We start from the raw sequence: 286,992 nt of genomic DNA on the forward strand, positions 1-286,992 counted from the left end.
GCAAGAGCGTGAGCCTGGAAATAGAAGAGGAAAGGGTATCTATTAGCAGGAGGTTTCATCTAGATCGCTAGCACTACTCCTGCAGTGCCGGGGGAAGCAGGGCTGCTGTATAATTAGCAGCGACGAGCCCGAAGCCCCAAACTGAGATGCCAGTGCTCTTGACACCTTTACAGTCATTTCTTCCCCAGGAATCCGTAAGTCAGAAGCTCACTCAAATCTCAGCTTCCATTCTTTAAGGAAAGTGCGTTTCCTGCCCTCAGTGTTCCAGGGAATAACTAGAAAACCAGCCCAGCGTAGAAATCGCAGCTCGGGAACCGAAGGCAAACACAATACATGGGTTTATCCGAACAAACCGTGACTTCGGCGGGATTTTTTAGGCCCCTCTCCTAATTCTGGAGCTCTGTGCGTTTAGAGTTTTAAGCCCAGCTCCGACCTGTCCCCAAACTCCCCCGGGTTCTTCGGGCGCGGAGGGGACGGGCAGCAACCACAACTTGTGTGGAGCTGGAGCCCGCCGGCGGCGGCACCGAAACCACCACAAAAAGCGGTGGTTTATTACAAAGCCCCCTTCCACCGGCGGTAAGGACCCCCCCCGACCCCCGCCGCCCCTCACCTGCCGCAGGATGAAGCTGGTGGAGGTGGTGCTGCCGTCGGAGCGCTTCAGCCGGCTGCGTCGCGTCGCCGTGCCCCTCGTCACCTGCCCCGGGGGAGGCCAAAGACATCAAGGTCGCGTCAGCCGCCACCGCTAAAGCCCGCCCGCCCCGCCCGCCGACCCCCGGCCTGCACCCACCGCGGCCATGGCGGCGGCGGTAACGGCTCCCTCAGCTTCTCTCAGCTTTCGGCGGCAACCTGGGCGCAGCCGGGCCGCCCGCCGCCGAGCCGAGTGCGCGGTGGGAAGGGCGAGGGCGGGCGAGGGGCGGGCGATGGGGAGGTGAGGAATGGGGGGGGGGGGGGGGGGGGAACTGGGGAGGTGCCGGGCGGCCCCCGGGGCGGGGTAGGGCTGGGACGAGCGTAGGTGTGTCGTGTTTCCCCCCCCGCCTCCCCGCGGGTGGTCCGGTCCGGGGAGACGGGGGCAAAGGCGGGAAGGGGATGTGGGTGAGCGCCGCGGGCGGGTCCCGCTCTCCTCACGCCGGAGAAACTTGGGGTGTCGGTCTGTGAGGGCCATCCCAGGCGTCCGAATTGGAGAGGGAGGACCAGAAACTACCGGGGTTCACCGCCGCTCCCAGCCCCTTTTCTGCTGTAGGGACCCTCGTGTTTCCCCCGTCCCGGCTGGCTGCGTCCCACGCGGGACCGTGGCGGGCCGGAGGACGCTGCGGAGCAGGCTCCGTGGCCGGTTTAAGCTCCTCGGGCTGCAGCCGAGCCGCGAACTGGCGGGACCGCGGGTTTTGGTCGGCGTTAATTCGCATCAGCTACCGGCGAGGGAGAGCGCTACCGCGTCCAGGAAAAAAAAGGTAAATCGGGAGGTTAGGCGATTTATTGGAAGTTAAAGAGGAAATCTGGGGAAGAAGTGGAAGCAGGACCTGGATTTCCTGCTTCCCACTCCTGCACTTCAATACCAGGCACATTACACCTCCCACTGCAATGAATAAGAGGAGAAACGTGTGCGTCTTTGAACCCATCTCACTTTTTACACTGGAAAGCTCTGAACACACACATACCACGCACAGCCCTCTCTGCTGAGGGTCCAAAGGACAAACAGAGCAAAGATTTCTTTCTCTCTCGCCACAGACACAAACTGCAGATTTATTCTTTAATTCCTTGAGTGGAATTAGGCAGCCTGGTTTCTTTGTCAAAGACGAATGTGGGTCATGAATGCTGTAGTCTCAATTAGATTATTTTTAAATTCAGTTTAATCATTAAATTGGTACTCGGAAGGGTACTTTTCTTTAAACATTAATCTTAGCGTGACTGAGTATGTGGCTGACTTCCCAAGTTAAGATACTGTCCAGAAGCCCAACATATCACTGTCTCGCTTCAGCAAGAGGTAGTAATGTTTAGGATGAGATTCGAAATGAAAAACTGACAAGCATTTGCCAGTGATTCGGTACAGGCTTTGGCTTCATAAGGGCTTTGTAAGATTTAGATCAGCAGCCTGAAGTGACCTGAAATCAACCCACTGGGGTCAGTAACTCGAAAGGGCTGTAAATAAATGATGAAATACCATGATTTCTAAGTAACAATGAATGGAGTTGCTCTCGGGTATGTTAGGCTGCTTGCACACGTTTTTTTGGTGTCCATTCACAGCATTAGCAGAAGGTACCTTGAAAGCACAAGGACTTTTTCGTATTTTGGATGAGCTGGGAAGCACTGGACACTTTGAGTCACCGTGAAAACCTACAGTAAACCATAAGCAATCACAGCTCTTACTTAAAATGTGCAATGCAATCCAATTTAGAGAGCAGCAGTGTATTTGCTTTCCTTATCATGTGTGGCAAAGTGTATTATCATTTTCTGCAAGATTATTCTCTTCAATGCCCCAAGAGTTAACACCCCAGACGTAGCAGCATTCTCTGGCTAACCCCGAGCCCAGCCTACAGACACTCCAGGCAACAGAGAGCTGGCTCCCACGGAGAAGACCTCCTGAACAGGGGTGAAGCGCAACATGGCTATGCAGTAACAGTCTCTTCCAGAGCGCTGGCTTTGCTGACAGCGTGTGGGAACGCGATGAGCTGGAGGTAGCCGGGCTGGTGGCTGAGCCTGGGGGTGCTAGCCTGGGATGGGCTCCCACCAGGGAGCAAGGCTGAGGGCACCATGGGAGGACAGAGGGGAACAGGGAAGGGGGAAGGGCTGCAGCAGTGATGTTCAGATGACTGGAGTAGCTTTTGCCTTATCTTTCTGGTGAGGACTTAACTACGTAGTAAATAGAAGGCTCTTTACCCGTGTTTGTTAAACAAACTTTTGTTTTATTTGTACAAGGCAATACACACATATTGCAGACAGGAGGCCAAATGCCTATTCCAATAAAACAGATCCCCTATTCTTAATACTGCAAACTCTTTAAGATCATTTTCTGTAAGAACTGATACACCTATTAACCAGTACACATTCACCTTAAACCCCAGACAAAACAGAAGTAGAACCTTGGTCTGAATTCAAAGTTCAGGTGTGCCATCCGTTGGTGGCCACATCACTCGCTGGCCGACCAGAAGACGTCACAGTGCCAGTGAAGGGAGCAGAGCTGTGAAAGCTCAGATGTGCTCAGAACCTGTCCCGGTTGTATTTCCTTTCCTTCATTATTCATTTTCATCAATTCAAAAAAGTTTGAGTCAGCTTCATGTAAAATTTAACTGGTAAGAGCCATAAATTCTAAAAAGTTATTCGTTCATTCAACAGATACATCACAGTGTTCAATGTAAGCAAGAGTAGTGCCTATTATTTCTTAGAAAAGATGCATAGATAAAATTAAGGAAAAAAAAAACCCTCCTTCCTATCAGAAAATAATTCCTGTAAGAGATTGCAGCTGCAGCCATGTCCCACTCAGCTCTCCTTTCTAAGGGATAGCCTTCAAAAGAAATTACACTGTTCCACAAGTCCATGAACATCTACGAACAGAAGCTGGAGTAAAATGAACACAGAACATTATTTTTAAGGTTTACTTGTTACGGAAACAATCTGATTTTTTAACATCGTGATTTCTGTACCAAATTAAATCGACAAAGCGTTTGTCACATCAAGGCTGGATGAAAGACCACAGTTTCTTAAAACACGTCTCTGCATGGTGGGTGATAGTACGGACAAATTCAATTGTTGCTTTCAGCTGACTATAACTTAGACATAATAGGTTGCCAACCCATACTGGAAGAAAATTTATCTGGTATTGATATTTTCAACACCCATGAAACAAATATATTACAATAAAATTCTCATTATAAAGTTGCACAGATTTCTATGTTAACCATTAAGAGTTTATATGAAAAAGCAGAAGTTATCTACTGTTGATTCCTGATATAAAACAGTAGGTAGAAACCTAATGTAGAAATCTGAAGTTAGATAAATCCTTTGGCAGCATGTTCAGTTACAATCAGGCCTTAAAAATAAATATGATAATGTATAGAAGTATGAAGAGAAAAAACAGATTCTATTAACACCAAACCCCTCTAAATACACTATTTTAATAATAATTAAATTATTTTACACTATCTACAAGTTGCATATCACAGAATTAGGAATATAAGAGATGACAGAATGACAAATCCTGCTTTTATAAAATTTCAGGCTTTAACAGTATGCATATATGTAGCTGTGTAGAAAATCTCAGACAAATGAGTATATACATTATTTATACTTAATAATTACTGAACATAATCAAATCACATCCGTCTAGCCATTTCAATTTAAGATACTCAGTATTTCTGCTGGACCAAAGTTTTGCATCCAATAAAAATACCTACCTTGATCTCAATTTACTAACAAACATGGAGAATCTATATAAACGATAGCAAGGTTTAGTTTGACTACATATCAACTTGGAACAAAGTAAACTCTTACCAAAAAATCTCCAAACAATAAGAATTTTGAACAGCAGCACTGAAATTAATTATTGTTCTTAAAGAACCCCAGGAACAAGTTATCAAAATACTTCAGTATTGCAACACGTGCTATTTATACTAAACTACTTCAAGGGGAAGGATAAAGACAAATTAAAGTCATGTCAAAAGAAAAGACAAAAGCTTCCTTCCAATTGCACAAATTAAATTAAAAAAAATTATTTAAAGAGCAGGTACTGAATACCTTATTGCATAAGCATGAGGCTGCAAATGAACAAGGTCATGACACTAAATAATTAAATAAAATGTAAAAGAAATGGAGGTGGCGCTGAGTGAAGAGTGGATTTTATTACTCAACAACAGTCTACAATCTGATAGTTCTCATTTGGTAGAAAATTTATACACCAAACATACTTATTTAGACAATTGGGAGTTTCATGCATTTAATCAAGATGATTTTATCAGTGATTTGCTTCCATTATTTTCCCAATTTAAAGATTATTACTCATCATAAAATTGTTAAAATAGGTATAAATATGACTATGCTAAAGTGAGTAGGCAAATAGTGATTCTTTTTTTTCAGAGGTTGAAACAGTAAAAGAAAGAAATCCCACATTCCTGAAAGATAATTCAGCTCATCTGCTCCTCTTGTACAAACCCCACCCATTAAAAAAGTGCATCAGGGAAGAAATTCTTAGATTTCTTTTCTTAGCCACCAAATGCTACGCTTCCACAGTTCCAAGGCAATTCCTTTTCTAAAGACACGTCTGTCATTTTCAATATGCAGCTACTCCTTGTATTAAATGAGGAGCACAATCCCACTCACAAAGCACTTGTATTCTGCCTATACAGATAGGGTGTTAAATACACCTTTTCCAAATGGTTTAAGAGTTTCTCTGACTGTAATCGGTGTTTATTTAGAGATGGAGATGGTGGCAGAGAAAGGAAATCCAAGAGAGGCAAGAACCCCCTGGTCCCATAAAGACAATTCCTGTTCTACTCGGCTCCCTGTTGGAAAGGGAACAAGGCAGATTCTCACAGTCTTAAGAAGCTTCAAACATTCTTGAGCCTCCTCCTTTACCACAAGGAACTACAATACTCCTTCACTTCCAAATACATCCAAAAAGGAAAAGAAAAGAGATTCTGTAAAAGTTTCTGGCTCAGCACCTTGTATCCACAGAGTGCCCACACAGTCAGCTGGGAGCATCCCTTGCCTGCTCTTGCAAAGGAGACTTGTGCTTGCAGTACCCCCTCTGCCAAAAGACACAAATGAGTTCTAGCAAAACCCCACCTGTTTTCTTCAAGAGAAACACATCAGAAGTTCTCTGTAGTTTCCAAAAATCTAATAGGCAGCACTGTAAAAATCTCATTTCTCATGTTTCTGTAGGTACATGGTCCTCACTGTCACAATATCAAATCATTTTCTCTTCCAGCTCTCATCTGCTGAACTCGTGCAGTTGTTCCAATTAGGCAGTGCACATCATAGTGTAAAGCTCACTACAGCAGCACAGAGAGAAGGTGGTCTCTACATCTGCAGGGATTCTCTAAAGCCACTTGGATAGAAGGATTATAGTGAGATACCAGGGGAGGCAATGCATAACGAGAGCAACACATAACAATGATTAAGCACCCTCAAGTTTTCAGAAACACGTTTAAAAGAAAATGATTTTTGAACAATCTTTTAACTTAAGATTCACAAGTGGCGTTTCTTGAAAGCACTGAAATAAGGGCTCAAAGTAATCTGAAATTATTTTAAACCATCAGCTACTCTAGTTCAAGCTATCTTTATGCGAATGCTTAACAATCAGATCTTATGCGTATTTTTACTCTGCATCACCCTAATGCAGTAAGTTGGGTTATTTAAAAGGAAAATGTATTCTGATATTCGTGACAGGTATTCATAAAAATCATTAGGTCTGGCAACCTTTATTCATTAATTCAGAAATACGAGCTGGTTTGTTTTTAAAGGAGAGGCTGTTGATGGTAATTTGTTTGTTGCTGTAGAACAGAATGAGCAGGAACTGCCACGGGATAACCTGGTCCTTGAGGCAAACTCGATGTATTATTCTGGTAAGCCGACATATCCACTGACATTCCCATCTGCTGCTGGGTGTAAGCAGCTGTGCTGGCAGCTGACGGAAGGCCAGGGTTCTGGTTCATGTACGTCTGGTTTAACACAGAATCTGGTCCTGGGCTGTAACAAAACAAAACAAATCTAATTCTGACAGGTTCATGTCTATTCATCTGACAAGCAGATTTGCAAATAAGAATATTGCTTGGTCCAAAAGCAATCTGTGTATTTTCAAAATGATCAAACAGTATTACACGTCGTTGTAAATACGCCAAGAACACACAACCTCTAGACAAAAGTAGTAAAAATTACCATCAGGGAGAAGGTGATTTAACAGTTTGCTGAAGCGATACCTTAAATACGCAGCTTGAGCTGGCTGAGTTGCTCCAGAAGAATTTATACTTTGAGGCAGAGACCTCAACTGCCCCATCTGATCAGGTCCTAGGCTATAACCTGGGGAAATGGTGACTTGATGAACACCCTGGATCATGTAGTTTCCACTAGGTGGCTGTACAGGATATGACTGTAAATAAAAACATTGTATACCTTTTATTTTCAATTAAGTAGCAGCAAATGTGGCACAGAATACCACTACAATGAACAAATGTTAGGGTTCAAAGGCTGAATGAACATCAATTAATTTTTTCAACAAGGCATCCTTTATTTCATCAGAAGGTGCCTTTTTCAGAAATGCACTGCTAACAAGATCAGCGCTTAATATCTGAAAGATATTGTGTGTCACGTACAAGACCTCTGCCCCTCCCAGAAATCTTATTTCTTTCTCTCTAATTTGCCTCATCTTTAAAATGTTCAATCCTTACATATTTTGATGCACAGAGTTGAGTAGGAAGACGGGCACCATACAGGATTTGTTATTTAACACGTTTTGGAAATTAAAACATAAGAATATTCTAAGACTCTAACACAACAGGAAAGCAAAAACTTTAGTTTCTTCCATTTATGGTTTAAGATAATGCAAGTCTTTACTCAAAATGCAAATAGAACAGGTGGTATAAGAGGCTTAGTCTACAGAAGTCTATGCTGCTCATTGGTTTTAGACTTTGGGTACTACATGGACACTGAAGGAATAGACAGTTTTGTACCAAGTCGCTACGCTAAGCTGAGCATCGTTAGCTGTATTTTAATTGTACATCTTGTATTTTTCACCACTGGAAGCACGCATCTTGGAAGAAACGGTAAACTCCAGTTGCCTTTTGGCTTAAATTACTTTTTAACCTCGAACTATAATGAATTTTCCATCGTTACCAGAAGTTAAGGACACGGAATTACTTTTAACTGACATATTTTCAGATCTAGCAGTTGCTATGGCAACTATTCTTTTCCCACTGAACAATTAACATTAAAGTAAAATTCACTTAAAGTAAAAACACTCATTCTATGCTTTCTCCAAAAAGGATCTTTAATATATCTTTTTCTCTTCCATTTTTGTTTTCTTAAAATGTCAATATGGCACATTAGAGATACTGTAAAACAGTTTTGAGCAACTACACCCCCTAATACAACATGTTCATTTCTTAGGGGAAAAAAAGCTAAAACCAGACTGGTGTTTCTATATTTAGAAAGTACATTGTACTCATGATTAATGCACTAATATTAAAGTTCACTCCCATCCCCGCTATTAGATAAGAAGGTAACATTTTACTTTAAGACTGAGGACATGACTCACAGCAAGAATATCCACCAACCTGCTGAAACACACAATTCTAACTGAAAAAAAATTAATCATAGAAGGAACCCTTTAGTATTTTCAATACAGTATCTTTCTGTTAAGTAGAGCAAAATTAACAACTACACCTTATTGTACAAGCAGGTAACTGCAAACTGAAGTACTCTGTTCTAGTGCGTAAATGGTATTTTATTCTAAAGGCTATAAAAAGCCACCAAGCAATGTCAGATTGTTCGTAGGCTAGCAAGAAAGCGTACATTTCTTTTTTGCTGTCATCTTTTTAAATAGAAGTCTATATTAGGAAAGTTTCTATTTCCAGAAAGGGATACTGACCTGCACTGAAACACCAGAAGATGTAGGCGGGTATTGTGCAGGATGGTGGAGTTTTGAGTAGGCCGAATACATCGGTGTTTCATTCATCAGTTTGTTATAGAGCTCCAGAGCTTCTAGAACTTTCACATTTAGTTCAGATAATTCTGAATGTTTTCTGTTTGAAAACAAATATATGCAAACGCTAAGTTTCTCCAATATCTAGTGTTAGGTGGCAAAAAACCAAGAGTGGTTCATTAAACAGTTTTGAATATGCAAGAAAAAAACCACCCTTAAAAGGAAGATGGTCCATTTCTTACACATCTATGTTGTAAAATTGCCATTCTGTTTCTTACACCATTCTGTTTCTTATACCAGTGGGACTGGAAGGAGAATCCAAGTGGTGAACAACTGTTCTTCCCTAGCTGCAATAAGGCAAGCAACTCCACAGGTGTTAGTTACCTTTTCTTTTCACCCTCAAATATCCCTAGGAGTCTGAGGGGGACGAGGTAAAGATAGCATTGAATAGATTTTCCTGTCATGGAGGACAGCCAGCAGCAGACTGAAAATACCAAGCTCTAGACAGATTGCAAAAGACTACAGTCAAAAAGCGCTAATATAAAATGCACCCCATAACTTATGCAGTAAATTTCGGAGAGCTGCTATCAAATCTTCTTACACACACTGGCACCTAAGCATTAGAAAAGTAAAGGTAGAATTGTTAAAATATCTTTCTTGCAAGATTTTCTAGCTTGCGAAATAAAAGAGAAAGTACCAACAAAAATTAATACAACTGCTCAATTTAAAGTAAATCATAGTAAATAACGCAGAAGCTAAGTTAAGGCTCACCTATCTATCTCTTCTAGTTTTTCATCTATCATTGGACCCATCTGTTGACAAATATCTGTGAAGACAAAAGTGTCAAGGTAGTTAGTGTCTTGCACAATTAAAATTTAAATACAGCCAAAAAAATACTTTATCCAAGTACACTAACATAGCATACGAAATTGGAGAGCGCACCTAGTTATCGCGTGCGTCCCATTCCTCCAGCCCAAATAGACAGGAAAAATACTGTGGTTATTGTGCGTTGTCATCCTCTCTCCTCTTTCCCTTGACCCTCCTGAACAAAAGACTACTGATGAAACACATGGAAAATTTTGCATTTCTGCTTGCACTGTGCAAGATCTATGACTTTCATCTCCTACTGGAATATCCAATCTAGAGTGCCTACGAATCTATCTAGATATGCTGTACTGCAGATGTTCCTTTACCTTCACTTTTTCCATTCTAGGAACACCCCATTTTTAATGTACATTCCGTTGTTATTACACACCTTGAACTAACTGGCTCTTAAGTGAACTGAACTTTGTCTCCCCTCCTAGCCAGCAGTATTTTGGAGAAATTTTGACACAAAATTAATTGCTTGTTTCAAGCAGAGTTTTGATAGGTGGATGGATCTTGCAAAGATCAGGCACTGTACGCTAGCTGGAAGTTATGCAAATTACTCTGCTAAACATGGAGCTGGCTTGGCAACTATTCGAAAATTCAGAGTTATACATATAGCCCCATGCTCCCACTGTGAAATAAGCTATTCTACAGGACACTATTAGTGCAGACCACGGTTTTGCTAAGCCTAAAATAAATGCAGAAGAATTAGCAGCTCAATCCACAGAAGGTAATTGTTGGAAGAAATACAAAAACTAGCTTAGTGCTCAAAGTACCTTCTGAGTCTAGAAGATCCGGAGAATCAAGCTTTAAATCTGTAGGATCTATACTCTGAAGTACCTGCAGTGTTTTATCCATCTTATCCTGAAAGGTCAAGAGAAGATTAAGAACAGTTATTTCTGAAGCATGGCAGAGTCTGTTTTAGTTTTCAAACAAAAAAAAAATTCTTTTTATATGAAGAACTATTTGGTAACATTTGGTAACAAAACAATGTTTCAACCAACATACAACCTCAGTAATTTTTTATATTGAAAGTGACTGCATACCTCATCTATATAAACCGGCTCAGGTTCTGCTTTCTTAATTTCTTCTGTATTATCCTCAGGAACAGAATTTTTATCCACAGTTGCTGAAAGAACAAACGTTAGTTTCTTTTCTGCGCCTGTGTTACTATGCTAACTTAAAATACACCTTTTCTCCTTGCTTGCCATCCGATCTTTAAATGAGAGAGAAATTTGAATAAGTACTTCAAGCAGTAATGCACCTAGTTGCTGAAGAAGGGAAAATGGGTTTGTCTAGAAAAAAGTTCTGACAAGCTGCTTCCTTTGGGTTGTTAGCCTGATTATGAACCTAGGCCCAGCAAGGGAAAGACTCTTGAGTCACATTAGCATCTAAAAACACCTCCAACACATGTACAGTTACTTTCAGCCAAGTCGTAAGTGTTAAGATTTATTTTAGTATCATAAGCATGAATAGAGCTAACAATGTGATTCTTACAAACCACTGACATGGGTATGAATGTTATTCTATACTAGGTTTGATGTCTGAAAAGAGACTTTGACATTTTAAATGGCAAGCTACTGCATTCATACGTAGTATGTTACTGACACAGAATTATGGTAAATTGAACTGAATTTCTGTAACAGGAAAAAGGTAGCAACTTACAAGAGCATCAGAAGATTGAAATTGTTAAAGTAAGCTACAGCAGTGGTATGCTTGCTTGCTTGTTAGAAACAAGGACAGGATTTCTCTCAATTCTTTCCTTGGGCTGATTTCAGGAACTTATTTTACTGATGGGCTAATCAGTAGTTCCACCATAAGCCCACCTTTCAAAATAATCTGTCAGCTTTTAGTAGCTAACTTACCTGCCTCGGGTTCCACACTTAAGTCAGAAGTCACAAAATTAGATGGAAACAGTCCTACTCCTCTATGATTTTCACCTTTCCACCAATTGGTGTCACTGGGGAAATAAAGCTGTATTACAAAACTCTGAACATGAATGCTTTGTGTCAATGACATATTTTGGGCTTTTGACAGAAAACCCATGATATCTAATACACTGTTTCCCTGTGTATCCAATAACAAAGGCAAAGGAGAACGTTTCTAGAGATAAGTAGCCTAGCAGCAAAGCAAAAGACAGGAGCTGGGGCAGAGGGGTGGGGAGGAGAAGAGGAGGGATCGGGGGAAGTAAAATCACTCAGTAGCAATCACTCAAAGTTTAACGCAACCCTTCAATTTTTAGATTGATTACATGATAGCCCATTATAGCTTCATCTAAAAGTTTACAAGAAGTACACAAGTGGGGACTAACATTAGAACTGTAACTCATCTGTCACAGTCTATTAAATTAGAACAGTATTAGCAAGGAAGAAGTTCTGCTTCGTAGCTATCATTGGGGCAAGAGTGATAACAACAATAATCATCTTAAGTATTTTTTCTTCAGTTTTATTCTTAGCAAATGTGATGCTTGATAGCCACAGATTTAACAATTCCTGGAAGTAGCTGGAATTTAGCACTGTAATGCACATGTATATTCTTATGACATATGATACAACCAACTAACATTCATCTTAAAAACCACAAACAAATTGGACCTACACCACAGAATGAAATACCCAATGTAACGCAGGGAGGTTATCCCTGCACCAAAAATGACTTGAGGTCAAAAACTCAGGGTATGAGAAGAATAGTGGAAGATAAAGGGGATTTGAGGGAGGTCAGAGTGATGATATACATTTCTGTGGGGGGAAAAAAAGCATGACAGGAAAAATTTGCTATCCTAAGAAACCAACAGTTCTGGAATGAAGACACCTTCATCAGAGTATATTATACCTGTCATCCAAAACAAAAATAATTTCTCCACTTTTAAAGGTGAGCTCGTTGTCCTCAACAGCTTCAAAGTCATACAGAGCTCGCACCTTCCTCAAGTTCTGATTGTTTTGCTGAATTTCTGCAGATGGGTACAAGGATTTAGTTTCCATTTGTTGCTGTTTCTGCTCTTGCAAAGACAATTCGATAGCTACAGTTAGGGGAGGAAAAAAAAAAAGGAAGTTTGTATATTTTAACCCTGTAAATAAAGGCAATTTGCTTTCCTAGTAAAAATAAATAGAAAATTATTTATTGTTATATTATACTCGATCTGTACCTGCTCCTCTAATATTTTAAATTTAAAAATCTTTGCTCCAAACGACTAGCTGTATTTCACATTTCAACAGCTTTACTCTGCCCTGCAACAGGATTAAAAGACAGGACATAAATCATGTACAAGTTATGAAACATTTAAAAAAAACCTCTGCTTTTCATGGTACAGCCCACTATTTGAAGGAGAGCACACACTAGTAATGTCAGTAGCATCATTAGCATGATCAGAAATACTGATAAATTCTTTACTATCACATCTGAACAACAGTAACTATTCCAAGAAAGAGGAGAAAGAATAAAACATTTAAATGTTCTGATATTTTAAAGCATCAAAATGAAGGCTAGAACAAAATGTGTGGGTACAGAAGGGAAGTGACCAAGCTCTGTGGAGAGAAAGCAGTCATAAAACAATGCCAATGGCTATGTGATGGGGAAGAATACATCTTACCCCAAATCCTCATCCACGAGGAAAACACCTTCATACCATTCTGAATGATACAGTATATTAGGTGCCAGCCTGCTGTGCCCTTGTTTTCAATTCTATGCAGCAGAAGAGAGTACAACTTCGTATTTCCGTGCATTTTAACAACACTTCTAAAGCACAAGTCTAACCCAAGGCTGTGACTAGCAATTTACCTTTAGCTATATCTTCATCTTCTTTGTTCTTACTTAATGATGAACCATTCTTAGCAGCATTTGTGGTAGCCTGCAAATGTATGAATAGAGTAAGTTCAGGTTACAAAGGAAAAAGAAAGGTCTATAATTATATGCTTAAAAAAATTAGTAATAAGTTGTTCCTGGTTAGCTACCTTACTGTAGCATTTCATTACTGAATCAAGATGACCTCCTGGAAGAAAAAACTACCACTCTTCAGAATCTCATCCCTGTTTTATTTTGTTTTCAGCAAGGAACAAAGTAAAATAAATAATCAGATCTAATTTAAATAACTGACCTCATTTAAATAATTATTTTGGTCTCATTTATTAAAGTGGGACTACACATTTAAATGACTGCTCTTTCCACCTTTGTCCTCCACTCCTCCACCCCTCCCTTCAAAAGGGAAGAAAAAGCTCTTTGGAGTCCTACATCTGTGAAGACCCAAGGTATTAAGCAGCAGCTCGACCTGCTGAAAAGGGAGGTCTCTGTATCAGAGCAAAAAGCCACCCTCTATCTCTGCTGGTGGGACAATGGGAAGGAAGACCCAATGTACATCAAGTTGGGAGCTGCTGACTTAAATAATACAAGTCTCCACAAGAGCATAGTGAAATCATTCTTAGACACCTCATTCTGACAAGGAAGTTGTCCTGCGTGTAGCAGGAATAAAGAACCTAGTTTCAGACACTAGCCATGTCTAGGACTTGCCAACGGTCCTAGAAAACAATTCTGTACAAGTGTACCAAATACTAATAAACCTCAGCTTTGCTTGTTTGAAGTGAAGTGTATGAAGTAAAAACATCAAGATTTCATTTTCTATGTATTCGTAGGAAAGGAAGCATAATTGGTTGCCAGTACTCTAGATCTTCCATGTTTCTGCCATATGTTTTAACACATATCCTAGATTTAGAAGTGAAAACATCTTTGTGGAGGAAGGAAAGATTGTAAAAGTAAAAAAAACCCTCTGTGTTTAATACAGAGAAAAGTAAACTTCATGTAAGGAATACATAATAGAAGCTGCAGTTCTAATTTTTAGGACTGATCTTCACCTGACTCATAATTTACATGAAAATATTTAGAAGTATCAATAATAAAGCACAGAAAAAAACAACCTGTCATCGTATCTGCCAGCTAGAATATTAGGCATAATACACCACAAGAAGTAGAATACAAAGGGTGAGGATAGGGATTGGAGCTCCCCACCTACTGAAGAGCCAGGACAATTCTTGACATGGACAGGTAACTGCATGAACAAGAAATGGGGACTCAGAAAAGGAAAGCACAGCAGAGCTCATCTTAAAAAATGTCTCCATTCCAGATATTGCCCTTTGTTTTCTGAGGCTCTGTGAAGAAAAATGAAGGTATGTGCTCCAAGTCAGCAATTAGAACCATGAAACAGCAAGTACAAAGTGTGGGCGTAGAATTGCTTTGATTTAAGGTGGTGACAGCTCAGTGAGGCTCTAAAAATGATTGGAAGAAAAGAAGGATCTAAAATGAAACAACTCGTAAGGGCATCATGAAATAGCCTTTAGTCTGTTCTTATTTTTCCTAGGAAGGCAAGGACATTAAAAAGCACAATGAATAGAAGTGAACCTCGGCATAAAAAGGGAACCAAACTAGAACAAGCATCCTACTCTCCTCTAATCAAAAGCACAAAAGATCTCATCTGGAGAGCTTTTCATTTTGTTCACCACCAGGAACAGTGAACTAACAGTACCATCTATCCCAAATCAGCTTTTACCTGCGATCCAGCTGCAGGAAAAGTTACACCTTCTTCTTTTAAAGATTTAATAGTTGCAGATATTAAGCTACACTGCGGGTCTTTCTGAAACTCTTCCGACCACTCCACCATTAGAGTTTTTAGCTTTTCACATACTTTTGGATGAGCCTAGAAGACAAAATAGCACAGAAAGGGATGCTTGTACCTCAAAATGAACAGAAGGAGTTGTTCCCTCAGTAAAACTTTGTTACCAAAACCATTTTACTATAAATATCCTTAATAATTAATAATTGTCTTAAGAAAATTTGGAAAACAGAGCCTAGAAAATATATGGTCTTTTATACACTGATTCTGATACTACAGATAACATGCTTAGCTTTTGGAGCATCATCCTTTCATTTGAAAGCTGGCATAGCAGCTTCTAACACCATTACCTCAGTGCAGCACCAGCCTGCAGGTAGTTCAGATTTCCCCAATTCTACCAAACAACTGTTTTTTTTAAATCAACCCTTACAGCAATCCTCTGAGACAAATTCTCTTGCATAGCCAAAGCTTAGATCTTGCAGGCAGCTCACCTACCTATAGTGCTGTTATTTTAGTGGAGTCAATTTTAGTTGGTTAAGGAATGGTTAAGGAAAAGGACTGACAATCTTTTTGGCTTTTCAAGTGTTAGCCATGTTTCTACATCAATAGTTTTGGAGAAATTCAGGCTATCTACCACACTTACCCCAACTTTTCTGCATCTCTATGTTAGTTACCCTCCATTTTACCTCAATTTTCTCTTCATTACTTCTTATTTGTATTGTTATTCCCCTCCCAACCATGTAAGTTGGTCTAATATAAGATACTGTCTCTTTCCCTACAAGACAATACACCTTCCCTACCTTTTATGACCTCTGCTGTCTTCTCCTCAGATGCCAGAACACATTTCTCCCTGTTGACTTCTCAGGTGACAGGATCTCACAAAAACCTGATCTTTGTACCATCTCTGTATATACGTATGTATGTCTCCTTGATTCAGATTCTCTCACAAAAAGGAATGACACATTATGCGTGATGTACAGTGCCACCCAGCTCGTAGGACAGTTTATACTATCAGCTCCTGGATTAGGAACGGAGGTGCAGGGACACAGTCTGGCAAAGGAAGGTAATTCCTTGGAGTGGGTGCAAACCAAGATCAAGTTCATGCTCTGCCTGCAATTCCTCTGGCTCCCACATTCTTCTCCAGCCTCTCGCACAAAAGAGCCTCTAGAGCTCCCCTTCCTCCACCCTCATCCACAGGATTTACAGCTACTCTAAATCCACATAGGACCACTGACTTCATTCAACACTGCAAATTTTATGTGCTAAAACCTCACCCGAAGTGATAATCCACCTTCAGGAAAGCAGGTCAGAGTCATGTATTACTCTACTGTATGGCTAAAGAACACTCTTCAGAGTATACCTCAGTAACATTAAACATCAGCTGCGGTTAATCCTGTAATCATGCCTTAAAAAAAAAATCATTGGAGCAAAAAGAGCAACTCTTCAGTAGAGCAGCTAATATATCTGAAGGTCACACCAACACTACAAGGGTAAAACATGGACCAAAGCACTTCAGACCCCATACACTTTGTAGTTTTGTTGACAGTTGATGAAAAGACTGTAGTTTGAACCCAAAGCATCCAAACTAACCTCAGGATACTTGCTGGTGAATAAGGGCTCTGGGGCTGCTGGGCTCACCTACATCTGTTTCACTTGGCTTTCTGGATAAGTGCCTGGGACTGCACAAATGCAGCACATGGCCAAGATTTCTCATTTGCATGTAGTTCAGATCACATTGTAAGCCTGTGCCTCACATGTAAACATATGCTGAACAGTAAGAACGTTGACAAGTTTGGGCTCAAGCATGCATTTAATTGAAAGAAGAGATGTAGCCTGATAGGCTCAGTATCAGCACAAAGACATTTGTTACACTTGTCTGAACTAATTTTCTTTTGGAGGAAAGGGAGAAAGTACAATTTTATCTGCCCTCTGAAGATTATTCCTCCAAGTGGGCCAGGGACACGGGTAAAACGTAAAGTATTTCCCAACAACAAAATAAATTATGCTCCAGTGGACCACTCTTCAGTGGGATTAAAGGTTTGCTTTTACGTCCACAAGTGCTGTCAGACCATGAAGGTCAATGTTCTGTTTCAGAATGGACCGTGGCTAATGAGAACAAAGGGGAGGACTTTAAGACCTATTTTTCCATACAAAGCAAGAAACAGAAGAGCTGTGAACTCATTTTGCTTCCCAGCAATTTATTAGTTTCCTTAATTGCTTTGCTCAGCCTCTGATGATTCCAGGCCTCCCATATATTTGAAGACTAACTTCTTTTTAACCCATTAGCCATTCTTGTCTTCAACTGGAACAGTAATTAGGGGAAAGCTGTTTCTGTTATTCAATTCATTGCATCCAGATTTAGATCCCATCAGCTGCTTGACCCTAACCAGTTAGGTCTTCCTTTCTTGGTTACCTCCTCATTCAACATTCTGAATATCTCTAGAAACTAAGAAAGTTTATCCTTTTCCTTGTAAAAATGTAATTTAACTTTCTCACAGTTTTCCCTTTGCACTTCAGCCTATTAATTTCATTCAAGCCAAATAAAAACTCTTCAAGAAAAGCTGCCTTCCCCATTATCAAATTAATTGAGCTTAGGAAGAGTCACAGATTTTAATTAAAATTGCTCATGTCATTTTGTAAAAATTTGGAGTAGGTATTATCAGCCTGACACTTCTTTAATACATTATCTTTTCATAATAAAAATTAAAGTACACGAATTTCAGTGATAAGACAAACAGCCAGCAGTACCTGCAATTGCACCAAAACTAGAAAATGCGTATTAACTAGAACATTAGTTTTGCCAATTCTTTGCTATGCTGAGATAAAGCAAGAAGTTACCAAAACAACCCTCCCCCAGTACTTAAGGTTATAAAAAATTACCTTATTTATTATACCTCGAGCTTCACTAGCAAAATCACGAGAACATACTTCTAAGTGAAATATTTTTCCACAGTTTGATACACAGGCTCCTAAAAGCTGACAAGAGAAATAAAATTGTGAAAATGTATGACAACAATGAAAATAATCCAAAATAAAAGCATACATAAAAAGAGTTAAATTCAATCCTCTGTTCAGCATGCACACTCTGACTGACTTCTACTGAAGATATATAAAGGTATTAATTGAGCAGTACACATTTAATAGCTGCATTACATAAAAGAATACAAACTTTTTTGAAAATAGTGATAGTCTACTCACTGTAAGTGCTTGCAAAGCCACATGGGGAACTTTATGATTTACTCTTTTCATGATGGCTTTAAGGCAATCCTTGGCTCTGAAAAAGGAACAAAGAAACTATTAGTGATAAATGTGACTGACATAATCTGTGGAATGAATGATACCAGATACTCAAGTCGGGTAAGCAAACAAAACTGGGCCTATTGAAAAAAAATGTAACTGAACCTGAGCCTTTTCCAGAGCCAGTCTGGAAAAAAAATATTTAACAACTTGTTTGTTCTTATATGTATATTGGATTGGAACAAACTCCATTTTTACACTGACATTTTATATTGATTTCCATAAAACTCCTGACAGGTCATAAAGGGAGCAATTGCCAGTAAGTTGAGGAAATTAATTTGAAATAGACAATGAAAGAAACATCTATATTAAAAAAAAAAAAGAATAAGAGGCAGTGATGATTAAATAAATGGTTATTTTACTGGCTACTGTTAAGGGTCTCTACGGATTTAATTTAAAAATCGTGTTCACAGGTTGTCAGCTCTTGGAGCCCATTTTCAAGACACTAAGGACACATAAAGACTTTATAATTTGTTTCAGCAAAATCTGAGATAAGTATAGAATAACGATTAGCACTCTAAATGTTACTCTGCTGAGGAGTTTCATACTTAAAACGAGCATTAACGGCATGCACCAGCTACATGGGCTGAGGCATATGTAAGGCTTCATTAACACTATTGTTTTGAACCTCCTAAAAACATGAAATCTCTACAAAAAGAGTTGATGCGGTATCTTTACAACTAGTATCACTTGCAGTGTACTTGAACTAGAAATGTCGTCGCAAGTCTGCGTTTCTCCATGTCGCCTAGCGAGCTCAGTTCAAACAACCTCTGCTCTTCACCACTAAGGCTATGGTTCCCTGGTCACTTTACACAGGCACAAGTGAAAGCCACTGATGAAAGTAGTGGACCAAACACCTACCGTCCCCTCCTACGGCAACGCAGTCCCCTTCCCTTCCTGACTGAGGCTTTAGCAGTCATACAGTGCCCGGATCAAGGAACTGATCTGGCTGCACATGATAGTTTTCAGCCAGATCTCTGCCAAGATCAGATTCACCAGGAATCCATCGCACAAGGAACTAGAGGAAATATTTGACAACCCTCTTCAACACAAATTCTCTCTCCCGTCAATTTAAAGTCGTCATGGAATTGCAACCTTTGGCAAAGCTTAAAAAAAAGCCTGAGCAGAAACGAAACCAAAACTGTTTCACTGTTAACATTAAGAGAGATGTTTGTTTCAATGTTTTGTTTCAAAAGATGTCTGTTTCAATGTACTGTGTGTACAGTAAACTGCATCTATATTCACGTTTTGGTTTAGAGCAATAGTCTGGTCTTGAAACAAATTTTCTGATCATTCCCACATGTTGCACATTTAGTTCACAGTGGAGTTTTGTGCACACAAATTTATTTACTTTTGGAAGAAACTAAGCCAGAAGCTCCTCTGTGCACACCAAATGTGCTCCTACTTCTCAAGGAGCCATGAGAGTCAGAGCCAGTGACAGGATCTGCAGACAAATTTGCACCAATGCTGGTGTGGATATTAAGTTTAGAAGACTTTAAACCTGTTCTGAAGGGGGGGGGCGGGAAACCCCAAATACCCTGAGCTGCAAACTGGATGGATGCAGTGGCTTCAGTACCAACTGCTCTGGTTTACCACTCTAGCCCTACCGTGCTGAGCTACTTGGTGATCTACACGTAGCCAGAGAAGTATGGTTTTAGTCCTAACATTGAGTATGTTAATATACAAGCAATCCAAAGTCAACATACTTGTTGTTAAGCTATGTATTTATTTAAACATAGGCAACAATGTTTGTTCTTTTCAGAAGATGGCTTTTAGTGAAGGGCAGGAGGGAAGAAAACTACACAAAATTGAAGTAAAATGTGTTAGCAGTAGTGGCATTTAAAATTAAGAATTTAGGATTTTATAGTATACACAAGAATATATATTAAGATTGAATTAAGAATTCAGCCTATGCACTAATTCAGGTTTACTTCAAAATTTAGAACATGTTATCACACAAGACGGTTACCTTAAAATTCAGCAAATACTTTTGCCCATTATAGGATCACTGAACTACCATTTATGTTTCAATATTACCACTTAAGCTAAACCGGTTCAAACAGACCAGTGTTTTGATCCCCATTTTTTTCCCCCTTTTCTCTTCCATCAGTCCCATTCTTCCTAATGAATAAACACAGACAAATTTCTCATCATAAATAGCTAACTGTCTTAGCTAGATAATTTTCTGCAAAGAAACTAGTTCACTTTTTCCTACTGGCACAGTCTCCTCTCGAAATTTATGCAAGATCATTAAATATGAATAACTTGGTCTACTATACAAAACTCCATAAAAATTGGAATGCACTCAGCATATACAAATTGCTCTACTAGAAATCCTGCTGGAACATTTCTTTCAAAGAATTTTAAAGCCAACTACATATATTTGTAGAGCTTGCAGAAGTGTCAGATTGGTAGCACTTTCTGCATAGCTGACTACGATGAGCATTTTAAGACGCGTTCTCTCTGAAACAGTATTCTTCACATGAACATGAAATTATACGTTGTAAAGCTGAGATACAGCTTACCCATTAGGAGTACTTCCAACTTTGTCACATATATCCATAATAAGACCCCAGTCCTCACTGGTGTTATATTCATTTGTGGCTTTTTCTATAAAGAAAAACAAGATTGATTAAGCGTAATACCCTATTAAGTTCAGATTCTAGTCAACAAACACTTTCTCGGCCATACCAAAAAAGGTGACTCCATATACAAAATACTGGGAGGCAGTGTCTTCTACAGATTAGCATGAATTCTTGCTATCTTGTAGAGTGCTATGTACAGTTTTCAGCACTGGACTAACAGATGCGATAAGTATTTAAGAGTTCCAAAAACAGAAACAACTCTTGAAGTGTAATGTTGTAAATGACGAAAAAGAAACTGCTTCTGTACAGTTTGTTTAGTTACTCCAGGTTTAAGTTATAGCCCTAGCTTAGAGTTTGCTCAAGGTCTTCTAACATTTGCATGCCATTAAATATTTCATATGGATGTTCCAAGGAAAAAAAAAAAACCAAACAAAACAACAACAAAAAAACCCAACCTCCTTAGGGCTCTAAAGGAAAGCTATCTCCTCATTCAACACACTTATTAAAATATTTTATTCTACTAGATTTTTCAGGAAATCTAAATGCCACAGCAAGTGCTGAGACAAATAAATGGCATGGAAGGATTAATAAAAAACACAGAAGGGGGCAACAAAAACCAGACTGCTCTATCAAAAGAATGTATACTTAATTAATATTTGAAACATTTCATTCTATCTATTAACTGATAAGTCTTAATGTTGTTTAATTGCGCTTGTTATTTTAATCACATGTAAATATTACAGTGCTACTAAAATAGCTTATAAACAGCAAATTAAGTATTTTATGCATTGCCTCTGCAGCCTTACAGCTTAATTTTGACGTGCTAATTTAATATTTTAAGTAAATTCAAAGACAAGTGCTTTTAGATTTTTATGTTATATACTAATCCCATCAGAATGCACTTCAGAATCACGGCAATATCATAATCAGCATTTTTACAGAATTTTACTTTGGTAGGAGAAGCCACTAAATCCCTTTGAGATGTGTATTTTAAAGAATATTTAGTAGATTAAAGCAGACCATAACGGTCACTCACAATTAATGTGATGGTATTCTGTGATAGCAGCTGTTCCAAAATTACAAGGTTTGCTGACAGCAATACTACCACAGGATAAACCCAATTTCATGTGTGCAATTAAGCATCTTCTCTGATAATCAGCTTCACTACTTAGTTTTGCAGTTAAAAGTTGCAACAATACCCAGGCTGGCTCAGCAGAACGGCTTCCACAAAGAAAACGCAAGCATAGCAGCCAACAGTGCCCCTAAAAACCCTTTTGTTACAGATGTAAAAGCAAACCAAGAAGGAAGGAATGGAAATTTGCAATTTCGGCCATAGTTTATCTTCACAAGCTTAGACTAACTATTTAAGGGAAGCAAATACTGTGTTGAAAGCACGTTCCTACAGCATAAACCTTCTCCAAAACTTACCTGGAAAGGACATAATTGTTAAATTTTAAGTGCATCAGTATTTTTAGGACACTAACACAAAATTCATTGCTTGTTCTTGAAAATAAACAAGTGCCTGCAATTTTGAGCACTTTAACATTCAATTTATTAAAAAAATTCAAACCAAAACAATCTCTATATGCACATTTCCTGGATATGTGAACCATAAGTACTGAACGATTACGAAAGAACAGCACAATGCAATGTTTGGTGCACACAACTTCAGCCTCGTGCTTCCTATGAATTTCTGCCAGCTAAAACTGCTTTTTAAAAGCATCGCCTTGCACGTCTCCATCCCCAGTGGTGTGAATCCTCTCATCAAAACTTGTCAGTCAAATTAGTCCATCTCATTAGATGACAGCAGCCTTCAGTTGTGCATATAAAGCCGGCCCTCCCGTGACAAATAGCACCAATACCTATAAAACAGACTGGGCACATTGTTTAATAGCACTGCTTGGTGTCACCCTGACCTGAAACCAGTCTCCCCTCTGAAATTCCTGGAATATTTTAGAGATGCCTCCTTCCGCAAGTCCCTCTCTTCCACATGCAGAGAGGGAGCAGCTAGCAAGTAAGAAATGGTGGTAGGTCAACAAAAAGGCATGGAAGCCAAGAAAAATGGAGGTTGTATTTCACACCCGAGTCTTCAGAACTATAAACCACCACAAACAGCAGTGACCAACTCCAGCTCTCACCAATGCCCACTGACTCAGGAGGATGCAAGCTCAGCTGAGACGCTCCAGTGTCTCGATACGCAGACAGGTATTGTCATATACGTAAGCTTTGTTTATCATTTCAGATGCTCCAAAACCCCAAACCCAGACCTCCAAACTTTCCTCCTCCTACGCTCCCTTCTCTTTCCCTCCACTACTCTCCTTTTAAAATGGGAAACAAACCAAATCAGGTAATTTACTTTTGGAGAAGTTATTTGAAAAAACATAATTGCATCCAGAAAATACATATAAGATGCTTTGAGATGACACCTATCTGATTCACTAGTAAAAAGCACTCTCTTCTAAAATATCACAGAAAAGAAACTAACTGAAATAGATACTCAGACATAAAAATATGTAGGAAATTTAAAATTACTTTGTTTACAAGCCAGTCAAATGCAAGCTTGTAAACTGACCCTCCAGTGTAAACACTGCAAAACCAAGCTCCTAGCTTTGTACATGCTGTCATGCAGAGCCAAAAAAAAGATGTCCCACAAAGACTGCCAGATAAGGAACAAGGTAAAACAAGGGCAGTGGTGCAGCTCCTTCAGCCTGCCGGGACCCATCAACAGCTCTCCTTCCCTTATGGTGTTTGTTACGTAGACACAATTGTCACTTTTGTCCTCTACAAAAGACTCAAAAGCGCTTGCCAGAGGACATACATTGAAGTTTTCCTGGACCTTTAGAGGAAGTCACAGTCAGCTTTGCCTGCCATGACAGAAGATGTCCCATGCTATCCTGATCAACTCTTCCACTGTCTACAGGAAGGCTTCGTGTTTACCAGGCTTCACCGAGACGTTTCAACTCCACACCTTCTACACCTTGAAGGACAGCATAGCTACCATAACGCCTAGCGCTACTCACTCGCAGCTCCCGTGCTTCTCCACGCCTCTCCCCCAGCCAGCACGTTCGTACACAGAGGCACGTCAAATGCAAACTCCCTCCTCTTGTATCCACACAGCCTGTTCTAGGAGCAGAAATGGTCCCAGTGAGAATAAGAAGGCTGCCCTACGGCAAACTCTTACAACTTTTGAGGTTTTCTTCCCTGCCAGCATGACAAATTTAACAGCATCTGTTTTTTTGCTTAACATGAGCTCCAGCTGAAGAATAATCTTGAAGGATAACTACTTCACAGATGCTGAGACATGGACTTTGATCAGAAGAAACATATGTGGGAGGATACATTTTCCAAGACTTTTTCAGTGCTAAGAGAATATAAACTTTCAAAAAAATGCTATGACTTATACTCTGTAGACCCCCAATTAATGAACACTGGATGGACATGAGCTTACTTTTATAGAAGTAACGATAAAAGCAAAATATGCTTCTTTTTATTGCTGCTTGGTATATTTTTAAAAACCCACAAAGAATTAAAAACACAATTAATCATTTTTAACTGGATCAGTTCCCTGATCTGATTTGCCATGCAGCTGCACAGAAAACTATGCCAACACAAGAGAGGAGATAGCACTAAAATGAGCAGCTGGGAAAGGGATGGGAACTGTTTACTGATATTACTGCCAAAAGAAGAAATGCTTCTCAAGCTACTGCCTTCAAACACTGTCACCAGCTCTTCCAGAAAAGAAGGCAATGCTTTACCACTGCTTGCTAAAGTCAAGTTTTTCAGGACCCTCCCTCTACCACACAACATCCAAAATGTATCTGAAAGGAAAGCTGAACATCGCGTTTCCAGCCTAACTGCACTAGCTCTTTTCCCCTTTTTCACAAGAAAGGGATGGGTAATACACATAAATAACACCAAAAGACAGGGAAAAAAGTAATACTATGAGGACTGCAACTGGGCAACATGTGGCAATCCTCAAAAGCATCCCTCTTTACATCTTTCCAAACATCGCGTCCTCAGTCTCTAAAGATCCTGGCATAATGCCAGAGACCTGCACTCATAATTAAGTGTGCTACTGCACATTCACTCTTACAGGCCTGGAAACACCAGGCAGAGCTCGCAGCCTCCGTACCTTGCAGCTTTCATACAGCCCCTCTCTCGAGACCTGCTGTCTTTTCAGCAATACACAACCAGCGCTGGATTCCCTCAGGTTTGCAAATACAAAAGCAACACACCCCACTTCTAATACAACACTGAGAATTCTGCAGATATGTTACGATCTATATTCACAATGGCAAGAAGCAAGGAAAACAGCAAGAGCAACCGCGGGCATCTTAAAATACCTGTATGAACACAAAAAGGAAGAAAAGAAAGGGAATTGCGGGAACTTCACAGCCCCCAGAATTCCCCGAGTGAGATACGGACACCCCAAAAGTTCTGCAGAGGTAACCAACATGACACTTTTCCTACCAAAAGTGTATCACACTGTTACACAACACAAATCTCTCACCTACTGCTTCTGCTGGAAATCTATATCCCATTTAACGTATAGCATTAGCATTTCACACTGACACAGCAAAATCAGCAATCCTGGTCTGATGACAGCTCTACCTCTATGCTGCCTAGCACGTACGACCTTCAAACCTGCAAAATATTTTGTTATTTCAGTCCTGAATTTCCTTCAGCCAGGCTTGCCAACAATGCCAAATAACATCTCAGGTAAAAAAAAATAAAAATACTAGAACATAACTTTTTTTTTCCACCTGTGTCAATTTTTATGCTGAAAACAAAGATAAAACAAGCACTCCAGCACTGATTTAGCACAAAGAACTTCTCAATTTGATATGGCATTTGCTAAAAACTGCGATCACGACAATAAAAATTTTCTAGTGACTGATTTGCCCCCCAAAGCTATGTGAAATAAAATCTTGTCTGCACATAAATATTTCAACTTTTACACAGAGCCATTCTAAGTATATAAAAACAGCATTCATATATGAAAAGTGAAAAACAAAAAAAATTGAGGACTACTCCAGACTGCTGTTTTTCAGAAGATAAAGCAGAACCACATGGATGAAAACCAGAAATTTAATCCCACGGACCTTCGTTTGTTTGCCTTGCCTTTGTACGGCCAAATTAGAAAATTCTAGCTTTGATTTAATTAGGGATTATAGACACTATGACACTGTAGTCATATGACTTGCATTTCCAGTAACACTGCATGGTCCACTTGGTCCTTGCTGAAAAGGCAACCCTACTTGTAAGGATCCCAAGTCCCTATTCCTGTCACTAAATATTATATTCTAAAAAAAATTGGATCAAAGTGGAATATTAAAATAACTTTTTGCAATGTAAATCCAGTTCACTGAGAAGTCTTTTTAAGATACAAATTTTGCTTAAAAAGGGAGTGTGACATTTTGTTTCATTGAGTCAACTGGCCAATAACCTGAAAAGCAAACAATTCCATTTGTCAGACAATCTGCAAACTACAAGAAAAGCATTGAAAAGACTAGGGAGGGATTAACAGAGACTTGTACTCTAGAGCCTGGAATGCACTAAAATGAAAGTTACCAACAGTGACATTATGTAACAAAACGTCCCTCCTAATATAATTAAAAACAACAACAAAAAAAAGTGAGGCTATTAAAAAAAAAAAAAAAATCAAGGTAGGGCTGAGGGAACAGACCAGTAATAATCTCAAAAATGAGGAAGAAATGCCATAAAATTGCAGGCTCCGAATTCAGGAATTTTAATCAGTTAAGTCAAGGTAAAGCCACAGACTGAAGACTGGAAAATACTGTCCCTACTTTTCAAGAAGAAAAGAAAACCCCAAGCAACACCCAAAAAACCCCCGTCAATTAGAATCATAGAATCATTTAGGTTGGAAAAGACCTTTAAGATCATCGAGTCCAACCATCAACCATGGTAAGCTAGCAGAGCAGAAAGTTGGAAGGTATCATCAATAAAAGGAAAGGCTGAAAGATAACGTAAGGGGAAATGTAAACCCTTGAGGTGTGGATTAGGGAGAAAAAGGTAACAGTTAGCAGGGCAAAATGAAATTCACACAGAGTCAATAAAAGATTCCCCTAGAAGCAAAGTGCTCAGCAGTTGGAAGCAAGAGGAGGACGATGAGTACGCCAAGTTCTAGCACAAGAACACACAGGGCACCAAGGTAAAGCAGCCACAAAAAGGCAAATACAATCCTAGAATGAAACGTGCCAGATAAACATTTCAGTAAAGCACAAGGAAACTTGAAATGCTATCATACAAGTTATCAGCGATCCATGATACAGTGTACAATTCTGGATGCCAGTCAAACTACACACAAAAATACTTCCTACTCCCTTGATCATGTCAACAATCTTACGAAAGAAGGCTAACTAAACAAAAGATGAAAGGGAATAGGCTTGTTCTCTATTGAAGGAGCAACTACTTCAGAGATGAAGGTTATTTAAGAGGAAGGACAACGCTGGGAAAAGATCAAGTGCACACGAACTAACTATGAATAGATTTAGACAGGAAATTAAAAAGCTTCTAACACTCCAAAGAACTGAAGTTTTGGGGTATCCTCTCAGTAAGAAAAACAGATAAAAGAAACCACACTTCTCTAAAACACTATTCCATAGGTTAATCTTTTGACACTGCAACTACACACAAAGAAACCAAAGCAGATGCCAAGGAATTAAGATGCTGCACAGCTCTGCTGAAAAGCAAACATACGGGTTTAGAACCAAGGAAGCAAAACCAGCTGTGGCAAAGCAAAAGCACACTTACCTACATTTTTTAAAGGTGCTCCAAGAAAAGAGCAGTACTAGATGTATGGTCTGAAGAGAGAGCTGGATCAACCTCATTGCTGGCTGCTAACAAAAGTGGGGTCCTGTTCTTCCTTTGCAGGGGTGTCCTGCTCCTCTTTTTCACTACCATTTCACAGCCTTTGCTGAGCTGATTCAAGTCATCAAACTTCCAAACACATCACCTTCATAGATGATCTAACTCACAAGCCAAATACTTTACTCTGGAAAATTAGGTTTTTTCTGCCAAAAAGAGCTGAATCAGCTCAATGGTGAATCAAAACAAAAAAAACCAAAAAACCACAAAGCCACAACAACCTGGGTGGATGGGACCATGGAAAAGGATCTCTCCTTTCCGCAGCATCAGGCTAACAGCTGGGCTCATGGTATATACCTTTTTTTTTTTTAAATGAAAAAAACAACAAAATGTAAAAACGTTAAATCCTGACAGATGCATATTAAAAGCATGAAAAACCACTCATGTAAACACTGCAAGTTAAAGTACAGTCTATCCACATTTGATATTCTGGATAGTCTAATTTCCAATGGAATAATAATTTTTAAAAAAGCTCCTAAAGGCAAAGAGATTTTTCCTGGCAAGGAACTGTAAGATTTAGCCTCAATAATCACAAATCTCCTATTCTGTTGCACTTGTTTAATTGTAGTAAGTGCAGACAGTTATATTTAGTATATGCAAGGCAAAATTTAAGAAACTGCAAGTGAACAGACTGTCACTTTTGAAGTACTATAGTCCTGAAGTTCCTGACGCATTTAGGTTTGCCAAAGAATTCTGCACAGCTGTAAGAGTTCCAAGTTCAGAAAGTCCTCACTTGTGCAAATACATTAGTTAGAGCCACGTGAAAGGTTAGTGGCAAAACACACGTAAAACTTCACAAGCTATCTGAAGTAACTGGATGATGCGTAGCTGGTCTGGCAAGTTTCTACTTTCATTTCCATTGTAGGTCAACATTAAAAATCTCACAATGGTTTGTGAGAAGACAAAGAAGAAAGGGAATTATTTTATTACACAAACTTTGCAGACACATTAAGAAAACAGTGCAACTTCACAAAAAAGAGATGTTGTGGTAATAGGAGCACTCACAACAACCTCCTCCACCTGTATACATCCTGGCCTTGACAAAAATCCCAAGAATGTTGAATTCTTCTCTTACCTAAAATTCCAGTGTAACAAGAAATGTAAATCTGACTCTGGTATCTAGTTTAATTTAATTGCTTTTTCCAGTGCTTTGGTTCAGGATAGGCATTGTTTAAAAAAAAAAAAATTAAAAGGCAAAAAAGAGAAACCTAAAAAATCAACGCGCAGACCAAGTCAAATGCTCAAGAAAGCACAAGACAGAGCAGAAACACAAAACAAAACAAGTGACTCATCTTCTTCATCCCGTCGATGGCACCAACTCCGGCCAGTTGCCTCACGGTTTTGTAATGGGAAGAAATGTCAGTTTAGGCTTAACTTGATGCCACCAAATCAGCCCCTAGACGATGCCTTAGTCTCGGGTACTGAAAGAAGCATAAAAATGGGTCTCTACTGACATTAATAGAGTTGGTTTTCACTCTCGAGTTCTACACCAAAAGGGCAAGCCTAACATCCCGCACTTCACGGAAACCCAGCAAACCGAGCAACAAAATACGAAAGGCGGGAGACAACACGACACCTCAGAGACAGGCTGTAAAAACTGTAAAACTTTAGAAATCACAGCGCAACGGCCCACACCACGCACTTCCTTAAACCGCCGGGCGCAAGTGGGGCCAGCCCGCCTCCGGCCCCGTGTCTCTACGTGGGCCACAACACCCTCAGAGCCCCGGGAGGGCAGGGAGAAGCGGGGTAGCCTCCCCGGTCCTGTCAGAGACGGCACGCCGGTGTTCCCCTGAACCTCGGCGGCGGCGGGGCTGCCGGCACCTCGCGGCGCCTCACGGACCGGCTGCTCGTCGAGCAGGCCTGGAACGGCGGCTTCCAACACCGGCCGTCGTTACTCTTTCTCCCTCAGGAGGCGTGAGGTGAAGCAGGAGAAGGAGGAGGAAGAGGAGGCCGCCGCCCCGTTGGCACCGGCCCTACCGGCCACCCGGGCCCAGCCGCCGCCGCCGCCCGGCCTCCCCGCGCCCCGCCGTCCCGCTCTGCTCACCCACGTCCTGCTCGAAGGGGTTAGGAGCGAAAAGCGGCATCTCGGCAGCGCCCGCCCGCTCCTCAGACGAGACAGCCCGGCCAGCGGCCGACCGATCCGCCGCCGCCGCCGCCCGACCGCCGCCTCAGGCCCCCGAGGCCGCCCTTCCGCGCCTGAACGGGCGGCGGAGGAAACGCCGCAGCAGCACCGCGACGACGCGCCGATCAGGCTGGAGGGGGGGGGAGTGCTGGGAGGGGGAGGGCGAGAGGTGCGGGAGGGCGCCGGTACCGGCGGGAACGGGGAGGAGCGGGGCGGGCGGCAGCGTCAGGCGCTCGCTGGGGCAACCCCGGCGGGATGGGGGCCTCGAGGGGGGGGGGGCCGGCGCTGCCGGGCGCGGAGGCCCCGCCCCCCTCCCCGCCTCTCCCCGGCGGGGCGGGGCGGGTGGCCGTGACGTCACGGGGCGCCATCTTGAGGCGGTGGCGGCTGAGGGGAATCGTTTCCCCCTAGTCGCTCCCGGTTTTTCCCCGGTGCGGCCGCGTCGCTCCGTGTCCTATTTCCTTCCCCCCCCCTCCTCGGTATTAAAAGCTGCCTGAGGGCGCAGGCTCTGCCGCCTCAGCGGGTGCGAGGAGGGGTGGAGGGCGCGGAAAGCAGCGGGGGCGGTGGGAGCGTGGCCGGGTACGGCTGAGGAGATGATGGCTGACGGGGGCGGTGGGGGGGGGAGTATGGCTGAGGGGGGCACGGCCCATCGTGAGGGAGGGCAGGCGGCCTTCAGCCGGTTGTTCCCACCGCCACACAGGCAGGGTTGTGCAGCCGGGAGGGGAAATTCCCCAAAAAGACATTTTTGGGGGGCTCTTGAGGGGCCTCCTGGCCCTGTACCCACTGTGGGGAGCCATCAAGGGCTGCTGGCGGGAACACGGGAGCTGCTAACCGCTGCTGGGTGTACCTCCTTTTTTCTGAGGAGTAATGTGACTTCAAATGAACTCATGCCAGTCAGGGTGAGTCAGTAGTTCTGCACGGCGTTTTGGAATATGCACAGTCATACGTTTTAGAGCCGCGTCTCTCGGAGTAGTCGTGAGCCTTAGTCATCATCGTGGCAGTGTCAGCGCATTAGTCAGAGCCTATTCTTGACTTCTGCAACAAGAGAACTGGTGGAAAAGTGAGGCGCAGCGGCGTTACGGTGGCTGCGTTTCTATTAGAAGGGCAGGACTTTGAAAGTACTGAGAACAAGATTCCCGAAAGCTTTCTGTGGTACTTTCCTGCCCACTCATCTCAAATTTATGGGGCCACATTTCTTTCCTCAGCTGTGATATGCATGTATAGAACTTAAAGATCACATAAGTTTCACTTACATGTGTGAAAAGTACTTTTCAGCATATTTTGTAAGGAATTTTAGATTATCTATTAGAAATTAAATTTTATTTGAAGAACACACTGATGTTTCTTCACAAATGACAGCAGAGTTCATGTTTCTTGAACGTTTTGTACACCAGAAGCATTTGTTTTAAATCACTTGGGGTCTACGATGGCAGGGTATTATCAAGTATACTGTGGGTTTTTTGGTTATGGAAGTGCTTTAGCAGATCGCTTGCCCCGCTGCATAGCCAGCCTCGCCTCTCGGATGGAGTTTCCATTTTGTTCCCGTTTTCCAGGGTTTGAGGCAGTCTGCAGATGGCACCGTTGCTTCACGTTCACGGCCATTGTTGCCCATCCTGAACTGACTGCTGGAAATGAACTCTTTCTGTCAGATTTTTTAGGCAAAATGGAGCGCCTTTCCCTCAGCCTTAAATTTACTAATTACATTGAAACTTATAATTTCACTTAATGAATCAGAACAAATAAAAACGGCACTGATTTGTTTAATTGCTTTAAAAGAAGGATGAATCAATTTGTACGGAGATGCAATAAACACTAATGTTGTCTGGCTGAAATAGAAAATTGTAATGAGTTCTGTATAATTCAAGACAATGAATTTTCTCTTTTATTAACTCCGCGGTATCACATGTGGTGCAATAATCACAGCAGCTGCACATGCAAATAAATGGGTAGCTTCTCCAGTTCTTCGGATCCTGTAACGTTGTTTTTGTCACCTTAGTGTTGAATCAAGTGTCAAACATCTTCATGTACGTTTGCCCCATTTTTTATCTGGTCGTGGTGGGATGGTGCATCCCAGATCTGCCATACCTCCTAGAGACGAAGGACTGGACGGGACCGCCTGTGCTGGGTCTGAGCCCCCCCAGGTTCAAGCAGTCGTGTAGAACATACTGTCTAGGAAGCACTAGAGGGAAGGATGGAAAAACAGCTATTAAAAAAAAGTTATTTCTAAACCTGCTGTTCCAGACTGCAGATGTGGCAATCTGTTTGTCCCCGAGGAATGAGCAGTGGTGACCCCCATGTCTCAGATATTTTACCGTCATTAGGGCCACCTGCAGGCTCCGGTGTCCCAGTCGCTGACGGATCAGTGGGACTTTGCGGGATGTGGATGCTTCTCCCTCCTCACCGCTCTGTCAGACACATCAGAGGGGCCAACTCTGAGCTTCCTCTCTTTTGTAACAATGTGTTGTCAAGCCTTAGCTTTTGTAACAGATGTTTTAAAAGACAGTTTATATTGTCAAAAATGTTTGCTTTTAGAATACTTGGGTAACTCTCGGGAAGCTTTTTCCTAGTGCACAGAAGCAGCTTGCTAAGGCTTCTAGCTTTGTTTTGTATCTGACTGGATTCTCTGTATTTCTCCAGCTGCCCTCTAGTTTACTTTGTGATTTACTGAAATATTTTTTTCCTCTTTTTGTAATGGTCTCCTCTGGTGCTCTGTGTAGGAGTCATGCAGGCAGAGAAACTGATTAAACAGAGAAATGCTGAAAATAATTCTGTATAAAGCATTTCAAGATGTACGCGAGGACTCTCTCCCCCTCAGTTCCTCTGATTTTACTGCTAGCTGATGCTCATGATGAAGGAAGTCGGCGAGAAGCACACTCTTTAAACTGTTAAAATTCTGTGCTTTTACGGCTCTCTGCTCAGCAGCTGAGGAGACTTTGTATCCGTCATGCCCTTGCATGAGAAACAATACTGTATTAAACAAGTATGGAAAAGCTTGAGAGTTCTTAATAACAAATTTTACTGTACACACAGTCTGATGCCACCTAAATGGAACATACCCTTGCTGTTTAAAGACTTTGATTCATTATTGTTAAGTTTTCCTTGGCTTTTGTTACTCAGCTCAGGCACTCGAGTTTCCTCATAAAAGCATCTCGGACACTTTTCACGCATGGCTATTGCAGCACACTTGGAAACAAGTTGATGTTAAGTGGAATACATTTATTTTCCTAATCATAGTTTTTATTTTCTTGTACCTGGTGTTACACGGTGGGAGTCCTTTTTCTTACATTAGCTGCCGTGGAGGATAAAGAGGGAGAGAGATTAGGCAGCCAAAACTGACGCATCCCACTTTTCCCCACTTCTTTCATGCACAGCACCCACCCATCTCCCCATACGCTGCACGGCTCCGGCGTAGCTTTTTATGTGGGAGTTCTGCAGCTCTTGACTCCCCGTTTCCAGTAGGGAATTCTACAAACACATCTCTCGCACTGTCTGAGGCCTTGGTCCACGAGTCTTTGGGAGATGCTCTTCCAGCAGCGTAGGCTTTCTGGGGATGCTTACAGCACTCCACAGCGGTATGGGGATGCCCAGCACCTGTAGGGTCCGTGAGAGGTGGGAGCGCGGACACGAAAACGCGGAGCTGGGGCATCACCTCCTCCTCCTCTGTGTTGGAGCTCGCCGTGGTGGAGCGGCTCCTGCCCGTCGGTTGTTCTTTCATGGCAGCACATCGGAGGCAGGTGGATTAGGCTCATTCTGGGACTGTCTTTCCTACCCTCCCATCCCCTCCAGCCAGCAGTTCGGAGGAAATGAGTGTTTCGGCGAGTAGGATAAGTGCTCCAGTAACCCAGTAAATTTGCCTCAAAGAAGTGGTTTTGTTCAGCGACGGGTCGCGCGGGGAGTTTCTGCGCCCATCCCATATGGCAGTAGGTACTAAACCAGAGTCACTGGTTTTGTCAACAAATTTGCCTCACTTTGGCACCATATGGCCTCCCGGCCACGTCCCCTTGTCTGAATAAACGTACGCCAGGGAGGAATGCGGCTGTCAGGCAATCCCAATTGTTTCACAGTGCAAGCCAAATTTCGGATCAGATGCTTCCTCTCATGAGCTCCAAAGTTCAATGTCCTTTCACTGCAAGCATTTATGCTGTGAATGAAAAATGCCGGTACGCTGCTTTGCATCTCGTTATCCGGTAACAGCATGTGCCCAGACAGCGTGTAAGCGATTCTTTCTGCAGGACAGGGGACCAGATTTGGATCTGTCTGCGTCTCCATCAGTGGGACTGCATTCAGTGTACTGGGGCAGCTCTAGCTTTATACTCTTTCATGACTGACATATCCCAAAACACAGAATTTTTGAGTGCCTTAGGAGAGCGGCTCGTGTTTTTCAGAGCTGTGGCTGCCAATAGTCGGAACGCAGTGCTGGGAAACAAGACTTGCACGTTATTTTGGCATACTCGTCCTAACGCGAGACTGAGTATCCAGACATACTGCGCCTTGAAGCATATAATTAACAAGACAGTCTAGAATATGCAAATGTACGTTTTTAATTAGTTCTGAAAACTTGCAACCACCTGTATGTATGTTCAAGTAGGGGAGAGGAGAGAGTACACAGCTACGCCCCAGACAGTCAGTCATTGTGTCAGAGACACCTACACCATCGTGTACATTTAATGTATGCTCAGCAATCAGCTGATTTCAAATTACAAAACGTGTCCGGTTTGCGCTGCCAGTCTTGTTCCAGTTCTTCAACAGAAAAACAGAACAAATCAAAACAGAGCCATGTCAAAAAGAGACTCGGGAGGTCATGAGGCACATTAGCAAGCTTGACAAAATTAACCCCTGCAGGTAATGAGCAACACGGGTTAAAATTAAATGTGTCCAAAAAGTAGATGGAGTGGGAAGTAAAAGAGATCAATAAACGAAGCACTGGATTATGCCCTTCAGATGTGATTTACAAATCCAGAGTAACTCTCATCAGCAGGATGCTGAGTGTGAGCTGAGCACGTTCTGCTAGAAGAAGGCTGCGGGAGGGGGAAAGAGTTCTGTCCATCCAGCCGGGACTTATGGTGAGAGTGGCAGGAACACCGTCAGCAGCGGTTCCCACTTCTTCGCTGGGTAAGGGCTTTCCTCCCTGGCAGAGCGGTGTGTGATATTGAGGGCAATTCAGTGTTTTACCTGAAACAATTTTAAAGTCTTGCCCTACCTGAAATGATTTTAAAGTCTTGCCCCATCCACTTTTCCTCTCTTAAATGGTACCAAATACCAGTTTTTTTCTAATGACAAGGCAATTGAAGTAGGAGATACTTAAATAAAGAATTGCACAGTCCTCACCCCAATCCCAGCACCCATGGTATATTTAAAAGCGGAGGCACCTGAAGCTCTGCAGCTGGGAGAGGCACCTCTGGAGAGCAAGACTCAAAGACAAGAGATGCTTTTGGGGCTGACAGCGAAAGCGTGACAGAGGAGAGGCAAGTGCCGTCCCTTTCCCACCCGGGGCTGTTGGCTAGGACCAGGCTCGCAGCCGCTCTCACGGGGAGATGCCAGAGGAGCCCCTGGTCCCGCTGCCTCGTCCCTGACCCCCTCCAGCTGTGAGCAGCTTGCATTTTGGGGTGGTTTCTAGAGAATTCTGCTTCCTCCGGGGTTAGCCTCCAAAGGGGTTAACAGTACCTTTGGGAGCGATCAGGAGCAGAAACATCTTTTGCTCCGAGGAGGCACGTGTCCCGCTCACAGCAGGATCCTGTTGTATTTCTACGTGTGGGAGCAAAGGTTTGCCCTCCTACCCAAATGCGATGCCAGGATGCTCCTGCCTCAGGATCACTGACGCTGTGTTGATACGGTTTGCAATTAACACTGCATCGGAGAAGCTTTCCCAAATTTCCCATTTTAACAGTGTTTTTAAGAAAATGTTTCCTTCGGTTTTCCCGTCTTGCTTTTTTTTGGTATGTACTTCAAATCTGCCACAGTATGACTTAAAGGAAATTCTCCAAATTGTAAGGAAATGTCCTCTCCGGTGCAAACCTGGGCAGGCTCTGTTCCTGATTACACACTTGTTGGACAAGTATGATAGGGTGGGCCCTGCATGGGTGCTTTGTGGCTTCATTCATGTTTATAAACTACTCTGAGATCTTCAGATGAAAAAGGATTTACGAGTGCAAAATAGTAAGTTGCCAAACTGTTTCTAACCTCATAAACAGGTAATTTTAAATTCAAGGAGACACCGAGGAGGGCAAGATCGCACAAGCGGGCTGGGAACAGTTTCCACCACCCGTCCTGGGAGCTCAAAATGCACAATTCCTTCCATTGCTGTAAACCCAGCTAGCGTTTTATCATAAATTGAGAAAAGCCTTTCTAAATTTATTTTCGAAGTTTAACAAAAATGGAAAACTCATTTGTTTTTAGCTGGCCTCCTCCTCCTTTTGTTTCTCTGTTTGTGCTGTATTCACATGGCGTTAGAACAAAGCTTCCTGTAAATATTAACTGGAGTATGGGAATCAGTTCAGCTCAGTTTGACTTTGTTCCTCTATTTCACAGAACCTACGGCAAACGCGATTGTGGTGGGGCCACTCACCGAAACAGCTAACACAAACAATTGTGCAAGCTGAGCTGGGACCTCGTGTCTTCACTCCTCCTCCTGCTTACCGTTTTGCGGTCGGAAAGCCGAAATCGGTGGGCAGGCAGCCTGCGAGCCGCCCGGGGCAGCGCCAGCCCCTGCCAGCCACGCACACCGTACTTAGCAAACGATGAAAGCGTCGGGGAAGTTTATGAGTTATTCATGGGCCATTTTGCAAACAGAATGAGCTGATCAATAATTAAGCGGAGGCAGCAGCGGGTGCGTGGCCTGGACCGGTACGTGGCTCAGTGGCCACGAGCTGCTCACCCACCCACCCTGGGCTTCCCCGTCCCGGGGAGCGCTCGATCTCAACACCCCAATTCCTTCAAGGATGCGTGTCCCCTCCCTGGGGCGATGCTTTCTGAGTTTTTCTACCTGCAACGGCAGAAGCTCCCCCCTAGCCCCGAGCAGAGCAAATCTTCAGGCAGAGTGTTTTCCCACAGAGCGTTTCGGAGGCTCCTTCCAGCACGTCCAGCAAACCTGGCGCAATCAGCGGGACTCCAGTGTGCCCACGGATGGTCCTCACCGAGGCTGAAGGCAGAGGACGGGGAGCCTCCGTGCAAGCCACAGTGTTCCTCAGGTGCTCGGGGTGGACGACTGGCAGCAGAGCTCCTTTCCAGAAACAGGCTGTTCTCCGTGCGATGGAGGTTGCGCTATTTAATATTCTAACAGAAGGTAACATAATTACAGCTTAATCTAATTAATGAATCCTGGTAAGAGCCGCTCCAATATTTCCCGTTCAATACTTGCACTGCAGTTGGTATTGGGCGCTCTGCACGGAGCGATGAGTTGGCAAGCCAAAACTGGCCACCCATGGTAAGGGACACTCCGCACATGCGGACGCTGCGGCCAAATGGGGGAAAATGCAAAATAAACAGCATGGACGGCCATCTGCCACTTCCGAAGCAGCAGCCAACGCTAACACCCCATTAGGACACGGACCAAAAGCACAAATCTGGTGGTTTGGCCACCAGCGATTTTCATTTTTCTCCAGAAAAGGGTTTTGGCATTTGTTAAAAAAGAAAAAAAAAGAAAAAGGAAGAGGCCCAAGGGATTTGAGGACTTGTTTAAATAATAGAAAGGCTGCTGCTGCCCGTTTTGTTTATGTCATCAAAAAAGGTTACAGCTTTGAACTTACTCACGGGCAACCACAGCGCTAACTTAAAAATGCAGCAGAGCTGCAATGTTGGTGGTTTGCTCACCTTTCTGGAGCGGAGACTCTCGTGGGATGACTGCATCCAAGCAGGCTGTTCGCTCACTCCCCTGTTTCGGAACCAGGGCTGCTGACCTCAGAACTAGCTGATTAGTTTTTATTTTTAATATAGAAAAAGGAGAGGGCAAGAATCGTAACGTTTCCCTTCCCCAAAACATTTGATGTGCTGCAGCCTACTCCTATGTCTAGGAAATGCTGCTGGAAATCCAATAAAGCACAAACCAGGGGTGAGTGTCACCCGTCCCGGCTGTAACCGAAGCACATCCTCCTGGTCTGAGGCCTCCTCCAGACATCAGGACTAATTAATTGATTTTAAAAAACATTTTACAATGTTTTGTAACATTAAACCCTAAGGTGATTCTGTTATAATTCTATAAATCACAAATCATTTCTTATGATAGATTTAATTTTCTGTTTACTGAGCTATCCTACGTTTTCCCTGTTCCAATCTCCAGCCAGTGAGAAACTCCAAGAAAATGCATTCATGCAGTCCCTCTTGTGTTCTACCTTTATGTCTAATTATATTTTATATATGTAGGATAAATGTGTGTGAAATAGCCCAGTGGCATAGCCAGCTCAGTTTCCACGAGGTACTGATTTATTAAGGGTTATTTAATTAACAGAAAAAGCCTCGTTCCTGCCAGCATAACCCCCACTTTGCCAGGTCCAGCCAGGTAAGGGCTTTGCCTGCTGCAGTCCTGCGACTGTGATGAAGCCAGGCCACGGCGAGGGGAAGAAGGTTTCCCCATACTGTCATTAGGAGAGAAGCATGTGGATGTGTAAATGCCTGATCTAGACATGTTGGGATTGTCGAATAATTCCTGTTTAACTACTTCTAACTCACTGCATTTCCCCATCAAATACCGGATGGGTCATTTGAGCACCTTCTCGCGCATCTCCCTGTCTCTTATTCGTGTTGCAACCCAAACCGTTCTCCCTTGCCAGAATCTTGGAGAATGAGTATAATGAGTAAATGAGTGTATGAGTTGAAATACTGTGTCACACGAGTTTTCTTAATGTTTAAAAAGATGTTATTTCTTTGCTACTCCAGAAATAAACTTGCATGACGTTTTCTGCAGGACACAGAGTGGGTTTGGCCGGCTCGGCTGGGGAGGAGAGCAGGCGCTGCAGAGATTGCTGGGCTGTACGGGATCTTAGCGTGCATTTAGGAACTACCCAAAAATGAACATCGTCTTGTCCGAAAGGTCGCATGAAAAATAGCTCTGCGGTTAAAGCACTACAGGTCCTCTTTCGGTTGCGGCCCCACTACTTCAAAGTCCCACTGTGGGCTTCAGCTGAACTACTCCAGGCTGACACGCTGGGCAGGATCCGTCCCCGTCCGCTCGCCAAACCACATCGGTGAGTGGCATCGGTACGGGGCAACTGAGCTCGTGAGAAAATGCCGTAACATCTTGAATGGCTCCATTGCTCCTGCATCCAACTCAGAAACAAGGGCTCCGCAAAGCTTACTGCAACGCCTCGGCACGGGAGTGTGAACAACCGGGGGTTTCTCGGGGTTGTTAGTGTTATTACTTTTATCCTTATCGTTGCAATTATTGATGTGAGTGTGTCACAGGAGGTTGCTGGAAGGACTCCACTATTACAGTGGGGTTTTCTAGTAGCGTCATTAATACTAGTGCTAATGCGCGGGAGTGATTTGTGTGATTGACAGTTCAGGCAATGAAGTTTACCTTGTTTCAGCGTGGGGCTTGATGGTACAGGACTCTGGCTCTGGTGACCAGGAAGGTCCCAGCAGCGCCGTCTCCCAAAATCCGTGAGGACGGTGGTGCCGTGGTCTGCTGCCGGGCACCACCGCCGTGCTGCGGAAAGAACTGCTCCATCACGGGGGACACCTGCTCCGAAGGTCATCCTGGTCAGAGGGAACAGATGTTAACCGTTGCTGCTTCTTACGTATTTTAGAAGAAAGAAAACTCAGTTGAAAAAGCTGAAGGAATGTCACCGACTGCATTCTACATCTGTTACATCTCAGAATAATTTATTTTAACCTCTGAAGATACAAGGGAAAATATTTGAAGGAGATGGAGACTTGCCAGTATTTCCAGTTCATTATAAGCAAAGAACTGTTGCTTATAGCACTTTTTTGGAGCAGAGAGTAGTCTGGTTTTAAATCCCTCAAGCAATGAGGAATCACGTACTCGCCAATGGAAATTGTTCTTCAGTGAAGAATTTACTAATTAAAAAAGTTTAATTTTTAAATTCAGCCTACATTTCCTCCCTTTCCATAAACGTTCTGTTTGCTTTCGATGGGCATTGCTGCGTCCCTGCTAACCTCAGCTGTGGGGTTCACCTGAATGTCTTGCCTGGTCTCGGCACACAGGCTCCCGCAGCGGGGCCGGCTCCCCGCAGGGAAGTAAAAACTCTGGGCTTGGCTGTGCTCGGAGCTGGAGGGCTGCAGGCAGCGGGGCAGGGGTAGCTCCAACCGTAATTGTCTCCAGAGATGCTAAAACTCTCTAAACCTTGTGGTCAAGAGGCAGAGCTGAGGCCAAAGACGAGTGATGGCCCGGTGATGGAGCTGCATTTTGGGGACCACCCGTCCCCAGTGGGTGCTCCACGCAAGAGGTGGCAGACGTGGCCCCCCTGCAGCCCCCTCCGTGACCAGCCCATGTGGCCCTGGCTCTGCCAACAACAAAACGCAAATCGGCTAAAAATTGCTATCTTCCAGCTGCGGACTTTGCTCGTTCGGTAGCGCCTTGCGCGGGACCGCGAGCACGGCCCTGTGAACCGGTGCGCGCAAAAAGGCAGTTTCTCCCCGTTCCGTTTGGACGTGAGAGGGGAGTAAAGGATCCGGGGGACAGGGGGACTTGCTCAAGCAGGATCATCTCCAGCCGAGCTGTGCGAGAAGGTGTGAGCAGGCTTGATGACGAGGGGCCAGCAGACTGAATGGAGAAGACCCAGAGACCTAAATACTGAAGCCGCTTTGCTTGCAGATGACACCGTATAAGCAGATATGTATGAGTGTTACCAAGATTAAAGTTTAATTAAATTCCTGCAAGATTTTTGGGTCTTCATAAATTTCCTTTGAGCTTTCTGCCAACTAGGATATGCTTGCTGGCTTCAGAATATAAAAGCAAGTATTGTTGTGTTTTGCAAATATGTTTTATAATGCATGCAAGTGCTGACTATGCAAAACTATCACTGGTTTCCACGATTAACAAAATTACAAAAGCACAAAGGGTAGCAGTTCTTCTTGTTTTTGACTATCCTTTAAAAACAAGAGATGGATCAAAGTATCCTGTGATTAAGTTCATTAATCACACCCACATCATGAAAAACCATCGACTCTTCTGAACCCACTTTTCACAGAGGGAGGATGCGAGGAGTTGGCCGGGGCGGATTCTGCTGTGGGTTGGTTGTTTATTTACTTGTTTTTCCCAAACAAGGACCTGGCTGGGTTGGCATGTCCAGGGGGCAGGGATGTCTCTGGCCGGGAGCAGCTGGGTGGGCAAGCGGCAGCAAACTCCCTGCCCGGCCCTCGGGGACCAGGGCGCACAAAAAGCTCTGCTGCTTTTAGCCCCTTCGTGGGTGATCCCTAGAAGCGAGGGACTGAGCTGCAGGGGCAAGGGGTCAGCGGGCAGGGTGGGAGCAGAGACGTCTGTCCTGAACACAGCAGGAGTGGACTGACGGACAGCGATGCCGCTCCCGTAAGGCTTGTATCTTCCTTGCTTTTAATCCAGTGCTTGTCCTTGTTAACACAGCGACAGCTTATCTAACGTAAAGACTTTTTATCTGGTAACGGAGTGCTGTACGAGCTGTCGCGAGAGGGACGTGCAGACCGTCACCCCTGTGCTCGGTCCCCCCCTCGCATCCCCCACGTCACGCTCATTTAAAAGGCTGTTGTAAATGCTCTCTCTCTGGGGCCCCGTAGCAATCTTGCTAGACACGTGTTAAAGCACTTGGAAAATTCAACAGCAAACTGACGGTAACGTTCTCGAGCTTGCAGATAAGCAAGAAAGGGATTTCACGTGAATTCAAGTGGGGACCACAGCTCTCCATTCCTATGAGCGATGTCTGACTGCAGGGGGTACGTTTGTGCTTCTCCAAGTGATGGAGCCAGAGGAGCTTCCAACCAGCCGGGAAATCACAGCAACCCATGTAGGACCTAAACTTCACCTGCTTTGTTTAGCATAAACCCAAAGCTTTTATAGGTGCCTTTTGTAGCCTGGCAATGAAGTGGATGCTGAGAAGGACGCGTACCTATGAGGGTCCTCCCTATCACGCAAACGTAGAGCGACTGGCCCCGGGCTCTGGCCAAAGACATCCCCGCATGAACTGCACGTCCCAGCACAGACCAGGCAGTGACCTGTGCTGCATCTTGCCTCTTCTAAAACCAGCCCACGGATGCATTTTTTGATCAAATCCTGCCTTTCTGCCCTCAAGAGCAAACCTGCATCAGCTTCGGTGGGGCAGGGGTCCAGGTCTGCCACTTACGTTGGCTGCAGAGACCCACAGGAGCGATATGACAGGGGCTGGCCGGGAAAGGAAGGGAGCATTTTCTCTCCCACCCTCCAAAAATATTTCAAAGTGCTTTAGCAATTCTGCAGGTGGCTGATATAGACACACGCTTTTTAACTCTGAGTTGCATTGATTTACAAGTAATAGTAACAGAGCTCGTTTGCTGGTAAATGGTGATTTTGAGGTCTTTCCCTAGCCTGACCGCTTTTGGGTCCAACCCTTCCGAAAGGGCTGTCAGGGTCCAACCCGGCAGCCACGGCAGGGAAGGGCACACGTCGTGACAGAGCTCGGCGCTGCCTGACCTCGTGGCACGGGCTGCGTTCTCTGTCCACGCTTGTGATCTGGGGATTTCAGCTGGGAAAGAGATTCAGATTTAAAAGACGGCAGGACCAAAGGTCCAGCTGGCTTTCTGTCTCTGGGAATGGCCAGTAGAGCATATATTGGCCAATGTATAAAACAAGAGAGAGACTCTTCCCCTGGGGATTTGCCACCTCGAGCATCCTGCAGTCCAGGGACGGGACCTTCTCACTGCGACGTTGCACCTGCACTGCTCCGCTGAATAACCCTTCTCCTCCGCAAATTAAGCCAGTTTCGAATCCCAACATTAGAATAATCCCCAAATTAATAATTTTTGAGAATTAGTGAGCAGCCTCCCATGATCGAACAGACTTCTATCCCCCGGTGGGGATGCCCCACCTTTTACAATCTCTCTGCCCAGAGCCTTTCACCATCCCCTTGCCCCTCTGCCTCCATCTCTCGCGCTGGCCTCCCCGACACGGAGCCGAGCCGGGGTCCCCTGCAGCCCGCAGGGAGACGAAAGTGTCCGATAACGCATCCAGGAAAGCCGCTTGCTCAGCAAACAGCAGCCCAGGTTGGGCAAGAAAAAACAAGGAGGGCAGGGTTTGACTTGAACTCTTCTCTGGGGATTAAGTGCCTAAATCCGGAGTGCTGAGCACTGCGCGGGATTCACAGCCCTGAATGTTTTGCTGGAATTGAGCACACCGCAGTACGTGATCTGCTGCCGAGACACTGGGTAAAATACCCAATACGCTTCTCCTCTGGCTGCTTTCTGAAAGGGACCAGGCCCAGTGACTGTGAAAATTGTGAAGACTGTAATTGTGTACCTGTTAAAAAAATTTCTTCAGCCCACACCCACGGTTTAAGCCGCAACCAGAGATGAAAACACCTGATTCTGGGTGGATTTGCACCAAACTGTGAATACTCTGCACACGGAGGATGAGTTGCTTTCAGTGAGTGGCATCGCACCACTCTGTCATCCCACCACTCTGTCATCCCACTTGATGCCTTTTGCCAGGTGCAAAATAAGCCTTCATATGACACCACTATTTTTTTTTTAATCTAAATTAATGAGAGGGCAGGGACTGCAGAGTTTAAATCTCGGTGCAGCATCGAAGGGGTTATACTGATAAGCCAGCAGCTCCACGTGGAACAAAGCTGGCATTTCAGGGGGAAGACAATGGATTGTATTTTCTGTGTTCATTTTAGTCATCCATTTGGCATTGAGACTGAGGTCACCCACCCAATCGTGCACTGCAGCATCTCTGTTCTAGCTAGCAAGGAGAAGCAAAACAAAGAGGAGCTGAGTCGGCAGGAATCGGATAGCAATCATGTATGGAAAAGTGCTCCGTTAAATGGCTTTTAGATAACGTTGTTGCAGTCCATTTCAGGACACTGTTTAAAATCCTTCTGAATAAGCATTTTCTCTGACACACATCTTAGCACTTTGCATGGCCACTGGTCACACTCAATTCCCGTTTCACATCCCAAACAATAATTACTAGCTTGGCCTGGTTTTGTGGCTGAATGATATGATTTGCAATGCAAGCATTCAAACACCAGCCAAAAGGATGTAGCGACTGCTATCCATCTGTAAATATTTTCTCTAGCAACAGCTTCATTTCCTTTGAAACATTAAAAAGGTTGTAGTTCTAACATGCATGCATATGCAGGCACGCGTCTTAAAAAATGTACAACAGGCACGCACATACACTCGTCTCGGTTTAGCCTGAGTTTTGCGCCATGCAAAGGAGAGGCTCAGGTTGTCACCCTGTCCTGTTTTCTGGGGAAACATGCTTTAATTACGTTACCAACAACCCGGAAAACCTGCGTTCTCTGTCGTGTGGCTTTATCCCCAGGGAGGCGGCGCTCCGAGCTCCTCCGTCTCGCCAGCCGAAAGCGCAGACAGTCAAGGACGAGGTGCAATCCTTCTGGCTGTGCAAGTGCTGCTGGTTGAGAGCATGCAACGGGCTCCGAAGCAGTGCTTTAGCGTTTTATTCCTTGCTTTATTCTAAACGAATGAGGTGTGAGCTGGTATGGGACTGCTCCAACACCATCCTTTTCGAAGCGGGTGTCTCGGTGCTGGCTGGGTGCAGCTGCACGCACAGAGAAGTGCTCCGAGGTCGGGATGCTTTGAGACTTTCCGTGAACTCCGGTGGGCAACCAACATCAGAGGCATCCCTCCGGATGCGGGAGGGTTTGGGATGCGGCTTTCACACACAACCGTAACCATCAGACACAACTGTACACTAGGCCAGAGAGCGACGGGGACTTTGGAAGTCGTATCAGCTGGTATCTCCAAGCCCTCACAGCTGGTTTCTTAAAAAAGCTATTAAAGATGCAGCAGGTCTTCTTCACGCTCCCTGCATCTAACATCATTTCACTCTTGTCTGGGTTCAGCCAAAGCGAGCCAGTCTGCCTTCAGTCCCCTGTTTCACTGAGGCAGTAAATAATTCAGCGTGAACTTCTGTTACCCTTGTCTTATAACAGAAGCGGAGATGTTAAGAGTTGGTTGGAAAGGGGAAAATTTTGTTGTATGGGAAAACCTGCGTTGTTGACCTTCCGTTTAATTTAGCATCGGAACAAAACCTTGCACTGCGGGACCGGGAGGGGAACAGACCCATCCACATCCCTGCCTGCCATGGCTCAGGACCAAAGCAACAACTTGTCCAAGTGTCCAGCTCCCAGCAAGCTCACCGGGCAGCCGAGGAGTTCCAGATTCAGGTACCTGAGCTCGCACGACAGTGCTTTTTCCTCCCCTGAAAAGCCATCAACTGAGATTGATTAATCTCAGACCAGTATCCTCTACAAAGAGGCCCTCAGAAGTGAAGACAGTCACATTGGTTCGGTGAAAATCAGACCTGTGAAGCCTGTGGCACCACTTATCCTCCTAAAGACCCTACACACGCCGTGGGACCAGGTGGGACCTTACAGGCTACAGCAACACGCAGAGACCCCATACCCTGTCTTTACACGATCATCAGTCTGATGAGCGATGGAAAGCATTCCCAGCAGAGCTCTCACCCCGCACTTCTCCAGCTGCCCGGGATGCGGACATGGATGCAGGCGACTCTTTCACTCAGGAAACACAGAAGAGTCCCTAAATTTAAAACAAAAGCATAAAGACGCCCTTGCGTCTGCGGAGTACCGGCGAAGGGAGCTCTGCGCTGCCGGGACCTTCGACCGCGGTGAGATAAAGAGCGAGTTGGTGAGATTAGAAAACGTGAGATTAGAAAATGTGCTTTAAAACGCAAGGTCTGGAAAAGGTGTTTCCAGTGACTGCACAACTCCCATTCTTGCAAATTCTCCCCCTCCCCCTGCCGTGCTGGGAGACAAATGTTATTAATCAGTCCTGTAAATTGAAATCCATATTTTTCTCATGAGTTCTGAAACCCATTTAAGGCCTCTAAACAGCTTCTATCAGCTGAAGAAATTAAATTAATTTTATTCCTCTTGCCTAACCATCCTTGGGAGTTCTTTGTCAAGAGCCTTTGGTGGAAAAACAATGGAAACTTGTGCGGCATTTCTGTGCGAAGCCTGCGTGGAAACACACCGAGCTTTTCTCCTGCCGCGGGTACAATGGCCGGCATTGTCCCATGGCTGTCGTTTGGAGCGACGAGCCAGCTGAGGGCTGAGGAGCCGACTGAACTACAGCCCCTCCATTCCACGCGCTGGTAACTCTTCCAGGGAGGAAAAAAAAAAAGAGAGAAAAAGATCTTTTTGCAATTAATAATAACAGTCCACAAAAGTTAGAAAATGTCCCTGTCCTAAAAAGTGATTCTGATGCTTCTGTCCCAGCTATGGTTTTTACAGGCAGTTTAAAGCTGACAGATAGGCACGCAGATACACATCCAGTCTAGCCTCGTGTCTCCGTCTGAGTTCGGAAAGTGCTGCTTTACACTGAGATATAAGCCTTATTAAATATTGACTCATTCCCTACCATTATTTTCTGCTCCATTATCTCAGTTTCATTAGCATTTACAATTCTTCGCCTTTCTGGGAATTCAGAAGTTGTGTTTTGTCTGCCTGCCTTCCTGCCAATAAATCATGAACGAGCTCCCGGCTGGGGTGCATCATACCAGAAAATAACACTCATGTTACATTTGCTTGTGAGTGAGATGGCGTGAGACCGAACACGGAGATCCCACGTCTTGCTCCGGTGCGTCGTTGTCACGGGTTCTTCTCACCACCCCGGTCTGGAAGGACATGTGCCAGACACTGGAGCCTCCGGACGCTGGCGAGGGCTGCGGAGCGCACGGGATGCTCGATGCCCTCCAGCCCCAGGTGTACCTCTTCACAGCCCAGTGCTCTTCTCGAGGATCCTCCGCCTCAGCCTTTGCACCCTGTTTTAAAGTACAACGCTCAAATTCTTTGCAAAGTGCTGGGAGGAGGTGGGAGGGAGGGGGACGGAGGAGGCAGGGTGGGTAGGTCGTGTGCCGGCCGGGGTCCTCGTGCTGGGGAGACCCCTCCACGTCCCTTTGGCTCAGCTTTTTTGCCTTGCTATTTGCTTTCATTTGGGCGAGTTTGCAGGCTCTGAGCCGCCTGTCAGCACCCAGACCCTGCTCAGCAGCAAACCTCCTGTGCGCTGTGCGAGCATCTCCAGCTCAGCGCACATCCTGGGAGCTTCTCTGATGCGCGCAGATACGGGCTGAGTGAGGATCACGAATCTGTATCCTCTCGTTTTCAGTGCCTGGAAAATTTAGCCTTAAACTGCATTGATTTCTTCAAGAAGTATAACAGATGAGCGAGCACCCTGTGTTTGTAAGTGCCTCTCTGGGGGACATGTTTTAAAAGCAGACGCTCTCTGTACTCCATCCCACAGAACAAATGCTCGTGCTGTTTTCTGTAACTGATTTTTTTTTTTTTCTCCAAACTGCAGCAAATCATTCAGACTAGCTGTCCGGAGAAGAATAATTATCTGAGGTTTGCTAAAAATAAACTGGACTGGCTCCTCAGCAGCCCGTGGTGCCAGGCAGGTTTGCACTCGACCGAGGAGAACAATCCCAGTTTTGCTGAAACAGCACGGTCTTCCCTCTAAAAATTAACAGGATCCCACATTGCCCCTGCCTGCCAAGATCCAGGGGTCGTGATGGAGCGGGGTGGCCCCCAGCACCCCTCCTCTGCTGCTTACTGGGAGGCAAAGGGAGCCGGGATCACCGGAGGTGTTTTCCCGGGAGCCATTCCAGCGCTGATCTGGGGCTGGAGCGCTGCCAGTCTGTGCCGGACTATAGAGAGAGGAAGGTGGGCGTCCCGCACGCATCCTTCCCCAAGGTCCAACTCATCCGTATGGTGCTGCCAAGGGCACCTGGGACACATGTTCCCTCAAATGCAGCTCTCAAACTCTGCAGCTACAGGGTGTTTGTGAAAGTGGAAGGTGCTGTGAGACAGAGTCCAAGCAGGACTGATGAAAAAGCTGCTGCAATAATCAGAAGACCTCCGTCGTGGTCTTGTGGTCCTGCAGCCGCTCTTCCTACCAGGCTTCCCTCTGCAGGAGAGGGGAAGGGGGGAGGCTGTGCCACTGACCACTCACCCCTTCCCTCGCATAGGGGAAAAAGAAGCAAAAAGGAGGAGGAAAAAAAAAAAAAGACCACTCTGCCGTGGGCTGCCCACCAGGCTCCCCGCTGGCTTTAACAGTCAGCAGCATCACGGACCAGGACTGGGATGAGGCACGAGCCTTTAAGGACGGCGTCAGGCTCCGGGTCCCTGCCTGAAGGAACCAGATAAAGCCTGTGGTCCAAGCCCTGCCCTTGAGTCAGCCAGGTGGGATAGGCTGGCTCCGCAGCTCTGCCTTCCACCTCCTGAGCGGGCAGAAAACCAGGCGTGGGCCCCACGGAGAAATGAGTTTGGGGGCCTTACTTCACCTCTCAGAAATCCAGGTCAGTAAACAGGCAGTGGCAGAAACAGGGCTGTTTGCCATTAGTGCAGCTTTTCTGCTAAACGCATCTGCTTAAGCTTCCTCTGAAAATCACGCTCTCCGGACTAGAGAGAGCTCTCGAGCTGCCCTCGCACGCGTGGGCCTCGCTTAGCGATTAAACCTACTGATTTTTAAGGAAGAAATCAAAAGTCAGAAGAAAGACACAAAAATCATTGTGCTAAATATTTCCACGTGGTACTTCTCCACAAAGCGGAGGAAAAAAGCGACATCTCGTAGGTACCATCAGGGTCGCACTTAACCCTCTCGCGTGTTGCTGTGTGTCGTCAGACACGGTGCTGGGCTCACACGCAGCCTGGCTTCAGGCTCGTCGGTCCAGTACCACGGGCTGGGAGTTGTCCCCGCGCCTTGGAAAGGAGCAGCGAGACTGCAAGGATCGGTTGGTCTTGGATTAAGCGGGTGTAACTCTATGCACCCTCCTGTAGGAGATCTGGATGTGATATTTAGTGCTTGCTGCTGATAGAGGAGTAGTCCTGAGCAGAAACCAGGGGCTGATCTCATCGCTATTGCCATCACAGTACGCTTTGATGAAGCTGCATCTGATCTACACAAACAAGGGTTGGAAGTAAGGCTAAGGACGTCAGCACAGTTAAACCAGAGCGTAGCTGCTGCAAGTAAATCAGATTCGAAGTTAGTAATTTAATTTCTAGCAGAGAGGGAAAAATCAGAGGGCTAATAAGATATGAACCTAATAACTCGGTGTACCGGGACCGAGCATTTCCATCTGTTATCGCAAGCCCAGATCTCAGCACAAGATGCAGAAACAGCGATTGCGCAATGAGGATGTGGACACAGGCATGAAAAGAGAGAGCAGAAGACAGGCAGACAGGCCCACCTACGTGGCAGAAGGTAGGATCAAAGCCGACGAGGCTTTATGTGCTGACGTACAGGTGGTTGTAGAAAAGATGTCGATATGGCAATCGGTAAGGTCCTTCAGAATGACTGCAAACTCTTCAGGTTCCAGGTGGTTTTTAGATTTGTATTTAATTAATTCTCAAACATAATACGTGCTGTTCTAAGATAACGTACAGTAACACTAAGGCTAACAGGCCTGACCATTATTTTGCAACTTATTTCTACGATCTGTTGAGGCTAGATAAGGCAGGTTTCTGGTACTTGTAGGAAATTGCTATAAATAAAAAACTAATAGGCCCTGAAGCAGATAGCAGATATGCTGCACTAGGTAAAGCAGGATGAATCGAAGTGAAACTGCCTCTTCTTTAACAGTGGATGTGCATAAGGATAAAGACTGTCAAGTATTTATTCCCCATCATCAGGAAATCCCTGCAGAAGATGATTTTCCTTGCGAAGACTGTTTTCAGAAAGCAGCCTATTTTTTTTTTTTTTTTTTTTTTGCATTAATAACAGAAAAAGTCCTCTGTAGTCTTCTAGGCAAGGTCAGCCGTTCATGTGCTGCAATCGATAATCTCAAGTGTACACTACTCAGCTCTTGCAATGAAGTTTATGGTTGCACTACATCTTTATTATGAATGAATACTGCCTTTGCCACTGCTGAGCTAGGATCTAGCTATTTATTAAAACCTGACGCTGACCCTCCAGTTTTAAGAACGTTATATCAGGTCACCTGGACCTTCACTGAAATGGCAGCTCAAGATCTGTCTGAAATGCTGAGCATTGGGGGAAAATGAGGATTCATAAAACAAGCTTCTTTTCCCTTCAGAGTTTCTTCCATAGATAGGTAAGTAGGCACCGGTTCAGGGCAATTTAAGAAAGACTCGGCCCCAAACTTCCAGCTTTGTTTTAATGTGGAGATTTTGGTGACAGACAGAGGTACCAGTTAGCTTCAGTAAAGGCTGAGAAGTATTTGTCTCGTTCTCCAGTGAAATTCCACACGTGCTCGTGGCACGGAGCCCTTGCAGAGCTGGTACGGCCATCAACCCCAGTGCAGACAATGACTTCCCAGGCGGCATCACCCAGCGTGAATCGCCCAGGTACCTGGGATGAGCTCTGTAAATTACGCATTGTGTAGCTGGTTATTTAGTTTAAATAAATAAATGTAAAACTGAAGGTCTTGTTTATTAATTTTTATCCCAGAATAATTCCTCTAGCTTAAGCGTCAGCCAGCTAAGTAGCTTTTTTATTTAGCAATGCTGCCACACTAATTTTGACATTTGCAAATGTCGACATCCCAGTTACAGACGACAACAAATTGCTCAAAAATCATCTCATTCTCTTAAAAGAATTCCTTTCCTTTGCACTGCTGCATTGATGTTAAGCAGTCACCAATTGTATGGATGGTTAGTTTCATTAAAAATTTTGCAAGTCTGGTTTTGAACTGAATATGCCTTATAGCACGATTTAGAGCTGCCTTTGGCTTCTTGCCTAAATGTAAGCCGAAGAAGCCAGTTTGCCCTGCAATTATCCTAACCTTTCCCAGATATGCGTGGCTAGCAGCGGCTCCCAGTCCCTGAATGTCTCCCTTCGTCCAGAGGGACTTAAAAATGCTGAGATGATTTCCCCTTGATTCAGAATACTAAGACTCCTGAGTGCTTCCACGGTGGGAGTTACTCACTGGGAAAATGCTGGGACTCCTCATATTGGAGTAAGTTTGTTGTCATAGGTAATTAACAGCGACACTCAGGTTTATTTGTAAAGCTATGTCACGTTCCCTTTCCCGTATGCAATATAAAGCAAGTAACACTTCCCTGTGCCACACAACTGTTGTGTCTGGGATGCTTAAGTGCCACGTTTTCTGCTGGGTTTGAAAGGGAGCTGAGGATAACGGCGGGTGATTTCTGATTTGCGGTGCTCAGCCCCATGCACCCAGGACCCTTTTGGGGTGTCGGGGAGGTCCTGCTCCGCAACACGAGCCCCAGGGAGTGGTGAACGCTCGGCACTGCTGGCGATCCGCTGCTGGGAGAGTGAAGGATCCTTGGTTAGAGACTGTCTTCAGCACCCTGTACCCTGACCCTCATCTGTTATCTGCGATAGTCTAATGCTCCCTTATCTCACAGCAGTGTTGTGAAGCTTAATTAACTAATTAATCTTTCAAAGAATTGTGATAGTCTTAGATAAAAGACATGAGGCAAAGTATCTAGTACTATTTCCTTCACTATCGACAATAACATTGTTATTAACCCCCAGAACTGTCTAGGGTTTTAAAACTTTGTTTATTAAGGATGCTGCAAGAATTTTAGGCTTTTAACAAAGCAGTTGTACGAAATCCTGACCTGTCCCTGGGACAGCACCCTCCCCAGCGCCCACGGAGCAGGAATCGACACCTTCAGCGGTCGACCTCAGGGTCCCAGGCCAAGTCCTGCACTGGCTGATGCTCTGTGGGCAAGGTGCCCCGGTGGGGTGTAAGCCAGGACAGGGTGTGTCGTTCACCGTCCCAGTCGTGAACGTATTACGTCTTTTTTTAATTAGAATGAGTGCATTTAATTAGTAGTGGGTTTAGAGCATGCACAGAGAAAAGCTTACCGTCGCTTCCTTGGGTTTTGACTGCAGGATTGTGTGTGTTGCAGCATATGACTCCCAACGCGTTGCTTCTGTGGCAGCTTCATAAGCTGTGCCTCTAGCACAATTGTCATCTGAGGTAATGTAAATTAAGAAATGGTCATTTTCTAAACAATCATGCTTATCTTATTGCTTCCCCCCCCAATTAATCTCCATGTGGATAGTTGCTATCTCCCACCAGGCAAAGCCAGAAATGCTCCCACATCCCAGCAGAAATTTACAGCTCTGGCCAAATCCCATTGCAGAGCGAGCTGGTACGTTTACCTCCGGGTAACAGTGTTAGTAAATCATCGTGTAGCTTGATTCATGAGATTTACTGAATTTCCTGAACTAGCTGGCAGCAAGAGGCAGAACTTCACAGATAATCACTGAAAGCCTTTAATGATGTCAGTAATTTTATCCGTAATGGTGAGCCGGCACAACGCAGAGCACCAAAGTGGTGCACGCACGCGTGCCCGTGCTGGGATGCCAAAGCACGGATGGACCGAAGGCAGCGGTGACCAGGAGGAGAAACAGCAGCAGGAATGTCGTCACGGAGGTGAAAACTGAGCGAAAATCACCCTTCCCTGGAAGGATAACCGAAGGTTAATATAAGACAGTGGGATATGGATTGGCAGGGGGGTGACAGGAAGGGAATTAGGTCTTGGACTGGAGAATAAAACGAATATAAGCACAATACAGCACAGTCACCCAAATGGGTCAATAGCATCTCAAGCTGAGCTGTGGAATTTTCTTTGAACCGGAGGGAGGTACCGAGGTACCGCGCCGCTGGGGCTGGCGTTTCCAACACGGCCCGGATGAAAACATTCATGGGGTCTGGGTGGGACCACCACGATGCTTAAACGCCATGTTGGAGAGAACTTGCAGGCAACGGTAAAGAAATGGAAAATAACACCTGAAGAGCAGGCGGTTTTGATAACGCTTGGGAGAAGGACGATCTGCCCGATTAGACCGAGGCAGCGTTGTCCCGATTACGGATTTGTTTGGGTGGTGTCACCCTGAACCCAGGGAGATTTATCGTCCCCTCGTTCCGATTTCAGTAAACCAAGACGCGGGCCGTGAGGGGTGGCGAGCGGCTCCCCGAAATCCCCTCAGTGTGGGTGAACGCTCCCCCCTTGACTCGAAGCCGACAGAATCAAGGTCTCCACCAGCCCATCTACCCACACCGCTTCAGCTCTCTGGAGATAACACACCCCGGGACCCCCCATTCCCACCAGGCTCCCACCCGGGGGTCGCCGGTGGCAGCCTGGATGGGGAAGGCCGCAGAAACTGTGAGGTAAAATGGACGCCGAGGGGTCGCCCCCGATTCCCGCCCACGCCCCCGAGGGTCCGCAGCCGGCCCCTTCCCTCATCTCCCCCCTCCCCGCCCCGTCCCCCGGACGGCGGCGGGACTACGAGTCCCAGCGAGCCCCGGGCCCGGGGGTTAGGGGGAGGGCGGAGCGGGGCTTTGTGCGGGGCGGCATGCGGGGGAGCCGCCGCCGGAGGAGCCGGAGCTGGAGCCGGAGCCGTAACGAGCCCGCCCCGGGGGGAGGGCGAGGGCGGCGAGCCATGACGGGCGGCGGCGCGGCGTTCCGCCGTCGGTGCTAGAGGGCGACCGCGGGGCGCGGAGCCCGCGCCTGGCTGGGCGGCGGGGAGCGCGGAGGCAGCGCGGAGGGGCCGCCGCCGCCGCCGCTGCCGCCGCCATGGGTAACGCGGGGAGCGTGGACTCGCAGCAGACGGAGTTCAGGGCTCACAGCGTGCCCCTCAAGCTGCCCATGCCCGAGCCCGGTGAGCTGGAGGAGCGCTTCGCCGTCGTTCTGGTGAGTACCGGCCCCCATTGTCTGTGGGGAGAGGGTCGGCTCGGGCCGCCCGCGGGCCTTCCGAGGAGGGGCCGAGGAGGAGTTGCCGGGGGTCCCCGCGCCTGGCCCGGGGGTGTGCGTGGGGTGGTGGGCGGCTGGGAACCGGGGAAAAGTTACGAGACGGGGACGGGAGCTTGCCCGCCCCCCCCTCAGCGGCGGCGGCCGCCCCAGCCCCGTCCGGGGGCCGGCGGCACAGGTGGGCTCGGCTCGGCGGGGCGGTGCCGCCCGCCACCTCACGGCCCGGCCGGGGGCAAAGCGTGTGTGCCGGCTGCGGCTCTTTGTCTCCGGAGCCCCCCCCCCCGCCTCCCTTAAAGAGCCGCCTTCCTCCGAGCCGAGGCGGTTCCCCCCCCGGCCGGGTTCTGGTCCCTCCTGGCGGGCGAACCTGTGAGGAAGCGGCGGCGGGAGAGAAGAAACCCGCGGCGGTTCGCTGGCGGTACCGGCCCGTCGGCGGAGAAGGAGCGGGCGGGCCGGTTGAGGGAACCGGCGGCCGCGGGGGAGACTCGGTGGGGCCTCGCTTCGGCCTGGCGGCTTCTAAGGAGCCCGGGCGGGAGAGGGGCCCGCGCCCTTCGGCCGGCTGCGGGGCGGTGGGGCCCTCTGCCCCCCCGGCTCCGGGACACGCCGGTCCTACCGACCCCTCGTCCCCGGCACGCGTGTGTGAGATTCAGCCGGGGCTGGCTGTGGGCTGCCGGCGTTTCTGTCGGGCTCTGGTTTTTTCTTTCGCTCTTCCCCCCCCCCCCCCCCCCTCACCTGAGTAGCACGACGGAGTCGGCGTTTGGGATTGCCTTCCCAGGGGAACTTCCCAGGGAAGGGCTGTGCTTCCCTTGGTGCCGCATGGGAGCGTTTGGGGCAAACGTCCCGTTTTCTTTCGGGTATCGAAGTCGTGCGAGTAGGTTATCGCGACCCACCTATTCTTCCGTGCCCTGCTTACTTCTGGTCAACGTTTACGTGAAAAGCAGGAGCTGGGGGAGGAGGACGAATAAAACCCATGTGCATGCCGTGCCCTGCGTTCCCCGTAATGCCATGTGAAACCCAGCGAGGCAAGCTGTTGCGAGAGTAATTCCCGTGTCAGATACTAGAGCCACCCCCCTGGTATTTGAAATACTCCCGGTGCTGAGTGAGGATTCACAAACTGGTGTGTGTTGGGGATTATTTCTGGTTAGACCCAATTAGATTATCATGTCTAAGAAAAGAATAAGCCTATTCAGCCAGGAACCCCCACTGATGAGCCAAATGGCGAGTGAGATGTTACGATTATTAGGCACAGTGGAAAAAGCCTGATCTCGCATTGCTCTTGTCAGGGAAGCCCGTGGTCGTTTTACAGATGGGAAATGCCCCCACAAGCAGCACGTGGCTCAGAATCAAGTCCTGATTCATCTTAACCTACCAAAAGGGTGCCTGGCTTAATTTATGTGCCTGGTCTGTGGGAGAAAATTAGTGGTTTTGAGTTAGAACCGATTGATTAGATCAGTAAAAGGAAGAGTCATCATTTGGGAAAGCAGAGTGCGTTAGATACGTGTAACGTAAATACGGGAGATAACAGGACCACGCCTGTAATTTCTTGAGGTGCTTGAAAGGAGTAGATGGCATCTGTTTTTGGAAGATGGACTTAAACTAAGGGTCAGAGGACGAGTGCTGTAGCTTTGCTGGAGGGAGCAGCAGGCCGTGCAGATGCATATCTGTACAAATGGGGTGTTGGATGGTCTGCTCCCATCGGGAGGAGCTGCAAGACGGGGCCCAAATGCCACTGCTGGAACAGCCAAAAATCGCCTTCAGCCTGTTCTCGGAGCCAGCTGGGGATGGCTGGTATTTGTTGCAGCTTCCAGGAAATATCTGACCAGTTTATGAAAGAATAAACTTCTAGGCTGTTATTATTTTGTTTTCTCTGTGGCTCTGAGGGGAAGATGACTGTGCCACTGGTCAAACTCCAGAATGGGGTAGGCAGTAGAACAGCAGGGATTAATGAGATAGGAATGGCGGTTGGGGGAAAAAAAAGATGAGGAGTATTTTCTGTAGGGAGAGAGGATTAGTCAGGAGATGAGAGTATGAAGAAGGAGATGCTGAAGGTTATAGGACTAAATCTCACCTTCTTTGCACGCTGTCTTAAGAAATTAGCCTGGCACAAGCATTGCTCGCACACTGGGAGAGCCCTGGTGAGGTCCCGAAGGGCTTTGCTGACAGTAGCAATTTTCGTACCGCTAATGAAGTTTTCAAGACTGTTTTTGACATTGATGAACATGCAGCTCAGTTGAGTCGCAGCTGCGTGTAGGTATACAGTCATCACGCTAAGCGGTTCATTTCTGTATGTAAGGAGTGGGGCCATGCGGGAGAGGAAGGTCGCTCCTGTGCAACCTCACAAAAGTATTTTGAAGTTTTATTCTTCTCTCCTTGTGCAGAACCAGTGAACACAGTGAGCTGAGGCCCTCTAAAACACGTGCGTGTCTATGAGGAGAGCGCGGGTTGGCCACGTTTTTACCACAAGTGCCGTGATGTTGGCTGCTTTATTTTTGCCGCTTTGAACATACTCTCCTGATCTTCTCTAGGGGCTCTGTGGTCTCTTCGGCAAGGGGGTGGATGAGCAGCGGTGCACTTGGAGGTGACGCATATGTGTGCTAGCTTGCATTGGCTGGGATGTTAGCAGCCTTAGTCTTGAGGAAGGTCTCTGGTGAAGTAGTTTGTCCACTTCAAACATGCAGAGTCACCTTACTGGCTCCTTGGTTAGCCTCACTCTTTGAGGTTTGAGGTGCATAAATTGCAGGAGATGATGGGAGGTGCTCCAGGTCACACTTTTTTGGTGAAGTTCTCAAATCTGACTCTGCTAATAAGCTCCTCCAGTCTGTAACGGTGCCATTGGCATTACTGAGGATGCGCTGAGCACGCGTGCGGTGGCGCCTGACCGAGGTGAAGGACAGTGATGCCAGGCCTGGCTGCGTTACACCTCTTGGTCTGCTGGGCAAATAACATGAGAGGGTTTTCCCTGTGGCTCTGTGTCTCCTGGTACTGTTTTTGGAACTGGTGTAGTAAATGTGCTTCCCTGGCTTGTTTGTTGCATCGAGATTTGTACTCGTCTCTGCTGGTGAGCACCGGGGTCTGTCTCTGTGTTTCAGGAAGACACCGTATTTGATGGGATGTACTTTGAGGAGAAAAATGTGGAGGATAACCCAAGAGAGATCTAGGTTTCTGTCTGTAAGCTAAGTGTTGTTTTTTCCATCCCCTCAAACTGATGTGAATTCTCCCCGTTTGGTAGGACATGTGAAATAATTCCCTTAGTTTCAGGTTTACGCAAGAGTGCAAAGTCCAGGGAAGTGGCGGTGCGTTGTTGCCACCAAGTTCCAGATTTGCCGTGAGGGGTGCTGGATAAACTGAGAGCCAGCTCCCGGCTCTGGCACTGACTTTGAGCTTGCCAGCACTGGCACAGCCCCTGGGGTGTATGTCTGCAGGAACCTCCTGCCACTGTCCCTTCCCCAACACGCTCGCTTTTCCTCCTCAGCTGTGTTGGATTTTTGTCCTGGCTTTATCATACGGACACATGGGGCAAGTGTGCATAAATCACAAATTCTGGTAACCATCCCTAGTTTATTGCATAGGAAGCCATTGTTCAGCATGTGCGAGCGCTGTTGCAAACCAAGTGCGCCGAATGCATCCGTAGACATTATGGCACCGCTATCCGATGCAGCGGGTTGTGAGTTTGGAGATCCTGGGGTAGAAGCCAGGCTTCCAGCTCCTGAGCAGGGTGGTCTCTCTCTGAACTGGTAACGGGGTTGCACGTTTGCAAATGACACGTGGTTTGGAGGAAGCAGCCAGGACAGAGTTGGCAGGGTAAATTGTTGCCTAATGAGCTGTGATTGACATAATTTGACTGCTGGATTACAAATCTGCGGTGAGGTTAGCAGGAAATATCCTCTTACCCCCACCAAGTGGTGTTTCATTTTACAAAGGAGTCTTCTGTGCCCGGTCCTGTAGGACGGAGGGAAGCGTCTGAAGGGTGAGGGGAGCGTGGAGGGAGGAGGTGTTTCTGCCGTCCCGCTCCCAGCCCTGCTGTGCTCCGTCCTCGGCTGAACGTGAGGGTACCTACCTGGAGGCAGGGCATCAGCTCTGCCTCTGTTGAATGCATGCAAGGCTTTGCCAATCGGAACTTCTTCGTCCTGCTAGAATTTCCTTCTTCACAGTGGATTTTGCCCGAGCATCGTTTTCCATACCAGTCAAGGGAGTTTTAGTGTCTATTGCTAAGGAATTTGAAAGCTCATTGTGAAAACGCTGTAACGTTTCACAGCTGTTTTCCATTCCTCTTCCTAATCCTCTATCAAATATATTATGAATTGTTTTATAATATGTACGGTTTAGAGTCTGCAGATCATTAAAGAGCATGACATGGTTGCAGGAGGTATCTGCGAGGTAGTATTAGTTCCCTTGCTTCAGTGGGGTTAGTGGGGCACTGGATTCCTTGTTGTAATTCCTAAATTTAACAGAAGTCTCGTGGGATGAATTTTAGTTGAGATCCTGTACTCTCATATCAGGCATAGTCTGTATTGGTTTTGTGGAATTTGAAGGCAATACTATGGAAGTTGAGACGCCAAATTACATTTAGGAACCACCCTCAGGAAAAGGAGATTTCTAAAATTCAGATATTGAAAAGACCTGTTGTGTTTTCTCATTCAGACCTCATCTCTGACAGGCTTCTGCCACTGGGCTTTTTCTTCAAGGTCTAGTTTAAATGATTCAAGCAATGGCACCTTTTACTTGAAGAAACAATCTAATAACTCCTGTTGTTAAATACATGTATTTCTGATGGGTTGAATTCACAGAGTGAAGTAGTACTTGGTGGTGACACATCTGTCAAGCTGCCTTGTAAATCAGTAAACGGCATTTCTAAGTTTTTCCACCTAGGCATCACAGGAGAATATTTTTGTAAAACTTTTTTTTTTTGTGTGTGTGTGTGTGCCTGGAATAGAAGGATACTGTGGTGGGTGTTTAGCTAATAGCAAGTTAGTCACATTCCTGATATTAATTTCAGATCCTGGAAACCTGGAGACTTAAAAAATGGCTACGCTGGCATAGAAGCATATATTTTTCTGTGTGCCATTTTTCCATACAAAATTATCTCCTTAATTTATTGGGCTGTAATGATGGAGGTATGAACCCATTCTGTCAAACTGCGTGTGTCACTTGTTCATAAGCTCCAAATAGCCTGAGAGAAAGTAGTAGGCTTTTTGTCAAAACACCCAGGTGAAAGGGATCACTGTTTGATGCCCACACAGCTGGGCTGGATCTGTGCCTCACCTCTCCCTCTCCCCAAAGAGCCTGGGCTGTCCCAGGAGGGGGCTGCTTCTGGGGGTGCTTGGCAGGGGCATCTCGGGTGGCTGCAAGAGCCTGAATCTGCAAACCCAGTTATGGTAATGATGGCAAAGAGGCTTCCTAATTGTTTTTGTGCTGCGTGCTGTATAAACCCATCATCATGTCGTATTTCCTTCCAAATTACACTGTGCTTTTGTCTAAGGTGAATAGCAACAGGTCAGTCAAACAAAATGGGGTGAGAAACGTGTGCATCTATGAACTTGGCAGGGTTGTTAACTTTTTTTTTCTTTCAGGTGTGCACGGGGTGTTTTGTATTTTTTTTTTTTTTTTTTCAGTACAGACCCTGCTTCCTACCTGCAGCTCCTGTGCCGTGCAGGGCTTCGGGGAGGACCCTGCAGCCGCTGTGCATGGTGGCCAAAGTCCTGTGTTTCTTCTGGGGAGGGGACAGGCCTCTGCACAGTGCTTGGTGGGGTAAGGTCCTTATCCTGGCTGCACCCGCATCTGGGGTGGCTTGTGTGCGGTGACCCTTGGGCTCGTGGGGAGATTGCTCCTGCGGGCGCTGAATTCTTCCTGAGAGCACGAGCTAGCAGACCCCCTGCCTTTACTCTGAACCTGCACCATCATCTTTTCTCAGGTGCACTTAAGCTTTATCAAGTATCTCTATCAACTTCCTTAACCTTTTGTGCAAGATGAAGGTGTTGGTTTATTTTGTCTTCACAAGCAAGGTCATGCAAAACTTGGCCCTGAGGTGTTAAATGGTCTCTTCTGCGGTACTGTATGTAGTGGGTGACACTTGGGAAAGAATTTGAGAGACGCAAAATGAAATTCAGAGTTTACCAGATGATCTTAAATAAAACAGTAGCTGTTGAATTGTTTTTGATTGATGATTGAATGACTTGGAGCCACTGGAGTCTGCCTTTAGGCTTTCATTTAAAAAAAAAAATAAAATCACTTCAGCTTTTCATGCTGTGTGAAAAGCTATTAAAGTCTATCTACAGACACCCCCCCCAAATCAAAACCCAGCAGAAGCACAAAGCTAAACAAACACATTTGATATTCCCCATGTGTTTGTTCAAAAGTACATGGTGATACTTGTTATTTTTATTATATTTTTGCATCATTCAGCAAAGACTGTAAATTATTCAGGCAACTTTTAAAAAGTCCAAATCCTTTTTAAAATAGAACAGCTGTCTGAAGGTGTCCATGCTAATTATCAACCCATGTCCTTTGCTTGTATGGCTACTTAAGAGAAGGGGAGTATTTTTCCCTGCTGGGGTTTGGGTGCTGGGTGCTCCTTACAGTTGCAAAAGGGACTGGTCTGGTGCTTCGTCTCGGATCAACACCACCTCTGTTTTTAACAGGGTCGGAGCAGTCTTTTGCTCTCATTTTGAGGCCTGCACCTGCTGAATAAAAGAATTTCCTCCCCCCCCCCCCCCCCCCCCCCCCCCCCCGTCTGTTTGAAAAGGTGGTTTACATCTGTCATCTCGGTCTGTCAGTTCTTAGCTAAGGGAGTGAAAGACCCTACAGGAGTAGCTGGGTTTTTTTCCTCATTATTTGTACCTTGGAGTATATCCTGAAGTGAAACCAAGCTTTGACATTCACTTTCTGATCAAGTTTGTTTGGTCATTGGGGTGTTACTAAAAGGCAAACCTAGTGCCAGTTCCAGCCTTTTCCCCAAATACATTTTTAGTTTTGAGCTTTCAGCATTTCTGCTTGTTTGTCAGTGTTGTTGCTGTTCTTCTTCCAACTCAGTAACAGAGAAGTGAGAATGAATACAGGCTACTGTTCGTTTTTAGGAGTGGAAAATCCCTGTGATTGATTTCGGTTTTGCTTTTGCTTTTCTTTGCTGACCCAACTACTGTTCTTTCTGCAATGTGTGACTCTTGCTTTTGAGCAGCAGCTTCTTGAGTGCGTGTGAGTGGGAGGTGGCCAGGAAGGGTCTCACGGGGCAGGTTTGTGCTCCAGTAACACCATCGCTACTTATGCCCAGATGAAATGGTCCCACGTTGGCACTGATGCCCAATGCTGACTTGTAGCGTGGGGAAGTTAAATCGACCTCTTTGGTTTTACTGCAGATTCTGCTGCCCAAGTTGTTGTTGAGATTCAGTGACGTCCCTCGGTAGAGTTCAGTGCTCGCTAATGTGCTTTGGTGTGCGAGGGGACGTGTCTGGCAGATGTTGGTGAGCTGTTGTGCCTAACCATATGTCAAGCTTCATGTGAAAGGGCATCGTCAACTTGACTCTTTTGGAGCTCCTTTTAGAACAAGGTGCTAACAGGGTATCCTAAATAGACTGTTCTTAGATAATAGAAACTGCAAATTTGAAATTACTTGAAAAATTGCTAAGTTCTTTGTCCTGCTTATAGTTTTCAAGGGTGGTCTTCCAGGAGAGAGAGAGGGAAGCAGGCCTGGAGGTAACACCAGCATCTGCGCAGCCACCCCTGCCTTGCTTGCAGACCCCCTCCTCGACTTGATTTGGTCGGGCAGGGAGGGCTGATGCCCGGCTCTGCCCGGAGGAAGCTGCGGAGGAGCATGTGCGTGTGCTGCCATCATGACCTTGCACGGAGCGGGAACTGAAGAGCTCTCCACAGCACGATGAAATGAATTATGCAAAATATGCTAATGTAGCCACGCTCTTCAGCACCAGTTTATTTTTAAAGCATCTGGGCTGCCTCTTGAGTTTGAATTAAGCACATTATGATCAGGATCAAAATACTTCCAGTGCAGGAAGCCATAAAGAAAACCGCAAGAGAAGCGGTTGTTTTTCCTAGTCCCTTTCGGGTGCTGTGTCCTTGGGAGGTGCGCGTGACAGCAGAAGGCACGGCTGTTTCAGACAGGCTTTGCAGGGTGGTGGTCGCTCCCCTGGGAGTGCTTGTGGATGGAATGTGCCCCGCTCCAGAGGGTTTTCTCACTGGTGAGAGAGGTAAATGCGATTTTCTTTGGTAACCAAAAGATCAGGCTTTAAAACTAGCTGAGGAGCAAAACCGTGCATTGCCTGTTTTGAGAGGAACAGTTTGAAACACGCTTCCAGACGGAGGCCGTGAAGCAGCCGTTCCAGCCCCTGGAAGACTTCCGCAGCGAGTAATGTGCAGCCACGTTTCAGACAAACTGAGCTGAATTATTGTTTGTTTTTTTCTTTGTTTGTTTGGAAGAGTCCGTTTGGGAATTTGGTATAGGAAATAAGTGACACCAACTCATTCAGTTTGATTTAGAATTGTGTTTAAAAAAAATAAAAAATCTAGCCCAAGCCTCCAGCAGTTAGGAGCTGCAGCATCACTGGAGCCAAAGGCGTCCGCCTGCTAGTCAGGTAAAAGCACTTTCAGCTGCTGTTGCTTAAAAAGCAGTAATTTCCCATTTATCGCATCCTGCCAGTTTCAATTCTGAAGGGTCCCTGTAGTAAAACGAACAGGTTTTTAGTGCTTGGACTTCATACGATGGCATCAGTTGAAACTGAAGGGCTGCGCTCTTACCCACATAGCATTGGCACTGAGAAATGCTATATTCTCAATTACTTCTGTAAGGGCTCCCAGATCCGTAGGTGGCAGAAGGTGCGTGATGTGCACCCCTGTTTTAATTGAATGTTGTTTCACTTGCACTGATTATTTTGACCTTGATCATCTGTTTTGTAGTTTTAATAACTCAAGATGCACAACATTATATACAGATATATTGGAAAATATAAGCATTAATTTGTCTCAGGCGTTGTCTCTTCCTAAAATAATGTCTTACTGCCTTTCACAAGTGTTTCATTGCATAAAGACTTGGATAATGTATAACTTGCCCATACTCTGTTATAACTAACATACTGTAGAAATTGGATGTGTGTTCGTTTTCAATTTACCATGGGATCTCTAACATAACGAGTGTTTGTCTTCTGTAACTGTGCAACGTTAAACATATATTTGGGGAGGATATTCTTAAAGCAGCATAATAGTCGTATTGTATTGGAAATGAATGGTCTTCAGATGAGCACTGTGTGATGCGTGGACCTCCAGGACTCTGCGTTGCAACTCTTGAGAGCAACTGTGTGATCATGAGCTGGAAACATGCCCAACTGCTTCCCAACTGAAGCACTGGAGAGGCAAGTGGGGACACCTCCGCATGGGCACCCTGCGGCCGTTTGCCCTGGGAACTGTCCTGCGATGTGCTGGGACTGCTTGGGTGACAGCAGCCAGTGCAGCCTGGTGTGTGCCCCAGAGAAAGCTCCCATGTCAGAGGGATCCTTGGGAAAACCCCTAGCAGATGTGAGCTCTCTTGTCATGTTGCCTGAACAACACAGAGAGAGCAGTGTTAACTGTGGCCTCCTGCCCTTTCAGAAATCATACCCTGGTCCAGCGGGCAGAAGTGCTTGGTGATGGCAGCAGGAGCCCACAGAGCTGCCCTTGCCTTCTCTGATGTTTGCGGTCTGTTCTGGCCGCTCTCCTCCGTGCGGGTGTTGGCTGAGGGCAGAAGTTGCTCCTGGACAGAAGATCCTTGAGGCTTCCAGAAGCATGTGAAGAAGCCTTAGGTTTTTTAGTGTGTGTTTAGGTGTTGTGGGAGATGCCTTAAAACACAAGAATTAGTGGGGGGTTTTTGTGTGTGTTTGTTTTTTGGTTTTTTTTTTAAATATACATTATTTGGCCAGAAGTCATTTTACTATAAAAGGACTTGGGATGAATATAGATTGTACATCTGTTACTTGTTTGTCTGCAAAATGAGCCTACAGTTGAGGCCAAAAGCGAAGAATAGAGGGTTGCACAAATTGGCAAAGTTTCTGAAGTCTTTCAGAAGCCAGTAATTAAAATGAAGAAGCAAATTGTTCAATCCAGAAATTCTGGTTGTTCATCCATCTAATGCTCTGGCATGTCCCTCTACTGACTCCTTTCATCCTGCTTTCCATCTCATAAGAGAGACAAACGAATTAACATGCGTCTACCTCCGGCAGTTTTGAAGCCAGCTGTTCCGGCAGAGGTAGGTGGCACCGTTATCGAAAGGGTCTGTGAAGTGATGAAGATAGCTTGGCGGAGTTTATACAGCAGTTTTCTGACGAACGTTTCCAATAACTTACTGTGTTTGGGAGTGCTTCAAAGGGCTTTCTGCCCAGCTCTGTGAGCCTTGCAGAAGATCAAATAAATTAACTATCACAAATATTTAACTTCAAGTGTGGTCAAATAGGAGCTTTGATGTTGCATGTGTGTAGGAGAGCCTCTGTGTATCTGTACATTCTCACAGATATATTAGGTCAATGTTGTATTTGTCTCTTCTCTCGGACATAATAACACTAATACTGCAAATCTAAATAATTGTGTTCTGCTGTCATAGGCAGGCGTGTTACCTGGTGTCAAAATGAAATACGGTGTACAGACTTTTACTGCAGAACTGATGGTAAGCAAATCATTGCATGGTGCAGTCATACTTTTTAGGATTGTGGGGTTGGTTGGTATGCCACCCCTACAAAAGGCATTGGCTCGTAGGTTATCTTTCATTGTGTTTGCATAAGGTGTTGCTTGATGGCCAGCAACACTCTTCAGGTAGACTGAATAACTCAATTTGACGTAGTGATAATTATTGAAGTGTGCTGCGGATTGATCCAGGAAGCATTTGGTAATAATTTTAATTCTTTTGCGATAGCATCTAGCTTACAGGTAACTGACGAATTGTTGTGAATCTTGTTCTCTGAAAATTGCAGCTTCTTAAAATAGTCTAGGAGTTGTCATGTCTCCTCAGTGATCTTCTCCCGGCGCACAGGGAAGTGGCAGTGTGTGAAAACACAGTTCTGCTCCATGTCAGAGCTTCAAGTACAAACGCCTGTTCTCTTGATCATGTAAATGAATAGCTAAATGTGGCAAATGTACAATATTCTTTTTGGTAAATAAAACAAGAACTTTTGTACTTTATGGCATTTTTTAGTCCATGAATCTTTCACAAGCCTCACAGTGCTGCATGGGAAGACAGGGACTGAGAGTTAACACTCGTTACCTTTTGAAAAAGGAAGCCTGCATTGCTGTGAGCCCCCCAAAACTGAGCAACAGGACAGAGATTAGAAATAATGTCTCCCAACTTCCCAGCACTTGCCGTAACCCCTGGGAAAAGAAAATGGGAATGTTGGCTGCCTCCCCCTGTGAACATGTGTTTGACACATTGGGAAGCCTGCTGTGTGTGTCTCCCGCTAGCGTGTGGATCTGGGACCTGGCAGCTGGCATTTGGCTCTTTGAAGTCACCTTTGCAGAACCATGTCAGCTTTCCTTTAAAGTCTTTCATTTGTCTAGCTCAGTTACACAGAAGCTGAAGAGCAGCATTTTAGTTTGTTTATTTTCTGGTGTTTCAGGGCATCTTTTCTCTTTGATGTATTTAAAAAAAAATAATCTCATTTTGTACTGGTTTTGGCTGGGACAGAGTTCATGGCTTTGCTTCTCACCTACATTTTCTGTTGTATTCTGGAGGTGAGATGAAGTTTTAGTCCCTCTTTGTGTATGCACGTGTATGAATTGAAACGTGTTTGGTTTTTTATTTTTTTGATGACCACAAGGCTTATTTCCAAAGATAGTTGGCCTGTGGGTCCAAATGAAGGTGGGAGAGATTATATTCATCCACAGATGCTGCAGTCTGAAAAAGCTAGTTGGCACTGCAGTCTGTTCAGCACACTCTGCCACGTGCTATGGCACCAGTGCCACACAGAAGACTTCTCTTTTGGAGAAGTAAAGGCAGTATCAGAGCTGTGGTGAAGCTCGTTTCAGGAGCGAAAACGAGGGTGAAGGGAGGTCATGAGGGTCTGAAGATTCATCTTGACTTCGAAACTAAATCTGTGTTTTCTATCAGTAGAAGAAAGACATTTCTTCTTTAATGTAGAGATGTGTGAGCAGATGAATGATGTACACAAAACACTGGGGGAAAATGCTTTTTTCTTTTTTCTTTTTTTTAAATCCTTTTATATGAGAACCTGTAGTACCTAGTATGGATAGTTAACAGTGTTTTCCCTGTGCATGTTTACTGTGCTGAATGCATTCATGAAAAGTAAGAGATTCAGCTGACTCGGATCAAATGGCAAAAGAATGGGAGAAGAGGAATTTAGGAAGCTAAGTCTCAGACTTTGTACAGATTAAAATGAAATGACCTTTCAGATCAGCACACTTGAAGGTTTACATGATCAGGTATGTGACTGATGACCTTTCCTCCTAAGTGAGGCATGTCTCTCGTGCACAGCGAGTCTGCAAAAGCTCTGTACAGCAAATTGTTGGTACCATACCGTATCGTTACCACAGTTGTCCAGCTCTCTGTTTGTAGGCCATTGCTTGGTATGTGAGCAACGGAGATGTTTCCCAGAAATAAAGCTGTGCATATGCCTGTAAATCCAGACTGTTGTTCAGACCAGAAGGCAGGTGGGCTTTCTCTGTACTAGAGCAGGATTTTGGCAGAAGATTAAGTACTTCAATTAGAATATAAAAGAATTTGTGCGAGAGTTCATATGAGCCGAGTCCTTCCGTGTTCAGCAGCAGCAGGATCCTTCATCAGCAAGCGTGATGCAAATGAATTCGCTGTTTCACAGAGCAGGGCAGGAAAACCAGCTCGCAGTTTTCACGTGCTGATACTGCTCCTGCATCCTCAGATACTGCAGTAATTACAGAGGGCAGTCAGTGCATCGTGAGCACGCTGGATTTTCAGTTAAGATGAGGAACTCGGATACCTACAAACATGAGTGAGGCAAAAATTGATTAAGCATGAAATTCTTCTCCGGCAGTGAATTTTTGGTTGGCTCAGAGACAAAAGGTTGCACAACTGAAAGGGAAAAGTACTTTTACTTAGAAAGCTCAAAGCTATTGTTTGTTTGGTTTTGCTAATGTTTATTTTATGTCTGATGACGGATCTTTGTTAACGGTGAATTATCCCTTCTGTTTAGCAAGTGAAGTGAAAACTATCCAGATGCACTTGTAAGGCATTCAGTAAATTGTTAAAACCAGATCCCTTTTAGGTGCTCTGAGGAAGTGGTGATTCTTGAGGTGCGATAGCCCGTGTAGACCAGAGTATTACTTGCGTTTCCAGTACAAAGCGTGGTTCTTGTATTGAAACAACCCAGGCAGTATACATAAACAAGCATATAGATGTATAGATGCATTGAAACAGAAAAAAGAATACCTGTTGTAGTATTTTTAAGATTAACCTACAAAATTATTTGGGTTAATTCTCCAAATTGCTACTGCTGTGCCATAAAGGTATTCCACAGAAAAGATGTGTAAGGAGAAAACCACCTCCTCATAACACAGAAAAAATCCCTATTCAGAAATGGTGGGTTTAGGAATGACTTGTTAAGAAGGTAGTCCTCGTGCAACAGCTCTGCACGGGCAGTGCATGCCTTGCATCTGCCTGAGTCCACCCTTCTCAGTGGGGCTGGTGGCTCGCAGAAGAGCTGTGTTTTAACTCTTTGGTGAACTGTAAGCACCGCTGTTCACTGCAGCGAAAACTTTTTTCGCAAAGATACTAGTGAAAAACAGGGCGTCTTTCACTGAACTGTAAAGCAGTGTAGCCAAAACACTGATTAAGGCCTTGAATGTGGCTGCTCTTATCCTGCTGAGCTTTTAGCATGGCTGACCTTGTGCTGTGTGATACCACGTCCATGGACACATCTGCTGTTCTTCTGTGGAAGCTGTATACACTGACTCTCCAATGCACAGTAGTGACCTAATTTTGGTTTCCAAGTTGCTGCTACTTACTCAAGATGCCAGTGGCCTGGCTGTGGGCTGCTTCCTCCTCTTTCAATTAGTAGAAAATTTGAGTTTTCTGCTTATTCCCTTGATTAACAATTTTTGGGTTGAAGCTTTCCCTTTCCTCACAGGGGAGGGAATCAGCAGCTATTGCAGCATCTCAGTGTACCATAATAGTAATAAAGGCTTTAGATAGCGGTTAAAATAGAGCAGATCAGTAGATTTATGGATTTTTCTGGCCAAACTCCATCCTTGGAGATGTCTGTGCAGATCCTGCCTGCAGGGGCAAGTTGTGCACAGCTGAGAGTGGAGTTTGGTCCTCAGCAGGGGTAGTGTTTGTATCGCTGTTACTGCCACATTAACTGCCAGCACAGGACAGAGACTTTTTAAAATGATGGAGATCTTTAAAGTCTTTGCATTTGCGTCTTACACTTCAGGAGTTTTACCAGGTGGCATCTTCTAGCTACCAAGCAGTGCTTTCTGGTGGGGTGGCCTTTGCCCCTGTTGAACTGCCAGGCCTATGGGGCAGGAGAGACCCAATGGGGCTCTCAGAGGGGTTGCAAGCATTCTTTATTACCTATGTGGGAACCTTAAAGGCATTTTTGTACTTTCATGAGCACTGGCCTAAATACAGACTTGGCTTTGGGTTGCTGTGCTTTGTTTGTGGATCCATGCAGTGATGTGGTAAGTGTTGTGGTCTTGCATGGAAAAGTTGGGAGGAGCCGGGCGGTGAGTTGGCACATTTGGTATGTTTATTGGAAAAGCGAAGGGCACCCTAGCTTCATTGCAGGCATAGATTTTACATTAACAGAACACTTCAAATGTGGCTGAGGAACTAGCTTAGAGAGCAGCCTGCTCCGTCTCCCCTTGGTTATCTTGAAGGCATTTCTAACTTTGTGGGAGGGAATGCAGCTCAAGAAATATCAACATGCCATGAGCAAGCACACTTCATTAGGGAACAGAGTTCAAAATTTTTTGCATTAGTAGGAGGCTGAACTGTGTTGTTTTTGTCTAGTTTGTGTACTTGGTGGCTGATGGTGGATGGAGGGAGGGACCTTGCATACTGTGCGTTTGAGCAGCAGGGAGCAATTTGACAATATATAATAAAAAATCATCATAATGATAAAGTGTCCCACAGCCACACCAGCCCGACTTGCTGGAACAACTCTCCCTTGCTGGGCACCCTGAGATGCACAGGAGGCTGGCGTGGCCGTGGGAAGCAATACTCCTCTTCAGGGGATGCCGCGATTTAAGGAAGCGGTGTTTAACCGTCTTCACTGATGCTGTTATCTTGTCTGTCAGCTGGGGACGTGTGTCCTGTGATAAGCAATACGATCTATTATGCCATGTTTTTATCACATTAGGATTACTTTTACACTCTTCATCCTCTTTATTTTTGATCAGAGCAGCCTGTAGCTTACAAAACAGCTAGGCTTTTTGAGCACTGTCCCTGTGTTTTTGTCATGAGAACCCAGTGGTGTTTGCATGTCATCTTCATAGCATGTGTTCGTGCAGCATATGTTTTTGCAAATCTCATGTAACAGTGATGCCATTTTTTCTACTTTTATGTCACATTATGATCTCTGGAAGATGTCACCAAGTGTTTCAGCTGAATAAGAAATCAAAAGACAAGCCTTTTCTTGTTAGGATAATTGCCTGCCATTGCTGCTCTATCCTCATGGAGTAAAAGCTTTTGTACAGCTGTGGGCTCTGCCCAGTGCAGGTCTGCATCCCAGAGGCTTCTCCGGGAGTTAAGGTAGTCCCTCAGGTCCCCTGCAAGCGGCCAGGCCCACGGATATGGGCTAACGCTGAAGCATATTTGTCTTAAAAGCAGGAGTTGTGTCTCCTGAACGCTCCCTCTGACCCTGCTGGGCACAAGTCTGAGTGGAGGTCAGGCAGGGCTGGGTGGCTGGTTATCAGGCTGTGCCGCCCCAGACGGGGAGCAGACACAGCTCGGGGCACAGGAGATAGCGGCAGGGAGAGGGGACAGCCTTGGACCCCGGCCGTGAGGACACCATCGCCTTCCTGGGCTGGCGTGGCTGTGGATGGGGTCAGCTTGCTCAGACATGATGTTCATCAAAAAATCAGCCTTGTACAGGTGTCTCAATACACTAATGTGGGTTGGTGGTTTTTTGTTTGTTTGTTTTGTTTTCTTTTAATTGCTGGGAGGCTGTGTATGTATGTGAGCACTCAATGTGTAAACAAGAAGGTCAGGCGAAGCAAATGTCATTCCCCTGATCTGATGGTATTTGCCCTCTGTCTGAAACGTATGGCTTGTTTGTAACATCTGGTGGATATCGCTTTTAATTTGAGTGGCACTGATGTTTCTGAAAGATGCTTTTCAGTACATTCATGGGGCCTGATTTTGCTGGTGTTAAAGGCTCTTCCACTTCTAGAGGGATACATGGGCATGTTGGGGGATAAGAATTGGGCTCTTAGTTTATTTAAAATTTCGGCATCTGGTTGTGCTGGGGGTAAGGAGCAACAGCAGCAAAAGGCACTAACTTGCAAGAAATCATTGTATCTAAATTGGCGAAGACTGTTGGTGGTTGTGTGTCTGTAGATGCAAATCTAATCTTTTGTCCTAATCTGACAAATTTAGGAGTTGATGGACTCCAGAGGTGGTCTCTGCTCCTTCTTCTTGGTGAAAAATATAGTCTTCCTTGCAAGTGTGGTAGTTCTCTGCATTACAAGATGGGACAAATGGTTTTTGTTCCCTTGTCTGGATGCGTAAGATGAAATTAATACCCACAGTTCTCTTGGAGAGAGATGCAGCTGAGGGCTGAATTTGGCCTGTATTTTCTACCTACAACAGTCTGCGTTCTTAAATTAGAGAAGATTCACGCTAGAAATATACACAGTGAGCGTTTTGAAATACCCTGAGCCTGGAGCAGGTAGCAGGGGGTGTCATGGGGTGGCTGGCTGGTGGCCGGAGCAAGGTGAGGTCTGGTGACAAGCGTTACTGCCCTCCTTGTCTGGTAGTGTCAGGTAGAGTGCCAATTCCCCATTCTTCTCTTTTCTCCTCCCGTTAGGTTTCATCTTGAAAGGGTTTGTGCCTTTTGCTATCCCCAAAGCACTTTTGAAGTGTGTAACACAACTCACTTTTCCTCACCTGGCTCTTGGAAGAAAGGGAAAAGTCTTGGGTTGAATATTCCGCCTGAGACAGACCCAACATAGAGACTTCAACGAACTAGTCAATGCTTGTCGCAGTTAAAAGCATCTGGACGTGGGCTGGCAAGAAGGACAGAATAATAAATTGTGTTGTTAGCCTAGCGAGATGGACTTTTGTGTAACTGTACGTACAAATTTAACAGAAAATATAGGAGTGAAACCAACTCCTGGCTGTTTGCAGTGTTATCTCCTTACATCGTAGGAATAGCATATATTTATTTCTGAATATAGCGTATTATATATGAGCTCCTGTAAAATGAAAAGGTTTTATTTTACTTTAGATAAAACAATAACCGTACTTATAAACCTCTATGAATAGGCTTCTTTGGATAGTGTTTTACGCTGGATTCTTTATTTCCTTCTGCTAAGTGCTCAAACCCTCAGATTACGAGAAAATATAAAACTTTCATTTTAATATGCAACATCTTTTCCAAAGATGGATCTTTTCCTGGCTCATGGTAGCACCATATTGTGCAGAGGTTATGTTACATGAATAACCATTTCACTTGTAATCTTAGTCATACACGATTTAGGATCTATAGAGTTTTTTACTGTTCTTTTACTTAATTAGTTAAATCATCTGGAAAACATATTTAAGTTTTTATGTCTTGTATTTTTTCTGATGTTAAACCAGTCTAAAAGTTGGCATAAGTTTTCTTCAGCGTGCAGCCCTGAGCGCTCAGGGATGATGTCCCACCTCAGCAGAGCATCTGCGGTCAGCGCGGCATACGTCAGAAACAGCTTGATAGTTTTTTGAATCTGGTGCATAAGTTCCAGATGATGAGAAATTCTCTTTACCCAGTAAGCTTCAGACTGCCCTGCCTGAGTGTAGTTGCTCTAAGCTTCCTTTCTAAAGACTGTAATATTATAATAATACAAAGAATAAGCCCACAGTACAGGTTTTTCTCTTTCTTTCTAAATAGATACTGTAACTGAGAATGAGGTAGACGCAGACGTTATTTCAGGGGCACGGAAATAAAAAAATCCCAGCCTTTTATTTAAAGCTCACTTGCCAGGAAATAGTAATTTTACATGAGGATACAGAAGCGCTGTTTCAGAGTGACATGTCCCCTGGCACTCGGCTCGGCCTGACTTGCCCTGCTCAGGGATAACGGCACATGGTGTTTCATCCCTGCCTTTCCTTTGCTGTCCTGGAAGGCAGGTGGGGAATTAGCTGGATGATGTGAACAGAAGATGCTAAAAGGCTGCTGGGATGCAGTGACTTTGGTACCAGAGGGCGTTCGGGGTCCGTTTTGGTACCGGTCTGGTACCAAAATAGTCTGGTAACTGTGAATGCAGTTTTTCAGGCTGGGTGTCCCACCCGTGCAAGCGGTGAGAAAGCAGAAACTGTGTGCTGGGGTCATTCAGTGCTGCTCTCCTGCATGCTGTAGCCCGTGCTGCAGCACAAGCCATCAAGGCTTCGCTGTGACTTGGTGCCTGTGACTCTTATGTCAAGAACGTGTGTTGGTTCACATAAGGGCTTGTGGTTTTGGTAAACTGCGGTGTGTTGGTTTTTTTTTTTTTTTTTTCCCCCTCTGTTAGTTCATATTGTTAGTGAAATCAGTATTGTATTGCCAGGGGGGCAGGGGTCAGACTTGGACAGGCTAGTGCATAGGAGAGGCACTGATGGGCCTGGGAATGGCTGACCTGACCTCTCTTGCTATGCTGTGCCAGGATCGCGTTTTCTGTAAGCAATGAGGAGTTGAAGTGCCCGTACTCTCTCTGCATTCCTAACAGCCTCCTCCCTGCTCGTGCTTCCATTTTGATGACATATGGTGTAAATGTCATTGCTTGTGTTCTGTAAGCAGGGGCCAGCAGTGACTCGGGATGGAGATGACAGACTTACTGTTTTAGCTTCTCATTAAAATGCACTGTCATAATTCTTGAAGTGAAAGCAGAACCTAAGGTCTCTGGTACAAGGGTTTTCACTTCAAAAGCAAATTGACAGGTGCTGGAGCAAGTCCATTGCTGCTCTATCATAGGTATTATTGAAATATTGTGTATGGTGGTCACACTCCTGGCATCATTTTGTAGTTGAAAAATGCAAGAGAGAATTCTGCAGGAGAGCAGTCCAGATGCATGGTCCAAGGGCATTTAATACTCAGAAGTAGTTACCAGTAGAAGATATTTCTAGATAATGGTGAAACCGATTACTTATATAGGAATTTCAGTTGAAATTACTTAGAGCTTCTGGCTGTCTTGTTAGAGAAGATCATGTACTGCCATATACATCATACCTGAGTTTGGTGTAATCAGGGCAGTAACTTGGTTTTGGTTGTCAGTGGGTTGGTTACACATTGCAGATAGGTACTTTACCACCTTGTGTGTGAACTTCGCCTTTCCTTAGAACTGCATTACAGCCAAAGATATGTTGTTATCAAATTTCATACATTGAATCTTCAAAAGCTGTTCTTCTAAAGATCAAGTAATTTTTGTTAATTTATGAATCGGGAAGCCAAGAAAACCTCAAATGAGATTTAGTAAAGTCTATTACCCTTATTTATGCATAAGATGAATTGAATAATAGAAAAAACAGTTTTGTTCATGTATTCCCTTTCTTTTAAGTAACCTAAAAATGAGTTAGGAGGGTCAATTGCAATGGAGATGGTGCTTTGGACAGAAGAATTTATGCTAATTGGCAGCTAATGGATCAGCTACTTTCCAAATAAAGACTGAGAGCAGGCAGCCTTACATTCTGCTAGGTCAAATTTAATACTCGTTTGAAGTAGAAACCCAGAATCAAAGCACAGTCCCATTCAAATATAGCACTAGAGTGCTATGAAATGCAAGAAGTTTGTAGGTTTTGGTAATTTGACTGTAATGTACAAGACGTTTGGGATGGTCAGAAAATGATACTGTCCCAAGTCAGTCATGTTTCTCACCAGACCAAATGAGATTTTGTCTCTGAAAATGTGTAATTCAAATTAAGTAGTAATAGTGACTTCCCGCTCTCCAAGTAGAGTGTTATTTTTATCTTAACATATGAATATTAGAGCTGGAAATCCACCAAAGGTGTGGCCAATTGTTCAGATTCATGAAGGACAGATGCCTGGAAAAAATGCTGGGTATTAAATGAAAAGGCTTTATATTAAATGTTGGTATTTAGGGGAGAGTTGTGCAATCTGTTTTCTAGGAGGTAATCCAGGAAAAGGGATTTGGTCCTGGGGAAGGAGCTGGGAGTGAAACCAGGCCGTCTTGATACGGGGAGCTAACGGGAGCTAGGGAAGAGCAAGTCTCTTCATTGGATGCTCTTTGCCAGGTTTTGTGCACTGGACGACCGCAAAATGCAGGTGAGAGCTAACTGCAGATTGGGTGTAAGCGTTACCTGTTGCTCTAGGAAGGACTGAAAAGGTTGCTGCTAAATACAGGTATGGCCAGATAGTTCTGCATTTTTTGTGTGCTTTTTTAATTTAATGGGGTTATTAATTTTCATTAGAATTGTAACATTTATCCCAGAGAACATACAGCTGTCTTGGCCTACGCTCTGTGCAGGAGCCGTGCTGCAGGTGACCTCACCTTAGTGGGCCAAAACCTACATGTGGGGTTTGATCTGGGCTTTCCAGACAAAGAGCAAGCATGCCACCAGCTGAACCACGGGTACGCTGTGCTAACCCTGCCAGTGTGCAAGAACTCAACAGTGTGCTTCTGGAGCAGGATTATGCTGTATTCAACGGATGCAAGGAGAGGACCTGCCAGCAGGCTGCCCTGTGAAAGCAGGGTAGATCCCAGCCTGGTTCTGGTCTCTGACCCAAAGCACTGGCTCTCTTGGTAAGCATCAACGCAAAGGCAGAGAGAATGGGAACAAGCACAGGGCAACGTTTGTCCTTTGCTAATAGAGCTGATTGCCGGAGGGCTGAGGGACAGCCCCGCGGTGGTCCTTTCTGGTGCGACCTCCGCAGAGGAGCCTTGTGCTGGTCACCGGCTGTGGACTCATCCCCAGCTCTTGCAATGGAGAAATGAATCTATTCCCCAGCCTGGGGGCAAGGGAGCATTGAGGAACACTGTCGTATGTATGAGGGAGAAGCTAATTACATAGCACATTTCTCCATGAAATTATCCAGCAGTGATTATCATTACCGGTATAGGTGTGTATCAGCGGGATATGTTTTTTCCTCCTTAACTGCTTCTCAGAATATTCTAAAGCTCTTAAAAACAGGAAAAAAAAGGGAATCCAATTGTTCCCAAACAGTAAATAACCTGTGAGTAAGTGGACCTGTTATGTATTATTTAATACTTACATCGTTCATCACTTGCAGCAACAACTTTAGCAGTTTATTTCAAGGTTTGAGAAGTCTAGGAAAAGATTGGCTTTTGTCTGTTCCTTTTGTTGAATTTCTCAGGTATATGGGTCTTAGATACCCTTTCACAGTCACCAAAGAAATAGAAAGAAGAGGGGGTATCTCCCTCTTCTTTTCTTCCATTTGGAGCCTGTTGTTTTGCAGTCCATCCATGCCTCGCCTCTCATCTGCCAGGAGAATGCAGTTTTTCTTAAGCTTTTAAAATGAGTAGGACTCCTGAACTGTGAGTATTTTGATGCCATCTGCCATCTCTAGCTTTGTAAAATCCTTCCTGATGATGAAATAACTTGGTTTTACTGTTGTGTTTGGCATCTCTCGTCTCTTCATTTTCTACATCCCAACAGTTTACAGACTTTTGTTCTTCCTTTTTGCCTTGTTCAAACCTTCATCTGAAGACTGGGGAGTTTAATGCATCAAATCTCAGTCTCATTTGATCGAAGGTGGTTGATAAGCCCAACACGGTTTCTGAAAATGAAGCTTAACTTTGCATGTTCTCTTCCCTTGACTGACTGGCCACTTGCCTTCCAGTGGTCCTCTCCCTCTCCACCCCAGACTAGTTCTGCTGCACTTGCTGCATGCTCATGCCCAGCTGCAAGGCTCACAGCTTGTTATTCCTTCTGCAGGTTTTTATGTTGTGTCTGACTCCTTCTGTCTGGGCTGAGCTACAAGAGCTACTTTTCCATATCTTAATCCTCATCTGTCTAAATCAATCCATTTTTTTTGCTTGCAGATAATATTATCCCCCGGTTGTCCCTACTGAATACTCCACAGGTTTACTTGCATGGCCCTTAAGCAGCTTACATACAAAAATGAGGATAATTGTCTAGTAATTTCCTGGGTTACCCAATTAAAATTTAGTTGTTCCAGTAATTCAGTGCAAGGGTTATTTATAGCACAATCAATCGTGGAGTCTCGGAGTAGCCTGGAGCGCTCAAGCTCACTTAGCTCCGTGACACCCTGGCCGGGGAAGGAGTGACCACAGGCACCCGGCGGGAACGTGCTGCCCATGAAGGCACAGTCGTGACTTGCTTGGCTTCTTGCAAGTGAGTCTGGGAGAATGGGCAGAAAATGCGATATATTTTCTCCATTTATAGAAGTGCCTTAGCCTGTGTTTTCATAGAGGAGCGCGTTGCAGAGAGGCATTAGTGGGCTGCAGCATGGCTGGCAACGTGTTGGGAGTTAGCAGGGAACAATGCAGCGAGGCAAACTGTTCTCAGCTGCGCTGTTCCTGCTGGATGAAGCGCTGGGGCTGGCTGTCGTTCCCATTTTGCCAAGAGACCTGGTTGGAGACCAACTTAAACACAGCCTAATGTAAAGAAGCGTGGCTCTGGCCCACAGATGTTTAAAATGAATCATGCTGCTTGTCTTTATTTCTCAGCTGGGGTTAACTCCTGGACTATGGAAAATAAAAATGGTCTTTTTATTGCTTTGGAGGCTGCATTGTTGAGCTAATGCCATGGATGCTTGGTGATGAATACTGTAGCACCAAACAGCTGTCTGAGAGCAATACAATTGTGAGGCAATATGCAGTTTACCCGTCCAGCGAGATGATGTGATTGAATCGCAAGTAGATAAACAGGGCTTTGTGTTTTCTCCGTGTATTTTCTGAAAAGGGGCTTCTCTTCCCCATGATTTCCAAAAGATTAAAACTTAGAAAGTGAGTAATATTTTAGCTAAGCAGCTAAAAAATCTCCATAAATTTCTTTGAAGGCAGTAGCATTAATGGCATACGACAACTCAAAAGCAGCAATAATAATCTTTCTGGTCATTAATTTATGGCATGGATTGGAAAAGCTTAGGAGTCTTAAAAGCTAGGCTGTTTCTAGGCTCTGTCAGCCCTCCCGTTTGCCTGATGCTTTTGGCTCTCACCCAGGTATCTCACAACACCTGGCCTTTGAGGTAGCGTGCTTTGACAGACCTTGACTGATGTAGGAATATATGCATAGATATAAGCATACATAATTCAGAGTTGGTTGACTAATGCTTTTATTATGGCATTAGTTGAGAATACTCGTAGAGGCGGATAGTTAATACAATTGAATGGATGTTCTTATGAAAGTCATTCTAGCAAATGTTTTTAATGTAGGCTAAAACATAACAAAAATACATTGAATTAATTTTAACTTTTCAATTTCTTAAACTTTCTCAATAGCAACCCCAAATCTAGGCTTATCGGTGCAAAGTGATGCTTACTGAGAGCTGTTTATCGACTCTGCACTGTGATAAATCTTTCTTTGTAGTTTTTGGCAGTCATTGCCTAGATTCAGCTGTACAGCAGAGTTAGCACCAGTCTTGTTTCTGAAAGCAGTTGTTAGGGAAGATGGGACACAAGTGGTTAAGGGCAACTTAAGAAAAATTAAGGATTGAAGATGGATGAGATGCAGTGAAGAGAGAAGACATTACTTTAAATACTACCCACACTTTGACCAATATGAAGCTTTATCTGGTTTGGCCTGTTTGTAGAAATTGCCCAGTGGAGCTGGTAGAGTGGAGCACTGTGAGAGAGTAAAAAATAATCTGTAAGATGCTTATTGTTGAGCATGGAAGGTGTTAATCAGGAAAGTGGGACATTCTCGTAAGTAAATTAATTTAATTGCCGTTCCGATTTTCTGTGTGAACAAGGAGTAATGAAAGTGATTTTGCTCAACTGGAGTGCAAAATGGGTAGACATCTCTTTTTGATAGGTGGTGTGTTAGTGATAGTTACCGTGAGAGCACCCTAGTTCAATGAGTTTCTGTAGTCTGGTGCATATTTTGCTGTGCTTTAGCCATTAACACTTTGGGACAAAAATTTCACCCTAATTAGGCCTTATTTCTCAACTGGCCATCTGTTCATTGAACCCTCTCTAAATCTTCCTCTGCTGCAAACCCTCCTCTGGCTGCATTGAGATCCTGGCTGTCTCTCAGCCGCTTTTGTAAAGCGAAACAGACTGAGCTGAAACAAGTTGATGTTGAGTCTTCATAGCCTGAACCTGTGAGTAGCTTGCACTACAGAAGTGTTTTTGGGTGGACTTAATAAATGAGTCTATCTGGACAAGAAAAGACCCAAAAGACACACCAGACAGCAAGTTAACAAACAGCTATTGAAGACAATGGCCTTTTTCCCAACCTCGAGACTGCATGTCTCTCTGGCTGCCTTTTCTTTTTGTGAAATGCCAGGGTTCTTTTCTCTCCCTCTGCCCCCCTTTTAAACTCTGGTTTTCTCTCCAAAACCTTTATTTAACTCTCATAAGACTAGTGCTTTTGGGATGTCTACTGCAATATTTTTTGCAGGTGGTGCGTGCACTAGAGATTAGTCCAGCTGATCAGCTTTCCCTAAGCGCGGTGGGAAATCGCTTTGCTGTTATTGCTTAACAAAGAGAAACGAGAAATCTGGGAAGGTTTCACCTTCCTAATCTGTGTTTTATGTGACAGCCCCCTAAGCTGTGCTCTTTGGGTGAATAGCCTGCGGTTATATGCCGAGATACAGGTACACCTTCTGCAAATTCCCTGCCTGACCAGGTCTCAGAAACCTTCCTGTCTAGCTAGCGTAATAGATCTGAATATGGCTGCAACCTTCTGGCCTCAGGGGGCTTGAGATGTATTTAATAATAATAGGGGTTTTTTTTAAATTTATTTGTATAGTTCTCTTTGTCATTGAATGTTTTACAGTGCTAGCGTTAATACATCTTAAGGAGTGAATCCTCCCTGCAAAGGCAGCCCGGGCAGTTGCGTATGGTGCTGAGTCCAGCTCTGCTGCTTTGGGGATGAATTTTGCTGTGAGCATTCCCCGTGTCTTTAAGGGAGCTCTCACAACTCAAAGGCTAATACCAAACTTGCTGTGTGGGTTTGTTTTTTTTTCTTTTTCCCTAGCAACTTTTCAGTTTCTTTCATAATCACTGCAGACACAAAAGGAAAGAAAACAACAACAAAAAAGTAGAGTCCCAAAAGTTTTGCAGGTCATTAGACATAGTATAGTAATAGCTGGTCTTACCTTCTCTCATAAAATAGAGCAGAGAGAGGAAATACAGATCTGACAAAGAAACAAAACCCTAAATAAAGCTTTTTTGATGCTGGATTAGAAGACACATTTCTATCTAGTGATGTTTGTTTTACATAATACTTGTTCAGTTGAGACAACCGTAGGTGCACAGTTAGAAGCAAGATTCCCGTGCCCCGAACAGAGCACCTTCCTCTCTCCTCACACTCACACCGTGCCCTGCACGATGCTGCTGTGTAGCTTTCCATGGGGAGCATGGTGGCCCCGCTCCTTTTCATGGAAGTATATACACCATAACATTTCAGGGAGTCCATGCTGCTCCTGTGCTGTTAGTCCACCTCTGCACGCCAGCGTGGCACATCGTTTCTTTTCGTGGCTTCCTTGGGTGAAATTTGTGGACTGTGACCCAAAAGTCCCTTGTAGCCATGTAGGCTCTGCATCCTGTCTCTTGGGAAGGGCTTAGAAGAGTTGCTGTGCCAGCCCCGTGACTTTCAAAATTCACATTACATGGAAACACTCTCGGGGTCAGTGGTCGAGCTGTCTTCCTGCTGACTTGGTAGCGGGCACCAGCTGGAGCAGCCACCTGCTCTTCCCTTGCAGCCAGTTTTGTAATTATCGGCCATCTATCCAGACACATTCCTGGGGGTCCTCATTCGGTGCCCTGGGGTCCTGTCAGCGCTGCGAAGGAGAGGGGCTCCGAGGTAAAGGTGGTGGTGCAATCTCAGAGCATAAGCAAGCTGCAAAAGAATAAGTTATTTCCAATTTTCAGGAGTAGTAGTGGGGTTTGGTGTCAGTAGGTAATAAAACACTTGCCCTAAATGAATTATCTCTGAAAATATGTTAGTAATATCAGTTTAGACTATCGGGAATTTTTCTTCTTGCTAACACTGAACAAGAGAGAGTGAAAGGCATTTGCTGTTTCTGTTAAGTCAATGTGAGCCTGGGCTTAGTGATCCTTTATCTGGGAATAGTTTTACAATGGGATGAGCTGTGCTTTGGTCAGTTTTGCCACCTTTTGTTTGTGACCATCAAGCCGTAAGTTAACACTGCCTAGGGGATCCAGGCACACTTTTTTTTGTTTGTTTGTTTTTGGTGGGGGGGTCTCTCTCAGCAACCATTTGAGGTTAGCCTCTCTCTTTTCCCAGGCTGTTGCAACATGCTATCCCATTCTTTAGGACGTGATAGATGATGGCATAGTGTAATGCTTTTTTCATAATATCATTGTGTATCTTATAACCGTAGAACTATATAATAAGAAGTTTAGGGATACATGTGAAAGGTTTCTATTTTCTAGCCATTGCCTAAGAGTTAGATTTGTCTATATGCAATTCATGATTTATTTTCAGGAAGGATGGAAATTTTGTCCCTGTGGTAGCTTCTCTTAAGTAATCAGTTTCATCCTTGATATTTCCTGTGTTTTCTTTTTCAGCAGAATACAGTCTCTTTAGAAGAGTTCAATTTACATTTAATTCATGTTCAGTTCTGTATATATTCATGGTCAAATTCTGGTTTTAGTTAACTTATAGACAACTTCATTGACGTCAAGAGGAACTGGATGCATGTGACAGTATGGCTCTCCATGATTTTATGCATTTATTGCTTTCATTTTGGCTCACAGATGCAGATCTCTGGTGTCTGCCATTACAAAGAACAGATGCCCCTCATTTCAGACCCAAATTTATTCCTATCCCACACAGTTCTGGTTGGTGTTCTTGCCCTGTTATTGTTGTATGCCGCGCAAATGCATTTGAAGTGGGAGGTCAAGGAATCAAGAGTACAAACAGTGCTATATGTTTAAGTTATGCAACCTCATAGTATTAATGGTTTCTTACTTCGCTCTTTCCACATTCTTTGTTTGGGGTTCTTATGCTTGGGAGAAAGCTAGAGACTCAGTTCATATTTGTGTATTTGTATGTGTTTGTATTTGTTGTCCTGTGTTTAGTGACAGGTTTTTGGGTGCTGGGATACACACTTGTCACTTTCAAATGCTTTAAAAGCCTGCACTAAATTCTGTTCCCTTGCAAGGTACAGATTTGCAGACTTGTGTAGATGTAAATGAATCTGGAGTTGTACCTTTCAGCTTTGATGCTGTCCTGCTTCTTTGATCTCTTATTTCTGAAGCGGAGTGAGCTGTGAGTGCTGCCTATGTGCCCCGTAGGTATTGCATGTGCACTGGATAGGGCCAGGAGCAGTGGGACCCTCCTCTTCATGCTGGAGTTGCTCTTGCAGATGTGCTGTCTCTGAATCTTCTGGCACCTGGTGCAGTTGCAAGCTAAAAATGGGCTGTTGATGCTCTGGTGGGATGCTCTGAACTGTGAAGGGGAAGCCCAAAAGGAATAGCTCTTTAGTTGGCATGAGGGTAACACCTTCCGAACCAAGTGTGGCTGGACTAAGCATCAGTCCTCCAAAATAATAATAAAAAAAAAGACCTTTTTAACACTTAAAAAAATTAATTAAATAATACTTTTCATCTAAGTTCCTGGCCAAGAGCAGGAGGAGATTTGCAGCAGTTGTGACCTTGTTCCTATTTGACCACCGAAAAGCTGTGCAAGCTGCTGGGCTCTGTCCTGACTCGACCCTTGCCTGCGTGGGCCATGCCTGGTGGGATGTGGTGGGCCTTTTGATTTTTGGCATCTGCAAAAGATGCTGGCAAAGATGGCATTAGTGCCGTCTGTCGTGCTGAATTCAACACAAATGCTTGCAGGCCGTGATACTGGAGCACGCTGCATGCACCTTTGCGGCAGTCGTCAGTGCTGGCACGGGGCTCTTCACCAGTCGCACCACTTTGTGCCCTTGAAGCACCTCTCTGCCTTTGCCTTCAGATGAGTAAAACGGGGTGTCTCGGAGAAGGCAGCAGAAATCTCATCTTGGGAGCCATTAGGGATTAGGATGGGTGTAGCCACTTCAGTCTCGCCTCCTTTGAGTGTGATGAACGTGAAGATTTGGCAAGGCTTCTGCAAGAGATGGGCTGGGGTCTGGGGAAAGCGGCAGAGCCGTAGCACTGCCGGGCCGTGGTGATGGTGGGATGGTGGCAGGACAGCCCGGGCTGCCTGCAGCCGCCTTATTCCTGCCCCTGTTCTGCTCCGGACATGCGTGCTTGCGAAGGGGTCCCGGGAATGGCGGTGGGGCGACTGGAGCAAGGCAGAAATCTGCTGTCTCCTTCCCTTCTTCTCTTTATTACTAGGGGTAATTTATAGATGCTGATACAAAAGCCCCCTGTTGAAGCCTCATTGAGTTTAATGAAGTGAGTTTGCCATGCTTGGAAATGAAGGTTACTGACTTGTTAGGGTTTTTATTTCAAATGAACAAGAGGGTGATTAAAATGCTGCATTCTGAACTGCCTGGGATTCTGAGCCATTTATCAGATATACTCACTGATTAAATAGAGTCCTAACTAAAAATTAGGGATCAGCAAAAGAAGATTGTATTAAAAAAAAAAATAGGATACTGATACCAGGGGAGTAACATCTTTCCTGAACCACTTTTCCAGAATTGCACTGTAAACCCGTTGGTGCTTCCAAGTCAGACCACATGTCTGAACATATACTTTTTGCATTTTTTGCGCTGGGATAACTGTAAATACCTGCTTGCATTCATGGAAAGGAGTTTCACAGGAGCTTCTTCCTTCTGTGAAATTACAGCTTCAACACTGGACTTGCCTAAACATATTCTTGTCCCCCGAGCTGCTCGTGTCTCGCTGTGCTGCTGGCAGGGGAGCCTGGTGCCGAGGCTTGGGAAGGGGGATGCCGCGTGGCTGGGGGTGCCGGCAGGGCTGCCATGGTGCATTGGCACGGCTTGCCCAAAACCGTGGCGGGGGGGAATCGAAGGGGTGCAGGGCTGGTTGGAAATCTGGACTCTATCTGGGTATTGGCTTTGGGAGGTGAGCACTGTAATAACTTGGCCTCAGTTTTGGCTGAAGACCTTTTAAAAACTCTGGAGCATTAACATATTAACAAATCTCAGATGTAAAGGTAAAACAAGCTTAACCTTCCCTGGTTCCCCTCAAATTCAGAAAATACTGCAATGCACATATCCATCTTAATAAAATATTTAGAGATCTGAGGATGAAAAGTAAAATGTGAGTGCATAATCATTGCTGTAAAGTAAAATCTGAGTGCAAAACCTTACTACTGTAAGGTAGGTGTAGTCCTTTCAAAAAATAATGTATTTTGTGGAGCCATTAACAGTGAACTCAGGAATGTTAATTTCTGTATGATTGTCATAGACAAGGGATATTATCTGTAATAATTCTGTGGATTGCACATCCAAACATGCTAGCAAAGAGCAGAAATAATCTTAGCCCAAATTCAACCAAGCACACTCTGATTTAACTTGATGAGAATAGCATAGTCAGATTTAAAGTCTGAAATCAGGCCTTTGCGAAATGGGCAGCTGGGCTCCCGTTCAAGTCTCCGCCTGCATCAGACCTTCCATAGAGAACGCTAATTCTGGTTTTATTTAAGCGGTGTAAAAATGCATCAAAGCTGGGGGTGTTTTTGAAAAGAGGCAGTGAATTCTGACTCAGGTGTTTGGCTGAAGCATGAGCTGCTTTTAAAGAGTTGTTGTAAGAGAATGCAGGACCTCTAACTGACTTGAAGAAATGACTCGAAGACACTTTGAATTTGAGGGACTTGAAAACAGTTTTGTGAATTCTTCTGTTTCTCCAAAGGATTTTTTGTTGCTGGATTTTTTGTTTTTCTGAGATGCAAACTGCTCCCCTCCGATGCCGAGAGGATGAGGCTCTGATGGGCTTTGATGTGGTTGCACAAACACGCGCCCTCGTGTTGGGTTGCATAGGCGCTTGCTTTTCTAGCAGATGAAGCAAGAAGAGGAAAGTGAGCCTGGATTACTTCAATTGCTTATGTTTAGAGGAGACTAGTCAGTTTGGTTGTATTTCCTATTGGACAGCTGGAAAAACCCTTTTAAATGCATTTCTGATTTGTCACTAAATGTCCCCTTCGTGGCGGGGAGCCTGTAGATTACCTGGTGTGGGGCTGGCCCGGTGGCGGAGGCTCCAGAAGACATTGCTTTGGCTCCTGGGCCAAGGCAGTTGATGCATAAGCTCTTGATCCAAAACCAGTAGGTAGATTTGGAGCGGCAGGCTGGGAAACTAAAAGTGAAAGAAAACCACAAGCCCTTCTGGTCTATAGACAAAAGTCCCCTTTGTGGGGATCAGGGCAGAGAGGAGGTGGGTGACAAGGGAGCTGCAGGGAGTGCAGGCGAGGAGGATCTCCTGGGCTTTCCCTGGGGCTCGGTGGGTGACAGATGCGGAGGGGCCAAAAGAAGATAAGGAAGAGGGGGAGAACTCATGAATCTGCAGCATCACCAACATTTCCTCTCCACGCTTTTGAGAACTCTGTCTTCCAGTCAGGAATAATTTTCACACCAGCACAATGTCGTGTCAGGAGCCTGTTGGCCACGGATGGACGAGGCGTGAGACCAGAGTCCCTGGGTGGGAAGACATGGTACTGCACCGTAGGGAGGAGATTTCAACGGGTCAAGAAAATTAGTTTTTTGGTGGAAATCTGTTGGTGTTTAGAGGCTGCTGCAGTGAAAAAGTCCCCCTTGCCGCTTGGAATGACAATTAGTGAGTGACTACATTACTTTGCAAGTTTAATTAAACTATTCAATGCAGTCGTTATCTGTGTCTTTGCAGCTTTCCGTAAACTGGGCTCCCAAGAGAGGGTGGTGCTCCAGTGAATGTGGAGTGGGTTTGCCACATCATACAATAACTGCGGGTCAGAATTACTAATTATTCCTTAATTAGCTATACAGCAAGGGAAACTTTGTTACCTTTAAATTTACCCTTTATGCTGCGGTCGATGGCAGCGACAGGTCTCCTTCCCAGTTGTTTCCTCTTGTACCTTCTAGTCCCTGAGTGATGTGACTCTGGGTTTTGGCTTCCCCTTGTCTGAAGGCAGGGCAGAGAGGCAGCACGGTGGAATGTCTTCTCACAGCGTGGGCCAAACAGCCTGCACATTGCTGCACCAGCTGTGTTACGTTTTGAACAATGTGATGGGCCAAACCTGGGGTTCAGCTGTGATCCTGCACCCTCGCTGGAGCTGGTAGGAGATGCTGGAGCTATTGGAGGATTGATAGACACAGATCTGGCATCCTGAATTGATGCGAGGAAGGGGTCAGAGTGGAAGCCCTGTTGGGTTGCTGTGTTGGTGCTCACCAGAAATGCTGCAGGTCTGCAGCGGGTGCTCCGCTTTGGAGCTGCTGAGACTATTTTCCTGCGTGTCTCTGGATAAGATGGAGGCAAAGGAAGAGACACGACATGAGCCTTTCTTCGCCAAATTTTCCATAAGGCTTCAGTAACCCTTTAAAGTCAACCCAGAGCTGCAGCTGCCAGTAGGTGTAACTCAGTGTCTTAGAAGAGCCTCCTGGGGATAGCAGAAAGGAGGTTATAAGGGGTTAGCCGAGGGGTGCAGGCTTTGTGGGTGTTTCAGAGACACCCCTACCCGCTCACGCTGCGAAATGTCAGACTGGCCAAATACGAAACAACAGAAGCACGCCTGGATTTTCTTGTTGTTTTAGAGATTATGGTAAGTGTTGCTTAAATGAAAAGGCTTTATTTTCTTACACCCACGTGTGTGTTTACTTCCTTGTCATACCTTCTGGAGTTGAAAGGGCTCTTTCATTTAAAAAAAATTCCCCTGTAAACCTGCACTTCTGTTGTGGTTTTGTATGATGATGGACCAGTGAGTGTGTGTCTGCGTTTCCAGTAAGAGCTCGGCAGATCCTGGGGTCCGTGGGCTCCTTTCTGTCCTTGTGCCATTGAGTCAACATGTGCCAGTGACTTGATGACGGTTCCTATGGGAACGGGTTATGGATCTTCCTAAGGAGGGGAGGAGGAGTGGGCAGGGGCACAAGGGCTTCTGCTGAAACGTGGACAGGATTTCAAGGAAAACATGATGGGATGAGTACTTGAGCATGTGTTTGCGCTCTGTTGAGCATTACTGCTCCTGGTTATGTATGGCTTATCACTCATATCGCTGTCTTTAAGCAAGATGAGAGGGAGGACAGACAGATGGGGCAGTGATGCCAGCTCCTTGCTGGGTCTGGTGCAGGCTATAAAAGGAGGTCAAACTCACTTTACAGTTTGGTTTCCAGAAGCAGTGTGCAATGTGGGAACAGCATTTTGTGTTTTCTGTCTAAACCTGTCCTTCCAGCAACCTGTGCCGGGTTTGAGCTGTGTAAAAATGCCTCGTTACAACCTGACAATAAGTGCTGCTGTCACCCCCAGGGGACTTTGCAGGCAGGCACTATACCTATTGGGCTGCTCCAGTCAAGGTGTCTTGATTCAATTTTTATCCCTTCCTTCCTTCCTAAGTGCCCAAGGAAACACAGGGACAGTATCCACTGCAGGGTCGGAGCTCGGGTGTGCTTGGCACCTCTGCTGCCTTGGCATCGTTACATCATCTGTTAGTGTTTTGCTGGACCACCTCAGGCGTGCCTCATCAGGGGACACCTCTCAGTGTCTTCGTAGGTCATCATCTTGGCAAGTTTTTTTGGTCCATTTCCATGCAGTCGATTTTTTTTGCAAATAAGAAAATTGTGACTTAATAATAAAGATGTAACCCCTCGGAAATACAAGACCCTTCCTGGTAGTACTTGAATGTTTGCTTCTATATCGTTTCAGAGAAATTAAAAAAAACTCCGGTCAGTTTGGAGGGTTTGTACAGTAAGGCCTGCGTCTATAAGATTTGCACCTAGAATTTGTCATCATAAAATGCAAGAAAAAAAAAATCAAAGGCATAAAGCATGTATCTGTGCTTGTGATGCAAATGCATTACTGTAAGAAAATAAGAGAGAAAGCAGGTTAGTATTGATACTATTCTGGAGACAGTTTTGTCATTGTATACGTGGTTGCATCTGTTGTTTTCATTATGAACAGGTCTCCTATTTTAAAGATTATGTCAGCAAATAAAGGGAAATGTCATTGTCTCGGATTGATAAAGACCAAGTACCCAAACCTTGCAAACATCCTGCACAGGCCGGATACTCAGTAGTGTTCAGTGAGGACTGCAACGCAATAAACAAGTTCAGGATGGGAGCTGCAAAGTTAGGACGTTTCTCTCAAATCGGATAGGTAATTTAAGCTGCAGTGATGCAGTGAACCCCTTGTGTCCTTGTGCCACCGATTCTGGTGATGTGTAGAAGGATGCGAATCCCAGCCCATGACATTTGTTGTGTGTTAGGAGACTGTGGAGGCTCAGGGACTCGCAGCGGCTGGAAGGGGCTGGAAGGGACCTGAGGATCTCTGACCCACGTGCTCCAAGGGGGCTCAAGACTGAAGTCAGACCATGAGATATTATTGAACATGGGAAGAACCTTACCTTTCTGCTGCTGCTGTATTTGATGATATTGAGGAAAGAATGCAAATAGGGAGAGCCTTTCTAAAATTTTATTATTATTATTTTTTTTCTCCTTTGGCCCAGCTGCACATACAGCTTTTGGGGCTTGGTGATGCTTGTTCTTCTGGGGTTGTGACTGGGTGGTTTACACTGCTGCAGTGTATTGCTTGTATGAAAACCTTCATTGCAAATAAGCCAGCAAACACATTTCCTTTTAAACATTAAAAATGTGTGTGGGTAAACAACTTTGGAATATGGCTCCAGTGGACAGAAACATTTTTTTCCCCTATCTTCTGGTTATGTTGCAGGAGTCCCTTTCCCAGAGTGCAGGAGCATTAGCCAACGCAGCCTCTCTTGATTCATCTTTCGGTTTTACCTGTGGGAGCACCTTATGCATTCCTTTAAAAGGTCTGGTGTTGCTGGAGGTGCTTGTCTCATGTCAGCGCTGGGGCTGCACGTGCGTCTACCCGCAGTCAGTGGGTTACTGGGTTAGTGGCACATCTATATCCTCGGCTGGCACCAAGTGCTGCGTTGCAGAGTTTTAAGATTGTTTTGGACGAGCTGCGTGGCATCATGCCATGTTTTTTTCAAGGCTCACCGTCTCTCAGCGTCGGGAAGCTCTTTCTGAGCACTAATAACTTCCTGCAGTATGTGCCGAAGGACCGGGGAGGCACTGGTGGCATGGATGGGACAGGGATGCTTCCCTGGGTTCACCTGTGCTCATCCCTTGATATGCCTGCGTACATCGCAGCTGCAAATGCAGTATGTGGGCATGAAGGGAGTCCTGCAGCAGGCGAGCATGCTGGAGGTGGCAGGGAGGGCAGAGCAAAAGGCTGCGCGAAGAGGGCAAGCTATCGGCTGTCTTGCAGAAAGCTGGAAGAATGGATCAGACATTAATGCTCCTGCCATTAAATGTTGCTCAGAGTACCTGGGGAGAAAATTTCAGCCTAGCGCTTCCACAAAGCGAGTGATGCCTTTGTTCGGCTACCTCTGTGCCCAAACAGCCTTCTCGGGTTTGTTTGTAGAGGGTTTCTAGATGTATTCCTGGGAAATGCTTGGCCCTTGAGGGTATAACAGAAAAATTAAGGGTTTTCATTTGAACTGTATGCCTCTCCTCCTCGCTTGTAAATTGCTGGCGATGCACTTTCTTATGGCTTTTAAGCCTTTGGGATAAAACAGGAAACAATCAGAGGTCAAGTGAAAAAAGAAATAGTTTTGCTGAAGAAGTAAAGAATAAGGCCGGGATGTAGGTCAGATGCACACAGCACAGGACTTTAAGGGCTGTTTTCTACAGCTAAATTGTACTTAGAGACTTTTTGAAGTTCACATCTGGTGTGCAGATTTAAGGTACAAACCTCCAGTGTTTGCGTAGTAGTTTCTTTGCTTGCTTTCTAAAAATATGACCTGGAGACCTCCCTTTTGGTGAAAATGTTGAGAATCTTGCTGGGCTTCTCTCCCTTGCACATTGCAGAAGTGACTGCAGAGGCTCCAGAAATGCAGCAGGCAGATTAAGGCTTCCTATTTTCGGATTACCAACTACTTGCTGCTCAGATTTTGCAAGGCCAGCCCTGGGGCACTTGCAAGGGGACCAGAGAGGGACAAGGGACCAGAGAGCCTCCGGGAGCAACCTCGGAGACCTTTGGCATGTCAGATGGTACAGCGTTATCTCCCTGTGACCCAGCCACCTGGGAGGGCTGTGGGGCTGCCTGCTGGCAGCCTGGTGAGACAGGCAAAAGCATTTGGATGAAATCTTTGGGAGGAGAGGAGTGGTAGGAGACCATATGCGTGGGTTATGCCCAATTCTTCTCTCGCTCCGGTGTTGCTCTTGTGTTTGATCTTGCTGGAGTTGCTCCAGACTTGCGTCGGAGTCAGCCCCAGCTCTCCTTTCCTCCAACAGAAATCTGGAAGAGCTCTGTTCAAGGCAGCAAAGCAGCGGAAAAATATTTATAGACAGGAAGGGAATCTGGTCTCCCCCCACCCTTTGGCAGAGTAACTATCAGTTTCCTTAAGATACATGCTTGGCAGCAATGAAACGTAATTCATCCCAGTGAGTATACTTCTCCTCAGCATTCATCAGATGTAAAATGTCATGGATTTGTCATGTAATTTAATTTCTTCCATTTGGATATATGTTAGGAATGAAGTCAGCTGAGGAGATTACAAAAGGAGTATTGATGCTGTGGTCCCTGCACATACTTCAATGGGAGGAATGAAATGCCAGTCAGCTGGCAGCGCACGCTGCGTCGCAGCCCGGGAAGCGCCTGCTGTGTCTGCCCGTCCCCAATGCCTGGGACCAGGCAAGTTGGACCAAGAGATGCGATGTGGACACCCCAAGAAATTGGGAGGTGCGGATGTTTATTCAGATCCTGTGCTGGGCTGTGTGCAGGCTCTCCCCAGGCTGCCTAGGGAGAGCTGCGTGGAGGCACCTCACCGTCCCAGGCAAGCATCCCTGCTGCAAATGCTGGTTTAAAAAGCATTTGACAGAATCAATAAAAGCATCTTACGGGTTTACTGGGTATTTTGGAAACTGTCACGTTCCTCCTATAAACTGTAGTTGTAGGTTCATGTTTTGTTCTGCCTTTGCATTTAAGACAAGACAGGCTAAGACTTGATGGTGGTTCTGTCACCACTTGTAACATTTGAGGAAAACCCTGCATTGTTTCTTTGCCTTTAATGGGAATATTATTCACCTTGAAGCAGTGGTAATAATCGCTCCTTTCGAAATAGATGAGTACTGGAGTGACTTTATGGGAGGAATTAGAGCAGTGAAAATGCTGGTTTATATGTAACAAGGATCTGGTTCGCAAAGGGGGATGCTGTTGCCTTCATGCATAGAAATTCTTGGCCAGATCTATGTTGCCATCAAGCCTGCAGGGAGCTGGGTGCGGTGCCTTCCATCAGCTGAGATCTGTATGGCGCCAGAGGCAATTTTATCTTTTGGCTGCTAGGACTGGGAAGGAGGCTTAGTCCCCGCTCCTCCTCTGGCTTGTCTCAGCCTCAGAGAGCGCATGGAGTACTATGTCTGCTTCACAGGAGAGCAGTCAGGTTTCCGAGCCACCCGGCAGAAACGTGCCTGGTGCGAGCCCTTGAGAAGTGGCCGGTGCTTCAGGGAATGAGATTTGAGGCATAAGCGCCCTGGGGAGGAGGGCACAGAGGAGTGAAGCAGGACACAAAGCCATGATTTGGGTGTATTGCTTGCGGGGAGCCCTGTCCTGCACCGCCGCTGTGGGTGCCAATACCTGCAGTGGGTGCTGGGCTGGCCTTGAGCTGGGCGTTGCAAACCAGACCTCAGTGGGCACTGCGGGCTTCCCTATTGTGTGGGGCTAATGCCAAGCAGATGTGGAGGCAGAAGAAGAGGCAAGAGCAACCACCTTGGTTGCTCTTGGCAGGGGCGGCTTTGCGGGATGCTACCTGGGGCAGTGCTGCGCATTCCTGGTGTTCCTGCGGAGAGTGGCTGCCCTCCGTCAGGGCTGGCTGATGCCCTGGAAGCGCCTGTGCCAAACAATAGTTATTCCCCGTGAAACGCTCCATTGATGGTTTTCCAAGCCCGCTGCGGCTGGCAGAACAGCGTGCGTGTTATTCCTCCGTGTGGGGAGCCTGGCAGCAAGGGGCAGGTTGAGCAGACCAGGGTTCTGGACCCTGGACCAGTCCTGGAGAGACCTGCTTTGCTGTGGGTCAGAAAATGCATGATTAAGGGGATGAGTATGGGTTAATGTGGGCAAGTGAGAATACACTAAGTACTTAGTCATAGCAGGAACAAGCAGTATCTCAGGGAGGGATTGTGCAGCGTTTTCTAGGGAAAACTCAAAGGAAGTTATTTGCTTTCCTGATGCACAGGAGAGGGAACAAAAATTGTGAAAGATGGGGACCCACACTGGCTGAGGCATGGGACAGCCTTGGCAGGCTCGTGGCTGCCAGTCACAAGGCAAAGGATGAGCCAAGGACATATATCTATTTATTTATGTTTGTAAAGCAATTCAGTGTTTGGCTTAAAGTTCTGTTTTTTATAAGGAGCTTTAGTGGGCTTCACATGAAGGCAGAATCCACTTGTTCATTGCAATCTCCTCCATGCCCGCTTGCTGCTCAACTTCTTTTCTGGAGTCGCTGCTCTGTGGAGCTGGGGCTTGGGCATGGCCCAGACGGGGGGTTTCAAAGGTGGGGGTGGGCTGCAAAGGTGCAAAGTAGATCCTCCAGTGTGCATTGTATTTGGTAAGGCAAAATATGGGTTACCCTTCTGGGACAGATTGTCATTTGGTGGGAATTGGTGTGGCTGCATTCATTCCGGTACATCCCTACCTCTTTGCACCAGATGGGGATCTGGATGTGATGGTCACACACCACGTATTTAATTGGTGTAGCTGTAGCACTGTAACAATTAATGACTAGTTTATGACCCCCTTGAGTTGCCCCAGCTCCTGGCTTTGACCCATCATGTTACTGCTCCTGGTGTTGGGGACCCGCTGGGGTAGCAGCGGGGACGCGTGGTCAAGGTCAGCTGCTGCAGCAGGAGAAGCTGGCGTGCCCCAGGAGCTGCTCAGTGCCCAGAGGGAGGGTATGGTACTTTAAGGTAAGAAAAGGGTGACAGGAAAGATCTACGCTTTCCGAGAACACCCAGCTGTGGGAGTCTTGCAACAGCAACCTCTGCTGAGGGCTGCTGGCGGAGCCCGTCTCGGGGGAAAGTGATTTCAGTGCCGTGGCTCCTGCCAAGTGGATGTGGTCACGGCTGACAACAACAGCGGCAGTCTTCCCCCAGACAAGTGCACAACCTTCAGTCAGAGGTGCCTCTTCACATGCTGGTAGGCTGGTTGTGTGTATGTATGTGCTCATGTGTTTATCATTTCTTCTTTTTCAGTTAAAATATGTAGCAATTTTTATTCCTGAGAAAGTGAAAGACTGGAGTTGGTGCAGGTGACCTTGCATGACTGCACTGCGGGATCCAGGGCTAACCAGTCTCCCCAATTCCTCTTCCCTCCCCCATCCCTGCTTTTTCCTGCACAGCTCTTCTTGGGAAGAGATTTTTCATCTGTGCCAGAACGTGCAGGGATTTTGTGCTTGGGATGCATATCCCCCCTGGGATTAATTTAAGGCTTGTTTTATTAGTGACCTAATCCATATCTGCATCCATTTCCCTGGCTGGTGGATGCACCAGCCAGGCCTCCCAACTCAGCCGTGGTTTCTTCTCCCTGTAGCTCTGCTGTAGGAGACTGCTGGACAACTGGTGCGACCATCTGTGACCACCACCAGCGGGTCTGTCTAGACCTTCTCCTGCTCCCTGTGTGTCAGACACGATGAGGAGTTGAGGGAATACTGTGGGAATGGGGATGAGAAGGACTCTTACTGTGCAATGGCCACGAAACAAGAAGAGTCCTGTAGATACAATGATATGCTTTCCGTTGCGGGGTATATATCCCTTGGCTTTCTTCTTGGGGAGCATACATTTTTTGAGCAATGCCACTGTGTGCATCACTGAAGGTAATACTTGCACAATCCTTTCCAGGAAGGGAAACTGAGTGCAGTTTGCCTGTCGGAGCCCCGGCGGAGGAGGTTTATATATTAAGTACCTTTTAATTAAAGGTGAGGAAACCAAGATGTAGAGAGATTAAGGACCAGTTTTCTAAAGAAGCTCAGTGGCTAGTCAGGACTAGATTTTCAAAAGAGCTCAGCTCCTATTGAAGTAGTAAATGAACAACCGGATTTTCAAAGCACCCGATCACATTAGATGCTGAGCCCTTCCAGCTGGGCTGTAATTGCCGGTGGGAACTGCCCACCCCGGGCAAGGGGAGGGTGTTCCTCTCCCGCTGTAGTTGGTAATGGAGTTGTTTACATCTGAACTAGCCCCTTGTAGTGTGGGGAGAAACAGGCGCTCAGGGCTGTGAGAGGTTTCACTGTATCTGTTTTGCATGGGGGAGGTGGATGCTGGATGTGCTTGTTCCTCTGCGTTGGCCATGAAGGACCACGACTTCAGAGGTACGTGTCTATATGGAGAGGCCATGTCTGTAGGGGAGGTGAACCCCCATCCTTTCTGTTGTGCTCTGTCAGCTTCAACATCATCTATGTTGAAGTTCAACATCATCTACTTTGAAGCTCCTAAGTGCTTCATGAGCAAGAGGGCTGTGTGGGCAGTCGTAAGCAGATGCTTAAACCAAGCATCTGCAAAAGAAGACATTAAAATTATTGAAGACACTGTAATCTAGTTTGGTGCCTTTATTGAATTAGTACTGGAAATGTATTCTGTTTTCCCTGAAAGCCATTGAATTCTATGAAAAATAAAAGGCCGTGAAATGGTTTGTAAGCAGTATGCCAGATTATTGCCATTAAAAATACTGAATCCGGAGAACAGAACGTGACCAAGATATCACGAAAGCTTTTCTTCTCCAGTAGTTACCTAGTTTTGAGCAGAGACCCCAGAACTGCCCAAGGAAGGAAGGAGGAACATGGGTGTTGTATTCTCCCTTTATATTCTAGAAAAAAAAAGTGTAGGAAATTAAAGAAGATGTATTTTCCTGTGGAGATGCTTAAACCCATGCTGTGTATGCATGAAAGGCTGCTGCAGGAAGCTCCATGTCAAAGGGGAGTGACAGATAGGGAAAATTTTGCCATTATGCTCAGAACTTGCATCCATATCCTGTGTTTATTGCAGGGTGGTAGGGGTACGTGGTCGTCCCTGCCTCTTTCTCGCCTCTGTCGTTCAGAGCAGCCGTGTGGCACGTGGCTGACCTGCGTGAGGATGGGCTGCTAGTCATGGTGCAGCTCGGATAACTCCATTGTGCCCGACTGCGCTGCCCCAGCAGTGGGAAGCAAAGTTCCCCTGTTGTTCCCCTCTCTTAATTCTTGTGGCCCTCTCCTGTGGCTCTGCTGTGGACTCTGCCAGCTGTAGCTGTCCTCACTTGATGTGGCTGCCTTCAGATGGCTTCCATCAGCTCCACTAATGAGCGGTGCAGCTTTTTTATTAAAAAGCACATGAAAGATGTCTGTGGAAGTTGCTGATTTCCCTCCCTGGCCTTTTCTAAAATCATAAAATAAAATCTTGGGTTGTCTGTCATGGCACAGATGCCAGCAGTAGTTCTGCGATGCAGCTCCAGTGTGGACACGCACCCAGCACTTTTGAGAGAGTATTTTTTTTCTTTTTTTTTTTCTTTTTCTGTTTTCCCTGTTTGTTCCCCACCCCCCACCCAGATTTTTTTCCTGTTTTTTTTTCTCTTTTCTTTGTATACCTCCTAAATAATACGAAATTGAGGAAAACATAGTACAGAGGAAACCTGTGTTATTCTCCTAGTTTCCATCCTGAGGGACATCGTGAGCTGCATTGTACAACCATGGAGCAGAGTCTGTGGCCCGCAGCTTTGCAGCATGCAAGTCATCACCAGCCCAAGTGTGGAAAGCTTCTCCTGCTGTGAAAATTGGTTCCTTTGAGTGGAAGCGGGCAGGACTGTCTCCACTAGCAGCTCATCCTTTGACAAGGACATGGCGCTCACATAATTAATGAGGCAAACCAAAAAACGGAGCTGCCTCATTCCATCCAGGTAGCTGTTGATGCCACTTTGCTCAGTAGGGTGTTGTAGCTGTGAGAAACGGCATCATCGCCCCTCAATTTTCAGCCAAGAAGGAAAAGTACATGGTACTTGTGGAAGGATAGTTTTTGGGGTTTGACAGGACCACAGCAGAGGGGTATGGGTGAAGCGGTGTCCAGATGAGCCGAGCTCCTCTGGTGGAAAGCACGGCCATTATGTGCTGCTGAAGAAGAGCTGTCGTGTTCGACCGTCCACGGCCAGCCTAAGGCCAGGGAAGCTGACGTAACCCGCCGCATTGTTTGCTGTATGTTTCAAACCAATACTTTTTTGGCTGCCTCCAAGAATTGGCTGGTCTGACCTCGCTGCGGTGAGGAGCGATGCCACCTTCACCCCACAGCAGCGTCCAGCAGCCACAGCATGCCAGCCCCCCGCGGTGCCCTGCCCCAGAGAGGGGGGGACCTTTTCCCTGTATTGCATGATGCACAAAAAACTTCACTGAAGAAATTTTTTTTTTTATATAATTTCTGTTGTACTACCTGGAGGAGATGTATCTCCCCAAGGCACTATGTTACAGCTGAAAGCGTTGCTGTTTTGAGGGGTATGGTACTATAGATTGCTGGTGCTGAAGGTCCTGGTGAATGGGCTGGTTAAACTGGGATAACCCACATCTCTGAGTAGGTGACAGAATGAGCTAGATGGTGATCTCAGCAAATCCTCCAAAGAGTGGATGGGGCAAGGAAATGAGGAAATTCTCCAACAAATTAGAAGTTAATAGCAAGTTATTGCAGATTTGTCAGAAGCAAGGTCAGGAAGGAAAGCCTTTTTCGTGCCTCCCCCCCCCCTCAAACTCATACATGCCAACCTTTTATTTTATGCAGGTGCACAACCAGCAGGAGCCTGGCACAAAGGGGTGGAAGGGATCTGAACCCCCAAAATGGAGCTGGGTTAAAGAAAACAGCAATATGACAATATTTCCCTTTGTATTTAGAGACGAGCTTTTTCTGCAGGGCAGATCTTAAACTGACTTGCAGAGTGACTTGATCAGGTTCAGCAGTGTGATAGCATTTTCATCAGTCTGGATTAGGAGCTGGGGGAGGCAGAGGACCTGAGTTAGCCCGTGCGGGGTGACAGCCGGCAACCTGCCTTGGAGGTTGGCTACCTGAACCGCTGTGGCCAAGTGGCCAGTGGAGCATAGTGAGTGCTGGTGGAGTGCTGGTGGGACAAGGCTTGCCATGGGAGAGCGGAGGACGTGTGTGGGCAGCTGGAGTGGCAGGAGGAGGAGACCACAGGGAATCTGCGTCCTCGGGGGAAAGGAACCTGGTCAAACTAGTGATGGGCTTGTGCAGAATCACTGCCGGGTCCATTCCACCCAGGTTTTTAGCTGGGAGAATATTTGAACGTGCACATAGGGACTCTTAGAAAGATGGAAATGAAAGCAATGGTGTAGTCATGAAATTGTGGACTCCTTTTCCTTGTACCTCATCATGGATAGGCTTCTTGTTAGGTATGTTGGGTTCACAGATACAGACAATAATCATGTTTCCCACTGAGGAGGGCATTGCATTTTTTTTTTTTTTCATTATTATATTACAGCTTTCCAATGTCACAGCAATAAGATTTTAAACAATTAATATGTAAAGCAAATCAACAGGAACAGTTTTCATCAGTCTGGATTAGGAGATGAGCTAAATGGGGAACCTGAGGGAGAGCAGGACAGATGCTGTTTGGTTATTCACAGCAATGCCCTTGGAAGGGTGGCTAGACACACAGCTGCAACGTGCTTTAGGAGTAGATCCAGCACGCAGGATCTGGCCTTTCTGAGGGTGGGTGGAAGCCCCACTGCAGCCAAAAGCTGCCCAGCACCATGGCCGTGCCTGCAGCATGTGGCTGGGACTTGTGCCACCCTGGCTGTGCTGTTAAACGTTAACTAATTAATTTCTGCTTAAAGTACCTGTAGCCAGAGTGGTAACATCTGGCAAACACAGAGTATTGGTGGGAAAGGCTGAAAATCTCTTCACCACTGCCTGCTCTTGCCTTTACCTGAGGAGGGAGAGGGCAACTTGCTGGCTTCAAGTATTAAGGATGCGCTCGCTCTTTTGCATAGAAAACTGCTCGTCAGGAGTGTCGGATTCAGAGTTGTTGGCGAAAGCTCATCTCCTGTCCGCTCACCACCCCTCTGCGTGCAGCCACGGGTGCTGCTCCTGGAGGAGAGCTGCTCTGGGATGGTTTCATGCCAGACGCTTAAGCGTTGGCCAAACCAGTCTGACGGGCTGCGGTGCGTAAAGGCAGATCCTGCTCTTGCTCTGTCCCCTTTGCTCTGATTCAGACTAGGCCCTCCAGTCCACAGAGCAGGACCGGTAGCCACCACCTTTCCAGGTACCCTCTAAACGAAGTAGGTGGCCACCGCAGCCTTGTTAACCTCTGCTCTGGCTGCCACGGCTTGCGCTGTCTCTGCAGCATCCCCGGGTCTCCAGCAGTGCAACAGCTTCCGCGTGCCTGGTCGTGCTTTCCTCCGTTGTGCTGTGACCCGAAGGGGAGCAGTGTACGGCTCTGTGCTTTTTTTAAAAGTGCTTTTCAGCATGAAACATATACTCGTTTTCTTTTTCTCCTGGGCTAGACACTGTGCACAGTCTTCGCCTGCGTGATAGCTGCAGTTACGGAAAGGGTTCTTGGGCTGAACTCATAACCCAAAGCTCTTGTGGGTGTAGGACAGGCTTGTGTGAATTGGAGCACGCAGCAGCAGCAGCGTCCAGCTTCCTGCTCTCCAGCGGTTATTTGTCTTTGTTTTATATACAATCACTGGCTGAACACTCTTTTTCAGGTTTTATATTGGGGAACGTAGTGTGTGTTTTGAAGGCAGAACTGACGCGTCCAAGAGTTAAATGATGCCTGGAGTATTGAAGCACTGAGAATTTTCCATAGATAATAAAGGAGAAGTTATCACAAAAATAGCTGTTATTAAAAACAGTCACAAAGCAAACTGTCAGGAGATTTTTTTTTTTTTTTTTTTTTTGTATCTGATAAGGAAAGTAAGAAGATAAAATGTTAGATCCAAGCAGTGAAATCTTAGCTTAGTTTAAGTTAAGAGGGATTTTTGCTGTTCTCTTCTCAATGAGCAGGATTTCAGTTCTCTACTCAGACTTTTTACAGATTTCCAGGCTTGGTTATAATTTAAGGGCCACTTCCCATCTTGCGTAAGACGAGTCATAACTTCACGGAGCAGTTCCTGCGTCTGTGTGAGCTGGACGGCATCTTGCAGGAAGAGGTCCCATTCGGCGACGAGCCTGACTTGCGATCCCACGCAGGGAAAATTCCCAGTGACATCAAAAGGAAGTATATGGAGAGCAGGGAACACAGCATCAAACCCAAGAGATTATAATTCTTTATGTAAATCTGTTCTGATGAGCCACTGAAACACCTAAAAGCAACAAGCTGGCTAAATAGTCTTTTTGCATATTGCATTTATTTATCTTGTAGGTGGCTCACCAGTTTGGAAGGAGGGCCGTGTTTCAAACTAATTTGGGTAAGAGCCTAAGGTTGCTCCAGTTGCTGCCTACCCTCTCCTCACCTTTTGTCATCTTAGGTGGCAGTTTAATTGGGTCAGGAACAATATTTTTGTCTCGGCTGGGGAAGCAATGAGCTTAAGCAGCAACAGCAGCCATAAGAAAAAGCCAAATTAATTCGTGATGAATTTGCATCACTTTGCATCAGTTGTGGTCTGGCGGTTTGGTTCTTGCAGAGCACAAATAACATGTATGGATGAGTAAAGCTGCTCAGCTGCAAGTTGCTTTGGAGGTTTTTCAGCCTTGAGCTCCTTGGGAGCATGAGCATCGCTTGCCCTGCTTGTAGGGTTGTACCCCTTCTTTAGTGAATGCACACAGAGAGTTTTGAGCTCTCTAGATGAAAAATGCTCTTGTGAGTGCCATGTGTTGTGATAGTCACCGGCAGGGCAGCACAGCACCTGGAGCAAGATTCAGCGGAGCCAAGGTGGCACAGAAAAGCAAACAGTATCTTGCTGAGAGCTCGGTCTTGTGTCGCGAGTTGAGAGGTTTTGCAGTGTTCTGTGCTGGGAGAGGCATGACCGAACAGCTTGGCATCAGGCCTGTTCTCTGCTTCAGCAGGCAAAAAGTAACGGCAGGGTGACCACTGCAGGCTACTCGATTTCTTTAAATAGCAGTAATACGGCAATAGGATTTTAGGGTTACGTTTATAAAGGATGTAACCAACGCAACCTGGTTGGACGTCTTCAAGTGCTGCTAGAAAAATACAATACCACGCCACTGAAGAGAGTTCACGGGCACAAGCGTGTGGTGGGCAGAGCTCAGTATTTGTATGCAATATTCTTAATACTGCAAGAACAGGTTTACTTAAAAGGGCTTTTATTACCCCTTTCTAGTTGCACTCGGTTTTCATTTCCACAGTAATTTTTTAACCACAGGTTTGTATTTTTTCTGCATGAGTAGCTAAATAAAAGAATGCCAAAAGCCTAACTTTTAAGTTGTTATTCTGATTTCTGTCCAAAAAGTAATTGTTTACTTTACCATTGCAAATATGTACACATGGCACCAGCAGCTGGCTGAAATTATTTTGGGCCAGATTCTGTTTTCATTGAAAGTGGTGTAATTTCAAAATAGTCCCTTCGTCTGGATTCTCATTGGCATAGCTCTGAACCCAGGAGGGTTGTGGGTAAATGTGTTGTGTGTGTGTATAAAAAAATTTTGTGTTAGTGTATGGTAAACCAGCAAAATATTTCATTCACGCTTTAAAATGGGTTTGTCAGCATTTTCCTGATATTTTATTGAAAAGTAGAACAAAATAAAAGCCCTGTAGTCAGACACAAAAAACCCCCCTTCTGTCTTCTCTTTGGCCCAAATGCCTGGATCCAAACAGGTTTGCTTTTTGGGCTGCTGAGGAGGGTCAGAAAGTTTACAGGATTTTATCTAATGGAGCAGCTGGGACACAGCACATGTACTCTGTGTACTCCGCACACAGGGCATATAGGAAGTAACTGCGTGAAAATTGAAATACTTTTCTTGCACTTCTCTTTCTTGCACTTCTCTTTCACAGGGTAGAAACAAAATGATCGCAGTTAGTTGCGATGGGAATGAGAAAATGCATTCCCTGAGTGAAAGCTGGTGTTGGATCCAGAGTACTCCAGAACAGCAGTTTTGTTTTTTTCCAGCTTACTGGGAATGCTTTTTGCCTGAGCACAGTTACATGCATGCCAGGCATTACTCTTGGAATCCAGGTGTATTCCAGAGTTGGATAAATGGTGCTGTAGTAGTTAGTATCTGAGGTAAACTGTGCGTGTGCCATAGCCGGCCACAAGTGCTAGTCCTGTTGCCTTCAAAGGAGACTGTATTTCTTAGAAGACCAGAGAAGAATACAGGGAGTGTACATTTACAGGGCTTATTTTTTGTTTTTTTTCCTCAAGGTGCCTAGAGTTTTCATTGATTTATGCATTGGCGGAGGTGCGGGATGGTGTGGTCAGATTTTCCAGTGCTGTTCTGGCAGTTTTGGGACTGCAGGTCTGGAAGCTTCAACCACAGCAGCGGCTGAGCAGAGGCAGTCAGCGATCATCACCTGGGCTGGGCGTTGGAGCTGGCCGCGCTGTGATACCCGACTTGCAGCTCACAGCATCCAGCAGTGACTCAGCGCTGCTTTACAGCAGAGCCGTCCTAGTGCATTAGCTTTTAAAGCTCTTTTCGGAGCCTAAAGGATTGTTAAACTTCGAAGGCAGCGACAGTAGTGTGGTAATCAGTTATGCAAATAGAGTTAAGGAGAGGGTCAAACTATGGGAAAGAAATTGAGAGAAATAGACCTTCCCTGGATTGTGTCAGGGCATGAGGCTGTATTGCAAGTATATCCTGTGTTTTCATAGTTTTCAACATAAACTTATGACTTTCTGAAACATCCTATAGAACTTTCAGTGATCCTGAATAACTACATAATCTTCAAAGGAACATAGCGTGTCTCTTCTCAAACTCAGTTTGGCAGAAAGCTCTGCTTGAAGAAATACTAATAACATGGTGAATGATTCACATAGGCTTTGTGAAGCTTAATTGAATTGATTCAGGTTTATAAAGAACTTTGATCCAAGAATGAAAGGCATTCAACAGATGTGAACAATTTCAAGTGACAATTATCCTTTATTTGGAGGTACTCCCTTGTTTTGCTGTAATTAATTTGTATCCTTCATACACAAGCGGCGATGGGGACGATTTTTCCTAGTTCACAAATGACTCCTGTTGAGTTCAGGCTCTCGGGGTGACTCTGGAACGAGTGTCTGCCCTTGCTGCGCCTATCCCCTACACCCACACCGTCTGCTCGCCCGGGCTCACCGAGCATGTTAAAGCTTGACATCACCGTTCAGCCCCATCCTGATTTTGCAATAATAAAAAGCAGAATTTGGAGAGCGAGCTGCCAGTTTTAATAAGCACTGAAACACACCCAGCCAAGTTTACTTTATTGTTCTTGGGATACACAAAAAAAATTTGTTTGTACAATAACATATTTTGGAGGGTTTGGCTGACTCCAGTCTTTCCTGCCTCCTCCTTTGTTTTCCGGATGCATCAGCAGATGTCCATGAAAGTGCTAAATCTGCACCCTGCCTGACCTTTACCGCTGAGGAAGGTAAATCACTTCTGGCAGGAGGCTTCCCAGAATATCTCCAGAATGATACTATTGCTATTGTAAACAAATCTAATTAAAGAGGAATCTTAAGAAGGTTTGGGGTTGGGTGCTTTTTTTTTTTCTTTCTTTCTCCTGCTAATGTTTTAATTGGTAACCTACATCATCGCAGTGCCTATGTGGAGTTTTACACTTTGGTGCTTTCTCAAGAGGTGAAAAATTTACTAATGATTTGAATTTTAGCGTTTTTTGGCTGTTGTTCCTTTTAAAGACAATTTTTTGGGGGCAGAGAATACCTTAAGAGATTAGGCCACCAAAATGAGAAATAATATTAGAAATATTAAGTCTGCATTTGGCACTTGTGGTAGTGGTAGATGACTCTGGGGTCCCCTAACCTGGTCCCTGGCGCTTTTGGGGCTAAGAGGAACTTTAGCTGGAAGAAGTAGAGGGTGGGAGCAGTTATCCAAGCACCCAGCCTCAAAGCAGTGGATGTCGAGTCTCTGTCTGGATCCATCTTGTCAGGTGGACCTTCTGCTATTGTTGTATGTCCATGGGTTGTTCCTCCATCAGTCCTATCATTCTTATTAACAAGTTGGCCACTACTTCATCAGCAATTAAGAAAACTTTCTAGGATCTAAAGATAGGTTCCTAAATCTATATATGATCACCTAAATAAGCATATTCCTTTCTCAAGGTCATGTCTTTAGGTTCTTAAGTACAGAGCTGGTCAGGAGCCGACTTTGAAAGCTGGGCTTAGCCCTCCTTTGAGGAAGTCCTGGACCTGGTTCTAGTCCCTGGACCACGTTCAAGTGAGTTTTGCAAAGTTCCTCTGAGCAGGAAGAGAGGGGGAGCCCCAAGTCCGCAGGTCCTGTCTTCTGCAGGTGGGACCCTGGGAGTGGCTGTGCTGATCTCCAAAAGGGTTCGTCTGGAATATTTTACAAGTCAAATTTTCCAATGTATGTGTGAATGCGGGTTTATAAAGTGAATTACAGCAGAGTAAGTTGTTATATGTAAGGGTAGGGAATGGTGTTCATCTGAAGCATGGGTTGGGAAAATGACTAGGATGGGGAAGACTTCCTGCTGACTTCATGGGAGTTTTTGGGATGTACTGGTTGCCAGATATCTCTTGACCCTAAGAAATGTAATCAAATTATTCTATTGATTTTTTTTTTTTTTAAATCCACTCTTTTTAAATTGTGGCATTTACATATTAGCAACATGAACCTCAGCGTAACTGTGAGACTTTCTACTTTGGCTTAAAACAACTCATAGAGGAAACTAATACCAACGCCCATTTCAACAGACGTCGTGTGCCAGGAAACCAGTATAATTCATTTCCAAATAAGACCCACGTTCTGCATGAGAACTAAGTAATGAAGTCATGACTTAACACACAGATAGTGTCAGAACCCTTCAAAAGTGTGAGTTATTTGCCATGGGGAATAGCAGCACATGCAGGTACGTGCATGGAGGGTGTTGAAGATGACTTTTGGTCCCCACCTCCCCTCAACGCTGTGTCACATCGCTCCCACAACTGATATGGGACCGAGAAGGAAGGGTCTATAGGCACACAGGTGCTTTGCATGTCCCTTTCTCCTGGATGAGCTTGGCAGTGGCTCTGCAAAGCAGGACCTCATTGAGCAATGTAGTAATCGCTTCTGTGAAAGATGAGCTGCGCTAGAGGACTTTGGGGAAAAGGAAGTGAAAGCTTTGAATTACAAACTGAAGGGGATAAAGATGTCTGGGTGCGGTACGGTGGTTGGAAATTTGGGGTGCGATAGGCGCCTTGTTTTTGCTTTGCAGGGGTGGGGGTCAGTAAGGGGAGCGCTTCCCGGGCATGTCGAGGCGTCTGTGTGGTTTTGGCTCCAGTTTCCCTCTTATGGAGCAGCCGAGACAGGGGAGATACAATCAAGATGCGGTGCTTTTTTTTAGTTGGTAAGACTGGCCAAGTTTATTAAGATAAATATACAGGAAATTTGCATAACTGGCAAAAGAAGACTGTTTACTGAATCCTGAGAAAATTGCCTGTCTTTTTATTAGTAATGCATTAAAATAACTGAACGCACAGCTGGAGCTCCCTCCGGGTTAGTTTTGGTGTACAGGATGGGTCCCTGGGATGCGGTCCCTCCCCGTGCTGAGCCCCACCTTGGGACCCCTCTGGGCATCCTCCTCGCGTTGCCCTTTTTCCGGAGGCCGAGGATCACTGAGCCTAGCTGCGAATCTCGGAACATTTAAATGCTGAAATCTCGGCATTTTAGAGAACCCTAAAAATGCAAAGAGTGGCTGCGTGCAGATTGCAATGTCATAGATGAGGATTATGGAGCTTTTTTACTGCTGCGTTTTTAGGGTGCATTTGCACCCTATTGCTGCTGCTCTGCCTCTGTGTCGGGAGCTGCGCTGACATCTGCCTGTGCAACCGCCTGAATGCTGGTGCTGCTCGTGCTCCAGTTACTGGTGGTGCCATTAATTTCCAGAGGCACGATGTCTGCTTTGCTGTCACACGCTTGGCGTTTTTTCACAACTTGCACGATCAGTATCTAGTATGTTTTTTTGGACAGAGATTCACCTGATAAATAGGTGCTGCAAGAGCTTGGCTGATGGAACTTGGATTGAGAAATTGGAAGAGGAGCATGCTGAAATGGATTCCCATCTTTAAAATACTTCAGATTTGATGTGGGATGGGTGGTTGTCCCATCTGTATGTACCAATAATGAGGCTAAAATTTCAGTAAGACTGTCAGACTTCAGTAAGAACAAAAGTAAGCTAAAGAGTGGTAAATATATCTCCCTTAAGAGTCTGTTGAAATCAGGTGACAATAAAGACAATATAAATTAGCTTTAAAATCTGCTTGGTAATGCCGTTAGGAGTGTCTTCTGACTCTGGAAGAAATCAGAGTCTTGTTGTGTCCTGACCTCTTTTATATCCTGTGTCCCCAAGGACATTTGCCATTTTAGTAATTTTTACTGAGGTATCATCAGAAATGGTCCCTAACATACCCAAGATGTGGAAGCAAGGAGCATCCTGTGCTCTGACATGTTTACATGCAGAATAACTACAGTCGTTCTTGTATGGTACAGGAACAGCCGTGGCTGCCAGTGTGGAGTCAAACTCCATGAGCTTGTTATGTTTGATTGAATAGCACAGGGTGGGAAGGAGTTTTTGTTTTAATAATGAACAGAATGGTCTTGATCAATGTTAATATCTCTGCCTTATTCATAATTCTCTAGTGTTTGTCCCTTAACTGCCTTTGCCAAGCGTCCACATAGGTGTTTGGTACAGAAGGCAGCCATCTCCTTCCCTGGGCAGCTCTGGGGAGCCAGAGGTTTTTTATACCTCTTGGGGCAGAAAATGGCCACGGTGGACCTCGTGTGTGGAAACCTGCAACGGAAGAAAATCCTGGGATGGAATAGAGTAATGAAGTTTTAAACATACCCAAACGGGGAAATGGCATGACTTAGATAACAAGAGACTATAATTAATTAAACCCACTTACTCAGACTTCACGGGGTTTTGATGACAGTGTTGCAGCCAGAAGAAAGGACCCACGGCTTGAGATGGTATCTGTAAAACCCCGATACGTGTATCGAGATTTATTAATGGCTTTGCTGTGTTGTGTTGGATGTTTTGATGGATATCACGAGGTCCTAATTGGTAAAACATGTTTTATTAAAATAGCCCTCTGCCCTCATGCTTGGCTTTCTGCAGAGACAGTGTTTGTCGGAGAAGATGGGAAGCGCAGGAACGCTGAAATCCCTGCAGGGCTACGCCCGGATTTCACTGGCGTGAGGTTCGCATGGGTGTATCTGCGAGGAGCTCAGGTCCAGCTGGACTCCAGGCTGCAGCCGCGCAGCTCGCCCCGCTTCGTTTGCAAGCCACAGGCTGCCTTAGCTAATAGGCTGTGAAAGCTCCACCGGGTTTTTCTCACACTTGGAAAGTCACGTCCTTTGCGGCAGGGCTGGCAGCGCCGGGAGGTGCAGCAGGTACCTAGGCAGGGGCTGGAGCCCTGGCGTTCGGCTACGCCGGGAGCTGCCGTATCCCTCAAAAGCACTAATGACCTTGTCTCTGTCTGGTCCTGCTTGACTGGCAGAATAAGCGTCTTCCCGGGTACCTGGTGTAACAGCGCAGGCTGGGGCTTTCTTTGCTCTCTGTATTTTTATAGCGTGTTCTGGAGATCCTCAGCTTCTTGCCCTTTCTTTAGGCATCCCATAATCACGGTTTAAGTGTGCCAGCAGTCATGCTGGCTGCTGGTGGTCTGTGGTAGGGAAGGGAAAACAGTGTCAGATTTAGAGATTCAAATGCAGTTCCGTTGTTTGTTATTTCTCCTAAAAGTATTTTTTCTAGTGCAGCAGTTGCCTTTATCCTAAGAGACATAAGTACTCATGATCCTACTTTTGGAGTGGTTTGTAGCAGTGTCACAGTCAGTTGGAATTTGGTGCTTTTTAGCATAAAGGTGTTTTCTCTGGGGTTTGTTTTTTTTTTTCCATGGAGGGTATTGGGGGTAGCATAACTCCCACTGTCAGTTTAGCCCCTGCTTGTTGGGAAACTATGTCTCACTGGTATAAATATTGTCAAACAGTGTAAATCCCTCTCCAAGCTTTTTCATTCATTAGTTTTCAGGCATCTCAGACTGCTGTTGATGAAGACACCCATCCCCATCTTCTGCTGCTTGCTTACCCTTTCTCTTTTTTAAGTAACTGAGTGATTTTCAATTTTGGGTGGTTCTGTTTTTCTTCTGACAAATGCTTTTGGACAAAGGCATGTGTTTCTCAGGGTGGCGGAGAACTCGATTGCACAAGCTGATTAATCACCGCCGGCAGCAGGGGCCCAAAGAGCCAGATCAGGGCTCGGGGCTGTGATTTCTCGGGACTGATGTCTGCTGGGTTGGGCAGTGCCCGATTTCTCCTTTCCAGTTAAACTGAGTAGTGATCTGAAGCAGTGTTCTTTGCGCTGTGTGTCCAGAAGTGACCTGATTGCTTCTTTTCTGCTATCAATAATAAGGATTACCTTTAACCTGGAAATTCAGAGCACTCGCTAAAAATTTATTAATGGAACACTATGAGAGAGGTATTTTCACAGCCCTGTTACAGAGGCACAAAGAGAGATGCAAGAAAGACGCTAAAGAACAGTATAGTATTGTCCTCCTCTTTCACAGATGGTTATTTTATTGTCCAGCGTGACCTTTTGTGTCTGATCCTGTGTGTCTTCTGGTATTTATTTGTCATTTTAGGGAATACAGGCTCTTCTTTTGCACGTAGATAGTCTTCTTCAGCTGTAAGCATGGCATTCAGACTGCGGGGTGAAAGACTGGAAGCTGTTATTTCTCAGCATACCTTCTCCAGTTTGCTGTGCTGCTACTCCAGCAGAAGGAGTCTGCAAGTGCAAATGAGCGGAGCCACATCTATGATAATGTTAAGAATGCCATCAGAGAACTGAGGGTTCCCCTGCTCAGGAGAGCACTGCTCTGGGATCCCTGCTACTGCTCCAAAAGTCGTTTGCTGCAGGCTGTTGACCATTAGCTCCCTGGTGTCTTGGGAGTGAACGTGTCTGCCTGGAAGAGGCATTAATTACGATGTTTTGAGTTATGTGATTTGGGAATTGATCATCTCTTCTAATGCTGTAGCGCTGTAACGTATCTGGTTGCTTTGTGTTTTTCTTGGCAAAGTGTTAGGATGGGCATTACCCAGCCAGATCCTGCATTTGCTCCTGCGGAGAGGAATTGAGATGGATGTGGTGTTCGGAGGGTTTCACACTGGCTTTTTAATACTCTCTTTCTGTCTCATTTTAAACTAACAGCCCGTAATTTTAGCTGGTATTAATTGTGTAACTGAGCAGTAAAACTACCCATTTTAATGGTATGTGTACTTACTGTGGAATCGTAACGCTTACCTCCAAACATTTACGTTCCCTTTTCCTAACAACCTGGTTAGTGGGCATTTTTGGCAAAGTGATAGTCAGAAATTCCTTCTTGCCTGGCCCAAGGACATTCGGGGTTAGCGGGAATGAGCAAATGGCTTGTAATGAGTGCCCCTTCACATGAAGAAGTACTAAGGTACCATTTGTTTGCAGAGGACGGGTGGTATTCTTGTTTAGCTGCCTGATACTCAATGTCTACGCAGCCTGGTAGCACGGACCTGGTTTTGCAAGGGAACCACTGCAGCCTGCACAGAGGGGAGCATGCCCTGCAGCTCCAGCTCCACTGGGAAATAAAGCCGAGCCAAGAAATTGAGAAAAGTGTTAGTTTTCATGGCACTGCCAGTTTTGGTGTCACGAGGGCACTGAAGCAGCAACAGCATTTGTTGTTTTGGAGGAACTACTGGGGCAGGAGGGGCTCCTGTGCCCCACCGGTGTTTTTAACGACTGGTGGAAGTCTGTGCCGGAGGATTGCCACTTTACCACAGGGGTCTGAGCTTTGCCCCTGGTCATACCTTTGCTGATGATATCAGGTCATTTAAGAAACTGTGAACTAGGAGAAGCTGACCCTGGTGCCTGTGAAGAAGTGTATGTTTGTCCGTGGCCAGTAGTGGTGGGTGTTTAACAGGTGGTGGGTATTTAGTATCAGTGCACAAACTGGCCTGAAAGTGGGGTAAACCTGATCAGTGCTGATATCTCACTTTTGCTATCCTCTTATCCTGCAGAGTGGCTTGAAGGAGGACCTGGCTCAGGCGCCTATTTTAGAAGGTGATTTTTTTTAATGTTTGTATTGGCTTCGTGTGGCAAGGTTTTGGGGGGGGTGGGGGTTACAAGGGTTACAGGGGGGTGGCTTCTGTGAGAAGCTGCTAGAAGCTTCCCCTGTGTCTGACAGAGCCAATGCCAGCCGGCTCTAAGACGGACCCACCGCTGACCAAGGCCGAGCCCATCAGTGATAGTCAGTGATAGTGGTAGCGCCTCTGCAATAACATATTTAGGAAGGACAAAAAAGTTGCTGGGACAGACAGAAACGGCAGCCGGAGAGAGGAGTGAGAACATGTAAGAGAACCAACGCTGCAGACACCAAGGTCGGTGAAGAAGGAGGGGGAGCAGAGATTCCCCTGCAGCCTGTGGGGAAGACTATGGTGAGGCAGGCTGTCCCCCTGCAGCCCAGGGAGGTCCGTGGTGGAGCAGATCTCCACCTGCAGCCCATGGAGGACCCCACGCTGGAGCAGGTGGGTGCCTGAAGGAGGCTGTGACCCCGTGGGAAGCCCGTGCTGGAGCAGGTTCCTGGCACAACCTGCCTGTGATGAGTCCTGCCCCTGAGGAGGATGAAGCAGCAGAAATGACATGTCATGAACTGACTGTAAACCCCATTCCCCGTCCCCCTGCGCCACTGGGGTGGCTAGGTGGAGAATTCGGGAGTTAAGTTGCGCCTGGGAAGAAGGGAGGGGTGGAGAGAAGGTGTTCGGAGGTTTGGTTTTATTTCTCATTACCCTACCCTGGTTGCTTGGTAATAAATTGAGTTAATTTTCCCCAAGTTGCGCCTGTTTTGCCTGTGATGGTAATTGGTGAGTGATCTCTCCTGTCCTTATCTCGACCCACGAGCCTTTTGTTATGTTTTCTCTCCCCTGTCCAGCTGAGGAGGGTGGAGTGATAGAACGGCTTTGGTGGGCACCTTGGTGTTCAGCCAGGGTCAACCCGCCACAATGTTCTCTAACAGTCATTCAGAAAGCAGGATTTCACATTGTTCTTTTCCATTACTGTTTTTCTTGGGATAGTCTCGCCTTTTCTAGCCCTTGCGGTGCCAGCCATGCTTCTGTGCTTGTCTGCACTTCTGCGCTTGTCTCTGGTGTCGGTGCAGTAACCCTGGATCTTTAAGGTTTTGAAGCTTGGCCCTGTTGGCTTGCTCCTGGCTGAAAGCTGATGGGCAAGGTATGAGCCTGGGAGGGGATTCTTGTCATGTAAAATTAAATAAAGCCTGATGAGCATCCTGCACATTTTTGTATTCCTGCAAATCACAGAAATTCTGTCTTCGGTGTTTCTGGAGTGAAACAAGGTAACACGCAGCCTGACTGTGCCCCGGCAGCTCTGAGCCTGTGGCAGCCCCATGAACATCTCTGTCCATCAGGTGAGCATCCCAGGGTGCTGAGGACGGTCCGGGCTGGTGTCGCCCCACAACAGCACGCAGGGCCTCGCTCAGGCTTCTTTTGGGAACAGGGGTGGTGTTGGAGACTGCTGCCAGATAAAGCATACCAGAGCAAGGAGAATCACAGTGTTTTGGAGACAGTCAAAGTCCTGCACGCGTGGGCGAGTAGATGGCATAGCAGCCAGCGGCACGGGTCTCTTGGGGTTTGCCAGCATCCTTCGACGGCCCTGGATGTGGTGCCCAAGCGCTGCTGTCATGTTGATGTGGCCTCCTGCTCTGTGATGGTCCGCCAGAGCCATGAGTCCATCTGGGGTGAGGGTGTTCCCATCTGCCTCGCAAAGGGGACTGGCTACAGCCAAACACAGCAGTGCTCCAGCCACCCGCCTGCCCCTGAACCGACACAGAGCAGTTTTGCTGCTCCTTTTTCTCTGTCTTAATTTTTTTTTTTTTTTAATCTATGCTTGTTTTCCTCTCTGTTCTTTTGGACAGAGAAGCTGGTTCAGCGTCCACTTTTTACTTCTAACTTGTTTACAGAGAGTTTGCATTTCAGCATGTGGTGCGTGTGGTGCTCTGGTTGTTTGGGTTTCAAGCAGAATCTTTAGCAAGAGGTTTCGATTGCCCCTTTCTACCAGGAAAAAAAGTGTTTTGAATATTTCCATTGTTATTAGGCTTCGCCTATATTTATAAAAGTGACATTTTGGCCTCATTCTTTCTGAAGTGAAACCTCCTGGTCTGTTAGCCTGAAGCAGGGAGCCCAGGAGGGATGCTTGTATTCCTTCCCAAAGGATGAGCTGGGGAGGAAGACAAGGAAGCCAAGAGGCAGGTGAGGAGGCAGAGCAGAGCCTCGGCATGCCTGGACTGCAGAAGTACTCCAGCAGCCGGGCAGAGGGCCTGCCACCGGCTCTGCCAGGACACCCGTGGCTTTGTTCCCCACTGCCCACCACCTGTGCCTGCCGGTGGTGGGCTGCGGCTGTGAGCGGCAGTGGAGGGTGGGCACTGAAGAGCAAAAAGGAACCAATTCTTTTTAAATGACAGGTTTGTTTTAGCTAGTTTGCTGCCCTACAGAAAAAAGTGGCCAGGTATTTAAGGTCCAGATGCTCTGTCTTGATTATATTATAAACTTGTAGGCAAAACCAAAATATTAGAGAGATCTGCAAAATCGAGGTTGTGTTAGCTGATGGGAGCACAGGTACAGTACGCTGAATGCACTCCCTTACGGGTGCTGCAGTACTGATCAGCCTGGATGCGTGCTAAGCCCCTAAGCACAAGCAGTATTTTATCCATGCAAAATTTTCTCACTTCCCATTAAACCCAGCCTCATTCATAGGTTGGCATGGCATGGAAGTAAATATGTGTGCCAGCTGTGGGGAGAAAATCCTGTGCTGGGGAATGCTGGGGTTGATGCTCAGACTCCTGCTGCTCCTGCAAGCTAGTATTTCTTTCAGGGAATGTAAATCTTGTTTCAAGGCATGAGCCAAACTCCTGACTAATGACTGTGAGGCGTAAACATTGCCTGTGGGCGAGGGCTCCTGTCTGCCTTCCGCAAAGTGCGGTACATCTCCTGCCCCTGGTGCTGGTGGGTGTCGGAGGCAGGACCTCCAGCAGCCGGAGCTCGTTGGGCGGTGAAGGTGTTTCCCAGTCTTTGAGGTGGCTGGGTCTTATCAGCAACACTCCTGCCAAATTATGTTCTGATTGCAGACATGCGTTCTGCTCATCTTCTGCCTTGCTGGCAGGAAAAGTGGCTGCTCTGCAGTTTGGCAGCTACTGCTGGTGGTTCCTACCCTTCCGAGGAGACTGATTAGTGCAGGGGTTTTAATTGTGAACTAAGTCCTGTTTCGGTGACCCATTTCCCAGCTGGAGCAGTCCCAGCCACTCTTTGTTCCTCTGTGGATCCTTTGTAGACTGACAGCTCTTGTGTCAAGCGAGCATGGATTTGTATACATCCCTGTTTCACTTTTGGGGTTGGATAAAAACTTGCTTTTTAAGCATTTGCAGTAGTTGTGGCAGAGCCCTTTGTATTGCTGGTTCACTGACTTTCCCTGTGCTCAGCCTGGGAGCCTTAGCAGAGATCGTGTTAGACAACAGTATGGAAAATTGCATATTCTGGTGTGTGTGGCATTTGGGAAGACAGGCCTGTGGTGTAACTTTTAGGACCCTGACTCAACTGTTTCTTTAGTTGATTATGTTTAAGTCCAGTGTATCAGCTCAGATCCCCCAAATAGCTGCTGAAAGTACAGGAAGAGGCCCTGGCCTGGTCGTGGCCCTGGCCTAATTCGACAATCATTTGTGCAAAGTCAGTGTTGATGCCATGTAATTTTCAAAGAAAGTTCAAAGAAAGCCTGTAGAAACCAGGCTTTCTGCTTGCTGCCTTTCCTTTCATCTGTCCATCCTGGCTTCCTACTTCTCTTTTATGGGTGACATTTGAAATAAAGGTGTCCTGGGGCTGCTCTGTGCTCTCCTGGTTCGCCTGGCTGAGAGTGTCCATCTACGAAGCAGCTCTGCACTCGTATCATACACACCAGGCATGAGCTCCTTTGAAAGATGGACATTTGAGAGGGATTAAAGGTGTGGCTTTATCTTACATTATTTAGAAGGCTAAAATACAGTCAGAGAAACATGGAAATAAAATGGATTATGCAAAGGCATATCAGGATTGAGCCTTTTAAAGCTACCGGAGACTTCAGTGACCAAAGGAAATATGAAGATGCATGTTATAAGATTGCTGCTTTTACGTGAGGTTTGGTTTGGCTGTGCGTAATAGCTTTTCTTACTGATAGCCCCAAATGTCCTCACTGTGCGCCAGGTCAGTTGGGGCACCTTTGTAGGAAAATCATCCCGATTAGGCATCCATCCATGCATGGTAAAGAAGAAATGATGTCTCTAATTCAGGACTTTTTGTCCCTGCTGGGGTTAAGGGATCCTCTATGTATGTAAGGGCAGCATGTTTAATTGCTCTTCACTACTGTCATCCTGTGAAACACGGAGAGAGAGTTTTGCTTCTTGCCCGTGCCTGTCCGTGGAGGTGTGAGGACCTGTCCCCTCTCGCCATGCAGAAGAAACTTATCCCAGTCCTTTACTCAGCCAAGCAGCTCAAGCTGGGAAAACTCTCACATCAGCTGTCCTGAAATACAGACATCACAGTGACAGTGCAGCGCTCATTTCCCACCCTCATTAGCTTAGCAGAAAAGGAAGACTAATTAGCCAGTGCTGTGCTCAGTGTGGGTCTGCTGTTTGCCGTTCCCAGGAGCAGAGCCAGCCTCCCTCATCGGCGTTGCCCTCCGCTGCACGGCTGGCTGGGGATCTTCAGGCAGGCTGCCCGGAGCTGCCTGCGCACCCATCCTGCGCGCCTGCCGTGCTGCAGCTCCCATCCAGCGTGCTCCCTCTCGATTCTGGGGGTCCCACGTGTTTCCCCCCCCTAATTTCACCCCGCAGGTAGTCCCCCTGTGCGTTTATGGAGGCTGGCTGGCGTAGGTGCTTTCCTGTGCAGGGAATCAGCAGCCCAGCGCAGTGCAGCAGTCGTGGGGCTGCAGGCACTCGAAGGCTCTCTCTGCATTTTGAATTTCAAGCAGTGTCTGTCAAGCACGTGGGAAAGGCTGCACTGGGAGTTAAGAAAGGGTTTTCCTTTACACTTGCCTGTATGACATGCCTCCTTGCAGTGTTAATGAAAATAGTCGAAATACCAACTGATCTGCTAGGTTCTGCTGCTCCTCCTGAGGACCAGGAGTTGCTATCTTTCATAAGCATACACAGTTATTATTTGAAGCGTACTTTATGGTGCTTGCTTGGGTTTCCAGTGCCATACATAATGCGGAAAGTAACTTGACCACAGGAAGACCGCCATTCACGTTAGCAACATACAACCCAACCCTCATTCCTGTAACGTATTAATTTCAATTGATGCATAAATAAATGTACACAGTGGATAGGCAGGAGACCACATGATCAGCAAACCTGAGGTTCCTTTTGTGGTCATTTCCCCCAACATGTTGGTCTCAGCTTCATTCTCTGCTGATGTTATTTTTGAATACTTGGTTGCTTAAACGTTAGGATGGGATTTGTCTTGCCTCTGTTTAGTTTTAAAGTCAGGTATTTGGTCTCAGCTCTCCATACCTTTGTCTGCAGTCAGTGTAGCAAGACAGTCATGAATTACCTATCCTGTCACACCTCTGAAAGTTTAGGCCACTAAAACCTGAATTTAGGTGCTTAATTTCAAGCAGGTAAGTTTTTGAAAACTTTCACCCCGGTCTTTCTATGCCTATTTTGTACTTTCTGTAACAGAGGTGTGAGGATGCTGATGTCCCAAGGATGCCGATGTCCCAAGGATGCCATGGCGTATTGCTGTGCAGCACGCCCAGCACCTCTGATCAAACGCAGTGTTCACATCAGGAGTGTGAAATCCCGTTTGCGGGACTGCTGCTGGTACTATTCTGCTTTCAAAGCCTGCTTTGTGTTTAATGACAGAAGGCCGAGCATATGTTCAGAAGGGCGTTATTAAGAGCAGTTGGTTGCAACCTTGGTAATACTGAGATTTACAGTCTTCCAGTAATCTCTGGTGCCCGTCAGAGTTGAGAAGACGCTCCCAAAGGCGGCTGAAGACTTCGGAAGGGTTGTGTCTGGCTGGTGCCTGGCCGTCTCCAGGGATGGGGCTGCTGGCGGTACCCCACCAGCTAGGAGCCTGGCAGGGGACTGGTGGTGCCACCCCGCTGCGAGATCTGTATCCTGCCACCCCGCTGAAACTCCGTCCAAGAGAGCCGTTGCCATCCGTGATTGCATCTGCGTTTATTACGAAGGCTGCCGCTATGCCGGCTGTGTCGTCGCTCCCCCGGTCCTGCGGGATGTCAGCGTCACTGCCCTAAAGCGTTAGCTGTGTGGGCTGGTGAGTGCGGGCTTCTGGTGTTTATTTCTGGTGCTCTCTTCTTTCCTGTGACTTTGTGCTACAAAAAATTAACCTGCAAGTCAAGCTGGCCATCCCTTAGAGGTTCCCAAAGAGCTGGAAGGGCAGGTGAGGAGTGTAGGGGAAGCTGGGGAGGAGGGAAGCACCGGGGCGAGATTACCCAAAGCTCTTTGGGTGTGCACCACATTGCATTGCGTGAGGCCGAAAATTTGAGTCCCATAGGAATATTTCAGACAAGGCTTCCAGATGCCGTCACTTGGTTTTAAGAGCTGCACAAGTCACAGGCCCGTCTTGTATTCAAGCACTGGAGCTGACACACCAGCCTGATGGAAGCACAGCAGCTCCAGGTAGCACACGGCTCCCAGGCAGGAATTGTCTCCATCGCGGGCCGGGAGCTTTTGTTGGTAGTGGGACCTGTGCCACTTGGAAAGGGACCTGACCTGGCTGCTTTCCAATACGCCATATAAAGCAAGTATATTTGAACTCATACATGTGAATTTCTCTCTTCTTTTTTTTTTTTTTGACATTTCTTCCCTGAGGCATCATCAGCCACGGAAGTACGTGGTAGGGACCTGGCTGATAGCATCTTTAAGTTTTTGCAGATAAGCATAATGAAGCGTAAGTATGATAAGGATGTACGATTGCTGGGAAGAATATATTTTTCCTTGCCAACTCCAACTAAGGGTAAAGGCTGTTTGTGATCTGGAGCATGGAACTTCCTCTGTATCTGTCTGTCAGAGAAAATGTGCTTTGCTGTGGGGTCAGTGCTGCTTCTCCCATCGCTGGCAGATCCTGTGAGCTTCCCTGTGGTGGTTCATTCAAGTCAATGACGGGCTGAGGTGGTCCCAGCCCCAGTGCGAGGCAGGTTGCTCAGGGCTGGGTCCCGTTTGATTTCCAAGGATGGGGGCTGCACAGCATCTCTGGGCAGCCTGTGCCAGTGTTGTATCGTACTTACCATGTAAAAGGTTTTTTTTGTTGTTTTATTTTTAATGTTTAAGTGGAATTTAAGGTATTTTAGCCTGTGCCTATTGCTTCTTGTCCCAGTGCCAGATTGGGGACTAGTTGCTGTTGGTGCTGGTGCTGGTGTGGGATTTATTCTGCTGGCCATCTCGGTCATATGCTGGCTGAGAGCTTTTGCTCGCGTGCAAGCTCGTTTTCATTCAGTGCCATGCTCTGCTTCGGCATGAGCCTGTGAGCTGTTTAACCTAATTACCATCCCAGGGATGGCCTGAGCTCCTGGTGTTGGAAGCCGAGGAAAGCTGGAGCTCGATTTAACAAAGATATCTTCATTTCAGCACTTCTGAAGAGGTCTGAGTACGGTGTGTACCCAAGTGACTTACACATTAAAAAACCAGACTTTCACTCATGCGTGATGATGCCCTTGCATGTTGGTGCCACTTGGGGTGTGTAGCAGGCTGTACGGGTAATAAACAAACATGCCTCCAGGTGAAGGAATTATGCAGCGTGCAACAGGGGCTAAAATATGCTTGTTACCAGAAAAGAGTCTCCTTATAAACAGCTGTTTTCAGCTGCTTCTCTCTTGCGGTATTTTTAAGCTCAAATCTGTTCAGTTTACTGATTTTGCTGACAGACAGCCCACCTCCTTCTGCCTGGGATCTGCAAGTCAAGGTCCTTGGTTATTTAGTCAAAGACTGTGAAGCATAATTGAATCCAGCTTCCTCCTCTGTAACCATCCTGACTCTCTAAGTAAGTAATTAAGAAGTAGTTTATTGTCAGCAATTAAGGACAGCAGCTCTAGCTTAAAGAAGCTGAGGAAGAGCAGGTATGCAGAGTTAAGTTTCCCATTTGTACGTGGGCTGGAGCTGTGGTAAAGCATGGGGTGCTGCTTAAGCCTTCCTGCTCAGGTTTCCATGTGACAATACCATCCCTGCTGCCTGCTGGTATTTCAGGGAAAGTTAGGAAATGTGCTCGAGCTATTTTAAAAACCGGGGTTCTCCATTCAGTCGCCGGATTCACGGGACAATGGACACAAACCCACGCAACCTCCTCAAGCGCAGCGCAGCCTTTTTAATTGCTTGTGGAGTGCCTGGAGGCTTGTTTGCTGCTCTGTAAGAATTGGGCTGTTAAATGGTGACAACTAGGTTGGCTTGAGGTCTCTGCTGGTAGACCTCATCCTGGCAATGCTGTACTGGATAACTGATTTTAGGGATGATTTAGGAAGGAAATGCTGGTTGCCTGCTGGAGGTAAAGACAGGAGAGGCGTTATCCTGGGTTTGCCTGACTTGTTTGACGCATGCTACTGCTGTGTAATGATCACAACTGTGTGGCCGCTGTGCAGAAGAAGCAGGTGAGGAGATCTGCTAGAAAGATGGGAAGTTGTTTTTTTCAGAGTAATGATTTTGCTGAGTCTGTGTGCTTGGGTGTGTGTTGCATGGGCAGCACATACCTATGGACTGGAGGGAACTTGCAGACCTCCTGAGCCCCTTTTGCAAAAAGCAATAACACAGATACCTTGGCAGTAAAAGCAAAGCCCGTTTGCGCAGTGTGCCAGTCTGTGACCCCTCTCTGATTAGGAGCACTGCTGAACTAAGGTCCTGGCCTAAAGGGGACATCGGATTTAGGCAAGCGGTAACTGGATGTTACTGAAGATGCTGGCTGTGCCCATGTGCATCAATAAAACCCTGCGGGCATGCTGCTTCAGGCTGCCCTGGCAGCTCTTTCCGTGCCCCGCTGAAGTTGTTAGGGTTCACATATTGGTGTGGTCACTGCTTAAATAAATCCAAACCCTTGTAGAAAGGAAATGGGCAGCGCTTCTGGTTTTCCAGCAATTTTCTGAGCCAGCCTAGCAGGGTGGCCCTTTGATGAGAGAACAAGTGGTCAGGGGGCAGCTGCCCTCTCCTGGGCTGGGGAGCAGCGAGGGTGGGCAGGCGTGGATCGGTCCCCTCGCCCTCCTCCTTCCTTTGCTGTCCTCAGGTTTGGAGACACTTAAAAACCTCTGCAAAGGGCCTTCTCTTCTTAATGGGGGTTAATCAGAAGAGCATTACCACTTAATTTGAGGCTCTTAAAGAGCAGCAGAGCCTTCTGGAAAGGCATTAGATAGCTTAGCCTCCTTTATTTCCCCCTCGTTCTTTTGTTATTTACAGTGTCAAGGTCGTAAAAAGAGAATTACAGGAGGGGCATGGGAGGGCTGTGTGCTCTGAGCTTTCTTGCATAGGGATGAGGTATTTGCCATTTGCGTGGGAGTATTTCCCGGGAAACCCAGTCTGGTTCCCCCAGGACGTCCCATCTGGACAGTTGTGTAACAGCCTCCCGCTTGCTGTTACCTGATTTAATTATTCACCACAATGACAAAGCGTGAAGGGTGGGCTTATAATGCAGTGGGTCAGATTTTTAGCCGGTGTGAACTGATGCTGTCCCCTTGCCCGAGCTGAGAGCCTGGAGGAACAGAGCTGTAGTGCTTGCTGGGAGCTTGAGAGTTTTTCCAGGTGATGTTGGGAGATGGTGACGTTGGCACGTGCTATAGGGAGCCCAGACAAAGCTCACTTATGGCTCCATCCTCGTGAAGGGAAGGTGGTTGGTTTGTACCACGGCTAGGGTGGTAGGTGCTGGCCTTCGCTGAGCGCTGAGCTCTGCACCGAGGGTTTGTACCGGCCGGGCTGCCTTCCCATGCTTCTGCGCTGCAGCTGAATCCGTGTGATTTTGATCAGAGTGTAGGCTTTACAGCTTCTTCCCCGGCTAAATGATTACCTCAGGGAGAGAGGTTTATGGTCAAGTAGGAGGCACTTCCAAAGCATAAACTAGACAAAGATAAAATGCATATATATTCTTCTAATATCAATATGACCTGACTTTTGTGAACACCTGTGGATTTTCTCCCTCTCTCTGGCAGTGAGGGAGGGATTTTAGGAGGATTCAGAGGTTTGGTCACCTAAACATCTTTTTAAGCACCGTGGGTAACCCTGCTTGGCTTGCAGCTCCTGCTCCATGAGTGCACAGTGAGTCCTGTCTCCTACCTGCCCACCCCACGCTGGTGCCCTGAGAACTCCAGGATGTCCCTAACAGACATCGTCAAAGAGACACCGATATTTAGGCAATGGAATCCTGCCCTTGACATCGAGCCTCCTTGGTGTGCTCCAGGCAGGAGATGTAAGTGTGCAGCATTGCAATGTAATGCTCTGTCACATTTCTGGTTGCTCTGTAGTTTATAAACATTCATCAAAGGGATTTTTGATGAAATACAAGTTTCCTTTGTTTACAGTCTTCACGCACTGGGAAAATCACGAGGTGGGTATCTTGGAGGGTGAGCAGGTGAAGTATCTCTAAGATGAAAAGATTAAATTAGAAACATATTTGTGGATAAACAAAGGCCATTGTAGTACATGTGTTATCATCAGGTGAGAAATCCTATGGGAATCAGCAATAAAGACGACCCTGGGAGCATGACTGGAGCTAGAGAGAAATCCACCAGCTGGCACATTGGAGTAAGCCCTTTGGGCAATGACTTTCTCCTTGTGTCCTGGCACATCCTATCGATGAGGAATCAGAGGATAACTTTTGTCCTGTAGTAAGGAGTGAAGCTAAGAACAGAAAAACAAAAAAGAAATAAATTCATTGCAGTGGGTGTGCCGTGGATTTGATTTGTGTACAGCACTTGAACAGAGTTAAGCCCTGATTGAATAGACAAAGCAGTTTTAGGTATTTGTACATGGCATGTATAAAGAATTAAGCCTGTATTTCTGTGTATAGGTATCCATGTATGTGTGGTACAGATGGGAAGTTTCCAGAAATTTAGTATTGATCTTCTTATGGAGATTAAAAATAGCATTCAGAATTGCCTCATCATTTTCCAAGATACACATTTCAAGCAAGTTAACTTTAGTGCTCAAGTCTCTGCAGTAACAACACTTTATTCGGTTCATGTCTGAGCATCGTGTTAGGTAATGTGTATCGTAGACGACTCACTGACTGACTGTGAAAGTTTATTAGAAGTGAATTAGAAACTGTGCAAGGAAAGCTGAGGTCTACGAAGTGTCAGTTACTCTGGTGCACGCTGGAAACTTCAGCATGCTGATCATAAGCAGGAGCCCAGAAAATGTGGTTAGGGCTTTATTTGGAAAAAGTAACCTAGTAGAAACTTTTATGGGAGAGTTCAAACATTTATTGGTCTAGCATCTACCTTTAGGACTGGTTTTGGGATGGCCGCAGTAAAAGCGCTTAAAGAATAACCAAAGTCTGTTTCCCGACGTGGAGCTTTTCCGAGGAAGGTTTTGTCCCACGCCTGGGAGCTCAGCAGGTTTTCCATAAGGCTGTGACCCTCTCGGTACCGCACGGCCAGCTCAGCGTGCCAGACTGCGGGTCTTTGATCCCAGATTTCAGGGAGGAGAACAAATGAAGCACCGCCGGGATGAGGGGGGGGTCAGCTGTGTCCACACCGGTCCTCAATGTTGCTTATATTGAGAGGAGCATCCTGAGCCTTCGGGGTTAAAACCCATGTGGGATGAGTGAAGAAAGTTTACGCTTGTGAAAATTCATTTACTTAACCAAAGAGCTGGTGGCTTTGTAGCATCTTGGGTCACTATGTGAACTCTGCTTGCCTGCTACAGGAGCTATTAGTGTGGCAATAAACGTAGAAAAAACGATGGAGACTGACGTAATGCACGTGTCTGAATTCCCAATGCGCCTTCGGTTGGTTTACTACAAAATAACGTGTACTGTGACCGGGTCGCAATAGCGAATTCTGGTTCTGCGAGAGGCAGGGGAATATTTTTGCAGCACACGCGCGGCGGTGTGGTCGCATTTAGGACGGCGCTGCCCGTGCCCACGTGCAGGGAGCCGCGCACAGCAAGTCGGCGTTTCAGCAAACCTGTGCGCAGCGCTTGAGGCCATTTCCCCGCTTGCGGCAGCTCTTCATTTATATTTCATGCCAAGTTGTCTGGCAGGGCGCGCGCGCTACATAAACGCTAATGTATTGCTCGGTTTGACATCTGCAGTGCTGTAAAATGTCCGTCTCGGGCAGGGAGCGGGAGCTCGCCGGTGAGGGCTACCCGGGCGAGACACGTGGACGCGTTCGGGATTAGGACACGGCAAGGGCAGCCAGTGCCCGTCAAGGACGGGTTTTCCAGGAAGGGAACAAAGGGAGCAAAGGCAGAGGTGTTTGCTCAGCGGCCATGTGCGATTGTTCAGTCAAATCCTGATGCCTCATACTTGGCAAATACTTGGAGCTTAACACTCGAACACTGAAAGGCAATGAAAAAAAATACTTCAAGAAGGTTACATGAAAATGTGACCAGTAAAAGGGCAAATATCGGGGCTGGTAGTTTGAAGATGCATAATTTTTAGGTGCTTAAAATTATTCATATGATGTGCATGCGTATATGTGCGTGCTTGCGTGTCATACATTTTTACTGACTCTTTTATTGTCAACCCAGGCAGACGTAATGTAAGGGAGCCTTGGGGGTCAGTTATAACAGAGTAAAAGACAAAGCAGTCTTGCTGTATGAAGTATTTCTCATTATGGCTAGAAAGTCACACGTTTGTGGTTTACTTTGGCTTCCCATCCACCTCTTCTGTTGGGTTGCGGTGGTGCCTGCAGTAGTTAGACCTGTAAATATTTCCAGTAGAAACCAAGGTTTATAAACCTTTAAAAATTCACTTGGGATTGAAGCTTGGCATATGAGAGCCTTTTCTTGTGTTTACATTTTTAAGTGTAACAAACTTGCAGATAAATTCCTTTCACTGTTCATCAGGTACTTGAGTGCAGAAAAGAGGGACGTAAATAATTTGCAATTTTTAAAAAGTGCTTCTCGCTTATCTACTCCCTTCTGGACAGCATGAAGCAAGCTGCAGAGACCTGACTCGCTGGCAATGTGGGATACTTGTCAGGCAGGGAAGAGAGCTCAGCTGTGTACAGGGAAAATTAAAAATAGGCACTAAAGGCTACGTTTGCTTAAGTGAACTCTGAGCACCTGATCAGTGAGTTCACGTCTGCTTCAGAAGCAGAGGAGTTTTGTCTGAGACGTGGTTTTGCAAGGAAGGCTCGTGCTGACATCCGTCAGAGACATGAAACCTGGGACCGGGACGGGGGCCAGGCTTTTTATCCCTGAGTTCATTTATTTTTCTTGGTTTATTCAGCCCTTAATATTATTCAAATTAAGATTTTGTTTCTAGACCAACATCAATCAGGGAAGCTGCCAACCTACACTGTTTCCTCTGTGTCCTCGGACTAAAACGCGGTGGCCGTGTGGGTTTTATTTGCTTTTAATTTTTATTCGTTGTCTGTTTTAAACGTCTATCAGCTTAAGCAGGAGCAGGAGGGTGGGCTGGGACAGGTGAGCAGCTTCTCTATTGCCCTCGTGGGTACCTGTGCGAGGGATGCAGAGCGAGTGTGCATCCCCGCGGGGCCCTTGTCCCAACCTCTGGGCAGTGGTGAAGTGGAGGAGGTGGAGGTGGCCAACCAGCCACCCTCCGTGTGAAATAGCCTGTTCTCGCGTTTTCAGTGGAATTTCCTGTATTTCAGTTTGTGCCCACCATGTGCATTGCCGTGTTTTCTTCTGGGTTTGAGGGGCTTTTATGCGTATGTTTGTGTGTTCGTGTTTGGATTTTGCCATGTGTTTTTTTTGGTGGGCGCTTTAAAATGCAATAGTTGAAATATTGATATGCATTTGCATAAGAAACTCACTCTGATAAATTACATGTATTTATATCCATATGCGTATAGGGGAAAAGGTGCATTCACATATATGAAACAGTTCAAGCTTTCACTAAATTCAGGCTTCTTTAGTTGTGCTACTGTACAAATATAGCTGTGCAATTATAAACTTCAATGTGATATTTATTCTTGAAATGGTAGGTTGAGAAAGGGAGTGCTTTCTTTTTTCATTTAATATACACTAATGGGAAAAATAAAAGCTCTTCTATGTTTTGGAAACATTCTTATGGATTCCTGACAGAAATAGCTATGTTTTTCCTTCCTATATAAGTGTTCAGTAGAGTGATAGTACAAGGGCATGAGAGGAAAAGAAAGTGTGTGTGATGACACAAACCCCACTTTTTCTGATTTTTCTCATCTGATTCCAAAGCACTTCTTTCACCATACTTTTGCAGGGAAGAAGCTTCAGTGATGTTGGAGTACATTTTTGCCAAACGCCTTTAGCGCAGGCCCAGTGCTAAATTGAAGAGTTTCTGGGCAGCACCTTGCCCTTGAACACGTGGTGACAGTGATATCTGCCTGGGCAGCGTGGGCTTTGCCGTTTCACCCGTCTCTGCTGCAAAAGCAGGATTGCTGCTTCCCCCAGATTTCACCGGGGAAGTTTCCCGCTTGTACGCCCGTGAACGACCGGTGTGAAAAGTGCTAAGCTCTGGGCTCAGGGCGCAGTTGAGCGTGGGTACGATTGCTCCTTCTCTTGTTTCCCGTTGTTTCTGGATAAGGGAATTGTCCCTCTGTCACCGTTGAAGCGGTGTATTGCTGCCCTTTGAACCATGTGGGCTCACCCTACATCACCTGTGTATTTATGGTGGGACAAGACTTGTTTTTTTCTATCGAAAAAGTGCATGTAGGATAATTTGTGATCATCAGCTGCTTTTAAAATTGCAGTCAGATGAAGTTTAACTGCTGTTTTTATGAGAGCTTGCAGCTTTTCCCCAACGAGGCCAACTTTGCAGACTGTCTGTGACCAGGTCATTGCTTTAGGTGGCGGGGAAATTAGGAGTCCTCCATACGGGAGGTGAGGTCGGAGGTATTGTGTTCCACTCACCTTCTGCAAATCGCTTCTCTCGTCCTCAGGGATGTCATATCAAATGTGCTCCAAAATGTCCAGGGTATGTTTGAGGAGCATCCTTCTCATCTCGTTACCCTTCCGGCCAGGTTATCGTGGTCAACTCCTGCCCCGAGGCATCCCCTCACCACCCAAGCTTTTCCTGCAGGGTGCTCAGGGCTGACTCTCCTCTTGAAATCAAGGGGCTGTTACGCAGCATTGCTTTATTTCGCAGATGAGATTTACACCTTTGGAAAGAACGTGGCCTTTGAACCGACTGTTCTTTGCAGCTGCTTTTATGCTGAGATTCTGCAATCGTCTTCTGTGCACAGATGGCAGATGGTTTTTGGCAGCCGCTGATAGGTGCTGCTGCCCTTAATTTTGATTTTTCTTTTCAACAGAGTGATTGATGAACAGCAGTTCGGTTACACACATAGCTCTGCAACATTTGCTCTTATTTCCATATGGTTTATAGTGAACGGCGTCACAAGGGGATGGGATCCTCTGATTTACAGTAAAGCTTTTTTTTCAATGAGATCCAGATAAAAGTTTAAGAAAACAACCAAACCCCATCAGCATATCTGGGATAACTGTTGAGATGCTCAGGCTTCACCCCTCGGTACTGCCGCGTGCCAGCGCAGGGTCAGAAAAATTGTAAAAATCACTGAAGACCCTTGTCTGTATGTCTTCTACGATTTCCCTGTCCTGCAGCATCCAGCAGCCGGGGCGAGTGCCTGGTGCCCCGCAGTGAGGACACCGCTCGCCCTGAGCGCCTGGGATCATGCGCACTGACCACAATCTGTGCAAGTCCAAGCACAGCCTTTGGCGCGTGTATTTTGGTTCTTTGGAAGACATTTTCTCAGACATTTCACTAAAACGGGTTTAATTTTGGATTTTGTGGTTGCCTTATCAGCAGTGAGTGCCTTTGAATGATTTAATAAAGCCGCAGGGCTTGCTTGGAGCAATCTTCCAGGCCGGGTGAGTCAGCGGTGAGTTGGGCTTTGAAGCTTTTGTAGCATGAAACTATTTTTCAGGGGTGAATTAATGAGGCTTCAGCTTTTCCAAAATGTGAAATGCATTAGGCCGTGTCTGAATTTTTGAAAGGAGCAAAGAGTTCTGTGGCAGCAGCAGTCGTCCTTGGCCACCAAAACCTTCGAGGCGAAGTTTCAGCAGCAGCATCAGAGGCATCCTGACTGCCCAGCGAGACCCCACTCACCGTGTGCTCCCACGCAGAGGCAAAGGGGTTTTGACCCCAAACACGAGCTGTGGCTGTGTCTGCATGGGGACGAGCCCGCAGTGGCAGGGGGGAAATTCCGAGATTCCCACTCGCACCTGCATTTTCACGTGCAGCAGCATTAAACGTCTCCGTGTCGGTGCTTTCATCTGTACAATGCCCATGCTACTATTTATATGTATGGGGACTAACCTCTGTGAAGAGCTTTGAAGTTAAATGCTAATTTATTGTAAATCTGCAAACGGTAATGCTGCTAAAACAAAGCAGAGAGAAGCGAAGTGAACAGCAGCGGCACAAGGAAGCTCAGAGCGGGGGTGACGAGTGCGGCCGGTCATGGAGAGGCTCGGGGAAGTCACGGAGAACCGCAGTGATGGTGAAACACGGGCATCGAAACAAGCCTCTGGGCATCTGAGTGACAGCCTCGCAACGTGGACGTCGTCCACCGCCCGCTGCGTGCGGCAGGGACCCCTCGGCTCTCTCGCTGGGAACGTCTCCGGGCCATGCTCCATCAGGATTCGGGGCTGATGTGCTGCCAGCAGAACCGCTGCTAGCGGGGCGTTCGTCTGTAAACACCCAGGAGGTGACTGACCTCCCAAGAAGTATTTACCCTTCCCTGCCGCTGGATTTCTGGATGGTTTAGTCCTTCCTTGTCTGCTGGGGAACCGCAGGTAGTCACAGCGGTTTTCTGGATCCCAGCTTTCCCTTTCAAGGTGTAAAGTAGATGTTGCTCGATGACTGAGATGAGCGTGGGGAATCACGGATCCAGAGTCAAAGAATTTTCCTTGTTTTTTCCCCCTTGTGTTTCTGAGGATGAGCTCCGTGCCAGCGTCCCCACCGCAGCCCTGGGCCATGATGACCCCCCTGTGCTCCATGTCCTCTGAGCGGGGACGCTGCAGCCCTCGGCAAGTCACCCCGTGCCGGCGAGTCTGACCCTGCTCTTCGCAGCGCTCTCCCTACAGAGCCAGGGTGTGTTCAGGAGGAGAAAGGACTCGTGCAGCGAGAGCATTCGTATTTTTAGATCAAAGACCAGTTTAATGAAAAAAAAAAAAAAAAGGGAAAAAAAAAAGGAGGATTAGAACAATAAGTACATTTAATTTTAGCCTAGCTTGGATTCCTCATAAAGTCAACGAACTTTGAGATTGCTTCACTTTTCTCTAGCTTTCCTAAATAAACACACCGTAGCAGGACTGAGAAGTTAAGTAGCACAGAAAATGGCAAAAAGTTAAATTTTAATATTGTAGAAGAATATTAAGGGCTGTTTTACAGGCCGGGTCCTGGAATTAAATTTTAATACTGTACAAAAATACCAAGGATTGTTTTAGTAGGCAGCTACTGAAGTTAGCGAGAGACTTTTTTTCCTTCTTTCTTTCCCTGGCAGAAGGGGTCAGAGTTAGGGGTAGGGTGAGGGACGGGACAAGGGGGTCTCCTCCTGGGCAGCACGGTGCGGCAGTGCTGTGAGCTGACCCTCTCCAGCGATGGCAAGTGAGGTGAGTTTGGGGCCAAGAGTCTAGTTCTTAGGAGTTTTACCCCAGGCTAAACAAACTTGATTGCCACCAACCTCCTGTATCGTGGTGTTGGGTGATCTGGTCAGTGTGTGTTTCACCTGGGGAATGTTTTGAGATGAAGAATGCTGTACCAAGGCTTTAGATGTTGTAGACCTGTAGTAGACCTCAGATCAGGAGTAATTTAAGTGAGCGGGATGAGTAAGGAGGTGTCACTCGTGACAGCTTTATGGCCCTGAGTCAACATGAAACAGCCACTGTCGCCTCTGGAGTTGGTTATCCCCGTGGAGGCCAAGAGCTGAGTAGGTGCGAGTCATCTTTCATCACTCAAGCCTTAAAGGGTGAGTACAAAACCCTGGCTTGCCACTGATGCCTGTGCATCCTCTGTCCAGTAAAGAAGGTGTCTCTTTGTAACATTATAAACTGGGTTTCTTTTCACACCGACTTAAGTTTAGAAAATGTGCAGGAACATTTACAAACTCAAAAATGGTACATATCTGACAATGAAGGGTGATAATGTCAGTGTCTTTATGAATATACATGAACAGATCTGAACTGCATGTTACATTGCTTTGCATTCTCTTTTTATTATTTCTGGAATTCGGTTACTTTTGGATCCTGGTTTCTGGGAAGACATAGGCACCTCACAGTGCCAAGAAGTAAACCTGGATCCACTCAGGAGCCGGTGTTTTGTTCTCAGGCTTCTCTAGCCAGGGAAGGGGGCTGCTCTTTCTCAGTTTTATGAAAGTGGGAGGTATGGATTTGACTTATGAACTAATTTTGGATTTACTTTGTAAGAACTCACTAGATATTAATAAAAGCTTAAAATAGTTCAGGCTGTGCCTTAAAACAGCCCTGACTGTAATGCAGAAAAAATTAAGATTGTAGCTCATCGTGGTGGAGAAAGTGGAGATAAAACCAGGAGAGCTGGAGGCAAAATGCAATAGACATGGCTGTTATGAAAGTCTGCGAGGGATTGAGAGGTTTAACTGATGAGCTGGAGAATAAGCTCAGATTAGGAAATTCCAGGTGAGGATAGGGGGTCCTTGAAGTCTGCAATTCCTGGAGTAGTGAGCAGAGCTTTGATGTCGGTATGTAAATCTGAACCTAATTTACAAGGGCCAAGAATATTGTTTTAAATGTATTAAAGCCCTGATCTTTTTCATCTATGCTGTTGTGAAGCCAAAAACTACCCAGATTTGTTTTTCTGTGTTTCTGGTACTCGTGCAAGTCAGGAATAATCCCAATCAGAGGAAGGGTGGAAGGAGAAAGCGAACTGGGAATTAGGTTTCAGGAATATAAGCTACTCTGCTGTGTCTCATAGAGGAGTGGGTATTAACCTGCACCCTTCCCTGCCATGCTGAAGATGCTGTAGTTGCACATAAGGTTTTCTTGGGATACTTTTATTTCATTTAAAGTTAACGGTGCTGTTATGAAAGTGGGAAGTTTAACTCTTTGCTGAAGCAGCTGTTAAATTTTGCCTTCCTCCAGCTCTGAAGTTTGCAGCATTGGTTGACTTGCCTTGCCTTGCCAGGCTGAGCTTTGCTGTCATGCCAGGCTTTTTCCATCACCGTCCAGCGGATGGGAGTAGGCTGGTGGAAACATCTCATATTTTAGGGTACATGTGCTCCAGTTGTCTTACTAACAGATGCAGGGCCGTTCATGGGAACAGATGGATCAGGAGGACTCCGTCATGTTTGTTGCTAGCACATTAATGTCATGATTCAGAAATAAAAGGGATTTAGACTTAAAGATGATAAGATTAATAAGAGCAACAGCCTAATGCTATTAATTAGCAATGTTTATGCTTTTGAGTCAGTCAAGTTGCTGCTACACTTGTTTTCCAAAACATTGAGCCTTTTAATTCTCATTAAAACGAGGAATAAGTTAGAAAAAATACAGCTCAGTCATCCCACCACCAGCATCTAGCATGCAGAGCTGATGCCGGTGTGACCTGGTCTGCAAGTTCAAACCTGTAGTTACGTGCTGGTCCTTTCCTTAGCAAAACCACAAATGCTGCTGAACGTATTGATATTTCTGTAATGTGAATAAACTCAGCCAGTTGGGTGCTTTATCCCTCTGCAGCGCATGGGCTACTATTTTAGAATTTTCTCTGGATAATGGTGATAATACATGGTGATGCAGGAGCACTTTGCCCCTGAAGCCTGGGGCTACCGTGCGTGGCCACCAGCAGCTCTGTGGGCCGAGCCGGTGCCCCCCTTTTCCATGGAAGGGGACGGCGTGCAGATCCCCAAGGGCCAGGTTCAAGGTCAAGGGCGAAGCCAAGCGCCATGGTGGTGGTGCCCAACTCTTGCAAATGAGTCTACAAAAATAGGTTTTAGTGCCAAAAAGTGGAAACGGAGGCTACGCAGTTTCCGTAGTAAATTCAGATGCTCTGTCGACTCAAAACCTAATTTGAAACTGCTTTTCTGTGGAGACTTCTGGAGGACAGAGGTAAGAGGGTTACAACCAGCAAGCCAGCCGGTCGTAGCAAACGGCACAAAATTTGGTCAGTTGAACAGGGCAGCGAAGTGCAACCCACAGCTTTTACCTTGAGTTATGGAGGAGTTCGGTTCTCAGTGACCAACCTGTATTTACAGTTGCTCTCTTTTTTGGGGGTGGCATGTGAAGTGCAAAGCTCAGATGCCTGCACTAGCAATCCTGCTTTCTTCTGCCTGCTCATGGCTAGAAGATAACGTTGCTGCACGGGAAACTGTTTTCCTGCCCTGCGCTCGACCACTGCTCTCGCGGTCACACTGAGACGGGTGAAATCATCCCCTTGGGATGAGGCTAAATCTTGATGCGTCCTGGTACGCAGCGGCGTTACCGAGTCATCTGGCCCCATGCTTTGGAGATGCTGTTGGGCCTGCCAGTTTGGATGGAGCTAGGCTTTGTTTCATAGGTTAAAAATACATATATTTCCTTGATGCACTGTTGGTTTTATTTTTAACTCTTAAGCAATTTAATATTTCATAGGTCTGCTAGTATTTCCCCCAGTTTTCCATCTGCTACTGTGATTAATTTAAGTTCTAGCTTTATAATGCCAACCCGGAGCAAACGGAATGGAAACCTTACCTATATTATTTGGCACATAGCACTAGACATGAATAACTTTGGAATTTGTGGGGAAAAAGAGAAGTTATGTGGTTTTGGAGCCAAAATATGATTGGAAACGGGCCCTCGCAGACAGCACGATGCTGTGTAGGATCTAGCTGCAGTTACTTTTGAGTGCAGTGCTCCAGATTTGTGTTTGTAGGTGTTTCTGAGGAGTCGGAAACCTCACTCGGAGACTGTAAAGCGGCGGTGCGCACCAATTTCCTATTGCCTTGCAGACGTTGAGGCAGAATGATGTGCCAGAGGTTTGGTTTGGTTTTTTTTTTTTTTCTCTTCAGTCCTAGAAGCGGTGTGATGTAATGGAAATTTGCAGTACAGTGAGGAAGGTGGGACTAATTTCCTAAGGCTGTGAATCTGTGGGAGGAAGGAGTGGAGCAAAGCTTCAGACCTCACCTGGATGCAGATGCTCAGCCAGGTGTGGTGGGCATCAGCGTTTTACACAGGGCTGCGTGACCCAGGGTGATGATGGGGTGCAAGAGGCAAAACCCCAAACATAGGGAGGTTATATCACGGCTACTATGCGATCTGGCATGAGGGCTATGGCATGGCCCCGGCAGCCCCTCGGTTCGTGCCACTGTGCAGCTTGTCGGACTCATGTCACTGACTTGAATTAAAAATAGCTTGACCAGAAACAGTTCTTTTTAATTTAGACCACATTCAGTACAAGCCAGGCAGGCGTGTGCGCAGGGCCAGCCGGGGATTGGGATGCAGGGCAGTGGGGTACGAGACAGCGGGGCTGCTTCAGCTGCTGTTGCCACTAAAAAAAATGGTCTTTTGTGGCCCAAGATAGGATCCTAATGGAAGATGGGTATCCAGTATAAAGGTGTGGTGCTTCTTCCTGAGCTGATCAAAGTCTGCTCTGCTGGCAAAGGCCCTCCAGCTGCGTAAGTGCTGGTGGTGACACGGGATGGTAAGGGACGACCTGGCTGGGGACACAGGCAGGCGAGGAGAGAGTGGGGCCATCCCTTCTGGCAACAGCAGGGATTTAGATTGTATCAGGAGGGGAATAGTTATGCTATCAAAAGCCTTCAAAGCATGAACTCTTAATTAGGGTAAAGATGGAAAGAGAAATCACAGGTCATAGACCTGTAGTTAACTAAAAAATGCTGGTATGCCTGAAGCCCATAGTCGTAAGAGCTGGAAGTGGCCAGGAGACATTCATGAGTCATTTCACTGATCCACAGAGAACAAGAAATCCAGACTACTTCTGGTTAGTTATGACTAGACTCAAAACTATGGCAACTGTTACGGTCAAGCCAGCCAATTCAGTAGCCTTCTTTGCCACAGTTACTGGTGCAACAGCTAAAGGTTATGCAATTAGATATAGTGCAGTTGGATTTTAGAAAGCCGATTGGTATAGTGCCATGCATAAACATAAAATACATTGCTTCCCATTTAAGTAAAAATACCATGGTTTAGCAACTAGTTTTCCAGCAGGGAATGGTTATTAATGGTGAGACCAGCTGAGGAACAGCATTAGTCCAGGTTTTAGAGAAGGTACGATCTACACCTGAGTTATTTTGTACAGAGAAACAAGGGTTACTTGCTACAGCCGCTGACAGCCTTGATGAAGGTGTACGTTGAGTGGGGTCAGGTGTGCTGGGGCACCGGCCTGGAGGCTGCAGGAGAGCCGAGCCGAAGGACAGGGAGCTCCGGGGGATCAGGAGATCCGATTCAGCAGATGTCTTATAGACAGGGAGAAGAGAATAAACCTGCACGACAAGCAGAGACCCTTGGGTTGTGAGTGAGAATGTCTTGTGATAGTTTCCAGTAAATGAGTGCAATTTGATCCAGTTGCTAAGAAAGCCATTCAAACTGATTTATGTATAAAACATAAAAGTTAATGTCGAACTGACTCTGCCAGCATGAAAAGCCCTGGTCCAAGCGCATTCCCTCCTTACTGCATGACTGATGAGGCCAGAGGGGCAGCAGACAGCAGAAGTAGTCGTTTCCTTCCCAGTTCCCTCCAGAAGAGATGAAGGCAGGGGGTAGAGGGGCTGCTGGGGTGACCTGCCTTGGTTTGCCTCAGTGGAGGGTCCTGTCCATAGCACGGTTATGGACTTGCACACTAGCAGGTTTCAAAACTGCTTTAAATCTGTTATTGAGAAGCGAGTAGGTGCAAATCATGCACTGCTTACACGCAGAGATTTGAACCTGGTTGCACACAAGGTATTCATAAATAATTATACCTGTTGGACCAGGACAGAGGTATCTGAAGTGAGTTGCAGTCATTGTTGAAATACATGAAATGATTGTGTACAGCAAAAAGACGCAGAGTGGAGTTCACATTTCAGAATGAGATCAGATTTAATTCATTTCAAAATGAGATCACTGGAGCCTGCTGCCTGGGTCTTGTTTTCCCTGTTTCAGGCTTTCATCCGTGCTGAACTCTTGCCATGACTGAATTCTGCAAAGGGTTCCAGGCAGGTTCTTGTCCAAGCGCCAACCTGGTTGGGTAAGCTGATTAACTATAAGATCAGAGTGTGACAAGGGGTGTATTGCAGGTAAACAGTGAAGCTTTTCCTACAGCTGAGATTTAGCGTAGCTATGAAATATGTTTGCATCCTCAGAGGTAAGGAATGGTGCTTGAAGAAGCCCCAGGAAAAATACCAAGGAGTGCATTAAAATGATAAGTAGAACTGATAAGGTACATGGCGAGAGACTGAGAGGAGAATCAAGCGCAGATATGATCACAGCCTATAAATACTGTCAACATGACAGCACAGATGAGCAAAAGGAAGATTATTTGTTATCTGATGGAAAACAAGCTTTAGGAAGAGCAGTCATCCCAGCAGCAGGGCGGCGGAGGGGATCCCCAGGAGCGAGTGATGCTTGTCAGCCAGGATGGAGGGAGATAAGGTCTTCTGGGACAATAGCAAATACATCTGCAACGTACAGACGGCGAGATCGGCTGGAGACCTGAGCTGTCCTCGCCTCCCTCCGTGGTCCTGCACGGACCAGGAGGTACCCGTGCACCAGAGGGGTCCCTTGCGGGTCCACAGTATTGCTGGTAAGGAGAGATGTTTGCTGTCACACTAAAAATGTGGAAGGATGGTGTTTGGGGCGTGAGCCTCTCTGTCCCTGCCTATGCTCCTGTGCTTTCAGGCTCCGCCGGGGCCGTGGTGGCACCAACGTGGCCAGGGACATGCTTGGACGAGGGGGACCCCTCCGCCGAGCCTTGCGGAGGGGCTGCTTCCCTCTGGGCGAAGGCAGATGGCTGCAGCAACCTTCGCTCCTCCGCTGGCCCTGCCTCCTCGCAGCTATCATTGCCCACGGGCAGGAATGCCACATCTGCTCCTGGATCACGCCGGAGCCCTCCTGGTTTCCAGCCCGGGCTGCGGGAATAAACCCAAGGAGAGGGAAATCTGAAACTGCAGCTTCGAGGGAGCTGGGTCAGGAGCAGCCCCGGCTCTGCACCTGCCTCCCCCCAGGGCTGAGCTGAGCTGGGCTGGGAGCAGGCTGACAGCTTGGCCCACCAGTTAGCGAGGCAGCCGAGATGTGAAAGCCCTGGCAAAGCGTAGGGGAAGGTAGTCCTGCATCACACCCAACTGCTGGAAGACGAGCGGGGAAAGCCTTTGCAACGGGGACGTAGCGCTTAGCCACCCAGTTGGAAAGCTTTGCCGTGGATGGCCAGCCGCTGCCAGTTAACCTCTTGGCTCTCCTTCAAAGCCCCTCATCCCCCAAAGCTCGCCTGGTTGTTGCGGTGCCCATCAATGAGGTCAGTGCTATACGCACCGTCCCAGCGGCACGGGGGTTGCCCGCGGTCCCCGTCTGCGGACTTACTTAAATTTTTATTTTATAGTGTGCTATTCAGGGTGAGCAGACTGGGGAATCGGCAGGCTGGGCTGATCATAACAGATGCTCTTGTTGGCATTTGTGGCAGCTTGGGCTATCCGCATCTCTCCTTCGTTACCTGGGACAGGGTTTGTGTGAGGAAAAGGAGGGGGTCTGGGCTACAGGCTGTGCGAGTCCGGCTGTAGCAGAGTATGGGTCCGGGAGTGTTTCTGAGGTTCCCCAGGACGGCCTGCTTTTAATAAATCTTTAAAACTGCTTATTGCACAGATTGTGAAGATGGGTGCTTCTAGAGCAGAGTGTTTCGGTACCTAAACACCGGTTCATTGATTACTGCTTCACTGCAGGCTTGTTTAACAGCCTTTGGTTCTGGCCTACTTTTGTGCCTCCCACAGCCTTTTTAAAATTAAACGTGGAAGGGTAGTGCTGGAGATGTGCACAGCACCGGCCCGACCCGCCTGCAGCGTGCAGTGCCGCAGGGACCAGCCGGCGCTTCGCTCCCATCCCAGTAACAGTCCGGGATGGACCGCCAGAGGCTTGTGGTCCTGAAGGGTTAATTGGGGATAATTCGGCCGGTCTGGGAATGCCAGCTGGAGACCAAGAGGTGCTGGAGACCAAGAGGTGCTTAGCGGGTCTTTCATTCAGCCACTTCACCTTGCTGGGCGCCGATGGGCTGATAGGGAGGCTCTCCAGATTTGGTGTTTGCGAAGCTCTCGAGGCGTTCCTGGGTTCTCCGGGAGCGTAAGCACGATAGTTATGCTGCGCATTTAGAGACATGGCTCTGAGGAAAACTGCCTTGGGAGCAAGTAGCCAGCCTGTGCCACCCTACCCCAGACAACTGCCCATGGAAAGATGTCTCAGCTGACATCAAAGGAGCCAGCAAACGATAGGCATCATCTAATTGCTGCCTCTCCCCTGCCTTACTGCAGGTTGTCATTCGCAGTCTGGGGATTGTGTGTGTGTGTGCGAGTAGCACGTCACGATGGGCAGTGGCAGTCCTACCTCCGGGATCTGTATTATCCAGAGAAGGTTGCATGTGGTGACATTTAAAAACCTGAATGGCGTCCCGCTGTTGAAATAAAACGAAATGGCATTTCAAGGTCTTGTTTGGAGAGAACTGGCCTTCTGCAGTCCCCAGCCCGCAGCTGGAGCATGTGCTTTCCTTATGAGTGTGCTGAAGTGGGGGGGCTGGCGAAGGGAAGAGGGGATGTGGTGGACCCTGGGCTGGGAGGTGGCTCCCGTGCCCTGGCAGCACGGGGAAGGACCGTGGTCTCCCCTGGACGGAGGTGGCCGGTCCTGAGCTCCAGCCGCTCACCTCCTGTGTCCCAGTGTGGCCCAGCGCCAAGCCCTGCCCTTTGGCGCCTTGTGATTCGGTGCCTGGCTTTTGGGGCCAAAAACGACATTTAGAGGGAATTTTTCTGAATAACCCTGTCAACAGGAATTCACATAAAACAACTAAAGCAACCGCAGCCACGTTGCCTTGGTTTGCTCATGTCTGACTCCGCCGGAGCCTGAGCCCTCTGTGGTCCCTCACATTTGCTTTCTCTTTCTCCACAGAATGCGATGAACTTGCCGCCTGACAAAGCCCGGCTTCTGCGGCAGTATGACAACGAGAAGAAGTGGGAGCTCATCTGTGACCAGGTAAGGAAGGTCCGGAGGGCTTTTGGCAGACATCTCATTGAGAGCACCAACTGGGTTTCATCAGCAGTGTCCCTGGGCTTAGAAAGGGACCTTGCAGACGACAAGTATTTGAATAGTTTCAAACACTCATTTCTTTGGCCTTACGCTCCATTATTGGTAACGGCTCATAGAAGCCTTGCAAAAATAATGCTCTTTTTTGCCACGGAGCGATATTTCTTTCCCCTCTGATGTTACCGTCACCCCTGTGCCCGTTTTCCCTGGGCGGTGGTGAATGCTGCTTGTTTTGCCTGGCACAGACGTGAAGAGACTGACCTTCAGTCGCCTCTCAGCAAGTGCTTTGAGTTTGGTCTGCCTTGACCTGTGTAACTTGAACGAACGGTCTCGATCCAGTGAGTATTTGGCTTTCCACATTATGAGCCGTTGTTGCAGTTGGCGGTAGCTGTTGCCTTCGGGGAGAGGCGAATGGTGATGCAGCTTGAACTCCTCTTCGCCTCCAGAGGCTGAACAACAACCTCGGATTAAGCAGCACCATATGCTGAGGCATCTTTTGTGTATGAGTTCTGCTGTGGCGTGCAGACTTGGCAGCAATATAGAACAATTAACAGGTTGGCTCTGCCATGACAAATGAACAGAAACGGCATTATTTAGAGAAAGCGAAGCATGCAAAAGGTAGGATGTGCATTTGTGAGCCAACAGCAAAATCAGGTTCTGCCATATAGTTCAAAAGTAATCGCTAATGAAAATAATTGATCCAGGACTGAGAAAGTAGGATGTTTCCTTGAAATGTAAACACAGCGGTACCAGGATGAGAGTTTGGCAGAAGGTACAGTCATGCTGTGAGGTCAGGAGCATTTTAATAAATAGATTTGCGGGACATTTCCTATTTAGCTAGTACAGTGGTGGAGCCTCTGATAAAATCCAGCTACCTTAAAGTAAAGCTGAATAAAGAATTACTTGCTTTTTTCCATGAGTTTTCTCTGCAGAGAATGCAAAGCATTGAGCTATTTAAAGTTTCAGTTTAGTGAGACACTGAACAAATTGCTTAATCTACTGTAAGTGATTTGTTTCATGGATGTTTGCTTAGAGCATGCACACTCAGAGCATGCACGTAGAAGTGTGAGCTTTGTGCTGGAGTCTGCGTGCTGGCTTTGCACTGAGTTGGCAGCGGGGCAGGCAGAAGCAGTTAGATCATAGCCTCGATGTGCAAACTCCCACCTCAGAGCTGATCCACCCTTTGCAACATGCAGCTGCTGCTGATTCATTCCTGAACTATACAGCAAGATAGGAGGGATGAGCAGATGGAAAAGCAGGGGAGGAAATTTGCAATCTGGAGTAATCGTGTATCTTAATAGCTCTTTGCACAACACTGAGTCCACCCCCGGGATGCTTCCCATCACTTGGAGAGGGTAGGCAGAGAAGCAGCGCAGGACTGTTGTAACCAGCACTGCAGAGCCCAACGCTGCGAGGATCCCGAAGGGACAGGAGGTGACGGTGTGCCACTCTTCCAAGGTCCCGCTATCCGAGGGGACGTGCAGTAAGGGGCTGCGTATCTGTGATCCGTCGCAGCTCCCCGGCTGCCCTGGTATCCCTGGTGGGTGCTTGCCAGCCACTGTAAATTAGAGCAGCATGAAGCAGGTGTCTGTAAAAGCACCATAATACAGCATATGGGGTGTGAAATATTTATATCTGTCCACATAATTATGGCACGTGGCTAAAAGTACTTCCAGGAATAGAATTTGTACAGAATGTATCTTTTTAGCGTGGATGCAAATTTTGACTGCTATTTTCTATTGGTATCACCCATTATACCATTTTCACCCGTTTTTGCTTAGTGAAGGACTGAGGATGTAAATTAATGTAACAGCTTGAGGCAATTAACTGTTACCCTCCTGTGCTGGTTTTCAACTTAAGTCTGAAATAAAAAAGTGTCCAGAGGTTGCTCTTAAATGATATTTTCTAAATAGTCTGTAAAGCAGACCCTGGCCATTTGTCTGTGAAATATTTTGAGAATATTAAGAGAGAGAGTTCAGCCCCCAAAAGGAACTCTCACTCTTGCAGAAGTGAGATTAAGCAAAGTGGGGAGCTACCAGTCTGATGATGATGGTAACAACAAAACCGACAATAATAATAATAATAATAATAATAATCTGTCATGAGTAGGGTTGTGCATGTTGTAGTGAATCATTGTAAGGGTTGCTGGGCTGGTTGTGGAGGACTCGTCCCGTGTGGTCCTTTCTGTTCGTTTGTCTGTAAACCTTGCAAGTCATCTAAGTGTTGCTGCTGGTGTCCTGAAAGCTTGCTCCCTGCCTTTCTGGCTTAGCAGACAAGGAGGAGAAGAGGAACAAAGCCAGTAAACCGGTTACCCATCCTGGAGAGGGCTGAGCAGTGGTCATCTGTGGGGTAAGCGCTGGGACAGATCCAGGCAGGGAAGAGGATACCATTTTCTGGCATGGCGAGCCACCCTTTTGGTGTAGTCCAGGTCTCTTTATCCAGCTGTGTGCCATGAGGCATTGCAGGGAGCACGGATGTTGAGGGAAGAGGTCGGGGACATCTCACAAAGTTCTTCGTTGCCCTCTAATGGCAAATTGTGGCAGGGGCATCACCATGTCCTCACCTTTGGAGACACTGGAGGTGTGAGTAGGGAGTAACAAATTAAAAGACCTAAGGCAAAAGTTGTGCAGTTTACATCCAAAATGCCATCACTGAGGTATTTGTAGGACTCTCTCCCTTTCCTAATGAAACTCCAAATGAAGGCAGGTGCCAGCTGTTTCGGAGGCTGGTGGCCAGCATGGAGCTCGCTGGGATGGTGACGGGTTTCTCCAGCAGCCTCCTGGGCAGGTGGTCCTCCGCCATCCATCATCCCACTCGGGCTCCAACGTGCCTGTGTCGGGGGTAATTTCATCTGAACCAGGGCTGTGTGGGGTGCTGTGTCCTGCTTTAGGATTCATTTCAACTTGCGACTGAGAAGTGTGCAGGTATGGGCCCTGTTGGAGACACAGTCAGTGCACACTAGCGTGTTCCGCATGCCCTTGAAGCCAGGCTCGCTTCTGTGCCCTGGCCTCCTCTGCTGCTGTTCATCAAGCTTTGTAAAGGGAAAATGGCATGCAGCCTTCCCCTCCATGAACCAGGGCTGGGGAGAGGCAGTTTCTTGATGGTATTTTTATTTTGGGTTTTTTTTTTTGTGAGACTGTGCGCTATGGACTGGTTGAGAGCATAATCGCACAGAGCCACAGTGGTCCACACCTGCCACATTAGATTCCAGAGCACTGGGGAGTACTGACAAATACCTGCGTGTCCTTCGGATTCGGGCTGGGAGTTACTTTAAAAGCATACTGGGCCATGTCCAGGGTGCAGGCAGCCCTCCCACGTGCTGCCTGTGGGTCTCGGTGGGTGGCTGATGAAGAAGGGGACAGGCAGCGACCGCTGGACGGGACAGCGAGGAGCAGGGTGTCATGGGAATGCTGTGCTATTTGTTTGACACAAATATCTCAGGTGAGCCCCAAACCAAACCTCTCCTCAGAAACGTGATGAAGAGATGGTGATTGAAAAGTGGTACCTCACTGCTGTGTGTTGCCATATGGTGCCGTTAACCCTTTTGCAGCAGATTTTTTTGACAGCATTCAACCAAGCATTTTCCATATCTTTGCACGTGCTTCAGTAGCCATTTACAGCTCTGTTTTGGGACGCTTTGCATAAAAAAAAATGTTTTGTGTACCAATGAATTTCCCCTGATGTGGGTAAAGTACAGGCTAGAATATCCCGTGTTTTATTGAACTCCCGAGCATTTGGACAATAGAGATGCTCGTGGCTTCAGTTATCTGACTTGCTGGCCCTGAGAGAGGTGGCTCACTGAAAATTGGTGAACGATGGAGCAATTGGAGGTACGTGCACGGGGCACGAGGGGTCCAAGGCTCAGTGGTGCGGGGCCGGGCAGTGGTTGGCATCTCCAGCCTCGGAGGGAGCATCTGCGACTCTTGGCTGGGTCCCTTGCAGAAGCGCTGGTGATGTGGTTTTGCAGAAAATTAATAGTGGTGGAAACAGATCCCTCTGCCCCCTAAATAGTGCGGAGATGAACGGCTGCTGTCGTTCCGTTCCATGGTAAGACATATAAAGTGACATACTGTCCTGCTGGTGGGCTGGCTGGATTGCTGGGGCCGGGAGCTGAGCTGCCCTCCAGGTCTGTGTGGGATGCAGGATGGGTGGTGGAAATGTTCACCACATTTACGACGTGTTTGTGCCTCGGGAGTGAGAAGACGCTGGTCTCCAGCCCTGCTTGTCCACCTCCTTTCACCAGCGTTCACCTTCCATGTGCTGCGTGCACTCCTAAAAGTTACTGCTGCCTGCTGGGCTTTCTGACAAGCCTGGATACCGAGTGAGATGCACTGTGTGCTTACCTAATGTATATGAATCCTAAGAATGAAACACGTTAGCGAGGGTAATAATAATAATAACATATGTCACTAATGCAGAAAATGTTCTGAATGTTTTTGGAAGCAAAATATCTCTGGAAAAGCCACAATTTCCTGGTTACAGAATTAATAGGTTTTCCAGATTTGGGTGAACAAGAGATGTATCGAGTTCTTTGTAGGATCACATGGAGGAGGAAATGCAGAAATCCAGCAGTTCCTCTTTGCTGCTGAAGTAAAGCCCCCCGCCCAACCCCCTTTTTCTTGGTATCCATCAGAAGAGAAAGTGCTAATTCTGGGGATTACTGGTAAAAGCTCAGGAGCGGTGTTGTGCTCCCCCATCCAAGTTTTTCCCCTGAATTCTCATCATTTATTACCCCAAAGGGAGGTGCTGGGGACTAGCTCTCTGGTCCGGTACCACTGGCTCCTTGTATGTGCTTCTCTGCTCTTGTCTGTCGTTCTGGCTTATAGCAGCACTCCTCAGCAATTTTTCAAGTAAGAAAGGGCCTTTTATCCTTGGGAAATTAAGTTAGTTTGCTTTCTAGGTGGCTGACAAAGGCAGGGTCGAGTTATTGCTGGTCTGTGCCTTTCTCCTTTCAGGGCTGTAGATAGTGTTGGTGCTTATATGAGTCACGTAGTGGAGATAAAATAGGTTTCATCGGGATTTATTAACTTTGTTGTGTCTGAATGGCCCAGTCCTGGGGCGACTGGGAGGGGAAGCCACCATGTCCCAGTCGTGATGTCACCCACTGGCTTATGCTTTTTGCTCAGTGAAATTTGGAGACTCAAATAGGGATTTTAAACTTTATATGTGTGTGGTAAAAATCCCTGACCTCCTCGTTCAAATAGCGTTAAACCCTTTGCCATATAAATTCTTATTTTGAAAGCAGATTTGGCCGGTGAGCGATTGCGAATTGCCAAAAGTGGAGAGGAGGAGCAGACAGGAAAAAGCAACAATTTTTAACTCGTTGTTTATGGTATGTAAGGCAAGCGGATTACGTGTGAACAGCAGTGCTCCAGCATTAGCCGGGAAGCGTGTTTGTCTCTATAGGGAAGTAAATGCTCTCAAGAAGGACCAGAAGGACCTTGAGAGGACGCCGGGCTGGCCAGCCTGCACAGTCGCTTACAGCATTCATGGCAGGCGAAATACCAGACTGCAATCACGCTGGTCCAACGAAGACTGGGCCTTCCCACCCCATCTGAGCTCTGGCAGAGCATCATTTTTCTGGGAGGATGACGGCTGCAAGCAGGCGTTCAGGGTGTCCCGGAGGCGTCGGGGAGCCTCGGGCTGCCGTCGGTGCACAGCACCAAGCTCTGGTTCTTGCAGCTTGAAACGTATCAGCCTCTAATATAAAACAGTCAAAGCTGGATAAACCGAGACAGTAATCATAGCCAGGAAAGGGCAATTTTAAAGGCTAATCCCTCATGGCTTTCCAAAGCAGAAAAAACACTTTAAGGGGCTATAAAAATGTTTCCAGGACTAGTAGATGTTTACCACAAGTGGTTCTTGGTCACAAGTTAGAGAAGAGCGTTGCTGGTGTCTGCTGTTCATGGATAATGTCTTTAAAATGCTTCAACCCAAATAATTCCACTATACAGTAATGAGCAGCATCTTTTTTAATGAAGTTGCTGTAGAGATTATTACATAAATACATAATTATAGCTAGGATTTAAGAAAACAAACAAAAACATATAGTATCTGCATCACAGACTACTAAATGTGCTCATTGAGTCTCTTGAAGCATTTCATTTTGAAGACTCCAGATATTAAAACTGGCAGTTAGGAAAAGCTCCTGTCACTTCAGCAGATGATGGTTGATTAGTTAGTAAGAGAAATAAATCCGTAAGAGTAAAACAGCTTCTCTGGAGGATTAGACTAAACACAGCAGAGCTACATCGGCAGGAGAGAACCCCCAAAAAAGGGGAGGAATAAATAGGAGAGCTGACATGGAGCCGTGTTAGTCTGGGACTCTGCTCTCAGGAGGAGCCGGCTCCTGCCATGCCTGCTGCTCGCTGGTGCTCCCACGTCACCCACTGCTCTTCAGGAGTGGACCTCTGGCTTGGTGCTCCACCACTTCGCTCCATCACTTGCAGATGCAAAGAATAATATTTGGACGTGGTTATCAAGCGGCACAGCAAAAACACTCCTACCTTTGTGGTTTTTTGTAGAGAAGGACATGGTTATTCAAATGCTATAATGTCTCTGGAGCTAATATAAAACTGTTGAGGAGGAAAGTGAGAAATGGTGGTGGTCTCCAAGGTCCAGCTACCTCTATGAACTAGTCTACAATGGGCCAGATGCTCATTTACAGCAAAGTGCTTTTTTTGTCTGTCTGCCAGTGTGAAGAAGTTTTAAAATGGGTTAATGGATGGAAATTGCTTCTAAATAACTTATATTTATGCCCGCTGTAAAGCCACAGTATCCTGAGGGGGCTGTAAGTCTGACTGAGAAACTGGCCTAACAGTGTCCTGTAAAAAGTGCAAAAACGAATCAAGCAGACTACTTTGAATATTGACATCTTATTCTTTTGTCTGATTTACTTTAAGTGCTTTTATTTTTTGTTTTTAATTTTTCTATTTCCTTTCAAGACCCTGTCAACATCTGTGGGTGTTCCTGCTCCCATTTTCTGGAGAGTTGGATGCTAGGGCTGACCATTGGGCACCTCCCGGGATGTGGCAGATGATTTCTGCTTGTGCTGATGGAGCTGCGTGATGGAAACCTGGCATGTCGTTCCAAAACCTGTCTGTAACTCCATGCATCTGTCTCGTGCATCTGCCTTTCCCAACACACTGGTAGCAGTTCCAGTTAGGAGCAGATTTAACTAGAAGGGTGTGAAAGGGACTGTCTGACCCATGGGGGCCAGCTGGGATGAGACTGGCTCCAAGCTGGGAGGAAGCCATGGTGGTGGGGATGGTGCTGGGGCAGGATGGAGCAGGACAGACACTATTGGCATCATTTCGGCCAGAGAGGAGCTGGCAACAAAGAACTTTGCATTTTCTGAACTGTTCTTTAGATAAAAAGGAGATGCCAATTCCAGAACTGTGTTTGGCCCGTACGTGTGAAGGTGCACGGAAAAAAACCCACGGTTGTAAAAGAGGAAAGGAGGAAAGAAATGTCTGCTCTCTGTCTTGGAGAGCTCTCGCCCGGGGCTGATGGACCATAGGGCAGACTTTTTAGTTCATTTTTTCCTGCTGACCATGATGAATTACTTTTTTTACAGCAAGCGGCAAGATGATAACAGGAACAACTTTTGGTGTTCAGACAGTACGTTCTGGTAACTGGGCAGCAGTGTCCTATTCATTATGAAATAACTTTCAGATAATGTAGTCAAAATTGCGTCCTGACCTAATAAAGGGAGGTTTCAGATATCAGTTATAAAATGCAAAATTTCAGGAGGAAATTGTTATGAGATCTTTCCTCAAGGGAAAGGGCAGAATAGTTTAAAATTCTTCCAAGATACAAATAGTATCAGAACTTTTGGTAATGCTCTTAACAGGTTTGGACACAGCATACTCCTTGCAGAACAACTCGTGTTTCACAGCAGCTTTATAGGATAAATTTCAAGCTGGCCATGTGACTGGTAAAAAAGCAAGCAAAAATCAAGCAGCTCTCAGAACACAAACCTTGTAGACCTTGTATTTCTCATCAAAATCTTTAATTCCGTTCTGAACATGGCTGATGCTGGATTGCAGATCAGGTGTCCCCCTGTAAGGTTAGGCATTGGGGAGCCTTCGGTGAGAAACGAGTCTCAAAGGCAGGTAGGAATTTCTTGGCACTGGACTAGCAGCAGGTGAGTGAGATGGGGAAGGGAGATCAGGCACGCTGGTGGTGTACAACAGAAAGCAGGAAAGCAGGCATGGGAAATGAGAGGTTTTACATGGGTAAAGCCCACGATCACAGGAACCTGCCTTCCTCTGTGTCCTGAGGTTGGTAAGGCTCCTGCCGTAGCGGGGAGGAGAGAGAGGCACGTGGTGGTTCCCACGCTTTCCCAGTGGGACAGGGATGGGCGTCTGGTCCATAATTTTTCCCTGGTAAGTGGAACAGTGGCCTTGGTAGCACTTGGTGGCTTGCTTCCCACCACGCTGGAGATCTCTCAGCCCTGCCCTCATGTGACATAGGTGCAGAAGGAAACCCTCCGAATTGCTGGGAGCCGTGGGTGGCTGGGACGAGCTCAACCACCAGTGCTGTCCCCATGCAAGCAGTGCTGGTGGAAAACGGTGCAGGGAGCTGATCCCGAGGCACGATGAGCGTGTTGGTGCTCGAGTGTCGTGTTGATGTAGGAAGCGGGATGCTGCTGTGGTTGGGTGTATTTACGTAGAAGAAACAAGCCCTCCTGGGTAGGGCTGGTAACGAAGTTTGCATCGTTACTGCCAAGAGAGGTGGCCAGCCTTGTGCGTGCTTTGTAATGGAAATAAAGACCGAGAGCTGGTGCTGGTCATTGTTCGCCTCTGGAGCCCCACCGAGGACAAGCTGAACTCACCATGGACGAAATACTGGGTGATCACTTTGTGCCGGTGGCAGGGCGGCTTTGCCTGTGCCCATGTGGCACTGCCTCCTCGCCAGTCCGGTGCCTGTCCCTGTAAATGGGAACCTGCGGGAAGGGTTGGGCTGGGAGCTGGTGGGCCGCTTACAAAGGCAATCCGATTTAATATCATGGAATTAAAATATTACTTGCTTATTGCTAACGCACCACTCTTGCATTCATTTTTCTGGAATCGGAACAATGAAGTGATGAGACTTCTCCCATGACTAGACCATGCGGTGTGTTTTTAGGCTTGTTCCAAGTGATAAAAAAGGTGTCTTGGCTTTTGCGGTGATGCCTTTCAATCAAACATGGACCTGTGTCTGGTCTTCTAACACTTCCCTTGCCTCTCAGTACTCCTGGCTAGCAGAAACTCTGTTATTTCAGATGTGTGTGTTTATGTAACTAAAATTCAAAATTGTCATTGAATATCTAAGGTATATTTTTATTCATCCTATATAAATATCAAATTTCAGAATATCAAGATACATGCAAATGTATTTTATTTGCATGCATAGATTATATACTTAAGAAGATAAGGTATGTACATATAAAACTATATTATAAATATGTACTGTTTAAATATATATGTGTGTGCATGCATTTTATATGTGTAGTAAGTAAATATAGACGACGTTATAAAATGGCTGATGTTTATTCTTGTATCCTTTGCAGGAAAGATTTCAAGTGAAGAATCCTCCACATACATACATCCAGAAGTTGAAGGGCTATCTGGACCCGGCTGTAACCAGGAAGGTGAGGAGCGTCCTGTTTCCTCTCGCCTGTCTCTCGTTCCTCGGCAAGGATGGTCCCAGGGTCCGGGTTCCTTCCTGCCTTTGTGTAAAAGGCCCCAGAAAAGTCTCTGAGAAGAGTCTTGGAGAGGTAACAAACTGCAGAGAGAAGCAAAGAGAAATTGGAAGGACGCTGCAGTTTTCATAGCTCAGAAAGGAGAACAGATGTTGCAGAGAAAAGGACCATCTGACACATGAAACGACTTGTTTTAATAACTTTAGCTTCAATAGTTGGTCTGACAAATTATCACTGAGCTGTACTCTAGGTCTGACTTTTCATGTGGGCAGTGCAGGTGGTGAAGAAAACCTCTGTCGGATGGCACTTCTCACCTGTGTGAAGGGGATGTTGAAGTTTGAGTCGTTTTCTCTGGGCATTTCCATGACAGAAGTTCAGTACAGCTGGCACAGTTCACCTCTCCCTTGCAGTCTCATCTTGAGGTTTCAGGGTTGTGCAGTAAAGACGTAACCTGGGGTGTATTTACATGGCAGAGCCTCATCCATCCTTCTGCCTATTATTTTGTACAAAACAGTTTGGTAATCACTCATGAAAGACTCAGGCACTTCACTTGGCCTTTCACGTGAAAGTCATGCATCCCTGAATGTGGCTTCTGTACTGGGATGTATTTGTGGCTGGTTCTGATATTTCTGCACCGCTCCGATGGACTTAGTAATAGCTTCCAGGACTTCAGAATAACAGTAAACCTACATCCCAGTTAGAAGACCATTGCTGAACCTTTGGTATTTAACCACTTTGGATATCAGCTCATATCCTGTGTTGATAGTTATAGTAGCCTTAAAAAAACAAAAAAAGCAAAAAAACCAACCAAAAAAAAGGCAGCGAGAGCATAGCAGATCCTGCCATTGACTGGCTCTGCCTTGTCCTCAACAATTGCTGCTTTGTGTTGCCGTACAATTAGCTGAGGTTGGTGCCCTGCGGTAAAATACGTATCCTGACACAGGGCTTCCAGGCCGGGGCCGGCTCCAGCCGCAGCGGAGGTGCACCTCCATCCCTGCAAAAGGCGAGGGGCAAACACTGGGTACTCTGTGCTTCCAGCGCACCGTTGCTAGCTCGTGTTTTCAAGGCTGCAGTAATGTCTTCTGACAGTGCTTCTCTTGTTGGAGGCTCTGACAAGGAGTAGGAAACCATTTAGTAGGAAACCTTTAAATTTGCCTGTAGCTGATTGTAATTTTTTTTAAAAAAATGGTGAACAGGGGTCTTTGTGTTTTTCTCCTGAAGGGTTTTTGAAATTCGTTTGGTGTTTGGCTTTGCTCTGTGGTTACTCCATGGGCACACATTGAAGCCTTTCTTATCCTAATACCACTATACGAGTCCCATGACAAATGACAAAACCGAAGGAGCCTAAAAATAACTCCATTGAGTTCCTCTCTTTTGTTGCGTTATTCTGTATTACCAGCAGCCTTTCCTCAGCCTGGGCTGCGAGGCGGAAAGATTTACAAATGGGCTTCTGGACGAACGCGTGATATTGTGAGGAGAGCTCGTCTTACCAGGATTATTGCTGTAATTGAGGTGGTGTCAGCTTTTTTTGCTCATGATCCCCAGAGTGGCCAAGAGAAGGTGGCTCCAAAAGCTGCTGCAAAATGTGTGTTTCAGCTTGTAATGGGGGTCATAATGGCTCTTCCCAGGAAAACAATTGCTTTTCATCCGAGCTGAGTTTTGAAACGGGAAAATGAAAGTGTTGAAATTGCACGTTTTTTAAAGAGATTGCAGTTTGGTGGTTCCTGGAGCTGAGTAAAGCACAGAGCTGGTTGATTGTTCTCTGCCGTGGTTGCAAAGAGCAGCTTGGCCTCGCTGGGGTGGGGGATGATGCTCCTGCCTATTTCTGCCGTGCCCTCCCACCCCAGTCTCCTGTCTGCCTCTTGCTATATCAATTTTTTACCTTTACTTCTAGAGGAGTAAGGTTTTACGCTGCTTGCAGTTACAATGTGTAAACTCTCTTGGGAGAGAAGGCACTGTGTCTTTGTACTCTCAGCTAATTAACTGAGGTCCAGAGAACCTGTATGTCTGATCTCAACTAGCTATTTCAAAGTAAAAATTAGTAGTGCCTTGTGTCTCCTAGGACTTCACAGTGAGACATCTATCTCAGTCTGCCAGTGGCTTTCTGAGCTGGTATTGAGTCTTACCTCAAGTGAGCCAGTGGTGCTAACTAGCACATGATAAAACCCTGGTGAAAAAGGCAGCTGATAATTTTCACATAGGTCAGCGAGGCAAGGTAAAGCCTATCTTTTCATCATCTTCACCTCAGTAAATGAACTCATGAGAATTATTAACTGCCAAGTAGTCCCTTTGATTTTATTGTGGTGCATTGAGAACAAACCCTTCTTTCCCTAGTATTCAGAGCATAGTTCTACTTGCAGCAGCATTGCTTGTGTCCTAAGCATTTATAAGCCCTTTCCAAACACATCAAGTCTGTGTGTGATAACTGATGACCAGGTTGGTTGTGAAGTACTGCAGTTCCAAGGCGATTGTCGTCCATCCACTTCTGCTCTCATTTACCTTGTTCACAAATGAGAATTTACCGAAACAACTGCTCTAGAATAATTTATCCAGCTGTTTCAGTACATTTCCATGGGCAGGGAGTACCAGGCAGGAGAGAGGACCACAGTCTTTCTCTGGCTGGGAGAGGAGGAGGCATCGCTGGCTAGCTCTGTCTGCACACTGAAGGTAGCCCTGCTGCAAACTGGTTTTGCAGAGGATGGGGAGGAGCTGTGGAGAGGAGAGGAGAGGAGACGGGTCGGTGTGCATTTAGAGGTCTTCAGCCGTGACCGGTGCCTGCTTTGAGCTGTGGAGTGAAGTGGGGCTCTCGCTGCGTCTCAGTGAGGTTTTGCCAGGTTGCCCTTTCTTTCTCCTCCAAGATGGAGATGACGTGAAACCTCATCTCCTTTCTGCTGCAGTGTTTCGCTTTTGCCATTTTATGGCCTTTTCCCAGCATCTAATTTTGCAGATATAGTTTAGCATGCACAAATTATTAAAGCATGCAGATGGCAGCACATGTGTGTTTCATTATTGGCTTGCATCCACAGCTTTGGTAATTACACAGAAATCATGGCAGGTTTTTTGGTGTGGGTGTAAAGTCGCGAAAGCGAGATTAAAGCACTAGGCTGAGAATGAAGCCCAAACACTGTAGTTCTAAATGGAGAGTTTGATACTAAAACAAAGCTTGTATTGTAAAGAAGTGTTTATTTATCTACAGGCTTTTAATTTTCTTAATCCTGGAAACTCGAAAGTGTGCATGGGAACAGAAGTTATTTTTCTGTGTGTTTTTGTTGACTGCTGGACTATCGTTGTTGCATTCCTCAGGAGTTAGAGGGGTTCTCAGTTTACCTTAATGTTTTATTTATTCAGTCTGCACTGCATGAGATGCTGATATTTTTAATAGCATCACATGAATCTAATTGTTTTTTTTGCCTGCTCATTCAATTACAGAAATTCAGAAGACGAGTCCAAGAGTCTACTCAAGTACTCCGAGAACTGGAAATTTCTTTAAGAACAAATCACATTGGGTAAGAGTTTTTGATGGCCTCTGGTCTAAGGTGGTTTGTTGGGTTTTTTTGGGGGGGGGGGGGGGGGGGGGTGTTTGTTTGTTTGTTTTTTTACATCTACTGATGGATGTCTTTGAGAAAATATCTCTTTGCATGTCAAGTAGTGATACCACTTGATTGATTGTTAAAGCCTGAAGGGCTCAGTTAACAGATAGCTGGGCATCTCAGGAGAATAATTCAGCTTTAATCCTTTCATGATGGGGTTCATCCACATCTCTGTGAAGGCTGCAAAAAGATTGCCGTCAACTTCTGCTCACCTTAAGTCAATCAGAGCAGGAGTGAGCATGTTTGTGTCTAGAATAGTAATTGTATTGCAGCTATAAATGTATGTATAAAAAAACCCCATGCTGTTTTATAGCTTTAACATGCTGCAGTTCATGAAGCCTGGCTGTGCGTAGTGTTACCAGGATTTTACTTCCACAAAGCAGAAAATTACTTTCAAATAGCAAAAGTAAAAGAATCGCCAGAGACTTACTTTTTTGTCGAACGTGCCATTCCCATCCGCATTTCCACTGGTCTCACCTCTCTGCTTTGGGTGTTGGAACCAGAAGCCAGTTCAGCACTGGTACATCAGCCAGGAAGGCTTCTTCAATGTTTTGTGTCATGATCGCACACTGTGTCCAGCTCAATTACATCGATTTTACAGGGTGCTGCTCTTATTTTGAGGAAACAAGGGTGTTTTAAGCTGTGGGAGGCAGCTCCCCAGCGTGGCATGTGTGGACGGCGTGCATGGCAGTGGTGGTCCTTCCCACAAGCTGCACCATCGCAAATACTTACAACAAACTTCTCCCACACCCCTGCTCTGGCTACTGCTATGTTTACCCTCGTTTTCCAACACAAAGGATTCCCCATCAGAGACTTAGGGCATCTGAAGCGTGACGTTCTGCAGATTTATGATGGCTCATGGATGTGCAGAAGGAACCACGATGGTGCACCAGATAAACAAAAGAGACTGACAAGGCCAATGTTTATTTATTTGGTTCACTTGGCTGAAAGATGTGTTTCAAAATAAGTTTTATAAAAATATCGAGTTGTTTATTTTAGCAGGTAAACAGCGAAAGGTTTAAAGCTTGAAGACTAGAATAACTCAGAGGTAATGAATTCCCGCTCTGCTGAGAGCAGGGGATCCATAGCTGCAAGGCCCTGGAGGCAGACGAGCCTGGAGCCCCCCAGTTCCCTCCCTGGTTCCCCACTCATTCCAGTGGCACCTAACCCACTCCTGGTGGGGTTTTGGCTGCCCCGGTTGCGGTTCAGAGGAGAGCTGAGGTGGGACTGTGCTGAGGGTCCTCGCTCACCTGGGTTTGCCCCCCGATGGGTAGATTTTCAAACTTTATTTGGCATTCTTGAGTTTTTGAAAGTTTTGGAAGATAATAGACGTTTCTGAATTGCAGATTATTTTGCCTAACTCTCAGGGGCCAAAATTCACAGTAACAGGTTAACACCTTTTAAAAAGAGAAGGCAAAATTACTGTTAAAAGTACGTCCAGGATGTCAGATTACTCTTTTGCTGGTCTATATGCTTTTAAAGACTGCTAGAGATCAGGATGTGATAAAAAATAAACCAGGTCCCTGCGACTCATGCGTTAGAAGGCGGCTGTAACCACTGCTCAGCGGTTTGTGCAGCAGTGCGTGCCAGAGAGGAGATGAGCCTGGGTTTGGAGTGAAGCCGAACGGCAGCTGAGCTCCCCAGTGCACCCGTGGCCCTCTTGCAGCACCGCTGCTATGGTGGGAAAGGCACTTACCAACTCAGGAGCTCAGTACTTAGAAGAGGAAACATCTAGTTTCTGAGCAATGCAGAGTGTGCATAGGGATTTTTATGCCTTTTTTTTTTTTTTTTTTGGAATGTCTTTCCCATCATAGTGCTGCAAACAAGCTTGTTTCAATACATTTGTAAAGTCCTCTACATAATAAAGGGCATTTTTAAAAAGTCCTCTTTTCCTGAGTGAGAAAGCAAAGTTTTGCTCAGCAGTGCTGCCTTTCCTGCAATCGATCTGTCTCTAGTTTTTCTGACAAGAATTCCAGTAACTGCACAAAGCCCATGAAACGCTCTGATGTCTAATGATTTTTCTAACAGATGGGTCAGAGAGTTCCTCAATGAAGAAAACAAAGGCCTGGATGTTCTGGTGGAGTACTTGTCGTTTGCGCAGTATGCAGTCACGTAAGTAAGACATGCCTGGTACTCTCTGGGCTTGCAAGGCAAAGCAAGAATCCTGCCATCTCGACAGAGCAAGAGAGGGAAATGCCAGGGTAAATGCTCAGCTTTCCCTGTAGCAGAGCTTTCCTGCTAGCAGCTTGGTACAATACTATGTACGTACCTTAGAGCAGAGAAAATGGTAACATTAGACCAAAACTATGGCATCATAACATTTTGCAGAGAAAAAAAAGCCTAAGTTTAAGCCTTGAGATTATTTATCACAATACTGACATATTTTTTACCTTTGGCCTCTGACCATCCTAGGGGTACAGTGTAAAAAACATTCAACAAATGTGTAGAAACATGCAGGCTTCCACAGAAATAGATTTGCAATTAGTTTCTGACCCCAAGGTATTACAGTCCTGCCTACCATGTTAAAAGAGACATCCACACACAAACCACTCCTCACCAGGCTGCTGGCAAGCAAAGTTGTTGGCATCCTGTGCAGTAGATGCACTGCAAGACAACAGTAGGAATTTCAAGGTAATTTTGCAAGTTGGGAAGACTATAAACCAAGCTTTTTTCAGTTCTGACATCTGGTTAGTTGGGAGTCAGATTTAGTCCTTTAGATAATAAATCATTAAATGTATTCTACTAAAACAAAATGGGAAGAAAATCAGCTATCCTTATATCACACAATTTGAAATAGATGTTCAGCTGAGGATCTGTTTTTGTATATCCAAAGGCTTTCATTGAGGATATTGTAGCAGTAGATTTTTGTATAAAATTATATGAAAAGAGGCGGTAGGTTAAGGAACTCAAGCTGAGTAGAGTTGATATTTTATTTTTAGAAAAGTTGCCATCAAATGTATGTATATCATCACACAGAAAAGAGATTTTTTGGTGGGGTTGCAGTAAAATTAATGAAGGAAAATTATATGTTTTAAAATGTTACTAACACTGGAAAAAACTGTGCACAGCAAAAAGAAGTGTTTGTATAAAGACTTTCTTCCTAAAATTATACAAATGTACGCAAGTTAGCTTGCTGGGTTTTTCCTCTCTCTAACGTGGTAAACATGAGTAATAACCTCAAAAGCTGTAAGAGGAACAAGCAATTTTTGCTTGAAATAGCAGTACAATGGGCAATGAGTCAGAAATCAAAGAAAATCTGTAATGATTATGGTAATATACTACATATGCTGGGAGATTTGTGAGGGCCAGCAAAGCAGTGTAAATGCTTAGCCACATATCAATGGAGTAAACTGAATTAGTACTTGCAAAACGAGTTGATCTATTGAAATAAAATGAAGACAGCTGTAAGCATTCCCCCTCTTCCCTTCAAGGCAGGGCTATTCATCAGCAAAGTGGCCAATGTTGTATTTATTTTACATTGAAGTAGAATAATACGTAGCTGTTTGATCCTTCTGAAATTGTGTGCTCATGTGGTCAGCTGCTCCCCTTGTCAAGGTCCGAATTTGCCACACTGCGCGTTTGAAGCTTGCACTGAATTTCAGCCTGCATTGCTTTCTTCCTTTCTTTTTGTAATCTTTTGGGAGCTACTAAAATCTGCAGATGTTGAACAGGAAGGAAAACGCTATGTGCATCTTTTCTGTCTAACCCGGTGTTGGAATTTCTATTTCCTTTCAGGTTTGACTTTGAAAGTTTGGAGAACAACGTGGAAAACTCGATGGACAAGTCCAAACCTTGGAGCCGATCTATTGAGGACCTGCACAGAGGCAGTAATTTACCCTCGCCAGTTGGCAACAGCATTTCCCGCTCTGGCAGACACTCGACTTTACGGTAAGGCGTTCAATCAGGCGGTGGGTGACCTGCAAACAGTGAGTGCCCGAGTGAGAAGAGTCAATATGTTTTTTCCAATTAGAATATTTTTCATCTTCCCTCTTTTCACAGTATAGGCTTGTCATATATAGGAAATGTGACATTGTACTGACGGTTTTGAGGTGGAAGGAAGTGCTAAGCTAGTAACTTGGGGCAGCATTACACAGCAATTGAGGAAAAGACAAGAATAACTCTGCCTCCCTTTCCAATGACAGCATGATCTAAAGATGCACAATACGTTTCCATCAGATACAACGTGGTTTGCACAGAGGAAGCAGTTCCTCTTCTCCAAAATGTATCTCAAGATTTCCATGGACCCAGCCAGTCTGGGGCTCTGATCTGGTGTCTTGTCCAAAAAGGTCTCTTCCAGCAGCGCATTCCTTCCATGCTGCTATGAACAAGATTTTTTTTTTAATGAAAGGCCACTCTCATCCTTCAAACCTACTGTTAATTCTAGCACTACCCCGGGCTTTACTATGAAGTCTCTCTTTCCAAATACTGTTTTTTGGGTTTTTTTTTTTTGTTTTTTTTTAGTTTGTGAAAAAGGCAGGATCACTTCCCAGGACTGAATGGCAGTCAACTCTCTTACATTCCTTTGATGCTTCACTCTTATAAAACATACTAAACACCACCTTTGTTCTAGCAGTACCGTCACCTAGGGGCGCAGCTCAGAGTGCTGAATTCTTTTTGACTTTTTTTTGGCTTTTACGGAGTTTTGTTACATAGTAATGTGATGAGCATAGAAGAGTCCAAAAAAGATGGAGCTGGTGAGGACTTGCAGCTTTTTCCTACGTCTTCCAGCAGAGGTTCAGTTTTGCTTTGTCAGTCAATGGTAATGTTGGCTCTGTAGTTGACGTTAAGTGAGTGCCTTCCACCTACAGCCTGAGTGGTAGCGGATGTGATACCTGGAAGATGTAGTTCACAGACATCAGGCAGTAGAGAGAGACAGACACACAGTTCTGGTAAAGAAATACAGGCTGTGGAGTGCAGCAAAATCACTTGACCGATTGATTATTTTTTTTTTTTTAATGTTGCGAAGGTGTTCTTATTGGTTTTGGCTTTCTTTCATCTTTAACTACTATGACAGAGAAACGGTAGAGTCTTGTGCTTGCAGGAGGATGTCTGATTCTGCTCTCTGTCTTTGGGAGGTATGCTTGTGATTAGTTACACTAGAAATGGACGTCAGGTATACATTACATGTTTCTTACGTTTTTTTCTCTTCATTTCCTTCCATCCTGTTTCCTTTTTCACATGCCCCTTTATTCCTTACCTTTTTTATTTTCCATTTCAATGTTTCCTTCCTTGCATCCTTCATTCCCTTCCCTCTTTCAAACGCTGTTCTCCAATTCTCTCTCTCGCATCCTTCCCTCCTCTGCTGTCATCCACCTTTCACATACCATCAGATTGGTTTCTTTGCCTGAGCAACTTCAGTTCAAACGCTGCCAGAGCTGCTTTTCAGCCAACTGCCTCTGGAGCGGCTTCACTGTGCGCTCTGCCGATGAGGCTTCGAGCCGGAAAATCTCGTAAGTCCCAGGTGCAAGGTTACACGCAGCACAGGCTGTGCAGGGCATGGGAGCCGCGTGGCTAGCACCGCTTTCTATGCCTTATAATCTGGTAATCACACGTCTTGGTAAAGTGACCACCTGGGCATCAGGGGGACTTTTCAGTCTCCAAAACGTGTGGTTATCACATTATAATTTCAAAGTGTAGTTTGCTTCCGTAGAGCGGGATTTTCTAAAAGAAAATAAAATGTGTTTTACTTTGAAACAAGATACTAGTTTTCTTTATACTAGTTTTCTTTATCATACTGCAAGTAGTATTATTAGTTTCATACCTAAGACGTAGAGCCGTTAGTCATGTTATTTCATCTTTTTTATTACAAATAGAGGCTTTATGCGTATCCAAAACTGGCACAGAAACGTAACCTAGTACAGTGCTTTTCAGCCAAGTGCCCTGTCCTGCCTGCAGAGTCATCATTGTACCGGGGCAGCTTGGGCGGAAATTGTCCAACATTTATGTGGAATTAGCATCTTTGGTTTGTGTTTCATAAAAAAAATAATTCTGTGTTTTAAAATGTGTATTTTTTCAATAGCTGGGGACTATGTGTGTTAAAAAAAGTAAAGCTAAAAGGAGGTGGGAAGTTTTCAAGAAGGGTTTTTTTGTATAATTAGTAAATATTGGTTAATTGAAAGAGGTCTTTTCCTGAGAACAAGCTAGGTGCTCATCAAATGTGGATGGTGTGCAGGATGGTGTTTCTGGTCAAAATCAGGAGGCTCCTGCCTTGTCACTGAGTAGACAATGTGTCTGGGACATGCAGAGACCCAGGGCATAGGTTCTTCTGTGTGGAAGCTCCTCTTCTGTCTTTGTTATGAAAACCATTAAAATGGAGAGAAAGGAAGAAGTGGTCCTTCCTCTTGGATGAAAAAGGAGAAGGCTGACAATCTTAACAGGGTAATTTAAAATTCAGGAGCTGGACTCATCCCTGCAATGCCACAGCAGTATGAAAAATGAGAACAGATTTGGCCTGGATTCCTTTTTATTAAAACAGCAAGAAGATTTGGGGAGACAGTGTTCTGTGCCAGCTTTAACACCATTTTTTCTCATTTTTGGTGCCTGGATGGCACCGGTTCTCCTGCCTGTCCTCAGGGTTCATTAGCAGTAAACCGGCTGTAGCCCTTGGAACCCTGCACGGTCCCAGCTGATCTGTGCTGTAGACATTTAATTATAGCAGAAGGAATAGGAGATAAGCACAAAGTAACACTAGGAAGTACTGGCAGGGTCATAGCCCTTGCACACTTGCAAATGATGCGGCTCCATCGTAGTGAGCAGTTCCCTTGCAACCAGCCAGGGCAAGCTAGCTGTGGTGTGAACTCACCCGGTGGTGACGTGGGCATGGAGGCTTTCTGTCTGTTCGTTTGCGTGGCTGAGGCTATCCACTTCTAATTGTGACTTTAACTGGCTTCCTGTAGCTCTTTTTTAGTAGTGCTAAACCCTGCCAATTCCCTGCTCACTGGGTTTCCTTGGCAACTTAGGTTTTTTTTTTTTTTTTTAAGACGAGGCACAGGGATTTGGGAAGCAAACACCAAAATGAGGGCAGAAGGATAAAAACGGGGATGAACCTTTGGGGATTTTATTGCTGCTTTTTTGGGGGAGAAAGAGCATTACTTTCACATGAAAGTTATACTCTCCTGTCAGATAAATATTAATGCAGACTTTGTAATGTCCCAGCCCATTAGAAATTCCCTTTCTTCCGAGTCAAATACTTCAGTTTTTATGTGGATTGAACTGAGAAACTTCATTTATTTCTTCAAAATCTGTGGAGTCCGTAATGAGAGAGCGAGCCAGGCAAACGTATCTTAATCCATAAATGGGCTTTGAATGCATTCAATAAGTGGACTCAAATTTGACGCTGCTTTGTATGCTACAATGATTTAATTTGGACTTTGCCGTTAACGCTTTCACTGCTCAGGGAATTTTTTTTTCCAGTCATAATTTTTGTCAGATACTTGCTAATTTAACAGAGCGTATTTTTGAGCAGCCAGTTGTCAGTCTCGTGGTTCTTCTGGTTTCTCTACCTGAAGACGATGATTTTTACAGACCTGAGACAGGCATTAGTCAGGCAGTGGGGTCTCTGGCAGCTGAGGGTAGCTCCAATGCAATATGCACCCATTTTTGCACAGCCTGCTCGGTGATGTTTTGGGGTATTCGTAGGTAACTGTCCTGATCGAACTGGGGGAGAATCCCCTACAGTACCCATCTATGTTTGCATACAGAGGTGAAGAAATGTGCTCATTCCCTTGCTGGAAGTTACCTGGGATGCGCACAGCGTGGCAGAACTGCGCACGACCTGGGTGTGCATTTATGTCTGTAGTCACACACTGGCTGTGTAGCCTGGCAGGAGGGAGGGAGACCAAAACCGGCTGTTTCGATTTCTTTTCTCACCTTTTTTAAGCAGCAAATACCTCCTCAGCTTTACGGATTAATAATTTTCCCAGATTCTGTTGGATGAAGACAAAACCAGCAGGCTCAAAGTCATTTATTTTCTTTACACTTGTGGCACAAACCAGCCTTGTCACCTCTGTTTGAAGTGGCAGAAAAGAGACATTTTCAGGTAGCATGGCTGCCTGCTCTGGCTTCCCTTGCACGAGCAGAGGAGCTGATTGCACCTCACTGGTTTTAATGCTTAGGGGGGGCCACCACTGAGCACAGGCTCGTGGTCTTTCCCTCTCTGGCCCTCGTCCCGAGCAGAAGGGTGGAAGTTCAGTGTCCCCACGTCCAGCAGACCCAGCTTGTAACTTGCTCTAAGAGATCAGAGAAATCCAAAGTTAGTAGGAAGCAGAAGCACCAAGACCTTCCTCTTCCAAAGTCCCTTTCTGCTGTCAGAAGGACGTTCATAATACAAACATCACCACCTCCAAACCACCGACAACAAAACTGCAGAAACGCGATCCAAAAACCACCAAACCCCGATGAAAACCAGGAGTCCCAGCCCACACAGAGCTGAGCGAGCTGCCGGGGGCGGTGAGGTCCGTCCTGGGCTGTCCTCTGCTCTCCCTGCTCCTACTGTGACGGAGCCAGTGTGGACAAATGAGGGCATGATATTCTTTAGCAGATAATAAGATAAAAATGATAGGAGAAACCAGCTGTAATTTGTATTCGTTATTAACGCAGTGCTTTGGAAGTCTACACCATTGGACTGGGCACATGTCCTCGTTTTAAGCATGAAATCCGTTTTAAGCGTGAAAGTCCTCCCATTGCAGTTGGCGGAGATGGCAGGATTTTGTACTGAGATTTGCGCTCACTTACCATGGTGGGAAGGGCTTTAATTTACTTTGAGTATCCCAGTTTGTTGTGTAGGTGTTTTTTATGATCCATCTGTGGGTCTTCAGTGTCAGTGTGAGCTGTTTTGCACCAGAAGATGCTGTTGTGTATTGCCTTTTCTAGGTCTTGGTTGTAAGTAAGTAGGTCTTGGTTGTAAGTGCGTGCTTGGTTGTAATTGTAAGTGCTGGATGAGTCCGGGGCACACTGGACATTTTCAGCAGCTCTGGCTGATCACATTAACAAAGTAACGTGGACACGGAGGCAGGAGTAGTTTAGCAAAATAAATTTCTTCAGGCTGGCTGGACTGAATGGTCCTTTTCACCTTCCTGTAGGAGGCTGGTGGGTAAAAGCACAGCCTGGTCTCCAGAGACATCATGGCAGTACCTTTACAAGCACCAAACTAAATAAATTGTTAACAAATTGAATAAAAATGCTGAATGGGTTATTCCTGAACGGAAATGTACTTATGTTAGATCTGGGTGCGAAAAAGAATCTTAAACCATACTGCGTATTTCAGCATGGGTTTAGCTTCGCTTTTAATGGTTGTTGGTTTTCCCACGCGGGTGCAGTGTCCCGGCTGTGGAAACGCCAGACCCTGCGTACTTCCCTCCAGCCTCCAGCAGCAAAGGCACGAAGCTGTGGAGCAGCTCCCTCCCCACGTGTGACATCCCGTACCCGCCGCTGGTGGCTGGCAGGAGGAAAGCATTACACGCTGCAGGAGCTTGCACATGGTCAGGTTTTCTGTTTCTGCTTTTTTCAGAAGTAAGGTTTTATAGTTCTTCTTTAAAGGAGGGGCAGAGGAAATAAAAGAGGAACCATCTGAATTTAATTACCAGGATAAATATACTCTTGGTGACATAATCTTTGACCTGCAGCAGACAGGAAATCAAAACCAACGATTCGTCCAGATGCTCAGATCAGCCTAATGTTTAGTAACAAGAAATGAAATAAAAGCAAAAGAAGATCATCCACCCTGGCTTGGCTCATGTCACATAAAGGGAGGTGTTAGAGCTACTGCCAGTCTGCCTTGCCTTTAGGAAGGAAACAAATAACATCAGGGGTTGTTGCAATTGCCTCTAATACAGAGAAAGCGTCTTGAGCCTTAGTTCCAGCGTGCAGAGTCGTCATAAAAGAGTTTCTGTACAAAAAATCCTCATTAATTCTTGGCATTCATGTCTGTGTGAAGAAATTTGCATCTGCTGAAGGGAAGCGATCTAAATCTAGGGCAGAATCCCATCTGTGCTAGAGATATTTTCTCTGCACTGCAGCTCTCGATTTCATATTCTGCACCCATTTCTGAGTCTAATCGTAAACTAACACGGGTGGAAGCTCTGCGAGCCGGACGGTGTGGGATCTGAATATCACCGATGATATCACTGAATAATGCACCACCAACTAGGGATGTGTGGGATGGTGGGGAAGGCAGAAGGACTGCTGTGGAGAGAGGACAGAGCAAGGTGTGCAGCCTGGGGCTGGAGCTGGGTACCTGCCCTGGGGCAGAGTCCCCAGAGGTGAGCGTCTTCTTGGGCTTTGGGGGGAGAACACAACAGCTACCTCTAACTTTGCCTGTATGGTCCTGAGAATTTCCAAGTGAATATCTCCAGGCTTCAAAACAGCAGTATTCTTGGCTGCGAGCAGATAGTGCCATACGGGAGGTCCGCAGCCCTTGTTTGGTTTCTCCACCTCTTCAGAAGAGGTGAATATTGTCTTCATCTCAAACCTTTCTTCTGGTGCCTGCATTGCTCTGTGGTGCGGGGGTTTGATTAGGTGCCCGGAAAGCCACGCGGGTAGTGAGAGGTGTAGAGAGGAGCATCTCTCAGCCTGGGAAGGCTCCATCCAGGTGGCTGGATCCCAAGCTGAGTTCCCAGGGACATTGGACTCGGCGTGCTCCAGGGTCCTGCCGCCTTGTAGAGTATGCTTGCTCCCCGATTCTGTTTCTCCTCGCTCCCCAAGTGGCTGGAAATGCCAAATTCTGACTTCATGGTCATCTTTTATTAGTTTAAGGAGACTTGCTCCCATTTGTTACAGCTGACAAAACTCTGTCAGATGTCTAAAGGCATTCTGAAATTTAAGGAATTGATACACCAGGTGCTGAGGAAGATTTTTTTTTTTCTTCTAGCAGTGGCATGATAAAGATCTAATTACTCTGCTTATTTAAAATTTAAAGGAAAATAATGTATGCAGCCTTTAGTAGTTTAAAACTGAGGTAAGTCATTGTAGGAACTATCTCTGTATGACTAGAAATGACTTTTAAATCTTTTTATTGGAGGTTTTTTCATATTTAGTGAATGGACTGTATGGAAATACGCTAGTGCACTGTGGTTACACATTCTCCAGCCAACACTGGCAGTGCTTCCATGCGTCCCAGTTCAGACTTAACGTAGGGCTCCCAACTAAAGGTTGCACTGCTCCTCTTTTGTCTTGGGAAGGGAGGTTTGGAAGACAAATGAGTCCCCGAGCGCAGGGTCTGTGTCTGGCCAGTCACCCCATCCGTGGGGATGCAGGCAGGACCGCCCTAGCTGGAGCTCCTTGGCCGGCCCCATTCCCACCAGGAGCAGCCGGACAAAGCGTCCCGAACCCAGGTGCAAGGTGCAGTGCAGCACCCCATCCAAAGTGCTTGTGGTGGTTTGGGGACGGCCAGGACAGCCCCACAGCGTGGAGAGCAGCCTAATCCTGTCCTGGTCCTCCGAGGCACAGCCTGTGCCCCTCCTCGGGGTCCTGTCCCCGAAACCTGGCTCCCGTGCTTTTAACTGCTCGCTGTTCTCACGCAAAACTAGGTCATGTTTCCCGCAAACCCGAAATCCGTCTGGAGTGCCCTGAGCTGATTTATGCATTCATATATACGGTGGAAAAAAAAAAAAAGCCGTTTGACTGAATTCTGCTTTGAATTTTGGGGTTTCTTTCATCTCGGCGCTCCTGGAAAATGAAAGCAAAGGGAAGTAATTGCTGAAGCCTGAGAGTCGCTGGCTCTCCGTGGGCAGGGTGGTTTGGCACTGCGCTCCGGAGCTCGCCATGCGTTCCGCTCTTGTCCCGCGCCGGAGCTGCGGAGCAGGGAAGGCTCCCACAGCTGCACAGGCAGACACAGCAAGGGTGCTGCTGAGCTGTAATCACTGCCCGGCACATGGGACGGCCAGACCCTCGTACGAGCTACCTCATTCGTTTTGTACATTGAAAGTGAGAAAATTTGCAAGTACGTTCTTTGTGTCGGAGAGTGAGCTAGTGAGTCAGAATAAAACAAGTCTGTTATTACTTGCTCACTTATTTATTATTAGTCTTTACTATTAATAATAATAATAATGTAATCACTGATTTTTAAAGCTACACCTCTTTTTTTAAACAAAATGAGTAGCATGGGTTAGACAAGTAACTGCACAGTAGTGTCAACAATAAACAGGTCAACCCCCCAAATGCACTCAAAATATGCATAGGAAAGAAAGAGGAAAACAGTGAAGTGTGGTAACACCAAAGCTGTATCTAATACCCTCTCTGACGTTGCCCAGGAGCAGACACTTAGTTCAGGAGATGCTTAGAGCACTTGCTTAGTACGAGCAAGGCAGATATCCAATGATGTTTCTCCTGGTTCATGCTCCTGCCTTCCAGCAGTCTGTAAATTTAAGCATCCTGATCGAAGGATTGCATCTTGTGTTTAATAGTTCTTGATGGATTTTTTCCTCTGTGAATTGGTGTAAGTGCTTTTGAAGCCCGTGCCAGGCTTTAGGCTCCGCAGCACTTGTGCTGAAGAACTCCCGCTCTCCGAAGCACTGTGTGGAGGAGTGCCTCGAAAATTACCAGGTTTGCTTTGATCCTGTCACCTGATAATTATATGTGATGCCACATAGTTCCCATGGCACGAGAAATAATGACAGATCATTCCCTGTTGACTCCCTCCATGCCACTCATACTTTCTTGGAGTGTTGGGATAGTTCTTAGATGGAAAAGCCTGGGTCTGCGTGTCCCTTGGAAGCTCTCCCGTTCTCCAGCTCACCTTCTCACCCTGCCTCAGCGTGTTTGCATTTGTGCTTTGAGTCATTGCTGGTACCAGCACTGGTATGTTTAACTCCTGGTTAGAGTCTGTGGTGAGAGCTAAGGATGCTGTATTCCAGAAGCTTTCCCCACTGCAGTTGTTTTCCTGAATCAAAGAGAAGAAAAGCCTTCCTGTGTATGTTCTCCAGGCTGCAAAGGTGGCATTGGCAAGTGTGAAGCCAGCTACAGTTGTCTGAAGAAGCCTTGTTTTTACTGGAGGTTGTATTTACTCCACCAGTCAAGCTTCATCTATGAATTTCTCTTTCCTCCCCCAGTGGAGCTGCTCTTTGCCTAACAAATGTCAGAATTTGCACATCACTGCACGTGCATCACGTTATTTTCCTTTCTGTCTTCCTATCAGCAGATTTTTATTCTTTCTTCCTCCATTTTCAGGCACGAGTGTGATAGTTGGAAGTGCAAAAGGATTACTGTGCCTTCCTAGAGGTTTCATTAGCCTCTGAGCTGGCGAGCTGATGCCCTTCTAGTCTCTGCTCTCACCTGCATAGGTGTAAATCAGGAGCAAATCTCTGGATGCTGCAGCCCTGTGATTAATTGAGAACCTGCCTGGACCTCTCCAGGCTGTTTTTATGCTGTAAATTGGGAGAGCGGGATAAAGAATGTATTTTTCCAACCCCAAACACCAAACTTCACCTTCGCTGTCAGCATCGCCTGCGGTGCTGCGGGCTAGAGCTGCTCGGGGCAGCCTGCACAGCTTTGCAGAGAAACCTCCGTGTCCCTGGCACAGCCGGGGGGGCCCTGCAGACCCCCCACAGTTTGGATGGGGCTTGTCCTGCGGTGTGCTGCTCCCGGGGCTCACCAGGGCGGTGCGGCGGCACCATGGACACCATCGGCCCGTTACAGCAGTTTGTGGATCACTGTCAAAAGAGTTTTTTGACCATAATCGTAATCTTCTTGTTGCTTATTCAATTTCACATATGTAAGAACATATATGTATTCTGTATGGCAGTTTGTCTCCAATTTCCTGTGCTCAGCTCGTGAAGCATGTTTTTTCTTAAAGAAAATAAGCAGTATCTCGGGAAGAGCTGAAATGTGGTTTTCATTTACTATGCCATAGAAATGACAGATTTAAAGATTTCCCTTTGTGTTTATTCCGTGTACTTATTTAATTGAATTCAAGGTTGATTTACCAGTTAAGGGTTACAATTAAAATAATTAATGCCTCTGTTCTGAGTAAAGTTCCTAAGGGCTGTATTTTCCTTAAATAATTTGGAGGCCTTTCAGAACGCTCAGCTGCAGAATAGAAGAGAGGCACCATTCTTAAATGAAATGCAGCGGGTATTAATACATTTGCTGATGCCTACGAATGTTCAGTTCCATTAAAAGTCTGTGCCGTTGCTCGTGCAGAGTAAAGTGCATGGAAGAAAATCCGGAATACCTCTGCTTGCGGGTGGATCGTTCTTTCCCCGTTGCATGCCACGAGAGATGGAGGTACCTGGCTTTGGATGGGTCGTGCTGTGGCTGGTGGCATCGGCTGTGCCGGGTGGAAGGGCTGAGACCGGCAGCTCGTGGTCTCTGCCGGCCCTGGGCTGGGCAGCGGTGGCCAGCAGGCAGTTGTGGAGCCGTGCATCTGGGGCTTCGTACGCTGCCAACGTAAACAGCCCGTGACCTTTTTTCTGCTTTATTTGCATGTGTATTGTCCGACGGTTGTATCCTCTGCACAACTGAAAGGTGTTTGCATTTTCACCCAGTGGAGTATTTCCATTCCTTTATTCCTACCACCTAAAAATAGTCTTGTGATTGATGAGAGCTCTTTTTGTTTGCAGGTATAACACCTTGCCAAGTCGAAGAACACTAAAAAATTCCAGATTAGTGAGTAAAAAAGATGATGTTCATGTCTGCATCATGTGTTTACGGGCCATAATGAATTACCAGGTATTTCCCTTTTTGTTCTTTTGGACCACGTAACTATTTTGTTGTTGGGAGGGGGGGGAAGAAAAGGTTAGTGGTGAATTGTTAAGGTAACACTGATGTAAAAGTTTAAATTCTTACTCATTCTTAGGCAGTGTAGCTGGGAAGCAATATAACACCGTCCTTGTGTACCCATGCAGCTGATTTAGTACAGATGTGAAGACAAACGTAGATAAGAACGCGTGCGTATTGGGCCAGTTCCTGTTTGCAGTGATGGGCTCAGTTTACACTAACTGATTAGACATGCAGCTGCACAACTGAAGTTATAATTTGTCTCAGAGTTTGGTGCTAACACTTAGGAAACATGAGAATTTTTCAGAAGAGCTATACACTGATGGAAAATCTAAGCTTTCACTCTTGTTACGTGTTTATGGCAAGGTAATTGCAATAACTGCAAGTCAGAGAATAAACTAGAGCAAAGCTAATCTTATTTTCATGAGGTTTTTTTCTCTTCAGTGGGATGCTGTGATCATATGGCATGCCCAGGTAGCTTCAGAGACTCAGGATTTTTTGCTAAAACAGTAACAGCTAAAAGTTACGTGCTTCAAGGAAAGGCTGCGGTGAACACCTTTATTATGAGTTGTACAGTCGTACGAGGTATTTGTAACACTGCTGCGTAGGTGAACTCTGCCCTTGGGGATACCAGCTCCCTGGGATTTACAGTGTGTTTTACCTCTGATGGGAAGGGTGCAAACAACGATCTCATGCTAATAACCAATACTGTATTTTCCAAAGCAATTCTTTTTTCATTTTTGGAGAGCAAAGCCAGCAGTACTCATGCAATAACTGCATGATGCAGTTGCTTTATGGCAGCATGCACGCTGGAAAAGAAGCAATTTTGGCAGCTGAATTTCAAATTCCTCTTTAGAGAGTAAATGATGCACTTGACTGTCAGAATTAAAAAGGTGTTGGAGGGAGGAAAGGACGAGCAGAGGGGTTGGCAGTGGTGTAGGAGCAGCCAAAGCAAGTACTTTCGACACTGTTAGTGGCAGAGAAGTTGTTAGGCACGGTGGTAGATGGAAATGTTCCAGCTGACTTGGTAAACTCGACAACATTTTGTTTGGCTTACAGCACTGTGAAAGACTGCCACTAGATCTGGTCAGAGATATGTAATTTGTTGGATTTTAAAAGTAATAATTTCAGTCTTGAAACTGAAACAATATTTTCCCCTTCTCTTTTCAGTATGGATTCAATATGGTCATGTCGCATCCGCATGCCGTTAATGAAATTGCACTAAGTTTGAACAACAAGAATCCCAGGTAGGCTGTACTTGCTTTTAGAGAGTTTAAGAAGTAGGTAAGTAAAGAGTACTTGGAAAAGGATTTTCAAGGGTATGTGTATGCACAAACCTGTAGCAAAAATCAGACTTCATTCTGAATCAGATTAAATCTGTGTAATGGTGCAGATAGACGAGCAATTGCCACCTAACTCTATTGGTTTTAGAAGCCTACTGACTCTTCAGCTGAAAGTCCACTGCATAAGCACTTGAGCTCTATTGCAATGCAAAGAAGACCCTGCTGATAATGAGCAGCTTAGCATGGGATTTTCTTGAAGAGTAGGAAAATCTTCTTTACAAAATTTTGTCTAAAGCATCCTTAGGTTTGAATTTCTTTGAGAGGGGGTTTCATTCTTTCGGGTTGCTGTTCAGCCACAGCAATAATGTCGTAATTGCACAGTGGAAGTGATGGCTGCGAGGCTGTCCCCCCTCCTCTCCCCGCACACACTTGTGACCCTGGCAGCCACTTCCAGCAAAACCTGGAGCTGCAGACCTCTTGCATGTCTAACGAAACCAAATCTGACATACTGATGTTTGCAAGGAAAGGTAAAACCAGGGGATGAGACAAGACTAAACAGCACTATAGATAGATATAGCCTTTGCTTAGGCTGTCCACTTGCCTTACAGTGCACTGCTTGAAATCTTGTCCTGATGGAAGTAGGTATTTCCTTCCTTTCTTTTATTTAGCCCTAAGTCAGCAAGCCTAGGCACAGGATAAATGGAAAGGATATAGGATGTTTATTGTTTTTATCATGTTTGGTGTCCTGTGCCTAGGAATCAGGTGATCAAGAGAAAGCCTAAGTTTTCATTTTTGAAAGAAGTGGGTTATTTAGATTTCTGTTTGGGGGGGGGGAGCTTTCCAATGTGGCTAAAATAATCTGAAGACAAAACTTAACGTTAGTGATGTTCAAAACGTAATTTGTTTCAGGCTCATCATGATTATTGAAGAAACCAAAGGTTTGAGTGCTTAGGTTTGGCTGAGATGTGCAGAAAGGGAAGCAGCTGCTCTGAGTGATGCTGCAGAGCTGATCCCATCCCTGGACCTGCAGAGCTAAGTGCTGCAGGAGTGGGCAGGCCAGGCAGAGGATGGATGTAGGGTCTCCATCTCCTCTAGCTGTGCCCAAACGGATGCTGCCAACACAGCTGTAACTGTTCTTTCCCCATCCCACCCCAGATGCGTGGGCAGCCGGTGGGTGAGCGCTCTGGCCAGCATCGGAGACCTGGGCATCCCCCTGGGCTCTCCGCTCACGGAGATCGCCCTCCCCTTTCTCTGCACACACAGCTCATAGCCTGCCCTTGGAGGGGAAATTACTGAAGATCTGTAGTCAGAGCTCCTTGACCCTGTCTGAAAGAGCTTGGATTTTCTTCTTGTGGCAGGAAAAAAATAATTGATGAGTAAGAATTGAAAATGATACATTTAAAATTTCCTAGGAAAGTGAACATTTTATCTGATTTCCAAAGATAACCTTGACACTTTCAGAGCCGAAAGGTATTTCTTTTTCTGTAACATCTGGTTTGAGTCAATGCTTTAGCATGAGACTAATTTCATATGTGTCTGCATGATTTGACTATCTGCTCAGAGCTCATCTGACTATAAAGTCTGGTTGGTGCTTTTGCCTTATGTGAACCTGATAAAAAAGTACTGGGGATTATTTATACTGGAGTTACACTGAGTCTATTGCATGCTTTTCTTTCAGTAATCTGTTGTCTTCCCTCATTAACATGCCTGTGTTAGCACTGCTGTCAATCAGTTGCCCAGATTTCTGATTCAAGAGGGGAAAGACATGCTAAGGCATCCTATAGTTACTTCAGTGAACCACATCTTTTTATTTTTTTATTTTTTTTACTTTTGTGTGTGTGGCTATGAATAATACAGTTTATCATAGAAAATAATTCAGATTTGTATCAGGAAAAATACAGATTTGAATTATAAGCACATTCATTATAAAAACTGGGCTCAGAGGAAGTGGGCTGCATTGCGGTGAAGACAGCTGACTAATGGCTGATGTGCAGTGATCCTGGCTTGTGTAAAACTGCCTCCTCTCCGGGTTTGTGCAGGTGAACTCTCTGGAGTACAAGCTGTGGAAGGTTGACGTGGTCTGCCTTTACCAGAGTTATGCAACTGCCTTTGGTTTGCTTGAATTTCCACAAGTATAATCTGTGATTTAAATTTTTGCATGTTTTGAGAAGCATTAAAATGGGGGAAAACTGCATGGTCCTGGGAGAGTCAAAACGCCCTGGATCAGATGATGCTCAGCTTTATGCATCTTGCAAGTTTACTAGTTTCAGGGGATTAAAAATAGACGGGATGCAAACTACATCTCCCAGTGTCTCCACATCCGTTTTGTGAGCAAGTAGAAAGAAGGTGGTTCAGCACGTGGTGGTCATTGACTGTCACCGTTTCTTTTCTTCACAGGACAAAGGCCCTTGTCCTAGAACTTTTAGCAGCTGTTTGCCTCGTCAGAGGAGGGCATGAAATCATTTTATCTGCATTCGATAACTTTAAGGAGGTACGTTACTCTGCTTTATTAGAATTTGGTGCGCGTGTCGATAGTTCTCTTGCTATTGGCTAGAGCTTTCTCATTCAGCTAAATTTCGTAGAGTAAGGTTTTTCCATAAACTGCAGATTTTCCTGTAGTCACTTTGAGCTGCAAAGAAGTAGCCAGTGGTGTCTATGCCATCATTTAGTTCGTGTTTGCGTAAAAGAGCCATAATCCCAACAACATGAATCCAGACTGTGATTTGCTCCCTTTACCTTTTGGTCAGTCGAGCTGTGTCCCTGAAGTGGAAAACTAATGGAGACTTGAGAGCTTTACTCCAGTTCTGTCTCTGAAACAACCAGGAACGGTGTATTTGACCTCCTGTTTTCAAAGCCATTTACACAAGCCCTTGAAAGGCAAAACTCCTGGTTTTACTATCAGTAGGAATTTAATTTGTGAAAAAATTACAAAATCAAGTCTTCGTGATGGAACACTGACTGCTGAAATTAATAGAGGTATTCCAATAGGCTCAAGTAGGGCAAGACTGTCGTTCATAGGTGATACACGTTCAAGCGTATCACGTTTGCATACAGCGGTTAATGGGATTTGAGAACATCCTATGGAAGTTCAGAAATGCTAGTGTGGGAATCAAGTCCTAGAAAGCTGCTGTTCTAGTTTATTTTGAATATTGGATATATGTGTGGATTTATTATTCAAGAAAAAAAATTAATCTAGGCTTACAAGCTCAAAAATTGTTAGACTTGATGAGTCCCAACTGGACTGTGTATAAACATGTAGCATGTTTTTCCTTAATGCCACTGTTGCTGTAAGTGGGTTAATGCAGATGATTAACAAGCCAAGTTCTTGATTTTTTTTTTTTTTAACTTTTTGTGTTTTGGGAATTATTTCTGGTGGGGAGATACCAATCTCTGATTTACATCCACTGTAAATATTTGCATGTTGTAGACAAATAACTGTATTTCTGAGTCGCTCATCATTATACAGAGCCAGAGCAAAAGGTTTGAAGTAAATCTCCAGTGTGGGCCTGTTGTAGAAACCCCAGCTTTGCAAGACCAGACCCGTCCTAGCTGTGAGCTGTGTTGTGTACGTAGAGCTACCCGAGGACAGAGGTAATGGGAATGGCATGGCTGCTGGCGATGAAGTGGAAGTCGAGTTGGAAGTGTTGTGTGACCATGGAGAAAGCCTTGCTCCTGGGTTACGCCAGCAGAAGGGATGGTCAGAATATGGAAATAAGACGTTCTGCTTCTAGCTGGGGAAGGGTCTGCAGTCCTTTAATGCAGGCACAGAATGGGAACTGGAAAGTATAGTTTGGTTCTTTCATTTATTCATCTGTAGCCTTGGGCAAGTTGCCAGTATCTTCGCCTTTATTTGCACCTTTGTGAAATGAAGGAATCACGGAAGCAAATGCAGATGAGTTTGTTATGAAGAACAATTGGGTAATATGAGAGAAGTGCTTTAAATAGGAAAAGCACTGTAAACATGCAAAGTACAATGTTATTATTCCAGGCTTAAATTCTTCTGGCTTATTACTACTCTATTATAGAAGAAATATGACTCATTAGGGAGGGTGGTGTGAGGGATGACTGATAAGTTGGGCAAATGACTACAGCTGAAATACCACTGGTCGGGACAGTCTGTAAGGCTCATTAAACAGGCCCTTTGCATGTCACAGGGAAGGATGTGTGAAGTCCCATTTGCTTTCTTACCTTCCTGACATCTTCAGTCGAGGTTTTGCTCCTTCATTTTCTTCCAAGTGCTCTATCACCTCTCTTTTCTCGGGCTGACATTCAAAAATTCCAATGTAACACATTCAGTTTGTCTGCCATTATGTATTTATTCCATTCCTGTTTGTGTTTGATCAAGTCATTTGCTATAGTGGAACTGTCAGATGTTGCAGGTGAAGTGAGCATGCAAGGAGGAGATTTTACCTTTCTCAATTCTGCATTTAGCTGTTCTTCGCTTTATCCAATTATACTGCTTATTTCTTGCTCTGTGCTGTTGTTTTCCAGTTTCCTTCTGGGCAAGTTTTCAGTAATGGTTTCAAGTTTTCATGTTTATAACTCATTCAGCTGGTATATTAAAAATCTCTGAGTTGCTGACATGTAGAGTACCCAGGGTTAGATTTCTAGCAGTATACTTCCAATTCAAATTGCTGTAAGCTCAATCATATTTGTGTGGCTTCTGTAACTATGCACTGCAGGGCTGCCACAGCTTCTCTGTGGTTCTTTCATCAGACACTGTGTGCATATTTAGGACAGATTAGACTAGTCAAACTAGATTTCTGCCAGTCTATCCCCTTGCCATAAAATAACTTCAAAAGAAATCTGAACTCCTGCCTAACACTCACCCTGTAATAAAGTCAGTAGGGAAAACAGGATATTTTGGACCAAATTCTGCTCTCATTTACATCAGGGTGAACATCAAATATTTCATTAGACTTTGAGCTTTGCTCTGATGTAAATGAGAACAGAATTTGGTTCTCAGGGTCTGACTGAGCTGGAAGACCACAGCTGATTTGAATCTTGTCAAGAATTCTTTTTGAAAATGACTTTTCATTTGAAAATGATTTTACAGGCCAAACTTTTTCTGGCTGGGCTTGAGATATTCAAATGGAGGATGGTTTGTTTTGTTAAGCTGTCTCTTGAAAATTATTCTTGTCCAGTTACTTCACCTGAAATCATTGATTCTTGTGCACAGGTTGTTTCTCATTGCAGGGGACTCAGCTCTGTGCATTACAGACATAGCCCAGTGCTTGCTTTTCACTACAGGGTTAAGATCATGTTGAACAGGTCACTTCTGAAAACAGAAACACAGGGCTATTTCGAAGCCACCAAGAAGGTACAACAAACGAGGAGCTTGAGATGGAATTGAATAAAGCTGAACTTAACAGGAGAAAAAAGTCTGGAACCGTTGTTACTGACAGCGAATGGAGACCAGGAGAGGGAAGGAGTAGGCTCGGATGGATGGAAGGAAAGGCAATCAGAGCTGAGGAAACCAGGCTTCACACAGTCACACTGGTGGTAGGAAACACGAGCCCCCTGTTTCAGGCCAGTGAGTGGCAGAGCTGTTGAATGCTTTTTTTTTTTTTTTTTTTTTTTTAATTTTGCCATAAGGCAGAAAGCGGTTACAGTGAAATCCTCATCCATATTGTATGGAATGAATCAGTAATTTTAAGGGAGACACCAGTATTAGTTTCTCATCCGTCTTTGTATTTCTCCTTTGTGTTCTCTGTGATGTTGAAGGAGTTTGCATGTTGAGTACAAGCAGGGAATGGTTTAGGTCAGTCTCTCGTGGTGCACCTGTCTGCTTTCTGCTGCCTGCTCTATGTTTTGGGAACTCTTCCACATTGACAGAACGGCAACTCCAGCTCTCCAAGAGGGAAGTGCCCCACATGTATACACACCTTCTGGTTTTGGTCATTCCTTCCAGGCCAGTGCAGATGTTGGGTGGATCGTCCCCAGTTTCCAGCCTAAATTCAGCTCATCCGTTTTCAGGAGGTCTCGGTCTGGGCTAAACAGGAAAGAAAGTTCAAATTAAACTGTGAAGACCTGTCCCTGCTTGTTCCTGGGCAAGGTGGAATTTTACATCATCCCATGTTTCTCTTTTCAAAAATGCTACTTCCGTACCTCTTGCTGCTTTTGGAGTCCAGGTGCTGCTTAGGCTCTACGTCAAGAAAAGCCTCATTGCCTGGTGAAGTTTGTACTTGAGGATGGTCAGACCTTGGTTATGAGAAGTTCCATTAGCCAGGAAGGCCAGCAGACATTTTGGGTTGGCTGCAGCCGCTCTCAGTGTCATCAGGCTTCAAACAGCTTCTGAAAGGTCCCGGAGCAGAAGTGCCAGGAGGTTGGGGTGGTCCTGGAGGCTCCCGCTCAGTCCCGTCGGTGGGAGCAGGGCTTTGCCTTTGCCTACAGCATGCAAGCTGGAAAACTTCCCTTTTCTGAGCGATGCTTGACTGAATTCTGCTGTATTTATGGGAAATAGTTTGGAGTCGCTGTGCCACAGGTAGCCCACGGGAATAGCTGGGGTGTTTGGCTATTCCCTTATCTTTTTTTGGTACTTTCTGGCCTATTGCCGGTTCTGTTAGCAGCCACCTCTTATTCCCAGCGCCTCGCACTGAAGGCAAACGCTGCTTGAATGGGATATCGCAGCCTTGCCTGGGTGAGCTCTTCGGCACGGCCGCGACCCCGGCCTTTACCCACTTGCCAGTGGCCTTCCTTAGCGGCGTTCCTGGGCTTTTGTGCTTGTTTCCATGGATTTGTGAGAACTGGCTACGCGATTTTATCCGAGTTGCCTGGGATTTGCGTTGCAGGACGAGCAAATGCATTTCAGCAGAATGCCAGGGGAAGAAAAGGAGAGCGGAGTTAGCCGCAAGAGAGCTTTAGGGGAGCTCCGAGGGTCACAGACAGATGCTGAGAGCTTGTGCCCCATTTAAATTGAAGCAGGCAAGTGCTCTGTTACAAAACAAGATATATTTTCCTGACGCTTACTCAGAGTAGTTAATTCATTTTAATAGTGTGATTGTATGTGTGGGTATACAGAGAATTAAGCTGCCGTCTTTCACTGCCAATAAGAAAACTTCGTTTTACTACTGTCTCATTGCTTACTCCCCTTACTCTTTCCTGGAAATGCTGTTTTGAATTCACAAAAGCGTGTTGCGCTGGAGCTTAGGTGTGTCGGTGTCCTGGTGAATATGCCCGCAGCCATCAGAAATGGTGAGAGCCAGCACGGTGCGCTTCTGCTCACGTCGCACAGACATGGTGTGGAGATGGTGCTCCTTAAACCGCAGCATAGCCGCGCGGTGGTAGCTCACTCGGGACCCAAAACGAGCATCGTTCCAAAGCTGCCCTTGCTCTCTGTTGTTCTGCTGACATCTTACCTTAATCAAAATGCTTTTGTTCATTGCTGCCTCGTCAAGGAAGGATGTTTTCATGTGGATGAGATTCTACAGATGGAGCAGATCTTGCAGTCGTCACTGCCATTGACTGGATACTTCTAATACACTTGTATGCTGAGAGCGAATTGCGTAGGAAATGTTTTGCTGCAGTTGATACTGGTTGGAAGACGAAGAAGGTTTTACAGAGCTGAGAAAAAGAATAGGAGGATAACCAAGACCACTGTTCTCAGGTCAAGATTTTTATGGTGAGATAAAGGTGTGTTCAGCAGGTTGAAAACCCCAGCACTTTCCACCTGAGAGGGCAGCTGTAGTTTCAGTCACCTGCACCCTGCCAGGTCTTGGTCCAGGAGGTGTGAGACAGCACGTGGGAAAATTCAGCTTTCCGCGTGGCTGGCATTTTGAATTGGGGAAAAATTACATTTTAAATGTAGCAAAATAGTCAACAGGGAAATTTCGAAGGACTGAACTCTAACAAACAGCTGATCGCTGGCTGGTCCTATTTGCATGGAGGCTGGGCAGTGTGGTGTCTGCCTGTGCAATCACAGCGGGTCGGGCTCCGGCTCACACCTTGGCAGAGCGATCCCTCGGGTACAAGAGTGGTTTTTTAAACTCGCTGTGCATTTTTCTCTCTCTTTTCTAATCTGAGCGCTGAAACGCCGTGTTGCTTTGCGTTCCTCTTGGAAGCAGAGCTCAAAAAGGAGTTTCTGCTCTCCCAACTGACCTGCGTTATGTTCTACTGATGAGCAGTGTACCTGTTAACTGGGGGCAGCTCTTCCTTGGAGCCCCTTCCTAGGGAGCCTGAAGCAAGCGTGGATGGGAACCCGATAACGACGTTATCGGGTGCTGCCCTGATGGAGACTGTGGCTCCGACTCCTCAGGGGCCAGCTCCGAGCTGTGCTATGGGTTAGGTCTGCTTCATGGTAAAGTTTCTTACGGTTGTGTGTTCCTAGTAAAAATTGGGTAATGCTTTGCCCATTATATATCTGTGTTTATATACATACATCCATGTGTGTATATATATATACACGCCCTTGACTCTTGGATTAATTTTAAGGAACTTTTGCCTACAGTCAGAGTCAGAATCTCTCAGCCCATTTCTCTTTAGTTGGAAGAAGACATCACTGACAGAGCCTGGAGGCAAAGGTTTTAGTGCACCATACATCCCCAGAAATACCTGAATTAGACTAATTGCACGCAGGGCTCGGGCAGCATCGTGGGGTGTCACTGGGAAGCAGGCGGTGAGACTGCCTGTGAATTATTTTGGGTACCACCACCCAAAATATAACCCTTCCCCAGCTCAGAGACTGCATGTTTGGTCGCAGGCTATCACAGCATTACCAAACCTAAATGAGGATTTCTTAGAGCAAAGGCACAGAAATAATGTGGACTGGCGAACTGTGAGCAAGGTTATGAAATCTGGTGAGAACATCCAGAAATAGAATTAACACAGAAGTTCTGGTTCAACAGAATTAAAGCTTGTTGAGGCTATGAGTGCAGAAAGCTGTTTTCCAACTCACTTGTGGCCTTGCTTCAAAATTGAAAATTTTTGCGGCATTTCTAGTTAGCTGTTTTATGTACATGGTTTACATGTTTTTCATTTACTGAAAGCGTAGCAGCCAATAAACAAATAGGTTCAGTAAGTTTACAGATATGTTGAAAAAAATTGCAACCCAGCAGCACTAATGTGATTGCATAATGAAAACAGTTACAAAGCAATTTTGGGGTTTTTTGCAAATATTAATTTCCTCAGCTTTAGTGAAGATCTGAAAATGTCAGTTTTTGAATATACTTCACAGCACTCTGAACTAACGTTTTTAAGGAGCACAATCTTAGATCCTTATGCGGCTTTTCGTTAATCTCCATTTTAAACATAGGAGAATTTACTTTAATAACAACTAAATATTTCTGGGAAAAGACCAGAGGACTCTACCGCTTTTTTTTTGCCTTTTTTTTAAATAAGCACAATAGTAGTTTTAAAATGGATCCAAACCGAGGAGGCAAAAGAATTGACTGAGATCTGTAGTGAGACAGAAAGCCAGCCAGAAATAATCCTGGCTCTCTGCAGGGAACAATTCCTGACTTTGGCTCTAATCCAGCAAAGCAGTTAATTTGCTTATTATACAAGCATATACCAGAATAATTGAATTCAGTAAGTTGAGTGTATGCTTGTGTGTTTCTCCATATGGGAAATAATTTTAGTATTTAAAAATAACAACGGAATTGAGGTGCTTTTCCTAAGATGAACCATAGCTTTCAAGAAACCACCTCGTTTTGCTCCAAGACAAGAAGAAATGCCAAAAAATAAATTGGAATTCAGATAATCCAGAAAACTTTTGGGAAGCTCATCGTCTGGTGGTTATTCCAGCACCTGAACTTCCCCACGTGCTGGGGAGAGAAGAGCTGGCCTCACTTGTTGGAGACCAGGAATGAGAGAAGGGCTGGATCCAGCACGCCGGCGCTGCTTCTTGTCTTAACATCAGTTTAATTGACTTATGTGTTTGCTGCTCTGAAATATCTGACAGGTGAGAAGAATTGCAATCTCCTCACGCATCGCCTGGTTATGACTATTAATGCTGAGCTTACAGAGGCTGGGTTCATCTGAATTGCTGGGCAGCGAGCTGAAAGGCGGGGGCATGGCAAATGAACCTCATTGTTTACCTCCATTAGTTTTCACTCTGGCAAAGTGAGACAATATTGTTCAGCCCTCAATTTTCACAATGCTTAATTCAGAGTCAGATTTCTCTATTTGAATAATGAATGGTGGCACTGAAAACAGCAGTTCTGAATTATTCTTACGGGCCATTATAATAACTCAGTAATAGAAGAAACTGTTTGCAAGTGCTAGAAAATGTAAATGCATTTGTTGTCTTTTGCACTGCAGCAGTATTTTGAGAGCACCGTAACCCTGCTGGTAGAGAAGTAAAAGGTATTTTAACCTAGTAAGTATTAAATAACTGTTTACTTAACCAGTAACTTATGGGAAAACTGATTTTTTGTTCTTCAGCAAACTGCAAAAATGTCAGCATGATCAGTCCAAACAAAGTGTTCCTGTGGAGTGCTGCTTGCCGGTGGTGGGATCTGCTGATCACAGTGGGCTGTTGTGGGGGAGAGAAAGCCAGCATTGTGCCGCTGGACAAAGGAGCACAGACAGGAGAAAAGGTTCACAAAGTGTCCCATGAATTTTTGGGCTGCACATACATCAGACTATTTATAACACCACATCCAGTATGGGCTGTGTTCATGTACACAGTATATATTTCCATGAAATTGTGCTGCCACTTCTCACTCTTGCAGAACTCAAAAGGTTATTGAAGGAGGAGGGAGCAGCTTAAAACAACCTTTGGGCAACACGTGGTAGATGCTCATTTTAATGTTTGCACTGACAGAAAATGTCCTGTATTGCAAAGCCTTTCCTAAGGTTTAAGTATTTTAAATTTGGCCCTTCAGAGAATTGTCTTCCCTGCCTTGAGGTCACTGTTAGCTGCCTTTGCCATGCCAGACCCTATTCACCTCAAGTGTAAACCCAGCCAAAATGATTTCATTTTCTGTATGGCATTGGGGACCACCAGGCGTTACCTGCTTCTCCTGGCACAGGGGCATTTTGTGAGCTGATGAGCTTGCTGGTGTCTCTTCTGTGAAGATGGGTTGCTAGCTCAGAGCTGTCATTCTCTCTCTCCCACCCGACAGACAGACACTTGCATCAAGGCAGTTGCAGTGTCTGAATGGGGCACTGCAGCTCAGGCTTAGGAGCATCAGTCCTCCAGATGTGGAGGAGATAGCGGTCTGGCAGCTGTGTCTCGTAGTGTGCATTCTGTACCGTTGGCCAACAAGCTGCAGCTCCAAAGCCTGAAATACTGCCTGTGTTCGCTGCCATCTCCATATGGAACACGCTGTATTTGCTTGTGGTGAGGTTTAGTTACGAGCTCCATTCTGCAACAAAATGAGGTTGTGCTTCGTGTTGTTAGGTAACCGTCTGAGGTAGGATGATGGATGTGCTTCGATCAGCCTGGATTTTCACTTTCTGCCTGATACTGCACATGAAAACATCTTCAGTTTTTCCAAAATACCCTTGTTGTCTTTTGCTGTCTGCCCAGGTTGCCTTTCTGGAGCATCTTACAGTAATCTGGCCACTGGAGCAGGAGCAATGTGAGGGTGGTTGTAATTGAACTTTGCTCTTGGGTGGTCTGGATGTGAACCGTATGACCTGAGAGCATTGCCAGGTGGATATGGATATAATCATTGCTAAACTTTTCATAATGGATCCTTTTGCTTCCTTATAGGATTGTGTTGTACCTTTGCAATAGATCTGTGATGGGTTTACTTCGTTAGCACCCAAACGCTTTCCAGAGAAAGGACCCTCCGTGGGTGGTTTTCCATAAAGCCACATTGTTCTTCTAGAATGACATGGGCTTAATGCAACCTAAAAAGTTTTTTTCACAGCCTAAGTAGAGACAGAGGTTTTTTATAGCCGTGGTAACCCGTTTAATCTTGCTTCTTACACAGAATAATGCTAATAAAAGAAAGATCAGCCTTTCTTAGTCCCAGCCATACTTTCAAATGACAGACCTTGGAAATTTATTCAAATATAAATGGCAACATATGGTTTTATGTGGTGGGATTTGATTTCAGCATTCGTCTTGGATTTTGGCCAATCTTCAGGCTGTAGGCTTCATCTACAGTTTCACTCTCTTTAATCTTCCAGGATAAATTATATCATTTCATGAAAGTCAGTTCGCTGTCTCTTGAAACGCACATGTTCCCAGCACTGACTCATCTGATGATAGTGTGAAATATCTGCGAGCAGCCACCGAAAGCCGCAGGTTGTTGTTGCTTTTCCTATTGCTATCAGCTGCTGTATCCCAGCCAGCCAGGGCTGCTTGTGTCCCGGGATCGGCAATTCTCTGCCGGCGCTGTATCACTTTGGGTTGCTCCCTAATTTAATTAGTCAGCCATAAATGGCTTGTAGTTGTTTATGTCAGCTTTTCTCATCCATGTGGAATGGTTTACATTAGATTTCCCAGAAATCAGTCCTTCTGGCTTTTATTTAGTGATCGTATGCACCATTGTTATGTTTGTTTCCACGATACATGATTTTGTTCAAGTCGGCTCCATTTTTTCTGAAGTGGGTATGAGAGAGACATGATTGTTTAGAGCTCAAAGTTGAGATGAACCTACTTTTTTTCTTTTGTTATGTGGACTCTTAACTGTTTTGTGGGGAGGGGAGAGTACGGAGAGCACTGGAAGAATTTGCAGTTGGTCAAACTGAAATACCATCCCGTTTACTATAGTAGGAAAAAAATGGCTTGGGATAATAATGTAGGGACGAGTGCATCTAAGCAGCCTGTGGTGCAAGTGAAGGAGAGGGTTCCTTGGGTTTGCTTTGAGCGGGAGCTGCCTCCAAAATCAAATTATATCGGCGGGCAGCTGCTGCCTTTGATCCTTACAGTGCCAGTAGGTTCCTGAAACCTGGCCAGATTCTGGTTTTCTCTTTGGCTCTTCTTGACAGAGGCCAGCCTCTTGTCAGCATTTCATCTCTTTTCCTCCTGAAGGGCATGTTGCTCCTGCACGGAAGCGTACGTGTCCCGGGAGGGGTGTACGCCAGAGCTGAGCTGCGTGCCTGCAGGCTGCACCCTGCCAAGAGTGCTTTTGGGGGGCCCGTGGTGAAAGGGTGCCCTGTGGGGCGTTTGTGTTAAGTGCCCGGAGTAGGTCACACTGCTGCATGTTCAATGAACTTGGGCTTCTTCATGACAAAACGATTCCTGGTCCTGCACACGGAGAGCTGGGGAGACGGACGGGATGCCGGCAGGCTCTGGTGCCGTCGTCTGGTGCGGAGATGCTCCGGTCCCCGCCGGAGCGTGCTTATCCCACCTCTCGCTTTTAAATGTACGCTTGTGAAACCAGGATAGTCATGTCAAAATACTCATGATGATCTCCGTGTCTTTCCAAGGTTGCTCCTGGCCATTTTGAATTTGGGTTTGGCCATTTTGAATTTGAGTTTGGCCATTTTGAATTTGAGTTTGGCCATTTTGAATTTGAGTTTGGCCATTTGGTGGCTTTGCAGAGCCTAAGGCTCTTCACCAGTGACACCAGCTCTCGAGACACCCGCTGCAAAGCACAGCATACTGTGAGGCTGGGGCAGGGGCTCGCTCGCTCGCCCTCAGTTTTCGTTGGAGCTGCTGTAACCATCAGCAATGGGCATGCGGTGTTTGGGCTTTGATCTCCCAGCAGGACAATTCCTGATGCTGTAGGGAGGCTTTACGAGGATTACTCCTGAAGAAAAGCTCGAGATTAGGCTGAAGATTTACCACCTGAAGGTGAATGGCAGTGGCTCTCCAAACTCACCCGTCCTTTCCGTGTCCCAGGGACCCCATCTCTGCTAAGCAGAGAGACAGGTCGCGTGTTCTTCACGCCTCGCACAACTGCAGGCCAGGCAATAAATACCAAGGAGACTTGCTCCATCCAGGAGTGGGTCTGTCTCGGCTCTGTTGTAGTCTATCTTAGACCTCCATGTGTGTTTTATGGGCCTAGTGGAGCAGCCTATGTAAAGGTGTTTAATGCTTCAAAACCACTTTTGTGGCATAGGCTGTAGAGAGAGACGAGTCCTTTGGGTTTAAGGTCATGATAATTTGCTTGACCAACAAGTGTAATCTGTTTTTCATGAGGGTGCATGCTTTGTTGTTTAAGTGTGTTTATTCTACCTTGTGAGTCTTTAAGGTTCAGCTGGAAACATTTAAATACAACTTTACCAAGTGTTTGTGTGTGACTTCAGCACCCTGCCTACCACAGGCTGTGCGAGTGGGGGTTGCTGAGCCTGCACGGAGCCCATTAGTTGCAACTTGTGGGATTTTGGCCATGAACATTGATGGTAATGTGGTCAAATAGTTCATCATAACCAGTGTCCCTGTCTTCTCACAGAGATCCAATAGCAGAATTCCCACTGACATCAGGTACTGATGACAAATACCTGAATAATAACCCAGTTGTGGCAGTTTTGCTTGGGAATGACAGGAGATATATCACATACACCACAAGTATGGGTTTTTTCAGTCGTAACAGACAGCAGAAAGCGTGGTGAGAGGTCACCCAGCAGGCCACCACTCACCTGCTTTGCAGATCTCGTGATCAGCAGTTTAGGTCCCACTAAACTCTGTGTGACTTCAGCGAGGTCTGCCCAGTGCCTTGATCTTTGCGTAGGTACCTGCTGTAAGATAGACACAGTTAGGAAGAGGAAGCTGATGTGGGAATGGTAATAATAATGCATACTTTGTGAAGAACTTACTTTTTGGGAGTATCTAGAAACCCCAGTTGGGGGTTTGGTCTCCTTGTGGGAGACACAAATGTAGAAATGTGTACAAAGAACCAGTCCTTGCCCCAGAGAGGTTCGTTTCCGAAGCAGAAGTAGCCAGTGCTCCCACCAATCCTTAATTACCATTTGCTGGCTAATTTCACATAACTGCTCTGCCATGAGCTGGCTGCTAAGGGAAACAGCAGCTGATGGCTTGGGGGGTGTGCTGCTCAGAGGCTGGCGGACCCTAACCGGACAGCCGGGGTTGGATGTCCCACTGCCATGTCCCCTGCTCCTCATCGGTAGCACCCAACGCTTCTGGGACATTTGGGTGAAATCTGGGGAAGGAAGGAAGGAGCCTCTTGGGCTCACCGAGGGTTTTGTTCCTCAGCAGAAGGGAAGTTTCAGTCCTCCAGATGAGCAGACTCTGTTTTCAGGACCTTTTAAGAGCAAACCAGCTTCCTTCAGAGCTTCTTCTGTCCCTCTGCAAACAGCCAGCATCTGAGGAGGGTGAAGCAGTATTTAACACCGTTTGTGCACGGATGTGCCTACCCAGGCACTTACGGCTTTGTTCAGAAGAGCATGCCTGTGCTCCTCCTGAATTCGCTGCTCAGTTTGACGCCAAAATGCAGCAAGCGAGAAGTCAACTCATGGTGCAGGGTATGAGGAAGCTCTCGGTGAATTTGGGAGGGTGTGAGTGGGACACTTTGCACTGCCCCCATCACCTCCCATCCGACCGTGCTGGGACGGTGGGGCTAGCTGGGACGGCTGGGCTCAGGGTGGCTGCCGTGCACCGGCTCCTAGCCCTACAGCTTAGGTGTTCAGTGTAGTCCGTTTATGCAGGGACAGAAAAAATATCCTGAACGATGCACCACAGAGCGGGGAGTTGCAGTTGCTAAGTAGGGAGGATGGGGAAATGGGTGCACCTCCTGGTGCTCACCTCTGCTCCAACTTACTTAATATTTTGTGATTTTGGTGTGGATTACTCTAGATCGTTTGTGTGCTGGGAAAAGCGGGACTGAGCCAGAAAAGCTACTGGGAAGTAATAAGATTTAAACAGTATCCTGGGACCTGCTTTATCTTAGATCTTATTTCTCCCTCACGTTGCTTGTGTTTCCTGCCAACGCCTCTGTATTAGGGCGCTGTAATTCTGACCAGCTGATAGTTACGCTGATGTATTTCACTCCTCATTTAACCGGTGATAATTTTCTTTTTTCCTCCCTGTAATTTGTTGTTCTCCCTAATTACATTGTATTACAGTGGAAAGCCAATTCTGAACTGTGAAAGAGACCAATTCTTCCTGTGGCATAGGCTGGTGCAACTCTGTGGCTTACATTTGTACCATCAGTGGATATGATTAAATTTTTAGGTGGAAAAGAGATACAAAAAGTTACGTTATAATTGTACCTGACCCCTTAGACTTGCAGTGCAGGTGTTCACCTGTGATTCCTCCGCTGGATTTGTCACGAAGAAGAGTGTTTTTAACAAGAGAGGAAACCTGGACGGAGAGGTTTTGAGCAAGTGGATGAACTACTTTTAAAATGTTTTTCATACTCTCTCTTGCAAGCTGTAGTTTAACAAACACGTGGTGATTCTTTCATAGGTGTGTGGAGAGAAACAACGCTTTGAGAAGCTGATGGAGCACTTCCGAAATGAAGACAACAATATAGACTTTATGGTGAGTGCTATTTATCATCAGCAAACGTTGGTTTCAGTATTTACTGTGTCTGGTCCTGCTGTCATAGGCAGAGATGTATCTGCCTTCTGATCCTTGGCCTAAAATTACCACAATACAATTTTTTTGTATTCTAAACTACATAATGTGCACTTCATTTTTAGCTTCCATTCAATTCAGTTATCTTCAAGAAATGCCTTGTACCATAGTGAAGGTAAGAGGAAAGTGGCCTTTTGGTCGTGTGTGCTGTTTCGCGGCAGCAAAGCAGCAGCTTCTGCAATATCAAGATGCATATTCTGTCCGTGTGCCAACATCCTCGGAGTCACAGACAGGGAAGTGTGGGAGAGACTCACTGCAGCTGCTGTCTGTCCGTATCTGCTGATAAATATAGCAGTAGTTTGCTCCACTTGTGGTTCCTCAATGTGCATATGCATGATTATTCACCAAATCCACTTCCCCTGGAGCACAAGAGAGAATGGCAAGAGAGGAAGCTCTGGCTGGCACCCACAGACACCGGCGCCCGCTTGCACATTGGCAGCACGTGAAAGGCAGAGGTTGCGACAGTAAGGATGAGCTAGCTGGTTACGTGTCCAATATAAAAAATATTTCTGTATCTGTTTTTTTAAAGTCTATAGCAAGTGAGTGCTGGTGTCAGAAGTGTGAGAAATTTAAGTCCTGTTTTTAATTGGAATGCAACTGCTGGCATGGTCAGTCAGTCTCCCTTGCACGGCTCGTGCTCAGTGCCTCGGATCTGATGTGATCCTGTTTTGAGGTGAGAGCAGAGCAGGAGGGCATCCCACCAGGTCACACTGTCAGTCTGCTGAGGCCTCTGTTAAGCATCTGTGACACTTCATACTGTTTTAGTGACGAGCTTTGTGTTAAAGATCTCTTTCTGCCAGGAATTGAATGTTAAAGCACCTGGTGTGGTGTTTCCTACAGGCTTTGAACACTCTGGTGTCAGTGGCTTGCAGCCCTGATGGCCAGGGCAGGCTCACACCGTTGAGGGGACAGCAGAATAAAAAGGAGGTGGTATGAGTGAGATAGGATGGCCTCTTTCTTGTATTTAAAAAGAAAAAAAAGTTACAGCGATCCCTGCAATTTTACTCAAGTTAGCAAGCTGCTTTCAGTAACTCTCTGACATGTTACAGTTGGTTTTGTTCCTTATTACTGCAGTCCCAGTAAGGACATGTTGGTAGTCACAGTATACATTAAGTATTCTCAGATGTACATACAATTTAGTCTGTAATATAACAGAAAGATTTGTCAGTCCTCAACACCTGACTCTTAGTCATTTTTCCTGTGCTCACAGGGAGGGGTAATGCTATTTGGGGAGCGGGAGAATAACACAGCTCAGTGCAGCCTGGAAGGAAGATGGTGGCAGCAGCCTGCAGCCAGCCACCTTGCTGTGAGCTACGGGATTTGCCCACTCTTTTTAAAAAAAACCATCCTTCATCTTTATTTAAGATATGAAATGGTGTATTGTAAGGATGTAATAGGGAATATGCATGTGAGTACAAGCCCGGTGAGCTGTGAATATTCAGCATCCATCTGGACGGCCTGTAAGAAAATTCCTTGGTCCTCTCAGGCCACAGGTTGAAGTTAGTGGTGAAATTTGCTTGAAAAATGATAAATAGATTTTTTTTTCAGGACTTGCCCAAGTACTAAGAAAATCCACATCTTTGGGCAGCTTCCACCACTTAAGGGCTTGACTATATGACAAGCCTAAAGCTAGGAGGGAGAGCTCATGACAAACGATTTGGCAGATCCGCTCGTTCTCGTCACCATCTGGCCCTAACGAGCTCCGCGTGCTGCTGCGAGCGCCGGCCGCCGAGCGCGCTTCGGGGGGCGAGCGGGGAGCGCGGTGGGCCCTGCCCGCCGTCTCGCTGCGGTACCGGCGCTGCGGGAGCCTGCGGGTTGCACCAGCGTGTGCCCGAGGCAGACATCGCTCCTTTCCGCAGGACGGGATAAAATGGGTGCCGGAGCCCCAGGCTCCAGGACATAACGTTAAAAGCTTGAGTAATTCAAGGAGTTGCAACAACTGAACATAAACAAAGAGCTATTCCTGCAGGACCTGGCTTTCACGCTGCCCTAAATGGAGAAGGCGAGAGCTGTCTGGGAAGCTGGAGCTGGAAGGGGCTGCGGTTAATTGCATGGATCAACAGGGAGGAAAGAGCAACAAAACGGCAGAAGTATTTTAGAGAAGGTTCCTGTTGTTGACATTGACTGACTTCATTTTAAAAGCAACTTTCTTAGATTAGTTTTCTTTAACTTGATAAATTCCTTAGTTGTGTATGTAAGGATCTGAGAAAGGAAATGAGAATTTGGCCCTAATGTTGTGAGAGCCAAAGCAAGTACAACAAAAGCGCTTTTGAAAAAGGGGAATTTGGCTCTGGGTGATATGACAGGATAGCAGGGTTCAGCTGGCGAGGGCCAGTACCAGCACTAGGAAGAATCAGGGTTCAGCTCAGGAACTACAAAGGGTACTGCAAAGCCTCAAAACCTGAAGTTAGGTTTCCAGCTGCATGGATCAGGTTGTTCGTGCAAGAGATGGGTATGCACCGAGAGGTGGGGATGAGGCATTGCAGGAGCTCCTGGATGAGTCTTTAGACCATCTTCCTTCCTCTTCTTTGGGGGTTATACCTGTTACCAGTCTCACAACTTTGTATTATCTAGGGTTAAAGTCATTTTGGAAACCAAGTGGTTAAAGCTGGCCAGGAGCTACACGGGAAGATAGAGCTGAAAGGTTTTGGCTGAACCATTTTGGCTTGTTGTGTCCCCATGGTCCCAGCTCCAAAGCCGGGCAGTACCGGGCAGTTCAGCCAGGAGAGTTTTTATGGCAGCTCAGCGGCTGCTGGGAGCTCTAGCTGGGAGGAGCAGCCCGCGGCATCCTGGCCAGACCTGTAGTCAAAGGCCACCACGCAGCAGATGCCTGCCCGTGAGTTTATCCTCTGGGCCCTAGAGCAGATCACAGAGAATTGGCTAATTTCCTGTAGCAAACTGGTAATCCAGAGAGTGGTCTTCAGTTCGTTCTTCCCACAAAATGACCCAGAGACGTGGGGTCTCTTAGGGGCTTGTCCTGCAGGTAAAATGAGGTTGCTTTGATTTTTATCTTCTCTCAGGTTTGTTCTAGAACTACTGAGACACTTCCCAGATATGTTGAGAAGCTTGGTATTACCCCTGCTGCAGCGTTGCTGGCAGGATAGGGTTATGCCCTTAAAAAACCCAGGAAGGACTAGGCAAACCTTCTCTTAAAGCAGCTCAGAGAGTGACAGACGTGGTCAGCTGTGAGCTGAAAGAGGGTTGGGGATACTTGGGCAGAGCAGGATTTGGCCGTGCCTTACATTCAAGTAAAGGGCAAACCTTTTGGGGTTCGTAGCCCGATTCCTGCCACTCTGCAGGAGGTTTCCCCCACTGCTCCTTCTGCTCGTGACCCGCTTCGCTCGAGAGCCTTTTCCTTTCCTTTGCTGTGCTTGGATGCGTTTGGATGCCAACTCCTATGATCTGGTCCCTTGTTCAGTTACCAAACCACAGCTTTGGAAATATGCTTTCTGCAAACAACAAGGCGCCTTTTGTGAAAGTCCCGTTTCCTAAGCTAGGGGTTCCAGTTGCAAAATTAATCTCACTTTTACAGGCCGTTTCAGAAACAGCATTGTTTTCTTAAGAGCTTGTGTGCTTGTACGACGTCTGGCCGTGCGAGCTGGCACGGAAAGCGTTTCTGTTCACCGGCACGCAGTAAAGGTAGACTCTGCAGACATGACTTAATTTCTGGAACCCACGTTTCCCTTTATCACAGCAGACAAACACCCCGTAAGCCCGAATCCAGCACCGGCTTGGAAAAAAAGCCGCAGAATAGCGGATCACAGTTTCCCCTCGTGTAGTAACCGCAAGGAAATGCGGTCATTTGCTGTGTCTGACCCGTGGGGCCCCGGGAGAGCCCGCTCCGACCCTGCGCCCGGGGTTTTCGGGGGGCAGCCGGGGCCGTGCCGTCGCCTCGTCTCACGTGGAGCGGTTCTCCTTGCAGGTGGCCTGCATGCAGTTCATCAACATCGTTGTCCACTCGGTGGAGGACATGAACTTCAGAGTCCACCTGCAGTACGAATTTACAAAGCTCGGGCTGGACGAGTACTTGGACGTGAGTACGACCCAGGTCTCCACCGTGGCGGGTGCACACCACATCCCCCAGCTCTGCCGCTGCCCAGCCTAGCCTTAAACTTCCCCAAACCTCCTCACCCGAGAGTTTTTGGGAGGGCAGAGCAGGGCTGTCCCATAGTCTCTGCTAAAAATGCAGTGCCTTGGCCGCTGACTGGGGGCTGTGGCCTGGAGCCACCCCTGCAGAAGACAAATCAGCGGCAACTAACTGCAATTACAGACCGGGAGCTAAATTTGTAGCTTTGCCTTATAACAAAGGGAGGATGAACCGCAGTCGTCCTCGCCCGCGCCACGTCTCTTGACCTCCAGCTGCGGGCTGCTGGGCCTCGTGTCGGCCCCAGCTCAGGTGCCGCCAGGGCCCCCTCTGTCTCCGAGTGAAAAAAGTCCTCCTTTGAGTTTTCTCCTGACAGCCAGGTGTTTTCTGGCATCCTGTGGGAAATGCTCCCTTTCAGAAGAAAGCTGCTTTTATATTTCCCCTCTTGTATTTTTCTGTCTCTCCCGCTCCCTGCCCTTGGGAGCACAGACACGAAAACAGTGCTCGTGTTGACGAGGGATTGATTTGTCCCTGCTGACTTCTGCTCAGCAGTAACCAGGAGGGGGGTTTTTTGCTGTCTGCAAGAAGTATTCGTACACAGCGATTCTGAGCATGGGTCTGTTTGGGGTCCCAGGGTGGCACAAACCCTGCAGTCCGTCGGGAGCAGGCAGAGCAGTTCAAAGCGTGCTCTGACGTTATCTTTGGAGATAGAGCACGCTCATTTTGAACGCAGCAAACCCAATGCAAGGTCAGCGAGAGCAATCGGAGGATTTGCTCTGGGCCATGCACCTGCTTTGAACCCAAACACAGGTCTCACCTCTGCCTACTGGCCACTGAGCTGGTGGCCACCGTGGGCCAGTTGCCAGCCTCGCCAGCCTTGCACCATCCCAGGGCTGGGTGATGGATTCAGAGCTTGCCATGTTCAAGGAGCAAGCACGGAGGAGAGCAGTCATATCCTCTGTAGTAACAGAAGATAAGACACTGTTTAGCTTTGTTTGGAAGCTTTGGTTGTTTCATCTTCCAAAATGACTATTTATCACTTAGTGACCCCAGCTAACGTTAAAATGCAAAGCGTTTTCCTGGGTGACAGAAGTGGCCTGAGCTCCCACCGCTCTCCCCACGCCGCTTGCTGTCTGCAGCCCTCCTGCCACAAAGGGCTGCCCCTGCTGAGTGACACCCTTTTCTTCTTGGATTTGCAGAAACTGAAACACACGGAGAGTGACAAACTGCAGGTACAAATTCAAGCTTACCTGGATAACGTTTTTGATGTGGGAGCTTTGCTGGAGGATGCCGAAACCAAGAATGCAGCCCTGGAAAGAGTCGAAGAACTGGAAGAAAACATTTCCCATGTTAGTACCACACTTTGTCACCTTTTCCTCTGAAGTAGTTCAGAGCCTGCTCTGTGCATGGGCTTTGCTGCTGCCCATTTGGGGAGGTGGAAGCACAGGCGCAGTGGGGCTACAGCCTTTGGGGTGAGGTTCACTTAGAAAAAGCCTTGGGACTACTGTGCTTCTGTATTGGGGCAGTAGTCAAGATATTTGGTAAATTTAAGGAATTCGGGAGATATCAGGCAGGTTAACTTCCTGGGTGCTTTCATGCTATATCCTGAACCTCATATTCTGCATGTTTTAATTAGCGGGTGCTCCACTTGCTACAAAAATCTGTTCATAAGCTGCTTATTGATCTGGTGAGGAAATGTCTCATTCTGTCATTTTATTTACTCTGCTATCTGACACAACCCCCAGCTTCTTAAAAAGGAGTAGCGTTGCTTGTTAACATGGGGCTTGACACGCTGTTTCTGTGTACGTCAAGGGACAGTTTGGCCCGTGCTGTGCGGTGCCTGCCCATCTAACCGCTTACATGGCCATGGCTGCAGTGCTCGCACGCCTCAATAGCATCAGCCAGTTTATCCTCTGAAAGCTGTGGTGAGCTGGGAGGGCATGACCCCCCCATGCTGGGGGCTAGCCAAGCAAAGGGTCGCACCCCCCCGAGGCCCTGGCACGGCGGGTTTGCAGCTTTGGAGCCTTCAGCTTTGGTTCGGTTGCGGTTCCAGGTGGAGTTACTTGGTGCACCGAGCCTCTGCACAGAGATGTCACGTGAGCTGGGAACGCTAATTTACATAGAAATTGCAAATTCCTCAGCAATGCAGTACCGGTAAATAGAGCAGATAACCATCCCATCTGTGTCTTAAAACACATTACTGGGCTCAAGAGGGAAGGGACTGAAAAATAGCACTGTGTGGTTATTCAGTGTTTGCTCAATTCAGTGTTTGGTCACGGCTTTTCTGTCCCGTACCTTCTCAGTGTCAATTACTTTAGTCTGGAAAACATGGCTTAGCGTTTTAAAATCAAAGTGGTTTCCCATACTTAAAAAAAAAAATCATACAAAGGTCGTCATTCTCTTACCATTCCTACATTGCCATCACTTAGAATAAATATGTTCTTAAAATAATTTGCTGTGCAGTATTTCCCCGTCTGAGGTGCCCTTCTGCTAGAGACAAGTGATTCAGTAGAAATGGCACTGTTTGCTTCCTGCATCTACTCCTTTTAGCTATTTAGAAACTTAACGGTTTACTCTCGTGGCAAATTTTTAAGGGCTTGCTTCTGATCTCTTGTTGCATAAACTAGACTCATCCCAGGCGCATGGACATAATTTTCTGTCATGTGTTGACAGAATTACTAATAATAGAATTGCAGAAGTTTTATCTCAAAAACACAGGAACTGGTGCCACCTCACCACCTCTGCAGCCTCGCCTGAGTTGGCGTGATTGGTGGTGATGGAAAAAGCCAACGAGAACTGTGAGGCTTCCAAACCTCAGGTTTGTGAGGCTGGCAAAAAATAAAAATAAATCAAAAGACAATGGAGGAAAAAAGAAAATAAACTCCTTCATTCGTTAATAATCAAATTAGCCTCATTATGAGAGGGGGTATTTATAGGTTTCACCATTCCAGCCTCTATTGGTTTTGCAACAGTGCCATTGTGGTGTTCTGTGGGATTTGGGGGTTTCAGATCAGACTTAGTGTGTATGAAAATAATTGCATTTTAAGTGCTTTACTGGGGAGTAGGATTTCTTACCTGGACAGGTTCATAGCTACAGTCCAGCCAGGTTACCTGCTGGTTGTAGTTGAATGATAATATTCATCTTCAGAGGAACCTTCAGCAGAGCACATAGTGCCCCCTGATTGCATGCAGGAGCTTTCTTCTTTCCCAAGAAAGACTTCAGGGTTTGGTGGAATATCAATAATTTACCACATACCACTGCTCCAACAAGCGTTCCTGACATTTTGCTTGAGAAAACTACTGTTACTCACTTATATCATCTATTTCTCTTTTGAATGATAGTTATCTGAAAAACTCCAAGATACGGAGAATGAAGCCATGGCAAAGATTGTGGAACTGGAAAAACAACTTATGCAAAGAAACAAAGAACTGGATGTGATTCGGGTGAGTGCGATGGGACAGCTCTGGCTGGGTGCCACGCTTCAGGGGAGCGATCTCCTGTGTGCTTGGTGTATAGGAGGTAATGACTTTTTTAACAGGACAAGTGACTTCTGTTAGCTTCCTAATTTTGAACCTAGGACAGATTTCAAGTTGAATTACTAGTGTGTGCACTCAAAGATGGAGATAGAACTCTTTGAACGTGCCAGCAAATCAGTGAATGAGTCAGGTACATCTTACCACTCAGGTCTGTAGCATCTGTGTTTGGAGTTTTGCACGTGTGGTTGGCTGCGGGGGGTGTTGGAGGTGGATCTGAAGTCCTTCAGGCGTGTGCTGCAGAGCAGCAGGACTGGAGCAAGTGCCCTGTGTGCTGTCAATTGCAGCCAGCTTTCTGTGCACAATCCAGACCCGTTACTTCTTCGTGTGCAATCTTAGTAACAAAAATTATCAGTATAATATTAACTGACTTCAGCCTAAATGTCATCCCAAAGTGCGGCTGCTTCTAGGGTTCCTTCTGAGTGTCTGCCCTGGGTACTTGCAGGTACAATCTCCCCTCCAGATCAGGAGCTCTGTTCCTGCTGCCCTTTACGGGTCAGCATCTGCTCATAGGCACAGTAACCAGCAAGGCATCAGATACTCTCTGTTGAAGTCAAAATTGAGGCAGCGTACCTACACTATATATTTAAGGCTAGCATAAGAAGTGGGAGGCATCATAAAAAAGCGATGATGAGAAATTCTGCACCCCCAGGTGTTGGTGCCCACAGGTGAGATTTCTCCCAGGACTCAGTACTGTTCACTACCTTGCTGCTACTGGGGGAAAAACACAGAATGAATTCTTCCTCACCAGTGGAGATGTACGGTTTGCATCAAAGCTCATTGTTAGATAGAGGCTGGCGCAGTGACCATCCCGTGTGAGGCTGTTCTTTTTCTGGTGTTGGTATTCTGTTTTGTGAGTACAAGTACAAATTCCTTGTTTCTGTGGCACTCTCAGGAAATCTACAAAGATGCAAATACCCAGGTCCACACCTTGAGAAAAATGGTGAAAGAAAAGGAAGAAGCCATCCAGCGACAGTCAACGCTGGAGAAAAAGATCCATGAACTGGAGAAGCAGGGAACCATTAAGATCCAGAAGAAAGGTGATGGTGACATCTCTATCCTTCCTGTTGCTCTGGCCTCTGGAATGGTGCCGGCAGGGTCGGAGGCTGCGGCTGGCACATGTGTCGCACCGGTCGCTGGAGCTGCATCTTCAGTACCATTACCACCACCTCCGCCACCATTACCTGCCTTAGCAGCGGCGTCTGAGGCAGGTAAGAAGCGTTATGTCCCCGAGACATGGGCTGGCTGGGAGCTGGAGTTTGTTGTGCCAGGGACAGTCACGACAGCCTTACGCTGGCAAAAACGCCTTTGATTGTAACGAGCCTGCAGGTCATGGCACCGTGCAGCAACCGAGGATGCTGAGGTCCCCCAGCTGTGTTTACAGTCTCACTCATGGGTGGCTCCCATGTTTGTCTGATCCACTGCTGAGCCCTTCGATTGATAGAAGAAAATACTAGCTTCTTTCTTAGAGTAGTTTCCTCCCATGTTAATACACTGAAGTACTTCGGTGAATGGTCCAAAAAATGCTTGGGCCAGTATCGTGGTGGAGAGGACATGTATAGTAGGGGACAGGGTGGATGTTGTGACTTTCTCTGCAGGTGCTTGTGACATTTTGATCCATGTTCACAGTAATACCTCGTTTTTCTTTCATTTTGTAGTGCAAAATGGTCCTGTGTCAGTGCCAATGCCACCTCCACCACCGCCGCCACCACCACCTCCACCGCCACCACCACCGCCTCCTCTCCCAGGTCCATCATTGGAGATGGCTCCTGCGGCTCCACTGCCCCCACCGCCCCCGCCGTCGGCACCCCCCCTGCCCGGCACAGCCTCTCCCACTGTGGTGTTCAACTCAGGGCTTGCAGGTAAAACACCCGTGCATCGCCTTGGCGTGCTGCAGATTGCTGGCAGAGTAAGCAAAGGCTAGGTCAGGGCACGTTGGCTAGTCCCGCCGAGGTGGGACTTCATTATTTAGTCACCTAAGTAACACCCATTATCACTTATTGCTGTTATACTTAGAGGGGTTTATAAAAGGAAAGAGCGTTTATCAACCAAACGCTTTTAGTTTGGTCTGGAAGAGATGGCTTCTTCAGTGAAACTAAAGCTATTGCCAAAAATATTTTTCAAACATGATCATTTTTGGCTTTAAGCAAACAAAATATGGTTTTGAAAGAAACGCAAAGCTTCATGGTTTTGATTTCTTCTGAGAACTTGATGAAGAAATATCTGTGGAAAAAAAAGGCAAACTTTTTGTAATTTTTTGGAAGAAAAATTTACTGTCTTTAATCATGTTTTTCTGCACTCTCTGACATATGCCAAGCAAGTAAATGCTAATTGGTATCGTGCCGCTCCCTCCCAGGAAATCTCAAGAGCATGGTATGAGTCCAGAAAGAGAGACCGAGGAGCTCTGATTAATAGGTTTTTTTCTTTTTTTGAAAACTGATTAAGTATTCCAGCCTTTAAAGTTTCTTCTGAAAGGGAAAAGCATCATGGAACTAGAGGGTCCCAGGGTGTACTGCAAAAAAAAAAAAAAACAACCCACCAAAACCAACAACAACAACAACAACAACAAAAGGCACAAAAGGCATGACACAGACAGGAGCTGCCGTAAGCATCAGGGGGTTGTGCTGCCAGGTGCCCAGACACCGTGCCTTAGCCCGATGTCCCTGCAGTATTAATTGGGGACGGGAGGAGCGGAGCAAGCACTGCTTCCACGCGTGGCTCCTCTGAGCTTCACTGACGGCAGGGACAAGCCCCTGCAGCCGAGCTCCTTGCTTAGTTGTTTAGGTGAGATGCCCAAAGCCAGGTGGGATGGATATTTCGTTCTTCAGTGAGTTAGGAGAGGGAAGGAGAGTGAAAGTGCCTTTTCTTGATACGATGGCTGCACAGAAAGGAGCATTTCTCAGGGCAGGAACCTTCTGGGTCAGAGGGGAGTCGGTGAAATAACAAATTTTGCTTTTCTGACCGTTGCTAACATTTTTTTCTCTGTTCCTTCTGCTTCCTGGTAAGATGGGCCAATCAAGCTCTTCTGTAGGTTGCTTTCTGCTAAGTATTTACCTACCTCTCCGCGTTTCCCTCTGTGCTGTGCCCGTGTGTGTGCCTGTGGACTTGCGTGGGCGATGGGGAGGCACTGGGGAGGGGGGAGGCTAGTGCAGGGGCTCGCTGGCCAGAGCCGGAGCCGAAGCACACGGTAGCTTTGGGGATGCTGCCAACCATCAGGATTTGGCACCTGGGGGGCCCTGATTCAGCAAAGCACTTCAGCAAATAATTGAGACATGCCATTTCTTTTGAGCCATCCTCGAGCCACGCTCTCGGCGGGGTCTGGTCCCCCGCCGTGACTGCATCCCCGCAGCGCTGCCGGCAGCAGCACGACTCCCGGGAATGTCACCTTGCCAGGGCTCTGTAATGGGGGAGGAAGGGAAATTTTAAGAGATTTTGATTAGCTAAATCAGGAACTGGCCCACGAGGCAGTTAGCTTCCTTGCCTGTCCTGAAATAACCCAGGAGCAGTTAATAATCTATTCTAATCTATGCACAAGTGGAAAATGTTTATTTTCATGGGTGTTTTGGATGGAAAAAGCTATTTTTTTTAATTTTAGGAATTATTTTGAAGTAACCACATTAATTAAGCAGTGAGTAAAACTCTGTTTAATTTAGATGAGCAGAAGTTGATCACGTGTGTTCATGTCTTCCAGTTGGATAAATATAGTTCTCAAAATACACAGCTGAATATCGTGTATGTTCCCTGATACTCACTTACGGTTCTTTGTTTCAAGCAAATACTCTTGCCAGTAATTTATTCTTTGTGATGTCCCTGCAAAATGAGCATGAGCCTGAAAGGGACATGGACGCACAACTTGATTCTTGTTTTAAAAGTTGGAAAGACAAAGCGAGAGAAATGTTTTCAGCATTCACCCAGCTCCGGTACGCAACAGGACCATCCCCTGAAATAGAATGTCTTTGTCCTGGCAAAAACATACATACAGAATCATTAAGGGAAAGTAAAATAATTATTTGCTCAAGTGCTTTGCAACCTGGGAACCCGGCCATCTTCTGAAACAGAGGGGAAGAAAAATCTAGCATCTCTACAGAGCATCGATTATTTAGCAAGATTGCTCCTGCTACCGATGCAGGGTAGGCAGGAGTCAGGAGCAAACACTGGACAGAACTAAAGCAAACGCGATCCGTCCCCGGTGGGGGGAGCGGGGGCTGTCCCCTGCATGCCTCTCTGCCGCTGACCGCCGCTGCCGGCCGAATGGCTCTTCTTTCCAGCACTGGAGAGGAAGGACCAGGGTTTCTGTTTCATGTTTGCAGCTTGGAAAGAAACAGTTTATTTTCTAAGTAATTCAGGAGCAAAACATTGATTGATCGCTTTAATGAACATCTTGATTTTGTAGCAACTAACAACTTCCATGTTTACATCAAGATACAGAGAAATGAGAACTGAATTACAGAAATTATTTGTGTACTTTCCAGACCTGCTAGGAATAGCAATAGAAAAGTGTTGTTTTCCTTGCTCCGATATTGCTTTTTTGTACTCCGTTCACAGATTAATGAGAGTAGTCAGTCTTCATTTTCATAGCTTCTGTGCGTAAATTACTAAATTGTTTACTGCACAGCGCAGGAAGATTAAACCTGATATTTCAGCCATGTTAAAGCTCATATGTGCTGCAGCCCACCCCCTTTTGCTTCAGAAGACAAACCTGGTGAGGAGCAGCACTGCCCCATTGCAGCAGGCGGTGGGAGAGGCCATTCCCTACACCAACGCCTTGAGAAAGGGTTTTTTTTTTCTTCTTGTCACCTATTCTGCGTTGAGTTTTGTCATATGGATCACCAGCTGTGCGTGGCTCTGCATCAGCTTACGCAAGGGTGGGGTCTACAGCCAGCAGGACAGGGTTAAATTCAACCACTCTCTCCATTTTCTGTGGCGTTTAAAAATAGCTTGGGCTTTTAAATCAATCCAGACAACGTGCAGTAATAAAGTAATAACACATTTCCTTTAGTGAAGTTTTCACAGCCTCTGGCGTTTAAGCCAGTTCTGCAGAGGCTGGACCTGAAACAGCGGAGGGGCTGGATGAAAGCCTCTCGGTGCTGTTTGCCTGTCGAGGCAGCAAGATCTTTCCAGGCTTTCCAGTGTGATAATTTAGCTCTGGCCAGTTCTTCCTCCAGTGCTGAAATGCCGACTCAAAAGCTGCAGTCTGGGCACACGGGGTGTTTTTCAGCGGTTGGGGAATTTGTCATTTCCTCTCCTCTGGTGTCTTTAGCTGTGAAAATCAAGAAGCCAATCAAGACCAAGTTCCGCATGCCGGTGTTCAACTGGGTCGCCCTCAAACCCAACCAGATCAATGGAACGGTCTTCAATGAAATAGATGACGAAAGGATCCTGGAGGTATGAGTGCCGCTGGCTGCTGCTTTCTTCCCACTTCTGTCCATAATACAAGTGGATATCGGTCTTTGCAGGGATAGATTGCAGCAATTATTTTGGCAAACAGCTCATCCACTGGCCCCTGGTACCCAGTAGGTCGGCGTGACTGCCTTGGTTGAGAATTAGGGATGGTAGGTGGTAGTATCGATTATAAAGGGTGCGTACCTGTTGTGTGCGTTTTTTTAAAACAGATCAGCTAACATGAAGACGATGCATATTTCCCAGCCTAAAATTGCTGGTCTGGTCTGTAGGAGTTTAGGCTTGGGTGGGTGGCTGCGCGCCAGGGAAGGAAGCCTAACGCAGCCCGGAGCAGAGCCGAGTACGCAGGTCTTGCATGCTCCCCGTGCCCTGAAGGTGCACGTGGCTGGACAAAGCCTGGGTGCTAGCATGAGTATTTTCATGAACTTTGGAACGTGAATGGGGCTATTGGGGGTGGAGGCCAGATTTCCTAATCGCTGACTCAGGAGCGCATGTTCGTTACATCCTGCAGCCCCCAGTCGAAGTACTCTGCTATACTCTCAGCCGCTGCAAGGTTTTTACTGCAGTTCTGGCACAGCATTAGGCAGCGTGGGTTTTAGTGTTCGCTGCGGGAGGGATAAATCATTTTCATTCCTTTTTAGGATTTAAACGTGGATGAATTTGAAGAAATATTCAAAACAAAAGCCCAAGGCCCAGCCATTGATCTTACTTCAAGCAAGCAAAAGATAACTCAGAAAGGGTCAAACAAAGTCACGTTACTGGATGCCAACAGGGCCAAAAATCTTGCCATTACTTTAAGAAAAGCTGGAAAGACAGCAGATGAAATATGCAAAGCTATTCACGTGTAAGTAAAACACTTGTCAGCAAAGAAATCATGTTTAAGATTTACTGTGATTTTTGGTAAGTGGAATGGTTTTGAATTGGCAGTTGATGTCAATGTTTTTGCATCTGGAAAAAATCCAGGAGTAAGGATGGAACCATTCTGAATTCCCAGAAATCAGATTTCCCCGAACTAAAATAAAAAAACTTGCAGTTTTATGTCACTGTATCACTGTTTAGACTTAACAAATTAACACTTCTTTTATTAAAGAAGCTAATTCATGTATGTCCACAGTATGCCATTGCATACCGCATCTCTCATTCTGTTTGCACAGTACTTTCTGTTACAATGCATACTCAAAAGCCAGAGCATTGGGAGGAGGCAACTATTTTAGTTTGCCCCATAAAGCACGAGTTTCGTCCAAGTGCACTGGAAGGGTTTTGCATAGAATTAGGTTTACGTCATGGCCCCAGGCACTGCCAAACCTCAATGTGATGCAGGTGTACCCAAGGTACACGGCAGACCCCTGCCGCAGGAGTGCAGCGAGGGGCTCGGCTGCGCCCCATCCTGCGCTGATACGGACCCTCGCCTGCCGACTCCAGCGGCTCTCGGGGACGGAGCGCAGGTGTACCTGCTCCTTGGGGCTGATCCTGGCTCCGTCCAGAAGCACTTAGTACTTGTGGCCTCAACAAACGTCTAACATCCCTCCTCAGAGGGGTATCTTCAAAATTCGGATGCACAAGCATTACCTTAGGGCTGGTGAGGAGGGTGACCCAAACCTGCTGCAGATTCCGGCATGTTCAGCAGTAGGGGTTTACGGGGCTCTGGCCCAATTAAATAAAACTGCTATTTGCTCCTCCCCATCGATCTTCTCTCATAATAATGAGGTGTGGCCATGAAGGGGTGACCACGTCTTTGGAAACAGAAACAGGGTGCCCAGCAGCACCATTCACCTCAGCACAGTAACCTTGTTCACGTCTTCATGTGCACAGAGCTTCACATGCAGGACCATGCCCCCCACCCCAACAAGAGCAGGAGTAACTTCGCAGCTTCTTTGTAGTTTCTCATTGCTTTACTGACTCAGGCTCACGTGTAGCTGAGCAGCATAGGAGGCAGAGCTGCCTTTGGCAGCTTTCTCACTTTTACTTTTCCATCGTTTTGTGTCGAGCCTTGTCGTAACACCACTTCTTCTGGTTTGCTATCACGCAGGTTTGACCTGAAAACATTGCCGGTGGATTTTGTTGAATGCCTCATGCGGTTCCTGCCCACCGAGAACGAAGTGAAAGTTCTGCGGCTCTATGAGCGGGAGAGGAAACCCATCGAGAACCTGTCCGATGAAGACCGGTTCATGATGCAGTTCAGCAAGATTGAGAGGCTGATGCAGAAGATGACCATCATGGCGTTTATAGGCAACTTTGCAGAAAGCATCCAGATGCTGACCCCAGTGAGTGAGGGGCAATCCCTGGGGACACGGGGGCGATGCGTTGGCTGTGCAGGGGTCCAGGCTTCCTGGGGGTTCAGCCTCCGCTTAAAGAGCTGTGATCTGCGGCAGGGGTCAGCTTATGGGGAGCACTGCAGTCATGTGAACGTGTGGGGTAGTCGGTGAAGGTTATAGAGATTTTAATTTTTCTAAGACAGAGATGGTTTAAGTGTTGTGGAGTGATCATCAGTTCTTAAGGACACAGAACAAGAAACAATTACACAAATGAAAATGTGGTTTTCAAGCTATATTTTCATATATCAACAACTGATAACCCAGGTGCTGTTTGTACCCTGGACTACTCTGTACTGTCCTATTTCTTTACCCTGTAGAAGTTTAAAACTGGTTTAAATGAAAATCTAGTAGTTCGTATCATCAGGGAAGGTTATTATCAGTACTGGTCTGTGGGCTCTTTGAAGTGTGTCCTCTTCAGCCTGATGCATCTTTCTCAGTCATAAGCATTGAAATGTAAATACACTTTTACCCAACCACATCTGAGTGTGGTAAATCTGTGGTGCAAATGTTTGAAATCCTGATGTGTTAGGGCAGGATTAACATTCATGCTAGGGCCCACAGTATGGATGAAAACCAACAGGTTTTTTTCAGAATGTGAGTGTTTAGATTTTAACTTTACCCTTGGGTTGCACATGCATTAACCAAAGCTCTTCCTGTGTTTACCTGCAGCAACTTCATGCAATAATAGCTGCATCTGTCTCAATAAAGTCATCCCAAAAGCTTAAGAAAATACTGGAGGTAGGTCTGATCTTAGATACATTCAATAGCTCCATCACTCCCTGGTGCGTCCCATTACATATACTGAAACCATACCTTGATGCTGACGTACCAGCTCTCCTTCCAGAGGTTTCTAAAGCACCATGCATTTGTCCTGAAAATTCATGCTCTGCTGTGTTTTATTCTGGCAGATAATCTTGGCTCTTGGAAACTACATGAACAGCAGTAAACGAGGAGCTGTGTATGGATTTAAGCTACAGAGTTTAGACCTGGTAAGTAAACCTTGTGGGGACCAGGTGGGAATGTATTTCATGTACACGGCAAATGGCTGCTGGGGGACTTGGTTGGTGCTTTGCAGCCGGTGAAGGCAGAGAGTGGCAGCAGGGAAGGCGCTCCCTGCCAGGCCGGGCGAGTTTGCTTTGCTTATCGTTGTTTTGGGGGGCTGCTTAGGAGAAGACACCTGTCTTCAGAGGCTCTGCGGATGACAGCTTGAAAACCAGCTGCTAAACAATTAAATGGGCTTTTACAGCTTTTACAGCTGTCCCTATCAGATGGAGAAGCACGGGTCAAGTCGCTTTGTTTGGAGCCTGCTTGCACCTCCACCCAGCAGTCTCTTTGCCTTTTCTCCCCAGCTCCTAGAAACAAAGTCAACAGACCGAAAGCAGACCCTGCTGCACTATATTTCTAACGTGGTCAAGGAGAAATACCAGCACGTATCCCTCTTTTACAACGAACTTCATTACGTGGAGAAGGCTGCCGCAGGTACCGTGACCCTCCTGTGCCTGGTGAGCGGTGGTGGCATGCGTGCCATGTGAGGGACTTCACGGCACACCGTGCACAGGCTGTGGGGGCTCTTCTCGGTGGGGAGTTGTTCAAGCTGTGGGTTCAGGCACTTGCACAGCAGGAGCGATACAGCATTTTTGTTTTATTTCCTAGTGTCTCTTGAAAACGTCCTCTTGGATGTGAAGGAGCTACAGAGGGGCCTGGATCTGACAAAGCGCGAGTACACCATGCATGACCACAACACGATGCTGAAGGAGTTCATTCAGAACAATGAAGGGAAGCTAAAGAAACTGCAGGACGACGCCAAAATAGCCCAGGTATTTCTTTATTCTCGGGGTCTGGCGAGAGGGTATGAGTGACACAGTGAGTAGTAGCGTGTCACTGCAAAGGACGTGCTTTATATACACAGCAGGGAGGAGAAGAGGCAGCAGCGTTGTATATTTGTTCCTGAGCTCAGATGCTAGGTGTAGGCATGCCAGTCTCAGCCAAGAGTTTCACGTATAAAGGAAATCTAGACTCTTCACACTGAATACTGCAGTAATGGATGGTGAATTTGTCTTGAAATATGTGCAGTGCAGCAAACCTGTGTTTTTTGTAGGATGCCTTTGATGATGCTGTAAAGTACTTTGGGGAGAATCCCAAGACGACACCCCCCTCGGTCTTTTTCCCAGTGTTTGTCCGGTTTGTGAAGGCCTACAAGGTAAACAGGAGCATCCTTCTCTTCTCTTCTGTCCTTCTCAACCCGATTTGGTACCTGTGTGGCTCTGGGCTCCCAACAAAACAGCTTGGGGCTTCCTCTAGCTTTGATGCAATGTGAGCCATCCCTGACAGCATGGCAACAGCAGCTCCGGGAAGCACAAAGAGTTGTTTTGGGCTTATTTTCAGGGCTGAAAGACAACACAGCTGTCTGAGACGCTGGAGGAATCTGCAGAAATTGAATGTCTGAGCAGCTGCAGCTTACACCTTTAGCTCTGAATAGGTGTCTTTTGGAACTGGGAGAGGGTGGTTTGTGCGACCTAGGAATGTCTCTCCCAGCCCAGTTTTTTCAGACTGCTCAGAGGCACCTGAATTGCTACACCTAATCTTGCTTCCTTGGAAAGCCCCCTGGTAGCAAGTGATGGTGTTACTCATTTGTAACATTTAGGTTCCCTGTAGCAACTGGAAGCTATAACCTGTGTTTTTTTGTGATAAATAGCAAGCAGAAGAAGAGAATGAGTTGAGAAAAAAGCAGGAACAGGCCTTAATGGAAAAACTTATGGAGCAAGAAGCGTTGATGGAGCAACAGGACCAAAAGGTATGACACAGATAATGTCTTACAGGCAGGAGCCATCGTGTTCTTGTGTTTTTCCTGATAGGTCAGAAACCTCAGCTCTGTACAAGAACTTTAGTTGTCCAACTTTCAGTTACCTAGAAGTAGAGTCTCTGGAAGTTTTCTCCTTGTGTGGAGAGAGCTAAAATAAGCTGAAAGAGATATGGTGTATGGTTCTGCTACTTGTGAAGTCTGCAAAATTAAGAAAAACTGAATAGACAGAAAGTCGCCTTGTCCACACTGCCATTAGCTAAACTTTGTTCTTCTCTGACCGTGTATCTGCTAAAACCCTGCCGGTGTTCAGTGTGCAGAGCTTCTCGTCGCTAACAGGGACAAGGAACGATCCTCCCCAGATCCTTCCCTGTTAGAGCGTGGCAGCAGTACTGAGCCCCATGTTACCGTTTTATAGGTATTTTCCTGACGTGGAGGTTTTTTTTATTCCTGAGGTAACACTTCAGATTTGCTGGAGGAAGTTTCCCATGGCTCTCAACCAGCCACTTTGTCGGCTGGTGCTGCTTCCCGCAGCTGTTGTTGGGATCTTTAGTCCCAGCCAAGCTTTTTCCCTCGGAAGGAAAGCTTGTTCTCCTTGTTCCCCTGATGCTTTTCAGAGGTAAGAGCTTGGAGCTCCAGTTCCAAGTGATGAGAAGGCTTGGAAATAGATTACAAACATAAGAAAGAAAAGCAGCTTGGCAGCCAGGTTAACGTGTGACTCTGCCCAACCTCTCCATGGGACGTGAGCTAACTGCACAAGTGTGTTTTCTTGGTCTTGCAAAATTGGGCAGAAAACTGGCAGTTACTGTTTGCTGGCTGCTGCTGGTGGGATCGCCTGGTGTTTAATGTATGGGAAGAGAGAAACAGGATAGCTGGAGGTCAGTCCTTACAAATCCTCTCTTCTTTGCTTTCAGTCTCCTTCACATAAAACAAAGAGACAGCAGCAAGAGCTGATTGCAGAGCTCAGACGGCGGCAAGTCAAGGATAACAGGCATGTGTACGAAGGGAAGGATGGTGCTATTGAAGATATTATAACAGGTAAACACACCTTTTGTTCTGTAATCTCAGGCCCTTTCACAAAGGATAAAAAAGTGTATCTGCCTAGTAGCTATTGTAAGCATTTTCTGTACTTCTTAAAAAAGTATTACTTGAGCACAGCTTAGGACATTGTTTATATGATGTGAATCAAGTATAGAAACTTTTGCTAATGGTATGTAACAAACAAAGCCCCAGTAACCTGCCTTTACGTGTCCGCTACCAATGCTGCGTGCGCAGACCTCGGACACACGCTCGGTTTCTTAGTTCTTCTCTTTCAGCATGTGGGGACGTATTCGTTCTTTGCTCTTTAGAGTAGCCAGTTCAGTGCCTGCTCTCAGCAGATGCTCTGGTGGGGATATGCATGCCATGCAGATCTTTCCCAGAAACGTTTTTTCCCAATAAATGGCATGAATGACAGATTTTAACATTATTAAGAGCCTACATTTTCATTAAAATGTACTAACAGTAATTGCACCACATTATTGCACAGTTAAAGCAAATCATTTGGTCAAACCTGAATGATTTATGACCCTAAACTGCTTCTGGTTTTACTGCTTCTCAGATTGGTAGGCAAAGTCTGCACTGATCCCAACCTAGGGCTGGAGGGAGAGGCTGAAAACCTGCTGTTGTAGCCAAACACAGTCAGGGCTTAGGTGCAAGTATTTGCTGATAAAAAGAGGCGCCTTCTAAACCTCATTTGTTCAGGAGTCACATCATTTTTTATCTATACAGCTGCTCTGATTGCAGAACTTTGATTTTACTGCACATTCTTCACCTGTGGTGTGGAAGGAGCACGATTTTAACACTTCGATAGTTTTACAGTAATTTGTTGCCATTGCACAGAAGCTCAAAAAAAGGTCTTTGGGCAGGATTTCCTTGGCTACTGCTCCTGAATATTTTTCACATGAGTTTTTCCTGCAGGAGGGCAGGAGAGCTGTTTTACCGCTCACTAAGGAAAGCCAGGGAGTTTTTGCCCAGCTAGATGACAGGGCTGAAATGCCTGAAGCTTTCACAACTCTTGTTAACCTTGATTAATAGCTTCCTAAGACAATATTCTTTAAAGGGCAGAATCGCTATAATATCTAATCTGTTACTGCTTCTACAACTCCTTCAGACTCCTGGAAGCGTGTTTAATTGGTAAAGTGGTTCTCCTGCTCTGTGGGAGAAACAGATTGTGTGGCAGAAGACCATGCACATGCAAAAGGCAGTCAAGTGGAGGGTGTGCCAGACTCAAATTAAACATTTTCTGTGGTCTTGGCCCTAGTATTTCCCATTATGGGGGTGTGTCTCTGAGGGCCTCAAGCCGTGTAATAATAAAGGTTAGGCACAGAAAGTCGGGTAGGACTGAGGTCACTTGAATACGGCCCACGAGAACTCTGTCAATGGTATGGAAATGATCAGAATTGTCATTTTAAATTGGATAGTGCCACCTCAGATGCCCAGGAAAGCTCTGCTGCTCCGGAGCAGAGCCCTGTCTAACAACACACCCTTCTCTGGAGCGTATTTAACAATAGGCTCTCAAATGCATTGAAAATTAGGTAATATAAGAAATACTTACCCAAAGACTTACCATTGCCTTGTTGCCAAAGCCTATTGAAGTGCAGTGCTATTAGACAGCTGGTCGGAACATGTAAAACCATCCCTGGGTGTCCATAACCGAGCACTAACACTGGACTAATGCAATAGATCCGCTTCTCACGGCTCTGTTTGTCTGTTTGGCTGTTATTCCCATGCAGTGCTGAAGACTGTGCCCTTTACCGCTCGAACCGCCAAGCGGGGCTCTCGGTTTTTCTGCGAACCTGTTCTCACTGAGGAATTCCATTACTAAACTATTCCTCTTTCACATCTGATGCTCTTAGAAAAAAGAAAGGTTGCTGTAGATTTTTGACACTTCTCCATTTGTACGGATCTCAGCCAGGATCATGTGAATGTTGAGTGTATAGTAACGTCCAGCGTCCACCTGAAGTTGTATTTATGTCACTTCTGTTGCATGTTCTTGTGTTTCCGTAACTTTTTATGCCATCCCATCGACTTTGCACTCGATGCTTTTGGCCATCCTTGCGTTTCAAAGGCATCTCTCACCCTCCTGACAAATGCCATAGAACAGCAAGTGGTGGAAGTCACGGCAGATTTGGTGCAGGTTTCCTACAGTTCACAAGACTTAGGAGATCAAATGCAGTCGTAAAGTGACAGTTCACTTGGCTTTTCTATGTCATCTCTTCTGGCTTACAGATCTTTCTCTGTATGCCAGTCTCTCTATGTAAAATGCATGTAATACATCAGCTGTATGCCAAAGCAAAATTACGGGCTGCATGAACTGAGCGGGACTTTCTTGGGGTTTGCTTTCTGGCTTGGAAGGGTTGTCTGTAATAACGTACGTCCTCTGCGAGGAGTGTTTTGTTTTAGACTTCTTAACCAGCACCTGCATGTTTGTCTGCATGTGAGATACGGGATAAAATGAACAGCGTAAAATCTTTTCTCATTCGGTCACATCCATATTTAACATTTTTCAGTTCCATGCCAACTTTATCTAAATAAAGTCAGGGATGTTTGCTGAGCACTAACCAGTTCCAATTCGCTTGGACTTTGTGCAGTGCTGGGGTTGGGCTCGGTAGCTGCAGCGGTGCAGGAACTGGGGGGAGAGGGAAGGAGCAGAGCTGGGGAAACACTTAGCTACGTGCCAGAACCGCAGAAATTGTGATGATGAAAAGCTTGACATGGAACTGAGCAATTTACATCGTGTGGTGTAAAGTGTAAGAAGGGTGTGTTTAACCCAGCATGCCTGTTAACACTGTTGTCTTGAATTAAGGACTCAGTGGCTTAAGAAGACAACAGTGTTTTACTTTTGCGATATGTATTTTTATGAATGCTTCTAATAAAATTGCAAACTATAATCAGCTCAACGGTTATTTGCTCTTTCGAGTTAATTGCTGTATTATCTTCCTGGAGCCAATCTTCAAAGCAGCTTGGAATTTGGTTAGCGAGAGGCGAGGGTGGCCCTCCTGTCCTTTCCTCTCCGTGTCTAACCTCCTCTCTTAGCCTTGGCCTTACCCCCTCTTGCTCTGTTGGCTAACGTGCCTGGGAGTTTTGAACGCTGAGTTGACTTGCTCTTCATTTTCCATCCCATTTTTTACTTAACCATCATTTTGTGTTTTGTTTTGTTTTGTTTTTTTTTCTGTTTAGCCCTAAAGAAGAATAATATCACTAAATTTCCAAATGTTCACTCGAGGGTAAGGATTTCTTCTAGCACACCGGTGGTGGAGGATACACAGAGCTGGCAAGCATCACTTTTTACTTAGCTTCCTCCTCTCTCTGTATGCCAGACAGCCTGTTGGTAGATGTGGCTAAGCGTAATACTGGTGAGAGCCTAAAGGCCAGTGGAGACCGAGACCGTTTATTTTGACCCTCTGTGGTGCAGGGGATCCATAGGCCCTTGGCTGGTGACCGTCTTCACACTCTCTCCGTTTTGGCCCTTTCTTTTCCAAGTTTAGCCTGAGATAGGCAGTCTTGTCCCCAGGTTGTTTCAGCCCCGTAGTTCCCTGGATATTGGTTCTGCTGCACCCATCTCGCTCCCGCTACGGCCTTGAACGGGGCACGAGGGACGGACAGCCAGCAGCTCGAAGTGCGGAGATGGGAGAGGGCAGCCTCGAACAAAGGCACCTTCTGCTGGGGTACACCAAGAGCTGAGAAGTTTGGGAGATGTATTTAAACCAAGACATAAGTCGTCCAGGAAATTTGAGGGAGGGTTTGCCCAGTCCAACGCAAAGTTCTTTTCCAGGATTAGTCTTCAGGTGTACCAAGTGTGCTTGTTATGTCCTAGCCGCCCGTGTAACAGCACATGTAACAGGCTTTCATCAACACGTCCATCTCCAGCTTTCTCCCCTGTTTGATCCATTGCATGCTCAGTATTCCCTCCTCTTCCCGCCCGAGCTCTCACCTCCCCAGAAGCAGCAGCAGCAGCAGCAGGGCAGGTCGGGCTGGGCTTTGCCGCCGGTGAGGAGGAGGAGGAGGAGGAGGGAGAGGAGGAGGGAGGGGGTTGGCGGCTCCGCTGCCTTCGGCTAACGAAGCATCTCTGCAGCCGGGCGAGATGGTGGCAGTGAGCAGGAGGGGAGCTGGAGCTTTGCAAGCCGGCGGCAGCGTACCAGCTGCTTTTCCTCAGGGCCCCCTCTTTTAGATAAATGGGTATATATAAGGAGCATAGATCCATCCTTGTGTTGCTAAACACTTGCACCATTGTACCCTGGGTTGCACATCTCCAGTGAGCTTCATCCCGCTTTAGAAAACTCCTCCAGCTCACGCTAACGATTGAGAGGCTGCGTGAAGGACCGAGGCATATGTCAAGCAAACCGATTTCAGTTGACGTTGCCTTCCTTACTGATGTTAATGAGCACTAGCAGCCCGTGGGCGAGGAGACGTTCACGCTAACTTGACGGCATAACTCCATTTAGTTTCACCAGCATTTCAGCGCATTTCACCAGTATTACCTGCTGCTTGGGTGCGTAGTAAAAGGGCACGTCAGTATTTGCTCACTTCTGCTCTCGTTGGGGTGAAGTCCCTTCTCCTGTTCCTACACAAGCTGCTTTGATTGGCTTCCAGCAGGACTTTTCCTTGTCTAGACTGCGTGTGTGCGTGTGTCTGCGCGCGTGTGTGCGTGTGCACGTGGGCGAGCCATGCGTGTTTACGAACGCCGCTTTCCTCTCCGCAGATCTTAGAAACCAGCCATACCGACGGGCCGACGCGGTGAGGAGAAGCGTCCGGCGGCGCTTTGATGATCAGAACTTGCGCTCTGCAAACGGTGCTGAAATAACCATGTGAGCTGGAGACCTGCAGGTGTCGAGTAAAGGGGGTGCTTGAATGATACCTTGTCCGTGTGAACTCTGTGTTCTGCCACTCATTTACAGCCTTGGGAACAGTAAGATTTACCTTCTAAAGGGCTCAAAGACCTAGAAAATGCATAGGAACGTCAGCGATGGGCTCTCCACTCAACCGTAGCTAACAAGTGCCTAAAATTGAAGTACCTGCTCAAATTAATCAAAGCAATAGGACTTGATTTGATTGGGTATCTTTTTACACCAATACATTATTCAGTATTTTTAACCAAAATGTAAGATACGTGTTGTTTTTGGGTGTTTAGTTTGGTTTGATTATATAAAAGTTTAGTGACTGGTCTCCTGTGGACCTGACCTGCATCCCGGCTGGTTGTGAACAGGTAATACTTGGACGTGCTCTGCTTTTAAATGCATTCCTGTGCTGTCTGCCGAGGGCTTAACCTTGGCTTCAGCTGCACTTACTGGCTTTTTTGTCGTTTTAAAAAAAGGAAGACATTTAAGGGCTTTCTCTGCGTAACATGGAAGCAATTCCAAGAAGAGACCCTTACCTTTTCCCACCACACACAGACTCCACACCACCGTAGCTAGGATGCAGTACCACGTACGTCGGTGATCACAAGATGTATAGCAAAGGAACACGAGTCTTCACCTTGAGGTTGTGATGTTTGTAGTGTGCAATGCAGGGTGCTGGGGGGGGGAACGCATTGCAAATGCACAAAACGAGGAGGGTGGCTAAGGCATGTACTATGTTCTTCAGCTAGAGGCAGCTTTGGAATAACAGTGTATTTATTAATTAGCACTAAGGTATTAACATCTCAATAATCAGTATTAGGATCCTGAGGACCGTTGCAGTTCAGTTACTCGCGCAGAGAATCATCCTGTGCCCTGCTCTGTAGGATTAATACCCCGCTCCGACTCCCAAGTTCCTTGGACAATCCAGTTCAAATTCCCCGCTAAGGATCGCTTGGTCAGCAAAGGGACGCCCAGCCTAAAAAACCCGGTAGGTTGTAGGTGATACGTTGCGTTTTGAAAGCTTAAAAAGGAACGTGAGACTTAACTTCAGCAACACTACGCACCCCCCGCCGCCAGTTTGCACCAGTATCCCAGAGCAGCGAGACGAAGCCGAATTCGTGCCGGCAGGGTACGCGATCTTCTCAGAAGTGAAGAACTGGACTGAAGAGAAGTTTGTACTTTCCAAGATACATTTTGCTTACAGCTTACCTTTCCTGGTCTCATTGCATCAATATGTTAATTGTAAAATTTATTGTATAGTATTTAACCACTGAATTTCTTTTTCTTTTATGTTGTGCTTATGTGAACCACTGGTGAAGGTCCCATTTTTTTCTTGGATAATGTGTAGTTATATGATAATCTGTTTTTAAATGTACAGATATTTTGCTACAAAATTGGTGCAGTTTTTTATGGTTTTTACACTTCTCTTTTATTCCCACTTTAGCCTCTGGGTAATATTGTAAATATTGTTTAAAAAAAAATGCATCAGCCTGTGCTATACAATCTGAATGTTATTTTAACTTATAGTTTTTGTTTTTATATTTAACTAAATGGACAGTTTGGGGCTCAAAGTTACCACATTGACCTCTGCTTACCTATTTACAGGAAGTTTACTTTAAAAACTGCCACCTTCTTGCATTTACAGCAACGTGTACTTGACAAGCTAAAGAGAACATGCCAAATCGCCTCTTTCTTCACTGACAGTGACAGAAGAGTATTTTAATCTGCGTAAGAAAATTTGACAATTAACTTAACAAATTGTTAGGCAAATGGTTAAAAGCACTAGTTCTCACATTCTTAAACTCAAAGGTATTTTTTTAATTGAAGACAAAAATTTCCATACAACTAGAATATAATGCTGGCATGTTCTCTTTAATATTTTTCTAGTAATAGACCTGCTTCTTAGCAATATTAGAAGTGTTTTATAAAAGCAGTTCATGTTACTTTCCTGGTCTGTTCCTGGCATAAGATCAAATAAACTATTTACACTACTACACAGTAATCCATAGCGGGAGGTTTGTCACTGATGTTTTTTCCACAAATGGTGGTATTTTGCAGGTGAACACCTGGAGCTTTCAGCAGGGGCAGAGAGAAAGTCTGGGTGCTGGTTTAGGTTTTGGTTATTTTTTGTTCTTTTTTTTTTTTTTTTTTCTTTAAAACCACTCACTGTTGGCTTTTGTGGCTCCAGTCACTCAGTGACTGTTACTGCATCCTGGTGCTTTATTTTTTTTCCTGTTTCCCCCCCCATCAAAGTGTGATTCGTGGGGGCTGCTGGAGTTGGGGAAGGGATGGAAGGGAACCGCGTGGCCCTTTCACACCCCCCCTGCAGCGATCGCACCCTGGGCCGAAGCTGCCTTTTCCAGTGGGTTTCGCTACCTGACCTCTGCTACTGGCGATTAACGTGCAGTATCGACGCTGGAGTAATTCTGCAGGTAATTTGCAATGTCCGTTTACTCCTAGCTATGGCACGGCCAGGCTGGCCAGATCCCTGGTCCTGTGGGGGGCACGTGCTGCGGGTACCTGGCCCAGGAATGCAGCCCGTGCCAGCCCCTCTTTGTGAAAACAAGGGGCGATTAGTATTGTGCCATAAATACCTGAAAAACAACAGTACAAATATTTAAGTAAGTCCTAAACTTAACAACCTCATACTTCAAAATTCAGTTTTAATTTGTAGAAGGGTTTAACAAAAGAAACGCCATGGAGCACAGGGTGAGAGCGGGTGCAGACAGCCCCATGTGAGCTGCGGGGTGGGATTGGAACTAAACCAGCACAAAACAAAGAGCAAATGAAATAAAGTCAAATTTAAATGCTGTGATAAGACACCCTTAACGCTTAAAAATAACTGATCGTGCTAAAAATCCTTTCAATTTCAAGGCAGAAATCCAGCATTTGAGCTCAGAGCTTCATTGTCCTGGCCAGGCAGGAGAGACAGAGTCGCTGTGTGAGAGCACGGCTGGGCTACATGGGCAACGCAGTTCTACCACACCAGCGCCAGGCCACTCTAGAACGATGAGGCTGCGAAAGAGGAAAGAGAAGGAAAAAAAAAGAAACAAAAAACCCCAACCCTGTAAAAAGACCTGAACTCATTTCCCTTAAAAAACTGAAGTAAGTATGCTTTGGCAGGATTGTTTTGAAAGCAGTCTCCTTTTAAGACGCATTTCTTTTTTGCAAGAGCTAATTTAAGACATACAAAAAAAACCCCATTAGAGTAATTTACATTTACAGTTTTTTTATTTTTAATGGAAAAATAAAGGCAGACCTTTTAAAAGTAATATTTACTTAGAAACACTTTTTCCTTATGCAAGTTACGTAAATGCAAGGCAATAACAAAATATTGTACATAAAAGTTCTAATGCGTTGCAAACCATTATGCTCTGTCAAATTCTAAATTAGTTCAGCACGCTCTACCTGCCCACGGCCCAGCTCTACACCAATGTACAACCCGCGTAAGCCATAATTAACAGTTCACCTCACATTCTCTAAACCCATTGTTGGTCTGTTTTTCCACTCGGGCATTGCTACCTGCTATGCTCTCTACACATTTCCATTTTAAAATATAAATCGAGGAAAGTGAATTTACAAGGTTAGCAAAATACATATTTAAAGTCTTAGCTGATTGATTGATTGTAAATAGTCCTGGGAGCACCAGCTGCTGTCCGTCCATCCTTCCATGCCTGGGAGAGCCACTTCCTACAGGGGAGAAACCCAGAACAAAGCCACTGCCAACGCTTCGGTCAGCCCCTTCTCTGCCTTCGACATCACACACACCACTGGATACAAAGAATTGCCACAAGTCCTGTTTGACCAAACTCAGGTATTTTTTCCCCTAAAAGTGATGGGCAGTGAGTGGTTGATGAACAACCACTACACCCTCTGCAGGGAAACCACCACTGCTGAAATGCGCTCTGTACTGCACCCCCTCTGAATCCCTCATCATCGCAGTAAAAAAAGGTTATGGGTTCCTGCTGAGTACAGCAGATCAGCTGTCACCAGCGTTTTGTATTTCAAATGACTAACATCAATCTCCAATAGTATTAAGAATCAGAATCACCTCACCAACCCTAGCAAGAAATGCCATATGAATTGGATCTTTTGGGTATTTATGCACTAGTAACAGCTGTCATATATTAGGAAAAAAATGCACTGAAAAGGAAGCAACTCTAAATATAGTCTTCAAATAGTTTCTGTGAGCACATACATTGCTTAATCCAGCCATCGGAAGATAGTAATAATTTAGAGCTGTACAAAGTATTTAAAACTAGAAATAAATACTAGTACACACTAGAAGACAAGGTTTAATAATTGATAAAAATGTACAAAAATATTCCCATCAGAGAGGTTTCCAAATGTGTACCACAGCAGCCGCTGCTCACTGCACCAAGCAGGGCTGGCAAAACCTTCCTAAACTGGCCCAAGGCAATTAAAAAGGAGACGGGGCTTAAGCTTCTTCCTTTTCCCTTTTTAAGGGATGCTCTAGACCCGGCTGCTGTCGAAACGTGGTGGTACATTGTTCAGCAGGTTCTTAAGGCAACACATTGAAATTCATTTACAATTTCATTTTTGTTTTGTTAAGTTTTAACATGAAGATAAAACGCTGAAATAATGCCTGTAGCTGTTCCAGATCGGGTTTTAGGGGAACACAAGAGGCGGCTGTGACACGCAGCATCCTCTGCTGGCACCGCAACGCAGGGCCGGTCGCATTCCCATCAACCGCACTTCCAGGGCTTTGAAAATTTACCATAAAAATTCACTCTGAGACGGTGCTTAGACACGAATCTCAGCCAGGACATCAAGTATTCGTACAAAAACTCAACATCGGTTTGGCCAGTGACGCAGTTCACAAAAGACCAATTCCAGTATCATCTGGTATTTTTTTTGCAGTACAGATCAAGACATGGATTCATTGCTCCCCTTCCATTGCCTTCCCCTTTCCAAACTAAAAACAAATGAAACCACAACAAACTATATTAGGAATCTCTTTCTAAAAATGAAATTTTATCTGCCTACACCAGCCAGGAAAAGCAGCGTTACTACCTTTCTAGGAAGGACCGTACTTAAGAGATGCTCTGCTAGAAAGGTGCCAACACTTCCCTGGGCCTGCAGACAAGGTCCAGCGAGCACTGGCGCGCCTTCCGCCGTGGTGTTCCCTTCGAGGGCTCCCATCCTGCCTGGCAGGTCCAGGACAGAGACTCAGCTTTGCGCTCAGGATTTCACTCACTTTTCTAGATTTGATGCCAGGCCCGTAATAATAGTACTTGAGAATGTATCGATGTGGTAAAATGAAAACCCACTGTTATTTCAACAATGGAACTCAGGATATCAGAACCCACGTCCTGAATTAGACATTGGTTTCTTTTATTATGCCACAATGTAAACATATTTGGTATAAATAATGTTCTCATTGATCTTCATCCAGTTGTTCCAAAAGCGTCCTCCTCTGTTTTTCCAGCTCCCCTTCGCTCAGTTCGCTGCCCGAAGTATCCCAGTTCCCCTGCAGAGAGAAGCAAGATCAGTGCTAAGCACCATTTACTGTCTGTGCAGCCCGTGCCCCACCGTTACCCCCAGAGCCCTCAGCAGGAGCAGGGACAGAAAGTTGGGGAGCGCACGGCGCAGAAGGCTGCTCGGCGTCACGCTCCGGAGCCCCGAGTGCGGCAGCCAGAACAAGGAGCGGGGAAGGCAAGGGGGGAAATGGCCAGCGAAGCCGAGGCCCTCCTGCAGACTGCGTCTGCTTCATCACCCTCGCCTTCAGGTTATCAGAAGATGCCTGCGTTAGGCCATGTTGTTGGGTTTTTCAAAGGCAGCTGGAGGCCAAAGCAGCTTATTTTAAGAAGATAATATAAAAAGCAGACATCTGCCCTCCCATCTCCTCTCAGAGGGCGGAACGTACGGGGCATTATCCAGAAAGACGCCACCAGCACCACCACCATCCAAATAACCAGAGCGAGGCCGGTAATTCCCCCCTGAAGAGACCCCAAAAGATGCTGAACCAAAAGAAGTTTGTATTTGTCATTCAAGCACTTTTACGCGTCTCTGAAAATACTGTCCTAAGCCCCTTCCAAAACAAATACACACAGCAAAGAGCAGGACTGCAATCACAAGCACGCTCCCACAGGACTTGCCAGCTTGAAAAGTGCAAGAATTACGGAACTTTGTTCCGCCAAGATTTTCTTCCACTGTCAGCCTAGCACCAGCACAGCACTGCAACTACTACAATTTTAGAATGCAGGTGCCACACAGTCACTCCAGTGTTTAACCAGCTGTGCTGCTCAGCTCTTTTAAGATCAATCTGGCCAACTGGATGGAAAACAGAACGGCAGTTTGGTCACAAATACCACTTTGTCACAGTATGGACCGAGCTTCAGTACTGTCTATAAAATAACATGCCTCATTCACACTTTACGTCAACTAGCGACAATAAATAGCATTTAATCAAATGGTAATTACACACATCAGTAACAAAACACTAAGTGAGGGCATAGGATCTGCATGATTAAGCTCTGCTTGAACATTTGGCCCTTTTTATATATAAATAGAATTGGAACGTAAATAAAGCTTTAGCACCTTATTTAAAATACACCTACAAAGCTTGCATAATATACTATAGCACCCCACTGATAAATAAAGCCCAAAGCATCTGATAAAAAGGAAACAAGAAAGCTTACAGAATCTTTTCCAGGTCGTTTTTTAGTAGGAGATTTATGTTTTGATTCAGATCTTTGTCTAGCTCTATCCTTCTCGCTCTCTCTTTCTTTTTTGTCTTTTTCTCGTTCGATATCCGATTCTGGTGAATCCTGTGTAAACAAAAGGGGAAAATATTAAATATTAATCTTAAATATTAATTTATAGACTAACCACACCTCAGAAAAATCGGACTTCATTTCGATGTACACCATATTAGAAAAACTGCTTAAAGTGGTGACTCATTAAGCACATCCTATTAACTACTGCAGAAATAAGTAATTCAAAAACATTACTAAAGTGATTTGAAACAAAAAGGAGAGAGGTTTGTTCAATACAGAAGAACTTTTACCATCCTCAGTGCATGCAAAGACAGGGCATGCGGGATGCTCTACAATAAACCTCTTCTGTGCACAAACATCATTCATTCAATAAGATCTCTGGAAAAGGTGAAATCTGGGAAATATTTTTCTGTTACATGGCTGCTTGGCTTTAATGCTGCTGGGCTTTTACTGGATATTAACCATACGGTGCGGGGTTGGGTGGCACGACTGTTTTTATTCCAAGTTTCATCCCAATGTTGCTAACCTTAGGTGACCCTGTTTGTGTTGCAACCCTTTAGTGCTAGTATCTTACTCAGTGGCTTATAATTAATATACACCCTCCTTGTGAACATTGTCCATGGAAGGGCACAGCTAACTGCTCAGAAATTACAGAAACAAAAGAATACATCACTTCTGAAGAGTTTTGCAGCCAACATGAGTTCAGAGACCCAAGCTTCTTTCTTTACCCAGGACAAAAAATATTCTTTGGCCTCAACTGGTAGCGTGAAAGCTTTCTTTCTGCTCTTTAGGTCCTTTTGATGCTCCAGTACCTTTGATATTGGAGCTTCTAACGCAACCCTGACACTCAAGCAGACAAAAGGAATGATGCTCAGCATAAGGCAAAAGGAGAAGATGATGGCTGGGATTCTTCCCAGCTCTCCACAGAAAAAGTGAACGCCAAGATTTGCCACGGTAAAGAGCAAATACCAGGCTACTAGTGCAGTCCTTTACACCTGCTTGCATGGCTGCAGCTAAACCCCCCCGAAATTAGCAGTGTTAAATGGCTTAAGGTATATACAACAGAAAGTTATTATGTTGCCAATACCCTCCTCCAGTCTGATCTCACACAGTCCCTATTACAAAGGCAGCTGGATGATTACAGACACCTAAAAAGGATTACTGAGGCTGTAAGGTGTCAAGTTGTCCATTAGCCAACTCAAAAAAGTTAACTGCACTTACAGACTTATGTCGTCTCTTCTTGCTCTTTTTCTTGTGTTTTTTTGACTTCTTGTAACTTCTCTCTGCAGACATAGGAAGAAACAAAAAGATATCCATAAAATTATAAAGACCCAGTAATAAAACAGTAACACTAATTTAAAAACAAACAAAAAAAATCTCATACCCGACTCTGCACTGGAAGAACGCTCAGAAACTGATCTAGATTCTGAACGCTGCCTTTTCTTCTTTGAGTGGCTATCATCATCCTCAGATTCTGAGCCCTTGAGATACAAACCCAACGTGATTAGCAAGATGACAGCATTATGAATAGTTACAAAAGCAGATTTTAAGACATCATGAAACACCTTACCGAACGGGAACGTGATCGCTTCCTGTGATGTTTTTTAGACTTTTTAGAATGCTTCTTGTTCTTTGAATGATGATGCTGACACTCGTGCTAGAGTACAAGAGAAGGCAAATGTTACAATGTGTCCATAGGACACAGCGAGAAACTGTAATGATGTTTCTCATCCTCCACAAGACATCTATGGCTAGCAGTGGTTAAAAAAATAAAAAAAAAATAATCCAGCATTTATTGTGTCAAAACCCATGAACAGCTACCAGTTTTGCCATGTTAAAGTGGTAATAAGAAGCATTTAGAAGCAAGGAAGCATACAACTTCAGGCGTGGATGCACACAGCTTCTATTACCTGGATCCCTGTTTCAATGCTTCCAATTAAAGCCCCTGCTCAAGATGGCCTAGGATATACTGCGTACCTTGCTCTGCCAAATTTCAAATTCTGAAATTAAGCCATTTTAAAATCTCTTACAAAATGAAACAATGACCCCAAAGAGCATGTGCTGCAAATCAAATCTCACATTATCTAGGAAAAACCAGCACCTTATTCAACAAGAATGACTTATCAAAACTTCTGCAGCTTAACTCTTAACTGCAGCCCATCCAAAAGTTAAGAGTGAAACTAAACTACATCATCCCTTTTGCACATCAGCAAAAAAATTGGCTGCAGTAATAATAATTAAAAAAAAGCTACATCTGCAGAGCTTAGTATGTTCTTGAAGTTCCAGACTTCTAGTGAATAAAATACTGCAGAAGTTCTATTTCTAATTTCATCACTTTTTATATGAAATCACAGGAAGAAACAATTTTTCTAAAATAAAATGGGAAATTTTGATGTTAACTTCTGAAAATTCTTTTAGGGAAGCAGATTAAAAGAACAACTATGTATCAAATAATATCAAGTAACTGTGACATGTTTCTTCAGTTCCTTATTTTCAAGATGAGGTTTTACTATCCATTACTTTTAGGTAACACACAACGTCCACTGTAACAGAAATCATTAGAATTCTGTTAAATCCCTCTCCCTTCCCACACAATTTAAGAGCCTATAAAGATTTTTTTTGGTATATTTTCTAATCAGGAAAAAAGAAAGTAATAATTACCTCTAGTACATGCATGAAATCTTTAAATATTCTTTTTCTTTCAGACTCCAGAGTGATGTCTTCAAATGCTGGTTCTTTCACAAATCTATCTCTGATCTGTAAGAAAAATAGCAATGAAATACTAGTATGAAATAGAGCCATTCAGAAATAAAAATAATAAAAAAAAGAGACATGGTTTTACCAGTTGAAAAAGCCATTGTACTGTTACAAGGCTAAACTTTTTTTATGCCAACTTCACAACCAAAACAGTCTTCAGGAAAATTGTAACAGATGGAAGCATGCAGAATCACTGTTTTTTCCTGCATATGCTATTTAAGCCATGCAAGCTTGTTAAAGTATGCATTTTTATACAAAGTGTACTTTGAGAGGAAAGGTGTTTAAAGGTTAATATTAACCAGAACAAAGTTACAGACTTTTAACTAAGCAGAGTTATCTGCTTATCTGCATTTATGCTTTATCTGCATTTAAATTAAGTTTGGGGGCTTTGTGTGATTTTTTTTGGGGGGGTGGGGAGTGGGTGTTGTTTGTTTGGGTTTAGGGTTTTTTTGTTTTAAATTGTATTAAAATGAAAGTATCAAAACAACAGGACAATTTTTATGTGTCTAAGTTATATAAACAGAAACACTATGAGCTTAGAGAATAATCTAGGTTTACTTATAAAAGCATTAGCATGCAGCAGCCTGTTAAATACATTTGGAAAGACGTTCATAATTAAGTGACGATACGTACATCTTCCCAGACAGCGTCCAATTCAATTGGAGGAGTAGCTTGCTTCAACATACTCTTGAAGGCAGACTCTTTCCGCTTCATTTTGCGAGCTTCTTCTTTTTCCCTCTCTCTTTCACGGGCTTCTGCCTTTTCTAGCAGCTGTTATCAAACAGAAGTCATATGATCATTTGAAAGATATCAAAATGGAAGACTAGTAATTCAGTTCAATGCAATTTTTGGAAAGTCCAATGACAGTTCACCTTTAGAGTTTTGGATTAGTCACTTGGGCCTACAGGAAAATTAACCAATTACTTATTTTGAAAGCACGCAACTGCTGTTTCTCAAACAGAATCTAAAATAGAGTTAATGCATCATACAAGCCAGAACTACAGAAACACACGCATACAAAATCCCTCATGACAAAAGTTACGCACAAATGAGGGAACATTACTTAATTCCTACCACAGAATTTCTCAAGTTGAAATGTTTGTGTTTTGAATAAAGACAAACCTCTGCAATCTTTATTTGGGGAACTGGTATCAGGATAAACAACTCCAAAGCACAGCATCTCTCATGGAAGTAGTCATAGCAATACAGTGAAAGTAAGTGCCAACTCTTGTTTTTACAAGAGATTTCATATTATAAGTTTTCAAACATTCCTATATATTAATACTTACACTGTTGAAAGCCAGCTTGATATTTCCTGCATCTAAAGTAGTAGCTCTTTTAGTTGAACTGATGACCGTAACAAAATCTTCAAAAGAAGTATTCACTTCAACCACAAATCCTTTATCCTGTAAGAAAATTGCTTCTTTGGCATCAGGTAAGTCGGGAACTCTCACTTCAGTGCTAATGCACATGACATTAACACAATGTGAAATCCCATTTCCCAGTAGCAAAGAGTTCACTTGAATGATACATATGGCATTAAAAGATGAAACCACATAATGGATCATTTTCCCCTCTTACCTTTAAGATATCTTTTATTATCTTCTTTTCATCATGGTAACGTGCTTTCAAGTCTTCAACATAGAACTTGAAAAGATCAAGTGCTGTCGATCCTGATGAAAAAACTAGATAAGTCAAAAGCTAGCTCTAATACAAGAGCTGCATTTTTTTAGACATTTAGAAAATATACAAATAACCCTGCTCTATTCTGCCCCAAATCCAAGACCTTTACCTTACTTTCTACAGGGTTGGAAGAGACAGTATTCTTACCAGGTTGACCAAGCATATTTGTAAATCTGATGTCAGAGCTTATGGTTGGGTACAACTCCATCCAAGAGGACATGGAATGTAATTGTCCATGCTCATGCAGTTCATCTAAAAATAGCTACAAAACAGAAGCGAAATGGAAGTTTGTAGTCACTCCTCACACTTTTACTTGGCAAACAGCTGGAATGGACACTCTTGATAACTGGAATTCCATTTTTGTTAAAATGTGATTGAAAAAATCATTTTTTACATCATCATTTCTTCCTGCCTTCCTCCACCATTTACAACGCTCCAATTGCATTTCCTTTCCATTCAAATGTATTTCCTCTTACTTTCCCCTACCCTTGCAGCTTTTGGGCAAACAGATGTATTACACAGCAGACAAAATGCTACAAAGCTGGTAACTGATGCATTATACGCACCCGTTAGCCTACCCTAAGAAATAAAAAAAGCTATATAGAATTATCTAATCACATGACATGTCTAGAACAGAAAAAGTCCACCAACCTGAAAAGATTCTCTATTTTTGCGCTGTCGCCTTCTTTCTCTAAGCAAACTTTTCTGTTTTTCTTCTTCCTCCTCCTTTTCCAATGCCCTGATATGTTCCTCAAAACAGATCAGTGCATCCTCCTTATCCATGTCTAGCAACAGAAAACAGTAGAGCGATAAGAGTAAAAATTAGGTATTTCTCCCCACTAACTGTAGAACGTTTCTTAGTATGAGATAAGGGTTGCCAATTGTTACAGTGAGTGGAAGTTTCACTGAGCACTGAAAGGTACCAAGATCTGTGCAGCAGCAGAAACCAACCTCCCCCAACCGGGATAAATTATCATTGCCAATACAGAGCACAGAAGCCTTTATGAGAAAGGTATTGTGGATGAGCACTTGTGCATCTCCCCTCATTCCCACAGGTATCTTAAAAACGCAGAAGGAAGAACACAGAGTATCTTTGTCAAATGCTTTAACAGTTGTGTAAATGCACATGCTGCTCTTAAAATACAGGATCAACTCATTTATAAGAAAAATCTGCTCATAATGGAAAAAATACCTTCTTACTCTAGAATAGTAAAAAAATTTACTTCTTCTAGGAAAGCAAACACAGCAGGACCTCACTCAGTCTAGCAGAAGGTAGTGTAAGTTTTTGCCACAGATTACATTGTCAAGTAATACTTCAGATTTCAAAGGCTAAGAACTACTAAGCCAATTCAGTCCCCATGGAAAAGGTATCCTTTGCTTTATGATTAAGATTAATCAGCAATGATTTTTGAAGTTGACATCTGTTTCCTAGGAACCAAACATGACAGGGTACTTTACACAGGCTGCTCAGCAGCTGTCATAGTGGTTCTGGACTGGGCAAGAGCAAGCCATATCCAGTCAGGAGTCCTCACTGCTAAAGACAAATCCATTCCCTCTTCCAAAAGAAATGCATAAACTTTTTACATACTCTGAAGTTCCTCATCTTCTGCAAATGTAGGATTATCCATCAGATACTGCTGAGCCTCTGACCAAGTAGTACAGTAAGTGACATTAGCCATGTTATCTAGTATGTTCTTCAAAGCTTCCCAATTCCTTTTTCTTAACTGTTTGGCTTGTTCCTGAGGAGAAAATGCATTTGTTGTTGTTGTTAAATTTGAGGTTGTATAGACAAAAATACATGATTCCTCATATTTGTTCTCCAAGGAAACACAAAATTAACCTTTCATTTACATGTAAAGCAACATCATTCAATTTGGACCTACATACAATTTTTACATACTGTTATTGCTTGCATCCACAGATAAACCATTTCAGTACTACTATCTCTGACTGTTCCTGACAGATGGGAAAGGCTCATGAAACGGAGCTCGTCTTTCAGAGATACTGCTTGGAAACTGCAACTTCAGTAAACAGTCAGGGCTTCAACAAGGTACTATGGCCCACTATGCTGTTAAAAAGCAGATCTAAACCAGATGAGCTAATCATAGGCAATTTCTTAAGCAGTGCTGTTTGGAAGGCTGGCCCCTTTCTGTTTGTTTTGTTTTTTGAGCAAGTGTGGACCTTAACACTAGTCTCATTTAATTTCAGAAACTGTCTTGCTGCGCAATTTGTTTCTAATTGCCTGTTTGCATCTACCCATGGGTGTTGGCGAGTGCTAGCATCACTGCCAAATTTCAGTGAAGATGAACTAGCCAGATACGGTTAGGGCCAGATCCCCACAGTCGGTATGGTACCCCTGAGGTTAAAGGAAATGCAGCTTTCTGTAACAAGCCTGTGATAGTTTCACAGTCTGATTCAGAGCAATTCAGAATAAAAGCCATCATATAATTTATTAAAATCATACTAAAAATTAAACACACTGCAAAATTAGCAGCAACATATCTCAATAAAAACAAAGACCTTTCAAGAAACTGCTATTTTATCGGCCATACAGAGTCAAATCAGGGGTTCATCTTGTCCACCAGCAGACTGCAATGAACTAGGGAAAGATAACAAGAGCAATCTACTCCTACCGTGCTTGCCCAGTTTCAGACAGGTAGCTTTTCAGAAAATTCTGATCTCCAAAATGTTACCCTGCAGCAGTTAGCTCCACAACTTCAGTTGTGTACTGTGCAGGACCAGAACTTCCAACAGTTTGTTTAGATAAGGACTCATTACCTTCTGCCTGCTAACTCTATTGAATACCCCTTATGTACTGCATAATGAGAAATAAGGAACAACTGTCTCCAAATTCATATCTACAAAATCAGTCATAGATTTGAAGAGTTCCACCAATGCTTCTTCCTTGTCCCCTTACCCCATCACATCTTGCTAAACTGGAGCTCCCTCTCTATAGCATCTTTCCTCTCTACCTTTGAAGAGAGGGTAAACTGACCTGTAACCTGTAAGCAGTATATGGTTCACACTAATGCAGCAATGTTCTCATTTGGTTCTCCATGCCTTTCCTAGAGATTCCTCCCCTGCTGTTAGCATTTTGACTGTTGCTGAACAACACTCAGAATTGCACTGTTTGCAAGATTTCTTAACTAAGAAGTATAAACTAATTTACAGATAACAAGTGAAAAGCTAAGTTTGAAAGCAAGTTACCTTCTCTTTCTTAGAGAGAAAAAACAAGACATCTTCATAAATTTCAAGACGATCACGCTCAGATATCGCATTCCAGACTTCCATCTCCCCAAACATTTGTTCAGCTTTTCTGTATAAAACAAAGAAAAAGCATACAATCATTTATTGCTGAACACTGACTTAAATGTCCCATCAGCTTACAATAACATTAATGAACCCTGTTGTAAGTAGCAATGCTTTTGTATGACATCTCCCTAATTTTCTCTCTTGGGAAACTTTTTCTGTGACAGCTTTATCTCTTACAAACAAAGGAAACACTTAAAAATTACAGCTGATGCTGCTATACACTCCTCTCCACAGAAGTGCAAGTTCACCTGCAGGGCATTACATTAGTAGGTTTTATCTGAGGACTAGCACATGTTCAGGTCACTGTTCTAGCAAACATTATACGATATCAGATCTACAAAATTTTCAGCAACAAGCTTATTAGACATACCTCCCTTTGGGCTTGAACTTCCATGAACAAGCTATCAGAACTACTTTGTTCTTAATGGCAGATGTAATATAAAACTCCTCTCAGTGTTATCTTTCATTTCTACTTATTAGAAGCTCAACCCATTATCACCAGCACATCACTCATTTGAGTTGGTTTTTGCCTGGGTCTTAAATACATTCTATGAAAATGAGACTATTTGTGTTCCTATAAAAATTTCAGTTACAGGCTTTTCTAGGTTGAGCGCATACAAAGGTTAGCATTCACCAAGAGCAAGGCAGCAAGGTTTGATTATTAACTTGGCAAGCTAGTAAAGGCTGGAACCTCATTTAATATGGGTCTTACTTGTATCTTGTTGTGGATGTCATCTTCTCATGGTTTTCAAGAAAACGCTGGAAGGATTCTTTAGCTTCTTTGTATTTTGATCTTGCTTCTTCTTTCTCTTCTTTTTCTGTTTGAACTTTGTAAGCATTAAAGGCTTGCTTTTTTTCACTTAATTTTGCCAAAGCACTTCATATCAAAGAAAAAGAAAGCAACAATGTCAGTTATACAAAAGGGAATTACATTAGAAAAACAAAACCAAAGAACCAGAAGATAACAGATTTGAATAATCCAGATTGAGACAAAATTAAATATAATCTAAATGGCCAGTCATCACCCTGTCTCTCCTTTAAGATTAATGGAAGATCATTTTAAAAAAAGCAATAAAAACAAGCACTTGCTAGTAAAAGCAGTCCATAATAAACCACAAGCTACTATCATGTTTTCAGGTTGCATTTACACATTTCACATTACAATATTATTTTTATCATAGATATCAACTACTTTTCTGCCAATGTTTTTAGCAGCCACTCATTTCAAAAAGTAACCTAGGAAGTCTTCAGCTCCATCATTGTAAATGCATGCTTTTATTCCCAAGAAATTAATATAAATAGCATAAAATACAACCAACAACTGCCACATTTTTTCTGAAAGAAAAATTAAGCCTAGGACTTGCATTTCTTTACATATGAAAGGAACAAAATTCCCCGACAATGGTACATGTTCACAAATGCACAAATATCTATTAAAACAATCAAAAGTTATGTCAGTAAAGTCAAACTACGTAAAACAGTGTTTGAGTAGAAATTTAAGGAGGAAAGAATCAAGCAGTACCTATATCTGGGATCATTAATGATCATTTTCATAGCTTGCTCCCAAGAGGCATTGGATGGTACTCGCTGTGAAGACATTAAATCATTAACTAATTAGGTTTGGAACCAATATCCAACAATGACCAATTCCTTAAAAAAACAGACCGGGGGGGGGGGGGAGACAAAAAAAAAGCACTACTCTTTCAAGGTTAAGACAACATTCTTTGTCACAATTTTTTTTTTTTAAGTTTTATTAACAGTCAACATGGAAAACAAAACAAGGTACTTCTGGGTTTATTGCCATTTCTACAATAAATTCTTCTGGAAGTTTGTCTACTATAGAACTATGCTGACTCTCTATAAAACACACAAACAGATCCCATATACTCCGAGGGAAAACCAAAGCCAGTCTCATTTTACTCCCACTTCATCTTTAAAACAAAGATAAAAAATTGAGGGCTCAGATGATCAGGCAACACTTTCATTAGAAATGTACCTCACTGTCAGACAAAAATACTGGCAACCATAATTTCTACAACACTTAAATACAGTTTTAGAATTACTACTTCATAGGGAAAAAGAATGTGTCTTTAAATCAGACTAGCTTATGGAAACACTGCATACTAAACCTAACAGTTTGTCCTTTTTCCACAGGGACCTCTACACTGTCTGTCTCTGAAGCATCTAGTGAAGCTGTCCATCAAATCACTCACTGTTCCAGTTTGAATTTTGGACAAAGACCTGATTACAAGTTTTCATTAGTGTGGGGATTGTGTAAAAGGAAGAAAATAAGAAAAAGCTGAACTGAGCGCCCTGATGAAAACTCAAAACCTCCCCACTCACCCAAATTGCTGAAAAAAGTTTAAACTGTGTGTTGTTTTCACTGTAATATTCCTTTCCCTCATTTCTTGTCTAGTGCAAAAATCCTCTTCCACGACAGTGAGAAATTCTTCACAAAAAAAAGTCTAGCAATTTCTGGCAAATGCAGATTTTACAGTTCAATAAAGCATTAAGAATAATTGACCAAAATACCTTTTCTTTTAACAGTTCTTTAAACGCTTGCTTTGCTTCTTCCTTTGTATTCCATGTATACGTTTTTTTAACTGGTTGGGCATCGTCGTCCTCTTTCTTTGAAGCAGCACTATATAAAAAAATCAATAATTTTACACTTAAGCATTTTTTTTTCTAAGTTAGAGCCACTGAAGAGTCATAAACTACCATAATCAGATAGAATGAGGTTTTTTTAAATAGCAACTCAAAGAAAAATAATAATGCTACACGATAAATACTGCAATTTGTACAAGACTTTTCCTTACAGACACCATACACAGCTGATCAAAAAAGCAAACTATTTCAGAAAAGTATTATCACTTATGCAATTAGCTGCCTGCTCAAGTTACCTAGAAATGATTCCTAAAAATATAATGCTGAAATTTAGCAGGTTTATATATATATTATATAAAAATATAAAGGGGAGTGCCTAAAAATATGCCTCTTTCCCTTAGTTATGTCCTGCTGGCTATAATCCCCCCCAGCGTGTTTCTTTTCTGTTTGAATGATAAAAAATCATAAGCTGTAATTGTCCACATAATCAAGTCTCCATTATTAAAAAACAAAGGATCTCATTTCTGCTGGAACAGATAAAGATCTATTTAGTACTGCATTTTCTTCTAATGATAGCCAATTGCGCAGATCTATGGAAGAGGAAACATACAGGGTAAGCATATAATGTTACCCCAGGAAAGTCTTAAAACTACTGAAAATTTATGAAATGTTCACACCACTAATGTTCTCTGTAGGTTTTAAGAGCTTTGGGAGAGGGTTGGCAAGGGAAGGGCGTTAATTTTTCTAGAAATAGATTTAATACTTTTTCCTTGCTTTCTTACTCATTATTCTCTGCTGCCACCGATTCATGCTCATGTTTCACTGAAGAAACGGCTAACTGTCAGAGAAGCGTGGCCACCTACAATTGAAGATAAACCAGATCCTAGAAGAAGTACAAAACTGCAGCAAAGCCACATGCTTTGCCATTTCACTCACTCTGCTGAGGCCTCCTGCTTGGAAGAGTCGTCTGCTGCGTTAGCTGCAGTTTCTGCACTCTGTTCCTGCACAGCAGGTGCAGAAGTTGCTTGTCCCTGTTCCTCAGCTGCGGCTGTGCCAGTACTCTCATTTTCTACCACAGAAGAAGCTGCAGCAGTTTCTGCTTCAGGGGCTGCTGTTGCTGCAGAAGTAGCAGTGGTGGTACTAACAGCTGCGGCAGCTTCAGCAGCAGTTGTGGCTGTGGTGGTTGCGTTTGCTGCTTCTGCTGCAGCAGCTGAAGCAGATGGCGTTGGAGTCGATTCTTCGGGCTTTGTGCTGTAGGTATCAAAAACCAGGCACAGTCACATACAAGCATGGGACAATTTAATGGTTTAGGGAAACCTGTAGTTTAAATAAGTTAATAAAGTACGAAATGAGAGGTTTGGGTCTAGTTACAAAGATTGTATCTCAGAAGAACACAAAACAATCTTAGCTTAGAGAAAGGAAATGCTTTACTGAAACTGTGTATTTATGTAGATCGATCATTTAACGTAAAAAGAAACCTAGAATATATTATTTGAGTTTTTATATATTGAGCCACTATTTGGAATGAAAAGCCGCAAGAAGAATATTTTATGCGTTTTAAGATTCAAGGACTAGATTCCATTTTTAAGAAACAGGCAGTTTAACATAAAAAACATTAGCATACCATTAAGAACATACCTGTTCTCTTCAGCTTTAATCATTGCTAGAGGAGAGAGGAGAAAGGAGAAAAAACAATCAAAATACAGCTTCGAAAATAGTTGATATACGCATGGTAAAAAGTTACTGTTAACATGATTTTATAAGAATACAGTTAAAATATTTTTGTTACTATCAATAATTTTAATATTTGCGCCCTTTACAGACTGAAATCAATTCAGACTAAAACAAAATTTAGAAATTCCATTAAAGAAAGGTTAGGGTATATAAAGAACGACTTCTTGGATTAAAATAATTATTTCAGCTTTAAAAAACTAGCTTAAAGAACAGAAAATCAGGCTTACTGAAGCAGATCTTTCTTTTTTATTCTAACAGTCACTGATGCTTATTCTTTGCAGTACTTCTTTAAAAATACTCATTTCTTACCCCAGCTGATTTTGTATATTTTTTTTCATCATCTTACAGTACCAAACAAAACCACGCTAAAAGCAAAAACTAGGAGCACAGCATCATATGATGTTTGTACAAAAGGGGACAGTGCCTTTATAATACAGAAGGGCAATAAAAAACCTACTAGTAGTTTTGCCACATCATAGTTTCTCAAAAGTTTTTGTCAAAAATTAAAAGCAAAATGATACCTAAGCAAAGCCTTACACACAATTTTGGCTTTCAGCAGAGAGCCAGTACTACTGCTTTGAGTATAAAATGCATTACTATTTTCAACATTCTTCCAAGACACCAAAACAAAATGTAATTCTTACTAAATTATAAGTTATACTGTATTACAGAAGTCCAGCACCCTTTCACCCTGGTTTCCCAAGCAAATGAGGATTAGTACAGCCGCCCCCCTCTGCCTCTTGTCTTCTCCCATCAACCTGAACCCCTTCACAAATCCTACTAAGTTCCTACAGGTTTCCAAAGGATTGGTGGCTAAGTATGAGTCAAATCCTACAGCACCCCCAAAATGAAGAAACACTTGAAGCATTACCTACTGCTAACACAGAGAGCATGCACATAGCCCTGAACAAGCCACAGTACATTACATCCTAGTCCAGTTCCTGTTTAGGGACACGAGGGGGAGCTGCTGCTGCCGCCACATAAATAGGGAAGAACTAAGAGTATAATGGAAAAAGTACGGCGATGCGGTGGTGAGCACACAGGAGACAAGACCACTCCATCGAAATCTCAGACTGCATTAACTCTACTACATACAGCTTATTTCAATAGATTTAATTTCTAACAGAAGTTTGACTGCTATGCTTTGATACCAAATTTTTACCAAAAGTCATGCATACGCACAGCTTGCAACACACTGCCACCCTCCCTACTCATTTTTGTTAAGATTACCTTCAAGATCCTCAAGCTCTTTGGGTTTTGCCCAGCGTGATTCCTTTGTTTGGGAATTATAATAGTAGGGCTTTCCGGAATCAGATTTATACTCTTTCCAGGGACATTTAGACAACAATTGCTAATGGACAGAAAACAAAAACATAAAATCAGACTTACAATGGTGTTTTAAAATTAAAAGGATAGCTAGAAGTGAGCCACAAACACTACGCCAAGAAATAACTAAAGGATCAATGAACACAAGGCATATACTTTCCAAGGAAAATCCTCCCTAGTGATAAACAAACACATTACTTATCTAAATATTAAAAGGCATCTTTCTAATAAAGACAATTTATCTAAAAATTGATCAAAACTGTCCAGAGTTTTGTCCATTTTTCAGCCTCAAGTTCCAACAGCATAAGGAACGCAATACAAACATTTTTGCAACAATTCCTTATTTTAAAAGTTTGCTCCCATTAGTAAAAAAAGAAATCTATTGGCACAGCTATCCTCCTGCATGACAGTTATGCTAGTAAATTCTTGCATTCACACAAACTCACACAGTACAGTAATCTTCATCTGAATGTAGTTTACCTCAGCAGGTGTTTTAAGATCATCTGGCTTCTCCCACGTAGACTGCTTTGTTTCAGTATTATAGTAATATGTTCTTCCATCAGGTGATTTGTGTTCTGTCCATGTAGATTTCTAGGAAAAATAAAAATATACACCATTAATGGTGAACAATAATTATTGACTGAAATGCTATCAAAAGCCACTAAAGAAGTTAAATACAAGTGGAAAGCAGATAAACCTGTTTAGAGTGCTCTTCATTAACAGAACTGTTGGTTGTGGCGGTTTGCTGGGCTGCGCAAACTACAGGATGTGTTGTCTGAGGGCGAAACAAAACAGAGCTCTGAAAAGACATTCTGGTTAATATTTGTTTTTCATTTGAATGTGTATATTAAATATACTAAAGTAATCCAGCAGCAAAGACAGCAAGCCAAAATCTAAACACATTTAAGTCAGTATTGTTTTCAAGAAACTACTTCTTTGTGACAAGAGCTACTATGTCTCACAATCCCTCCCATTCAGCAATCCAAGGCAGCCAATTACCATCAGAAAAGAAAGCAAAAGTGAAAGTGATCAGACCCTAACAACTTCAAGTGAAAGTCCCAGAAGCACACCCTGTTTTCAAAACCAAGAAAAATTTGTTTCAAGAAGGTTCTGACTTCAAGAGTTTAGTGTGAACTCAGGAGTACCTTCCTACTGCTTTTCATCCACAGCTTATATGAACTCCCTGAAATTAGGGCTGGTCGAATACAGCTTTAACCATCTACTCTGTTTCAGTTACTGGACACGGCTGAGGAGAAACAACTTCCTTACAGGTCCAGTTGCCTTGTTCAATTGCACAGAATGCAAATCTCATAGAAATAAAAGCACAATTAATATTCACTGATATTTAATAATTAAGCTAGGTACGAGGTCCCCAAATTTCGAAGCAACAACCAAAAACTTACAATGGGGTATCTTTGAGGCCACATGAATATTTTTTACAGATTCCACCTCTTAGTTATCTAGCCAAACTATTTTCTTCATCATCTTAAAAAACTAAAGGTAAATGTCTGGGATATCTTCTAGAGAAGTAATTTAATATTTACAAAATTTTAAATAGAAATCTGATAGTGACTGAAAGTTATTCATGGTCATTCAAGGTGCCATGAAAGACAAATTTAAAATTTGAGATTACTTCCAGATGACCTGCCTACCTCAATACAAAGTTACATTGATTCACAATTCAGAAGTTTCACTAATAAGATATACAGCACCAATTCTGTTCCATCAGTGATTTCCCATCTGATGCAAAGGTGGAAGACTACTGAAAACATCTAATGAAGTAAATTTGGCCTGTGTGCCACCATCCTGTACACAAGCTCAACCTACATTAAATCACCTTTCAGGCAACCTACCCAGTATTTATTCCTATTTAAGGTACTAAATTATGCTATGTACCCACAAACACGGAGGGAGACACTAACAAAAGCAAATTTCAAATAATGTCAAGACATTGGGGGTGGGAGGTAGGGGAAGAGAGTTAAGCTAAATTACCAACGAGCAGCAAAATTGATGGAGTGGTGATAACCATTCTTTTGATGTTAGTACTTTGTATTGTTCAAAAACCACAGTGATGTCTTCAAAATTATTATGGGTAACTATATAGGCTATTCTCTTTTTATTGCTGAAGTCTTTGGTAACAAAACTCTCAGTAAGCTGACAATGCTAATAAAGGTTCCAATAAATCACACAGGACTGAACAATACCAGAACCTTGACCTGGCTTCTCCTGCTAAGTGCAGGTGCGTTAAGGAACAGCAAGGAAGACTAAATCCTTGCCTACCGAATTCTGCTATATACATTAGAACTGCTAAAGCAAAATATTCATTAATGTGTAACAGGCAAAAAGTTACCCAAATGTAAGTAAAATGAAAAGCTGCTTATAAACTATTCACTGACATGGAAGGGGAAGAAAAAAAAAAAAAAAAAAAAAGAGGAAACACACAGAAAGAGGAACAACCTTCAATTTTCTTCAGTGCAAATAAAACCCCAACTCTACCCTGACTAACTATCCAGCCCAACACTTGCAAATCTGAAAACTTAAATCTGAAAACAGACAGCTTTAAAGTAACATAGGTATCTAGGCTACAATTCACTTGCTGCTCAGGTAGGGCAAAAAGACCTAAAAACATCGCGAGAAACATCTCATATTGCTGTCCTGCATACTAGAAGAACTAGAAACAAATAAGACTTCAATGCTCAGAAATTAGTGCAAATATAACAGAAAACACACCTACTTTAACTATTAATTACAGACTGACAGTCAAATAAGCAAAGAAGCTCTATATGAGAAGAAAAATAAGATACAAGCTTTTCTTTTAAGCCTGCAAAGCCACATATGCACACCACTACACTGCTATTACAATCTCCTAGAAATTTGGTTTTCACGTACCTGAGTTCCAGGAGGTGTTACACCTAAAAAATAAAATTGTAAAAAAAATTATTTAAAAGGGGTTTGGTTCCTTTGTTTTTCTATATAAAGACTTTAATTAATCAATGTTTGAAAGAAAAATTTTTTTTTCTGGGACTCAATGAAGATGTCAGGTACTGAAATGCTAAATCACATTTTACAGAAAAGTATGATTTTTTTTTTCCCTTTAATACTTCACCTAATTTTGGTAAAATATTTTGAAATGGTAACAAATTGTTTATACTTACCTACTTGTGCATCCATACTGTTCACCCCTGGCTGTAGAAACAAATCAACAGACATTTTAGTACTGAGTGCAACTGTAATTAAATCACCAATAAATACAGTACATTTCCAAACAAGTGCTTTCAGCAACAAAATGCTCTACTGCCTTAAAATATGGATTCCTAGCTTCTCATTGCTCACTTAATTATTACTGCTCCTTAAATAAGCCATTAGGAACATCAAGCTACTTTTCAGAAAGGCAATATATCCAGTAAACTACACCAGGGGGTCCCTTGCCATCTTTCCAATACCCACCTTTATCTCCCAAATGAGTAGGTTGAGGAGTGAAAAAAAAAAAAAAAAAAAGATTCTGAATTTCTGCTGGAGTAGCTTAGTAGGCTTCTGTTATAATTATGGGGCATAAGCCTTTAAATGTATTAGTGTTGCATTCAAAAAACTGCTTGCACGTAACCAAAGCTCTTACATATACCCTTTTTGAAATTCTTTCAAACTAAGGAAAAAGATTAACAGAATTCAAATACAGTTTTTCCAATTTCTTTCTTTTTCTGTAGACAAAAATATAGCTTGCAGGTTTATCTTTTGCTAGAGTTTTTCTTTCAGCTCTCTTCCACAAACTTCATTAACAAAAAACTCCTCAAGTAAAAAACCAAAATTTGTTCAAAAGATAAAAGAAATCATATTGGATCAATTACGTTTGATATTATCCAATAGGACTAAACCAGGTGAATCACCAACAAACTTCAGGCCTTTAAAGTACATTCTGTGTATTAAATATTTCAGCTACTCTGTGTGCACGCATATGCCTATAAGTAGTGTGAGTTAAGCAAGGCCATAGTTAAATTTGCATCTCAAGTAAGTAATCATTCTAACATGTTTCTTTTCTTGTGCCTATGTTTATTTTTCCAAATTCCATTCTGATTTGCTGTGTATTGTAAGAGCACTAATCTGACTGAAATAATAATTTTTAGGAATTACACTGGTTCAAATCAGCTTTCTGGAAGTAAACACTTCTGTAGATCACAAAACAGATATTGAACCAGCATAGGAGTGGTTTGAAAGACCACCATTCTTGAATGAAACAGTAAAGACCAAAGAGCCCTGACATCAGTACAAGTCATCCAGTTGGCCTCAGAGAGCTTTAGATTACATTTTACACTTGGAGAAGGTATTTTCCATCAGACAGACAAAATTATAACAAGTCAATCATTTCATGAACTTTACCAAGAAAATCATCAGAGCTGCAAAGAAGGTCACGATTTTTTTTACTCATCTACAAATTGTTTTAAATTAGAAACCAGCAAAATCATTCTTTTATTTCTAAAACACTTTCCAGGCTGTGGTACACATGCAATAGCAGAGAGGTACAAGAATGCTGCCATGACAGACAAATGCCTCCTCGTAAACATGTGCAAAGTCATGAGGTCCTGCCATCACCACCAAGAGATTTAAGGGCAAAATTAAAAGCTGGAGCTCTCTGCCATGCTACTTTGCCTCCTGAATACCATATATCCACAGACTTAATTAAATCAAAATTTATTCCTAATCCAGTATTAGAAAACCAAATGATCTGCCATCTTGCCAAAATATGTAAAAATATACAGTAAAATTCAAAATTAGACTGATGGTAGCACTGATCCCTCCCTCTCCTTTTAAGTCTCTCTTGGTCATAGCATTTTTTAAGATTTCCCCCCCCCCCCCCCCGCCCCCCGCAAAGGTCTGAAATTCTCTCAGAATTTTCCATGAGCATCACTTGTCAGAAATTTGTAACAAACTTCTGTATGGGAAGTGGGGGAAAATCACTAGCATCCTTCCTACTTGGTAGCTTCTGAAACATTTAGTGCATTAGGAAGTAGCTACAGGAGCACAAGACCTAATGAAGGACGGTTCCCAAGAATTTGCCTAAGGAGCTACTAACTTTTACTTGAATTACACTAAGGCTGTAACATACACTCACACCTCCTTAAACAGAGACCAACAGTGAGAAAAAAAACTTGTAACTAACAGATAGATACTCTAGTGTCTGATAAAGCCCAAGCACTAAATTTAAGTTTTTCTCCACTGTTAAGACAATTATCATCCCTTCTCTGGTATGAATTCTCAGTCATCTAGTACACATCAAAGAGACATTACATCCTTTTCCTAACAGTCCCTTCTCTACTTATTTTGCATAAACTTTGTGTCTTTGTGATTCTTCTCTCAACTCCAGAGGGCAGACTGACTGCTTAACACAATAAAATTCTTTCAGCAAACCCTTAATGAAAAAACCCCAACAAACAAGTGGAGTATTAACCAACTTATTTTTTAAAATAATCAACAAAAGCAGTAGCAAAGGTTTTGTGCTTAGCACTATAGAAAAATTCAGAGTTCTACAAGGAAGAAATCTGACTTGGGGATGTACTATCTGCATGGTAAGAAAATAAAAAATAATTCATTTCTAAATTTAAGTGGATAGAACTGTTGTTAAGTGAATCTCCGACAGTTACTTTAAATGTCTTTAAATCTTTTTCATAATCCAATTCAAGAAAACAAAGGCATACCCATACCGAAGTAATGACAGCAACTGACACAAAGACCTTTTAAAAACCAGAAAAGTTAAGTTAAACTCACCGGAACTGTAGGCTGCATAGCAGCTTGAGACATGTGAGACATCATCATTCCAGGCATTACTGACTGCATCATTCCAGGCATCTATAATTAAATAGCATTTCAGATATATTTTATGATATTTTAAACATAAAATATGAGGATTCTTCTATTTTTATTTAAAAACAATTACCTGGTACTAGTTTTTAATCCAAAAAAACCCTTTTAAGCACTTGGCAACAAGAAGGTTTGTAGAATTCTCATTCCCTTCACTATGCTCCTACGAAACCGACATTAGGAATAACGTCTCTATGGTATTCCAAAGTCTGATAGGAAATATTGATAAACAAGACCATTCGAACTACGGAAGAACAACAGCAAATGTTAAGATGTGTGATCTGTTGATAAGCTATTAATGAAATGCTAAGTTAAAGCAAGAAAAATAAAGGTTGGGAAAGATTTCTGCAAAATTCCAAGGCCACAAAGAACAAACTAAACAAAGGAAAGGCAAACTCTAAGATTAGTTCTGCTCACATTTTTTGACAACTTTCAACCTGCCTCTTTTTCCTCTTACCTCACAAATAGGAAGAAACACTTTACAGGGACACTAGAAGAATGAATTTCTGCAAACAACTTCAAGATGAAGAGAGCTATTAAATTTAAACATCAAAGCTCAAAAACAAATTCTGAACTGGTTTTTTTAAAGGTATGGGAAAAAAACATACAATATTAAACCATGTTAACAGTGTGAACTTGGTAATGGGGACATACAACACTACAGAAATGAAAAGTTTGAGTCTAGACTTGTTTCTGAGTTTGCTGGGTGGTCCGATGAGACCAAAAAACCACAGAACTGCTGCTCAGGTAAGCTAGCTTTTGCTCAAATATTCATGCTTATAGTCTCAAAGGGATAGTTATGCAGAAGTTATGCATCACTGAAGTGATGCACCGAGAAGATGTCAAAAATGCTACTGAAAAAGTGTTTAGTACCTTGCATGTTTCCCATTATTTTTACTGATCCTGGCTTTTAAGAATTAACAAGCCATAAAAAAGTGGCAAAATGAACAAAATATATCATTTGGGTCATCACGAACACGAACTTTTGGCCACTCATCCCGACAGGTCTCGAGAAGTCAACCCCCTTCAACCTTTCAGTTATGCCCCTTTACCTTTATTGTCCTTGGCAGGCTGGCCAAGTGACCCCATCCCCCTCTATCTTCAGGGAGCATCAGGTTACCACTCTCCTCATCTTGCATCTTGTGCGGAGAGAGGGATATGTGGTAGGGCTACTGCTCCACCCTCAAATCCACAAGGTTTTCTTGGGAGGGTGAGGGAGGAAGGAAAGACTGGAAGGCGGCCCCTCCCATTCCTCGCCATCCTGTAGAAGCAGGAGAAGAAAGCACTCTTGCCCCACGGCTACTTGCAACTAAGGGCTCTGAGCATGTGAAACTTCTTAAAAGCCCTGGCCCAGGTCCTGAAGAAACCCTGTGCACTGCTCGGTTTCTGCATAACGCTAACCCAAAGTCAGCAAAGGAAAAAAAATTGGGAAGGAAAGGGAATTCTTTTCCAAAAGACCTTCCTCTGAATGATGCTGACAGGAGGCCATTGCTATTATCTATGCAAAGTACCTGTCCTGCAGGGCTTCACCTCAGAAAGAAGAAAAACAAGCTGCAAAACATCCCATCCTGCAAAGCCTCACAAATAAACCTCTGATATCTGCTGGAAGAAAGAACTTATCATTCAAGGAAACAAGCCAACATGGACTGATACTTCCAGCACAATAGTTCTGGTGTGAGAATATCACCATCCTGTCCCATCCTTAAGGCTGTAGGGTAACTGAGCCTCTAATCTCTCTGCCATGTATCTTTAGCTTTTTGCTCTACATCTACCAAAAAGCCCCGAGTTGTCTATATTGCTCGCTAAAATATTAAAGATTGAAATATTCAACGTATGAGAGTGAGAACAGTGGAAGAGAAGCTATGAAAGAACTTTGAAGTAGGGGAATAAAACAGAATTGCTACTTAAGTTTCTAATGAACACATACAAAAGCTCATGCTATTAGCCATCATGCTAATAGTCAAGTCCTCCTCATTTTTTAAAACTGCATTATTTTTATACCAGAAGCTTTAATAGGCTGCAAAACCATGCTGAAGAGATTCCTACCAAGCCTTTATAAACCAGTTAAAAAAAAAAAAAAAAAAAAAAAAAAAAAGACACACGCTCTGTCCAAGGCACTGCAAAAGGAGACACTGAGTTGCCAGCATGACCTTGTGGGCCATTCTCAAAGGGTTAATCTTTCTTGCCATTCTCTGTCTGCCCTGGTCTACTCTATCCCTCTGGTCTAGTTGATGACACTCAGTTTCTACTTATGTAAACCACCATCACAGGTAGTATCACTAGGTATTTATCACATCCCAAAAGAGAATTGTTTCTTCAGAAGTTCAGAATTTAATCAGAAATCACACAGGAGAGGATCTTTGATTACTGAAAAAAAAAGCTTTAAATTTGAAAAAAGCACGGATATGATTCTGGCTACTCTACCTGTCAACCCAGGTTCACACCTGTCAACCTGAATGGCCAAGTTAATTTTTCAATCACACGACACTAGCAACAACTGCATATACACAGAACCATAAACCACTCCCTAGGATTCAAGAAAGAATTCTGCAAAAATTCAAAATGTAATTATTTCTTCCCTTGCATCTCCCTATAATGGCCATCTGTGTAGACATAAGATTTAGCCAAGAATTAAAGAAACATGAAGTTCTCTACCATTACTACCTCTGAAAAGAACCACTACTTTATGTTTCCAGTATGTATTAGTAAGACAACTTTACTTCTTCAAAATCTAAAGAAAACTACCAAAAAGCTTTAATAAAAAACAAATTACGGATTCATACCTATGGCTATTTACAATTAAAGTTACACATGAGGTGCATCAATTACCTGCGACAAATGAGAAGTTTCTGCATGGAGAGGAACTGTGGCACAAAATACCCCAAACTATTAACCTTACCGTTTGCAAGCTACTGTATGAGACTTACCTACCTCAGGGATTACCTGACATCGTTATGGGAAGACAGAAATAAAAGAGGAATCTTGTAAAACTGCCTTACCTGCCCCATTGGTGGTCCTCCCATGGGGGGCATCATCTGAGGCATCATACCGTGTGGAACTGGCGGCATATTTGGTGGTCTCTGACCCATAGGGTGCATTCCCATGGGAGGATAATGTGGCATGCCTGGGTGTCCCATCTGAAAGGCAGCAACAAATGAGAAAAATCAGCATGAGACCAACAACCCAAAGCCCCCACAAAAGCATTAATAACAAAGAAGCACTCAACACTGAACTGAAAATGATTTGGGCAGTTTTAGATTGAAACTGCAAGACAGCAAGCAAGATCCTTCACTCTTCCAGGTCCTCTAGAGCCAGACTGAATCATAATTAACAAATCCATTTAAAATTTCAAAACCAACATCCAAATGAAAAACAAACAAACAAGCAAACAAAAACAACCCCATAATCTTTCATCTTATGGTTTGTCACAGAAAAACATACTAAATTTAGGAATGCAACTATTTCCGCACGCTCTTCCATACAGTTACGATTAACGCACATAACCCTGCGGCACAAAAGTCAGTCAGAGAACCAAACTATCTTCCACTCTTGATGTCCGAGTGTGAAATAGCTTCTACGCTGCGTACCATCCCCGTCTCCCTATTTTCCTAAAAACCTGAATCCTGTTGCTGTTCCAATACTTGGTACAGTCACACTGCTGGTACAAAAACGGATATGGACATTTTTTCAAATTTTTTTTAAACTACCGAAACATATTAAGAGCTTTCTATTCTAGACAGAAGCAACAGCTCTAGAAGCAGCTTAGAATAAATCCTGGAACGCGTTTTACTTTGAAGAACATATAACTTAGATACACACATGCAGAAATGTGTCACAAAAGTACCCTCGTTATCAAGATGAAAACTGTTCTTAAGCAAAACATCATTTGAGAAAGATCATTAGTGGAAAAAAAATAAGTAACGCTTCTTTTTGATGTCTTTAAAAACAATTTTTCTGTTATTATTTTGTACCAGAAGGCTCTCTGAGGCAGGGAGCGGGCGGTTCACGTGAGGAAATCACAAACAACCAGAAAGGTTTGGAACTTCCGAACCTAACACCGGACACCGCCCCCCTCCCCACAACACCCTTGAGTCTCACAAGCCAGGCGGTGACAGCTCGCCTGTTTAATGGCTCTCAGACGCTGCCCAGGTAAGTCAAGGCAGAAGAGCCGCACTCCCTCAAAACCTCCTCAGACCCTGCTCCGAGTCTAACCGCCTTTTCTCTTACTTTCTGAGGTAACTCCCCCCACAACTCACCATGAGGGAGCCGCGGTCGACGCCGCCGGGCCGCATCGAGGGGCTCAGCAGGCTGCCGCCGCTGCACCTGCCAAGAAGCCGCCCTCTGAGTGGCTGCCGCGACGAGGGGCCAAAGGGCATCAGCGGTTCGGGCTCCCCGCGGGGCGGGAGCAGCGGGGCCAGCAGGCTGACTGGCTTGCCGGCCGGCCAATCCGGGCGGCCCGCCAGCCGGGTGCTCTTCGGCGATTGGTCCGCGGCGGAAGCGACGGGGCGGACGGCGTCCCCCGGCGTCAGCTGCATGAGGGGAGGGGGCTTCGGCAAGGAGAACGGGAGCGGCTGCGGGGAGGCGGTCGCCGCCGCCGCCGCCGCCGAGTCCCCACCTGACATCCTGGCCGCCGGCCCAGCCGCGAAGGAGTTCTTCTCCGCCTTCTCTTAGCGCCGGACGCCCGGAGCGGATGCGGGGGGCGAGCGGGTCGGGGCGGGGGGGGAGCCGCGGAGAAAATAAGCGGTTCGCCGGGCCTGCGACCGGGGCGAGAGGGGGGAGTGGTGGTTCGGAGGGCCCTGCGGCGTCGGCGGTGAGCAGAGGGGCCTCCGCGGAGAGAACGGGCCCGCCGGGCCGCGGAGCTCGCACGGGGGGAAGCGGCTGCGGCGGGGGCCGAGCGGAGGGGACGCTGGGAAACGGCTCACGTGGGCCGCGGGGCGGGGCGCCAGGAGCCGGGCGGCACCAGGAGCGTCTGAAGGAGGAGGAGGGAGGGGGGAGGCGCCCTAGCGCCGCCTTCGCCGCCCGTTCAAGCAGACCGGGAGGTGGCGGTCGCTCTCCCTTCCGCCGTGAGGCAGGTGGTACGTGCCGGCCCGGAGGTTCGGCTTCATTGTCCGCTCCCCTTCCACCACTCCCCCCTGTGCCGGTGCGGGTTGGTACGTGCCGAGCGGGGCAGCTATAGGCGCGCGGCGGGGCGGCAGCATACCCCCCCTCCCCTAGGGAGCGCGGTGGTAGGCGCCTCCTGAGGGAGAAGCGGGCCGTGTGCAGCGGCCGCTGTGGCGGAGGAGGTTACTCGGGGCGGGAGAAGGTGCCCGGCCCGGCCCGGCCCGCTCTCCCCCGCCGTCGAACCGTGGCTGAGGGCGGGCAGCCTGGGGCTGCTCAGCCGGGAGGCTGAGGTAGGCCCGTGGAAGAGCTGAGCTGAGCCCGCTCGGGACCGGCGTGGCCCGCGGGACGGGTATCGCCGCCCTGAGGGGGGGGGCTTTCTGCCGCCCTGTGGGTTGAGAGCCGCACAGTGTGTGTGTGGGGGGGATTTGTCGCCCTGGAAAAAACCCTGCGTTGGCAGCTCTGTAAGTCTTCCTCCAGTTCCGAGGAGAAAAGTGTCCTGCTTTAAATTATAGTCGCTGGTTTACTTAGGGCAAGTTGAGGTAGAGCGTTGTTACAAATCTTGTCGAAGATAGTTGAAGTTAGGGCTTCTTGAAGCACTGAAGCCTTTGACCTTTTCCAAGGAGACTTGTGGAAGCACCTGAGAGGTTTTATCCTTTTTAGGAATCCCGTTCTGCTGCCTCGAATGAGAATTGAGTAGGAGAGGCTTAGCTGGGCAAGGTGTGACATTGCAAACGTGTTGATGCTTTCACGGGTTCTGTACAACATTTTTTATGAAATGCATATTTTATGAATAAGTTTTTGAGAATACTTAATATGATGGACGTTGATAGAGATTCAAAGTAACATTAATTTTAAAAAGCCCTACTTCTTGCTTTTTATTTCGAGAATATAAACTCTGCTTGATAGAGCTTGACCTGAACCAACAGACTATCTTAAACATCAGTTTCACACTGTTTCTTTGTGTCTTCTCTCTCCTTCTACCCTCTGCCCTGCTTCAGATCAGAACGTGCCTTACTACTTCAGTCCTGCAGCAGTAACTGTCCTGGTCTCTCAGCCCCTTTCGTAATTTGTGGTCAGATTTGCTACTGGAAATGGTGAGAGAAGGTGGGGGGGGAAGGGCCAGAAAAGGAGAGCTGAAAATTGACCCAATGTTAAAACTCACTGTAACTTAAACTGAAATTAAGTGTAAAATGTAACTCTTGGTTTCCAATAAAATGGTAAAACTGTGTCAAACTGGGGTTTTTTGCATATGGTGTGTAGCTAGCTTTTTATAAGAATATATACACCTACTGAAAAGTTTTTGGTTTGCAGGAGGGAGTTCATTTATTATATCAAGGTAAAAATTGTACGGGATGTGTCTTTATTTCATTTATATACATAGTGTCATCTCATTGTTTTATGTCTCAGTATCTGTAACTTGTAAGTAGAGGTGAGCACATTGTACATATTTTTGTAGGTTTTTAAAATCTGTTGCAAATGTGGACCTTTAGATGTAATGGTGTGTGAGGTTCTTTCGGTTTGGGTTTTTTTGATACTGCAAATAAGTGCTAGCTTCTAAATGGGGAAGCATTTTGTGCAGGTGTCCTACTCCTGTCACTTAACAAGTCTGTTTAATAGTAGTCTTAAGTTCCGCGTGATGACTGACAGGATTTGCCTAAGCTGTGATCCTACAAAGACACAAAGTTACGATCTCTGTAACACTACAACAGGATCGTCCTACTGTAGTGATACTCTTGTGGTGGAACTTGGTGGAACTGTTTCTAGTTCTGCTGCTGGTTTTTCCTCTATACCAAATGTACCTGTCAAGTCAATTTGTTATTCCTTAATAAGGAGCAACACTTCTATTTCGAAGCTTAATTTATTTTGTGTGAAATGCACAGATTATTTTAAAACTCTGTAAATAGGAAATACTATATCCAGGCTGAAAAAATACGTGTCTAATGTCACTGGGCTTGGATGAGAGTCTCTAATTAAGAGTTCTCCTCTGAATAAGGTATTAAATTCCCAACTGGTTGTCCAATAAGAGCAGAATAGTATGTGTGGCTCTGTCGGATTACTGTAGATAAGCATTATCTTGATGCTTTCAGTTGGCTTTTATAGGCGTATTATAAAAAAGTTAATCATGTTAAAAAAGCTTTCAGATATGTGTTTTCAAGGAGACAAAAGCAATAGGCAAATTATTTTTGAATCACATACCTTGCTTCTAACTTGTGGTGTCTTTTTGATTGAGTCTTAGTTATGCTTTTATGAAGAAACACGCTGAAATTTGCTCAGGTTGATGTTGACTTTTATCAGGACCAAAGGAGGAAATTAAAAAGCAGAAATGATAGTGCAGACAGATTGAGTTGTTGATTTGTAACAGTGCTTTTGCTTTAATATGTGTTTTTACCATGTTGAAGTTTTGTACAGATATCACCATGTGATAAAACAGGGCAGCTTGTGGACAGGATATTAAAACTTGAATTCTATCGTACTAAAAATCAGTTTATCTTCATCAGTTCATAAAATCAGCATCCCTTCCTAACAGCTTGGCATGTCCTGATGCATGATTTAAGACTTGATTCTTAGGCTTCAATATGTTTTCAAATGCAGAATTACGTATTTCAGTCACTGCCTCTTCAGCAAACTTAACTGCAAATTTGCAAGTTAATATTTTGGAAACTGCTTGTATTTTGCAAACTGACCTATGTATCCTTTTCTGGGTGGGTTCTGTGTAAACAGGGTGTATGTGCAGCTTTGTGTTGCATGGCTCAAATCCAATTGCAGGCCACACACTGGTGAAAGATGTCATCTGGTACTCATCATGTGAAGAAATCGTCACCATCTGTGAAATCCTGGGTCTTGCTGGGGAAGTTATCAATCCTGTTCACCTGTGTTGTCCATGAGATTTAGAGATGAATAAAAGGCTACTGTCTGTGTCAGAAAAGCAATGGAAACTTAGCTTCATAACTATTTATAACAAGTATTCTCTTAAAGATGTGGTCAGGGCAACTGTGAAGATGCAGATGGTAAGAGTGAGGCGTGTCTGTACGCATGGCAAGGCGTGTGGGTTCTGCTGTGGGTTTGACTGTACTGTTTGTCACCCCTGAGGCGGTAGCTGCCAAAAGACAGGACACTGTCTCTAGCTTTCAGCAGGGAAAGCTGCACCATGTTAATGCACTGTTGTCTTAAGTAGAGATGTTTGGGTTTAAAGTTCCGGAAAAACAGTTTAAGGCGTGGTTTTGTGATTTTTTTCTTTTTTTTCAGGGAGGAGCAAGCAGTGCTGTGAGCACCGGAAACAAAGTTTTAGACTTGTGTTTGTGAATTAATTCCTGGATGATTTCTGTGTGGATGATTTCTCTGTTTTCTAGGGAGGGTTGAACTCAGGCTGTGCCCTTAGTGAAGGCACCAAGTGTCTGTTCTTGATAGTTTTGTGAAAGTTACAGGAACTCACTGTAAAAAAAACAAACCTACCAGTTTGTACTGAAAACTTACAAGAGGGATGGATGCATATAAGAGATGTGAACAATATCCTAGGGACAATGAAGGTAAGAGTTTTGCCTGAAGAATTTACCTAATCTCTTGTTTAAAAACATCTTGCAAAGTTGAGCAGTTTGTTTGGACAGAACCAGCTGTGTTACAGCTGTTCTGTGTTCCCGTTATTAGTCTCTGCAGAGGGTGAGTGGGTGGATTTCTTCTTTTGCGGATTACACCAATACAATATATTCACCAGACAGCTTGATGAGCCAACCACTTAGAGGGGGGTCTCAAAAGAAACGAGCCGTGTTGATTCGGCATGTTGTAGAGTTGTCTGTGTGGGCTGCCAGAATTGCAGGAAGCCTTTAGAATGGTTTTTAGCATTGTTATTTTTTTCTTTTCTTTTTTTTTTTTCCAGAGGAGTGGAGGGAACTGATGTTGATTTGAATTATGGTGGCAATAAGCAACTGCAGTGTGTATGTGCATGTAAGCTGGGGGGGGGTCACTAAATAATTGTTAAAGCTCAGCAGTTAATACATATGGCCATTATAATTACGGTGTCATCGATTTAGGTACTGTGATTATTGCTGAAATGTATGTTATTTAAAATATGATGCACTCATTAAACTTGGACAAAATGCTCTGGTTTTAGAGAAAACAAAGGAATCTAGTATGAATATACAGGTGAAACTGCATATGTAAGAAATCATTTCACATGACCTTAATACTAAAATTACTGTCTGTGAATTTAGTCAGTGGGATAGAAACTTGAATGAAGTGAGAGAAGGGCTGGAGTGGTGGTAAAGGGGGAAAAATTCCAAATTTATAATTTTGTTTTGTGCCACTTGATTGCAGCACCAAATTTAGCTGTGATGCAGGTTGTTTGCTAAGGTCCAGCTGTGGAAACAGCTGGTGCAGCAGTAGCTAGGAAAGGGCTGAGGAGTTTGAGTGCAGTATAAGCTGAACTTAACAGTGTCGTGGTGCTGCAGAACAGGCAAATGCTGTCTTGAAATTCACAGGAGCATAGTTTAAGAGATCCAGGGAGTAGTCTCAGCTGTGCTCGGCATTGGTGTGGCTTTGGTTGATCTGCTGGTGATCTTAAATGATCTGAACGAATAACAAGAACTTGTACTGAGGTGAGATGCAGTGCTGAAGAAGCAGTGACTGCATGGGTTCCTTGTGCCAAGACAGCAGCTTCTCAGGTTGAATTGTAATAGTGACACATTCAGATTAAAAATTAATTTAAAAAAATTACTTTACTGTAAGCTCAAGTTGGAGAGTGAGCATTTATTTGAAATTGAAAAACTGGTGCTATTTTCTTGACACTGGCATGCATAAAGACTTGTTTTCATACTTAAACAATTTTCATTGAGATCGTGTACTGCTAAGATGAGTTAACTGTAGTCAAAAACTTCTGGAAATAACTTCTGTAGTTCTGTAGGAACTAAAGAAAAAAAGCACACAGTCCTGCTCTCTTGGCATTTGTTTATTTGTCAGAGTGATGTCATGTTTATCTTTGTTGCTACTATTTAACTATTGTAACTGATGGTACCTCCTATAATTGCAAAACTTGTAATACATTTTTCTTTTACTAGCATTGCACTGCATATTGTATGTTACATTGTCTTCCCATTTGAAGAGAGTAGATATTAGGGGATGTGGATTTTATTTTTGCACCTGTATAATATTATCTGATTTCTACCCACCTCCATTATTATCAAACACTATTAATATTGCACTTTGAGCGTACAGACTTTTAAACCACTTTTCTGCAGTCAGATGTGAGCTCATTTAGTGAAGGTGCCGAAGTGGCGAGCTTGGAGCTGCCCCAGATGGGGAGCTGTGCTGGCTCGTTAGCACTGTTCTGAAGCTAATAAGAGGCAGGGTGCATTAGCACCCAGCTGGAACCAGCCTCCCTAGTCCAGGTGGCTTAGGGTGAGGGCAGGGTGAGCCCACACAGACCTATTTTCTAAATGGACGTATTTGAAGTGTCTTATGGTGTTCTGATGATGGAAGTGAGCATGTACCCTTTGCCTTTTACTTTTAATCTTTCTTGGATTGTGGGATCAAGGAAAAATTCTTTCTGAATATCCACTGGAGTTCTTAGGTTGCGGATAAGATTAAAAATGCAATCAGCTTGTATAATTTTAATTCAACTCTGTGTGTGTTTCTGTGTGTGTATATGTATTGAAGGAATGCGTTATAAGCTGTGATTTTTACATTGTTCAGTATATGAAATAAAGGTATTCTGATGAGGAATTTATTTGGTATCTCTGATGCGTGTGTTAATGTTTTCTACTGAATTTGGTATTACCCTTCAGTGGTAGAGAAGAAAGCCAGTTTTACCCCGTTTGTAGACTTTGCTGCTTCAGTGTTTAAGATCTGTTACAAACAGGGTGAAGTTGAGCCAAATGTTTTAACAGTATTGAAATTGAACAGGCAGTGCTTTTGCTTTTTCCAGTGCCACACCAAGCCAGTTCTCCCACTTCAGGATGGAGATACTGATCTGTGTGAAATAGCTCCTCAAGCACTAGTTTACATAATTCATACATAGCTTGAAATTAGAGTTAAAGCTATAAACCATAATCCTTGCACCCCTGGCAGAGTCCAAATTAACAGTCTCTAAATACATAAACATTAAAAGGCCTTCATCAGATTTTTCTGCCATGGTAGAATTTTTAAGTCTCATATTTGCTGTCTAGAATTAATGGTGCTACTAAAGCATCCCATTTAATCTGAAATGTCTTCCTATCCAAACAAGATCTGCTCACCTTGTACGAGAAGATAAGGGGTCTCATTCAAAATGTGAATGCAGATGCTTTGTCTTTTCCTGGCTCTGCCCAGCCTTCCCTGGGTTACTCTCTTTAGCCTTGTGATTTATGATGGATTTAGGTGCTGGTTACTATAAGCTGTAGGTGCAGTTCCTCATTTCTTGGGCATGTCTCCCCAAACAAGGACACCTGAAAGATATCCTTCTCTTGTGCAAGCACATGGCCCTCATTTTGCATATTTTTGCCTCGTCAAGCTGTGACTCTTTCCCTGTGGCTACTGCACCACTTCATCCTCCGGCACTTCCCTTCCTGGCCTGCCAGGTGTGGACTTGAACTTGCATGGTGTGAGAACCCCAGTTTGGCACAGAAACCCCCAGCCAGGAATGATTTCAAGACATACGTTGTCCTAAGGAGCAATGCGATTGATTTTGCATTTGTGTTCAGGAGGGTTGAATCACACTGCTGCTGATTTCCTCCAGTGAGCATAGCTTCAACAGGGGGTTAAAGTTGCTTTTGTTATCCTGAGGTGCAAGTTTGCTATTTACAATCTCTTTTCTCTTTTTTTGTTAAACATTGCTGCCTAAAATAAGTCTAAATCAAGTGATTTTATCCCCCCCGGGAAGTTTTTAACTTTTCATTTGCATATGTTTTGATAGCGTGCATATCTTTCACTCTTTCTTCCTTTCTGGTCCTGTAGGAAAGCCCCCTGCCAGTACATCTGTATTTTGAAATACAGAATTTTTAGGGAGCTGGGGGGAGGAGGAGTGCCTAAGTTTCTTTTACAATGGAATGACAGCACTACTAATTAAGAGTGTATTTAAATACACAGTGGTCTTTTATTTTTGCTCTTAGAAGTGCACTTACAATTTCTATGTATAAACTAAATAGAAAATTACTCTCAAACGTTTCCTAGACACCTGTCCCTTTATGTATAGGTGGTTATTTTTTGCAGAAACAGGGGTTTCCAAGAGAGACAGTCTGCAGTCTGGCCAGCAGGGTGGGGGCTTGTACACAGAATGTGCTTTAAGACTGACTGAAAGGAAATATTAGTGAAGCTTCCAGCTTGTCTGTCTTGGGATTCAGTTAATAAAACAGAGCGGCTTGTTAAGGAAAAAAATTTGTAAGATTTTTTTTTTTAATTTTGGAGTGCTATTTAGAACTCTGTCCTGCTTCATATGCATGAGTAAAATATTTTCAAATGTTGGCATATACTAAGCAAAGAGCAAGAGGGTCTAAAAGGCAGTGTTGCCTTAGCAACTACAGTCTTAGTTTCTGGATAGATTAGAACTATTGGTTTCTAACACATTGAGTTGAAGAAATCTCTCTGAACGCTAAAAAGAAAAAAAAAAAGGATGAAATCATATTCCACATGAAGTTAGTTATGGTTTTGGTTTGCTGGTGTGTCTGATTATTTCACAACAGATGTGCTTTAGGTTATACAGAAGGATTTTTTTTTTCCATTAGAGCTTCATAAGTTATTCAAGAATTGTATTGATTTTGGTTTTTAAAAATACAGTTTTGATGTTGTGGTAAGGGTGGTTTTGGGTTTCTTTTCCTTGCAGGGAGTCCTAGGCATGTCTGATATATTCCAGTTAGATATATTCAGCACATAACCCTAGTCTCCTTTAAAAAGAGCTGTAGGGACCTTTTTCCCATATTCTTTGCAGCTTATTTCTTCCTCTGAATAATTTTATGTAGTTTTCACTCCTTAGTCTATGAAAAATGTATTCAAATTTTCCAGTAGTGTATTTTGCTTTATAAACTGTGGCATTGTGTTTTATGCTGGGTGCTATATTATCATGGCATGTTATGATTGTGTTCTGCTTCCACTTGCACTGTCATCACAGACAGCATCAGACCAAGAGCAGCCTGGATTCAGATCAGCCCAAGGCAGGGAAAAGTAACAAAAGTCTGCCTAACTCCTTTTCCCAGAAAAAGTCTAACGCTGAGAATGAATGCAGTGTTATTTCTAGGGAGTGCTTCATGTGATAGATGTCAGAAGAAACAGAACAAGAATGCCTCTGGAAAGGAGGTGTCATCTTTGGGGGGTCTGAAACTTCCTTTGAGCATCTTGATTGTGAAGGTGTACGTTTCCTGAGATCCTTTGGGGGAATTTGGGAGCCTGAAAAACTTGGGTTCTGGGGAAATCAGTTGAATCCCTACTTCTCTGTCAGCTCAGGAAGGTGAGAGTTTAGGTGTCAGGTGCCATGAGAACCAGCACATCCTAAAGCCAGTGCCAAATGAAGGATGTGAGGCAGTTGTAGAAAAGCTAAGACAAAATGCAAAGCAAAAATATGTGACAATAATAAAAAAAAAGATGCTTGCCTTGAGTAGCTTACAGCTCTGTGAGTGTGTTATGCCCAGGGGAATTCTCACTCTGAGATGGATAATTTGTGTGTTTGCAAGTCTTGTATGGTAAATGTTGGTCTTTTTCCACCTGATTTGCTTTTTAGTAGAATCCTAGTTAAAATTTGATGCAAGTGACTAATTATTGATTTTGATAAAGCTAATAAGGGATTTTATGCTAAATAATTGCGTATCCCACTTTATTGTTTTCATATGCTTGTTTTGTTTCATAAAAATCATGCAATGAAACATAGATCAGTAATGCTTGTTGCTTGATCCTACTGCTGTATAGCTGATGAATTCATGGATTTAAGACAAATAATCCGTATTTCATTACTAGCAAGTGCTAGAAATAAAAATGTACTCTGGACTATTGGTTGAAAAACAAATCCTGAAGTCATAAGAGAGGATTAAAGTTGGAAAAAAAAATCTCTCAAGAGAAATGTTAAAAAATGAAGAGAGTAATGACATCTGCTTAATAGCATCCAGACCTCTCAAGCAAGTTATGAACCTTTGAAGTCTTTAGGTATAAGAAATAAAAGCAAAAAAAAAAAAAAGGCAACGTGTGAGAGAAATCAGAATAAAATAGCAGTCCATGTTATCTGAAATTTTTATTTTCTACACGGGAAAGCTTTGAAGCCTGTCTGAAATGTGTTCTAAAGAGACTAATGAAGCTAAAGATAAAAGCATAGGGATAAAGCTTAAAGGGCAATAGAGCTACATTTAATTCACAAACAACGTTAGCAGTAGGAAGAGAAATAATGCCTGGACATTCTCCCTGTTTCTGAAGGTGGTTTCTTTCACTTCAAGGCACCTATCAGCAGGAAGGGTTTTTTTAGTTGAGAGAAAAACAAAGACAGCCTTTCAAGTTAATGTCAAGTGTGATGGAAAAGTCATAACAAAAACCCTAAAAGGGTATATTGGGAAATAGTTGTGGAAATGCAGCTCACTCCGTACCTAAGTGTGGCCTGTCCTTCAGGAGGGCAAATTAATTCTTTGATAATCTTCCTGAATGCCATTATTTTTCTTTTTTTTTCTTTTCTTTTTTTTTTTTCTCCCAAATGTACTAAGTCTTAGGTACCTTATTTCAGTTCTGGAGTTCATTTCATAGGGAAACTTCTTAATGCATCGAGAAAGGAATCGATTTGTTGTGATCCAGGAAGTTGTCTCTGCAGGTAGTTGTTTTCTGTGAATTTAAGCTTGAAAATCAGGGTAAATGGAACTTCACCACACAGAAGAATGTTGTTCATCAGGCTTCTGATGCAAATGTATTTCCTTGTTTCTGATGGCCCTGGTTTGAACTTAGACAGCTAAACATGGAATGAGTAGTATTGGTATAAGAGAATCAATGATATTATGAATAGTTAAATTTTGGTCTAGTGGGTCATGGAAAGTAGGCTTTACCATCCGTAATACTGTTGCATAAAGCTGAGCTTAATTTTATTGTTAGTTTTATTCACTTCCTAGGATGGTCTTTTACCATGACAGTCAATGTGGAAGTCATCGGTTGTCACAGAGGTTTTTATGGAAGTTGAGATGAATCCCTTAAAGATGTAAAATCAGAGCATCAGTGTTTTAAAAATGGGATCTCACCTAGCAGGACAGTCTGCTTGGATTGCTTTAGCTAAATCTTCTGGTGTTACTTTGCAGTGAGTCCTGTTCTGAGTTCATGGGAAGGGAAAGGTCCAGGCTTACCTTGGAGAACAAAAGTCACTGAGACTACAGATGATTAAATGTTTAAAAGAAACAATCCTATTTAATAGTGGTTGTTTTCTAATCTGCTACTTAATCCAGCAAATAATAGTATGAGAGGAACAAAAGAACTAAAATGAATATGTTAATCTGATGTTGAACATGAGAAATAAGCTGAACATGGGCAGAGGAATGGGCACATGGGGAAAGTTAAGTTCCTTCTCTGATCGTGTCCCGCACCTGGGAAGAGTCCTGTCCCAGAGGCATTAGGAGTGCCATCTCCAAAGTGATGCTCTCTGTAGTCACTCAAAAAAAGCTTTTTAATTACACTGGCATATGCCCACAGAATGAAATAATGGGGAAACTGAAAATGTCTTTTTCAGTAATCTATTTGAAACAAGCCAACAATTCCTGGTTGGTCATCCTGTCATGTTTCTGTTCAGCTTAAAATGGCTTTTGCAATGACTAACTTTTTTTTTTTTTTAGTGTTTCATTTGACTTTGACTTAAATGTTTGCTTCCCCTACCCCTTGCTATGGGGGCCTTTTTATAAAGGGAAGATTTCAGCCTGCATTGCTGTAAAGTGTTTTTGCTTATTTTTTCCATCATGTTCAAGTGTTCTGGCAATCTGCGTGGCGTGTAATGGAAAATGAAATCAGTTTGACAGTACCAAATGTTATCTGTACACCTGCTTGCTTTTGGCACCGTTCAGCAGCTTTACTGTTCTTCCCAAGGCATGATGGAAAAGTCTGTTAGAGGCAACTTTTTAAATGATGCCAACAATTAAAAATTAAAAAGTTTAGTCAAATTTTCACGTTTTCCTGCTGGTACGCTGCTTCCCGCTGGGTGTGCTCACAGCCCAGGCAGTGTGGAGAGCAGAACAGCCCGTCCCACAGCCAACACTTTCTGCTGGCTGTGCATATTCGTAGGGTGCAGAAACCCCCAGGGCTGTCACCTTGTCTAAAATCTGGGTTTGAAGAAGTGTTTGAAGGCAACTCTAGAGGAGAGGGATTTCCTGGTGACCGGCTGATTCTGCAGGTGGGCAAACCTGGCAAATCAAAGCCTGCTGTCATCATTAAGAAATGTAATTAAGCATTTTCTTATGCTTATGGAGTTAGCTGTGATTATGGGAGAGTTCTTGAAGAATTTTTCAATTTTTATGTTTAAAGATGTTGGATATAATCCAATTTTTTAATTTGTATGCAAAACGCAGATAAAATACGTCGTATTTTAATTCTGGGAGTGTCTGCTCTATTGAGCTGGGCCTAAGTTCTGCAACGATGCTGTCCATTTTTGTTGTTTCCCTCTCACTTAAACAATCTCAGAGAGTTCTTCCATATTTTTCAGAAAGCAATCATACGATCGGTTGTGTTGATGAACGCCCTTGAATCCATTTCTGAGGAAGGACGGGGCCCCCGGAGGCTGCCTGGTCCGGGCCAGCGCTGGAGCAGGGCCAGCTCTGCGGTGGGTTTGTCCTTGAAGATCAGCTCGCTGGGGACCTTGTCCAGCTGGGTTCCAGCATCTCCCAGGACAGAGGTCCCGCAGTGGGACAGTTAGCTGCCTTCCTCTGTGCAAATGCTGTACAGGGAACTAATACTTCCTACAAGAACAGGGTGTTGGGGACATAGCTATTTCATCACTAGTGGAGAGCAAATGTGGCAATGATTTTTTTTTTTCATAGTACTTTATAGCATTAAAATAGCTGGTTTAGATCAGAATGCAGTCAACAGCAGCTGTAGCGGTGATCTGATAGTGATGTGTGGGCTCAGGTACTTGTAGAGTCAGAGACAGGCTTTTTGTTGTTGTCCTTAATTGTGCTCTGGATTTAGGACTCCTTCTTTTGCTCTAGTGCACTTTTTTTAAAGGCAAAAAAATTATCCCGACCAGAACTTCTCCCTGAATCCCACAGCGAAGAGTTTGGGGCTTAAATATGTCTTCTGCAAAGATTACCTCTGAATTATTGTCATCATCGTACAGCAGCATCAGGGCCCTGATGGGCGCGAGCAGCGCTGATTGCGTATCAGAGCTATTGTTTCTGCTGCAGGCTGGGAAGGAGCGGAGAGTGCAAGTGCGCTGCAGGACCTCGAAGATAATGCGTTATAAATAAACATCTAGAATTCATCTGAAGTCGCAGCATACGATGGCGTGGAAGATTGGATCCTGACCATGTTATATAAAGATTGCTGCTAACGGCTTTTGGCAATGTCGTCTTTAAATTGGAAAGCTGAAATGATTGCAGATTGTCTGCTTCAATATGGATCCTACAGCTGTCTGGAAGACGGTGGAAGGAGAGTTTAATTAATGTTTGTTCTTGTCAATGTACTGATCAGGTTTTCATGCAAGGTTCTCTTCTTCTGTGCTTTTTTGGTCAAATTATATTTTAAATTTGTTTGCTATGCTACACAGTAGCTCCAGTGGAAACATAAGCATCCATCAACAAGGGGCTTAAATTTAGGGCATGTTGTAGAAATCTGAGAACTTTTTCTGTTTGGATAATAGTTTTCTGTGTTTTCCTCTTCCGCTGCTGCTATGGGATGCTTTAAAACAGTAATCCAAGATGTTTGCTTTCCAAGTGTCTCCATGCCCGTTCGGTCCTTCATTTGTGCTCCTCTGCTCAGCTGCACCGTGGGCAGCGATCGCGCTTTGGTGGCTGCAGCCAGCAATTCCCTGTAAGCTGGAGCAACCAAACTGATTTCTGAACTCCTAATCCTGCAAAGCCTTCAGGTAGTGGTTATTTTAGCTTCATGTCTGATAAAACGGGCCTTGTGAGATGAGGGCACTTGCTGTCTGTTTCTTCTCCTCTATTCTGTTCCCCATCAGCACTCAGAAGAGACCTTTGGAGTCCACTGGGCAGCTTCGGTGAAACTGGAAGGGTAGAGCTTTCAGACACAAGGGGTTGGCAGAACAGAGATTTTTCCCCAGCTTGAAGGGAAAACTCTTGGGTGATCTCAGCTCTTATTGCAGAACAAAAAATTTACATGGGAAATGTTATGAATGCCCAACCATTGGGAAATACCTGAGTTTTCCCTCTGTTAGGCACATGTATGTATATCAGAAGAGCACCTCACATCACGTATGCTTATAGGAAGCTATAATACTGTACACAGTGGTTGGTTTCCTTACTCGTGGCTTTACCTGTGAAAATAGTACTGTCTTCTAGAGACTAAAAGAAGGAGTCCAGCATGGATAAAGCCTTGGAGTCAATTTGTTTTAATGAATTTAGCTGCACTAATTAGCATTCTGATTTCCTTCTGGAGGGACCAACAGGATATTCTTTCCACATCATTTGCGCCATGGCAGCACCAAATGGTGTAGTGGCTGCTCTTGGGTTTTTACGGTACCTGATGAGGCTGGTGTGGTGACTTAATGACATTTGCTAATTCTTTCTTGAAGACGCACCCAGTGCCTACTGATGGAGTTTGATGTCTTAAATAACCCTGCAGAGAATGATGGTTCAGGTCTTCGAATAGAGTAGTTTGCTGTTCCCTGTGCATTTCAGATCTATAGATGGAGCCTTAGACTTACTGGGTGTTGTGTGGAAGGAAAAAAGGAAAGGAGATGCATGCTTAGATACAAAATATGACTATTTATCTTCCAGAAAAACAGACAATGTTTCATAAGATATTTTCTGATTTTTCTGGTAGTATTTTTGTCTGTGCTATAGGGGTGCAGGTAAAAGGAGACAAAACTAATTTGCAATTAAGGTGTTAATGAAGTCCAGTAACTCTTTTTTTCCAGTGCTCTTGCTGTTTAAATTATACCTGATAAAAATCAGCAATTTTTAGTTCATATAGTCAAGTACATTAGCTCTGTGATATTTGTACAGTACTGTTTGTTGTTTGGGTTTTTTTCCTAATGCTGCAGGGAAGAAGTTATTTAAGCATTTTTATTGGATTCAGAGAAAATATAACCACTTTTATATCTGATTTTACAAGTTACTCTTTCCTATGTTCTTATAAACAATCTCAATCTTGTGTGTAAACTTCTTGATGTTGTATTTACCTGCAAGGAATGTAGCGATGTGCTGCCATTATTGAATATGCAAAAATAATTGCACTAAGGATATAAGAAGATTTTGACAGAGACAAAGGATAAAAACACTATTGTGTTCTTATACACTTAAATCTTATATATATTAATGTGGTTTAGAGTTTGTTTGCAGATGTACACACTGAAGAACTGCAGAAGGAACTATTACAGGGGGTTTTGTCTTTACAAAGTATATAAAATTGCTTTCTTTTTCTGCAGTATTTTTCCCATGCTTTGAGAGGATCAAGTCTGCCAGTCATGTATGGTGCAGTGATAGATGATGGAGTTTGGTTTGTGTGACTTGATTTGCTTAATATAATTTATCAGAAAAAAAGTCTGGTTTAGTTAAATGTGAATGGGTTGTATGTCATAACTAAATTTGTGAAGAAACATTCACTTCTAATAAATGTATATGATTTCAAAGTCAATATTATGAAGAATTTACAGGATTGATATTTGATTTGACACATGCCACAATAGCCAACTGTGCTCTGAAACCTGTTTCTGTATAAGAGTACATGTATATGCAATGGAATTTTAGTTATGCAAACCTGTATGTGTAGCTGTCATCAAATGCAGTGTTTTCCTTTTTTCACTTTTCACTGCACAGAAAATACTGTAGGTGAAAATACTATGTTAATAACATATATTTTCATACTTGTGTTGTTGCAGAATATTATTGGTCTGTTTGTAAATACTTTTTCAAACACTGTTGGCAGGTGGAACAGTTCAGCACTTCCACCCTCCGTTCCTTAACGATGTGAACCTTTCCTCAGTTTGAAACCATTCTCTCTCGAATTATTCAAGCCCGTAATTCTTATGTTCTCTGCTTAGGGCAGAACTGGGGTCTCCGTACCCAGCACTAGTCTGATGGAGGTAGTGGTTATTCTTGGTTATAGGAAGTCTAATGTAATTCTCTTCAGCTGGTGCACATAAAGTGGTCTCTTTGAATTGTGTTACATTGGAAATTAAATTTCTTAATTAAAATGGCTATATAAAGTAGGATAAATATGTCTGTGATACAGTACGTATGGTAGGTGGGTGGGTCTGGAAGACTTTGTGTTTGGTTTAATGCTTTCTGCCGTGTGCTGTGTCTGATGCAGCTACTGCTGGGCTAGCTGGCACGGGTGACTGCCAGGTGCCAGCTCGTGAGTGACTTTACAGCTGAGTGTAGCAGCTAAAATCCAGGTAGAGTTACAACATACTCCCTAACTTGCTTGCCTTTGGGAGTAAAGACAAGGTAACTCATTACTTCTCAGATCTGCTTGTCAGCAGCTAAAATATTGGTGTTAAAACTCTAGTAAGAAGATCCTTAAGTTCCCTTCTGAGCCGTTTTGGAGGTGGGAGGCAAAACCTACAAAGCAGCGTACGTTCACAATGACTGATGCAAACACCTTACCTGCTGCTTTTGGTACATCTTGCCCTATTGCCCACATAAGAGGGAGACTAAATGTGAGCTCTGGTAAAGCCCATAACTCTGAGAACCTGCGTTTGAGGCCCCCAAACCGTGCAGCCAGTGTGGTGCTTGCCTGAAATGCTGATTTGAGCACAGAGGAGGCTTTTGCCCACAGCTGGCTGGTTGGACGTGGTGCAGACAGCTCTGGTCGGGGTCCTGCCGATGTTCAGAGCCCGGGCACCTCTCCGGGTCCTGCTCTCCAAAGTGTTTGACGCAGAATAGGCATGGACGCGCATGAGAGTCAGGCTTTTTTATTGTCTTGTGAAAAGTTCAGAAAGAAGTGAGATCTCTGGAATATATTTATACTTTCCTCCTCTTGTACCATGCACATTCTCCTAGTGTCGTGTGAAATGGGTGCGATCCTTTTGACCTTTCAGAGTCTTTCTGGGTTCCCACTGTCACTGCCCAGGGAAGTGCAGTTCCTTCAAAGGGTGAGTAGTTGCAAAGTTTTGGTCGGCAAAAGCGCCCTGTTTTCTTGTAGACCAATCCTTTACCTGTTTGCCCTTCATTACATGCTGCTTTATTGCAGTTCAAGAAAGAAAAATAGAAAGTACACAGATGAATTGGACTTTATTAGTATCACTGTATAATGAGGTGGTTGATCTGGAAAAGGAGCTTTATTTAAAACACAGCAGCATGGGAGGGTAGATTGCCATGCTATCAAAGGAGCGTGCTGGATTTTTTGCTTTTATTAAAGTGCCTGGGCATGGATCGCAGTTGTATTGAGTGCAAGTTCACTGAGAGGTGAGCTTTCTTTGAATTAGGCTGGTGGTCAGGTAGCGGTACCTTTCCCTTGCTCAGATCCCACCGAGAAAGGTGTTGCAATTATTTATCCTGCCTGCCTAACCCCCAGCCCTGCCTGCCTGCCGGCTGTGGCGTTCAGCTTGTCATCTGAGTTACACTTTGTGCTTTACAGGGTAACTGTCCGTCGAAGGATGTTTCTTCAAAGACATGAATAAAATGCAGCCATAATCACAGCAGGTATTTTATGACTGACAGCTCAAATTAAAAATGTATAAAAATACATTTTTATTAATGCATGCAATGTCTGCGAAATCTTACGCCAAGGTTTTGTACTTGTTATACAAAGCAGTCAAACAAGGTCTGTCCTCTTCCTCCTCCAGCTGTCAATGTCGCGGCTGGGAAAACAAACTGCTGTTCCCATTTCAAGTCTCTCAACTATTGCTAATTTGAAGAATTCAAAATAAATACATTTTAAAGTCAATATGATTCTGCAGGGCCTGGTTCGATTATTTAAATAAATATTTCTACGAAATAAAATGCATTTGGAAACTTAGCAGGACTGTTGCCAGAGCAGAGTCCTGCCCTGTCAGTGAGGAAGAGCGGAGCTGCTGCGGGGAGGAAGGCAGCGGTGCTCCCTCGAGGGATGGAGACAAACCTCCTCCGTGTGTGCGTGAGGCTTGGCAGCAAGCGATGCAAGGTGCATTACAGCTCGCTGGGGATAGCAGTCTGCACGCTGGTTTTTTGCTTGTCTTGGAGTACACAAGCAGGCTGCTTGGACCCTTTTACATTTACAGTGTGACTCCGAGGATGCTGTATGGTCTGTGGCTGCATTTGATAGAGAGCGAGCCCATCCCTGACACAGACTCTTGCACCCTTCTTTCTGAGCAGAGTCAGGTTTTCGCTATAGTTTTAAGATTTCTCTCACCACCCAGCTTTCTGGAAGCACACGGCAAAGACAGTCGATACGGTCCAATTCCGTGTCACTGAAAGTGTGTCGAGAGTTAATGCAGTGGGGCTTGGGTGGCGTTATCCCTTCTTGCTTCTTTTTTACTTGTTTGTGGATTGAAATGTGATCTTTCAGCCCTAGTCATTCCCTGCAGCATCGTCTCCCTGGACGCGTCCGAAACACCTTCAGCATTTGTAGGTGATTCGCTATTTCTTTATTATACAGTGTGTGAAATCGTTCTCTGCACTTCCTAGAGCGCGCATAACATCCACGGGGGATTTTTAAAAGTTTATTTTTAGCTCTTCCAAATAATTCACAGATTTGGATTAAATTTCACTTTGTGTAGCAATTTAAAACAGTTGGTGTATGCTGAACGTCTGTCGCTGAAAACCGTGACCTACAAAAACTGTGTTATAATATCCTAAGCAATGAATTATTCAGATGCTCACACATACCGTAGATGCAACAGTGGCTTTGGAAATCCAGACTGAGCTTTTGATCCCATCATTCCTCCCCTTCTGGCACTTGGCCTGCGCCACATTTGGGAAAGGGCTACTGGAGGCCAAAGAAAACCGTGAGAAGTAAACCACAGAGAGAAGGAGGAGGAGAGACAGAAAAGGTAAAATGCCTATCATAAAGGAATGACGCTCAAGGATGTTGCATACAGAGTCTCTGCTTGCTGCCTTGGATTATAATGGATGTGGGAAAGAGGTTTTTTTGAGAAGGAATAAAAGAATAGCAACTGGAAAAGCAGTTGATGCTGCAGCACTTATGTATGCAAGTTTCCAGCCACTGCTGCCATGAATACGTGAAACGGGATCAAAGTTCTCGCCTGAGGACCAGTTCTTTACCAGTGAAATATTAATATATGTTACAAAATTGTAAGAGTTATAAGTATACATCTTAGAGTTAGGGAGCTGCTATGATTTTGGGGGAGAACGGTTCAGTCTGAGGACATCAGATGAGTGCCTGTGTTGGCTTTTGTGTGAGGAAAAATTTGACATTTCATAGCACTGTTGTCCCTGAGGAGTTGGGGTTTGTTTCTCATAATGGAGATAAGAGAGAGAAATTTTTACTCTAGCTTCTTTCACTAATTTAAAAGAAAAACCTGATTAGGAAGAGGAGCTAAGGTGGGTGAGGTGTTTCAGCAGCAACTAGCTAAAACAAGACACCTTGATCAACCCCACCATTAAGAAACGTGGAGCATCCGTGGGAACCCTGTCCCGCCACCAGCGATGGATGCGCAGCCGACAGGACCCCGTCACACAACCCTCTGCCTCAGCTCCTAGTGCAGGGTCTGGATATTCCTAACCCTTCCTGGAGCACAGGGAGAGCTGGGTTCGGTTGCCCTCTCTATAACCAGCCAGCAGCTAGATGGATATTTCCAAAACCTTGCTCCCCATAGTCATTACTGCAGCAGGCATCTGCATTTTTCTTAGAGATACTGAATTGGTACTGCGATTTATACGGACTGTGGGAACCGTGAGCTTAGCTGTCGAGAAAGCGGCTCACCTACAGACTTCGAGCTTGGCACGTTGGCAATCAGTCTGCCAAAGGAGCCTGTGCAAAGAACTAAGCATGGAAGCAAAGCAAATGACTTGCTAGTAAAATATTTCTTTAAATAGACTGCCACCTGTAATGCACTGTTTGTTTTGGTTTTAAAGGGCTTTTAAATGTTACCCACTTTTTTTTTCTTTTGGAAACTGAACTTGTTACCTGTTTTGATTTGTATTTTTGTAATTGACTGCACTGTGTGAGAATAAGCAAATTGTCCTCAAAAGCTTCAGGTAAAACAAGTGATGCTATTTTAGCTAATTTATTCATCAATATAGCTCTCTGCAAGTTTACTGCAAACAAGATGAGAATTCCTTGTTCTTTCAGCCATTCTAAACAGGTCCTGCTTTGTCAGCAGTGAAATATTGTGCTTGTCTATTTTGAGATGCTTGCTGTTTTATTTTTTAAGCAATGAAAACGCATTACAAAGATACCCAGTGCATCTAGTGCAAAATCTTGAGAACAAAGCAAAAACGTAGCTCTTTATGGGAGAAGGCGGCAGTGGTGGTGGACTGAAAGAAATCTTACCCTTCTCCCAACGGGGCTATACAGGTATCCAGCAGCGAGAAGCACCAGTAAAGCCCTGTTGCTCTCTTTCTGCTCTCTCTAGAAAACAAATGGTACTACCGTCACGGGTCCTTGCAAGTAGTACAGGCACACTGGCTGTACCTGTGACCAGGTTTTAGCTGTGAGCCTGGCGCTCTTTTCTATGCCATGCTTAGGGTCGTATATATATATATATATATATGGTAGGAAGCCAAAAGGCATGAGAATACCAGCTGGTGTTACTGGAACTACTATTGGCATTAGACGCTCAACAACAACCTCAGCAGCAGGGCAAGAAGTGTAACTGCCCAGTTCAGCCTTGCGTGAAAGAAACTAGTACAAGGTCTTGGTGTTAGGATGGTGGTTACACCATACATTTTCTTCACTCTTGTTGTTGTGAGCAGTGTGCCTCCTGTTCATTACTCTCAGAGTGGTCCAGACATCAGCTGTAGATCTGCCACTGCTGATACCCCCGCGGTTCCGGGGGGGACTGCTGTGCTGGGGGCAAGAGGGCGAATACAGGCGAGGGGAGGCTCAGCTTAAACATAATCTTTTTCCCAGGGAGCTTTAGTCTTTACATTTTCTCGCTAGACTGCAACATATAATTCCATTGCCAAATTTTATTGTACTAACTGTAGACTGCTAGACCAAGTTCATGTATATGTATATTATCGAATAGCCTTTTGTCAATGCTGACTTCAGTCACATCAGGACCTAGAGACAGTCTCTGTGTTACAATATTGATTTTCTACTATTTTACTTATTTTGGGGACAGTAGTGGAAAAAGCTGTGTAAAGGAAGCATGCGCCTTCAACCACAGCCTGCAGCAGCACTCGTTTTGTATTTTTGTGTGTATTTTATCAAAGACAAGAACTGAAATCATGAGTAAAAAGAAGTTTTAGAAGCCCTATTAACATTCTTCCTTCTTATCTTTTTAACCACAGCTAAGACAGAATTCTATTATTAATCTGAAATGATTTAAAAACTATCTCGGTGGTTAAAATGTATTTTGCTGAGTCTTTTATGTTTTTGATATAAATAAATAGAGACTCCTATTGTTTTGGGCTTTTATCGAAATATATTACCATTTTTTATGTGGAAAAGTGATTCATCTGTGCCGTTGGCATTTAATATATTCTAGTACTGATGCTTGTAAAATAACATTAAGTAGTACTTTGTGTTGAAATTATACATAGGTATTAAATGATTTCCCGAAGGCTGCTCTTCACATAACAATATCTTCAAAGCTCTCTGCAAATATGGTGTAATTAATGGTCACAACAAGCTTGTGAAGTGGGTGGTAAGTGCCGTGGCTGTTACGGCTCCTGGCTCCCACGCAGAAAACCCAGCGGGTCGCCGGCAGCTGGAGCTGCCGTCCCCAGCCCCGCTTGCCCGCTGCTGAGGGGTCTGATGGGCTCCGAAGAGCCTGGGTGGGAGGAAAAAATCAAGCGTGCGGTGCCACCAAGGTGACTAGCAGTTTTCTTGGGAAATGATTAAGAAAAATGTTTTATTTGGTTTCTCTTTGGTCCTGAATGTGGTAACAGAAATAGGTTTTGTAACTGAGATTAATAGCGTTGTTTTACGGTGAAACCAAGTCTCCTGCATCCCTTGGTGTACCAATGCAAATTGGTTTTCTTCTCTGGGAATCTGTAAAAGAGGAATGAGAGGGGGTGGTGTGTCTGATTACCGTGGCCATAGTCTGATTTCTTAAGAGCCTTTTAAAACTTCAGTTTGGGGAGGTCTGTGCAGCATATTCTTGCTTTAAAAGGCAACAGTTTGTGGGAGTAGCATGAGAAGCAGGAGGTGAAGCAAAATATGAAAACATCCTTTTCTCTCCCTTTCTTTCTCTCTCTTTCTCCGATAAACTAAACTGCAGATAGCAGCATTGCTTTTGCTAAGCTCGTTGGCTGGTTTGTTGGCCAGTTGGCTACTGGGGGTCAGCGGCCCATGCAGAGCTTAGGAGGGTGGTGGAGCCGCAGGTTCCTTTGGCACATCGGTAGGGGAACTGAGGACTGACCCAAGTGCAGACTGACTGCTCTCCTTCAAGAGATGAACCCGGGGTGATTTTGCTAAACACACCTTTTGGCTTGTATCCTGACTCTGCAAGAAAGCTGGAGAGGGACTTTTTACAAGGGCACGTAGTGAGAGGACAAGGGGTAATGGCTTTGAACTGAAAGAGGGCAGATTTAGATTGGGTGTAAGGAAGAAATTCTTCACTGTGAGGGCGGTGAGGCACTGGAACAGGTTGCCCAGAGAAGCTGTGGATGCCCCATCCCTGGAAGCGTTCAGGTTGGATGGGACTTTGAGCACCCTGGTCTAGTGGAAGGTGTCCCTGCCCATGGCAGGGGGGGTGGAACTAGATGATCTTTCTGGTCCCTTCCAACCCAAACCATTTTGTGATTCTATGATTCTTCCCCACTGCTCCTCAGCCCAGATTTGTGGGCTGGTGCCCACAGTGCCTGGTGAAACGGGAAGGCTGCCCCATCCCTGCAGCCGCTGCCGAGGCAGGTCGCCCCGCACGTACAGAGCCCGCCTGGTCCAGCAACGAGCCCATCAAAGCTCCCTTTCCCTTCCCCAGAGCGTCGTTTTGCTGACTGAGCAGCCGAAATATTACAAAAGGCTTTGCAAGCGATATAAAAGGATTGCGTTCTGCTTTTGTCCAGTTGCAAAGTGGCCGAGTCTCATTTGTCAGCTAACTGCTCATTTTTATCTGAATTCCAGCGGCGCTTCTGCTTGTATCGTACAAAGAACCATTGAAACAGATTAAAAAAATAGAAACTAGCAATCTGCACACCTTAGAGGCATCCATAGCAACAACTTTCCAGTTGCAATTAGGTAGACTCAGGATGCAAGAAGACTGTTTATCATGCTAAAGGAGATAAATAAGGACTGATAGCCACCATTTTAATAATGCTTCCCCTTTAAGTCTTCCATTTTTTTCTGGATTAATATTCATGATTTATACTTTGGAATACGTTATCTTGCAGATTGGCATTTTTTTATTCAGGTACTTATTTTTTTACATTTTTTGGCATCTGGTCAGAGTTATTTCCTAATCAGAATTTCATAAGATGTATACTCAGATCCACTTTGTCTACTTCAGTGATGAAGCACTAGCCTGTTTTCAAAAAGTATAAGCTGTATGTGAAATATATGAAATTAATTCAATGGCATATACCACTCTTAATGATCATCTCTCTTGATCATTTCAAAGAAGACTGTGTCTTACCTACTGAGGTGGACAGATGTGATTGTCGCAACCGGTATATCTGTGAATTGAGCTAAAAACCCTGAAAAAGATCCTTCCTTCGCAGGCAACATCACTGCGGCGGCTGTGCCTGTCCAAGAGGGGAAAGCGGGCAAGCGCAGAGCTGAGCTGTCATCCCACAGAACGGAGCTAATGGGACTTGTTCAAAGGTGTTTTCCATTTTTGTCCTTTTTTTTTTTTTTTTTTGGAAAGCAGAGAGGGCAGGGAGTGTCGGTTTGCTGGGATCTCGGCAGCACTTTTTTACACATTCATTGTTCGCTGCCACAAAAATCCCTTTCTTTGCTAAGTGCATCTTAGGTCCAGGATAGTCTGTTTTTCCAGACTGGAGAGCTTTCTGCTCTTCAGTCAGTGGTAATGTGCTGATCTGCTCTCTCTGCATCTGGGACACGGATGCAGAGTGAGGGGCTGAGTTAGGGGCACCCACGGGGCGACTCCAAAATTAAGAAAGGACAATAGCACAGAAAAATCAAGAAATCCTCTGTTTTCACTAGCACTGTACATGTTGCAGCACACAGGACTAGGATTATATAATATTAAATAGCGTATCCCACAGTTTACAGTGCCTTGAGCTTTCTAAAGAACGCCCTTTTTGAAACAGCTCCTCTGCTAATGCCAGGGTGTTCGTTTCATTAAGTCTTCCTAACATAAACATTGCAAAAACGATCTGATATTTTTTGGCAATGAACTATTTATAACAGATAACTAACACTGCAGTCATTGCAAACTGTGATGCTTGATTAAAAGGCTCAGTGTCATCAAAATGATGGAAGTGGATGTTCTCAGGGTGGTCAAGTCCTATAGAGAACAATCAAAAAGTCAAGTTATGATCCCTCAATTAGCTGCAGGGTTAAATTCTGATGAAAAGGAGGCATCCAAAACGCCTCAAACGCTGTTTGGCAAAGCTTTCTAAAATGAATTGCTCAGTGCTTTTGTGCTCTAGCAGCATTCTCGGTTTGCTAAGCTGCAGAGGTGGTACGTGTACGCTGGATCAGAGAAGATAGGTTCTTTTTTTTGCTTACTCTACTGTATCACAAGGAGTATGGAATATCATTGTTAAATGCCAGATACTCATTGTGGAGAATAACAATTACCATTTCTCTCACACCTCCAGCGCTGGGGACAGATGGCAGGCAGGGCTGGGTGTGCTCATTGTGGAGGTATATTCCAAGCAGGTCTCTGCCCCAAATACGCACAGCTGGGGTCTCGTCACTCAAAACTGAGAAAAAGATGCTGTACCGATCCCACAGAGCAGAGGACAAGAGGTAAATATAGAAAGCAAAAATAATCTTCGCAGGCTGAGGGAGGGCAGAGGTGAGAAGCAGCAGCTGTGGGCAGGGGAGATGCTGAAGGACACAGCTTGTCTCAGTCTTCCTTCCCCCCGTGATGTGCCAAGGGACGTCTTCAATATTTCCCTCGTGTTTGTACCCATTTTAAGCCATAGCATCCCAGTTTAGGCTCAGCTGATAATCACAGGCATTATGCTTAGTGTATCTCCACAAAACGTACCAGGAATAGCGTCGTGCTACCGAGCTGGCACTGCCAAAAGGCAAAGTGTGACAGCAGGAGATCCGTGCGGGATATTTGTGTTATGTCTTAATGAACTGGCTGTATGAGGGAACGTTAATATCTGGCTTGGATGGCTATGTCTAACACAGGAGTCCAAATGTGCTCTGAGAAAATGAGTCTGAGCGTGGTCAGGATTGATCTCTCCTGGTGTACAACAACTTTATTGCTAGCAACTCTAGCCTAACCCGCTGGGGATTTATGAATTGCTTGGAAAAAAACAACTTAAGAAATTACCGGAAATAGAAAAAAGCGTTACAGCTGTTGAAATGTCTGGGAATTTTGCTGTTGATTTAAACGGCATGAGGGTGTTGCCCGTAATACTCTACTAAGCACCTTGAAAATACCGTTTGCTAAGTAGGACTGTAGTTATTTTTAATTGCATGACTGCTGCTTGCGCACAGTAGTTGCATTTTAAAACAAGTTCCAAAAAGGTTCCTGTTAATAGCCCTAGGACTTGTTTAATATGTACAGCAAGTTTTTGGGCTGTGAAGAGCATAAAGGATCCAAAATAAATCTCACTTTACAGGTAGATGATGCACATCTTAATGCCTCCATAATTTACTGTAACAATATCGAATGATTAGAGCAAGCCCCATCACTTATTCCTGGAAGAAACTATCCATAGGAATGATCACCATCAAAAGTTGTTTATTCCTTTGCTTCACATAGACAATAACATAAGGTAACACAATAATAACCAGATTTTCTCACTTACTCCCTGTTCCTGTTGCTGTAAATACCAGGAGGAAACAATGAAGATTTATTATTGAGGAGCTTCACAATCAGGATTGGCTACGGTCCTTGGCAAAAGAAACCTACATCTGTGTCTTTTAATTTTGTCTATCTCAGTTATAAAGGCCCTAAAATTTAATTCTTTGTATAAAAATTGCTGTTAATCTTCATGGAATTTCTTCAGTAGAATCTAAACAAAAAGAAACTAAAAAGCCACAAGTAAAACACCACCAGTATATCCAATTGTATAATAAAACATAAAATATATTTGTAGGTAACAGAAGAAAACCAAAAACAGGAAATGAGAGAAGTGAAAAGACTCATGGCAAAGTTTGACATGCTGTCCACCTAAAGTGCAGTTTCTTTTGAAGAAATGGCTAATCATTAGTAAAAGCAGAGCTTTGATTTTATCTAAGTATTGCTGAATTTATGTTACCAAATTAGCTAAAAAACCCTTTAACAATTTGAGTGAGTTACTTTGAGATGGGGATCATTCTCCCATTGCTGTGGGCATCTCCGGCACTTCTCCTGCTGTCCAATTTAATAACCTGGGCTGATATTAAAATGGTGTCTTAAACATTGATGAAGGTGGAGGAAAATGGCCCTCTTTAATTAGACATCAGAAGCCGACTGCATCAGACTTTTTGATGTGAAAAGTAAGGACTTTCTGGGGCAAATGCTGCTGGTGTTTCTTCACACCTAGGTAGCTCAGTGACAATTACTTGCTGGGTTTCAGTTGTCTCAGAATTTGACTCGTAAACAGAATTTGTGGTGGAAATGAATAATTTTTAACTGAGAATGGATTTTAAAGTTCCTCATAGGCTTGTTTTCTAACAAATATAATGTAACTGTCATTACAGTTATGTAAGGCATAAAGTTGATCACATTTCAAAACTTCTTAGGTGCTTTTCATTGCCTCTTAGGCTCCAGGTGCTTGAGGACTGTGTCTGCGGAGCTTTGGAGCCGGACTGAGAACTTGGAGTATGCCTGTTGGAGCAGACCACGGACCACCTGTAAAAACAGCTGACAGCAACGGGAAGATCCGTTATGGCAGGAGTTAGGAGGACCGGCATGGAGATTCCCAAACCTTGACTTGTGGTAGATGGAAATGCAGGAATTCCCACATCCCAGAGAATTTGGTGGCAGGGTGTCTGTCTTTCCTTGTTGAGATTGTTGTGTCTGATTTGACTCGTAAAGAGCAACTTGCAGCCTGGAGGTGATGGATGCTGGGAGAGCTGGGCTCAAGTCTCTGAGTAATATTTATTTCTATGAGAAGAAGCGGTTGGGAGAAGGTCCCCCAGGTTCTTCCTCAGCCTGATGTTTAGGGCGCCTTGCTGGGATGGAAAACACCTCCATTTACATCCCTGCAGAACAGGGCTTAGAAATGGGGGGCTGCAGAGTGTAAGTAGCTGCTCTGGCAACATGACAGGGACTTGGGTCTGTGTTTCTCTGTTTCTGCCGTCCTTGCTTGTTAGAGTAACTCAATGTACACCAGTGAGTAAGGATTTGGATGTTGGGTCCTGGCAGAAGAACTCAGCCCATCACCTTTCTTCCAAAACATTTTTCATGGAGAGATTTATTTTCCCTTCCTCCCTCACATATTTTTCTATCTTCTTCCAAGCTGTCAGAAAGACCCTCTGTGTGATGCTCACGAGAGAAGGTAGATGAATAGTATCCTGTCATCTCTCTCCTTACAATGGATGGGCTGGAGATTTTTTGCTCATACTGTTCTTAAACCTGTTGGTGATTCAGTCAGAACTGCAAATGGTTATAGGGACAAATGTAGAGATAATCTGTTTGCTGATGAATATCCCCCAGAAAGTGGTTTATCTACAAATTAGAAGCCTATGCTACAAAGTGAGAGCACTCTCTCTGTCACATCTGGGCTTTATTTGAAGATTATCTAAAGAATAAAAGAGATTCTCCATTGCCTGTGTTTAACAGTTCACATCTGGAGCAGCTGAGTTGTCTGAAGAGTGGTGCTGTGGTTCATAGCTTTCTTTGCTGTGCATCACTTATCAGTGGATTATGTCCTAATTTAAACCAGTAACAGCAATTTGCATCTTCAAGGACAATTGTGATGTTGGGGATGGGTTTCTTGTCACTGCTAGTTTTCATGTCAAAGTGGTCAGAAGACAGCAAGTCAACCAGCAGAGCGTCTGGTGCACCACCAGTTGTGGGGTCCTCTGCTCTTGCCTCTTACTCAGCTTCAGTTCTCACCCACAGTCTAAGAGGAATACACATTTAGAGCCATGTTCCAAGTTCATGTCAGCCACGCTGTCAGCTTTATGAGCAAGGAAATTAATTAAAATAGTGCCAGGTGCCAGCTTTATTAGTTAGACTTGCACACCATATAGATCTGCAGGTATGTAAGAACAAAGCCAAAGAACTGGGGCTCACCGCAGCCCTGTGTGGGACCCAGGACCGGCGGGGCTGAGTGTATGGCCACTCTCCTCCAGCTGGTCCATCACCAGCACTTCCACCAGAGGGAATCTTTAGGGGGATATAAAATGTTGTACCTGGAGAGCCCATTTATGCGAGAGCTTTAATGCTGCTTTTCATTACAATGGCAAGAAAGCAAAAAAACACCAGTGATGTGACCTTCTTGTTTATTTCTGGCTCTTCCGCACCGAGTTTAAATTCTTCACTGATTGGAAACTCTTGGAATGAGATCCAGAAAGTGCAGTTTGGCTGGAGTTTACACAGCTGAATTCAAGAGTGTGATCCAAGAATCTTGGCTGATGGTCTGTAGATGCCATAAGCATGTTTCTGAGAAGCAAGTCCTTGGGCACCTCCAAGTGCTTCTATTGTACATACCTGGACTGGTCTGAGCATTTAGGCTCATATATGCCCTGATGATGCTTGACATTCAGAAAACTAATGGCCCTACACACTGGGTCTGCTGCAGGACCCGGTTCACAAGGTGTGATTTGATCATGCCAACACATACTGCCTGTGTCGAATTCTGCTTCAAGTGACAGTGGTCATAACAGCCGTCTGTCCATCACCAGCCTAAAAGATGTAAGGGTCAAAGCCAACAGTACCCACCGTGGGGCTAGACCCTGGGCATGGCGTGGGCTACGGTCCTACTCCCCTCTGGCCACCCTGGCCCCAAACAGCACTGCCTGGAGAGCGGGTGGCAAAGCCGGTGCTCTTTGTTAGTCCTCAGGAGGGTGTTTCCTGAATGAAGGTCTTTGCTGGTGTCCCACGGTTCGCTTTTTGTCTCCTCGGTCCTTGTCCCTCTCTATGGCAGGTTTGTATGTGCTCCCCTTGTCCCGTGTTTCCTGTGCGTGTGTCCCAGTGTTATCAATTAATATGTATAATATGATTGAAGTAACCAGGGAGTTGCTGGAGTCCTGTGTACGGCCCCATTAGTTAATATTTAAAATAGGGAAACAATAACTAGACATGATTTAGGGTTTAGGAACTAACTACTAGACAATGGGGCTTTATGTTTATGTCAGAAAAGGTAATGGATTGTGGTCTGATCAACAAACCTTGAAGAACCTCTTGGAACTGCCAAGACAGGGTAAGAAGTAGGTAAAAGGTAATTCCTAGAGGGGGAGATCGTGACCACTGACTTATCGACCACCTACTCAAATGATACCACATACTCAAAAGAAGACAATGAAGGAAGAAGACAGGGTCTTGTGTACTAATTTACATGAGAGGTGAAGAAGAAAGAACCAATCATTAAGGGATATAGTAATGAATAAGTATTACTTAAGTGTATAAATGTTGGAATTTTTGAGAGAAAGGTGTGCTGTCTTGAGACAGGCACCCATTCATGCACATCAACGAAATTAATTTGAAAATACCTGGACTCTGTGTGTTATTGGCTTGCACACCAGGTAAACGAACCCCGTTTGAGGGACAACACTAGGGCTGCAGCACGAATTGTCACCAGATGTGCAGCATCTGCGGTGGCCGAGGACTCGCTTTGCCTGGGTGTAAATTTCAGCTCCTGCCAGATGTTGATGCCACCGCACGTGAGAGAGAAACGCGTAGGGTGCTGGCAGCTGCCTCCCCTTAGACGAGGTGAGGGTGGAGGTCTAGGGGCCATTTCTGGCAGAAGAGGGGGTTTGGGGCCCTTTGTCTACATCCCAACTTCAGAGGATGACAAAGACAAATAACACCCTGGGCCATCTTCACTCTCTGATGAGCGCCGGGAGATTAATTGCTGGTGAAGTGTCCACGGCTGAGCGCACGCCGCGGTGCTGCGCCCACGGGTCAGGAGGAGGGATGTGAAGAAGAAGGATGGGCTCCGGCAGCCCCTGTTCCATCGCTCCCCCAGCCCACCCAGGGCTACGCATGGGGGACGCGCTGGTGGAACGCTGCCAGCCAGCTTCGTTAGAGCTCGTTAGCGGCTGCGCTTTTTCCTTCCTCGGAGGATGCACAGGGAAAAGCGTGGTGTGGATCTGTTTTTAAATACTTAATTGGTCTCTGACTGTTGCTCTCAACGTTGCTAGCCTGTTTTTTTTCAGTCGTCTTCGATGCGGGTGGTTTTCATGCTGTCTCGTACACCCCAACGCGATGTCTCAGTGGTGTGGGTCCGGCTGTCCGGGCAGCCAGGCTGCCTTCCCCACGCTCCTCAGAGCCTTGGCCCTGAGAATTTGGGCTGAAAAACCTGCCTGCAACAGGCAAACTCTTTCACAGGTATCACTAGAGTCTGCCTTTGCAAGTGTGCTAACTCGCCTTTTCCCAAATTCCAGTGAAAACACGGCTAAAGACCTTGTACACATAACAAAAATGCCTTTAAAGTGCTTTAGCACCAAAATCAGTGAATCTCGAAGGGCAGGAGAAACTCCCCTCCCTGGGCAGCCGGGCTGGGGGGAGAGGCTGGGCGCTCTGTCTTGGCTGCCGAGCCTGGGTCCCGGGCGGGGGGGGATCATAGGCATTTAGCTTGAAGCAGAGCGAGCTCGGCTAAGGGGAATTGTAGGAAAAGGGGCTGGGATGGCTACGCTGCGATTTTCTTCCCTGCAATTTCTTCCTCCCATCCCTCAGTGCGAGGAACGCTCTGTGCACGCTTTCTGCAAGCAGGCTGCCGGGGTTTCTGTGTGTTATGAAGCAGCAGCAGAGAAACCCGTTGGTGAGACAGCAAAACTGAGGGGAAAAAAAAAAATCATTGCTCTTTTGTGGGGGCAAGCTTATCTCCGGTCAGGAGAGGAAGGAGCGTTATGCATAACCACGTCCCACTCAGAAAGAGGAGAAATCCAGGCCTTTTAAACACAAAAAGAAACTGCTCCTTGTGCCATGACTAACCTGCCTCGAAATGCAAATTGTTTGATAATAGCATTTTCTTTCATCTGTTCCCGTAGCATTTAATGCCTGTCTTCAGCTGTCTCCCAGAAGCCATGGTGTGCCATGCCTGCAGTTCCAGGACAAAAAGAAACAAAGAAATAAAAAAACCCAACCCAACAAGGGAAAATTCTAATTCCTGCTGAAAGTGAAGCTGGCCATGCCACCTTTTTTGGGGGTGTTAGCTCACCGCTTTCTAATCCAGTGTCAGCCTCCCTGCTTTTCTCCTCCCGGCATTTCTCGTTGCCTGCTGAAGTGCAGGATCCTGCTCAATGTGGTGTTTGGATCTGAAGAGCTGTATCAAAAACTAGAAACTTTAAAAATTGGCAGAACAAATGTTTTAGGCCACTCTGTTGGCTGACTGATTCAATTAAGATTTGGCTGTGAGAAGATCCTATTGTAGGCAGGCTATTTGTCTGGCATGAAGTTATCTAAGTGCTTGCCCTGCTTTCACAATCATTTCCATTCAGAGCACCATGATCGTTATGTTTTATTATTTGTGGGACTAATGTGTTCCCGTGTGCCTTTATACAGCCTGTTTTTTTGCTTACATTGCCAGCTGACTTAATGGTAAAAACAAATGCTTCAGTTAATTGTAGGCATGCATTTGTACTTTTAAAAACTTTCAACTTTGTAATGAATGATTTAATATACAGTTACATGAATATATGTTTATATAAGAGTACAATATATACACTGTATATGTAAATATCATAATATATCATATACAATATAGCTGCATTAACATGAGAGTTTGGGTTAAGTTCTCCCTTTAGATGTGAAAATTTAAATGTCTTTGCAATCAATGGATGTTTAATAACAGCCTGATAAATCTGACTCCCTGCCTGGATTGTGCTCTCATGCAGCTCTTGTAAACCACGGGAAATGCCACGGGGAGCGGAGCTGATGGCAAACCCACCCCATGGCACCCTGACCCGGCACGGCACCCTGACCCGGCACAGCACAGCACAGGGTGTTTGTCCTCGTCCCAGTGCCCAGTTCCCAGTGACAGAGGAGTTCCCGGTAGCCAAACTGCCTAACTGGGAAGCCGTGCCTGAAGGCTGCTGCGATGGGGACATCAGCCACAGGGTCTGTGTTGGGAGCCACGTGAGAAGAAGGTGAATGTTTGGTTTGGTTTCAGCAGTTCATGCAAACAAAGCGAATAGAACGATTTACTGAACAAGTTTTGCCAAAATTATGTAAGAATATCCATGATCCCAGAAAGTAGCTTACAGTTTGTATCAGCTTGCAACTGCTTATTTTCCATCTGTATTCTTTTTCACTGCTGTTTCTTAATGAGCTATTTGCTTTGGGTTTCATTTTGACTTTTTTTCACACCCAATCGGAAAGCTTTGAACGTATTGACATCACCACAGAAAAGCTATTATTTTCAGGTAGTTATTAATGACGTAGGGATTTGACACTGCCTTGTAGTTCCGCTTGCCCGTGTTTCTTGAGGACTGTCTCTGTGGGCTTTGGGCTATCAAACATGAATTACTAGTCTTGATCAAAGTCCAAACCAGTTCTTAATGAATTATTCACTTCTTGGGAAAGCTGTGCTCCATTTAGAGGCACAGAGAACTTGAAATCTAAGACAACATTTAACAAAAGGACATGAAATGACTTAGAAGTTTGGTATTCTGAATATTCTGAATTCTCATTTTAATAGCGGAGAGCATAGCTTTGGATTATTGATTCCATTTTTTTCCATTCTTGCAGCTCTTGTACTAAATTGAAAGAATAAAATCTGGAGAGCTGTCTTGGCATCTAGCAGAGATCTGAATGCTCAAGAAACCGTTTGAATAATGTATTGCTGCTTTCCTGACTGATGTCCTTAATATCGACTTCCCTACTCTCAAGCACGTTGGAGTGACTCTTTTTAAATATTATATTGCAAGACCAAGTGTATTAGGGCACAATATCCTGGCTGGGCATCAGAAGATCCTTTCAGCTGCCCCATTGAGTCACTGCAGCATCTTGGTGTGGCTGCTGAGCTCCCCATCTCTGCAACAGGGCAGTAACAGCACCCCGTTATCCCGTGCAGCAGTTTGGGACCCTGAGAAGTGTTAAATGTCAACATTAAGCTTTCAATACCTGGTGCTAGAGGTTTTTCTTGTATGCAGGGCAGTATTCTCTAAGAATTGAACTTTTCGTGAAGTGCACGTCACAGCATTGGTGGTTATCAGCGTGCCCACGAGGTAATTTAGGGAGACTTGCTTTTGGCAGCGTGCAGGACCAGGGAGACAGAGGTCCGGACCTGCAGCTACACCACGTGCAAGTATCCCACTGCAGCCAGCGTTCTCACTAACTTTCTTTTAACATTTCACAAATTTCACTACGCTTTACTAACGAGCCTTCGTTCTGGCGGTTGTATTTTACTATCACCGGGGAATCATCTCTGCTAGGTTTGTTTCACGTGTTCCTGATGATATGGTATTAATATTCAGTGCTCTTCAACTCTGTATATAGACTTGTGTCTTTATGGTCCCTTGGTGACAGGCAGCTGTTACTGCTAAGTTGTTCACACCTCCTTCTTGTAAATGTCTTCCCATATAAATAAATCTAACAAAGTAAACAATAAAGATATAAAATAACCTAGGAGAAAATATTACGATATAAAATCTGGATGTGACCAGCACAGAGCAAGGTACCCCGTGTAACTGTTGTGCTGCCATCGGTTGGTAGAAAGGGATCCCAATTTACACCAGAGCCTTTCCCTCTTGGGAAAGGACCTCTGGGTCGAAGGGGTTTTTTGACTTCTAGGACTTCCAAGTCTGGGATTGATTATATTAATGGTTGAGTCTAAATCACTTTGACATCTGCTCAGGGGTGAGTTGACCCTCTTGTGTGTGAAGTTGATGCTAAGTGAAGATTTAGCCAGGCTTATTGGTGAGGTGCTGTAGCAGAATAGAGAGAAAAATGGTTAATCACTGTAAGGACCACATTATCTGAACACCTGGAAGTAAAATCCTAATCTACAGAAATTAAAATGTTAAAAAAGAAGAAAAAACACGGCAATTACTCCCTTTTCTGCTGCCATCATTCTTATCTTTTCTGAGCCATTAACTTATTACCAGCTAAAACGATGTGCTCCAGTTTAATTTTCTAGACGCCCCTTTAAAAATCCAAGGTCACTAAAAATGAAGAAAATTTCATCAAGTTCTTGGGTAACATGTTCTCTTTTCACTGATTGTTAACCTGCGTGCTGGAGCCGAGTTAGCCTCTGGCTCCTGCCGGCGGTGAGATTACTGCGTGGATTACTTGGGGATCTCTGTGATTACCCTCGTTTTGTGCTGATTAGCCTGCTCTGGCTTCTGCGGCTCCTGCCCGAGCAGGGAGCTACAATCCCACTCCGCTCAACAAAGCCGGTTTTTGCACGCCTTTTCTCTTGAGCCTCCACCTTTGGCTCCTGCCTCCTAGCACGGGTGCAGCAGACCGAGCCCTGGCTCCTAAAGACAAATTTCCATACGGATTACACAGCCGGGGTGGGTGTCACGTCTGCCCACCGCGCCTCGTCACCGCAGACGGCGGTCAGGATGAGTGCCGTGGCCCTGGCTGCAGCCGGAGCCCCCAGGAGCTCTGGCCGTAGGTGGTCTTCTCCTCCTTGGTGGTCTCTGCTGTCCTCAGCCCCTAAGCTTAGCTTTATTAACCCTTGCATGGGTACACTCATGTGAGCTGCAGATACCAGATTTGGCACAGAATAGGTGATGTTTATACACCCAAGGCTTCCAAAGAACCAGGCGGGCAGTTTGCTATTAAGGAGTGATTTTAACCCTTCTGTTATTTTCTGTCAAACTTACTATTTCTAGTAGGTTTACCTTAAATTTTAGATCCTAACTCTACCAAAAATGTCTAATATTTGTAATTCTCAGTATGCCTCACCTCAATATCTTACAGCCAGCTTCCACAGAAGGACACCAGTCTGTTCTTTCTGCTATTCACTCTTCAAATCCAAACACAAGAACCTGGAGATCATCGAGAGTTTAAATCCACCATCTTTTATGAGAAATGATTTATAAAGTGCTGCGGGTGTGGAGAACTTTCTGAAACCGGGTCATGCTTCGCCTTAAAAAGTGGCCAGCCTGTGGGTCTGTCTTTATGAGTTCTTCATGCATGTATGTAACTCCTCAGTAAACAATGCAATCGAAGTCAGCGTGACCTGCACTTAAATAACCGGATTGTGCCTCGTATAACAGGCCCTCAAAAGACAAACTGTGATTATTCATCCTCTCTGGCAAGCTTAACCCTCAAGACTAGTGGAACAAGTACAGCCATGCACTTAGTGTCAATAATTTATTTGTTCATTAGTGCATCCAGATTTGGTCCTGGGTCTCATTTAAAATGATGCTTAACTAAGTGACAGCTGTTCTTCTGATGAGCAGGTGTTGCAAAGACTTCTGCCAGCGCATTGCAACTGCAGCAATTCCTGCTCCTTCGGTACGTGGCCTTCCATAAAGGATCAGATCGTTTGGCCAAAACTAGGCAAAATCCCACTGATTTTGACTGAAATTCCACTTTATTGACTGCAGGACTGGGGACTTCAGTCTGCGATGTTATCCAAAGACTTGAGGGTGAGGGGTTTTTCTTCCCTTGGTTGTCACGTCTTCCTTCGGTGGGTGACCAGTCTGGTACAGCAAGTCAGCTGTCTTTGGAGGTTGTGTTTACAATTTGCCTTTGTGCGAGCAAGAATACTTTAGTCCTAATAGAGATTTACTCCATGTCGAGTGCATCGATACCATGCCGTTTACAACATCTGATACCACCTGTGCTAGAGTTAGCTCTGCACAGCTGCGTACCGAGGGGAATACGCGCAAAAAAGAAAAGAAACGAAGAGCTAAGTCACCAGCTGAGCTGACCCACCAGATTTAGGGACATTCCGAGATTTAACAGCCTTCTGCGTGCACATATCTCGATGTTTGTGGTGTCAAGCAAAAATAAACTTTCAAGAGCCTCCCACCTTGATTGCACGGATCATTTCCCTTCCTCCTGGCACAACAAGGACCTCCTCGTGCCAATTGCAGCAAGGGGCTCCATGGGAAACCAGTGCCGAGACCTCTCTCAGGGCACGCTGAGCTGTCTCCGAACGGGATTTAGCATCTAGGCACTGGGAAGGGACGCGCCCTGGGACCAGCCGGCTGTTTCCAGACCGCTGCCAGTTGCTCCGCAGATGAGTTTGGATGAGGGATTTAGGCCAGCAGCCAGGAGCAGTGGAGACAAGTAGGCAGAAAGGAATAAAGAGAGAAAGGCTGCTCTTCTTAATGAGTGCAATAAAACAATAAAAGTGCAATTATGCAGTAAAACTATTGTCATTTGGGGGTTGGAAGATAATGTACTAGGCAATAGTGCTCATTTTAGCCTGTGTTTTCAGGCATCTTTTAGCCTCTGACATTATAATTACGTACCGCTATCTCATTCCTGCATCTCTTCATTTTTATGGGTACTGAAGCATTGCATCAGAACTAAGTCAGATCCTGAAATTCTGTATGCTCACATGCATCTTTAGCTTCGTTTTGCTTTGCCAGCTTGCGAACATGCCTTGAAATGCAGTCTCTCAGTCCGTCACATTTGTCAAGCAATATGATAGCATGGACAGAAATAATTACAGCCAAAGTGCAAGATGTATTCCCAAAAGTAAACTCAGTGTATCTGTATCTCTTGCACATGAAATCTAGAAATTGTGCATGAAATAATTTTTATCAGCTTCTTCCATACCTCATAATAATAGCATAATTTTAAAGATGTTATAAATTATGGTTTCTGTTTGATTTTGGAAAATGTCCTAATTCCTGTAGTTAATTTTTGACTTAATAACTAGAAATACTCTCAAACTCAGAATAGCCTGCCTTATTGGTGCTTTGGGCTTTTCTGGCAAATATTATTTGCCCTCCCTCTCCCTCCCTGATTTCCGTCAGTTATTTTGGGAATCAATTTGGTGGTAGACTGTTAGAAAAAAAAGATGAAAATATACCTGTGCTGTTTATGAACTCATATTCTGAACTCATTTTAATATGATCCCCTGGCTTTAAGCAGTTATTTCTTACATATTTTTATACCTTATTGTTGTGAAGTTTTTAGGCTGTATTAGACTCAGTTGAGTGACGGAATTTCTGCTTCGGAGTGGTCTAAAATGATCACCTGGGAGTTTGATCAAACTTCTTCCCCATGTGCTAAACCCAAATGTTACTATTTAGATTGAAAAATTTAACTTAAAGTTATATCTGCATGACAATATAACACCAGAGGAAAGTCCTTTAACTGTGGCTTTAAGATGGTTGCAATGGTATAATCATCATCATCATCATCATCATCATCACCTTCTGTCCTTTAGTAAAGCATCATCCTTCAATTTTTAATTGACTCCAGTCTTATTCTTAACAGTGGTTCATCCTGAACGCTGTGATGTAGTCACTGCTTTTCTAAAGGTTAATATAAATCGGTAAAGAATGGTACAGATTAAACACTGGTGACATTCTGTTTTCCCATCTTGTACAGATAAAATATTTACACTTTAACGGAGATCAATTTAGAAAGCAGGTGCAGCTTTGATGTTTACATCTTTTAATCAGCAACCTTAATTAACAAGTTGTTTGCTAATGATTAATCACCTGCACAAATACCGTGCGGATTTATCAATTTTGAAGTTATAGGCATCTTGGATGTTGGGGTTTGTCACGTTAAGATGAAAAATGACACAAGATGATGATGTTTGTGTCCTTTTGAGCGCGTGAGCTGGGAAGGCACAGGAGCAGGACCAGGTGTTTTCCAAACAGAAAGTAGGAAAGCCGGTCCTGGGCTAGGTGGTGAGAGGTAGCTTTTGCAGAAACACAGGTGATATCTATCAGACTGGGAATTGCTATCAGGCTTTTAATATCATCCTTCCCAGATGCAGCTTTGCAGGGAGGAGGTTGGGGTGATCATTACCTACACCTGTTAGTAGCTCCCTTCCATATAAGTTAGGCTGGCGATAGTATAAGATACTTGTTACATGTGGAGGGGGTTGCTGGCTGTTGTTTCTGCTGTTGGCTTTCAAAATCAGCGCTGTAAAAAGACACAGGTTTGTTTTGCTTCTGTCTTTGAGGGGGAGCTTGGAGAGTCATGATGTCTAGGTAGGGATTAGAGGAAACTATTAGAAAGTGGGGTGGAAAGAAGGCATCAAGATTTTGGGGGTTGGGAAATGTGTGTTAGTACTTAAACTTCTAGGATATGCTCAATTCATTCTCTTATTAGACATTGTTTCCCCAAATAATGCTGCTCAGTGGCTCAGCCTGTTTCTGAGTTTTTAAATCTGTGTCCATCAAGGTATGAAAACAGTTGGAGTTTGGATTGCCTAATAAGGATGAGAATTGGAGTTCAAAGTGCTATTTTTCTTTTGACTAATTCAGTATGAATTTGGTGACCTTCTCTGGCTCTGGGGGTTTCTTGGCCTCCATATCATTGTGTCTTTGTTGTACAGAACTAAGCCTTTTTTGTATGAAACAAGATTGTGTTGGTGACTTGAAAGCTGCTAAAACGAGCAAAATCAGAATATATATGCCACCAAACCAGGGGTGTTTTACTGTTTTTGTAGCATGCCTGGTGGGCAGTGGGGACCTCTCTCTTTCACAGAGCAAAACCTGCAAATTTTCCTCTCAATGGCAAATTTCTGGGGAAACTCATTAAAGACAAACTCTCTGCTGTACAGCTTGTAATGATTTATTTCTGTTATGCAATATCCTGCTTTCTGGTAACAAAGGCAGAGGTTGGAAATTGTCTCTGCTACAGTGGTGTCGTTAAGTTTTAATTCACTACTTTGTGTTATGAAATAGTCTGTGACTTCATTTATTCATATGGAGATTTTTGACAGTGATAAAGATGGAAAAGCCTGTGTCCTCCTAGACAGGCTTCATGGATGCTTCATGTAAAGCTCCCATGCTGTTAATGACCAGATTATTTGCAGCAGTCTGTTAACTCATCTTATTACTAGATCATGAATCTTACAGCTGACCTCTTGAGTGATGAGGAGGTGTTGAGGTGATTTGTATCTATTTTGCTGTTTTACATGACTGTGCCTCCTGCGAAATGATTTATAATGCCAACTCACTGAGGAAATAAGATTTAAGGGAGGTTTTGTGAAATGAGTGCAATCTTTCAGAAAATGTAATTAGGAAATATTTAGAAGAACCAGACACCTTAATAACTGTCCTCAGTAGAAGCGAGAGTATCTGGATCCCCTTGAAGGCAAGGAATCAATCGCTCCGCAGTACAGTTCTCCCATCGATCGCTAGCCCAGCTCTGTGGAGACAAGAGCTTGGCATTTAACCTTGCACAGCGGAGGCATGAAATCTGAACCTGGTGTGCCAGGAGCTCTCTGCGTGCTGCTTCATCTGTAGCTGTTCTCAAATGCCAGAATAAGAGCTTCTGCTCCTTAAAACAGACTTTTATTTCCTTGTTTGACAGACTGATAGCAGCTGAATCTGCGAACAATTTAAGGATTACTGGAAAAGTAGTGTTTAAGAGTATACCCTCCAGTGGAGACAAAATGCTGAACTGACACTAGTGAGGGCGTGTGTATGGTGGGCGAGGAGGAAGCGGGAGTTACTGTTGGTTATTTTTCATCATTCTATTACCAGTATGTATCTTGGCTAACTACAGCTAATCTGGTATTTCTGGACTCATGAAAAATAATCACCTACCGTGTTCCTGTACTATGAGCTACAGAATTAACCATGCTGTCTGCCCAACACCTGAAACTACCAGGTGTTATTTCCAGCATGCAACTACAAACTTATGATTAAGAAATGCAGTTTGCAGCCTGGTACTGGTTTCCTGCGCTAGGTGCAGGAGCGTGTGGATTACAAGTGGTCTTAAACCCAATATTGTCACAAACTTTTTTCCTTTGTGCCACAGCAAGGAATGCTTCTGTGTATTGGTGGGGATAAACGATCACCGCTGAGATGTGCTTGACTAAATAATTCTGCTAGCCTAAAAGTATTTAGGAGGTAACTTTCTGCATTAAGCAAGGGATTTAGGCACTTGGCAGAGCTACGAGTGGAGAAGACTATTAGCCAGCTGGGTCATGCTGTTGTATCTGCAAATACCACTTGGTGTGTTCTCCTCCTTGGTAGGTTTGGGCAAAAAGAGGTCACGCTTCCTCCTGCGCAGGCTTAGTTTGGTGAGAGGAGTGACTGCATACCCATAACCATAGCCTGGTTTTTGCCTGGTAGAGTGGCTCATGGGAAGCTGTTTAAAAATTTTTCAAGTTCGAGCAGCCACAGAGGTTCTCGCCTATGGCATGATAGGGCGAAAGATGGCTCGCTCTGGATGGGGGGACACACATGCAGAGAAGATATAAATGCATGTCTGTGTGCCATCATCCTTTCTGCATCTCTGCTCCCGAACTGCCCTCTCCAAAGCAAAGCTCTACTTTCTTGCTCCATCATGGAGACGGTCACAACCTATGGTCCTATATTCTAGGTAAAGAAAAGGGATATAACATGGTGGCACGAACAACATCAGAATTTAAACTGGGTGCCATGTGTCTGTTCACTGTAAGCCCCACTGTAAAGGACATACTGGCTGCTGAAATGAGTGAGCAAAGCGCTAATCCTGCAGTTGAAGGCTGTGTTTTAACGAGCCTGGCTCAATTGTCCATGTGAAGATGCAGGTCCCTGATAGCTCAGACCGAGGGACTAAAGCGTTGGGTATCTGCAGGGGAAGGGATTGGGTTTGGAGCATTTTCTTAGTTGAATCTAAACAGTCCCTGACAGCTTTGTGGCTGAGATGGTCAGGCGCACAAAAGGAATAAAAGCCTTCATGCAACCTACAATTCCCAGCATTTAACAGCAGCTTTCAGCTATTGTGAGTGGTATTATTCCATACTGATGCTATGATTTCTGTGCATGAGGATTTGGTCTGTTTTAAGAGGTCACACATGAATAGTAATGGTCTTTATAGCAGACACACGTGGCGTTTACAATGTGCTCCTTTATTTCCATGTACAATTTTTTTTCTACTCATCTTCAGTAATTTAAAGATTGATGCCTAGCAATTAAGTGTATGTGTATTAAGTGTATGAGGCAAGATTTTTTAAAAAAATGCATAGTCAACTCTTCAGTGAAAGTACACTTAGAGATGGATCTCTTGATACAGAGTTTCTCTTTATTTCTGCTATTTAACTGTCAATGAAATAGCACTTTGTCTATCTGTTGCTGACTTTCTTCACAAACTGTTACACCTCTGTAATAGACTGAGTCTGTAAATCAAGATTTGATGTTCCAAAAGATAAAAACAGAAGCACACATTTCTCTAAAATGGAATGCCCTCATGCAAGAGTTCACTAGGGAGTATAAAATAATTTTTAGGAAAATCACAAAGTCGTCATGAAAAATAGAAACCTTATGTCAAAGTGTGCTGCCAGTTAACACCTACAGAAATGTTATTTGAATAATAGCATGTCCAAATAATAAGGTTTTTTAGCATGTTTTATTAGGTACCAATTTAACTGTACAGGGTAGATGCATTTCTGGCTGGCAAAAATGATTTTTCCCATTCCATAAGGCTTGTCAAAATGTCTCTTCCTCTTTCATACTTGGAAGAGATTGACATCTGTCAAAGATTCCTATGCCAGAATAGTAAATGGAGAAATGCAGATGTAGCAGATGCTTTGGCTGGTGGTGAGAACATTTGCTTCAATCAGTAACTCGAGCTTCCAGTCAAGATGAACTCTCTGCTACAAGCACCTGTGCAGTATTCTGCTGTTCTCTAACCAAACGCATGGACATTTATTATAATTTCTGGCCTATTGCATTCTTCACGCCACAAACTACAACTCTCAGGTGTCATTCTTGGGCATCAGGTACATGTAAATAAGATGTGTCATTTTGTTGTTTACTCATCACAACCAACTCTTCTGTCAATAGGAGTTTATAAAAATGCATTTCCCTTGGGCTCTTCGTAATGGCAGCAAAACCTGGTTGACTGTAGCACACGAGGGCTTTCCACGGGGGGACCTGGTGGTGCAGACAGGCCGGTGCTGCGTTGCTCCTCCTCCCTGTGCAGAGCAAAAGGTCTTCTGAGATTTCCTTATGTTTGTCCTGAATTCTGACAAAGCATAGATGCTGTTCTGACGTCACGTCTGCGGTTTGCTAACAGCCCGCGGAGTCTGCTCCACAAACATGATATCTGACTTTGCTCCATTTCAGTTGATGAGTTGTTCTTCCTGCCTCGAATGTTAATATCTGCGTGATTATATTCTGTTGATGTCTATCTAGGGAGGAGGACTCGGGCTTTATCTGAGTGGTGCTTTTAAAAAACCCAAAGTCCGCAACATTTAACTACTTCATTTTTATGATGAAGAAAGACTAATCCTGACTCTGTTAGATTCCCTGGACCTCCACATATTTCCAGCCTTTAGATTAAATAATATTTGTATGATTGATCTTAAGCTCCCACTGTTCTTTGATGCTTCCCATCAGTATCCTGCAAATTTGGTGCTGGGGCACAGAATTAATTTCTGTAGTAACCAGCTGTGATACCGCAGGGAGTGGTGACTTCAAATGGAGAAAGAACAGAAGGAACAAATCAAGGCTTTGACTGGAACCTGGGTTTCATGCAAATGCCTTTTAGAATGAAGGACCTACTTGTACCTTCGTTTATGACATGGAAGAAACATTAGAAATCTCCAGGCTGGATGATGGGAAACACATGCATTTCTGCAGATCTTAAATGTTTGGGTTTAATGTCTACAAATGGTAATAATTGAAGTTCTTCACAAACATTAAGTATTTTCAGCACCCTAATGAGGAAGAAAACATCAAAGGAAGTGGCCATCTCCAGAGTTAATTGGCACTTCTTATCCTAAGTGTATCTTGACCATTATTCCCTTATCAGCAGTATGTGGAAGAACATTGTCATCTATCTTTTGTAGATTTTTCCCCTAAAAACTTAGGCACTCCTTTTTACTGTGAGGGAGGACACAGACAATTTAATGTTGAATGGCAAAATACCACAAGAGGCTGTGTGCAATGAGGCGGTGGGTTGTACACAATTAAACTGGAGGGATTTTCAGTGACCGATCACATCAACATGAGAGCTCAGAAAAGAATTAGCTTTGCTTTTGCCTTCAGCAGCACAACCTGTTCTCAGGATCCTTTTACTGCGAATGGGTATTTGCTATTCCCACATAGTCCGTGGGGAATCAGTAATATTGTGATGAAAATGCAGAAGTGGGTTTGGAGGAGAGGGGTGTTGGGAGAGTTGCTGAGAAACATCCTCTTTGTTGCTGTTTGAACGTTTTGAGTTGCATGTGAGTGTGTAATGCTCCTCTGTCTTTCCAGACCCAACAGAGCCTGTGTAGGCAGACTGCCTCTCTAGGGACAAATGGGAATATAGAAATTGGAAGGGAAGCCATAAGGTTTTTGTTTTAATCAGTGTTTCATAAACTTCAGAAATGGGGGGGGGGGGGGGGAATATTGCTAGTATATTTGCATGTCAAAGATGTTCAATGAACTTCTTTTCAGCCTGCATGGAGAAAGAAAAGGGGTAGAAGGGAAATTGTGCTTTTTAATGAAAGAAAAATATTGCAAAACCTCCTTACTACAAAGTTGTTCTGAAAATATGACTAATGTAGAAGCAAGTTACAGATATGTATGACAAATAGGCCATTGGTTATTTTCTAGATGCTATCTTGAGTAAAGTGAAGATAACGCCATGGAAGCTGAGATACACAGAAGAAAACAGCTTTCTGTCTTACTTTTCATTTGTTGCTTAGGGGACAGCATAGACAGATTATCATTGTTTTAATGGCATTTGGATAAATTTTTTCAGGTTGGGACTGATGTGAATCCCATTAAACTTGCTGGGAATCATTTGATTTACTTTATGGCTTTTTTTCACTCAGCCCTGTAGAAGGTCAGCACTCTTCATCCCTGTTGCTGTTTATTGCTAATTGTTTGATATGCTCCTGGGTCTGCTATTCAAGTTGCTCTAATACCCTTATTGCTGAGGAACAGGGATTTGGCAAGTGGCGGTACCTTTCTGCCAGCCAGAACCGTGGGAGCACTGGAGGAGTCGAGGTGTGTATAGCTGTAATGATAACGCCCTTGCATACACTAGCGATGTGCAGATTTGCATGGATGTATTGGCTGAATTCTTGTTTTTTTTTGTTTTTTTTTTAAGCAAAACCACATGGCCGGATCTTCATCTGGTGTAGTCCTGCTGAACGTGATGAAGCAGTACATTTTTACACCAGCTGAGAGATGGGTCGCTGTATTTGCCTCTAGCTGGGGCAGTGCAGGCGAAGGGCAGGAATCCGTAGAAGCAGACGAGTGCTTGCCCTGTCCCTCACCTGATGGCTGGCTCTTTGATCCGTGGCTTTTTATCCCTGGAGCAGGAAGGCTGGTCTGTGTCCCAAATCACAGATTGAAGGGCTGTGCTTATATGTGCTCTTCTCTTCTGCCCCTTGATGCTGCTCTGGGCACAGCTGGCACCAGCAGCCTGGCAGCAGGTACGGCACGTCCTGCCCAGTGTCTCTTGCCGTATGGACCAGTATCTTGTCACCATGGGTTGACACCTGGGGGAACAATTACTATTTCTAATTCTTGAAAGGTCTCTTAAATTGTATGGAATCTTACTTTCTGTGTTGAATGAAGAGAAACACCTGAGCACTTGCAGGTATCTGAAATAAATAAAGGAAAGAAGTTTAGTTTGATATGTCGTCATTCTTGTCAATGACTGGCAGTTTCTTAACTTGGCCCCTGAGCTCAGAGCAGAGATCAGATCCGTGTCCATTGTATGTGGCTACCTGTTTCCAGCAATGGCCACTTAACCAGTGAATAAGAAGCAAAATCTCATTCCTCATCCTTACAGCAATAAGTTATCACACTGAAGCATGAGATGTGATTTTTTTTTTAAATTAATTGCATTTTGGCATGCATAAATACATATTTTCATTATTGTCTGTAAAATTAGCTTGCCCCTTTTCAATATCCAGCTGCTGTGCTTGACTCCAGCCCGCTGTGGCAAACCACTCCACATGTCACTTGCTTGTGCTAAATATCTCTGCTTTGAGTTTACAAGGTGAGACTAGACTTATTTTCCCTTTTACTTTGTGTTAGGGAAGCTGCAGAGAGCTAGCAAGTCAGCTGTGCTGAGCTAACTGCTCATGACTGGATATGTTCATTGCTGGAGATGTGGAATTTGTATTGGCTTCCAATTAAAAAAAATTCTGTGTTCACTTCAATTTGTGATGCTCCTTACTGTCCAGGAACACAAGTGTCAAGCTAGTGTGTACTGACAGAGCTGTCTAAAAATAAGCTCAAGAGGAGATGCTTGTGGTGGTCTCGGTGGAAATTGTTTAAAACCTGCAAGGATCTTAAAGGGCAGAGAGCTCTTGAACCATCTTTCCCCCTGAATAAATTTGTGATTTCAGGTCTGCGGATGATGACCTGATGGACATAAAACTGTGTCTGATGTTCTCCTGTTGTCATAAACCCTACATCTTGATGGCCAGTGGTGCTGGGAGTCTGTCTGCCTTCTCCTCCTCTCAGGTCGTGCATGTCTCCTGCAGACAGTGTGTCATGCATCTCGGGATGCTTTCCAAGATGAATGTCCCAGAAGTAACATGGTGGTGTGAAATGACAGCGACTGGAAGTATGAAAAGGTTACACAACAGTGTCAAAGAGCACATCAGATCTTTACGGTGCTCTTTCCTAGGCTGGGAAAAAGAAAACACTTTTTCTGGGTAGGCTGTTGTGAGGGATGAATGGTTAACGGCTGTTGTGTTCTGCTCCATCCAAATTGCTAATTTCTATTTATTTTCTCCCATTCCATCCAAGGAAAAGTTGGCATTGCTATCATTTGAGCCACTTACACAGACATTATACTTGATGCTAAGTTAAAATACTCTCTCTTCGGGTGTGCTAATCCTTGTGGGATAGATGCCTATGCCCATTTTGATCTAGGGAAAACTGGGGCAGAGTGAGCGGTTTGATCAGAGTTGTGAATCAAGGCGGTGGTGGAAAATTTCCCAGTTTTGTTTTATTCATTGAAGTAAATGTTCTTTTGAATTTCTGAAAATATACCAGTCTAGTTCCTGCTGCACAGAAGTCACTTCTCAATGTTATTTTCCATTATCTCCCACAGAAAATGAACGCTCAGCATTTATCCTTGCTATGACTGTAACATAAAGCAACCATATTTCAAAAACAAAAGAGCAGAGTGGATGGTGGGAGCAGGTGGCAGAAGCTGCTAGGTGTGTGATAAAAGGTCTGTAAGTGCAGTTTGTGCTCACAGGTAAGGGTAAAATGTGGGTTTGACTGAAGGACAGGGATGTCGTCTCACAGTGACTACCTGATTTTAAAATATTCTTTTTTTTTTTTCCATGCAAGAATGAAAATAGAATGTTCTAAGTATCTTAAAAAAAATAAATTGTGTCAAATGTCATTCTTGCTCAAAGACTGGGTTTATCTTTAGAACAGGGCTGCTTATAAATTATACCTGAGACATCAGGAATATTCCTATCAGAACCCATAGAGGTCTGCAAATGCCCCACTTGTGGCAAAAGCAGCATCAAAAATGGGTAATTCACTAGGGAAGCTGAGAGGATGGCAGAAGACTGGTTGCCTGCTGTGTGTTTGTGTGTCGAGACTGAAGGCTGCCAGGAACCTGCTGGAGGGGATGATGGCGTGGGCAGAGGCACTGGTGGTGCTGGTGAGCTGTGGAGTGTTCTGCAAGACCCCACTGTGAGCTCTCTAACTGTTTGCACGATTCCTGCTGACCCTGTTGGTGGCTTATTGCTTATTTCCAGTTTCACTGCTGTGCTACCCAAGGTATTTCAATGACCTTCAGAGAGGGTTTTGTAATTTCTTTGGTACTTTGCTGGCTGGTGGCTCAGCGAAAGGGGCATTTTGACTCCTCCAAAGTTGCTCCTTTAGCACCAGGAAAGTTCACTGCAGTCGCCCCTGGGGAAGTGCTTTGGCTTAACACAGGTTGCTTCGCCAAAGGAGACAACGTGGTGAAGCAGATGAACAGAGGGCACAAAAGGCAAAATCCATCTGAGAAATGTCAGGCACATGACAAAGGGGAGGGAAAGCTGGAGAGCGGTGTGATTTCTAAAACACAGCTGTAAGTGACCTTTAAATGTTCACAGCAGTCCTAAGAAAAGCAAGAGGAAGGTGTAAAAGATTTTGTTTAACTAACTTTAGGTCACAGAGGACAGCAAAAATGATGGAATTGTGCAAAATAAAAGACCCTCCTTATAGGTGAAAGTTAAAAATTGGTCGTGGGTTTTCCACTGTAACACTTCATTTAGTCCTGTGTATTAGAGGTGGTTGCTTGGTTGCAAGCAGGAGGAGGAACCAAGTACACAACAGAAGATATCAGTTCCTCAGGATGAGTTTCTCTTCATTAAAACCTGGGTATATCAAATCCTGTATCACCTATATATTTCACCTTATTTGAGTTATCTCAAGTTAGCGTTTATCACTTCGGTATGTAAACAGTGAAGCCTCTGCCTTCACCTGCTTTGATTTCAAGCATTAGCACTCTCCTGCTGTGAGCTAAATGGTTTTAAGGTATGAATGCAAGATTTTCAGCTAGATTCAATTCACATGTTCAGTGTAATTCATACCCTTGATTATATCCTAAGTGAATTTACAGTGACTCTTGAGGGTTAAGTGTCTTGCCCAGAGTCTTTTTGTACTAGTTCTGGCTGAGTTGGGCCAAAATGAGGGTTTTGGGGATCCCTTGCTTCCAGGTCTGCTGCAGACCAGTAGGCTTTGCTTTCAGCCTTTTGAGTGCCAGGGTTGGTGTGAACACTTCTCCCTCTGCTTAACCAGGAAAACTGATTCAAAAGGCCTGCTATTAGAGTACCAGAAAGGTACGATAAGACTCTGACACGCTGCAGGCTTACCCAACCTCTGCCTAGAAAAACCCAGTAAATGGTTAATACTGACTGCTGTATGAAGATGGCTATTTAGGCAGTAGTAACAAAAATAGTCAAGGACCCTGGTGCTCCCTGCACAGCTCTCCCTGGTGCAAGCAGAAGGGGCTGGTGACTAGTTTGAGCATCAGGTGTGTCAATAAAAAGGCATTAGAAATTGCTTGTCTTGTTCACTTAACTCTTATGTTGCTGCACTGTCAACTACTGCACCCTGGAATAGCCAGGAATTGGAGAAACTTGAGGGAACCTCATAGCATCAGCAGTTAGTAAAATTGTCTTATTGGAATGCTTTTGTCTCCAGAGAAATGTGCGCAAATGTTTACGACTGTGGTCCTTGACAATGAAGTACATGGAGAGAAAATCCATCCTCTTTCAGGTATTCAGTTAAATGACTGCAAAGCAGTGATGGTTCCTCTGCTTCTCTGTCAAAACATCACGCCAAGGCTGAGACTCCCTTCTTCTGCATCACACTTGTGGTGTGGGCTGTTGTGGGGGGCAGCTGCATTAGCCTGGTGAGTGGGAGTGGACTCCTCTAATAATCTCATCCAGAGACAGGGTGCCTCTACAGACTCTATTTTTAACAACATCAGGTGTGATGAGCAGGGGTTATCTTGTTTACAGTACTATTGTTAATATAAAATATGCCTCTGAATCTTGGAGACTAATGTTTGCTTGGGGAAAAAAAAAAATCATTAGGTTTCTCTTGTAAAGATGAATGTGTAGTTTTGAGGAACTGTATTGTGTCCCAGGATAGTTAGCGGCTGCTGTAATAAGTCTTCTGAGGTTATAAAAAAAGTGACAGGCTTTCTGGGGTTTGTTTTGGTAGGAGTCCAAAAAGGAAGAAAGTTGGGCTTCAGGCATCAGATTCATCACTGGGGCTGGACATGAAGGAAAGTCAGTGCAGCCTGGAAACTTTGCTCCATGTAATAGCAGGAGAAAGTCTTGCAACTGCCAGTCTTGCTTCCACCAAAAAGGGAAAATGAATCTGTGGCCACAGTTGGTCCTGGGTCAGAGAAACATCTGGGGCTGGTCACATCTTTTAAAGACACTGTTTTGGAATAGCTACAGATTGAAGCATGGACTTCTATGTTGGCTCACATAAATCCCATTCTTCCGTGCTGTTTTCCTGAAATCATAAAGCAGATCCTTGTTTTTTGAGTGAAAAAGGAAGTGAGAATGGTTATAGCCTCCTTTAAAGCTTGTTCTGTCTATAGGGCTGATGTCTCTTGTGCTAGATTAGTGTTTCTATCCTTCAGACTTCATAGGTGTCCATCACTGTAGAACAATATATAAATACCTCCCACACCTGAACAAAATAAATTACTTTTTTTTTCACCTAGAAATAGCCTAATTGGAAGAAATGGAGCATAAAATATTGCACAGCAGGTGGCAATGGTGAAATGATAAAAAAGAAATAGAAAATAACTGCATAGTTGCTTTAGTTGCTTCTTGTCTTTTTTTTTTTTTCTTCCCCAGAAGGGAAAATGATTCACAAAGTAATTTGAGATGGATGCTTTGAGCCTTAGCAGTGTCAATTTTCCATGACTGAGGGGACATAGCGTTTAATCTACCTACTTGGTCTATGCGGGTAACAAGCATCTTTTATTTTTATATTTTAATGAGCGCAAGTAAGTCATACCAGGTTTCCAGAGAAGCCTAAATCCTAAGAATACTCCCAGAAGCTTTGTTTCCTCCTTGAAACTCTCTGCTCAAAACTAGAGGGGGAAAGCTGGCAAGCTGTCGATGCCCGTGTCTGTGCAGGGAGTCTGAGTTGATGCTCTGCACTTGGGAGTGCCTGCACCCCAGCAAAACGGGGTAGAAGAGAAGCTGTGGGTGCCCTATATCTTTATAATCAAGTAAATCTTGTAATCGGTCATGTCTCTAGTGGCTAGTCTCCTTTGCCCAATGTTTCTGCTGTCTGCTCTGCAGTGGTGCGGCTCTTGGATGTGTCTTCCCAGGGACTGGGCACCGTGGTGGCCCTTGGAGAAGCACGGGGAAACGCGTAATGAACAGCTGGATGTAGGTGAGGAAGGTGAGGTTACTCTTCTGATGACAAAAACTTCTAGGATGGGGTACAAATGTTGGGAGGTGAACTGATCCTTGCATAAATTAATCCTAATACAGAGGGTCTACCTGATATAATTTGGCTTTGAATCTTGTGGATCAGCAGCTTTAGCCAAAACCTGCCATGTTGTCAAATTTGGGCAACTTTGCTTGTGATTTCTTTAGGATTTCCCTGAAGTTCTGGGTATTAACATCTGTAAGGAAGATGTTACTAGATGAAACTGCTGCCTTTTGTGCTGCTTGTAATAATCCAGGTTTTGTGTAATGCCAAAGGTGTGAATTAATAGGTCTTAGTTGAAATATCCTTTGCTCTCAGCTGGCACTTCTGTACCTGGAAAGGCCCAAGGATAAATGGACCACGGAAACAAACTATCTGTGTACTGAATGCAGCTTTCTCTGTTAAAAACCTGGACGAAAGCTGCATTCTTCAATTCCCTCTTCACATTTCTGTTCCAGGAGTAGGCAGCACTCTTGTATCTTCTCAGGAATCCATTTGGCATTTCATGTGAGCAATAAAGTCAAATCTGAATCAAAGGAAAAAGTGACCATGGACAAGAATAGCCTGTTTTGATGTCAGACCAGAGCCAGTCATAAGAAATCTGGCTGAAATGGATTTTAATAAAATTTAGTTAGCTGACAAAAACATCCTGAAGGAGTGTCTCTGTTTTAAGTCCCTGTTGAAAGTGGCAAGATTTGGGTGGGAGAGAGCCTGGCCATGGAGCACCTGGGGCATCATGGGCTTGGGTTGTACAGGCTGGCAGGGAAAACCTCTCTGGAAAACACCAGAAATAAGATCACCTATGTAAATTCAGGTTGTTCAGGCACTGGAACAGGTTTCCCAGAGCAGCTGTAGATGCCCCATCCCTGGCAGTGTTCAAGGCCAGGTTGGATGGGGCTTTGAGCACCCTGGTCTGGTGGAAGGTGTCCCTGCCCATGGCAGAGGGGTTGGAACTAGATGAGCTATAAGGTCCCTTCCAACCCAAACCATTCTAGGATTTTATGAAATCTGCTTTGGCACCATGTATGTGTGCATGATGACAATTACAGGATGATGTATTGTGTGCTTCATGCACTTTGAGGCTTTTCTTAGTCACATGACTATACATGCATTTGTTGAATCTTTTCACAGTTTTATATTTTATCATCCCTAATGACAGTAAGTTTCACAAGTTAATTGAATTCTTAAGCAGTTTAGATTTTTGTTTTTCCCAGGAAAAACAACTAATCTCATACATTCCCCTGAAGATGCAAAACTTTGAAATGTATTTGAGTCTAACATGGAATTTATTTTATGACAAAATAGAAGATACTTACAGATGAAAAATAAATACCAAGAGTAAGTCATGCATTTTTCATTTTGAGTCTGAGGGCAGAGAGCTGAGTAGTCTAAATATTTAAGATAAGCTGTCTGGTACCCAGAAGAGCTCGGTATGGGGGTGTGTGTGCTGGGCGGTGGCTGAAACATCGTGATGCTACAGGGATCTGTGCTGGCTTACAAGTTAGCTTTGAGGCAGATGGTCCTGCGAGGATGGAGCTCCTCTGCCCTGAGGATGTGTCTCATTTGATGTGCAGAGCTGTGGGGATCAGCTGGGTGATCCCATGTCCCAGCTGGGATGGCTGTTTGCAGGGATGGGGATGGGAAGAGCCTCGTCTGTATGGTGTATGTTGTGCTGGACCCCAAAATAATCTTATTTACCTACATAGTAAATGGTCTAAGGTGAAATTCTCATTGCAAAAGCTATCTTCACTATCCACTGTTGTCACCAAAAATTAAGTGGAATTTTTGGGGGGTGTTGGGATCTAAGTGATCCAAGCCTGTAAACCAAGACAGGGGAAGAGGTGGGGAAAAAGTAAACCACTGACCCTCAGGTAATTCCTCTGTAAGACAGAAGAGTATCATGTCTTTCCAGTTTGCATCTTTCTGACATCCTCAGTGAAACAGTTTCTCCTGCTTATATATGGGGAAAGCTCTAATGTGTTTCTTAGTTTGCTGCAGCTGAGCTTTCTCAGCTTAATGACCAAGATTATTTGCTCTCCATTGGGAGT

The 286,992-nt window shown here is 44.6% G+C and overlaps 3 protein-coding genes and 1 long non-coding RNA gene across 17 annotated transcripts; 1 reads left to right on the forward strand and 3 right to left on the reverse strand.

The window, feature by feature from the left end:
- Nucleotides 1–4,807: 4,807 nt before the first annotated feature.
- Nucleotides 4,808–30,031, reverse strand: STAM2 (signal transducing adaptor molecule 2). Of its 5 annotated transcripts, XM_075029075.1 has the most exons (15): nt 29,910–30,020; nt 27,752–29,286; nt 20,918–21,002; nt 18,294–18,369; nt 17,976–18,071; nt 15,033–15,179; nt 13,274–13,343; nt 12,329–12,515; nt 11,362–11,456; nt 10,543–10,625; nt 10,273–10,360; nt 9,401–9,455; nt 8,576–8,729; nt 6,909–7,078; nt 4,808–6,678 (listed from the first exon to the last, which is right to left on the reverse strand). In XM_075029075.1, exons 3-15 carry the CDS (start codon nt 20,953–20,955, stop codon nt 6,447–6,449), a joined length of 1,491 nt encoding a protein of 496 aa, XP_074885176.1. In that variant the 5' UTR covers nt 20,956–21,002; nt 27,752–29,286; nt 29,910–30,020; the 3' UTR covers nt 4,808–6,446. The 5 variants fall into 5 exon arrangements, with proteins under 5 accessions (XP_074885176.1, XP_074885174.1, XP_074885177.1 ...); XM_075029073.1 differs by lacking the exon at nt 27,752–29,286 and having other exon boundaries at nt 29,910–30,025; XM_075029076.1 differs by lacking the exon at nt 29,910–30,020 and having other exon boundaries at nt 27,756–29,853.
- A 21,178-nt stretch (nt 30,032–51,209) lies between these two features.
- On the reverse strand, nt 51,210–54,690 carry LOC142031506 (uncharacterized). Its single transcript, XR_012650549.1, has 3 exons — nt 54,569–54,690; nt 51,948–52,549; nt 51,210–51,380 (listed from the first exon to the last, which is right to left on the reverse strand). It is a non-coding gene; the product is annotated as an uncharacterized LOC142031506 (long non-coding RNA).
- FMNL2 (formin like 2) lies at nt 53,565–207,513 on the forward strand. Of its 6 annotated transcripts, none has more exons than XM_075029082.1 (28): nt 53,565–53,782; nt 134,601–134,684; nt 144,289–144,369; nt 147,850–147,926; nt 150,039–150,122; nt 151,746–151,898; nt 153,341–153,460; nt 162,566–162,674; nt 163,893–163,969; nt 166,403–166,496; nt 180,270–180,344; nt 184,363–184,473; nt 185,724–185,873; nt 187,867–187,968; nt 188,954–189,269; nt 189,717–189,920; nt 193,319–193,443; nt 194,100–194,302; nt 195,488–195,722; nt 196,443–196,511; nt 196,682–196,762; nt 197,123–197,252; nt 197,427–197,590; nt 197,872–197,973; nt 198,469–198,567; nt 199,488–199,611; nt 204,317–206,884; nt 207,327–207,513. In XM_075029082.1, the coding sequence occupies exons 1-27, from the start codon at nt 53,666–53,668 to the stop codon at nt 204,424–204,426; spliced, it is 3,396 nt and encodes a 1,131-aa protein (XP_074885183.1). In that variant the 5' UTR covers nt 53,565–53,665; the 3' UTR covers nt 204,427–206,884; nt 207,327–207,513. The 6 variants fall into 6 exon arrangements, with proteins under 6 accessions (XP_074885183.1, XP_074885185.1, XP_074885181.1 ...); XM_075029080.1 differs by lacking the exon at nt 153,341–153,460 and adding an exon at nt 202,795–202,888 and having other exon boundaries at nt 53,570–53,782; XM_075029081.1 differs by lacking the exon at nt 153,341–153,460 and adding an exon at nt 202,795–202,841 and having other exon boundaries at nt 53,571–53,782; nt 207,327–207,506.
- Nucleotides 207,514–209,790: 2,277 nt separating this feature from the next.
- Nucleotides 209,791–235,195, reverse strand: PRPF40A (pre-mRNA processing factor 40 homolog A). 5 transcript variants are annotated; one of them, XM_075029085.1, is made up of 26 exons: nt 234,718–235,195; nt 233,461–233,598; nt 230,369–230,449; nt 227,764–227,794; nt 227,498–227,520; nt 225,306–225,407; nt 225,089–225,199; nt 224,513–224,633; nt 223,187–223,211; nt 222,485–222,799; nt 221,477–221,585; nt 220,467–220,531; nt 219,657–219,821; nt 218,840–218,948; nt 217,221–217,371; nt 216,284–216,417; nt 215,780–215,894; nt 215,531–215,634; nt 215,239–215,355; nt 214,583–214,720; nt 213,854–213,949; nt 212,763–212,849; nt 212,577–212,673; nt 212,414–212,475; nt 211,115–211,243; nt 209,791–209,943 (listed from the first exon to the last, which is right to left on the reverse strand). In XM_075029085.1, exons 1-26 carry the CDS (start codon nt 235,081–235,083, stop codon nt 209,851–209,853), a joined length of 3,084 nt encoding a protein of 1,027 aa, XP_074885186.1. In that variant the 5' UTR covers nt 235,084–235,195; the 3' UTR covers nt 209,791–209,850. The 5 variants fall into 5 exon arrangements, with proteins under 5 accessions (XP_074885186.1, XP_074885189.1, XP_074885188.1 ...); XM_075029088.1 differs by having other exon boundaries at nt 215,531–215,622; nt 225,306–225,383; nt 234,718–235,194; XM_075029087.1 differs by having other exon boundaries at nt 225,306–225,383; nt 234,718–235,194.
- Nucleotides 235,196–286,992: the final 51,797 nt, after the last annotated feature.

The sequence above is a fragment of the Buteo buteo genome, chromosome 5 (assembly GCF_964188355.1).
Source record: "Buteo buteo chromosome 5, bButBut1.hap1.1, whole genome shotgun sequence".
Lineage (NCBI taxonomy): Eukaryota > Metazoa > Chordata > Aves > Accipitriformes > Accipitridae > Buteo > Buteo buteo.

Coding starts and splice junctions, on each gene's coding strand:
- PRPF40A (XM_075029085.1), bottom strand. CDS start 235,083: ATGTCAGGTGGGGACTCGGCGGCGGCGGCGGCGGCGACCGCCTCCCCG. Junction 223,212..224,512: donor AGAGCTTGAGGATCTTGAAG/GTAATCTTAACA, acceptor TCTCTCCTCTAG/CAATGATTAAAGCTGAAGAG. Junction 212,476..212,576: donor TTCTTCCAGTGCAGAGTCGG/GTATGAGATTTT, acceptor CTATGTCTGCAG/AGAGAAGTTACAAGAAGTCA.
- STAM2 (XM_075029073.1), bottom strand. CDS start 29,949: ATGCCGCTTTTCGCTCCTAACCCCTTCGAGCAGGACGTGG. Junction 13,344..15,032: donor TTCCTGCAGCTGGATCGCAG/GTAAAAGCTGAT, acceptor ATACATTTGCAG/GCTACCACAAATGCTGCTAA. Junction 10,361..10,542: donor AGCCGGTTTATATAGATGAG/GTATGCAGTCAC, acceptor TTGACCTTTCAG/GATAAGATGGATAAAACACT.
- FMNL2 (XM_075029082.1), top strand. CDS start 53,666: ATGGGTAACGCGGGGAGCGTGGACTCGCAGCAGACGGAGTTCAGGGCT. Junction 166,497..180,269: donor CATTCGATAACTTTAAGGAG/GTACGTTACTCT, acceptor ATTCTTTCATAG/GTGTGTGGAGAGAAACAACG. Junction 185,874..187,866: donor TGGAAGAAAACATTTCCCAT/GTTAGTACCACA, acceptor TTTGAATGATAG/TTATCTGAAAAACTCCAAGA.